The sequence below is a fragment of the Phacochoerus africanus genome, chromosome 2 (assembly GCF_016906955.1).
Source record: "Phacochoerus africanus isolate WHEZ1 chromosome 2, ROS_Pafr_v1, whole genome shotgun sequence".
NCBI classification, from domain to species: Eukaryota; Metazoa; Chordata; class Mammalia; order Artiodactyla; family Suidae; genus Phacochoerus; species Phacochoerus africanus.
In genome coordinates this window covers 223,750,139-224,038,496 of record NC_062545.1, presented here as the reverse complement: position 1 = coordinate 224,038,496, position 288,358 = coordinate 223,750,139, and the positions used below count along the sequence as shown (strand labels likewise).

General features: G+C 41.2%; 2 protein-coding genes across 2 annotated transcripts; one reads left to right on the top strand and one right to left on the bottom strand.

The window, feature by feature from the left end:
* Nucleotides 1-64,874: 64,874 nt before the first annotated feature.
* On the top strand, nt 64,875-70,234 carry TMEM252 (transmembrane protein 252). Its single transcript, XM_047767737.1, has 2 exons — nt 64,875-65,234; nt 69,173-70,234. The coding sequence occupies exons 1-2, from the start codon at nt 64,957-64,959 to the stop codon at nt 69,399-69,401; spliced, it is 507 nt and encodes a 168-aa protein (XP_047623693.1). The 5' UTR covers nt 64,875-64,956; the 3' UTR covers nt 69,402-70,234.
* Nucleotides 70,235-75,684: 5,450 nt separating this feature from the next.
* PGM5 (phosphoglucomutase 5) lies at nt 75,685-274,952 on the bottom strand. The gene is made up of 11 exons (XM_047767736.1): nt 274,205-274,952; nt 253,972-254,134; nt 246,642-246,788; nt 242,350-242,475; nt 235,087-235,277; nt 234,087-234,241; nt 152,736-152,851; nt 132,832-132,967; nt 128,672-128,855; nt 112,602-112,736; nt 75,685-77,174 (listed from the first exon to the last, which is right to left on the bottom strand). Exons 1-11 carry the CDS (start codon nt 274,463-274,465, stop codon nt 77,085-77,087), a joined length of 1,704 nt encoding a protein of 567 aa, XP_047623692.1. The 5' UTR covers nt 274,466-274,952; the 3' UTR covers nt 75,685-77,084.
* Nucleotides 274,953-288,358: the final 13,406 nt, after the last annotated feature.

Genomic DNA, 288,358 nt, shown 5'->3' with positions numbered 1-288,358 from the left:
TTTATTGCCATATAATTGATTTACAATGCTGTGATCATTTCTGCTGTATGGTAGTGATTCAGTTACACATATACAGTCTTTTTTTTTTTTTTTCCAGATTCTTTAACAGAGTACAGTGACCGATATTAACCAGTGTTTAAGAGGCTCAGATTTTTCCTTGTAAAAAATGACTCAATGCCCATGAATAAGAGCAATAAACTACTAAGAAGGGCTGATGTCTAAATATGATTCTAATGCTTTTTTCCACTACAAAGCTGGTGGTCTGCATGTGAACTGCCTGTGATGCATTCTATGTTCTTATTTATACTTCCATTTTCACCTGTTTCTTCACTACTTTGCTGCCCATCTCGAATCCCACTGCCAACTCCACCCTTCTTTCGCATCTGCGGAAGAGATGGAATCAGAAATGAAGTAACAGAGCTCATTAGAATTCTGCTTTATGTGGTATGTTAAACAGACTCCAGTGGGAACATGAGAACCCTTCCCCTCTCCTATTTGAATACATGTAGGTCTCTTAGTGTCTATGGAATCCCACACCCTGTGAGTAGGGAAGAGCTGAAAGAATGGAAGTGTTACAAGACTTTTCTTAGGATGAGCAGCTGATCATGTGAGCTGGCATTTTGGAGGCAGCCTTAGTATTTTTGTTTTTTGGGGTTTTTATTGAAGTGCAGTTGAGGTACAATGCTGTGTTAGTTTCTGGTGTAAAGTGATTCATTTATACATACATATATATTGTTTTTCATATTCTTTTCCATTATGACTTATTAAAGGATATTGAACACAGTTTCCCATGTTATACAGTAAGTCATTGTTGTTTATCTGTTTTATATATTTACATATAGTTGTGTATCTGTTCATCTCAAATTCCTAATTTACCCCTCTCCCCCTTCCCCCTTTAGTAACCATAAGAAAAGTTTGTCTTTTTAGGGCTGTACCCACAGCATATGGAGCTTCCCAGGCTAGGGGTCAAATCAGAGCTGTATCTGCTGGCCTATGCCAGAGCCACAGCAGCTCAGGATCTGAACTGAGTCTGCGACCTACACTGCAGCTCATGGCAATGCCAGATCCTTAACCCACTGAGCAAGGCCAGGGATCAAACCTGCATCAGATTCGTTTCTGCCAAGCCAGGATGGGAACTCCATAAGTTTATTTTCTATGTCTGTGAGTCTGTTTCTGTTTTGGAAGTTCATTTGTTTGGTATTTTATATTTCACATGTAAGTGATATCATATGTGTCTCCTTTGTTGAAGATTGACCTGAGATATGTGGTTTTATTTCTGGGCTCTCTCTCCTGTTCATTGATCCATGTTTGTTTTAGTGCCAGTACCATGCTGTTTTGATTACTGTAGCTTCGTAGTATTGTCTGAAGCTTGGGAGGGTTATGGGAGGCAGCCCTGTTTTGATGTTTGCCTGTTTATTTTTATTCTTTTGTTTTAGGGCCACACACATGGCATATGGAAGTTCCCAGGCTAGGGGTCTAGTCAGAACTACAGCTGCCAGCCTATGCCACAGCCATGCCAGATCCTAGCTACATCTGTGACCTATACCACAGCTCATGGCAATGCTGGATCCTTAACCCACTGAGCAAGCCCAGGGATTGAACCTGCAACCTCATGGTTCAGATGGATTCGTTTCCACTGCACCACGATGGAACTCCTGATGTTTGCCTCTTTAAGTGGCAGGGGAGTTGTATGTGTGCTGAGTTCTGTTCCTTGGGCTAGAAGCATTGCCCCTACTGGTGGGAAGGGCAGGGTTCTGCCCACAGCTTCCATTTCACAGAAAAGAGTCCTGCAGGTAGTGATAAAGGGGAGGGCAAGCAGATACTACCCAGGGGATCATAACCGAGGGAATCAGAACCAGAGTCCAGGTAGGAACAAAGATCACAGTGAGGTCTTTTTTGTACTATAGAGCTGGTGGTCTGCATGTGAACTGCCTGTGATGCATTCTGAGTTCTAGGAGATGAGGTAGGTCTGTGACTGAGAGTACAAATAATAAGGTGAGAAGTGGGAGTGTGGTGCCTGGAGAGGGGTCAAGGCAAGTGATTCAGGATGAGGATGGTGGATGCTAGCTAGATGTACGTCATCACATATTTAATGTGATGCTGGCTTTGCTGCATAAGAATAGACCTTATAACTTCAATAACTTGGACCCAGAGAGTTGGAGGGGGAATATTTGGAGTAGAAAAATTCCACAAATAAGGAGCAGTTGTCTGCCTGCCTGCCTGACTGCTTTCCTTCCTTCTTTCCTTCCTTCCTTCCTTCCTTCCTTCCTTCCTTCCTTCCTTCCTTCCTTCCTTCCTTCCTTCCTTCCTTCCTTCATCTTTTTAGGGCCACACTTTAGAGCAGCTGTGTTTCTTAGGGGATTACCTTCAAACAGTAATTCCCTATACCTTCTATACTATGTCCTAAATCACATCCTTCAGAACACCAGTGTTCCATGATTTGCCATGAGGTGGTCCATAAAAAGGGTTTCCTATGTTCAAGAACTATTTGACAATTACATACCAAGAGTGCTGAAAACCTTGGTAACCACTCTAGACACACCCTATGCTCTTATTCCTGGACCCCTGGTGTGGTCCTGTTGAACTGGCTTTGTCCCTTGACAAAAGGCCATATCTTCAGCCAAAGCAGACACCTCTCTCTGGAGGAATAATAGTAGCCTGTGTTACTGGATATTGTGATTTTCTTTGTGAAAACCTGCATCCTGCCTACACCTTTACAAACCATCATTGTATAAACTGTCCTTAAATTATCCCAATTAAGTACACTCTTGCCTTTCACAACCCTGTATTTCGTTAGAGACCCACAATGCTTAATGACATTTTATAACCCATTTATTTTTTCCAAAGCTAAACAATGATTTATTTATTTGGGGCATCATGTTCTTTGTTTTTTCTCAATTTAAAAAAATTAGAGTTGATTTATAGTGTTGTGTCAATTTCTGCTGTACAGCATAGTGACCCAGTTATACATATATATCCATTCTTTTTCTCATATTATCCTTCATCATTTTCTTTTCCTTTTTTACTTTTTAGGGCCACACCTGAGGCGTATGGAAGTTCCCAAGCTAGGGGTCGAATTGAAGCTGTGACTTCCGGCCTACACAGCAACGCCAGATCCAAGTCTCGTGTGCAAAGTCCACCACAGCTCACAGCAATGCTGGATCCTCAACCCACTGAGCAAGGCCAGGGATTGAACCTGTGTCCTCATGGATACCAGTCGGGTTCATTAACTGCTGAGCAATGAAGGGAATGTCTCCAACATTTTCTATACCAAGAGACTGGATATAGTTCCCTGTGCTGTACAGTAAAACCTCATTGCTTATCCATTCTAAATGTAATAAAAACCCATTTTTTAATTTCTCCATTGTGGCCTCTTGCACTGGAACATAATCACGTTGCCTGGCATAGAGAAGAAGGGGCTTGTCTTAAATGGTGTTTTCTCAGAAGCAGACCCTGAACCAAAAATATGATTTATATTGAGGATATGTACCTGGGAGAAATTGCTCAGAGAGCAGGGAGGCAGGAGACAAAAAAGGATGAAGTCAAACAATGGTGCAATGTCAAGAGGGAGTCCTGGTCTCCGGATCCCAGGGGTGCACTGGAGCATCCAATGCACCTCAGAATCAGTTCCTTCATAGGCAAGAAAGCCAGTCTGTTGACTGTCCACCATCCTCCCCGAAACACACAGTGAGGTCATCATTAAGTAGCAGAGGCCAGGAGGCAATGGTGGGTCATCAACACCCAGACTTTCCAAATGGACAAGATGACAGCAACACACACGGTCAAAGATTTGAGGAAGGGTAAAGCTGTGAGCATGCAAAAACTGGAGACCTGAAAGGTTGTCAGTGCTGTCCTCTAGAGCTTTCACTAAGAACGTGGGGGAAAGAGTGAATCAATGAACAAGTAGAGGCCCCCCAAATCCCTCCACATAGACACAGAGGGTATCATGTTTTGTTTTATATCTCATCCCTATTACCTTACTGAGTGTTCTATGCATTAGACTCTGGTAAAGAAACATCACTCAGGCAGAGAGCTATTTTTTTCTTATCCAGGACCCCAGGGTTGGGCCAAGAGACCCTCCCCCGACTGAGACAGCAGGGCCGAGGCAGTTGCCAGAGTCAGACCTTATAAAGAACAGAGTCACCAGGGCACAAGTGTGACCTGAGAGAAAGATGTGACCAGTGAGTTTAGAGACTTGGCATAGAACTGGATAGGATGGGTGTAAGGTGACCAAAGAGCAAATGAGAACCTGAGAGTCCATCTCCAGGGCAGCGTGAAAAGGTAGCCATGAGCACAGCAAGAGGACAGAGAGAGACCACTGTAAGGATCCCTGGAAGGAGCAGCAACAAATGATCTAGGAGATCATTTTGGGGCCTGTACATCCCTTGCATGATGATGAAGAGAATACATGGACATGTGAAAATCCTCCAACTCAAAATAAGACAGTGGCTCTGTCCTAGCTGCTCATGGACAAACAACTGCATCATTAGCCAGTATCCCGGAGGGAGGAGGAAAGATTAAAACCAGAAGGACCTCCATTTGTGATGGCTTTTTTAGTTGAAGTATGTAAAGTTTAATAGAAATGTTACATTTGCCTTTAGTGGTGGTTATGTTCAAAGAAAGATGCTTTCTCACGTCCCTGATAAAGGACCCCCAACATGGTGGTACTGAGTACCATGTGCAGTGAAGCTGAGGGATCTGTGCCTGTCACGCCTGTGCTGGCCCTTCTCTGAGGATGGCAGAAATGGCTAGAGCATTCATCCCCAAGACAAGATCTGGGTATAAGGACTTTGTTACATAAGTATTATGTGTTTTGCAGTCTTAGAAACAAACAAGGAAATTAAAAAAAAAATAGTACATTCTGATTCTCAACTATGTTCCCAGGAGTCAAGGGTACAGGACAGTGAGTCTGGAAGGATGAGGGGCTGAAGCGGGGGATGCTGCAGAAGGTTCCCAGGAGGCTTCTTTTCCACTATATTTGAGTCCAGAAATGTCTGCTTCCTCTGTCCTTTTCACTGTGGACAGGGGCACATTGATTTAAAGGATTAAGGGAAGAGCTGACCCAACCCTTGTAAAACCCTTTGAAGGAAGCAGAAATTGAAGCCCTGACCACACGCTTGGGCTGGCTTTTGAAGTTGAAAAATGGTACAGCTAATACACACTACTACTTCTTTTCTTTAAAAATTGTAGTTGATTTACAATACTGTGTTAGTTTCAAAGTATATATATTTATATATATTATTTATTATATTAAATATTGTATTACATATGTGTATATATACATATAATATATAATATACAATATACATATATAATATACAGATAATATATAATACTGTGTATATTAAAATATATTCAGATTATTTTCCATTATGGGTTATTACAAGATACTGAATATAGTTCCCTGTGGTATACTGTAAATCCTGTTGCTTATCTATTCTATGGATAGTAGCTCATATATGTTAATTCCAATTTATCCCATCTCAATTTATTCTCCCCCCTTCTCTCTCCTCCTTTGGTAACCGTAAGTTTGTTTTCTATCTCAGTGAGTCTGTTTCTGTTTTGTTTTTGTTTTGTTTTCTTTTTTTTGTCTTTTTTTGCCTTTTCTAGGGCCGCTCCTGCAGCATATGGAGGTTCCCAGGCTAGGGGTCTGATTGGAGCTGTAGTCGCCAGCCCACACCAGAGCCACAGCAATGCAGGATCTGAGCCACGTCTGTGACCTACACCACAGCTCACGGCAACACCGGATCCTTAACCCACTGATCAAAGCCAGGGATCGAACCTGCAACCTAATGGTTCCTAGTTGGATTCATTAACCACTTAGCCATGATGGGAACTCCTGTTTCTGTTTTGTATACAGATTCATATGTATCATTTTTTTAGATTCCACATGTAAGTGATATCATATAATATTTGTCTTTCTCTGACTTACTTCACTTAGTATGATAATCTCTAGGTGCATTCATATTGCCGCAGATGGCAATATTTCATTCCTTTTTATGGCTGAGGACTTATGATGATGCTGACCTTTAACTACTAATGGTAATATGTGATCACCAAGGGAATAGTAAGAATTTAATAGTCCAATCTGTAAGTATAAAAAAAAAAAATAGGGGAGTTCCTATTGTGGCTCAGCAGGTTGCAAACCTCACTAGTATTCATGAGGATGCAAATTCAATCCCTTAACTCACTCAGTGAGTTAAGGACCTGGCATTACAATTGAGCTGTGGTGTAGGTCCCAGACATGGCTTGGATCCCGGGTTGCTGTGGCTGTGGCATATGCCAGCAGCTGCAGCTCCAATTTGCCCTCTAACTTGGGAACTTCCATATGCCGCAAGCGCAGCCCTAAAACAAAAAACAAACAAACAACAACAACAAAAAATTGGGCTGAGAATGAACTCAACCCATGAAGCCATTAAGCATTCACCTTGACACCCATGAAAAGCCTTGCCCTGCAGCTGGGAAGAGTGGTATGGGAGCAGGGGCAGCAGATTTACAGATGTGGGATAGAATCTCTGCCTCCAAATGAGTCAACATTTGTGGTAGGAAAGATGGGTGAGTCATGCATTAGTACCACTATTTGTGTTGGCAGACTGAGATAAAAGGTGTTAGTACTTTTCTAGAAAGAGATTTTCTACATTTGGAGAAATATTGAAGGGGGTAGGAAAGCCACAAATGTTTGAGTCCACCCTGTGCTTTTTGATCATTTGTCTATAGGTGTCCCTAACCCTGACCTTGAGAAAGAGTTCCCACTGCCAACAACTGCTGCTAGGGGAGGCCCACAGCAACAGTCTTTTTTGGGAACCCTGCTCAGACTCAACTCACTGCACCAAACAGGAGTCCTGAAAAGAGACTTCCTTGCAGTGGGCTCTGAGCTCTGCTCCTCCCCTGCACGATCCCCTAGCACCATGGTTCAATGACGGTCCATAGCCTGTCATGGAATTGGGGCTGGAGCGCTGTTCTAGCCACAAAAATAGTGCGACTAGTGGGCAGGAGCTCAGAGAAGGGAGGAGTAGTAATTTCAGGTAGGTTACCTGCAGGTTTCTGAGGACCCCACCCCATCACTGCCACTCTCCCCTCGCTCCTCCTCACTGTGCAAGAACACATGGCTTTTGTACAGTGGTCTCAGCAGACCAGGAGCTGAACAACAAAATACCATGCAAGTCATAGAAATGACAAAAACCTGCTGAGTGTCAGGCCTTCTGAAAAGGCACTCAAATTCGGGGGGGGGGGTGTTGTTTGTTTGCTTATTTTTGTTTTAAACATTGTGCTGGCCCAACAAGATATATCTGCAGTCCGTATTCTAACATCACAGGCCACCAGTGTGTCATTTCCGATGTAGACCATCCTCTTTTATAGACAGCTTTTAAAAAATCCTATTTATCTATTTAATTTATTGAGGTATAGTTGATTTACCAAATTCTGTAAGTTTCAGGTGTACAACAGTGATTCACAATTTTTAAAGGCTATTTTAAGGAGTTCCTGTCATGGCTCAGCGCTTAACGAACCTGACTAGTATCCATGAGGATGTGGGTTCAATCCCTGGCCTTGCTCAGTGGGTTAAGGATCCAGCGTTGCCATGAACTGTGATGTAGGTCACAGACACAGCTCAGCTCCTGCGTTGCTGTGGCTGCAGCAAAGGCCAGCATCTGTATCTCCGATTTAACCCCTAGCCTGGGAACTTCCATACATTACTGATTCGGCCCTAAAAAGACAAAAACCAAAACAAACAAACAAAAAGTTATTTTAAAAACAATAGCTATATTCCCTGCATTGTACAATATATCCTGTGGCTTATTTAGTTCATACATAGTAGTTTGTACCTTTTAATCCCTCTACCCCTATATTACCCTCTCCCCAGTGAAAACCACTAGTTTGTTTTATCTGTGAATCTGTTTCCTTTTTGTTACATTCCTAGTTTGTTGCATTTTTTTTTTTTACATTCCACATGTAAGTGATATCATATAGTATTTGTCTTTCTCTCTCTGACTCATTTCACTAAGCATAATGCCCTCCAAGTCCTGTCACGGACAGTTTGAAAGGTAAATTTGTAGTGCTGGCATCCTAGAGTAGTGATTTACAATCTTAGTTGTGCACATGCATCATCTGGAGAGTTTTAAAAATATACTTATATGCTGATTATAAGAGAAATGCAAATTAAAACTACCATGAGATACTACCTCACACCAGTCAGAAGGGCCATCATTAATAAGTCCACAAATAACAAGTGCTGGAGGGGCTGTGGAGAAAAGGGAACTCTCCTGCACTGTTGGTGGGAATGTCAACTGGTACAGCCACTATGGAGAACGGTTTGGAGATACCTTAGAAATCTATACATAGAACTTCCATATGACCCCACAATCCCACTCTTGGGCATCTATCCGGACAAAACTCTGCTTAAAAGAGACACATGCACCCGCATGTTCATTGCAGCACTATTCACAAGAGCCAGGACATGGAAACAACCCAAATGTCCATCAACAGATGATTGGATTTGGAAGAGGTGGTGTATATACACAATGGAATACTACTCAGCCATAAAAAAGAATGACATCAGGCCATTTGCAGCCACATGGATGGAACTAGAGACTCTCATACTGAGTGAAATGAGTCAGAAAGACAAAGACAAATACCATATGATATCACTTATAACTGGAATCTAATATCCAGCACAAATGAACATCTCCTCAGAAAAGAAAATCATGGACTTGGAGAAGAGACTTGTGGCTGCCTGATGGGAGGGGGAGGGAGTGGGAGGGATCGGGAGCTTGGGCTTATCAGACACAACTTGGAATAGATTTGCAAGGAGATCCTGCTGAGTAGCATTGAGAATTATATCTAGATACTCATATTGCAACAGAACAAAGGGTGGGGGAAAAAATGTATACATGTAAGGATAACCTGACCCCCTTGCTGTACAGTGGGAAAAAAAATAAATTATAAAAAGATAAAAAAATAAAAAATAAATAAAATCTAAAAAAATATACTTATAAAAGAGGTTTTTGTTTTATTTTTGTTTTTCGTTTTTTGTTTTTTTGTCTTTTTAGGGCCACACCATGGCATATGGAAGTTCCCAGGCTATGCACTGAATTTAGAGCTGTAACTGCCAGCCACAGTCACAGCCACAGCCGCTTGGGAGATGAGACACGTCTGTGACCTACACCACAGCTCATGGCAATGCTGGATCCTTAACCCACTGAGCAAGGCCAGGGATCGAACCCACATCCTCATGGATACTAGTTAGGTTCATTAACCACTGAGCCATGACAGGTACTCCAGTAAAAGAGTTCTTGATTCTGCCCCAGATCAATTCATTCTGTGTCTATTTTTCACAACTTCCCCAAAGAGTCTCCTGTGCAGCCAGGGTGGAGCAACACCATCTTTGGGCTGACTTTCTGCCAGTCTCCCAAACCTGTAAGAGTAGAGTCAGCCCTGAGAAACAAGCCAATTTGAAGTGCCTCAAATACCCTCTGGGTGAAGCTCAATGTGTAGAAGATGTTTTCCAGGTTATTGCTGCTGGGGCTGGCAGTTCCTTCAGACTCCTACAGACTTGACTTATTGCCTTAGACCTGGCTGGTGTCAATTTAGACTCAGCCTTGTGAACTGGATCTAGACTTCTTCCCCTATAAGCTTCCCCTCTCACTACCCACCTTCCAAAGATTCTATCCACTGTCAAATCAAAATGCTGAGAATTAGACCTTGACCTCCAGCAAGACAGGAATCCAGTCCCCTCACAACTCCAGGGGATGCAGTTAAAATCAAAGATGTTGAGTGGAGCAAGGAAAATAGAGACAGAAGGAACAACCTATCAGAAAAGAGTGAAAGCAGGAGAGCTGGGCTAATTAGCAGCTAAGGGCCTCGCCCCACCATGACAACCAGACAAGGTCACAGTGAACCGTCTATTAGTGTCAAACTTTTACTGCCACTTTACCAAAATAGAACCTTCTATAAGCTTAAGGCTTAAAGTCCGTTATATCTTAAAATGGTGTGTCCAGGGTCCTTTTTGGTGGACTGCACAAGAAGTAGCTGGAAATGAATCTGTAATGGAAAAGGTCCTCTCCCCATCTTGAATTCGAATGTATGGCTGGAAAAAATGATCATCCAACTTCCATTATTTTTAGGTGTGAAGAAGCTGGGGGCTACGACAGTGAAATAGCTTGTCTAAGTGCATGCAACTATCTTGTGGTAAAGCTAGAAGTGGTATCGAAATCCCTCACCAATTTACACTGTTAAATAATGAAGACATTCATCTCTGTTAAGTCTGGATACAGCCTTAGAATCCTTCCCAATAAAGATCCTATAAGACCCACTATCAACTGGTCAGAACTGGCACCTGAAAGGACGCCTATTTTCATTTGTGTTTTAGGGTATGCATTGAGAAGTAGGGGTGGCCCTAAGAGATATATTTATTACCATAAAAATCCTTTCACTCTACCCCATATTTGGACATGCAGAGCCCATGGATGCATTTCTGCCCTATTTACACTAGACTGGGTGGATCAGTGACTCAGAGTCAGCCCTGCTGGGAGACGGAATATGGACACTAAATAACCAGAAGAGCAAATTTCCATCACCCAAAATTCTAAATGTAGCCAAACAACCCCATAATTGACTATTTAAAAAAGAATAACAATTAAATACACAATCCACCAAATGTGGTTATTAAAAGTAAAAATCAAAAAAAAGAATAAAAACTCATTCTCATCCCAAGTCATTAAAAATCAAGACAAAGGGAGTTCCCATTGTGGCTCAGCAAGTTACAAACCAAACTAGTATCCATAAGGATGAGGATTTGATCCCTGGCCTAGCTCAGCGGGTTAAGGATTCGGCGTTGCTGTGGTGTAGGGTGAAGATGTGGCTCAGATCTGGCATTGCTGTGATTGTGACGTAGGCAGGTAGCTGCAGCTTTGATTTGACCCCTATCCTGGGGGATTCCATATGCCCTGGGTGTAGCCCTAAAAATAAGAATAAAATAAATAAAAATCATGATGGAAACAGTTGAAGACATTTAATTCCTTCTTCACATTCCTGGTTATTTGTTCTTGGTTCCTCACCTCCTTATTACCCAACAGGGCCTTTTGTCTTTCACTGCTGTCTTTCCTTCCGCATTTCTCTCTCTCCAGCTTGGACACCACATCGACCCTGAGGTTTAGCAGTGGCTTCCCTTCCTTCTCCTCTAGATTAGCTCTGGTTTATGTGAAATAGAAGAGCCAGGGCTCTAGATATGCACTCAGTTCCCAGGCTAATATCCCACGGAAGATTCCTCCTCCCTTCCCGCTCTCTGCTGGGGACCCAGGCAACCCCAGTGCTGGGATGGCTCCTCATCTCTCTGTTCCCTTTTCCCTTGGGTCAATACCTCACTTTCTCGGAATCATGTTTTTCCCTCAAACTGAGACAAGCTTTGGGCCCTTTGCTGCAGTGACTGGACAAACATCTGCTCAAGCAACAATACACAAAAACACTATGTATAAAGGACTAAAAGTAACTGTGTGCATGTGCAGTTGGGGCGAGTTACAGACAAGAGAAAAAAACGAAACAAAAAAACTAAAAAACAAAACCCTGCCACTTCTGAAGAGCCCAGGGCGAAAGCAGGGTACTGTGCTTCTGCCCGCTGGAAATACCACTAAAGGTGTGGGCGTACAACCTAAGCCACCCCTCTGGACCAACCCCCGGACCCACCTATACCCTCACCCTATATAAAGCATCAGTTTCCCCCATTTCCCCTCAGTCAGCAAGGGAACCTGTTGTTTTCACTCCTTCCTGCTGCAGCAGGGGCCCTGAATTAAGCTTTGCCTGAATTTTCTGTGTGGCCTCTTACCAGTATCTGTTGGTTAAGGAAGACCAAGACCTCAGGTCAGTAACAAAATAAGTTTCTCTATCACATATTTCATTAATTAGTTATTTATCCCTCTGTCTCTTCTAACCAAATTTGTACTGTCTGAGGAGAGAAACTCTGTTTCTGTTATTTTCCATTTTCCAGCATCAGGTAGGTTATGTGATTAATAAGTCATTATATAAATGAACAAATGAAAGAAAGACAAAAATGAAAGAAAGACAAAAATGAAAGAAGCAGTTTTACTATCTTTGCAGTTTTACAAGGGTGTCTCCCTTGCTGCTTATACACAAACAAGAACCCAGGAAACCTAAAGTTAATGTTTATTTTGAAAATGTGTTGATTTAGTGGTTCTTGGTGATTTAATACAGATAGCCTTTAGACTGTGGAGGGTGGGGGGAGAGGGTGTATAGAATTAGCATAGAATCAGCCCTAAGGAGAGCAGCTGTAAAATAAAAGTTGAAAATGCCCCAATTATTTCCTACGCTGGTTTGTTACAGAGCCACACAACTACTGAAATTAGAAACTTATTCTTCAGATTTCTGAGAACTGCAATAATTCGATAATCAGATATTGAATGCCTGTGAGTCATTGGATCTGGGCATTTGACCAAGGATATTTCTTGTGTACAGGCATGGCACACTAACTCATGGACTCAGTATTATGGGGATGTTTATTAACCAACTGGAAATCCTTCTCTCCTAGAAAAGACCAGGGCTCTAAGGAAAACAGGCAGCTAAGTTTTATGGCCAGTATTCCTCCATTAGAAGTATTTCCTCTAAAAAAAAAAAAAATGGGGATTTACCATTGTGGCTCAGCGTTAACGAACCAAACCTGTATTCCAGGAGGATGCAAGTTTGATCCTGGCTTCACTCAGTGGGTTAATGATCTGGCATTGCAGATGTAGCTCAGATCCTGTGTTTCTGTGGTATAGGCCGGCAGCTGCAGCTCCAATTCGACCCCTAGTCTGGGAACTTCCACACGACATGGGTATGGCCCTAAAAAGCAAAAAAAAAAAAAAAAAAAGTATTTCCTCAGACACTATCTATTTTTGGTGATACCTTCTGTGGGATGGGATTTGCCCAACTTTGATTTCATCAGTCTTAGGAAGAAGATTTTCCCTTTCTTTAAATGAAAGATCTGTTTCCCTAAAGGAACAAGTCAGCCTTGCTCTTTGAGTCAATGCCCCAAACCATACAGCCCCAGGGCTTATGCATGACTGTTCCGACTCTAAGGCAGGTAAAGTTATCTGCACGTCCTCAAGGGGTATCGCTCATATGACACCAAACAAACACTCACAGCTTATTAAAAAACTACCTGAATTTTAAAAAGCTTAATTCAAAGGGAACATTTCATTATTTTCTCTGGAAGACTGATTATGGCTATATAGTTTCCACAATGCCCACTGTGGAATTTTCAGCTTCTAAAACTACAGAAGAATCCCATGAAAAAAAAATCCCTTCTTTTCCTATTCTATTACCAGAAAATTAATCCTTAAGCAAGTCATGTATCTCTTCTGGGTCAAGTTCCTCACTCTCTAAAACAATTGTAAGGGTTCCCATCATGGCGCAGCTGAAGTGAATCTGACTAGGAACCATGAGGTTGCAGGATTGAGCCCTGGCCTTGCTCAGTGGGTTAAGGATCTGGCACTGCTGTGAGCTGTGGTGTAGGTCCAGACGTGGCTTGGACCCTGCACGGCTTTGGCTGTGGTGTAGGTTGGCAGCTATAGCTCCGATTGAACCCCTAGTCTGGGAACCTCCTCCATATGATGCAAGTGTAGCCCTTAAAAAAAAAAATTGTATTACCACAACCATCATACAAGAAAAAAAAAATAAAAGAAAACCAAAACCAAAACTGTCACTATGTACAGATGATATCCTATACATAGAAAATCCTAAAGACAACATCGAAAAACTACTGCAGCCCAATGAATTTGGTAAATTTCAGGATAAAAATTAATATGCAGAAATATATTGCATGTCTGTATACTAACAATAGTCAGAATGATAAATTAAGAAAACAATCCCATTTCCATTAATCTAAGGTGGTAAAAGATCTGTACTTAGAAAACTATAATACATTGATAAGAGAAATTGAAAATAACACAAACAGATGGAACGATATATCATTTTCATGAATTGGAAAAATTAATATCCTAAAATGCTCATACAATCCATGGCAATCTACAGATTCAATGCAATCCCTATAAAAATACCAATGGCATTTTTCACAGACTAGAACAAATAATTCTAAATTTTGTTTGGAAACATGAAAGAAAGACCCCATGTAGCCAAAACAATCTTGAGAAAGAAGAACAGAGCTGGGAATATTGTGCTCCCTACTTTAGACCATACTACAAAGTTTCAGTAATAAGAAAAAAAAAAAAAGGAAAAGTATGGCAACTTCGAAAACCACATATTGAAGACAATGGACCCAAAAAATGCAACTACCTTGTTCCTTAAAGTATCACTTCAAGAAACACCCGTTTTAGATTTACACGAGTAAAAATAAATGATAAAAATAATATAAAAGAGAGAATTAGAATAAAATAAGCAAATAAATAATAAAATATAATTATTCTATTAAAAAAAGAACAGTATATTACTGGCACAAAAACAGACACAGATATCAATGGAACAGAAGAAGAGTCCAGAAATAAACCTACACAGTCATAATCAACTAATCTATGACAAAGGAGAGAAGACTATAAAATCGGGAAAAGACAGTCTCTTCAAAAAGTGGTTATGGAAATACCACTTCTTTGTAAAAGAATGAAAGAATGAAATTAGAACATTTTCTCACATCATATTAAAAAAAAACCCTCAAAATGGATTAATGACTTAAATGTAAGACTGGAAACCACAAAACTCCTAGAAGAGAACACAGACAACACTCTTTGACATAAATCAAGTCAATATTTTTGGGGATCTGTCCCTAGGACAAAGGAAATAAAAACAAAAATAAACAAATGGGACCTAATTAAACTTAAAAGCTTTTGCACAGTAAAGGAGATCACTGACAAAATGAAAAGACAACCTACTGAATGGGAGAAAATATTGGCAAATGATATGACTGACAAGGGACTAATATTCACAATATATAAATAGCTCATACAACTCAATGTCAAAAAAACAAATAACTTGATTAAAAATGTGCAGAAGACCTGAATAGGCATTTTTCCAAAGAAAACATACAGATGGACAATAGGCATAATGTTAAACATTGCTAATAATCAGATAAATACAAATCAAAACCATAATGAGTTATTACCTCACACCTGTCAGAATGGCTATCATCAAATAGACCACAAATAACAGCTGTTGGCCAGGATGTGGAGAAAAGGAAAACCTAGTATGCTGTTGGCGGCAATATAAATTGGTACATCCACCATGGAAAACAGTATGGAAGTTGCTCAAAAAAATAAAAATATAACCACCATATGATCCAGCAGTTCCATTCCTGAGTATATTATAAGAAGAAAACAAAAACACTAATTCAAAAAGTATATGTACTCCAATATTCATAGCAGCATTATTAACAATAGCCAAGATATGAAAACAACTTTATCATCCATCAACAGAAGAATGGATAAAGGAATACTATATATAGGAATACCACTCAGCCATAAAAAGGAATAAAATTTTGCCATTTGCAACATCATAGATGGACCTAGAAGGTATTATTCTTAGTGAAATAAGTCAGACAGAGGAAGAAAAATAATGAATATTATTACTTATATATGTAATTTAAAAAATAAAACAAATTAATGAACATAAAATAAAAACAAATTTGCAGATGTAATGAAAAATATCTATATAAAACAATGAAATGGTTACTTGTGGGGAGAGGAAAGAGGGGTAGGGGTAGAATGGGGTAAGGGATTAAGAAGCACAAACTACTGTGTATAAAATAAATAAACTACAAGGATATATTGTACAGCACAGGAAATGTAGTTAATATTTTACAATTTTAAATGGAGTATAATCTACAAAAATTTGGAATCACTATGTTGTATACCTAAAACTAATATAATATTGTAAATCAACTCTACCTCTATAAAAATAAAATAAAATTTTTTTTAAATAAAATAGTTTTGACATCTGCCCCTACTTTTTAAAGTGTCCTTAATATATGTATGTAGAAATACATATTCACGGACAAACTGACACATGGCAATTTGTGGAAGTTCTAGTCTGTTAACAAATTATAAATACAGATTCCAATCTCTTTGGTCTAAAATCCAAGTAGTCCAGATGACAGATTTGGCATTTTTAAACCATGTAAAATTGGGAAATTATCTGCCTTTTATGAAATTTAATTTTCTATCTATAAAATGGAGATAAAAGCAAAAATCGTTCATGGTGGTTGTTCAGATTACATTAGGTGATCCATAGAAGTACACTCAGCACAGTTTCTGGTATACCGTGCTTTTAAAACGTTCATTGCCTTTTAAATTTCTATTTATTATGCATTTTAAAACATATTTGCAGCTCTTGGAATATTATGTGAAAAAGATATCACAGAAACACATACTACCAAGACTGAATCAGGAAGAAACAGAATATCTGAAAAGACCAATCTTTGGTACAGAGATGGACTCAGTCACCAAAAATCTCCCAAGAAAGAAAATTTCAAGATCAGATGATTTCACTGGTAAATTTTTCTAAACATTTACAAAAGAATTAATGCCAAGTTCTTCTCATATTCTTCCAAAAAACTAAAGAGAAGTGAATACCTCCAAATTCATTTTATGAGGCCAGCATACCCTGATACCAAAGCCAGATAAGGACATTAAAAGCAAAGAAAATTATCCCTGATGAATTTTATTGCAAAAGTTCTCAAAATACTAGCAAACTGAATATAGCAGCACAGTTAAAAAAAAAAAAAAAAAGCATTTGCCATGATCTAGTGAGATTTATCCCTGAGATGCAAGAATGTTTCTAAGTATGCAAATCAATGTGATCCACCACATTAATAGAATGAAGAAAAAAATCATACAATCATCTCAATAGATGCGGAAAAAGCATTTCACAAAATTCAACATCCACTCATGATAAAAACATCACAAATTAGGTATAGAAGAAACATACCTGAACACAATAAAAACACATGTGACAGGCCCACAACTAACATCATACTCAATGGTGAAATGTGAAAAGCTTTTCCTCCAAAATCAAGAACAAGACAAGAGTGCCCACTCTCATCATTCCTTTTCAATGTAGTACTGGAAGTCCTAGCTAGGGCAATCAGGCAAGAAAAAGAAAAGGCATCAGAATTGGAAAGAAAGAAGTAAAATTCTCTATTTGCAAATAACATGACTGTTAAGACTGATAAATTCAGTAACTTTATAGAATAAAAAATTAACATACAAAAATTCAATAGCACTTCCATACACTAACGATGAATTACTTGAAAAAGAAATAAAGAAAATGATCCCATTTACAATAGCATCAAAAACAATAAAACACTTAGGAATAAACTTAACGAAGGAGGTGAAAACTCCCTATGCTGAAAACTACAAGCCATCAATAAAGTTAAAGACTCAAATAAATGGAAAAGAATCCTGTTTTCATGGACTATAAAGAGTTAATAATTAAGACGTCCATGCTACTCAAAGCCATGTATAGATTCAAAGTAATCCCTATCAAAATTCCAGTGCCTTTTTTTTTAACAGAAGTAGGAAAAAAACCCAAAATTTACCCAGAACCCCAAAAACCTGAATAGCCAAAGCAATCCTGAAAAGAAGAACAGAGAGCAAGGTATAATGCTTCCTGATTTCAACCTATATCATAAAGCTACAGTAATTAAAACAGTATAATACTGGCATAAACAAGACACATAGACCAATGGAACAGAATTGAGATCCTAGAGGTAAATCCATGGTTGGCTAATATTTGCCAGGATTACTCAGTGGGGAAGAGATAGTTTCTTCAATAAATGGTGCTGGAAAACTTGGATATTCACATGCAAGATAATGAAGCTAGATCCCCATCTTACACTACTCAAAAAAATTAACTTGAAATGGATTAAAGATTTAAATATTAGGCTGAAAACCATTTTATTCCCAGGAGAAGACACAGGAAAAAAGCTTCTTGATGTGGGTCTTGGCAGTGATTTTTTTGATATGACACTTAAATCACAGAAGACAAATTCAAAAATTAAAAAAAGTAGGACTACACAAAACAAAAAAAATCTTCTGCACAGAAAAAGAAATGTTCAGCAAAATGGAAAGGAAGCCTATGGGATGGAAATATCTGCATATGATAAGAGGTTAATAGCTACAATATATAAGGAACTCATACAACTCAATAAAAAAATCGGTTTTTAAGTACAGTTGATTTACGATGTTGTGGCAATTTCTGCTGTACAGTAAAGTGACCCAGTCATATGTATATACACATTTCTTTTCTTATACTATCTTCCATCATGTTCTACCCCTAGAGATTGGATATAGTTCTCTGCGTTGTACAGCAGGACCCCAATGCTTATCCATCCTAAATGTAATCATTTGCATCTACCAACCCCAAACTCCCTGTCCATCCCTCTCCCTTCCCCCTCTCCCTTGGCAACCACAAGTCTGTTATATATGTCTGTGAGTCTGTTTCTGTTCAAATAATCCAATTTTTAAAATGGCCAAAGGACATGAATAAACATTTTTTTAAAGGAGATATGTAAATGAAGAAGTGCTCCACATTGCTAATTATCAGGGAAATACAAATCAAAACCACACCAAGATATCACCTCACATCTACTAGAATAGTTGTTATCAAAAAGATACGAGATAAGTGTTGGCAAGGATCTAGAGAAAAGGGAACACTTGTATATTGTTGCTGGAATTGTAAATTGTTACAGCCACTATGGAAAACAGTATGGAGAGTCCTCAAAACATTAAGAAAAAAAAAAAAAGCATTACTGTATGATCCAGCAATTATACTTCTGGGAATATATGCAAGGGAAAAAAACCACTATGCTGAAGAGATATATTCAGCCTCGTGTTCATAGCAGTGTGATATTTACAACAGCCAAGGCATGGAAACAACTTAGTGTCCATCAATAGATGAATAGGGAAAGAATTTGTAGGATACACACACACACACAAAATGGGATTGTATTCAGCCGTAAATGATGGAAATCCTGTCATGTGTGACACACTTATCATGCTAAGTGAAATAAGTTAGAGAAAGACAAATACTGAATGATCTCACTGACACATGGAGTCTTTAAAAAAAAAAAAAAAAGAAAGAAAGGAAATCAGATTTGTGGTTACCAAAGGCTGAGGGTAAGGCATGTGGGATTGGATGAAAGTGGTCAAGTTTCCAACTTTCAGCTCCAAGTTAAATAAGTACTGGGGATGTAACATACAACTCGATGACTATAGTTAATACTATTGTATGACGTATTTGAAAGGTGGTAAGAGGATAGATCTTAAAAATTCTCACCACAAGGAAAGTTTTTTTTTTTCTTTTTTCCTTTTTTGGGTATGTGTATAAAATGATGGCTATTAACTAAACTTACTGTGGTAGGTACGTCATTATGTTGTTTATCTGAAACAGTGCTACCTGAAATGCGGGAGAAGTGGTATCATAGACACTGAATGGTCATGGACATTTTCCAGTTCATCAACTCCAACTACATCATTTTACAGATGCGCACAATGAGCTCTAGCCTGAGTCCAAGGTTATATACTAGCAGCCAGACTCAAACTCCAATTTAGGTTTCTGGATTCCAAGTTCAGAGCTCTTATGATGCCACGGCCATAAAACCTGTGTTGTTGATCTTTCATGGATCATGGGTGGAATGTGATGTGACTTCACAGGCCAGATAGTCAGCTTGGAGTTAGAACAGAGGAGGGAGGAGGTGGCAATTGCCAAAGTGAATCCGAGGCAGAGAGAACCAAATGGGCAGTGGGGGTGGTAGGAGCAGGATGTCAGAAGCCTTTCAACATAGATGATGGGAGGAGTGCTGGGAGGAGGAGCCACAACATCGAAACTGCAAGGTGACTATTGACAACAGTCCATTTCCAAAAGATTGCTTAGCCTGTAGGAAAGGAGTAAAAACATCCCCAAATACATTAGGTTGTGTCTTTTGTTCATCTGTTCTCTCGGCTTTGTTATCTGAGAGGTTGTGAGACAGGGCTCTTTGAAGTGTTGAAGTTTCAGAGTAAACATGCACAAGTACTGTCAAAACAACTTATAAGTCCCAGGAAATGAACAATAGACCTCCTACCCCTTTTCACATGAAAATTCTAAACACAGGTCAGATTTCATTTTAAAAGACTCCAAGAAACTGTTCCTGATTATTATTATTATTTTGCTTTTTAGGGCCACACTTGTGGATATGGAGGTTCCCAGGCTAGGGGTCAAATTGGAGCTACAGCTGCTGGCCTACACCACAGCCACAGCAATGCTGGATCCTTAACCCATTGATTGAGGCCAGGGATCGAAACTGCAGCCTCCTGGTTCCTAGTTTCCACTGAGCCAACGGGAACTCCCCTTCCCCCCCACCCCCCCATTGTTATTATTTTTCTTCCTCTTCCTCCTCCTTCTCCCTGCCTCCTTTCCCCTCCTGCTCTTTACTCACTTCTCTCTGCAATAAATGTGTCATCATCTAGGGTTTGAAATATAAATTATTTGTTGCAGTTTGACTTAATTGTCATATTAACTATGAAGAAATCTCTCTGAAAGGAATATTCCACAGAGATATACCTAGCCTTTAATAGCCCAAAGAAATGTTTCCTAGTGTTCTTTCTTTGAAAGTTTATTCCTTGCTCTATATACACAACCATGATCACCCTAATTTATGATGGCTGGTAACCCAAGCAGGCTAAAGAAATAAAAAAATTCTTGGTAACCATGTCAACCGATTTTAAGATTCAGGCTTCCTTTCCAAACAAATACACATACATGCACACACCCACTTTGAAGCTGGGAATCTTCACTTTGCAGATTGTAAAACCCTGAATCATTTATTTAAAGGCAGAAATGTGATTTTGTAATTGTAAAGACTAATGAAATTTTATGTAGTTGATGATTTCATCGATTACCTCAATGTTTGACAATCTTATTAAATTGCTTTCTAGAAAGAGTAGATCCATTCAAACTCTCATCCTGTGAATATTATGATAAGCCACTCTGGTGAACACAGTAATACATATAATCATTAAGCTTTTCTGTAAAACTTATATTTGTATTTCTGTAAGATTTTTTTGGTATGAGTATAAGCAATAAAATTAGAACAATTTCAGGAGGATTAAGTACCCAAAATGAATCTAGTCCAGGCAATAATTTCAAAAGTCGCATTTGAACTTCAATTAGAGCATTAAGCCCTAGAACTTATTTTAGCCTGTGGAGCCTCTTTATGTAAATCAATTCAGTGGGCAGGAGAAAAAAATCAACAAAGATTTTTTTTTTATGTCGAGGTCAACCCTAGAAAAACTAAGCTATGCTTTCCAACTTCTCCCTTTTTATAAGAGAAATAACAAAGGCTTGGAACAATTTCTGTCCAAGTGCTCTTCCACAGAAATGATTCGCAATCTTGAGAGACCTCGGAATCACCTGGAGGGCTGGGTGCCTTTCTTAGAATTTCTGATTTAGTAGTTCTGGGGTGTGACCCAGGAATCTGCATTTCTACCAAGTACCTAGGTGACGCTTGTTCTCAGGGACCATATTTTAAGAACTAAAATATATAATTATATGTATGTATGTGTGTATACTTTTATTATGTATATATACATATGGTACATGTGTTGGCATATATTCAAAAGGAGAGAAAGAATGATCAAGAAAATGTAGCAAAGTGTTAACTGGTGAGTCTGAGTAACAAGTATTCAGGAATTCTTTACTTTTTTTTCTTTTTATGGCTGTACCTGCGGCATATGAAAGTTCCCAGGTTAGGGGTCGAATTGGAGCCAAAGCCTCGCAGGATCCAAGCCGCATCTGCAACCTTTACTACAGCTCATGGCAACACCGGATCCTCAACTTACTGAGCAAGGCCAGGGATTGAACCTGCATCCTCATGGATGCTAGTCAGATTCGCTAACTGTTGAGCCACAACAGGAACTCTGTGGAATTCTTTACTCTCAATGCAATTTTTCTCTAAATTTGAATTTCTTTCAAAATAAAAATTAAAAAATTATACCATGAAACTAAAACTATTTGCTATCTGGGAATAAGAAAAGAAAACCAGCATGACTAGTCTCCTTGGGCACTTATGAGTTTGAGTCACGCTCAATATTTAACAGCCAGCTTCCTTCTGGACTCATCATTATCAATCCATTCTCAGCAATAACAATAATTATAAATAAAACAAGACTTGGAGTCTAAGTACACGTAAGAATTTCTGAAGCAAATACGTATATAAGTGGTTAGAACATGGGCTTTGGATCCCAGCAGTCCTGGTGTGATTCCATTTCTGCCAATTACTAGCTCTGTGAAGCTGGAAGTCGTTTTACCCAGGGCTACGGCATTGTGCTATTTACAGAGAAAACTGGGTGAAAAAGGCTTTCTGTAGTAGTGCAAGGCTCTAGCCCTGATTCAACCATTCTGAACCTCAGTTTCTGTATCTGAAGAATGGGGAGATGATAACACCAAGAGTGGTTACGGACATTGCATGACAACACGTGAAAGAGTTGAGCACAGTTGCCTGGTCCATGTAAGTGCTCAAGAAATGGTAACGGTATTAAAGATAATAATAATGATCAGTATATTGGAAAACCGTGGTTCTCCTGAAGGAGACACAACCTCCATGGTCCTGTCCAGTACCAGCACAGTGATCTAAAGACAGTTCCATTTAACAAAGGCAACACAGACTTTTCTCCTTTTGTATTATTACTTTTTCTCCTGGGACGCCTCATGAAAAGCCATCATTTCAGTTATTTAACTTACATCAGAGAGAGAAGTTTATGATTTTCCCATTCCATGAGTAAAAATAGTGTTTGTTTTCTTTGTAGTGGGTCACTTGTCGTACCATTTCTTGAAGATATCAAGACCCAGCACCTCGCTGATAAAATAAACTTCTCTGTAGGCTTTATTTTTCCCAGGACATGGTAAACTGAGAATTTTTAGGAAATAAACATTTACTTAGATATCTTCCTGAGAAGAAAATAGGGCATTGTTGGAAAAAGCTATTTTAGGCAGCAAACCCAATTGGCCAGATGAAAATAAAATCTGAGAAGATGTTAGTGGATAAGAAGATGAAGTTCAGGATAGAGGTTGGGAAGAATGATTCAGAACTCTCTCTCTGAGTGGCAGATGTGGACCAGCCCTATATTTCCAGGCAAAGACCACTGAGAGAAGAAGAGATTGGGAAATCTGGTCCTAGCTGCATCTCTGAGCATCTCTGAGGCCTTAGCAAATCACTTAGCCTTCTGGCTTTCTATACATCCTCATCCATAAAACAAGGGAGCTGGGTTTTATCAGGGGATTTCCCAAAATATTCATTAAGATCAATCTTAAGAGACTCCTTGGTGAAAATCAAGTAAGTATAGAATTGCTCTAAGTTGGATAAGTGAGTCCAGAGGTAACTATGCTCATTTCTTGCCTCTGGCGGCTTGAGAGAGAAATCAGAGGGAACCCAAGGGTTTCTTGGAACCCAGGCTGAAAACCACTGACATGAATGATGTCCTTTCCAACTCAAACACTGTACCCTCTAGCTTTCATCTACTTCTTGAGAGGAATGATCGTAGTTAACAGTTAATTACGTAAAGTTTTATTTCTCATAATCCTTCACAGCCTCCTTTAACTTCTGACAGTTCTGCATAGAAGCCATTATTTAGCTGGCTTTGCTCATGGGCAAATTATAAATCTTATTTGCCCAAAGGTTTTGAGGGAGACAAGGTCAAGGCCAAGATTTAAAAGCAGCAAACTTTACCTCTGGTACACAGACTGAATAAGAGACTAGTTTTAACAATTGTTCCAACTCTTAAAACTGTAATTTATGCTGATTTTGATTCATAGTTGTTTTTTGTTTGTTTGTTGTTTTTTATTCCAGTCTTCCAAATAACTGGGTTTCTAGAGCCCATAGCCATGTATGGTGAAATGTCCATGAGAAATTTTTTTTTATTTATATAATTTTTTTTTTATTTTCCCACTGTACAGCAAGGGGGTCAGGTTATCCTTACATGTATACATTATAATTACATTTTTCCCCCCAGCCTTTCTTCTGTTGTAACATGAGTATCTAGACAAAGTTCTCAATGCTATTCAGCAGGATCTCCTTGTAAATCTGTTCTAAGTTGTGTCTGATAAGCCCAAGCTCCCGATCCCTCCCACTCCCTCCCCCTCCCATCAGGCAGCCACAAGTCTCTTCTCCAAGTCCATGATTTTCTTTTCTGAGGAGATGTTCATTTGTGCTGGATATTAGATTCCAGTTATAAGTGATATCATATGGTATTTGTCTTTGTCTTTCTGACTCATTTCACTCAGTATGAGAGTCTCTAGTTCCATCCATGTGGCTGCAAATGGCCTGATGTCATTCTTTTTTATGGCTGAGTAGTATTCCATTGTGTATATACACCACATCTTCCAAATCCAATCATCTGTCGATGGACATTTGGGTTGTTTCCATGTCCTGGCTATTGTGAATAGTGCTGCAATGAACATGCGGGTGCATGTGTCTCTTTTAAGTAGAGTTTTGTCCGGATAGATGCCCAAGAGTGGGATTGTGGGGTCATATGGAAGTTCTATGTATAGATTTCTAAGGGATCTCCAAACTGTTCTCCATAGTGGCTGTACCAGTTGACATTCCCACCAACAGTGCAGGAGGGTTCCCTTTTCTCCACAGCCCCTCCAGCACTTGTTATTTGTGGACTTATTAATGATGGCCCTTCTGACTGGTGTGAGGTGATATCTCATGGTAGTTTGGATTTGCATTTCTCTTATAATCAGCGATGTTGAGCATTTTTTCATGTGTTTGCTGGCCATCTGTGTATCTTCTTTGGAGAAATGTCTATTCAGGTCTTTTGCCCATTTTTCCACTGATTGGTGGGTTTTTTTTGCTGTTGGGTTGTATAAGTTGTTTCTATATTCTAGAGATTAAGCCCTTGTCAGTTGCATCATTTGAAACTGTTTTCTCCCATTCTGTAAGTTGTCTTTTTGTTTTCTTTTGGGTTTCCTTTGCTGTGCAAAAGCTTTTCCGTTTGATGAGGTCCCATGGGTTTATTTTTGCTCTAATTTCTATTGCTTTGGGAGACTGACCTGAGAAAATATTCATGATGTTGATGTCGGGGAGTGTTTTGCCTATGTTTTCTTCTAGGAGTTTGATGGTGTCCTGTCGTATATTTAAGTCTTTCAGCCATTTGGAGTTTATATTTGTGCATGGTGTGAGGGTGTGTTCTAGTTTCATTGCTTTGCATGCAGCTGTCCAGGTTTCCCAGCAATGCTTGCTGAATAGACTTTCTTTTTCCCGTTTTATGTTCTTGCCTCCCTTGTCAAAGATTAATTGACCATAGGTGTCAGGGTTTCTTTCCGGGTTCTCTATTCTGTCCCATTGGTCTGTCTGTCTGTTTAGATACCAGGACCACACTGTTTTGATGACTGTGGCTTTGTAGTATTTCTTGAAGTCTGGGAGAGTTATGCCTCCTGCTTGGTTTTTGTTTCTCAGGATTGCTTTGGCGATTCTGGGTCTTTTGTGGTTCCATCGAAATGTTTGGATTGTTTGTTCTAGTTCTGTGAAAAATGTCCTGGGTCATTTGATAGGGATTGCATGGAATGTGTAGATTGCTTTGGGTAGGATGGCCATTTTTACAATATTGATTTTCCCAATCCAGGAACATGGAATACCTTTCCATTTCTTTCCATCTTCTTTGATTTCTTTGATTAAAGTTTTATAGTTCTCGGCATATAGGTCCTTTACCTCCTTGGTCAGGTGTATTCCGAGGTATTTGATTTTGTGAGGTGCCATTTTAAAAGGTATCGTATTTTTGTATTCCTTTTCTAATATTTCATTGCTGGTATACAGAAATGCAACTGACTTCTGAATGTTAATCTTATATCCTGCTACTTTGCTGAATTTGTTGATCAGTTCAAGTAGTTTTGGGGTTGAGTCTTTAGGGTTTTCTATGTATAGTATCATGTCATCTGCATACAGTGACAGTTTGATCTCTTCTCTTCCTATATGGATGCCTTTTATTTCTTTTGTTTGCCTAATTGCTGTGGCTGGGACTTCCAAAACTATGTTGAAGAGCAGTGGTGAGAGTGGGCATCCCTGTCTTGTTCCAGATTTGAGTGAGAAGGCTTTCAGTTTTTCCCCACTGAGTATTATATTTGCTGTGGGTTTCTCATAAATGGCTTTGATTATATTCAGGAATGTTCCCTCTCTACCCACTTTGGCGAGGGTCTTGATCATGAGTGGATGTTGGACTTTGTCAAATGCTTTTTCTGCATCTATTGAGATGATCATATGATTTTTGACTTTTCTTTTGTTAATGTGGTGTATGATGCTGATTGATTTGCGTATGTTGAACCATCCTTGTGAACCTGGGATGAACCCAACCTGGTCATGGTGTATAATTTTTTTGGTATGTTGTTGGATTCGGTTGGCTAAGATTTTGTTGAGAATTTTTGCATCTATATTCATGAATGATATTGGGCGATAGTTTTCTTTTTTGGTGGTATCTCTGTCTGGTTTTGGAATGAGGGTGATGGTGGCATCATAGAATGTCTTTGGGAGTATTCCTTCTTCTTCAACCTTTTGAAAGAGTTTAAGGAGGATGGGCACCAATTCCTCTTTATATGTTTGATAAAATTCACCTGTGAAGCCATCTGGTCCTGGACTTTTCTTTGTAGGGAGTGATTTTATGAGCTCTTCAATTTCATTTCTAGTGATCGGTCTGTTCAGTTGGTCTGTTTCTACTTGATTCAGTTTTGGCAGGCTGTAAGATTCTAGAAAATTGTCCATTTCTTCCAGATTGTCAAACTTGTTGCCGTATAGTTGTTCATAGTATTCTCTTATGGTTTTTTGTATTTCTGCTGTATCCGTTGTGATTTCTCCCTTTTCATTTATAATTTTGGTTATTTGGGTTCTTTCTCTCCTCTTTTTAGTGAGTCTGGCCAGGGGTTTGTCAATTTTGTTTACCTTTTCAAAGAACCAGCTCTTGGTTTTATGAATTTTCTCTATTGTTTTTTGAGTCTCTATTTTATTGATTTCTTCTTTGATCTTTATAATTTCCTTCCTTCTGCTGACTTTAGGACTTTTTTGTTCTTCTTTTTCTAATTCATTTAGGTGGAGGGTTAAGTTGTCAATTTGGGATCTTTCTTCTTTTTTGAGAAAGGCCTGTATTGCTATAAATGTCCCTCTGAGCACTGCTTTCGCAGCATCCCATAGATTTTGAGAGGTTGTGTCTTCATTATCATTTGTCTCAAGGTAGTTTTTAATTTCCTTCTTGATTTCCTCATTGACCCATTGGTTTTTTAGTAGCATGTTGTTTAGCCTCCATGCAGTAGGTTTTTTCTCTTTCCTTTTCCCATGGTTGGTTTCTAATTTCATGGCATTGTGGTCAGAGAAGATACTTGAGATAATTTCTATGCTCCTAAATTTATTGAGATTAGCTTTGTGTCCCAATATGTGGTCGATTCTTGAGAATGTTCCATGAGCATTTGAGAAGAATGTGTATTCTGCTTTTTTTGGATGTAGTGTCCTGAAGATATCAATGAAGTCTAACTTTTCTATTGTTTCCTTTAGGATCTCTGTTGCTTTATTGGTTTTCTGTCTAGAGGATGTGTCCATTGATGTGAGGCGGGTATTAAGGTCTCCTACTATGATTGTATTCTCATCAATATCTCCCTTTATGTCTGTTAATATTTGTTGTATGTATCTGGGTGCTCCTGTATTTGGGGCATATATGTTGATGATAGTAACATCCTCTCCTTGGATGGATCCCTTAATCATTAAATAGTGTCCTTCTTTGTCTTTATGTCTCTTGTTTTAAAGTCTATTTTGTCTGATATGAGCGTTGCGACTCCTGCTTTTCTGTCATGTCTATTGGCGTGAAATATTTTTCCCCACCCTTTCACTTTCAATCTATATGTATCTTTTGTCCTAAGGTGAGTTTCTTGTAGGCAGCATATTGAAGGTTTTTGCCTTTTTATCCCCTCAGCCACTCTGTGTCTTTTGATTGGGGCATTCAGTCCATTGACATTTAAGGTGATAATTGATAAATGATTATTTATTGCCATTTGAACCTCGTGTTCCAGTTGATTCTATGGTTCTCCATTCTTCCTTTCTTTTTTTTTTTTTGGTTGGATGGTCTCCTGTTATTATCTGCTTGAGTGTATTTTTTTTTTCATTTTTTGCAAATGCAATATTTGCTTTTGGCTTGTGGTTGCCCTGTTTTTTAAGTATGCTAACCCCTTCCCATAATTGTGTGTTTTAGCCTGATGGTCCTGTAAGTTCAAACCCTTCATTACTATATTAAAATTAAGAAGAGAAACATACAAACAAACAAAAAGGGTTATTTACTTCCTGACATCCCTTGCCCACATTTTATGGTTTTGATGACTCTTTTTTATTTTTTTCTTTTTAATTTTATTTTGTTTGAGGCCTGTTCATGATTAAATCTGTATGCTGGCTTATTTGAGTGACTGCTCTCTGATTGCGGTTTCCTCAGTCCTAGTTCTTCCTCTTCTTCTTCTTTTTTGTTTTTCTTTTTTCTTCCCTTTCCTTCCTTTCTTTTTGGTTTAGAAAAGCCCTTTCAATATTTCCTTTAACCTGGGTTTTGTGTTGCAGTATTTTTTTTTGTCTTTTGTCTTTTTTTTTGTTGTTGTTGTTGCTATTTCTTGGGCCGCTCCCGTGGCATATGGAGGTTCCCACGCTAGGGGTCGAATCGGAGCTGTAGCCACCGGCCTATGCCAGAGCCACAGCAATGCTGGATCCGAGCTGCGTCTGCAGCCTACACCACAGCTCATGGCAACGCCGGATCGTTAACCCACTGAGCAAGGGCAGGGACCGAACCCGCAACCTCATGGTTCCTAGTCGGATTCGTTAACCACTGCGCCATGACGGGAATTCCTGTGTTGCAGTATTCTTTAAGTTTTTGTTTGTTGGAAAAAATTTTTATTTCCCCTTCTATTTTAAATGATATTCTTGCTGGATAGAGTATTCTAGGTTGCATATTTTTTCCTTTTAGCACTTTAAATATCTCTTGCCATTCCCTCCCGGCCTGTATTGTTTCTGTAGAGAAATCAGCTGATATTCTTATGGGGGTTCCCTTGTAGGTAACATTCTGTTTTTCTCTTGCTGCCTTTAGGATCCTCTCTTTATCACTAACTTTTGCCATTTTTATTATGATGTGTCTTGCTGTGGGTCTGTTTGGGTTCAGTTTGTTTGGGGCCCTCTGTGCTTCTTGTATCTTGAACCCAGTATCCTTTAGATTTCGGAAGTTTCCATCGATAATTTCTTCAAATATATTTTCCATCCCCTTGTCTTTTTCTACTCCTTCTGGAATTCCTATTATGCGTAGATTGGCCCGCTTTATATTATCCCATAGGTCTCTTATATTGCTTTCCAGTTTTTGGATTCGGTTTTCTGTCTGTTGACCGGATTGAGTGATTTCCATTATTCTATCTTCCATATCACTGATTCGTTCTTCTGCATTATTCATTCTGGTTTTTACTGCCCTTAGTTCAGTTTGCATCTCTGCAAATGAATGTTCTAGTTTTTTTTGGCTCCTCCTTATATGTTCTAGTTCCTTTCTGAGGGTATCTGCATTACTGTTCATATCTTCTCTTAATTCCTTCAGTATTTTCACTATTTCTCTTTTGAACTCCAGGTCTGTCAGAATGCCGAGATCTGTTTCATTGTTGACTGTTTTAGGTGAGTTCTCCTGTTGGTTTGACTGGGGTTGGTTTCTCAGCTTCTTCATCTTGCTTGTTGTTTTCTTTCTCCTGAGGGAGTTGTACTCTCCGTTATCGGGCAGTGTTTGCCTTGTCACTGCCGTGGAATATTTCCTGAGGGCTGGCATTGTTGGTCAATCTTTTTTGAGGCAGTGTGGCTTTTCTGGAGTGTTGATGGGGCTAACAGTGTTTCTTTGAAGCAAAGGAGGGCTTCCTGAGGGCAGACAGGCCTGGGAGGTCCACACCACAATGGTAGCAGATTTCACTTGGTCATGCAGAGCTTGCTCTGGTGTTTTTAGGCTGTGGGGTTCTTGCAGGGGGTTAGTGGTGTTGGGCAGCTGTTCCTAAGGAGTGCAGCACCCCCTGGGGGCTGGAGCAGCTATCTGGGTCACTGAGAACCTAAGAGGCTCTTCCCTAGGGCAGCCCAACTCAGAAGGATGGCCTGAGAATGTAGGCGGATCTTTTCACAGTCTGGCCAAGCTTGTTGCAGCTTTTCTGGGTGGCAGGGGCTCTTCCAGGGGGCTGGTGGTGCTGAGCAACTATTCTGCAGGAGTGGGGCACCCCCTGGGGGCTTGGGCGGGTAGCAGGGCCGTTGGAAACCGAAGAGGCTCCTCCTCAGGGCAGCTGGACTCAGAAAGACCGCCTGAGATCTTTTCCCGGCTCGACCAAGCTTGTTGCAGCTTTTCTGGGCTGCAGGGGGTCCTGCCTGGAGCTGGCAGTCCTATGCAGCTGATCCTCTAGAGCTTGGCACCCCCTGGGGGCTTGGGCGGGTAGCAGGGCCGTTGGAAACGGAAGAGGCTCCTCCCCGAGGCAGCCCGACTCAGAAAAACCATCCGAGAATTAGGCAGATCTATTCACGGCCTGGCTAGGCTTGTTCTAGCTTTTCTGGGCTGCAGGCCTTTTCTCGGGGGCTGGTGGTGTTTGGTGCTGCTCTGCAGAAGTGTAGCCCCTCCAAAGGGCAAGCAGGCCTGTGCAGGGACAGCCCCTGCGGTGGTAGGCTTCAGGCAATTGTTGAAGCCAGCCCTCCTGGATGGCAGGCAGCCCCAGGTTCGGTGAGAGCGTAGGGGGTGGCGGGGGTGGGGGGAGGGGATGCACTGGGAAGCACAGCTTTCAGCTAGCTAGTGGGCCTGTAAGCTTGCTGTGGCATGGGGGGTATTCTATGGGGACCCACCCCTTCTTCTCTCCCCTCCCCAGCACGGGCGCAGACCAGGCTCTTCTCCTAGGTTCCCTCTGATGCGGCTTTCCACTTCCCCGCCCCTAGAGTATTGCTCCCTTCCTCTGCGACAGCTTTGTTTTCTAGTCTCCCAGGCAGTCTCTGCCCTGTCAAATGGTTTCTAGACCTCCCAAGCAGTTTCCGCTCCGCCCCCCCCCCCCCCCCCCAGCCCGTTCTCGGGGTCTAACCTCTGGAGCGGAGGTCTCGGTGCCCAGCCCCCACCCAGGCGTCTCAATTTTTGGTGACTCTGCCCGTAGTTCAGATGGTCCATTCGGTTCTTGATGGCTTTTCCGTACTCCAACTTACTGCTACACTCTTCTCTGCATCTGGAGATTCCTCCGGTTCGTTTGATCTTTCCCCCGTGTAGGTGACTTTCCAGGGTGCGGGATCCCTTTCTCCTCCTCAGTTCCCTTTCGGGAGCGCCCGTCCCTCTCAGATTCACCTTCTCTCACTCGCCTCTTTTCTCCCGTTCTGCCCAATAATGTCACAAACTTCTTGCCATTATTGGAGTTTAGGTTCCTCTGCCAGCGATTGGTTGATGTTCTGTGTGAGTCATTTATTCTGTAGATGTGCTTTTTTTGTTGTTTTTGTGGGAGAGGGTGAGCATGTCCCCTTACTCCTCTGCCATCTTGTCCTCTCTTCCACGAGAAATTTTATACAATTTTATTTATTAGGTTGCAGAGAAGTTGCTGGAAAACCAAGGGGGAAAGTAGATGCTTTTAAAAAAACAATACTCTGCCCTGGTGCATTTGGGGAACTTTCCTGTAAGAAATTACAGATCATTATTTTCCTTGATGTACCTTTAGTCAGACAGATGGCACAAGACAGAACAAGAATTCTTGAGAGTTTCCATGGCAATTGCAGAGGAACCTTGGCCTATGTGCAAGGGAGTGTAGGGCGGTATCTAGGGTGAAGGAAAAATCACAGGAATTCATTCTGCAACACCCACTGATTTTAAACTATTCCCAGGGCATCTATTGAGCCCTTCTTGTCTCAAAAGCAATCTCCTTGTTACTGAGGGAGGGAAGAGGAATGTCCAAGATAGCACATTATTGGTTTTTCCTTCTAGAAGTTTACAGTTTTGAGTAACATGTATACAGACAGTATACATTAGACAGACACAAATGTAATTAGCAACCATGTCATTAATATAGGATTTTCTTTAAACAAGACTGCCACTGAAGCAGTGGCAAGAATATAATCCTTGTAAACTGCGTTAACAGCAGAGTCTTTATTCGTAGACCATATAAAAGGCATTGTAGCCCTGAGACTCATAACATGGGTTCTGAGCTGGACCTCCCATGTTCAGATCTAAGCACCACCGTTTCTTAGTTAGTTGACCCTCCATAAATTAAGTTGGCTGTACCTCAGTTTCCTCCTCTACAAAAATACAAATAATAATTACATGTGGCTCAAAGAGCTGTTAAGAGGATACCAGGAGTGAATACATGGAAAGGGCTTGAGGTAGGCAGGTGTTCCATACATATTAAATATACCAAGAGGTATAATCTCTCAATGGAACTTTGTTCACAAATTTTCAAAATGTCAAGCTCATCTGACCTTAAGGAACGAAAGAGTAGATTGTTAAGATGACACTCTTATCTGGCTCTACGACCTTTGACAAACAATGTCTCAGAGCCTCATTTTCCTCATCTGTATAGAAAGCTGTATCCCCCTTGCTGCAATGAAACGGACCCTTCACCCCAAATTTGGTTTTGATGTTGAGACTGAGGATGCCACACCAACGCCAAGAGGGTCTGAAAAGCTTTGTAACTCACATGAAGAGGATTTCTGGGGAGAGTAAGGTGGGTTCTCCAGCAGGTTCAAGAACAGTTTAAGGGTAAAACACAAGGACAGTGGCTTTGAGGCTTTACAGTGATGGAATGAAGGTTCCCCTTTGCAGCTGAGGTTGACATGATTTGAATTTCACAACCATGCCAAAAGAGACACCAGTTGGGCCTTTTCTTAAAAGCTTGTCAAAATGTAGGGCAGAAAGGCAAAAGACCTGGTGGGGCTTGACAGCTGTCAGTAGCGAAGCATCAAAAAGGGGTCAGATTCTTTATTATACCACCTTCGAGGATTGTTGGGAGCATCAAGTGAGATTATACACAAATAACCCAGTGGCCAGTAAAGAGTGTAATGCTATCTTTTGAAATAAATATAGTTTCTTAAAAAAAAAAGGCACTCCATTTTTAAAACATGCCCCCCAAATGCAAGAAACAACACCTGCTTTTTCCTCGTTCTGTTTATACTAGAAGCATTTTTTAAAAAACGTCAATGTAATCTCTAAATGTGAAGAAACAATTACCAGCCATCTCCAGCAACGAAAAGGCTGGGTTCCAAGAATTCTGTTTTAAATTGTCACTTGGAACACTTTTCCCATAGAAACAACATTATAAATAGAGTTGAGTTCCCAGAGGGATGCTCAAATTCTTCTTAAACTATATTATAGCTAAAATAGTCCTTGATAGAGCAGCGTACTCTGAATCTCAGAACAGCCCATGGGCCTCTTGTAACCCCAAGCTCACCCAGCTCAAGGCAACCCTGGGTGAGACCAGATCCTAAGAAGTTTGGAATTTAGGTGAGGAGGAACCAGCTGAACAGGAGCTAGAGCATGGGATGGCGGATGGACGTCCATGGGTAATTATGGCTGCACTTCTTGATAATTACTGAATCAAACCCTGATGGGATTATATTTTCATCCCGTATCACTTTGGGTGCCGTGGGGCTTGCCCTTAAGGAAAGGGATGCTTCCATTCTCAGCCAGCCTATGGAGGAGTTGATCCAAGGTTAGGACACGGCAGTGGTGGACCTTAGCCTAGGGAGAGGGAAAAACATGGCTCTATGTTGAGGCAGGTTTCCAGGTGTGGGGAAGCCTGGAGTGCGTGGTTGGGCAGGAATGTCTCTGGTCACATGGAAAAGGCCAGGACCAAGCCCTGAACTAGCTCAGGAATCAACCCTAACCGGGTTTGGACCTCTGCCAGAGAGGGAGCATAGCCCTGCATTCATTTTCATTCTCTCTCTCTCCCCTTCTCCCACCTGTTCTAGTGGCATTGCTTGGTTCTTATGGGCCACAGGGAATTACAGGGGTGATACTGGGTTGAAGAGACACTGGCAGCAACATAAAGGAAGATGATGTGGATGGGAGATGAAGATGGTTACCTTCTGAAGGAAGAGCCATCTAGGGTCTGCTGAGGGGGCACAGGGAAGCCCAGCAGATTTACACAAGAGAACAGCATCACTATCTTCCATAGACACACTGTGGGTCAGAGACCCTGCTAAACACTTCATCTCTGTGAGCACACTCAAGTCTCCTCATCACCCTCTGATACACTGTTAACCATCCTATTTTACAGATGGAGAAAATGAGACAGGAGAAGTTAAATAACTTGTTGCGTTATCAGACAGCTAGTAAGTGTCAGTGTCAGAAATTGAACTTAAGCAGCTTGGCTACTGAGGCTGGGCCCTCAGCTGCTATGTTTTCTTCTCTCACACACAGAAGGATTCACCAGGTGCAATCCACAGAAATCCATGGAAATGTATACACAGCAAAAGGCCAGATGCCCTGCTAGGAAGCAAGGTGGGGGTTGGGACAACTGGGAGACAAAGTGGCTTCCTGTTCTGGTATGATCAGAACATGCAGGCAGTATGCCTTGCTCACATTCTGAATTTATTCTTTCAGCACAGATGTGTTGGATGTTGTGATGGATACCAGAGATAAACAATTTGATCCCTGCCCTCAAGACAATCTCACAGTTTTGTGAAGGAAGCAAAAAAGCAATTGAAAGAGCTATAAAAAGGTGTCTGTGGGAGTTCCCTTCGAGGCTCAGTGGTTAATTAGCCCAACTAGGATCCCTGAGGATGTGGCTTTGATCCCTGGCCTCACTCAGTGGGTTAAGGATCTGGTGTTGCCATGAGCTGTGGTGTAGGTCACAGAGGCGGCTTGGATCCAGAGTTGCTGTGGTGTGGCGTAGGCCAGCAGCTGTAGCTCCGATTCAGCCCCTAGCCTGGTGGGAACTTCGTATGCTGCCAATATGGCCCTAAAAAGCAAAAAAAAAAAAAAAAAAAAGAAGGGTCTGCATAACCAGAAACCCAGGACCCAACCCTGACTCCATATGGAGTCCACCACACCCTACTGATGCCTTAGTTTTCTCCCAGGTCCTCTCTTCTCCCCTGCCTGGTGGACACAGAACATCCAAAGGACTCAGTGGAAACCCATCCCTGTGTCTCCTGACCCTGTCAAAGTCCACAGTGGTATCTTGGGTTTCCCTGTTGTAACAGCTCCGAGCACCTGAGGTGTACTTGTCCAGGATCTGTCTTCCCACTGGATGGCAATTGCCTTGTCTCTATTGTTTACTGCTGTGTCCTCAGCCCATGGGACAACGTAGACGCTTCATAATCATGTCAGTTAAATTAGTTTAATATAAGCAAGCTCCATGTGTAGAAGATAAAAGATAAACAACAAGAACCATTTGAGGAGTTCCCGTTGTGGTGCAGTGGTTAACGAATCCGACTGGGAACCATGAGGTTGCGGGATCGGTCCCTGCCCTTGCTCAGTGGATTGATGATCCGGCGTTGCCGTGAGCTGTGGTGTAGGTCGCAGACGCTGCTCGGATCCCGCTTTGCTGTGGCTCTGGTGTAGGCTGGCGGCTGCGGCTCCGATTGGACCCCTAGCCTGGGAATCTCCATATGCCACGGGAGCGGCCCAAGAAATAGCAAAAAGACAAAAAAAAAAAAAAACCATTTGATTAAGTTGAAAATTTCTGAAAAATTTGATATTTAGAAGTACCCTTGTCTTGGGATTAGTAGATGTGAACTATTGCCTTTGGAATGGATAAGCAATGAGATCCTGCAGTATACCACTGGGAACAATACCTAGTCGCTTATGATAGAGCATGATAATCTGAGAAAAAGAATGTATATATGTTTATGTGACTGGGTCACCTTGCTGTACCATAGAGAACTGACAGAACACTGTATACCAGCTATAATGGAAAAAATAAAAATCATTTAAAAATAAATAAAATAGCATAAAAAAAGAAGTACCCTTGTCAACAGGCACTTTTGGCTGGTATCTATATCTAGATCTTTAGTATAGAAATTTTTTACACAAAGCGTGTATCTATGTTTAACTTGTTTATAAGGGCTTTTTTTCCCAATTAATCACCATCTGTCTGGAATTTTATCCAAACTCCTATCAATTGGGCAGTATTATTTTTTTTTTACAGAGTCAGAAAATTTATAGAAGAGTTCACTCGTAATATTCTTCTGACAACATGCCATGAGATAAAAAACATCTGATGCTCATTCTCTTAAAATATTTCCTTTAGTTATTCATATAAACATACACCAGAGCCTCATATTATACCACTGAATGCAATGATGTTTTTCAGTCTTTCATAACCTGTGATCAAGTGGGGTGACTGGCTTGCCTCCACTTTAGTACACAGATGTAATGCAAAGCTTCATGTTCAAGGACAGACCTTACTTATCCCTAAGGCTTGTTCCCCCAAGGTAATGGTCTAAAGAAGGATGACCCTTGAAAAGTGAGACTTGATAACCACAGAAACTCCATCAGCCATTTGAGAGGTCTAAATGAGCTAGTGGGGAACAATGCCTGGCACATGGTGAGCAATCATCAATTGCTATTATCAAATTAAGTAGCAATTATTAGTGTTTCCTCTGAAGCCAGTTGCCATCTGCACCATGACTGAAGGGATTTTTGTCTTTGATTTACTGAAAAGTCACAAGTGCCTCTTAGACTAATACCTGGCACACAATAGGGTTGTAAAACTTGCTGAATATCAGTAAATGTAACTATAAGCCAACCTACTCATGCATCAGGCAAGTGCTGGACACCAAAACTATCAATCTGTACCTCATTTCCCTCCCTGGATCTAAGTTCATTTCTGGCCAACTCCTGACCCTTTACTGCATCCATTTTTCATCCCCATATTCTTTCCTTCTGGATTTTCACACTCATCTTGATTTCCTTGGATTGACCACAGTCCTGTATAAGTGCCAGCCTTCAGATCTTTCCTGCATGGTGGTCTAAGGGAGAAACCCTCTACCACCAGCCTCATTGATTTTTTAAAGTATTTATCACCTACTTCAGCAGGCAGTGTTCCAGGCCCTGGAGACACAATGGTGAACAAGAAAGCCAGGTTCCTCTGTCTTTGTGGGATTAAGCTAAAATCACCATGATCTCTTTTATTTTATTGAGGCCCAGAGGGAGGAGAGAGGGCGAACTTTGTCTAATGGGCTGCAGAGCCATAAAGAGTGAGAATCGGGATTTCGCATAGTGGCTCAGTGGTAACAAATCTGACATAGTATCTATAAGGACACGGGTTCAGTCCCTGGCCCTGTTCAGTGGGTTAAGGATCTGGCATTGCCATGAGCTATGCAGATATGGCTTGGATCCAGCATTGCTGTGGCGTAGGCCATCAGCTGCAGCTCTGGTTTGACCTCTAGCCTGGAAACCTCCAAATGCCACAGGCACAGCCCTAAAAAGACCAAAAAAAAAAAAAAAAAAGTGAGAACCATGGCTAAACTGATGAGGTGTCTTGGCTTCTTTGAAACACCCTCTCCAAAGCAAGTGAGGACAAAAAAATGTCGCCTGCCATTTCAGTAAACCAAGAACGTTGCACGTGTCCAGCCATCAGCCATTGCAGCTGCCCCTGATGGTGTGCCTTGAGGGGAATTCAGGATGGAGAAAAATGATACTGGCCCTAGATAGTTGAGATGCACACTCAAGGAATAATTTCAGTGAACCCAGACCCTTGCATCTTCTCATACAGAGAAAAGCACTAAAATCATTAACTTGGGATGTCTGCTTTTTTGATTAGCTGCAATCTTTTGTTTAACTATATACACACATACATATACATCTGCGTGTGTATATATATGTGTGTGTGTGTACATACACACACTATTTTTTTTCTTTCTCCCAGCAAAAACTCCCATATGCCCTGGCTCTCCCCCACCCCTTTTTTTTTGGTCTTTTTAGGGCTGTACCTGTGGCACATGGAGGTTCCCAAGCTAGGGGTCGAATCGGAGCTATAGCTGCCGGTGTACACCACAGCCACAGCAACATGGGATCTGAGCCATGTGTGCAACCTACACCAGAGCTCACAGCAATGCCAGCTCCTTAACCCACTTAGTGAGGCTGGGATTGAACCTGCGTCCTTATAGATGCTAGTTGGGTTCATTAACCACTGAGCCATGACAGGAACTTCCTTCCCTAACCCCTTTGGAGCAGTTCCTCAGAGCTGTCTGAGAGGTTGTCTCCCAGACTATAATCCTCAGTGAAGTCCCAGAATAACACTTAATTTCTGTCTTTTAGGTGGTGCATTTTTCCTCAGTCGACAGTGTATCCCTTTAGAATCTTTATACTTTGACTATCAGGAAGTCCGCTCCTTTACTCTCTATCCTCATTGCTGCTCTGACTACCAAGTGACTCACAATTGAGCCCCCCAAAAGCTTCATTTCAGTCTCCCACCATCAATACCTCATACTAGCCTTTAACTTTCAAAATTACATGGTGGGTTGTTGAAAGATAATTCCTGCGGAAACGCTATGATTACATTAAAATATGCCCCACGGGCTCTTTAAAATTCACCTCTCCACAGAGACTCCACTTTGTCCTTCCAGACATTTGCTTGTTTGAGATGACACCCAAGCTTTACTCCATCATCATGCCTCCTGGGAGTGGAATACGTGCTCTAAATGTCCCTGGACTTTTCCTAGTTAAGCCTTGTATTTGGTCAATGATTAGTGAAGCAGTCTCCACAATTTGACTACTGTTCTCAAATTCTTGTGGGTGTGTGGAAGAGGGGGGCAGCAGAGGAAACATGTTTAAAACAAAGTACTTCCAAGGCTGTAAGTTCTTTATAGTCATAATTTAACTTGAGTGTTAAAAAAGATTGCATGCTGGTCCCAATAAATGGCAGTGAAGTTTTTCCCTCACTCTGCAGTTTTAGGGAATAGTGTGAAACTAGATTTGGCTTTTTCAAGAAATCCATGTTTACAATTTAGATGTCCCTGGTTGTCATTGCATTACCAGCTTGCCTTTCCTCAGAAGACACACAAAAACAAAATGAAAATCTTCTCTAAATGTCACACATTTGCTTAATAAAATAATGGCAGCTGCCATTTAAGAAGTACTTACTGTGTCCCAGGTGTTGCTTTTTGCCCTTCACATGGGTTAACACATTTATTTATTTATTTTTGTCCTTTTTTTTGCCGTTTCTTGGGCTGCCCCCTCGGCACATGGAGGTTCCCAGGCTGGGGGTCCAATCGGAGCTGTAGCCACCAGCCTACACCAGATCCACAGCAACGCCAGATCCGAGCCGCGTCTGCGACCTACACCACAGCTCACGGCAACGCCGGATCGTCAACCCACTGAGCAAGGGCAGGGATGGAACCCGCAACCTCATGGTTCCTAGTTGGATTCGTTAACCACTGCGCCATGATGGGAACTCCGGGTTAACACATTTAATCCTCACAACAACCTTATTCGTATCCTGGGGAAACTGAGGTACAGAGTTGGTCAGAAACATTATGCAAGATCATGTCCTCATGATAATTTGTTATAGCCAGGGCACCTCAACTATTAGGAAGCAATTTTTTTTTTCAACTTGACAAAGTTTTTTTTTTAACAAGTTTATTTGGAAGGGAAACTTCACGTCTCTAACTGTAAATGGAAAATCAGTATCACTTGCCATAAATAGGAGGTAACTATGAAACCAGATAGAATGAATGCAAAACAATGTTATTAACTTCTAGCTTGATTCTCTTGCCTGCCAAGATCAGACATTCTTTGCTAAGAAGAAGCGGGGGTGTGCAGAGAAGCAGGTGTTACCGAGGTGTTGAAGATATATTAAAACCAAAATATAAGGCAAAATAAGTTAACAAAAGTAAAATTCAAAGTATGTTAATGCCACATTGAGACTTTCTCCTTAACATTATCATAATGAATAAAAACTCTCAAACATAATTTCTTTTCGTGTGCAATGGATTCCAAATCTGATTTTGTCCCTTCCTTTCCCTGTGTCATCTGACTGCCCCAAGCCTCAATTTTCTATCTGAAAATGAGAACAGTCTCAGAGGTGTAGATGTAACATATTTGTGGAGCCAAGCACAGAGCAGGCACTCAATAAATCACTGTGATCAGTGGCCACTTTTTTTTTTTTTAATCTTTTGTCTTTTTAAGCCTGCGCCTGCGGCGTATGGAGGTTCCCAGGCTAGGGGTCAAATCAGAGCTGTAGCTGCTGGCCTACACCACAGCCACAGCAATTCCAGATCTGAGCTGCATCTGGGACCTATGCCACAGCTCATGGCAACGCTGGATCCTTGACACACTGAGCAAAGCCAGGGATCGAACTCACATCCTCATGGACACTAGTTGGGTTTGTTTACCACTGAGCCATGATGGGAACTCTGACAAATGGCCACTTCTTGAAGAGACATGCCATCTATCTATCTCTGTGTTTGATATCAAGCCCAGGTATGCACTCTCACCTGTTTTGCTTCAGCAGAGCAGGGGCAGGCTGGAGCTGGGGTGAGTACAACAATTTATAGGAGAAGCAAGCTAAAGATGCTTGGAGGGCTACTGATATGAGGAACCTGCTTGCTGATCTGCTGGGGGTTCCTGAGTAGGTATTGAGGAGAGAGAGGGAAGTTCAGTTTGAGTATCTTCAAACTGTTGGGAAACAAGGGAGATCACAGAATGCACTCCTTCTTGGGTCCTGGATCGGGACCCTGACCTTCCTCATGGTCCCTAAGCAGTGCAAGGCAGCCAGACCCAGGCTCTTCCAACCACTGTGCTCATCTCACCGGATGCCCCATCAGCCTGCTTCTCCTGAACCAAATGGCTGGCTCCAGGCTCCTGAAAGTCGAAAGCCTCTGCAGACCTTTAACTCCTATTTCCAGAGTCTAAGTCTCAAGAATTTAATTTCCAAAATGATAATTGGCTCCAATGCTACCTAGTAATTCACTAAAATGCTTGAAGTTTTTCTTAGAAAACCAGAAAAATCTGAGTCTCTGGCCAAGTTCTGATCACATCAATTCTCAAGAAACAAAACACAAACAAACCAAATTTATACGAAGGGCAAACGGTTCTACTCAGGGCTTTGGTCTGTCTCACGACAGACAGCACTTTCTGATCCACATGCTGTGGAAAACAGTCTGACCTTACAGCTCTCTCTCCAGAGAAGAAAGACACTGTTGGAAAACAAGAGAAGGGTGAGGGGCAGACAGGTTACAAACCTAGTGCTGAGGTGTGTGACCATGTTACAGAAAAATCAGGAACAGGAAGCCCCCAACCTTCTCTCAGCCCAAAAGGCTGTGTTTGGGTGCCTGTGGGTTGGGTGAGATGACAAAGGAGGAGAATTTAGCTCAAGGAGAAACAATGTCATGAAGTGATCAAAGGGCTGAGCATTAAATTCCACACCTATACTTATTCCTGGAACTCCTCAAGAAGACTTTGATCCATTGGGGGTGATAGATATTTGGTAAAGGGGTAGCAAACCAAAGCCCACAAGGACCTGGCTGGGGAGGTACATGAATGAGACCCTGACTGGTGCGATCAGTGAACTGGAAGGCATATCTCTTGCTTCAGAAATGCAGCTGAGGGCATTATTTACAATAGCCAAGACACAGAAACAAGCTAAATGTCCATTGACAGACGAAAGAGTCAAGAAAATGTGATACATATATACAATGGAATATTACTAAGCCATAAAAAAGAACGAAGTAATGCCAACAATTATGGACCTGGAGATTATCATACCTTATGATATCACTTATATGTGGAATCTAAAATTTAATAGAAATGAATTTATTTATAGAACAGAAACAGACTCACAGACCTAGAAAACAAACTTATGGTTACCAAAGGAGAAGATGGGGGGGGGGGAGATAAATTAGGAGTTTGGGATTAACAGATACTAATATATGTAAAATAGATAACTAACAAGGACCTACCATACAGCACAGAAACTCTACTCAATATCTTGTAATAACCTATAATAGAAATGAATCTGATATATATATAAACATATATATCCATGAATTATTTTGCTGTACACCTGAGCCTAGCACAACACTGTAAATCAACTACACTTCGATTTTAAAAAAGCCAGCTGAAGTGCAGCTCCTTGATTGTTGTCATGCAGGACTGTGGATGCCGAATCACCCAATGTGCCGATTATTGAGCTGTTATCTATTTTTCCACATTCTGCTTAGTGATGATGGGGACTTTCTCCTTTGTCGGCCACTTTCTTGGCAGGTTCTGCCAGCAGAGGGCAGTAGAGGAAGCCTGGATGGCAGGCTAGGTGAGAGCAGGTCTGTTATGCCTGTTCACCTGCTGGAACCACCAGCCTCCCCCCAGTAGTTACCTTCACCCCAGAAGCAACAGCTGGTTTCAGATTCCAGCTTTCCTTCCCACTCCCAGAACCACCCAGACTGGGTCTCCTCAAAGGAGCCAGAAGCTGCCCTGAGGGCTCCCCCACCCTCAGAGGCTTCAGCCTTCTCTGAGCCTCTGGGTTTTGCTAACCCCTGTTTATTCCCTTCATTCCTCCAGCTGGAGGAGTGGCGGCTCCTTCCTGCAGTTAATGTGGTTACCATGTCCCCTGTCTTTATTTTTCAGCCTCCTCAATTTTTAATATACCTCCTGAATTAAACCTCTGTTGAGGTGTGGCTTTTATTTCTGATTTTTTTTTTTTTCCCCGATCTGCCAGTTCTGATTTTAGGAGAAGCTGAGTATCTCAATTATTTTGTGGAATCATTCATTTTTTAAATATAGTGAAAAGAAAAGCATGTATTTGAAGACCAGGTTCAGTCTTGGCACAGAGAGAATAGTATCCCCAAGTTGAGGGCTGCTGAGTGTCATGCCAGCTGCTGGGATCATCACCTAGTGCAGCTCACTGCTGCCCCCATCCCAGGAACTCCCCTCCGGTTAAGGGAACTACCTGGTCCAAGAATAAGCCCCTTCCGAAAGGACAGCCTCTGGCCAGTGACTGGTGGATGCAGGGAAACAAAAGCCTGGAGCACTGCATGCAGATTCATCGGAGCTTCCTTTGGGAAAATCTCTGGAGGACCATCCCACGGCATAGCTCCCTGTGTGACTGGCTAAGTCCTCTGGACTGCAACCCTGTCGTGAATCAGCTTCTCCCCCTGCCCAACTCTGGCTTTTTTACATCCTCACTGGCATAGTTCCTTACTGTTCCAATGAATCTGCATGCAGCTCTCTATCTCGAAGTCTGTTTCCAGGGAACTCAATCTAAGCCAAGGCTGCCTTAGTTTGGTGTAGAGAGCATTGCACTCATTTAGGAAGCACATGAAGGAAGAGAAATACTGTTAATTTTACCCAAAACATATTCAGTTGAAAAGAGGGCAAAGGAAAAAGACAGAAAATAGAAGGGTCCACACGAAATATCAAGTGGAGATGAGGCAAATAGTCCCCAGAAGTGAAGGGGTCTTTAAGAGCATGACATTCCTGGAGCTTCTCTGGGAACCACAACAGTCATCTTTTCCCAAAGCCAAGAAGACACAGCAGCCATGGCAGCCTTTCCTGTCTCAGAATGGTCAGAGCAGAGGAAACATTGCCAGAGGCTTTATTTAAACATATCTGGAACTTGCTCCCTGAGCAGAGATCTCCCCATGGCCTCATGGGGGAACTAATAGGTGTTTTGCATTTGCTTCTGGCCCATGGGGTGGGAAGGTAGCAAAGCCTGTGCTTCCTCCCTGTTGAGCAGCTGGGGCTACAAGTGATGGAAATGCAGGCAGAGTCCCCGAAGCTGTACAGGCTCTTCACCTGCAGCAGGAAAGAGTCTCCATGCCCCCTCCCCCCACTCACCATCTACCACGCTGGTTGGTGCGAAGGGAAGATGGACCCTGGGTGAGGCTTAGCTTTGTCGTTTCTAGAGAAGGCACTACATGTACCTCCTTGGCCTGTCCCGAGGTAACTTTCTTGGGAATGTGAAACCACTTTTTTATTAAAGTATAACACGTCCCTTTCCCTGCTAACCCCCTTCGACAGCTCACCCATGTTTGTCTGATCAGCAGGCTGGGTAGTATCACGTCAAAGAGGTGGTGTGGGGAGGCAGGGGTCAACCACACTGTAATATTTAACTATATTACTTAAAGTGACTAGAGAAAACTCATTTTAATTTTCAACTTCCTGGAGAGGCCAAGGCCAAGGGGATTATTACAGTATTCCCTGAGGACCTACTGAGGAAGAACATGTTGGAGGGCATGAAAAGCAAAATGAGTGAAGCTTCTCTTATCAGAAGTCAGTGGCCTTGCTAGCTCCTCTCCGTCTGGAGGCCTGATGTTGGCAGAGGAGTGGAAGAAACAAAAAAATATTAATTGGGAGTAGAAGGTAGAGAGATAATCACATTACTTCAGGTGTCACTAAGTCGGGTCTTTGAATGTGTGTTCTGATGATTAGACAGAGGAACCATTGCAGGGATCTAGTTAGCCAGCATCTTACTATCAGATGAGTAGCACAATCAGACTCCTGCTAAATACATAGGCTTCAGTTACAAAGATGAAGTTCAGCTGGAGTTAATAGCCCTTGTTTTACATATTAAAGCCCAAACTTCCCAGAATACTTCCAATGGGCAATGTTCTACTTTCAGGCAATCAGGTGTTCTCCTGAAGAGGTAGCATCACAAATGGCCATCATGATTACTTAAAGAAATGTCTTTCAAGCACAGTCTTCTTCAATCTATTCAAAAAAGAATGATAGAGCCACTGCTGTGTTCCAGACCGTGGCTTGACACTGTGGTACCAAGGTGAAGAGGCAAACAGATGCAGTCTTTGCCCTGATGGAGCTTCAAGTCTCATGAGGAATACGGATCTTAGAACAGGCAAATAATTACAATCGTGCTATGTGTTACGATCGGAGTTCCTAGTCTTACTCAGGCCTTCCTAAGGAAGGTAACAGTCTTCTGAAACTTTGATGATTAAGGGAGGGTTGGAAGCATTGAAAGACAAGGAGAGGAGTGAATTCCTGGAAAGAAAAGCATCTCCGGAGACCCCAACATGAGACAGTATGGTATGTAAGAAAACCTGAGAGCAGCCCTGGATGGGTAGCTATGACATCATTACAGGATGGTCAAAGACCAGCTACAGAATGCCTCCCAATCCAGATTTGTGGCTTTACTCTTTTAGTGGGAAGTGACATGGTTAAGAGACCCCACTGTTTGCAGAGCGAAGAATGGATTGGAAAGGGATAAAATATGGTGTGGAGAGGTGAGTTTGGAAGCAAATATCTCTGTCCAGATGTGGGATGACAGTGATTTGGATCAGGACAGCAGCACGTGAGGGAGAGGGGGGACAGTTATTCCAAAAACACCTTTCCTGAAAGGTATGTAAGGGTGAAATATAATTTAGAGACGGAGAATATAGTGAGTGAAGGGCCAAGAATGACTCCTAGGGTTCCGTTGTAGACGGTAAAAACAGAGGTCTGAAAGTCAGAGAAGTAAATGAGGTCATATACACCTGGGACTCTCAAACTTTTTTGATGAGAATCTGCGAAAAGAACTGTGTTTTACATCCCATGCACATATATACACACCTCAGAATAAAAATAAAATTACCCTGAGCAATGCTTACCTTTGCCACATGTGACATTCCGTGATTCTTGGTTGTTTCTGGGCTGGTCAAAACTTCTATGTTCATTTAATGGCCTGACAAAGAGTTCCAATCTACAGTTTGAAGTTAGAGAAGGAATGATGAGAAGAAAGCAGGGTCTAAAATAGAGCCCCAGGGAAATCCATTGTTTAGGGCTCAACTAGAGAAGGTGGGGCCTACAAAGAAGCCAGAAAGGATCCTACGGAGAGGTGGGTGGAAAGAACCCAATGGCCAGCGAGGTCTCTCTTTCCATCTGCAAAATGAACACTGCATCTCCAAGGAGCACATCCTCACTGTGACCCAAAAGCCCCAAAGTGCCAATCTCTACCTCGGGCCCCTTCTTTAGAACGAGAAGTCTTTCCTAAAAGCCCCACCTTCCTTTTTATCTTATTGACCAGGATTGGTCACACCACTCGGCCCAAGCCAATCACTGGCAACAAGAATAGAATTACCATGATTGTCTTCAGGTGATTGATACCCTCATCGCTCATCCCCATGGAGCTGAGAAGAGGTTCTTCTCCCTGAGCATGAGGAATGGTAACACCTGGCCATTAGGATTCTCACAAGGAAGGGGCTGGGGAAAGCAGTCACGTAGATGCTTTACTACCTAAAGAGTGGTCCAGGGACCAGCAGCACTGGCATCACCGGGTAGCTTGTTAGAGATGCAGAATTTGAAGCCCTACCCCAGCCCCGCTGAATCAGAACTGCACGTTCCCAGGACCCTTGGGTGATTCCTGGGGACTTGCAGTTTGAGAAGCATAGGCATCATTGCCAAGGGCCCCCAGGGTGTCTGCCATGTTGCCTCCTGCTGCCCTGTTGTTTGTCCATTTCTTCTCTCATTTGTTCTCATTCTGCTGTCACAAATCCCTGAGTGCCACACATGCTTTGCAAAGTTTCATTTACTTTAACAGGTCTTTTTTTCACTCTCTGCATAAGGAAGCAGAGAAAGGTTTTAGTTTAAACCCAGCAAGCTTCCAGCCCACGCCATTAATGTTGTTCCCTCAGATCACCCCGTTCCCAAGAGGTGTGAAATCCTATTCCCAGGCTGACATCTTGGCTGCAGGAAAGTTCTGTATTCTTTAACAGCCCTAGGCAGAGTTAGGGAGTTTTGTTCACTTTTTAAGTAATTTTTTTTTCTTAGTATAGCCTCTTTTACTGAGTCTACAGGACTACAGACTCTGCAGGGAGCATAAATAACCTTCACTGCCAAATAGGAAGTTTTGGGACACATTCTCATTTAGCAAGTTCTGTCCAGTGTTTGAGGCTCCAAGAATTTAAGAGACACATAGACACATAGAAGTCCCAGAAAAATTTCAGATAAAAATGAATTTGGTTAAAGAATTGGAATATTGAACCTAAGAGGAAATACTAAAAGATCAATATCTGTAGGCCAAGGAAGGGAAAAGTGAAAAGGAATTAAACCTGTAGAATTGGATAACATTTTACTGAGGCTTCTTCACCTGAACAACTCTACTCAGTAAATTTGGTTTTGCTTTCTTTCCTTCTTTTTAGGGTGACACCTGCAGCATGTAGAAGTTCCCAGGCTGGGGTTGAATCAGAGCTGCAGCTGCAGGCCTACACCACAGTCACAGCAACATGGGATCTGAACTGCATCTGCAACCTAAGCCACAGCTCATGGCAACGCCAGATCCTTAACCTACGAGTGAGGCCAGGGATTAAGCCTGCATCCTCACGGTTACTAGTTGGGTTCTTAACTCGCTGAGCCACAGTGGGAACTTCCTGGTTTTGCTTTATTTATTTATTTTTTAATTTTTAAAATTATAGTTAATTTACAACGTTTCTTCAGTTTCTGTTGTACAGCAAAGTGACCCAATTGTACACAGTTCCCTGTGCTGTATCATAGGGCCCTATTGCCCATCCATTCCAAATATAAGAATTTGCATCCAACACCCCCAAACTTCCCGTCCATCCCAATCCCTCCCCCTTCCCCCACCTCAGGAACCACGAGTCTGTACTCCTTGGTCGTGATTGCTTTCTTTTTTTGAAAAAAATCAGGGGTGGGGATTCAGAATTTAACAAACTACCAAAGGTTTAACATATAATGTCTTTTTCTCAATGTTCTTCCTACTCTTTCATATTTTTTGATTACCTGTTATGTAGCAGGCACTCTGCTCTTGCAATGCTATTTTATTCTGCTTGGTGTGAGAACATAAACTTCTAACAATGGCAAATTTGCCAAGGTGGCATTCATTGGCAACATCTCTGATATAGTTCTGAAAAAATGTAGCAACATCAATATAAGTGCACTGTTCCCCTGCATGGCATTTATAGTTCCATGGTCTGCACTCAAATGATTTTTCCAGTTTCTTATTTCATTGCTCATCTCACCTGCCTACCTCTCCTATCCCATCAGGCTACACTTCTTTGCCTGAACAGACCAAACCCTTTCGTGGAGTTCCCTTAGTTGGAATGCATTTCTCCCTAAATATCCTTCAGGGCTTTTAAAGCTCATCTGTATTCTTCTCTGCAAAGACTCTGTACACTCACCATTTAAAATCAGCTGTGCTTTCCTCTGTGTTCCTCTAACATGATGCTAATACTACACTTTGGCGCTTATTCTCCTTTGCCTTATGGTTGCTTGTTTGCATGTCACAGTGAGTTTTCTAAGGACAAAGACCACATCTGAATCTTTGCATCCTCCCTACCCTGACCCGAGTCTTACCACAAGCCTGATGAGAATTAATGCCACTCACCAAATATTTCTGGCTGCTAAGTCATCTAGGTCTATAGTAGGTTTACAATTTTTGGTCCCCTGTGATTGGTTAGGGACATGTGGCCAGTTATCACCAATGAGTTGTAAATAAAGTGGTGTGTGACACATCTGGGCCAAAATTTAATCACTAATGCAAAATCCTTTATGTCATCTTTCCTCTTTGGTATTGTGACAGTTTATACTCTGGAGAATAGCTCCTCAGCTGGGATAATGTCAACTTAGAGCCCCAGCTAACCCAGGATGGCCACAGGGAGTGAACAAGGCATCAGCTTTCTTTATTTAAAGTCACTCATCTCTGGAGTTGTTTGTTACAAGACAAAGCCTCTCCCATCCTAACTGAAAACACTTGTAAATTGTTAGTGCTCAATAAATACTGTGAATCCAGCATTTTAAAAAAATATGTTAGAAGCAGCAATGGATAATTTTATCAATTGTAAATTAATCAGTGGAGATCACTAGAATTCAGCTGTCAAGAGAGGCACATGATACAGAGCTGCTTAGGTGTGGGTTTTCAGATTGGCTCTGAATGACCTTGGTCTCTGCTCCTCTCAGACCTCAGCATCCTCAAGTTTCAGTTCGAGCTTATAATATTTATCTTGCAGTATTGTTGTGAGAATTAAAGATAGTAAATGAGTGGCACCTGGTACAGGGTGGTACTCAACAAAGAATTATTACAATAGTTTTAAGTATATTTTCCACATTGGACCATGTGACGAGAAATGTGCGAAACTATATATATTTCAATTTAAACCAAGGTGTTCACCACTACTCTTTCCTAAACACCAGCAGCAAGTTTTCCCCTCCTCTCTTCTTTTACTCATCTCTCATAAAATAAACCCCTATTAATTTTTTAAAAATGTGTGAGACTACTGTGAAGAAATAACAATTTATGTATAAATATCATTTCTCATTCAGAGAGGAATATTTTTAATGAATTATTTAATTTGCTAGACACCAGTGACATATTAAATAAATAAATGCATTGAAAAGGGGAGAAATAAAATAAAGACTCAGGATTTGTTTTTCTGTCTTTGTGGGTAGTTTTTAGGAATCATCAGCTTTTGAGGCTCTCAATTACATTTATAAAATTTAAAAAAATTCTGGGTTTGATGATAAATCTTCTTTGTGAGTATCATGTTGTATTTTGCCTTCTTGGTTTCATTTCCAGCACTTGTTTGAGTGTGGTGAACCACTCATCCCAATACACTTTAATAAAGATTTCTAACTACCCGAATGCCACAATCCCAAGAGAGTTTTGGTTCCTGTTAAGGCGTTTTCATGACTTGATTACACTCCTGGCTGGGAGGAGATATGACTTCAGTCTCTCAACGTAAACAGAGAATGACTCATCCTCCTGAGACAGTAAATAGCAACTTGGGTAGGTCAACAGCATCTTTATACTTCTTACTACTCCTCTCACCCAAATACCCACCCCCTTCTGAAGTATTTTATTCATGTTGTGGTATGTGCTGAAAGAAACACTGTGTTCCAAAGATAGGTTCTTGGAGCTCCTGTCGTGGCTCAGTGGTAAGGAACTCTACTAGTATCCAAGAGGATGTGAGTTTGATCTCTAGCCTTGCTCAGTTGGGTTAAGGATCCAGCATTGCCTTGAGCTGTGGTGTCAGTTGCAGACAAGGCTCAGAACTGGTGTTGCTGTGGCTTTGGTGTAGGCCGGTGGCTTAAGTTCCCATTGGACCCCTAGCCTGGGAACCTCCATATGCTGCGGATGCGGCCCTAAAAAGACCAAAAAACAAAACATAACACAACAAAACAAAAAAGATAGGTTTTTGTTTCTAGGGCTTCAATAAGAGGGAGGAATATCTCAACATCCATATTTAAACATTTTATGGAGGTAAAAATGTTACACATTATATTTGTCTCAGGTGTACAACATAATAATTTGATCATTAGATATGCTACCAAGTGATCACCACGTAAATCGAGTCACTATCCATCATTATACAAGTGACCCCCTTCTCCCCCCCACCTACTTCCCCTCTGCCTACCAAGCTGTTCCCTGTATCTATGTGTTTTATTTTGTCTGTTGGTTTGTTATTTGTTTTGCTTTTTAGGACCCACCTATAAACGAAGTCACACAGTATTTATCTTTCCCTGCCTGAATTATTTCACTTAGCATAATACCCTCAAGATCCATACATATTGAGTGATATTCCATTATTCATCCATCCTTAAGTGTACACTTAGGTTGTTTCCATATTTTTGATATAGTAAATAATGCTACAATGAGCATAGGAGTGCATTTTTTTTCAAGTTAGTGTTTTGCTTTATTTCGACAAATTCCCAGAACTGGAATAGCTGAATCATATAGCAGCTCTATTTTTCATTTTCTGAAGACTCTACACACTACTTTCCACAATGGTTGCACAAGGATCAAGTTTTGTAATAGCACAAAAATGGAGGAGAGGGAGAATCACATAGAAACACAGGAAGGTGCATGTACAGTATTCTCCACTCCCCAGTCAATCCTCTCCTTGCCTCCCCTCTCCACCTGCCTCCCCGTCTCTGCCTTGGTCTTCACCCATTCAACTGAAAAAAATTAGATTGAGTCAGGAATACTTATAAACCACTACATGCCAAATATTTTAATTAGTCCTAAGGGTCTACAAAGCTGACATTTTTCTCTCTCCCCAAGGAGAAATAAAAGAAAATTAGTATATATACTCCAGGATGATGAGCTACGAAGACTCATTCAAAACATGCAATCATTAAAAATAGTGTTTTCAACAACATACATTGTTCTAGTGAAAAAAGCAAAATGCAAAATTACAAATACAGCATGATGCTAATTTTGTAAATAATACCCACTCGAAAAAATACGGGGATCGTATTGGCAGGCTGAGCACACCTGTCTGCTTTCCCTTCCCCCTAAATTCCACTGAAATGCCAAATAAGAAAAGTTACAATTAAAGATCAGAAAATGTGAAGATTTTCTGGAAAACAGAACAAAGATTAAATTGGATTGAAAGAGCAATAAACGCAGGAAAAGCCAGAAGAAGGACACTGCAAAGATAAGAGATGTTTTGTACACTCACCTCCTGGAGGAACTTCAAGCTCAGGGTTAACAGTACAGTGTAGGGAGGGGCCTTGTCAATAATTAGCTGGTCAATAAATTAAAAGATTGCATTATGAACTGATGGGCTTATCACAATCCACCCATGCCCGTCATGTAATGCCCTTCTGGTAACAGTGGCATTTACTCCTGTGTTAAAGCCTCAGTAACTGCTTTAACCTGTGAACCTGGGTGGTTTCCTATCAGAGAGGTTGACTCTGGACAGAGAAGCAGGGAAGATTTGATAACCCAACACATGCAATAAGGATTGGAGTGGGGGAGTTCCTGGTGGTGGCACAGTGTTAAGAATCTGACCCATATCCATGAGAACGAGGATCCTCGCTCAGTGCATCAAGGATCCGGCGTTGCTGTGAGCTGTGGTGTAGGTCACAGGTGTGACTCAGATCCTGTGTTGCTGAGGCTATGATGTAGGCCAGCAGCTATAGCTGCTATAGCTCCAATTCACCCCTTAGCCTGGGAACCTCCATGTCCCTCAGGTGCGCCCCTAAAAAGACAAAAAAAAAAAAAAAGAATTGGAGTGGGGAGAGGTGACACGAAAAAGAAACCATGAGATGCTTCTGATATAAGAGGTTCCCAGACCTCCTATGGTGGGAGAGGCACCTCTCACATTGAGATAATCTACCTGCATGTCCACAACATTCTCTACACACCCTAGAAGCTGGCTCTTTATTCAGAACCTTCATTCACTGACATGATTATTGCTGCCATAAAATAGAAAATCAGCCTTGTGAAAGAGATAATCAGACTTTTCAGTTATTGAAAACACAATCACCATTACTTAAAATGGGGCTGAATATCCAAATAGGTACGGATGAATATTATTTTAATGAGCTGCCACACTGGGCCAAGGAAATCTTTCAGAACAGTGCAAAAATAAAAGATATTTCCAGAAGCTTCTCCATCAGTCTAGAGATTTTTGCAATGGAGGGAAAAAAAGACAGGAGATGAAAAGGCATTCAAAAATCAGAGAGGCCTATTTCTCAGGGCTGAAAAAACAGTATCCACTCATGGATTTTTTTTTTGTAATTTATTTTTCTCAATTCATTTTAGTTTTGAATCTTTGGTGCATAAATTGTCCCTTCTTGGGCTAGTGCAAGGGGTCTCAACTAGGGACAGTTTTGATCCCAAGGAGACATTTAGCAACCTGGAGACATTTTGTTTGTTTGTTTATTTTGCTTTTTAGGGCTGCACCCATGGCACACAGAGGTTCCCAGGTTGGGGATCCAATCAGAGCTACAGCTGCCAGCCTACACCACAGCCATAGCAACATCAGATCTGAGCAGTGTCTGTGACCTACACCCCAACTCATGGCAATGCCGGAACCTTAACCTGCTGAATGAGGCCAGGGATTGAACCTCATGGTTCCTAGTTGGATTCATTTCCACTGTGCCACGATGGGAACTCCACCTGGAGACATTTTCGATTGCCATGACTGAATGTCTAGTGAATAGACATCAGCGTTGCTACTAAACACTGTACAATGGGGTACAGGTAAACCCTACTGCAAAGGAAATTTGCCTCAAAATATCAATAATGCTGAGGATGAGAAACCCTGGGCTAGTAGGGGCCTTTTTAGGTTGGCTCCTATCATTTTTAGGCATGACTCCTGGTGTTTTCCTTAGTTTCCTGCTTTTAGAGCCAACATCATGTCTTCTAGGTCTTCTGCCTGAGACCTAGAATCAGCCATTTTTTACAAAGATGATTGATATTTTTTTGCTTTTATGTTGGTTTTGGTGGAAAATGGTAGATAAAGACCAAAATCTGAGTGCTGCAGATGCTCTTTGCTGCTTGGTGGTCATTGCTTTTAAAAGCCTTTCAGTGCTAAATTACATGTACTTTCATCATGAGCAAGATAAATCGTGAGTGGTTTTAAGCTAAAATTTAAGATTTTACAGATCTTCTTTAACTTCTTTGATTTTTATCTACAACATAATGCTACAATTTTTGGCCCATACTGACATTAACCTATTTAGCTTATCCTACAATATACATGGAGAATTTTGAAAAGAATGCTTTATATTCTTACTGATAAGACTACTTAATATATATTAGGATTTATTAATAGGTTTTATTTTCATTTTGTTTTACATTAAAGTCTTTTCCACTAAGTGAAAATACTGCATTTTAAATTTACTTAGAGTAGGGAGTTCCCTTCGTGGCTCAGTGGTTAATGAATCCAGCTAGGAATCATGAGGTTTTGGGTTCGATCCCTGGTCTTGCTCAGTGGGTTAAGGATCCGGCGTTGCTGTGAGCTGTGGTGTAGGTCACAGATGCAGCTTGGATCTGGCGTTGCTGTGGCTCTGACATAGGCCAGCAGCAGCAGCTCCAATTAGACCCCTAGCCTGGGAACCTCCATATGCCTCGGGTGCAGCCCTGGAAAAGACTAAATAAATAAATACATAAATGTACTTAAAGTAATTATTTTCTTTATGGTTTGCTATCAGTTCAATCAGGAGTTGAGTTTGTTTCCTATTTTTTTCTTTTGTAGTTTGAAATATATGTTCAAATGTATTTGTTATTTTGGCATTTCCTGCTTGGTGTTCTCTGAGTTTCCCGGGTCTGTGACTTGGTGTCTGACATTAATTTGGAGAAATTCTCAGTCCTTATTGTTTTGAACATTCCTTCCATTTTCTTTCTCTCTCTTCTCTTGGTGTTTCCATTACACATGTCACAACGTTTGTAGTTGTTCCACAGTCCTTGAGTAGTCTATTCTGTTTTTCATTTTCCCAAGGTTTCTCTCCCTTTGCTTTTTAATTTTGAGGATTCTATTGGTATATCCTCCAGCACAGAGAGTCTTTCTCAACCTGTGTCCAGTCTACATAAGCCATCATAGTCATTCTTCATTTCTGTTAACAATTTTCTCTCTAGTATTACTTTTTGGTCCTTTCTTAGGATTTCTTTCTGCTTACATGACACACTGTTCTTTCATGCTGTCTACTTTATCCATTAGACTTTTTGCATATTAATCATAATTGTTTTACATTCCTGGTCTGGTAATTCCAACATTCCTACTATGTCTGGTTCTGATACTTCCAATTTCCCCTCCTTTATCTGGCCTTGCAATTTTTTTGTTGACAGCTGGACAGGATGGACCAGATGAAAGGAACAGCAGTAAATAAGCTCTTAGTAATGTGGTGGTGAGGTGGGTGGGGAGAAGAAGTATTCTGTAGTCTGATAGAATAGAGTGATTAGGTCTCAGGCTTTCAGTGAGCCTGTGCCTCTGGACTTGAGCTTCACAAGTGTTCTCAGTTTTGTTTCTCCCCCTTTAGGTGGGAGAGGATGGCTCGAGAGGCTGGATTTAGCTATTTACCTTCCACCACATTGAAGGCTAGAGCCAGTGAGAGTTGGGTTTGTCCATCCTTCCATGTTGGTTAGGCATCTCTTAACTAGTTTCTCCTGAGAGCAGGCCTTGTTAAAAGGAACAGAGTGCTCTGGGATATTTCCAAGTGGCTCCTTTTCCCCCTCCCCCTTCCAGAAGCAAGAGGGGATTTCCCTCCACTGTTTACTGTGGGACTTGGTGGAACTCCTGGAGTGTACCTCACAATGTAGTGTGTGTTGGGGAACCCCTCCAGCCGGGCTCCTCTGGAGGATTTAGCTCTCAGAGTTGTCCCCAGGGAGTCTTCAGCAATGTTCAACCACAGCAGGTCTTTCTGCACTGGTACTGTTTCCTGCTGTGTTCCTGCTCATGAGAGGCTTCAGGAAGCCCAGGCTCCCTGCCCTCACCTGTCAGACTTTCTAATTTCAGAGGCAGTGGTTTGCCTTGTGTCCTCCCTTCTCTTATGGGTCCATGAAGAGTTGTTGATTTTTCAGTCTACTTAGCTCTTGTTGGAATGGTGTGGCAACTTCCAAGTTCCTTCCATTGAAATTGGAAACCCAGAGTTTCCAACATGGCTCAGCGGTAATGAACCTGACTAGTATCCATGAGGACATGGGTTCAATCCCTGGCCTCACTCAGTCGGTTGAGGATCTGGTGTTGCTGTGAGCTGTGCTGTAGGTTGTAGATGCAGCTCAGATCCTAAGCTGCTGTGGCTGTGGTGTAGGCCAACAGCTGTAGTTCCCATTCTATCCCTAGCATGGGAACTTCCACATGCTGTGGTTTCTGCCCTAAAAGGATGAAAAACAAAACAAAACAAGACAAAAAAAACCCCCAAACCACCACCACCACCATCAACAAAAAAGGAAACCGGAGGCCCTAAGTCTTTCATTAAAAAAATTTATTTGGGGATGGATTTGTCTTTTAGTTTTCATTTATTTTTGTCTTAATTATGCAAAGCATGTGTACAGTTCCAATGTCAAAACTATTTTAAGATTTTTTTTTCCTGGCCTTATCCAGAGCATGCAGAAATTCCTGGGCCAGCAATTCAACCCTACCATAACAGTGACTGGAGCCACACTAGTGTCTACGCTGGATCCTTAAACCCACTGAACCACCAGGGAACTCCCAAGCTTCTTCGAAAGAGGTACATTCAGCCAATTCTATCCTCCAATCTTGTCCCTCTACCCTGTTTCTTCCCTCTTAAACATTTAAAAAATTAATTTTGTTTGATACTTTCATTGTTTCTTTTTGAAAATATGTAGGCATTTATCTATATATTTTTTACCTCATTCTTTTATTTAAAGATGACTATTTGTTTAATAAACTTTATATTTTTAGAACAGTTGTAGGTTCAAAGCACAATTGAATGGAAATGCAGAGATTTCCTATATATTCCATGTCTCCTTCACATGTATAGTCTCCTCTATTATCAAGCCCCACCAGAGTGGTACATTTTTAATAGCTGAGGGACCTACAGAGATAGATTCTTGTCACCCTGAATTTATATTAGGATTCAGACTTGGTGTTGTTCATTCTATGGTTTTGGGCAAATTTATAATGACATGTATTATGTATCAACCTTTTTTTTTACACTCTAAACTCTGCTGTTTACTTTGCTTTTTATCTTATCAATATATCCAGAAGATCATTATGTAGTAATATAAAGATATTACTCATGGCTTTATAATTATATTATGTGAATATACCTTAGTTTATTCATAGCCATTTGGACATTTCCAGTCTAATGAAATTATAAACATTGCTGCTATAACGAGTGGATCTATGCATTTATACTTTTCGGTTTTTTGCCACTGTTATCTTTGGAATGAATTTCCAGAAGTGTGATTTCTAGGCCAGAAGAAAAATGCAAATGTAACTTTGCTAGATTTTGTGTTCCTACCAGTAGCATATGAGAGTGCTTTTTCCTAAGGCTTACCAATGGAGTGTATTGTCAGACTTTGAGATTTACCAGTCCGACAGGCGACAGGTTGTATTTTACTGTTTTTCTTATTATAAGTAAGGTTGGAGTTTTTTTCATTCTTTAAGGGCTATTTCATTTCTTTTCCTATCACATGTTTATATATTTTGCTCATTTTCCCCCAGCATAGACTTATCTCTGCTTGTTTGTTTATTTATTTATTTATTTATTGGTCTTTTCTAGGGCCATACCCGCAGCATATGGAGGTTCCCAGGCTAGGGGTCTAATCGGAGCTGTAGCCCCCAGCCTACACCAGAGCCAGAGCAACGCGGGATCCAAGCTGCAGTGCCGGATCCTTAACCCACTGAGCAAGACCAGGGATCGAACCTGCAACCTCATGGTTCCTAGTCAGATTTGTTAACCACTGTGCCACGACAGGAACTCCTCTGTTTTTTTAATTTAAAAATTTTTATATAATTTTAAAGGTTACTTTCCATTTACAGTTGTTACAAAGTATCAGGTATAGTCTCCATGTTCTACAATAAATCCTTGACCCTATTTCACACCTAATGGATTGTACCTCCCACTTCCCTCCTCCTGCATTGCCCCTGCCCCTCCTCCACTGGTAACCATCAGTTTGTTCTCTGTATCTGTGAGTCTGCTTCTTTTTTGTTATATTAGGTAAAATTACTTATTATTTGGAAACGAGTGACAATAGGCACATGACATACAAAATACTTGTAGGATTTAAGCCAAAGGGATACACAGGAGAAAATGTATACCCCGATTATAATTACCAGAAAACAATTAAGATGGAAAATAAATTAAGTTACCATTCTATGGAAGATACTATAAAACGAATGACAAAAACACCATTAAAAGTAGACTAAAGAACTTTTTAAAGATAAAAGGCAGAAATTGATAAAATACAAAATTAAAAAGACAAACCATAAAAAATTAAAGGTCTGATTTACTGAAATAAAAGAATGACAACTCCTTAAAAGCAAACTAAAGTTCTTTTTTTTTTTTTTTTAAGGCTGCATCTGCAGCATGTGGAAGTTCCCAGGTTGTTGCAGCTGCCAGTCTGCACCACAGCCACAGGCACGCCATATCTGAGCCAAATTTGCAACCTATGCCACAGCTGTGGCAATGCTAGATCCTTAATACACTGAAGGAGGCCAGGGGTCATATTCACATTCTTAAGGACACCCTGTCGAGTTCTTAACCCTTTGAGCCACAACAGGAACTCTTAAAGTTCTTATTAGTGATAAAACAGAAAATTATGAAATATAAACCTTAAAACAAAAAAAGTCCTTGTTATTTTTTAAAATTTTATTATTATTATTATTATTATTATTTGCTTTTTAGGGCCACACCTATGGCATATGGAGTTTCCCAGGTTAGGGGTCAAATTGGAGCTATAGCTGATGGGCTGTGCCACAGCCACAGCAACTCAGGATCTGAGCCATGTCTGTGACCTACACAATAGCTGGCAACGCCGGATCCTTAACCCACTGAGCAAGGCCAGGGATCAAACACGCAATCCCCTGGTTCCTAGTCAGATTCTTTTCCACTGTGCCACAGTGGGAACTCAAAAATGTCATTTTTAGAAAAGCCTGAAAAATAAAAATAAATGTGCTGACTCTTGGAAAAGATCAATGCATGAAAAAGTAGCTTTGAAAAAATTAGTAAAATAGCTTTGACTAGTTTAATCAGGGAAAAAAATGTAAAGACACACAAATAATGTTAAATAATTAGAAAAGTGACATACCTATAGAATCAGGGAGGTTTTAACATTATTAGTGAAATATAGATATGCAGAAAAAATATATGCATGCATGTGTTTTCTAGAAAATTATACATTTTAGACAATTTGTTCAAGAAAAAGAGAAAACCATATATTGACCCCTAGGAAACTTTGAAAAAGGAATCTAAATTTACTCATTTAAAAAAATGATGCCAAGAATGTTCTGCATCTGCTTAAAATGTAGACAGCTAGAAAGAGCTTTGTTTTCATTCTCCCAAAGAAAATGTTGATAATCTACAAAATCATAAATTTTCTTGAATCCATCAGAGCTGAGGTTAAGGAAAGACTGGAGCTTCTGAGGGAAGCTGGGACATAAGCACTGGCTCTCCTGTGGTAGGACACAGGAAGAAGAAAGAGACAGGAAGAAGAAGAGACATGGAGTGTCATAAGCTGGGAAGAAGAATTCAGTTAAAATTTTTAGCGAATTGTTAAATGTCAAATGTGAGCTAACTTGAAAAATAGAACCACTGGAAACAAGGGGAGGCTCTTCTCCATGGATCTTCACCAAGCTCCTGCATGAATGTCAAAACCCCACCTGAACTTTGTGAAGCTGCAGCTTTGAGAAAGAAGGGCAGCAAATCATCTCCCCCACCACACCCAGGACAGAGTGAAACTCATGTAGCTAGGGTAAGTGAAAAGAAAAAACCATCTACCTCTAGAGGTGGGTCAGGAAACCATTCTGAGGCCATCCTGAGTCCAAACGAATGATGGAGAAAGGCTGGGACCACTGAGAAAGCCCTCACCCCCAAGACCAAGGACCACAGAGTCTACCTAAGACTGAGACAGACAATTATAACAGAAAAAAAAACCTGACTCCACCACCGATCTACCAAGTACCAATAACAAGCAACAGAGTTTACTGCTGAGGGAATGGGCGAGTGTGAAGACCTCTTGCAGGCAGTGAAGGCATACAATTGAGCATAGAGGAAGAATGTTGAAGAAAAACCCTCTAGCAACCCAATGCTCACCCCCAGTTCCAGTTAACACAAGAGGAATTTGAAACCAGTAGTGCACTGAAGGTATTCATAGGTGACAATGAAACTAAACTCAGCTAAAATCTTGAGTAGATTCACTTAACCTACTCCACTGATAAGTGAGCATAGAAGGAGGTGTTCCCATTTCCAGGCATGGCATAAATACTATTTATTTAGTCTTTACTGTCCTACACATAGCATCTGGCTTTCAATGAAGAAAAATTATAAGATATAAAAGAATGAGAAAAAAAGGTCTTGGACCCATTGGTTTTATGAGTGAATTCTACCAAATCTTTGAGGAACACATGATTTTTCTATCATTTAAGCTATCCAATAGTATTAAAAACTAAGGGAGGTGGGACATAGATCAATATTAAAAAGATGAGATACAAAACCCCATAAACATGAAGTGGGTTCTGTGGGATACAGAACCCACTTCATATTTATAAATCACTGTCCATCACACCAACTAGTGTAGCTCAGGCAGTCAAATCTGCTCTGGCTTGAGGCTTCTGCTGATTCAAAGTGGCTGTAAAAATATGGTCTCCTTTCAAGTTTTTCAAAGATCCATGAAGAAATTAAACTTCTTATGGCTTGTTTCTGGATCAATTGGAAGCTGAGCTTTCTTTAGAAAAGAATTTGTCTTGTTTGGTCCACAAACGTAACCCAATTTCCTTACCAAATCTTACAGAAAGAGAGGGGCAGCTTATGAGCCATGTTTCCCAACTTAATTTTTGAAAACATGGTTTGAAAATTTGATTTATCTTATTACTTAGTTTTTTGGCACCCCCAGAAGTTTTGTGCCTGTCAGGCCTCACCCCATTCTTGCCTTGCTGAGAGTCCTCTATCCTAGAAACTCACTATGTTCATTCCAGGGGGAGTACAAGTCTTGTGTGCTGGTCTAATATCTCTTTATCTCACAATGCCACATATTTTCTGTGAAGCAGTTTGTCCTCTGCCAACCTAAAAATGCCTTCACTTAAATGTTCCAGAGTGAGGTGGGTGGGGGTGGAGGAGAGGTCAGGGGAAAGGGCCCAAGGCAAAGAAAACAAGGAGCAGGAAGAAGAAGTGGCCAGTGTCCAGTGAACCCACATGTGTGAAAGGCTAATCCAGCAATCACTCAGTAATCACCACCATGAAGTCAGACCGGGTGACTTTGCTCACTACTCAAATGATTGCCTTCCTCACCTCCCTCAGAACCTCACTTCCTAAACCAAAGTGACCTTCTGAAACCTGGCCACTCCACCTTAGCTCTTGGCCCCATGCCCCTCCAGTGCAACAGCCTCTACACACCATTAGCTTCCTTCCAAAGTCCCTGTCTACTTCTCATCCATGACAACATTTTTTCCTGCTTTCACAAGAAGGGTGCTGGCCCATGTGCCAAGTAAAAAGACACTGGAGTGAAGAGAGCTCTTAGAACTTCCAAGGCACCTACATTTTACCTGGGAGAGTTTGAAAGAAGAGTGAGTTTCAGGGGCTCTGACATGGAAGGAAGAATAGGGCTTGGAATTCTGCTGCACTCAATATTCAGAACAGCACTTGTGGGTCAGTCATGCTCAGAGAACATAGTGTTGAGAGAGTGATTATGTTTTAAGATGGTTTGGCTGTCAATCAAATAACATGTAACTGCCTACTGCTTATTGGAAAATTTTTAAGAATGATAATAATAAAGAGGTAAACTGGTATAGAAGTAAGACATCATTTTTTAGATGGATCCCACGTAGAAGGGATGGGAATCAGGATGAGGGGACATTGGCTTGGCTTCCCCTGGGTCCCAGAACATTTCTCTGTAGAAGGTGGACCTCTGTCCAATCTCCTCCCAGAATATCCGTTTTTCTCATCAACCCATGCTGACCGGAGGAACTTAGGGTAGTCATTCATCTCTCCCTTGTAGTTTCTCTGCCTTAACATGGAGTCAGTGTTACTGGTCCCTTCCTCTCACACTCAGTGTGGGCTAAGTGGTGAGATGGGCAACCCAAGCAAGTTGGCCCAGGAGAGAAGGCAGACCCAGACGGTAAGGCAGAGGCTAAGGAAGACCAGCCAGATGACCCAAAGTTCTCCTAAAACTGACTCTTCAAGGTGATTTTTTTTTTTTGGTATTTGACTAGTTTTTCATTGAATTCTCTTCATTTTTTCCCCAGCTCTGAGGACGTGACCCACTTTTCTTTCTGTCATGACAGCTGCTCTTCTGCTCCCATTTCCACCCCTTCAAGACTGATAAAGACCAGGAGGCTTTCTCTCAATGTTTGTGCTATCACGGAAGCAAGCACCCATCTACTGTCATTTCTCACCTCTCAAAATTGTTTCCACTGAACCACAAGTAATTAGGATTGTTTATAAGTTGCTGGTTTTAGTTACCTTGGTCATTTTTGAGGCATCGAAGGGGAATAATGCTCATAGATCAGTGATGGCTGTGGTTCTGAACTGAAGCAGAATCACAGCCAAAAAAGAGATTAATTAATAATTTATATGTTTAATAATAAAAATAACACAAATATGCAAAAATAATATCCACATAAATCCTTCACTAGTACATCTCAAGCATCATGAATGAGACACATGGTTCTCAGAAATACTTTCTATTTTTATATTGATTTTTGTTCCCCTTTCTCATCTACACTCATATACTGAAGATTCTCCCATAATTTCTCCTTGGGGCCCCACCTCACCCCAGATAAATACCTTAAATATTCTCAGCCCAGGAACTTGCTATTGTACATAAATTTTATGTAAAATAATGAAGACCTTCCACTCTTCTGCCACATCCTAGATCTTGCTCTTTCCTATTCAATTTCTCACCCACACCCCCAAAAAAAGCAAAAAACAAAAACAAATACAAAAAAAAAAACACCACAAGGAAAAGATGCACTGCTCTGGAATAACAGGCATCTCCTTAAAGGGTATGAGAGGGGAAGAACCTATCTAACAAATTATAAGGCACTGCTTACCCTTTATTGATACTGGAGGAGAGAAAACATAGAGATACTTACTTGCTCACACATTCATGCAATCACAGGAAATAGTCCATATCTGTCACAGTGACCAGTCTGTTTCAACATCAAGTTTTGGTTTAAAACAAAGAGGCCCAACCCTATGGACAGACAGTTCTCAATGAGAATGGTATCCCTCCTTACTCTAAGAATTCTAGCTCCGGGCTCTACCATTTCTTGGTAGACTCAACTCCTAGTGCAGACCTTTTAGTTGGAAATCCTGGGTCTTTCCCAGCTTTTTGGAATTACAGCAGTAATGATAGTAACAATAATGGTGAAGATGATCATAGCTAACTTTGATAAGGCAATTCTTATGGGCCAGGTAGTGGGTAAGCATGTAACACAGATATTCTCCTTCGGCTCCCAAGTCTTAAAGAACTGTTTTAGTTATTCTAGTGCTGTCTAATTGCCTTAAAACTTAGCAGCTTAAAACAGCACACACTTATCATCTTACACTTTCCATGGGCCTGGAATTTGGCCATGACTTAGCTGGGTCCTTGGCATCAAGGTCCTCCGTCAAGGTGTTGCTTAGGGTCTGGTCATCTGAAGGCTCAACTGAGCAAGTCTTTCATTCCAAGTTCATGTGGTTATTGGCAGGATGTAGTTCCTCACTGGCTGGGGGACTAAGGGCCTTGGTTCTTTACTGACTGTTGGCTAGAAAGTGCCCTGTCATATGGGCCTCTCCAATATGGCAGCTTCTTTCTTCAAAGAGTGCAAGCCATGAGGGCAATAGAGTCTGCTAGCAAGACAGAAGGCATAATCTTTTGTAACCTAATCCAGAGTGATATCATCACCTTTGCCTTATGCAGTTGCTTAGAGTCAAATCACTACGTCTAGGCCACACTCAAAATATTCAGCCCACACTCAAGAGGACATGAATATCAAGAGGCAGGGATCTTCAAGGGTCACCTTAGAAATCTGTCAACTTCAAGACCAATTGGAGAAGAAGGGAGAAGGGGCTGTTTTAAAGTTACAAGGATAATATCAAGACTAGATAATGAAAATAGTTCAGGATAAGGACTGAAACTAATAAAAGATAGAGGTTAGGGGGTGAAATGAGAAAGGACCTTATATCATTTTTCATCCAGTGTTTTTCTCTCTCTTTCCTAGCCCATAACATGAAGGCAGAATTTAAGAGATGGTGGGTATGAGGTGAAAGGAGGGAACTTCAATTATGGCACTGCATAAAGAACTGCTTTTTCCACTGAGAAAGTAAATGGAAAATAATAGTAATGGAGGTGTGGAGTAGAGAAGTATCAGAGAGGGCCTGAAGATAATCTCTCTGCACGAAAATGACCCAGAGCCCCTCTTGGAAGGAGAGTTTTGGCAGTGACATGCCAAGGCATCAAAAAAGAAAGGAAGGAACCACGGCATGAAGCATATCTGGAAGAGAGTGTCTAAACCAAAGACAAAATGGAAGAAACATATTCCAGATAGAAAGCAGAAGGCAGGTTCTGAAAAGATTTTTCGAAAGCAATGCTAGAGAGCAGTGACACAGGGGATAGGATAGGGAATATTTTTTAGCAGCATCTAACAAAACCAATTTCATTTAATATGTATTTTAGGAGGGCACAGATTGCAGGACTTTTCAGAATCTTTAATATGTTAGTACACTCTGTGAAACCCTAAGATGTGTGTGAGGGAGGGTAAGGATTAAACAAGCAGCACTTTTCAGCTCATTCATTCTGTTTGGAGGTGGAAACATGCTACACATGTTTAGGGAAAGCTCTTTTATCAAATGCCTGTGGCCTTTTTGAGAGCAGGAAGGGTGAGATCTGGTTTAAATATTTCTAGTGAGAAAGTGGTTGAGCAATAAGTAAAAAATAAATAAATAAATTATCTAACACCTAGGTATTAACCAGAAATGACCCTAGGATTTCAACATTTGGGCCCCAAGAATGGAACAGATACAAAATCAGCATCAGAACAGAAGTCACCAGATCATTCCCATTTACAGCCGTCCTCAAAAATCCCCTCACATTCCTGGAGGCTCTATTACAATGATTCTCGCCACCTGCTGACACTGCCCTTCAAATCAGGGAGTTACCCCTGGGCTGTTCTCTTGGAATTTGTCCAGCATCATAGTGGGAGGACAGTAAAGGGAGATTCACTGACAGAGGCAATCAACATGGTTAGAGCCTTCAACAGTATCTTATTAGGACAGAAAAAGCAAGAAGCAATTCGAAAAGGACTCTCTGACAAACCAGCAAGAAATGAGCTCAGCAAGGAATGTGAATTTCTCTTCTCTAGCATTAATTGGGAATCACACACCACGGGGATCAAGAGACCCTTTTATTCAAAGGATGGGAGAGGCCTTCCCTCAAATAACTGGGGTCAGTCCAGGGTCCTGTCCTGCTCGGAAAAGCAAGGCCACTATGAGAAGCCTCTCCTCTCTGCAGTACACAATGCTGTGTTTTTAGGTTAATCGTCCAAGGATATTACAGTTACTTTCAATGGTTAATGAATAGCTTCTAAGTGCCTGCTTCATTTAATTGTCCAAAGGCCAGTTGGTCCCAGAGGTATAAAGCTGCGAGCTGGCTAATGAGAGCATTCTCTCTGAGCAAGGGGAGCAGGGGAGTGGAAAGGTTGGGGAGCTGGCTTCCAAAGGAGCAGGGATGTGCAAGAGATCCAGTCTAGTTCTCTGTGCCTTTGCCCTCCTGATGGGCTTTCTGATGATCTGCCTGGGAGCCTACTTCATTTCCACAGGCTCCATGTTCAGCTGCCAAGGGAACCTGATTCTGGCCTATGTGCTTCTGCCTCTGGGGTTTGTGATCCTTCTGAGTGGAATTTTCTGGAGCACCTACCGCCAGGCCAGTGAAAGCAAAGGGGTGTTCGGCCGGGTGCTCAGACAGCACCGTGCTCAGGGGGCCATGCCCTTGGCCACAGTGGACAGGTAGGTGCTGAGAAGCCGGAGGACTCGGGGCGGGTAGGGGGGAGCTTCGAGGGGGATGAGTTCTGCAAAAGGTGAAGGACTTCTAATCCCGTTGTGGAGCAACTTACATGTCCCATGGGGCTATGTGTCTCCAACTAAAGCTTTAAAAATCAGGAATTAGTTTGGGATTAGTCATAAGGAAGAATGGTATTGAACTCTGGGGAAAACCGTGAAGTAGAGGGAATTTATTACAGAGAATACCTGCCCCCCCCCCCGCCCCCCAACCACCATTGAAAATCTACCTAAGCCGGTTTTTAAGGCCCAACTCAAGTTCTTTTGTAGTAGCATGAGAGCTGTCCTTAGAGGCAGGTGATGGTTAGTTATTCCTCATAACCTGCCTGTAGGGTCAGAAGGAAAGCAAGTCCCAGATCAAATTCGGCCACACAACAAATGAGCAAGCAGGAATCAGCTCTGTTGTCTCTTTATAAACTCATCGAAGTCCCAGCTTACCTTCCTCTTAGGTGCATGAATGATTTCTTTGATACCAGGTATATAATATTCCAGAGGTAAGATCTGGTTAACCTTACTGCCTCAGACCCATTAGAATGGCTATTATTTAAAAAAGAAAGAGAGAAAGGAAGGAAGGAATGAAAGAAACAAAGAAAGAGAAAGGAAGGAGGGAAGGAAGGAAGGAAAGAAAGAAGGGATGGAGGAAACAAGAAGGATAGCAGGGATGTGGAGAAATTGGAGACCTTTTTTGCTGCTGATAGGAATGTAAAATGAGGCAGCTGCTCTAGAAAATGGCCTGGAGTTTCCTCAAAACATTAAACATAAAAGTGCCATCTGATCTCACAATTCCACTTCTGGGTATATAGACAAAAGAAGTGAAAGCAGGGATTTGAACAGATATTTGTACACCAAGGTTCACAGCAGCATTCTGCACAATAGCCAGAAGGTGGAAACAACCCAAATATCCATCAGTGGATGAATGGATAAATAAAATATATAACATACAAAAGATGGAATATTGTTCATCCTTAAAAAAAGGAAATACTGATGCATGCTACAATATGGATGAAACTTGAAGACATTAAGTGAAATTAGCCAGACACAAAAAGATAAATACTGCATGATTCCACATATCTGAGGTACCTAGAGTAGTCAGATTCACAGACAGAATGTGGGATAGTGGTTACTGGGGGCTGGGAGGAGGAAGGAATGGGCAGTTACTGTTTAATGCATACAGAGTTTCTGTGTGGGATTGTGGAAGAATTCTGAAACTGGATAATGGTGATGTTGCAAAAATATTTGCATGTATTTAAAGCCGCTGAGCTGGAGTTCTCGTTGTAGCTCAGTGGGTTAAAAGCCCAACATAGTGTCTGTGAGGATGTGGATTCAATCCCTGGTCCCACTCAGTGGGTTAAGGATCCAGCATTGCAGCAAGCTGGGCCAGAGATCACAGATGTGACTTGAATCTGGTGTTAATGTGCCTATGGTGTAGGCAGGTAGCTGCAGCTCCGATTCGACCCCTAGCCTGGAAACTTCCATATGCCTCAGGTGCGGCCCTAAAAATAAAGAAAAAAAAAGTTGATCTGTGCACTTAAAATAACTAAAATGGGAAATTTTATGTTATATGTGTTTTACCACAATAAAAAATTTTCAGTTAACCTTATGGTCAACATCTGACAACCAAAATCTGCTAATTCTTGGCTGAACACAGAATCATTTAGTGACAAAACCTCAGGCATCATCTTTAAGGTACAGGCTGTAAGATTCCATAAATTCTTTTTTTTTTTTTTTGGTCTTTTTGTCTCTTCAGGGCTGAACTCACAGCATATGGAGGTTCCCAAGCTAGGGGTCCAATCGGAGCTGTAGCCGACAGCCTACACCAGAGCCACATCTGCGACCTACACCACAACTTGTGGCAATGCCGGCACCTTAACCCACTGAGCAAGGCCAGGGATCGAACCCACATCCTCATGGATGCTACCCAGGCTCGCTAACCGCTGAGCCACGACGGGACCTCCAGTTTCCATAAATTCTTTCGCCCCCTTCCTCGAAAGTTTTTTTTTTTTTTTGGCTTTTTGCTATTTCTTTGGGCCGCTCCTGCAGCATATGGAGGTTTCCAGGATAGGGGTTGAATTGGAGCTGTAGCCACCAGCCTACACCAGAGCCACAGCAACGCGGGATCCGAGCCGCGTCTGCAACCTACACCACAGCTCACGGCAACGCCGTATCCTCAACCCACTGAGCAAGGGCAGGGACCGAACCCGCACCTCATGGTTCCTAGTCGGATTCGTTAACCACTGCGCCACGACGGGAACTCCTCGAAAGTATTTTTTAAGGTAGCTACTCCTATCTTGAATATAGGTAATTTTATCCATGATAATTATTTTGACATTATTATGCTAATTAATTAAGATACTAATTACAATAAACAAAACCCATTCTAGTGCTTATGATACTTACTGCAAGGTCTCTGGATTTGCTAACTGAAGTGATTGTAGAAGATGCTTCTAGAGTGATGAATTTTTTTGAAATATATAAATGTTAGATGATTGCCTCCTGATGAATTCCTGACATGAATAATTGATTGCCTTTACGATGTAGCTTAAATTTACTAACACATTCATAAAATTACATTGTCTGTGATGAAATACTTTAACTTATGGACATCATGACAGCCCCATTTTACTGCCTCTTTCTGTTACATTTAATAGATGCCCTGCCCACTCAGAAGGGCTAGTAGGTCAGTAAATGGGAAATTCCATTTCTCAGAAGCATTTGCATCCAAAACAGGTACCCAGGTGGAGGTATCAAAGCCAATGGTTCTGCAATGGTGGAATTTATCCCACTTGGAATGTGAACTGGTGTGGTGAGGGTGGGGGTTGGGAGAAGTGTGTGGATTTGGGGCAGGCACCTGTCATCCTGGAGCCCCTCTGGTCATTCCAGGGAACATCTTACCTGTCTTCAGTGCCTACATATGTGCCCCATGTCATATAGAGCCTTGGCTATTCTGAGACAAGCCTGAGGTTTATGCCGTACAGTAGTCAACAACTCCTTCAACTATTTGGCTCTGGGCCTGGTAACATTTGGAATGGAGCTGTGGCTACGAATGGCAGTCCCTGTTCTGTTGTGGTTACGCACCACAAACACTCCCTGTGGGCACTGGAAGGATTCACTCTATAAATACACAACTCAATCAAGCTCACCCCCTCTCTTCTTCACCTCCATGCCACCCCTGATCCCATTCATGATGGAGAAGCCAGAGGATTTAGCAATTAACAACGCTTGGCAAGATTGCCAATGAGTCCATCCTCTCTGGCATGAATGGCTCCTTTAGCCATTAGCCTGTTGGCATGGAAAGGGCCACTGCTGCAATCTATATAAAGTTGTCAGCTGAACTAGTTTGAGGAATGAGTAAATTTTTTTGGAAACTAGCTGCTGAGACTTGAAAGAGTAGCAGGAAAGGGAGAAGCATGGATATAGTTTAGCACAGAGCTGGTTTTCATTCATTATTTTGTTGGCTGTGAGGATCCGAGACAGCGAATGCCACTGAGTAGTAGACGATGTGTGTGAATGGGGAAAAGGATGTGAACGAACTAAAAAACTGGGTAGAGAGATGTTTCACAGTCAAGGCTCCTATGTCCCCTGCCCCCGATAAGGATCTCAGGCTGAAAGCTCTGCGTTCCAATAAGAGAGAAGGAATAGCTTGGAATAATACACTGGGAAAAATATGACTATGGAGGCACATGTCCCATGGCTGATAAAGAAGTTTTTGCTAGAAGAGCAGCACATTTTAAAACTGGTGATTCCAGGGAAGAAGAACATCTGTTTCAAAATCAATGTTTCTTAACAGTTTAAGTTCACACCATGTGATTTGAGAGAAGGAGACATATGCCTCTTTGGCATTAACCAGTTAAATAACACATGTATGTTTGTGGCATTTTGTCCTCTAGGCCAGATTTTTACCCTCCTGCTTATGAAGAGAGGCTTGATGCTGAAAAGCAAGCCTGTCCTGCAGAACCAGAGGCCCTTGGTGTTCCTCCACCTCCATATTCAGAGACAGGCCTCATATATGAAGATGAAGATGATGCCCACCCCGAAGCCCCACCATCCTACAATGAGTCAGTAGCAGACAGCGTGGTGGAAGCAATACCATCGCAGAGGCAAAGCCAAGAGTGCTGAAGCAGGGGAACTTCTACATCCCTCAGGATATACTCTCGTGGGATGCAGCTGCTAATAATAAATGCAGGCAGGGACAGTGGGAGGAAAAGCCACATCAGTGACCCCACATGAGAGCTCACAGAAGGGATGCTGTGTGTGACAACAATGCAATTCCACACAGGTGCTTGGCCTGCGAGGGCAGAGTGGGGCCTGGAAGGATGTGGTCAACACCAAGGAACATTTGCAAGGATTTGAACTAATCCCAACCCAGGTCAGCTTTTGGATTGCAAAAATGTTGTGAGAGCTCTGCTCCACAGAGAGACTTTCTACTCCCCCCTCGACTCCTCTCCCATCACCTCGGTCCCCAGCAGAGGGGGAAAGATGCTGCTTATGGGGACACCACACACCTTCATGTGCTGCATTACCTAATAATCACAAAGGGAAAGTATGCTGGAAATGAAGGGTCATTACCATTTAAACTGTGGGTTCTGCTGGCTGGTTGCATAGTTACCCTCCTTGACCGTGTTACCAGAGTGACATAGTAATTCACACTGTAAGAGATTTGCCCCTGGAACCCATGAACACATGATTTTAACATGTGCATTTTATTTCTATGTGGAAGGAAAATGACTTCAATATTTGCTTTCAAAATGGTTCAAGCACAAAATTTTAAATGAGTATTTTAAGGATGGGATGGTTGTACGAACATATATGACGAGCTTTCTTGGAGACTCCAGTTGAATAAAGAGCATACTTAAAAATTCATACTACACAGAATGCAGGAAGAAAAGAATTTGTACTAGCCATAGGTTGTATTAATATAGAATTTGACATAAGCCTCGCAAAATTTTAAAGTAGACATATATTACAATGTAATTATAAATTTCTAGAATTTGAAGAAAAAAGATTGTGAGATTATATGGTAGTATTTTGATCATTAACAGAAAATTCTTTGTTTTCTAAGATATAAAGTCAGGTATTTTAGATTCAGGGCATTTATTTTAAAGCCCAATGATGCCTCTTTGGCTTTATTATATTTTTCATGTTTTTGGGTTTTTTTTTGTTTTTTTTTTTTTTGCCTTTCAGGACCACACCTGCACCGTTGCACCATGTGGAGTTTCCCAGGCTAGGGGTCTAATCGGAGATATAGCTGCCAGCCTACACCACAGCCACAGCAACACAGGATCCGAGCCACATCTGCAAGCTACACCACAGCTCAAGGCAACGCCGGATCCTTAATCCACTGAGTGAGGCCTTGGATTGAACCCACAACTTTATAGTTCCTAGTCGGATTTGTTTCTGCTGCGCCATGGTGGGAACTCCTAATTTTTATGTTTTAATCCAAGAAGACAAATCAGATGGCAGAGTGGTGGGAGGAGATGCAGCCTGATGCTTTAAAGCTTGAGCAAGAATCTTCATCTCTCTGGGCCTCAGTTCTCTCCCCTATCAAGTGAGGAATTTATGCTGGGATTAACATCTAACAACTATGGAATGCCTTTCACATGGCAGGCTCTGTGCTGTGAACTTTCTATGCTTTCTATTTAGCCCTCCTTACAGTCTTCAGAGGTAAGTGCTATGGTTATTCCCATTTTACAGATGCATAAATTGGGACTTTGAGAAGAAACTCTTCCAGCAACATATAGTTATTCCCAGGAGGGAGAATAAGGGTCCACAGAGGGCCATGGAAAGAAAGACACATTTACTTCACTGCTTTGTGCAAGGTTGTGCTAATCCTGTCTTACATCCCTCCTCCCAGGGAGCTGTTTGGACCTGACTCCCTCCTCAGGGAGTGGGAACTGGAGCACCAGGATTGCAGCATTATCTTAGAGTCCTTGGAGGGGCAGCAAAGTTTGCTTTAAGGTTAATAAGCTGGCTTCTCTCTCCAAATGTACATAAGCCCTCCACGTTTTCAGCCTTGGAGCTTGGCCCCCACCTCCCGGTGAAGTTTCCTTTCATCTGATTCTTATCCTCTTGATGAAAGATGGTTCCTAAAGATAACACACAGCCTATGGTGAAAGGGCACAGGAAGGCCTTGGGGCAGTCCTGGGAAGGACAAAGAACTTTCGAAAAGGTTAAGGCTTGGGGAGACGGGATGGGGGCCGCTGTGGCCTCTCTTCCCTATTACTGCAGAGTGCTCAGATTAAGCCTACCCTGATGAATACACAGGAAGCCAAAAACGGAAATCCTGGTTCTTTTACACAAAGGCAGATTTGGGGCATCTGTGATTTGAATCTTGGACATCAAGAGCATAACTGGATAGGAAAGTCACTCATGATTGTCCAACAGGAAGGTCTTCATTTATTTGCAAGGCAATTTATTATCTCTCTCTTGTCATCTCTTTCTATACTTCTGCTGAGATGGTCATCTTGACATTTTCCTTGGGATCTGAGCGCATTCACTGACGTGAACAAGCTCCATCACTGGGCTTTCATCCAGAGTTTGAACTTGTAATAGATGGTTTTTCCAACTCCTGGTAGTCATGTGAGACAAATTGTGGTTTACATGAGAAAATTGTTTTAATTTCTTTACTTCAATAAATTTTGTACTTACACTATCCTGTTTTTTTGCTGTTTTGTATCAGAAAAAAATTAGTAGAGGAGCATAAGTCAAAGTTTTATTCTCCATGTGGACCTAACAGCATCCAGGTGAGTTAATCTTTCTGCAAAGGCTAACATTATTGAACATAAACTATTGATTAAGAAAATAAGCCAGGTGCTTTTTGAAAAGAAACACTACTAATAGGGATTTATTGCCTTAAAAAAAAAAAGAAATATACTCTGCAGTAAGCATCAAGAACACGGTTATTACTCACAGCAAATCCTGCCTCTGAGAGAGAAGCCCAGCAACTAAAACCCACTTCGAAGTCAGACAGGGAGTTCCTTGTGGCTCAGCAATTAATGACGCTGACTAGAATCCATGAGGATGCAGGTTTGATCCCTGGCCTTGCTCAGTGGGTTAAGGATCTGGCATTGCCATGAGCTGTGGTGGAGGTCGCGGATGTGGCTTGGATCCAGCATTGCTGTGGCTGTGATGTAGGCCGAGAGCTGTAGCTCTGATTTGACCCCTAGCCTTGGAACTTCCATATGCCACAGGTATGGCCCTAAAAAGCAGAAAAAAAGGAAGTCAGAAGTGGCCACTCCTAGAGGTTTCACTCAGGGGAAAGAGACATTGTATCCCCTCTTCCTCCTGAAGTTTATGATAAAATTAACGGTGATGGATTGAGAACTATGATTCCATGCAGGAGGGCAACTAGATTATGAGAAAGTGGAAAAGATGCAAACCTCCACTGCAGTATTTGCCTGTTCCCTCTTCTCAAATATGAACAGTGGGCTCACATGTCAACAGCAAAGGGAAATTCTCCATGGTGGTGGCTCTCCGGCATTTTAATCTTATCACGTCTCTTTAAGTAGCAAGTATACGTACTCTCCCCCCACTCTGCCCCGGAGATGAGCATGACAAGGGCAGTTATAGAATACGTTGTGCTGCATCCTTTGCATATTTGAGATATAGTGGATATATTTTTGATCCCTCCACTCAAAAACTCACAAGTGCTTTTACTGACAATCCCATCCATCCTTCAAGTACTTAAACACACAGTCTTTGGTGAGGTATCTCCTCAGCTCACTTATTTTGCAAGGCACTTGCTAGGTGCTAAGAGACATGGAAAGATGATAAACACATGGGTTTATACCACACCACCTCACCATACTCTATAATGGCCTATGACAACTTAGACTGATTCACATACCAAGTTAGTTGTCAACCACATGAGCCACCTGCTGATGAAGACTCCAGCCGGTCCGAGTGGAGTAGGCATTCCGCTAAGCTCTGCCGCCTCAGATAATCTCTTGCTGTTTGTAACTGTTGAAGGGCCAAAGGCTGATCTACAGTCAGTTACATCATTTCCAAGGGCACATGATTTCTCAGCCCCTTCTCCACTCAGGAGCGTAAATCTCAAGGCAGGTGTCAGGGATATCAGGGGCCACGTGTTTCGGGAGTACCCATGTGTGATCAATAAGATGGAGTCATCTGTTAGGTTATTATCAGTTCCCGAAGGTGCATTTCAAATGCTCCACACCCGCCACAGCTGATGGATGTGTTGTCAGCGTAAATCCCATGCCTTACACTGAGCCGTGCTGGCCAATCAGGAGTCACTGCACCATTATCCCTGTCATCTCCTGTAACATCAGCAGAGAACACTGGCTCCGTTCAGCCAACTGTCAGCCTGTTGTGCCTCCAAAGGACTGGTGGTCATCAGTCTGAGGCTTCCTGTGCAGAAAGCCTTCATGTCATCTAAGCCCTTCAGCCTGGAACACCATGCAGAACTATTTATCCCAAGAACACAGCAGATGTAGGTTGCACCTTGGATTAATAAGATTGATAAATGATCTCATTTTAATAATAGCTGTCTACCATTCTCAAGGTCAGGTAATAAATTCAAAAATAGATGAGATAAAACAACTTTTTGATCTCAGGGACTGGGTAACACCTGGCAGGATATTTCACATCTTTAGTCCCCTCTCACTAAATGCCTCTCTAACTAAATGCCCCGGTTGGGTAGTGGCAATGCCCTGCTTGGGAACCACTGCATTACATACACTGTTGCTTGTCACTGATCTGGGGGCACATGGTGAATGAGTGAACCCCTCAATGTTAGCCAATCACAAGACTGGCCATGACAGTTGCCACACTCTATCCATAGTCCCTTCTGATTATCTTCTGTGGGTCCCAGGACATTCCTGGACATCTTCACAGTCATATGGTCTTAAGAAGGATTGGCACAGCTCCATCTTTAGGAACATAAGGAACATTCCTTGCAGAAGAGAGATTTCCAGTCTTTCACCTCTCCCAAGTATACGGGAAGAGGAGGTGAAGATGTAAAATCCAGCAAGAGAAGCTTGGATTCTACATAATGCAGAAATCACCCTTTTGCAATGTGAATTTGGGCAAGTTCCAGAGGGAGGCAGTGTCCTGAGACACTCCAGGCAGGACCTTCCCTCTGGCAACCTCGCTGAGAAAAAAACTTTGTAAAAATAGGTGGCTGTGCAGCTGCTTCTTTCCATAGCTAGGCCCAGGCATTTGCTTTGCCTGGTATTTATAACGCTGCTTCAATCCCACTCATCCAAGCCAACCTCTCACTAGATCCAAAGCAAGCCTCCTCTCCAGCCATCTTACCTCTCAACTCTTTGTGTTCTTGTTACATTCACACCTGGTTAAATCATATACATGGTTACCAGGCCCAGGAAACTCCACTCTTTGGGAAACCCCTTAAGTTCTTAGTACCTTCCACCATCTCTGAGTCAATCTTTCTGTGTATTCCCACAGTGGGTTGCTTGTGCCACTACTGTAACTTTCATATTTACTTCACTCTTTCTGCATGTATGCCATAGTCTCTTGTTACCAAACTATAAACTCACAGGAGCAGGAATAATTTTTTTTTTTTAGGGCCACACCCATAGCACATGGAGGTTCCAAGGCTAGGGGCCAAATCAGAGCTGTAGCTGCTGGCCTACGTCACAGCCACAGCAACATGGGATCTGAGCTGCATCTGCGACCTACACCACACCTCACAGCAACGCCAGATCGTTAACCTACTGAGCGAGGCCAGGGATCAAACCCGCAACCTCAGGTTCCTAGTTGGATTCGTTAACTACTGAGCCACAACGGAAACTCAAGGAATAATGTTTTATGCATCTGTTTTCTTCACCCAAACCAGGACTCTGCATGGAATAGTTGTTCAACAAGTGTTCGCTGATTGAATAAATGAACGTATATTAGGGCTACTGGACACACATGGCTCCATACTGATATAAAGAAATGGGATTTAAAATGAGGATTAATTTATATTTGGACCTCAAAGTTGGACATTAAAAAGAGTTCAGTAACTTGAGAAAAAAAAATTTTGAGAAAAAATAAGCTTAGCTGTCCAAGCCTAAGAGTGCATCTAATCGTGCTAACCATCCTGGACCTCTACTTTAAAGATGATAACAACAAGGCAAGCTGTACTCATTCCTGATCCATTTCACAACCTGTTCCCCAGAATCTCAGCTCAAAGCCACTCTCCTGTTAGTTTGAAATGAAGATACTTATGATGAAAGATTAGATGCCACATTCGTTTCTTCTGACACCTAAAGGCAGGTTTGAGCACTCTGCCTTCTCTGTTCCATTTATTTGCTAAATTTGCAAGGTCATGGTCACCAAAACCAGCCCTTGCAAGTATTCTGAAAAGCAGACTTCTCAGAAGAGTTTCTTAAATAGCAACACAAACCAATAAGCAAAGAAGCAAAAATCCACAATTCTTACATAAGGTTGAAATCAGAAACTTCTTTTTTATTGGCTACTAAAGGTCCTAGCAGGTTTCTGACAGAAGCATAGATAGAAAACGGAAACAAATACCTTGCTGGGAAGGTTTCCCTGCTTGCCCTAATCTTGGCTACAGCAATAACACATTGCTTAACGGTCAAAGCGCACCACGTCATCTGTGCCAATGACACGATAATGAGTGCCGTTCCCAAGGCAGCAAAACATAGGCAAACAGGTCCCAAGCACCAGGGCTCTGGCTGCGGGGCTGCGGAGGCTGTCAGGGCTGCAATATCCTTCTTCGGGGCTTAGAAAGCCAACTGTGACCCTCTGCTTGCCCCCTGCCCCCATCTCATCAGGCCCACCACCGTACCACCAAAAAGAAAAGCAATATGGTTTTCTACCAGCATCCCCTTTATGGCCTACTTTTACAGCATTTCACTGTCTCCTTTTACAGCCATGATAAGTAAGATCTGAACTGTGTCCAAACAAGAGTATGAAGACAGGCCCTCCTTGGAAGATAAGATAGCAGAGAGAAAGTCAGAGAGATAGCTGATGTGGTGGTATTTTGTCTTCTCAGCAAGAATCAATATCAACCCACGTATCAACCTGTGAGACATAATCAAGGAAGGGCCTGAAAATGTCTGGCCTTCATTCACAGAGTCCTGCCAAGAAACCACCTCCCACCTGCTTATGAATGGCTGAATCTGAAGGGATGCAGCCAGCTTAATAGCTAATATTATTTACAAAATAAGAGAGGAAAACATCCTTTGATATGTTTTGTTGAATGTGTGCATGGTGACTTATAGGAAGCTCTAGAAGATGTGAGAGGAGGTGGCACAGGGACTTTGGAGACACGATGAGGGTGAATGACCGTCTGGAGGTTGGTGGGCATGAGGTGGGCTATTAGAACACCTACAACGTTCACCTGTGGGAGACCCGACCTGGGATGAAAAGTTAAATCTTCCCCGTGCTAAGGAAAGTCTTCTGGGGTCTGCCCAGGGCACCTGGGACTTAGGGCCAACTGACTTCTGGCACTGTGCTCGCCTCCATTATTCTAGAACCTTCTCTCACCAGTCACCAATGATGCACAGAGGCCCTGACTATTCCAGCCCACTGATTCTCTCTCGAAAGGACAGGTTCCCTCTTATGATAAAACTCAGCTATCAAATGACAGTGCAGCTTTAACAGACAAACTGAAGACCTTGTTGCATTTGGAGAAATTAAAACCCAAATAAAACAGATATTTTCCCACCTACTCCCCACCCCCACCCCCCACCAGCAAATCATCTTTTTTTTTTTTTTTCCAAAGTCATAAGAGGCACAAACAGGTAGCAAGAAGGCATGAGTGAAGTGTTCCCCGCCGAGCGAGCTCTTTTGGCTTGGTGAGTGGTCTTCCTCCATTCAGGTGATGACAGTGGGGCCCCTCCGGCCAGTTCGCTCGTGAATCTGGGATATTTTCAGCGCGATGGCTATGAGAGGGCTCAGCACTGCCTGGAAAAGGAAGAAGAAAGTCTGTGAATAACTCGGGTGAATCACAGGAGGGCCACGGTGATGGGTTTCCGTTGCAAGCATCTGGATTCAGTTCTGACTTGTGGCTCCGAGTCACTGCAGGCAGGACACCTGTTCTCTAGACCTTGGTTTTCTCTTCCATAAGAGGAGACTGGAGTGGGCAGGTGGAGAGGGTGATCTCCAAAGTCTTATCTGGCTCCTCCAAACACTGCTCTAAGAGAGGAACTCACACAGCCCAACTACAGGAGCACTGGCGTGTTAAAGGAAGCGGGCTCTGTGAATCAGGGGAGTTCAGAAAACCCCACGGGCTTCCTCTGCTACATTCTCTCCCCACCACCATGTATACCCCCCTACATATGTATATACACACATGAAGTTGAGAAAAAACCCTCATTCTCCACCCAAGTCCATGGGCCTGAAGAATCTACTCTCTTGATGTCTCAGAGAAAACAGACCAATCCATGAGCTGGTGATGCAGAAACAACCACTCTTTTCTCCCCATGATATAACATAGTGGCTCTCAGAGCACCTTAGTTGCCCCTTGAAGGAGGTGGGGAGGTTTGGAGGCTTAAGGAATAGATTCTCAGAAAGGCTAAGGATATGAAGGGGAGTAAGAATCATGACTTGCCCTTTAGCTGCTCATCATTTCATAGGAATCAGCCTGTTTCCAAAGTGTGGAGCCCACCAAGAATCACTCAAGATGACTGCGAGTAGTACAAGATGGACATGGCACCAAAACACTGAGAAGTCACCCTATTTTCCATTCTTCTCCAACCCTTGTAATTTTATCAAGGAAAAAAAAAATCTATTTGCTGCCAATTTTTAAGACTTTTACAAAGATACAGCATGCCTCAGATAAGAGTTAATCTAGATAGAAGGTGGTATCATTGTATGTTTTGACTGAATTTATTTTGATGGTGAAATTTTATTTACCAGGGGAGTTTATCAAGGGATACTATTTTTTCCATGGAGAGTACTGATGTAAACTTTCTATAATCAGTAGAGATTTAGATGAAAACAAAATGAGTCCATTTAAAGACAAATACTAATTAGGGATACTGGCAAAAAAAAGAAGTTTGGGAAATACTGGCAAAAATGGTATCATATGGAGGAAAAGAAAACTTGTATTTTTGGAGGGGAGAGGGAGATTCTGTAACTTGAAAATGTCACCTATTCCTAACAGACACAGGAATGGAGGAATAAGACAGCAAGAACCCAAGCAAACACCTAGGGCACCAGAAACACAAGCAGCCCAGTGTGTCCTGAGTGGACTGTGGACACAGGGCAGACCTAAACGCCAGGATGAAGTATGATTTTGGACCTAAACATCAGGGTGAAATGTAAGGGTTTTTTTTTTTTTTTTTTTTTCCTTCTGTCTTTATATGGCTGCACCTGGGGCATATGGAAGTTCCCAGGCTGGGGTTGAATTGGAGCTGCAGCTGCTGACCTACACCAGAGCCAGATCTGAGCCGAAAATGTGACCTATGCCACAGCTCACGGCAATGCCGTATCCTTAACCCACTGAGCAAGGCCAGGGCTTGAACTCACATCCTCATGAATACTAGTCAGGTTCTTAACCCACTGAGCCACAACAGGAACTCCTAAGTATAAGGATTTCATTAATTAGGCAAGGGGAGATGGGGAAATGTTGCTTTTTTGTTTGTTTGTTTTTCCTTTTTAGGGCTGCATCTGTGGCACTCAGAGGTTCCCAGGCTAGGGATTGAGTCGGAGCTGCCGCTGCCCGCCTATACCACAGCCACAGCAACGCAGGATCCGAGCCTAATCGGTGACCTACACCACAGCTCATGGCAATGCTGGATCCTTAACCCACTGAATGAGGCCAGGGATTGAACCCGCATCCTCATGGTTAGTAGTCGGATTCATTACCTCTGAGCCACAATAGGAACTCCATTGTTGGGATTTTTTGAGTTAAAAGGTGACACTGTCAGAGTGGTACTTTGGAAAGACTGTTCAAGCAGCAAGTCCAGTAGTTTAATAATTTATGGCTTATGTATGTTAAGTTTTCTTACTCTATCCAGGTGACTAGATGCAGCAGCTCAGATGTAATCTTGGAAGCCAGAAAAGCAATGAAAATCTAGAGCCAGTTCACAGCTACACAAGCATGTGGTACTTCCCTCTGGTCCCAGTTCCATAAATGTGATATACAGAAACAGAAGGGTGTCTTTTCCTGTTAATAACCCAACTGGTGGCCATAAAAATTTCCCACTGGCTCATTTAGCCAGGCTATATCTCACATGCTGCCTAAATGGCAGCATCTGGATTCTTTAAGAGCCAAGAACCCACTTTGGATAGACACTGGACTTATAGCTTTCTCCTCTCCCTGTCTTCTCTTCCCTCTTCTCTTCTCCCCCTTTTTGGGCTAATGCTGCACTAACACCTGCAAAAGAAGTAAAGCAAGGACAGAGAAAGAGAATGAAGCTAAAATCAGAGTTAGTTCCCAGGTGGCCTAGCGTTAAGGATCCACCATTGTCACTACTGTGGCATGGGTTTGATCCCTGGCCTGGGAACTTCTGCATGCCATGGGCATGGTAAAAAAACAAAACAAACAAACCCCCCCCCCAAAAAAAAAACCACCAAAACACTAATATCAATCACTAAAGGGTGGATAAAGATAAAATATCCTATTAATTTAAGAAGATGCAATGAAACTCAATTGGAAACTTCAAAAAGTGAAAAATTAAGACTTATTTTGTTTGAAACCAGAAGCTCCAAGGTTCAAGATTTTCTACTCCATTCATTTAAGTGGTGGTACCTCTTGGCAAGAGGATCATAAACTAACATTTTTTTTCTTGCTTGACTACGTGTATGTGTACATAGAATGGATGCTCTGAAATGAATGATCACACCATGAGGACAGGAATTTTGTCTCATTTAGAGCTAGAGAAGTGCCTGCTACTTAGGAGGCACTGGATAAATACTGGTGGGAAAAAAAAGAATGCTCTATCAGTTTGATGAAAAGAAAATGATGAGACAGGTAGAGACTTCTGTGGTCATTCCTAAAGGGCCTGGAAGCTCTCAGGCTAGGGGTTGAATTGGAGCTGCAGCTGCCAGCCCATACCACAGTCACAGCAATGCCTGATCCCCAACCCACTGAGTGAGGCCAGGGATCGAACCCACATCCTCATGGATGCTAGCTGGATTTCTTTTCCACTGAGCTACCATGGAAACTCCATCTTGGAAATTCTGATAAATTCACAAAACCAGGAAGGCTCTTCTCCCCACTCTCTACCTGTTCTTGGTCAGTAGGAGTGGCCAGCCAGTCCTCTCTGACCCCTCATATGACATGGGACTTGTCTGGGGCAGTGTGATGACAGTCCTACTCTTTCTCCTAGCCCTCCCCTTAGGCTTATTTTATCCACTTGTTTTTTCCTTGTCATTCATGGGTCTCATATTCAGAACTGTCTCATGGAAAGAGCAGTAGAAGAGGAATCTCTATATTCTCCTCTCAGCTCAGCCGCGGAACAGACATGTGATCCTGGGCCAAGCACGCCTCCTCTCTGGGCTCAGTCCCCTCCTCAGTGACATGAAAGAACCAAATTAGACTATCTCAGGCTTCTCTCTGCTTCTCAAGCACTGTGTCCAGTTCCTCCTCAGAAATCTCATGTCTGCAGGCATCTCATTCTTCAGCCCTCTTTCACTCCCCAATTTGAGGGCCTTTCCAATTGCCTCAGGAAAATTAATCTCCCCCTCTCTTTCCCATGATGATAGGTGATGATATGAGAAGAGTCCCTGGGATTCATGTATATCAAAGCTGTGATTTCTAAAGAGAAATAAGACAATAAAAATTCAGTATTATTGAGAGTTCCCGTCGTGGCTCAGTGGTTAACGAATCCGACTAGGAACCATGAGGTTGCAGGTTTGATCCCTGCCCTTGCTCAGTGGGTTAAGGATCCGGCGTTGCTGTGAGCTGTGATGTAGGTCGCAGACATGGCTCGGATCCCGCATTGCTGCGGCTCTGGTGAAGGCCGGCAGCTACAGCTCCAATTCGACCCCTAGCCTGGGAACCTCCATATGCTGCAGCTGCGGCCCTAAAAAGACCAAAAAAAAAAAAAAAAAAAAGAATCTCCAAGATGACTCTTCGTGAATAAAGAAATAAACTAATAGAAATGATAATCCATTAGAAACATAGCATCTTTTTTCTAATTCCAGTACTTCTTTCAGGGCTTGACACAGCTTTTCTACACTCGAGAGTAAGAACAGCAAGGCATCCATTCCACACTGTGGCTCCAGCATTCTTCCTCCACTTGGGGGGTTGGGTGTATTTTGCTGTCATCTTGAGTCATAAGCCTATCAGGCTAAAGAGGGAAATGCAACCCAGCTCTATTTAAAATGTTGATACTTTGTTTATCATGGATTTTGGGAAGATTCCTTTTGATTTACTGCAATACAATATTTATCTTGATTATTGAATTTTTGGTACCTCTTTACATCTTGTACTCTGCTAACCTCACCCTCAGCCCGGCCCTGCATTAGGGTTTAACCTGCTTATACCCCCTGGAGGGACAGAGAAGGTTTCTCCTTTCATTTTCTTTTCCATCTTCTCTCTTGCTTTATGCCGCTGTTTAGATTCACGTTCATGTAAATTAGAGCTATAAAAAGGAGACCCCTAGCAAATGAACTTCTTGCCCTGACCTGCAACAGACAGGAGAGGTATAAATGATCTGAATGTCACAAAACTCAAAGTAAACAGTTAACTGATTTTTTTTTAGAGAAAAACAAAACGCTAACCAGAAACACAATCACTTAAGTAAGACTGGTTAGAATTTGTGCAGGGAGCCCAGGGCTTGGCTGGTCTGAATGAGGATTGTGCATTAGGAGTGTCAGAGAAGTATCCATGTGGCGAAGGCAGTACTTATCCTAGTTGGTGGTTTGAGGCAGGTACTAAAACCCAGAGAACACAGATCATTCAACAACATCAAAGCACTGATCTTCTGGCATCCATAAAATAGAGATTCATAACAAATGCCGCATTCTCCTGATGCTTAAGGGCAACTTGCATTAACACACCTCCTCGAGTTAAAGATGAACTGCCTTTGGAGTTCTGGCTGTGGCTCAGTCATAAGGAGCCTAAGTAGTATCCTTGAGGATGCAGGTTCAATCCCTGGCCTCACTCAATGGGTTAAGGATCCGGTGTTGCAGTATAGGTTGCAGACACAGCTTGGATTTGGCTGCTGTGGCTGTGGTGTGGGCCTGCAGCTGCAGCTGCAATTCGACCCCTAGCCTGGGAACTTCCATATGCTGCCAGTGCAGCCCTAATAAATAATAATAAAAAAAATTACCCACCTTTCTTTCATGATTTCATTTATACATGTATTCAGTCCATGTGCTGTTTGCTTCGCCTAAAGCAGTTCTCAAACTCAAGTGTGCATCAGAACCACCTGGAGGGTCTAAAAAAATGCAGATTACTGGTCCCTTCCCTTGAAGTTGCTGATGGGAGGGCCGAAGAATCTGCCTAACAACTTCCAGGTGATGCTGATGCTGCTGGTCCAGGGACCACACTTTGAGAACCACTGTTCTAAGATATGCTCATTAATGTGCCTGTCAAATGCCTTGCTCCAGCTATGGACCAGGTGTTTGTGTTTGTATCAAGTGAACCCACTCCCTGACCATAGCTGATTGGACCAGGAGTGAAGCAAAACTCAGCTAATCAGACTTTTTTTCTTTGGGATTTAAATTGGTAAGTCATAAAAGAATAAGGCAGTTAGCAGTGGGAGCTAAATAAATAAGTATATATAAAACAAATATAAACCTCATGGCATAAGGCACCATGGTTAATCCAGGATTATGAGAAAGCAGAGCTTGAGAAAGATGAAAAAGTCCAAATTAGGAAAAAAAAAAAAAAAACTAGGAGAAATAGAAACTAAAGAGAGCAGAGGGAAATAATAAAGAGTTGGTAGAGAGAAAAGGATGGCATGGATCCCAATCATCTCAAAAATAAAGATCCACTAACTCCTGCCAAGTGGACGGAAATTAACAACTTGCTCAAAGTCTAGCGTCTGAGACCCAGCCCCGTTCTTGGTTTTTTTCAGCTACTTTTGGTCTCTTTCTACACTAAAATAAATCAATGTTTTAAAACAAATTAAAATGAAATCACATTAATAAAATAAACACACCCAGAGTATGTTTTTCTTGGATCATTTTGAGGAGCCATCATTATCCAGCTTTCTACCACCAATGAGAAAAAGTGTTTTTCCTTATGAAACTAAATGTCTTGCAAATTGAAATTACTTTCCCCATCTAATCAGCTCATAGCATCACCTTCCCCTTTCTGCTACTAACAGAGCCCATCAAGCTCTCCATCAGCTGGGCTGGACATGCTCTTTGGTGAGTCTTTTTCTCTTTCCCCCACATCCAAAGAGTTGCCAAACCTGCTGCTGTTATTTCCATAATAGCTCTCCACCCTACCCCACTTCTCATCCCATGGCTCCTTCCTTTAACAAGGTCCCCTATGACCCCTGGCTGGTGGGAGTCTGCTAATTGCTCTCAAGCTTACCAGAGTGCACTTGTAGGAACCCTAACACAAAAGTGCTGGATGTCTTCCCAAGACTTCAGTCTGCCTCTCTCATCATGGCTGTCAGCTTCTTGATAGCTGGATCTTACTCTCTCTGGTAGGCAGAATAGTAAATCTTGGCCCCCAAAGATATCATGTCATATTCCTTGCAATCTGTGAATGTGACCTTATTTGGAAAGCAGGGTTTTTGCAGATGTGATGAAGTGAAAGATTTTGAGATGAGAATAGCCTGGGTTTTCCAGCTAACTCCTCCATACAATCACTGGAGTCCTTATAAGGGAGCATCAGAGGGAGATGTAGACACACACAGAGGAGAAAGTGATGTGAGCATGGGGACAGAGATGGTGGAGATATGGCCACAAGCCAAAGAATGCCTGAAGCCACCAGAAGACGGAAGATGGAGGAGAAGAGCCTGGTCCAGAGCCTCCATGGGGAGTGCGTGCCTGCTGACACCTTGATTTCAGAAATCTGGCCTCTGAACTCTGAGGGAATAAATTTATACGGCTTTAAGTCACCCAATTTTGGTCATTTGTTACACAGGCACCCACAGGCAATCAACACACCCTTCCTTTCTACAATTCCTCCTCAGTCTTCTGCCTGTTCTTTGTCTCACCCCACTGTACCCCTTGAATGGTGACCTCTCAACCCAGGGCAGCCTGCACGCAGGCTCTCTTCTCCACTTTTACGTGTGTTGTTCTTTCATTTTGGACTGATGTTGCAATGTCAGCCACACTTCAAGGCCTTTTTCATGAATTCTCTCTGACATTCCCTGGGAGGAACCCTCCACTCTCTGACCCCCTCACATGCTTCTCTGCTGATTCCTTTTTATTCTGATGACAAGAATTTGTAGGCTTTTTCTTTTCTTTCTTCTACCACGCTTCAACTAAACTCTAAGCGACTAGCAGGCGAAATTGTTCTTAAATGTGTCTGTTTCCCTCACAATATTACCTATCATGCCTATAAGAGATGCTAAAAAATGGAGGGTGGGCTGGGGATATTGTTTCGAGAGTTTAGTGCAGGGGGTGATCTGCTGAGAGACTACTTTGTGCTGTTGCACCCCCTTCATCGGGAAGATTCACCAGGAAAAGATGAAACTGTCCATGAGGTCCCTCAACTTCCTCCTCCTCAACCCAAATGGAAGCCAGGAACTGCTCTGCCTGTGAAGGGTTAATAGGTACTTGGGTGGTTCTGATTAGCACCAAGTGCTCCTGTGGAGCTAGGGCTGGGTGAAGCCTTCACAATCCACAGCTCAAAGAAAAGGAAAACTGTCCAACCCAGGAGTGCAGTAAAGGGAGAAGGACTCTGAGTTCTGGAAATGGTGGAAGTGGGAGTCCTCTTGGATGGAGCACCGCTAAGGAGGGAGGGACGTGCTGAAAAGATGGCCCGTGGGCCGTGGGAAGGACCACCTGGGAAAAGAGCCTGTGCCCCTGTGCCCCTGCCCAAGGCAGGGCCGTAGACAGAGGATGTGATAACACGCAGAGGCGATGGCCACCTCAGAGCCTTGCACTCTCCTTCAGGGCGGCATGTGCCCACTCCCAGCACCATCCCCTCTGAGCTATTGTGTATGATCTGGAAAAGGGAAGGAGCCCCAGATGGCCATGGCTGAGATTCTGGCCAATTCAGAGGGGAGTTCGGGATAGTTTGATTTATACAATACAGAAAGGTGATGTTTCTTGCATCCTAGTATTTGTAGAGCAACCCATACCCACTTTGATTATAAACTTGGAGGTGTCCCCTGGCTTTGTTTCCAATACATCTCAGCACTGGAGAAAGTTTTTGTTACAGTGCCCTTCAAATCTTGAATAGGAGTTCCTGTTGTGGCTCAGCAGTTAACAAATCCGACTAGTATCCATGAGGACACGGGTTCAATCCCTGGCCTTGCTTAGTGGGTTAAGGATCTGGCATTGCCTTGAACTGTGGTGTAGGTCACAGATGTGGCTTGGACTCGGTATTGCTATGGGTGTGGTGCAGGACAGTAGCTATAGCTCCAATTTGACCCCTAGCCTGGGAACCTCCATATGTCTCTGGTTCAGCCCTAAAAAGATAACAGATTAAAAAAAAAAATTCCTGAACATGCACACAATGTAATGGAGAGAGCCAAGTACACGGACCTGTAACTAACCACTGGGACCACTTTATAAGGGTCCTGCCCAAAGCAGTAAGTAGGGGTGGAAATCTATGCGAGCTCCTCTCTGCCAGCCAGGCATCCTGGCAAGTGGCTACATCTTGCCTGTGCATTCTTGAGAGGGGAGCCTTTTTCTAATTTGCACAAAGGTGCTCTAGAGGCTAGAGCCCTGTTTACAGGTGCCAAGATTTTAGGTAACAAAGATACTAGCTATTTCAAATCATATTTGAGAAGTATCTAAAAGAAAAACTGTTTCTGAAGGGAAAATAAAATACCTCTTTTTTTTTTTTTTTGCTAAATGTAAGTGAAAATGCTAAGCATGGCAAACATTTTGGTCTTTATTACAATATAAACAACCATGCTCCTAACTTTAACACTCTTTTCATGGAATAAATCTACCTGTCTATCTTGATCCCAAAGGGACCTAAAATTAACCAAAATGTAGAGTATGAAAAATGAGTAATTAACCAAAATACAGAGTATGAAAAATAGAGTATGATAAATCTGAATTTCAAGCCCAACCCCCGAGGGAACCCATCTATCTTGTTAGAAAATAGGCCTCGGCAAAAGCTCCCTTCTGAGGGGGAGAAAGCCATTCTAGGATATAAGGGGATAAAATACTCCCAAAGAAGTCTAATCAAAGCAGAAACTAAACCAGCATTTTGGGAACACAGCGAAGAACTTAACAAAAACCACAGTGACCAGGCAGACCTGGCCTCCTTCTCCTCCACCCACCCCACTTTTGCAATGGATTTGGGATTTCAGGGGATGAAAGGAAGCACTTAGTTGCAAATTCAAAATAAAGCAATAGAGTCATGAAGCCAGTTTTCCTATTTATTCAAATTGGAGCCGTACTTGGTTCCATACCAAGAAGTATCTTGTTGGGCTGGAGAAGGAAAGAAAACAGACATGCTGGCCAGCATCTGAGGGCACAGCTCAAAGGCATCAAGCAGAATCTTGGTGGCCTTTCATTGTCCTGTAGTGCAAACACAGACCAACCTGCAAGGGTTCACAGCTTACAGCAGTTTCATAAAACTGCTCCCCTGGCCACTCTTTCCCTTTTCTTCTTTCTCCTCTTCTCTCTATCTCCCTGTCTGCCACAGACAACACTGCAAAAGCATGGGAAATGACTAATTCATTCAGATTACCACAATTTCTGCCTACCTCCAATGTCCCTACATGTCTTCAACATTTTCTCCCCTGGTTAACTCCACAATGGACTATGAAGGTTTCCCTGATATGGAATATACCTGCCAGTTTAGAAGGAAACCATAGGCACCCACCTGCAAAACTGTTAGCAGAAATATAATTGCAAGATGGAAAGTAGAGGTTTAAAAGAAAAGAAAAGAGGAAAAAAAAAAAAAAAAAAAGAACCACTATCCAGCTCTCATTCTCCAAGAACTCTCCCTGTAGCTATTTGCCTCCTCTTTTGAAGCCAAACTCTAGGTTATCAGTAGTCATTTTTTAAAAACTAGGTTTGGACAATAATGTGACTCAGCTTGGCTTTCTCAGGATAGATCCCTGAAAGCCTTGTTTCTGAAAAATGGCTGAAAAGCATCAACAGAAGTCTCCCAAAGATTGGTCAGCAAACTGCTAGCTGGGGATGAGGTAAAAACCACTTGGAGATGCTGTTTCAGTGAATCGAGGGGCCAGGCAGGAAATGTGTACCCCTAACAAGCTTCCCTGGTGTATAGCCAGGTGTTGAAATCACACTGATAATAAGATGTGCTACTTATTCTAAAAGCTGCAATACAGAAAGGTGGTTACAAGCATGGATTCTCAAGTCAAATTGCCTGGTTGTACCCCTTATGAGCTGTGCAAGCTTGGGCAAGCTACTGAACCTCTCTGAATCTTTATTTTCTTTATATGAAATAGGGAGCCCTTACCTACTGTCATGGGGCTAGACTGGGGCATGCAAACTGGATATTCATGGCCAGCAGATCCATGCTATGATCTCATATTTTTGCAGGCACAAATATATATTTTTAGAAATATGAATTGAATGCCTTTAGACGGCATGTCAGTTCTAACTAACGACTTCTTCTTCTGTTCTATGCCCAGCTGCCCTATTTATGTTGGTGAGTTATCATTTGAGTTTCCGACCCCAGGGTTTACCATGGGGTGTACACCCTATTGTCACCATGCCTTGTCGCAGGAAGCTGGTTACTGTCAGTGATGTGTGTGGTGGGTGTGTTGGTGAGAGGGTGGCACAAACCCACAGGGCTCCTGAGTGGCTTCATGTGGGGCAGAAGAGACCTATGGATTTAGTATCAGAAAGCTCCTGACTGAGCTTTGAGGTGTCCTGAAGCCAGATCATACACCCTCTTCATCCTGGGTTTAATGGCCATACAACTTGGGGCCCAATATGGAACATAAATCAGGACTACAGGATACCCATGAAGACTGGTGATTCTTAGACACAGGTAGTCAGAGCTTTTTCCTTAAGGCACCCTTTAGGATCAAGAAACTAAGCTTGGAACCCCAGCCAGCCTCCCTATATCTCCCCAGCTGTGTGGTGTCCACTCGACTTTTGAATTTGGTTTGTGTAACGGAATCTGAACACAGTCACACACTGGTTCATGTTCATCCAAACTAGCTCACCTTTCTATAGTTCCAAAAGATCAGTTACTGATATTTGGCTCCAATGTCATCATGTCTAGGCTCAGAAAGACTATTCCAAGTAATATACTTAAGCTGCCTTTCCTGACATTACTTGGTCCTGCAGTAGTCATGGGTGCCACACACCAATACCTAGTGTTTCTCTCCTCCCTGCCATGGAAGGAGCTTCCAGGCTCTTTTATGGCCAGGCGGGGGCCCTTTGACAATTTCTAGCCAGTGGGTTAAGAGCAGAAGAGATGTGGTTCCTTTCAGCCAAATCTCTTCCCCTCCACAGAGTGACTAGCTATTAGGGAGTAAATTTGCCACTCCAAAGTGTCTCTTTAGCATGCAGGCTCTTTCTTTCTTTTTTCTTTTTTTGCTTTTTAGGGCCATACCTACGGTGTATAGAAGTTCCCAGGCTAGGGGTTGAATCAGAGCTGTAGCCACTGGCCTATGCCACAGCCACAGCAACACCAGATCTCAGCCATGTTTGCGACCTACACCACAGCTCACGGCAATGCTGGATCCTTAACCCACTGAGCAGGCCAGGGATCAAACCTACGTCCTCATGGATACCAGTCAGATTTGTTTCCACTGTACCACAATGGGAACTCCTGCACCTTTCCTTTTTTTTAAGTCCACCTATAAGTGATGTTATATGACATTTGTCTTTCATTGTCTAACTTCACTTGGTATGGTTATTTGTAGGTCCATCCATGTTGCTGCAAACTGGCATTATTTCATTCTTTTTCATGGCTCATTAGTATTCCATTGTATATATGTACTACATTTTCTTTTCTCATGCCTCTATCAATGGACGTTTAGGTTGCTTCCACGTCTTGGCTATTGTAAATAGTGTATGCAGATGATACTGAGCTGAAAATTAATCAAGGCCCAAGAGACTGAGGAAGAAATTTTAACCTTTCCCCTAATGGCCTAAAAAAATTGGAGCTCTCACCAGAGACACCTGCAAAGAATATGGGCCAGGAGTGGGGGCAAGGGAGGGATGGGGCCTGGAGATCTGAGTCCACTCTGAATCCCATTGTCTCTTTGTGGCCCAGCAAACATTTATTTCCCAAAATTTGCTTTTCCATCTCCAGGTCAATTGCCTTCCTCCTTTTTGAAGCCCCAAACCCCTATTCCCAACATCCTCTTTTGTCTTTAGCTGAAGATGGTATTTAAGGTGGAGATTTCAGCCATTTTGGTGAGTTGGTTTTTCTGGGTCTCTCCCATTGAATATATATTCTTAAAATTTTGATTTTTCTCCTTTTGATCTGTCTCACGTCAATTAGACCAGCCAGAAGAACCTCAAAGGGTAAAGGAAATTTTCCTCCCCCTTAACACAATGATGTTCCATACACTTGGACCCTGGAGTAAGAATACAGAGGCAAGCACCCAGCCAAGGGTATGGTAAATATACAATAGGAAGTAGAAGTAAACCTTATCTTCAGTAGTGGTTTTAAGCCAGTGATGAGACAGGCTGGGACCTGGGACCCTTTGCTTCAGTACTTGCACCTAGACTAACGAGCAATAGAATACAAAGAAACTCTTAGGACTAAAAACAATTGCATGCATGTTTTGGAACAAATTATGAACAGCAAAATACAAAAAGACCAAAAATCCAACTGACTTCTGAGATATGAGAGCAAAAGAAGGGGCCTGCACATGCCCCGTACATACACCACCACCAAGGGGGTAGGCAAATCACTCAAGTCATCCCTCCAGCCCAACCCCTGGACCTGCCCCTACCCTCCCCATTTAAGGAAATGGCTTGCCCCACTCAGGGAACAAGGAAGGGAACCTGTTACTTGTTTTAACTCCTTCCTGCTGCACAAGTCCCAGTAAAGCCTTGCCTGAATTTCTTGTCTGGCCTCTTATCAATACCTATTAATTAAGGAGTCCAAGAACCTTGGATGGTAACAGTGAGATTTTGGAGTTGTTGGTTACCATGGCAATGTCTAGCCCATCTGGACTGATGAAAATATTATTCACTAAAATAAATGGGAAATGCCACTTTAAAAATATTTTCCTAATCAGAAGGTATGAAGAAAGAGAATATGTCTTGGAAACTCTATGCTATCATTTGCTTTTGGCTTGAGGCTACCTTTATTATATTGGATATTCTGAAGCCAATTAGAAGGATATGATGATGTAACAGCTGTAAAACATGGCTGTAAATTCTTTGGGACTCTTCCCATAAAGGGGTGGGGTCTAGCCTTTCTTCCTCTGAACCTCGGCTGCCTTGTCCAGCCAATAGAGTCTGGCAGAAGTGTTGTTCTGTGACTTGTGTGCTTGGGTCACAGAAGCCCAACAGTTTCCCCCGTATCATCCTCGGCAACCTAAAGTGCAAGAAGAATGACTATCCTGAAGCCAAAAATGTGAATCCAGAAGATTCCAGGTCCCAGCCCGTGGAGTCACTCCTAGTTTTTCTAGTTTTGCCATTGGAGAGCCCAGACATCAGGGAGCAAAGGCAAGCTGTCACACTGTGCCACATCCAAATTCCTAGCCTACAAGGTTCATAAGCAGGGTGCTACTAAGTGCTAAGGTGATTTGTTCAGGAACAAAAAGCTTGACCATTTATGAGGTGGGGAAAGAAGTTATGGCTTAAGTAAGATGACAGAACTTATATTATGTTGGTTGACTGCATGTATCCATTAGGCTTGCACTTAATTCCATCTTCAGCACTTACTAGATAAGGTTTATAATCTCTCTGTGCATCATTTTTGAAATTGGGATGCTAACAATAGTTCCTGCCTCATGGGGTTGTTGTGAACATGAAATGAAATACAGCATGGCCTCAGCAGCATCCCCAGGCCTGCTTTTGTGGCTCCATCCCTGCAGGCAGCCAAGAGGCCTCACCCTGCTAAATATGCAGCTTGCACATATGAACGTCAGATAATTCCCGCTCTTGCCTGAGCAGTCTTGGAAGCCAGAAAATGTTATGTTTCCTGGCTGGGTTTAGGTCCCAGGCTCCACAACAAGACAGAGAATTGATTTACTGGCTTGCGAGAGTCTTGGGAAAATGAAATGCCTCCTCTGGCCCTTCTCTATAGTTCATGCCTTGGTTATTTTGCTCCTTCTTTATGGGTTTTTAATAGCTGACATCTGAGTACGTACTGTGCCAAGCACTTCTCCAAATTCATCGTTTGAGTTAATATTGACATGATATCTATCATATGAGATAGGTGGTACCATCCCTATTTTACAGATGAGAAAACTGAGGCTCAGAGGCATTTCATAATTTGCTCAAAGTCACACAGCTGGTAGGTGGCAGAACTGAGCTTTGAACCCAGTCGGTGCCATGATTTTTTAACTGCAAAGCTGGGCTGTATCTCCCTTCCCTAGACTGCCCTTTTTCTGAGAGAAAATTTTAAAATATTTGTCTTCATGCCTTTACTGTAAAAGGTTTCTCTGTTCCAGGTGCACTATTCGAAAATCGCCTTTGATGGAGGATAATGTGAGAAAAAGAATATATATATATATATATATATATATATATATATATATATATATATATATTTGACTGGGTCACTTTGCTGTGCAGTAGAAATTGACAGAAATCAATTATAATGGAAAAAATTAAAAAAACCTCTTTAAATCCAAAAAAAAAAGAAAGAAAACCATCTTTTTAAGAACTATGAAATACAGCAAGCACAGGGAAGTGCATAGAAGTTACATTCTTCAATTATATGTAAAGCTGATGCTTGTACTTCTGGGGCCCCAGGGCATTTGAGTTCTATATAAACTCATCATATTGTTTCCCCAGTTAGCATGAAATGCAGTCAGCACATATAGCCTACATCCAAGATTTTTCTTTAGCAATACCCTTTATGAGATTAAAGGACTTCCTTTTTATTCCTCTTTGGAGAATTTTTATCATGAAGAGATGATTTAGTATCCATTTTGCTATTACTTTCGAATTGCCCTTGTGATAAAACTCTGTATTGTTCCATCCCCTAACATTTAATTTTTATACATGTTCCCTGTAGCATGGAAAGAATTTATATTTTGATGTCGTTTAGTGTAGTGTGTATATATATATATATATCCTTTATATAAGGTATGTTAACTATGCTGTTCAAATATTCTAAAGCCTTACTAATTTTTCTATCTCCTTGTTCTGATAATTGCTAGAGGGGTATTGAATTATTCTAGGGCTATTGTAGATTTCTCTATTTCATCTTCCAGTTTTGTCATTTTTTTTTTGCTTTATAAATTTAAAACTGTCAGGACTTCCTGGCAGAATTAGATCTTTGATCATTTTAAAGAGTCTCTCTTTATATTTAGCAATACTCTTTGACCTTTATCCAAAACTAACAGAGCCAGATTTGGGGTTATTATTAGTATATATCTTTTCCATTTTTTTTAAACTTTCAAATTTTCTGTATTTTTAAGATGTCTCTTATAATGAGCTTATATTTGTCTTTTTGAAAAAAATCCAAACTTTGTCTTTTCCCTGGAGTATTTATTTAGTTCATCTACATTTAAAGTAATAAGATATATTTATATTTAAATCTATCATCTCACATGCTCTATATCTGACCTATTTTTCTTTCTTTTCTTGGATTGATTTTTCAAGTTATTCTCTGTTTTCCTTTCTTAGATTGGAAGTTATAGCCTTTCTTTTTTTTTTTTGTCTTTTTTTGGGCTGCAGCCGCGGCATAAGGAGGTTCCCAGGCCAGGGGTCCAATGGGAGCTGTAGCCACTGACCTATGCCAGAGCCACAGCAACATGGGATCCGAGCCTCGTCTGCGACCTGCACCACACCTGCACCACAGCTCGCAGCAACACTGGATCCTTAACCCACTGACCAAGGCCAGGGATTGAACCCGCATCCTGGGATGCTAGTCAGGTTGCTAGTCAGATTCGTTAACCACTGAGTCACGACGCGAACTCCTAGCCTTTCTATTTTTGTGTGTGATGGTTACCTAGAAATTACAGCATGAATCCATGACCTATCAAGGTCTAATAATAATTCATACTTTACTTTTCTCTAAGTTATGCAAAGATAATCTATTATTACTCTCACAGCTCTTAGAGCTATGGTGGCTGTATATTTTAGTTCTTTAGAATATTAGGATAAATACTTTCAGCACCACATTATTATTGTTTCATAGAGCTAATGTTCACATAAACCAACCCCTCTTTTAAATTGTTCTTTGCTTTTTATTCTTTGATGCATCTCTGAGGTTCCATGTGGGATAATCTTCTGCCTAATTGAAGACTACCTTTGAGAATTCTTTCTGTGTGGGTTTGCTGGTTGTCCATTCTCTCAGTTTTTGTTTAAAAATGTCTTTGTTTCAGTTTCATTTTAAGAAGATAGATTCTAGACGGTGTTACCTTTTTTTCCCTCCATCTTCAGCATTGCTGTTGAAAAACTAGTTGTCAATCAAACAAGTCTGATTTTTAGATTTTGATTTTCTTTTGTCTTTGTTTTTGATTTTCTGCAGTTTTCATCTGAAGTGTCTAGATGCAAATTTACTTTTACTTATCCTGCTTGGGCTTCTGAACCAGTGAATGGATTTCCTTCACTGTTTCTGGGAAATTCTCAGCTATTGTCTTTTCAAGTTTTACCTATATCTCAGTCTCTCCACTCCTTTTGAGACACCATTTAATTATGTTAGAGCTCAATGTACCTTTCACATGACATACCTCTATTCTATATTTTCTATTGATTTTGTTGCATGCTGCTTTGTCTCTTCAAGTGCTTTGTAGTCTTTTATTGTTTGCTGGCCAATTTTTTTGAAAAAATTACTTATAGAAATAACTGGAGACCTAGCATATTATTAGCATCCTTCATCTCCTTCTATGAGACCCCGAAGGGTGCTGGTTGTTAAGTGTCATGGATTTATAACTCTTGGATTACCTTCTTTACTCTACCTTTGGAATGGTTTCCTTTGAGTTTACAACCTGGACCAGGGATTACTGTACCAAGATCTCCACCTTTGGTGAGTTCTTAGCTCGAACTATTTTTCCTTCAGCCACATGAATCTGCCACATAGGCTCCCTCTTTAACTGCCTCTTTTGGTTAGTCCTTCAGGTAGCAGAGGCAGGTGGAAATAGACCAGGCTCTCCACTGGACCTGACGCCTGTCCCCTACATCTTGTGTAACTTGCCTGGAGCAACTGTTCTTAGTGATTCTCCTGGGGAGGCAGGTACACTGGGATAGAAAGGGTTCTGGCTCATTTCCCTGAGCTCCAATCTCCTTCTGATTCACATTTCTATCTTCTTATGTCATTGATGCCTTTCAAAAGATGCTTTTATAGATTTCTTTCAGATTTTCCCTTTTTGGAGGGAAGGTCAATTTGAATCACCTATCCCACCCATACTAAAAGTCCTTTACACAGAGTTTTGGTTTTATTTTGGTAATCATTTTCTTGCCAATGTTCAAAAGTCAAATTTCATATGAAAATCTATATTTGAAAGATTTGGCCGCCTCGGGCTCACAAATTAACAAGGCAATAACTGGAGAGAGCTAACTATCACCAGAGTTCCCACCATGCTTGACCATCTTAAACTAGCCCCAGTCCAGGATTTGCTGCCTGTCTTGGTGGGCTTCTGAGTTCCCTACCACTGAACAAGCAATAATACAGTAGAAGCAATGAGAAGATTTCAGTATTAATAGTAAACATTTTACGGGGATAGCTCTCTATTTAGGAATTGAAGACATTCTAATTTAGCTTTTTTTTTTTTTTTTTGAAATAGAGATTCTCACTGTCAGGAGCTTGAAGACTGTGAGGGACAGTTGGCAGATTTGCATGAGGAGCTGGAAACACTTTTGGAGAGCAAAGGGGCTGAGATCCTACCCAACCCCTATTCTCTGAGATTCAGATTCTCAGCATGGACTAAGGAAAACAGGACTAAGACACAGGACTGTAATCCAGGAAATATCTCCCCTCAATCCAGCCCTCTCCAGGGGCACCAGAGAACCTGCAAAGCAGCCATGCAAAGGAAGCCATGGAGAGAGATACAGAGATTCCCAGGCCTGTTTCAGCAGGAAGAACTCCTAGCTGAGTGGAGCCCTGAGAATATGGGCTTTTTCCTTCTATCACCTTGAATGCCAGACAGATGGTGGAGGCTTAGCCCTGCTGTCTCCCTTCAGGCCCACCCATGGGGAGCCCACCCTGGGATGGTGATACTGCTTCTCCAAGGAAAAAGTTAACACATCCCACAACTGCCACCCCACAGCCCACTTGATGTAACTGGTCACAGTAGCCTTGCAGCATCCTCTAGCCTCTAGAAGATACAGCCTTCCAAGAGAGGACTAGCTCTTAGAAAGGAACTGAGGATGCAAACAAGGGTAGGAAGTGTTAAAGAGAGACTAGACGTTCCATTATTTTGGAACTGTGGGTTCACAGACTGCATCTGAGAATATACTCTTAGAGGCTGGGTTGGGTGCATCAATGATATTTCAGACTGAAGATGGGCACCCTGGTTTCTCTTATTTTTCAAAGATGGGTACACATCCCAATATTTTTTGATAGCACATAGCATAGCACCCTAGTTAAGACCCTGGGCTCTAGGGCTGGAGGCTAGGTTCAAATACCAGCTATATCACTTAGTAGGTTTTCAAATCCTCAGGGCCAAAGTTTTCTCATCTGTATAACATGAATGGATGAGCACCATTTTATTGTGGTGAGAATTAGGTATAACACACAAAAAACATGTAGCATTCAGAGTCTCCATTGTAGCTAAGCAGGTTAAGTATCTGATGTTGTCTCTGTGAGGGTGCTGGTTTGATCCCTGGCCTTGTTCAGTGGGTTAAGGATCCAGTGTTGCTGTGGCTGTGGTGTAGGTTACAGCTACAGCTCCAATTTGACCCCTGGCCTGGGAACTTCCATATGCTGTAGAAAGGAAAGAAAAATAAAAAAAATGTAGCATTCTAGCTAACCCAATAGACAGACAGGCGCACGATGCATGCTAATGAATAATTATTGTGGTGGTGGTGGTTGTTGCTATCTTTGAAGCAGGAAGCCTAGCTTGCTAGAGCAGGAGGGTGGAAGTGAGTAGACCAGCATTCCAGCCTCAGCAGGTTGTCCTTTGGTAGACAGACCTCTGGATTTTGCTTCCTTGGCCATAAAATGAAGTTCATATGAGCTTTTCTGATGGAAGATCAGATAAAAAAAGAGATTAAGGTTATCACAAGTATTCTCAGCTCTGCATATGAAAGATATCCAAAGCCAGTCCAGCTCGGTTCTCTGTCTATCAGTGAGCTGCTCTGGGCCCCAGGATATCCCATATTCCTTTTGGTTCATGTGTATAGCATCCCCCTGCCCCCTCTGCCCACCATCCAGCTGGAACAAACACAGTCAGATTATACTTGAATGAGACAAAGCTGAAAACAGAAGAACAGACATTGCTGAATGCTCAATGGGTGTATCCATTTCTAAAGCAGTGAACGAGCAAGGCTGGCACATGGGGCATGAGGAGCAGGAGCAATACAAGAAGAAAAAGAACTTGGGCTGAGAGGCTGCCTGAGCCACAGAGAGGAAACAATGCAGCAGAATCATTGACACCAGCCTCTAAAATGATAGAAGTAAGCCCTCTACTCAGACAGAGTCTTCCTGGAGACATAAAGACTGTGAATGGAATTTATGGATGGTGAATATATATTTTATGAGTGCAGTGACTGAGAGTTTCTTCCACTTTTGACAAAAGAGCTTGTTCTTCCATGGACTTTGCCTTTGAGATGCAGCTGCCATTTCGCCCTTAAGTACTTGAAGTAAGCCATTGACCTTTACCTGGTAATTGAAGTAGTGCTAGACTGTCTACTCACAATTTTAGCAAGACTTTCTATCTTGGTAAAAAAATCACATCAGCGCTTTCTTCATCCCCAGGTTATTTTGCATTTCTCAGTTTGACTAGTGTAATTGTGTGAAGAAAACACAGCCTAACACTGCAGAGTTGATAGAGAGGTAGGGTTTCTATGGAGATGCAAAGTGAAACTGATTTTCTTGTTGCTTTTCTAGTTCTGAGAAGCAGAAACAGATCTTCAAAGGTCTTGGGACACTTGTCTGGGTTATTTTCTGCACTTTTGGTAATTTTCCAGAAGGAGGATGGAAGAGCAGAGGCCAGTGCCCACTATGAATGTTTAGCTTTAGGAGGATGTATCTGGCCTGAAGGGAAAGTCAATCCTACTAAGCAGAGGTGGAAATAAGGATCCTGAAGGTCATCATAGCAAGAATGCTCAGGCTTGAAAGTGGACACAGATCCCCTGGGAAGCTTGGTTAAAATGCAAAGTCTGATTTAGTAGGTCTAGGGTGGGGCCTAAGATTCTGCATCTGAGAAGCAACCAGGTGATTCTGATGCTGCTGGACCAAGGACTACTCTTTGGATAGCAAGAGTTTCATATATTCATAGAAACAGTATAAATTAAATCTGCTTTTAAATTTTTTTACTGAATCTTATCTATTACATGGACAGTAGATGCATCATGGCTGTAACTTCTGAGCAGTATCAGAATGAAATACCCTATATTAACATAAGTCTGGGTCAGCAGCTGGACTCCCCCACTAGAGAAATGACCATGGAAGTATAAAACATGTCACTGGACAATCTTAGACAGTCATCAAAGTGTCTTAGCTTTTGTTGAACATCACACTGCTCATCCTCACTGAAATTCCCAAGGTTGTAACTAAAAAGCACACCAAGAACAAAAAGCAACAATTGACTTGGCTTCCTAAGGGATGTAGGCTTCTGGGGGATTGTGTTTGAGAGCACTGATATAGTGTCTAAAATGCAATCATGCCTTGTTCCCAACTCCTGGAAGCCCCAGTCACACCAGAACAAAATGTCAAGGCTCTCCTGGCTTTGTTCCACTGCTGAGATGGCCCATGTTTGTTGCCCATACATTCCTAAGTCATCTCCAGGGCTCTCTCTCAAACCTTTCTTTTTTCCTCTCATTTATCCATGAGTCCTTCCTGAATAGTTTTCCTTTGTCTTCCAACAGATATTGCTGCTCATCTGAAAATCATTTGTAAGCAACTGCTTTAAATAGAAAAAAGAAGAAAACTTTCCTATAAGAAACCAAACACCTGAAAAAGGAATTCAATGTTAGGAAACAAACACACTCGAAGACATTTTCCGTTCATGTTTTGTTGCAATCAAAAGCTGGGGAGTTCAATCTCAGAAGACCAATTCTGGAGATTTCCAGAGACATCTGATATTTTTTCTGAAAACCCTGAAAATCCATCTCTCTATAAAAACATGCACATGAATATAAATCTAATTTTACCTTTTCTAGAATGTATTGTTTAGCCAAATAATTTGGATGTGTGCTGCCCTGAATGTAGCCAGAAATTGTACATGATGTTCAAAAACCCATAAGGCCAGCATCGGTAAACTATGGTCCTCAGGCTAAATCTGGCCTCTTATCTGGTTTTTGTATAGCCTATAAACAAAGACTGATTTTTATGTTTTTAAATGGTTGGAAAAAATCAGAAGATTATTTGGCCATGTGAAAGTTATATGCAATGCAAATCTTAATGCCCATACATAAATTTACTATGACTATGACTACTTTTATGCTACAAGGGCAGTTAAGAAGTTGCAACAGAGGAGTTCCTATTGTGGCTCAGCAGGTTAGGAACCTGACTGGTATCCATAAGGACACAGGTTCCATCCCTGGCCTTGCTCCATGTGTTAAGGATCCCATGTAGCTGTGAGCCGTGCTACAGGCTGAAGACATGGCTCGGATCCCACGTTGTTGTGGCTATGGTGTTGGCCAGCAGCTGCAGCTCCAATTCAACCTTCAGCCTGGGAACTTCTGTATGCTGCAGATGTGGCCCTAAAGAAAAAGCAAAAAAGAAGTTACAACAGAGGTCATACGACTAGTGCTGTGGGTTGAATTGTGTCCCTCTTCAAATTCATATGTCAAAGTCCTAACCCCAGCACTTCAGAATGCGACCTTTTTTTGGAGGTAAGGTCTTTATGGGGGCACTCAAGTTAGGATGAGGTCATTAGGGTGCGTCCTACTTCGATATGGCTGGTCTCCTTATGAGGAGGGACACAGGCACATAGAGGGAAGATGATGTAAAGAGATACAGGGAGAAGCCAACCATCTACAAACCAGGGAAAGAGTCTAAGCAAAACTTAGAGTATTTTACTATCTGACCCCTTACAGAAAAATCTTGCTAACACCTATTCCTTGGGATTAAGTTTTTGCATTTAACACTTTGAAGCCAGCAAGCACATGCCTCATAACCAGCAACAGAGACTCCAGAAATTCTCTATCTCACACCCACACTAGTCTTCCAATTCTTTCTTCCTAGCAAGTGAGTTGGGAACATCCAACCAATCGCACATTATCTTGGATAAAACAGAATTCTTAAACTATCCTAACCCAGTACCTCTTGCTTCAAGTCAGGAGGGCAGCAAATTTGTTCCACCAGCTCCATATACAAATTCTAAATAATGGGAGGAATGAGAAAAAGGAAAGGAGAATGGAGAGACTGGAAGAGAATTTCAAATTCATTTTTGAACCTTTCAAAAGAGTGTTGTGAAACTAAAACACTGTGTCACAGGGCTCTGGCACCCTCTTATAGGACCAACATCTTTGGAAGTGGCCCATCCTCTTGGGACATCTCCCACAGATCCAGTTAGCCCTCAAAGAATTTAATGGAAGACAATAATACAAAACAGGTTAATTCCATTATAAAATAAATTGCTAATTAGTCTAGGCCTTTCTGATCTCATGTGATGACAAATCTGGTCTACAATGCTACTAAAATAAAGGTAAGAACAATAATATTAATGGGAGTTCCCGTTGTGGCCCAGTGGTAACAAAACTGACTTAGTATCCATTAGGACACAGGTTTGATCCCTGGTCTCACTCAGTGGGTCAGGGATCTGGTATTGCCATGACCTATGGTGTAGGTTGCAGACATGGCTCAGATCCTGCGTTGCTGTGGCTGTGGCGTAGGCCAGCAGCTGTAGCTCCAATTTGACCCCTAGCCTGGGAACGTCCATATGCTGTGTGTGCCTCCTTAAAAAGACAAAAAAAAAATGAAAACAAAATTAATGATAACAAACATTTATTGAGCATTTTTATGTCCCAGGCATTGTCCAAAACACTTTATATAAATTATTTCATGTAATCATCGCAATAATCCTATGAAATAAGTATTTTTAACCCTATGTGACTGATAAAGTAGCTGAAACTTACAGATGTTAAGTTGGTCAAGATGAAAGAACTGGAAAATGGAGGAACTGGGGCTTAAGACCAAGGATATAAGATTCCAAAGTCAACCTTTCAATGGGGTGTGCCATTTGGCCTCAATGGTATGTGAAGAAACAAAATCCTAGTGTCTCCCCAAATTTTATTCACCTGAAGAAGTGACGGTGGTTTTTTTCCTTCTTTGTATTAAGCATGTCTTTTGTTCCTCTCTGTATTAAGTTTTGACCTCTTGGGACCTTACTGACACTGCAAACAACTGTGCCTTCCGAGTTGGCTAATTTCTAGAGATAGCAAATAGCTCCCTTAGGAGCACAACTTTTACACTCAGATCAACCAATCCAGAGCCCACACCCCAACCCCTCCTTTGCTGGGCTCTCACACTCAGACCACCATCTGCCAGCCCTAATCACCCCAGAACCAATTATCACAATAGCAACAGTCCCATTACCCCAGAGCCTGCTGAAATTATTCAAATTAGCCAATCCTAAGTCTACTTATCTTGCCTCTCTTATTCCTTCCCATGGAAACCACAATGAAAGCTCTTGCCAAAGAGTTCTCTTATGGCACAGAAGGTTAAAGATCTAGCATTGTCACTGCAGTGGCCTGCTATAGCATGGGTTCGATCTTTGGCCCAGGAACTTTCACATGCTAGGAGTGCTGCTCCCCACCCCCCTCCAAAAGAGTGAGTGAGCAAGAGAGAGTGAGAGAGAGCAAGAGAGAGAGAAAGCTGTTGTCTACCTTTGCCCCACTCCTTCTGCTTCATAACCAACCCTGGTGCTACCCACTGTGGCCCTGCATGGAGTGTGGTGCCCCCTCTCCTTGGGAATGGTGAGTAGCAAGCTCTCTTTTCAATGGCAATCATCTCCCATCCTACTGCCCTCAACATACCCCAACAATAATAAAACCTACACCGTCAAACATTCTCATAGCCTCATCTACTTTTCGTCCCCCTGTTATTAAGTTCAGAATACACAGGCCCCAGCCCACCCAACAATGCCTGGCATGATGATTTCTATCATCAAAAATACCTGGAGGAGGAAGTTCCTGTTGTGGCACAGTGGAAATAGATCCAACTGGTATCCATAAGGATGCAAGTTCCATCCCTGGCCTCGCTCAGTGGGTTGGGGAATCCGGCATTGCTGTGAGCTGTGCTGTTGCAGATGAGGCTTAGATCCTGCGTTGCTGGGGCTATGGTGTAGGCTGACAGCTGCAGCTACGATTCGACCCCTAGCTGGGAACTTTCACATGCTGCAGGTGCAGCCCAAAAAAAAAAAAAAAAAAGCCTGGAAATGAAACAAATAACCCTTTCTCCCAAAACTAAAAAAAAAAACCAACTCATAAAACAGGAATTTCATTAATATTTCACTGCTTCCCTGCCCACCTAAGGCCCAAGCATTGTGATATGGAATGCCACTCTCCTGAAGTCTGTCACACTTGCCAGCCTTCCTGGGAAGCAAAAACAAAGGATGGGAAACTTCTCCACCTGCATCTTGAACAGGGTTCCTCTTCCTGTGGTGAAGGCATCAAACTTAAAATCAGCCAAGAGCAGACAAGCCTTACTCCTCACCTCAACGGTCCAGATCCTGCATTTGCCGTGAGAAGAAAGGGTGACTCGTGGTGGGGAACCCAGGCAATGCCTCCTCTTCTCAAGGCTGCCTGAGTGCATGGTATAGCCCAGAGCCTTCTTCAGAAGGTCACAGGCAATCTCCAGGTTCACCATCAGCATTTATTTGCCAAGATACAGTCTTCTTTCTGAGCAAAGCGAAGTATTTACTATTCACCTCGAAGGGCACTGATCAAAGAAAGCCTGAATCACTGCCAGCCAATGAGCCTTCAGCAGCTTTTTGCTGAAAGGCATGGAAACGGGGTGGTGCTGTGAGCCTGGGCCGGATCAAAGAGGATGCTGGGAAAGCCAGATTGTGCTGCCACAGCTTGTCAAACCCATTCATCTGGCGAGACGAATTATGGCCAGTGACCCTCTGTACTTGTGTGACCAAGGCAAATTCATTCATGCTCCCTTTTCAGGCTGAGTAAACAAGATCCAGCAAGACTCTGATTTGTGTACATAGTCAGCACTTAGTTAATCAATAGCGGGTTCAGCACGTGCTTTGAACACAGCAAAGCAGAAACACCAAAATAAATAGCTTCATAAGGAGAAAAAAAATCAAAGTTTTGTTAGATTTCCTAGAATTTATTTTTAAAGTTAGTTTTATTTTTATTTTGAATTACACCTGGGGACATGGAGAAAGGAAATAACTTTTTTTTTTTTTTCAGAGCTTTAGGTCTCTAAACCTTAATTCAAAATTGACCCAAAGCCAGGATCAAGGCATGACTTTTGGCTCTTCTGTTTCCTAAGACCACTGGGTTCCTGGGGTAAATTATCAACACCATGATAGTCTTATCAGATTTTGAATATACTTTTTTTGTATATACTGCAAAAAAAAAAAAAGAGGATTTGAGATAGGCTCTGTATGGGGGATAGATTACAGGGGGAGTCCACTGGCATCAAGGAACACACTTTCCCTCAAGTTCTAGAACGTCCACAGTGTGGGTGGACAGAGTGAGTCTCTGCCCCAAGCCAGCTCATACTCAGTACCCAGAAGGGAGTTGTGATCTCAGCAGAGGCCAAGGGAAAGGTGTATTGTCATTAAAACCTCAAAACAGCCCTGGTCTTTGACAGTCACTAGCCACCCCCCCCCCCACCCCCACGCCACCGCCCCAGAAACACCTGCAGGTTCCCAGCCGAAAGAGTTTAAGCCACACCATCAGATGACCATTCCAGGAAAGGTCTCGGTTACACGGGAACCATATAATAGCAGAATTCGAGTCCAGATTTCAATATGCAAGTGGGAAAAATTTAGACTGTTTGCCCTGTCTTTGTCTTAAGGAGGTGGTTCATCTAAATGAGTAGAAATAAAGAAAACCCATATATAGTTGTTTCTGTATCAATTTTAATTCTTTTTTGCTTTATTAGGGCCATACCCGAGGCATATGGAAGTTCCCAGGCCAGGGGTCAAATTGGAGCTACAGCTGCTGGCCTGCACTATAGCCACAATGATGTAGGATCCGAGCCGCATCTGTGACCCACACCACAGCTCATGGCAACGCCGGATCCTTAACCCACTGAGCGAGGCCAGGAACCGAACCTGTGTCTTCACGGATACTAGTCGGGTTCATTAACCGCAGAGCCACGCAGGGAACTTCTAAATTTTAATTCTTTTCCAAGTGACTGATTTGTGAAAACAGCATCGTACTAAATTCCTTTCTAGGCCACTAGAGGGAAATCTAGCCCACTGGACCAGGACTTGTTTCTTTTCTTTCTTTCTTTTTTTTTTTTTAAATAATAACCCCAGAACCAAAATTTTAAGGCTGAAGAATATGTTGAAATGTTATCTTTCTCTGTCCCTTGTGCCCTTGCCCACATTTTAAACTTATTTGAATCTATGTGGTCATGGAGACGCCTAGAAAAGCACAAACCAGCCATCTGAATTGGGCAGGAGGCCTGGCAGTTGGGAAATTGTTCTAACAGTCAATCTGAACCTCTTCCAGTTCAGCTTGAATTTATTTCCTCAAATTACATATTCATCACTTATGGAGAACAGCTGGTCATCTTTCTCTGCAACATATTATTCTTTAAATTCCCGAAGACCTACAGGTCACGCCTCTCTTTCAAGCAAAATGAGCCAGTTCTTCAACTTGGCCTTGGAGGAGTTTAAATCCCAACCCTTTCACCGCGTGTTTCTCTTCTAAACCCTCTCTGCATCACCCCACCCTCCCCCATATTTCCAAACAACAGCAATATAGACTAAACTTTGAGGAGAAAAATTAAATAAAGTGTTTCATGTTTTCCCTGTATGGCTGTTAGTACATTCCCGTGCCGATTTTCTTTTCAAATACAGCACAATGTTTCTGATATTTATTTATCTAGTATGATTCCAAGACCATGCATATATATATATATATATATATATATATATGTATATGTCTGGACATGTGTGTATATATACTATACTTATACAAACACAGACATACATAAACAAACACATGCATACATACATATGCATATATATACTTATTTTCATCTTGTTATGAAAATTGAATGCCTAAGTTAGGGACCATTTATGTGTCACTTCTGAATTCTCTTCTATTTCCAACCTTTCCGCATCACATACATTATGTCAGTTTCTAACTTTATTCTCCAAGTTTTTAACTACTCACTTTAGATCCTCTATTAGGCATAAAACACAACTGGTATGAATGCAGAACATTATTCCTCTAATAACTTTTAAAAACCTGTTCATCGCAGATTCAAACTAAGGGAGAGAAAACTGGTTGTTTTCAAAGCACTCACATTTACCAACATTTCAAGTGCAGTGAAAAAAAAAGTATATATATATCTTGTCTTTGTCTCTGGCAGAGAACCTCTATAATCCTTTGAATTTCCTGAGTGACAGGAGTGTCAAGTGCCGAGACCAGCTCAGTAAGTGGAGGGTGAAGGACGGGCACTGCAAAGCTTAAGAAAAGTTAAATGGCAATGAATAAAAATATATAGACACAGTAAAGTTTAAAGGTGGGACCCAGCAGGGGAGCGGCGGGGGGTGGGGGTGGGGGCTCAAGACCTCTTGGATCAAGAGCCCACCAGACTGCTGGTGCCTCACCGGTTTTTACTGTGCTCATTCGAAATATGAGGCAGGGAAAAGGCTCAGAGGCGTGACTGCTCACAGTCACGTGACAAAAGCTATTCTTTATGGCCTTTAGGGAGAGGTTTCTTATCTACAGGACACGAGGGAAACTGGCGATAGCAATCAATGCTTGAGAAACACGTACCTGCCCTGTCTCCGTGTCCCAGAGTCACCACCATGTTCTCTTAGTTCATGTAAATCCTCTTACCAGTCCCTTTCAGCCCATTTCCCCTAGTTAATCATATACTAGGCACGTGGCGTTTTGCAGTCACTTCAGAATTGAGGGAGGATGTTTTCCCACAGTCAACCATGCCTGAGTTTATGCCAAGGAGAGAGGTGACTCTTGGGGAACCCCTAGATAGCTCCAGGATGAGGACTGTAGCCCTAGGAAGCAACCACGTGATGAGAGGATTAGAACTCTCTGCCCCACCCCCACCTCCCAGGAAGGGGGAGGGGCTGGAGATTGAGTTCAATCATCAATACCCAGTGATTCAATCAGCCATGCCTAGGTAATGAAACCTCCAAAAATTCCTAAACAACTTGGTTCACAGCACTTCTGAGCTGGTGAAGCCCTCACGATGCCCAGAAGAAGGTATGAATTCTAAACACCTTTCCCTACGGACCTGGCCTTATCTGTCTCTTCCATTTGGCTCTTGAGTTATATCCCTTATAAGAAACCATTAATAGTAAGTAAAATGCTTCTCTGGGTTCTGTGAGTCATTCCACTGAATTATCGTCTAAAGGGGGAATCATGGGAACCCCTGAATTTTTAGTCAAATGGGCAGAGGTGTAGCGAGCCCATTTGTATTTCATTCATTTGGCAAAACTGTATTGGACATTTACCATATGCTAGGTGGTATTCTGTGCATTAAGGATACAGTGAAAAAAAAAATTAAGCCCTAGCCTCCTGGTACCTTTATTGTACTGGGTGGAGACAGACAATAAAACAAATATACATGTGAAGTGGGACTATGCGCTATGGAGAAAAGTAGCACAAGGCAAGGGTGTGAGGGCTATTTTATGTAGGGTTGCCAGGGGAGCCCTCATTGAGAAGTGAAAGGTCAGGTCATACAGCTATCAGAGGGAAAAGCTACATAGGTGTCATGAGGCAGAATATTCTTGGCGTGTTCACAGAACAGAGACTGAAACAGAGAAAGAAATAGAACAAGAGTAGGAGATGAGGCCAGAAGGAGAAAAGGGCCATTCCCAGTAGCATTTGAGACCATGGTAGGGGTTTTGGCTCTTCTCTGAGGTGGGGAGCCACTGGAGGATTTTAAAGCAATAAGGTGATCTAATTTTCTTAAAAAAAAAAAAAAATTCTTCTGCTGGCTGTGCTGAGGCCTGGGTGTGGGCATGGAGGGAACAAGAGTGAAGGAAAGGAGGCCAGTGAGGAGACCACCACAATAACCTGGAGAGGACAGGAGCTTGGCAATGGTGGAGGTGTTAAGACAGGGTCAGACTCTGGTTGTATTCTGAGGGTCATACTGATAGGATTTGCTCTTGGATGTGGGGCAGGAGAGAAAGAAAGAAAGGAGTCAAGAACGAATCCTTGAATTCTGGCTGAACCTATTGGAAAAATGAAACTGCCATTTACTGAGATGGAGAAGACTCTGAAAGAAGCAGGGTTTGGGGTTGGTAGTGGTAGGGGCGCTGGCAGGAGTTCACTTTTGCATGTGTCCAGTTAGAGATGCCTAGATTGTCAAGTGAAGTCCAGTTGGGCAGTTTAGAGGACAGTGGCCATACCCACAAGAGCACTAAAAACAGGTGTTGCCCCTTCTGCCATATTAAAGACTTCAAGGTCAATCAACTATATATATATTTTTTAAGTTCAATTCTAAAAATGGAAAAAAAATTTAAATGAAAATCAAAGTTCCCCCCTTAAATTTTTTTCAGGATCCTGTTTTTCGGGCTTCATAGTCTAACTCTTAGCTGTTCAGAGTGTGGCCGTCTGGATCAGCAGCACAATAGGCCCGGGGGCTTGTTTGAAATGCAGGCTTTCTGGCCTTCCCAAATCTGAGTCAGAATCTTCCTTTTAACAAGATCCCCAGGTGATTCATAGACACATTAAATTTTGCGAAGATTTTTCAACCCAAAGGCCCATGCAGAATAATTAAAATCAATCTCTGGGAGAGCACCCAGGCAAGGTGTCCTTACCAAGATCCCCAAGTGGTTCTGATGCTCAGTCTGGTTCTGACGCTCAGTCTGGTTAGAAGCACTGAGCTCACGCTTCTCTTCCTGGCCTCCTCTCTGTACTGCTGGGTTTATACAGATGATGCTCTTGGAAACCCAATCTCCTAAGAGATGTGCAGATCTAAGCATGAAAGGGTGCGGCTAGAGGAACCATCTGTTTTGGTGTATGAGGGACAGTCTCCACATGATTATTAGTGCCCCTTTCACTCTCAGAAGTATCGTGGTTTAAATGATAAATTATACATTCTCCCAACTTAATACAAAAGGGCTCTGTGCTTTCTATTTCTGGATTATAAATTCATAATAGAAACAGGTAGAACAAAATATCAGATGGCCTTTGGTTTGGCATGAATCCAATGGAGAGAACGTCCTGATGCTCAGATATTGTTTTTTAAAGTATTCTATGTACAGCTTATCAGCTATACATACTTAAATTCCCTCAATTGGTAAGGAAGGTTGGAGAAAATAAGTCTCTTTCTGGGGGTTGGGCAGCGGTGGGGCGCGGTTGTATGTAGCAATTAACGTTCCAAAGCCAACTGTTGATTAGCAGGAGCTGATTATCATCCCATGATTAGCACAACAGCAAAGCAAAGTCCTTAGCAAAACTTCTTCTTCCTTTTCCTTTCTGATCGTTTATTGTTCAATAGCTACTCCACCCTCAGGCTCAAAGGGACAAAGAAAGAAGGTGAATAAGAAATCACTTTAGCAACCCTGCTAATAAATTTGGTGGGAAAGAAAATAAAAGCAATTGGATTGTTTCTGTTTACCTGTGAACTGAAGTTCTTTTGGCTCGTCCCTTTTTCCAAATTATTACCAGCTGGTGTGAGGACTCGTTGAAGGCCTACTGATTGCCAGTAAAATTAAAGCAATCTTGTACTTTTAAAACTATGTAGTCTTCCAGAAATAGGCCCTGGATGCTTTCCTTCCTAATTTACCAGGGACACAGAGTGAGGGCAAGGAATGCACCTCCTCGTTTCATCAGAGCCCTCCCCCTCTCCTTCTTCCCCTCCCCACCAATTCATAGGTGCATATGAACAAAATCACTTAAAAAATATTTTCTGACGTAGAGAAGAAATTCATTTACATCAGCTTAAGACAAAGAGCATAATCACTGGTAGACAAATGGAAAAATCTCCACAGGAGTAGAGACTTGTGTTCATGTAGAAGGTATGAGTTCTAGTTGCATCACTAAGAGACTTGTGCATACTTCCACAAGGCAACCACGCATAAAGGTTTTAAACATGTTCTGTTCAGGAGTTCCCATCATAGCTCAGCTGAAATGAATCCATGAGGAAGTAGGTTCGAGCCCTGGCCTCGCTCAGTGGGTTAAAGATCCAGCATTGCCACAAGCTGTAGTATAGGTCACAGACTCATCTTGGATCCTGAGTTGCTGTGGCTGTGGTGTAGGCCAGCTGCTACAGCCCTGATTTGACCCCTAGTCTGGGAATGTCCATATGCCATGGGTACAGCCCTAAAAAGACAAACAAATAAATAAACATGTTCTGCTCACGTGTGTTTAAAATGTCTGGAAAAGAAACTATCCCTGCCCAGATGCTGATAAGCTAGTTGAAGGGAACTCTTATTAAATAACAATAATAAGGAAGTCTTCTTATCAAATAACTTGAATGCTGATGGGTATTAGGGCGGGTAAAACATCAAAACATGACCTGCTGAGTTGGATTAAGATTATCAATGGAATTTCTACAGAGGAGAGAGGTCCTTTAAATGAGCTTCTGAGTACAATTGGGAGTGTAGGGGTTGGGGGAGAGGACGGGTATCTGTTCTCTGCTTTCAGAGCTGAAAATCAGAACAAGCTGAAAGTGTAGAAGAGGTCTCTCTGCAGCTGAGACAGCACCACAAGCTAGTGTTGCCTTGCCAGGCCCTGGACCAGTAATAATATTAGCAACTTGAGGAGAAGGCTCTATTTTTGATCTCTGTTAATAGTTAACTGCAGGCTTTTCCTTCCAAAGTGCTTGGAAGGCAAGAGCAGGTGGTCCTGGAAAGCAATGCTGGAAGGAGGCCCCCAGTGGTTTAACTTAGATGCCAACGTAGAGGGGACAGTAATTGAGACAGGTGGGCCTGCTGAGAGATGCTCTTCCTTTTCCTTAGGGGTTTAGATGCCTTTTAAAATCTTACTCTAAATTATATCTTGGCCGGAATGTATTATGCAATACAGCTAAAGTTGGTGCGTCAGTGATGTCTGGTATTTGAATAAGGAGTTCCCTTTTAATCCAAAATTTTTCTCTAGATCATAAGTTAAATATTCTGAGTCTACCTGGCCAGGTCTGGGAAAACCCACACTTATGATTAGAAAGGGAGGGAATATCAATATGAGAAAAAGAACCCTATCAATGAAGGGATTTCCCAAACCATTCAAAAAGGCAACTTTTTTTTTTTTTTTCTTTTTAGGAATGCACCTGCTACATATGGAAGTTCCCAGGCGAGGGGTCGAATCAGAGCTACAGCTGCCGGCCTATACCATAGCCACAGCGACACAGGATCCAAGCTGTTGTCTGTGACCTACATTGCAGCTCACGGCAATGCCGGATCCTTAACTTACTAAGCGGGGCCAGGGATAGAATCTCCATCCTCATGGATACTAGTTGGGTTCATTTCCACTGAGCCACAGTGGGAACTCCAAAATGGCAAACTTTTTAAACCAACCAGGGTGGGAAATACACAGTAAGGGTGACTATAATTGGTATCTCTTAACAATTTTGTTTTTTACTCACAGATTAAAATAATACTCATCACACAATCCTCTAACAACAGACCTGTCTGAGGTGGTTTTCAGCTTCAATGAAAGCCGTAAAAAATAGAAGTGGCACCACTTGGTTTTGGGGGACCACCTCAGAGGGAGACCTATATTTGCATAGGATTTTCTTTACATGTCTAATGGCCTGGACATCATACTTCTGTAGTCAGTGCAAAGGTAAATAAAAATAAGCAAACATCATAATCACTTACCCCGTGCAAATAGGGAAAAGAATGTTGAGAAAAAAATAGCCTTAGAGTCAGAGTGAGTCAGAGTTGGTGAGGCCAGGAATATCATTCCTCACCCTGTACGTAGCTCTGGACTTTCAGGCCCTTGCTTTAATCTTACTTCCCAAAAAGAGAGGTCGAAGAGTTTTATATGGAAAGAGAGGGTTAGCCTCTAATTCTGGCAGGATTTGGTACTATCTCGGGTGAAATGTACTCACTAACAAATTATGTTGGCAGAGCCTGACACCTCCCTGCATGGAAAGCCTGTGATCCTGAGAAGGAAAGACCAAGGACCTTGTGCTCTGCCCCTTCACACTCTCCGTGACCCTGACCCTGGCTCTCAGCCTCTCAGGCCTCCACTTCTCCATTAGGGATAATTTTATGCCAGACAGATCTTTTGCTTACAGGGTCAGGTGTAATGATATATTTTTTTCTTTTTTCTTTTTTTTGGGGGGGTGGGGGCACACCTGAGGCACATGGAAATTCCCAGGCTAGGGTTCTAATCGGAACTGCAGCTGCTGTCCTATACCACAGCCATGGGAACTCCAGATCTGAGTGACATCTGTGGTAATGCCAGATCCTTAATCCACTGAGGGAGGCCAGGGATCGAACCCATATCATCATGGATACTAGACAGGTTCTTAACCTGCTGAGCCACTTCAGGAACTCCAATGATATCATTTTTATCAAGTTCTTTGAGACTCTCCAAAGATGCCATTAAAGCAAAAACAAAGAACAATGAACTACAGACAAAGAAAGAAAACCCTCCCTGGTATCTTATTCCATCCAGGGTGGAATTTTGGCAAATTTTAACCAAAAATTCTGAGCAACTCAAAATTGAGAAGCAGTGAGTTTGTCTTTGCTTTTCTACTTCTCCATAAAAGAAGCACTGCAGATGGAAACGATGTTTTCATCTCAAGGAACCAGTGCATCAAGGACTCTGCTTTAAAACCCAGGTTGAACTGGAGACCAAGGGGGCAGGGGCAGCCAACAGTGTAGCTGGAAGAACCCGACATTACAGAGGGTGCTTTCCAGTATTAATTAACGTTGCCTGGAGCTTTAACAAATAGCGGAGTGGGGATATAGTTGTGTTGTTGCTTTTCTTTCTTTATTTTTGGGGGTGGGGGTGGCACTGCATTCATGGTATGTGGAAGTTCCTGGGCCAGGGATCAAATCTGAACCACAGCTACAACCTATGCCACAGCTGGCAATGCTAGATCCTTAACCCACTGGGCCAGGCAGGGGATTGAACCCGCCCCTCAGCAGTACCTAAGCCACTACAGAGATAACACTGGATCCTTAACCCACTGCACCTCACTGGCAAGTCCCATGCTGTTGCTTTTGTGAGCTTTTAATTAGCTCTATTTTTTTTTTTTTTTTTTTTGACAACTTGAGGGGGCCCTGCCAAACATAGGCTAAGCTAGCTTTGTCAGTGTCCTCCCTTTAACTTCGGACTAGCCATGGCCCCTCCTCTCACAGTGAGCCATGCAACAACCTTGGAGAGGAAGCCTAGGGTAGCATCTGTATAGGACACCTCAAAGTCATGCTCAATCCAGAGTTTTCCAAACACTTGGGAATTCATCATTTATATGAGTATAGTCAAGACTCTGATGAGTTTGACCAGCATGACGCTAACTCAAAATTCCCTTATCCATACAAGGTGCCTCTCTTAAGGTTCCCACAATAAACAAACCGCAGAACAGGCAAGAGAGGAAAGTGGTTTGGGAAATGCTGGCTAAACTCATCATAAATGCTAGAGAACAAGTTTTCTGTTTGAAACACCGCAATGAAGGAGTTAAATTTGCTTAAAGTTGGAGTTGCTGTTGTGGCTCAGTGGGTTAAGAACCCAACTAGTATCCAGGAGGATGAAGGTTCGATCCCTGGCCTTGCTCAGTGGGTAGGTTGCAGATTTGGCTTTGATCCTGCAGGTGAGGCCATAAAGAGGAAAAAACAAAAACAAAACCCAAAACTGCTTAAAGTTACTCTAAGCTTGTCCTTCAGCTGGAGGCATCAGCATATCTCTCTGGAAAGTAGAATCACTCTCACTAAATGCCTACTGCAGCTCCTTAAATTTGTCAGGAGCGATACGACACACAGTGCCGAGAGTACAGCCCTGTTTTGGTACCTGGGGCTCCTGGTCGTGACCGCTGGGATCCCTCTCGTAGCTTTCTGCGTACAGCCTGATGGTAGCCCGCACACCACTGGAGGAACTGAGCCGGAAGATGAGCCGAGACGCATCAGAGAAAATGATCCGCAGGCCCTGAGGGCAAGAACACCCAGGATGAATACACAAGTGAAAATAATGAATACCGACCTTGGCGGCCAGCACGTTCCTATGATCCAAAGATGACAACTTATAATTGGCTCCACACTCACCCAAGCAGGACAGTGAAGTAAACATAGAAGCTACTGAAGGTTATCTGTTTGTCTCTATTTCTGTTACCCTGTGGTTAATACTGGGGGAGAGGGAAGAGCGGAACTATGACCAGATGCACCAAGCCCCTTGGTCTGGTGCTGCAGGAATCAGAAAGAGGTAGAGGTAACAAGGATGGGGAGATACTTAATAAATGTCCCTGGGGCCAAAGTTGGTCCCTTAGGAACCTGCTGGATACAGTCGTGTAGGCAGTTTATCTATTAAAGTAAGACCAATACCTGTATAAAAGCTACCCTCATGTAATGTTAGACTTTGCTTTAAGTTCACCTCTTGGTTTCTGTCTTGTTCCCACATTCCTCTGGCAACCATGGACTCCTATGATGAAATGCGCAGGCCTGGAGCTTCCGCTGGCTTCGAGGGTCTCTGTGTACATCCTCAACCTCTTGGTTCTCTCCTTCCTTCTTACATGTAAGACCCAGCCAAGAGGGTGGCATGGGGTGGGGTGGGGCTGTGGCAGCACCTCACACTGATTTTGTCTCAGAACATCACCATTCTTTACGCATCTCTGCTCCCTGGGGGCAGTGATATTTTTTCGAATACGATTGTGAGATCCCAGTATGACTTCTGTTGAAGGAGATTTGTGTTTTTTAAGACAATGATAAGGTCATTGCTATAAATAAGCCTATTGACAGGGGCCAGAAGAAAGAGACGAGGGAATAAAATCATAGTCTGGTCACTTGTCACTTCTGAAAAAGCTGATGTCACAAGCAACTTTGATATCAGATATTTTCCCTAAGAAGTTTACCCTTGAAGTTTCTCTGGCCTCAAATCCTGCTTTTAAGAATAAGCCATTATTGAAAATATTCATACATGCTGCATACATCTGACTCCTAATCCTTTCCCCTTGCTGCCATCTGGTAATATCTGCTGGGGAACACTATGATTCCATCTGAGGGGTTTTCTGCTTTTAAGTTTTGTGGGCATATTTTGTTCCAATTCCAAAACAAAAAGTGTAGTTTTTTTTGGAGTGGTGCAATGTCTGCCACAATTTGTGTAATTAAAAGAAGCCATGGAGTTCCTGTCGTGGCTCAGTGGTTAACGAATCCGACTAGGAACCATGAAGTTTCGGGTTAGATCCCTGGCCTTGCTTAGTGGGGTAACAATCCGGCGTTGCTGTGAGCCGTGGTGTAGGCTGCTGACGCGGCTCGGATCCTGCATTGCTGTGGCTGTGGCATAGGCCGGTGGCTACAGGTCCGATTTGACCCCTAGCCTGGGAACCTCCATATGCCACAGAAGCGGCCCAAGAAATGGCAAAAAGACAAAAAAAAAAAAAAGAAGAAGAAGAAGAAGAAGAAGCTATGCCCCTTCCTGACAACCCATCACTCTATGACATTAGCCTTACAAACAGGATGATATTGCCCAGGATTCATTCACTGGGCATATGTTTTAGAGCCACCCCGATGGATCTGGGATAGGGCTAAGCCCTGGGTATGTGAAGGTAAATACTGTATTTGCTCTTCATAAGCCTGGGATATTCTATGCAATGCAAAACTATTAATAATCACTTTATGCTGCTGAAGAAGTGAATAATTAGGAATTCCAAGAGGAGCAAACAAACCAATTCCCTACTATCTAGAAAGTCTGGTATACCCAATTCTGGTTAGACTGATAGTGGAGCCCCAAAGTTTGGTTCCACCATCATATTCATAGCCATGTTTTTAAAAAGTCTAAAGCTGAAGCCCTAAACCAGCTGTTGTAGATTTTAAGTCACTCGAAGCTTCCTCTTCTGATGACCTCCCAGCCTTAACCCTTTAAGATAACTCCATTACACATTTAACCGCCCAGATTAGTTTATGGCCAGGGGAAGTTTTTAAGAATTCAGGCCATGATAAACTGTTAACGTGTATTATCTGCTCATAGCTAAGCCCTTTGTACAATGAAATCATTTTATTTTTTTTTCCTAAGGGTAGCCATAGCTTTGGCTGTACTCATGGAAGGTTGGCTCCAATCTTCATTGGGTAGCCTGGAACAGATTTTGCGCTTGAAAAGATGATAAAGGAGTGAATAGCACACATCAGCCTGCTGGAAATAACCCGATGTCTTCTCTCTTTCCCAAGGAACCATGAGATCTTAATAGAGAATCCATGTTGCTTTGTGAGACCTCTCAGTGAGGAATATAACAATTCTCCTTCTCCACATAGAACAAAAAATATTTAGATCCAGCCTGGTTCTGTGCGGCAGCAACCCCAGTTCCACGTCTATTGAGTGTCACTTGGAAGTATGAATAGTTCTGCTAGATTGCTTTGGGGTCTGCATGTTCTTCCAATGACCTTAATGAATTTGTAACCTGGACACAAGCCATGTTCTCCCCATTATTTATCATCACTTACTATCAACTAAATTGTGTGGCCAAAGCCACCACTAACCAAAATTTTCCAAGTTTCTAAATGTTCCATAATTCCAACAAAAGAATACTAATAATATACTTTGCTTTAAAATTTTTTTTTAGGTTAAACCAGGGGTTGGCAATACAGTTTGTCAGCCACATTTGACCTGCCACCTGTTTTTATAAATCAGGTTTTATTGGAACACAGCCATGCCTGTTCACTTATGTGTTGCCTATGGCTGCTTTTGTGCTCCAACTGCAGAGCTGAACTATTATGAGAGACAAGCCCACAAGGGCTAAAGTATTCACTCCCTGGCCCTTTTAGAGAAAATGTTTGCTGACCCCTGGTATAAACCATTCCATTATCCACAACATGGAATCCTTATCCTTCAACTCTATTCCAGAAAATATAACCATAGACCTATGAAAATCCTAATAGAGAGAAATTATGAAGCCTCTTACAAGGGTGTCCCCCACATACTCCAGCTTCCAGCCATATATTTATCTGGACATATATTTGGCCCAAATCAACTTACTTCTGATCACCTAATCATGGCAGAAAAGGATTTATTAAATTGCATTTTAGTTTTATATCCTCACTTTTACTGCAAGGAAGGTCTGCAAGGGACTATTATAAAATCCATTTTTTTGCAGTCACAGTAGGAGACTCTACAAACCTCCACATGAGACATCTCAGGAGCCAAGTGTTAGGAAAACTTTTCCTTCCCCGAGGAACTAGCTTTTTTGTTTGTTTGTTTTGTTTTTTGTCTTTCTGACACTATGAACTTTATAACTAACCATAGCTCCCTTGTCAATATGGCTGCCAGGACACTTAATGTCAAATCTGAGGTTCAGCCCAAGTGGATCCTTATGACTTGCATAATTATGAATTATTTTTCTGTTCTTGATTCTCTACCCTTATTTATATTTTCCCTAGTCTTGATTTCTGTTTCTTATTTATGTTCTAACAACTTCATTATGTGTGTTTGCTGCCACAAATCCTCTTGAAGAAACAAGGCCCAATGCAAAGGAATAAAATAAATTCCCTTTATGGCCTTAACCCTAAATTGTCAGAACCACTGAATTATGTCTTTGGGTCTTTCATTAGCTGAGAAGCTCTGGGAGGGCAAACTCTTATGTTCCTCATTCACCTGTTATTGACTGACATAGCTTAGGACAATGCCTGGTACACAGCAGGCCCTCCATAGACACTTATTGAATGAATGTCATGACATGTTCAATAGCTGCTGTGAGGGCCATTGGAAGGTCTCCTTCCACCTTTAAAAAGGCCAAGTGGAAACATACTCAAATTTTCCACTGGTGAGCTGAGGCTAATGTATTCACCTTGAAAGGTAATTGTGATAGATAGTATGTCTACCCATTCTTCATTTTTAGGGCAAGGGTCTGTTTCAGCAAAAAACAGTGGAGCTGCACTGTGGTGATTTCCTGTGGATAAATAGCCCATAAATTGCAAAATTTACTGCACATTGAAATCAGCCAGAGGTCTTTAAAAAAAAAAAATAGTGGCAACTGGTTCTCACTCTAGACATTGTGATCGAATTTGCATGGGCTGTGACTTGGGTACTGGGATTGTAAAAGCTCCCCCAGGGATTCTAACATGTAGCCACATATGGACGACACTGAAGTAGCCTTTTTGCTCTGGGTCACTTGATTCATGTATCCAAGTGACTGACAATACTACATGTCAATCTTAAGGAAGATCCCTTTTAGATCTGAGGGTCCTTGCACACACTACCATCAGACTGGCATCTTAGAAGGTCATAACCCAGGGGCCTAATAAAACATCACGTTGCTGCTGAGTTCTGAAAGCCTCCTCTGAGTGCCTTGTCAGCAGCGGAACCACTAGAACATCTCCTCTGGAGCATCTGACACTAATTGCTTTTAGCACAATCTCTTACGGAAATTCTTGAAGCAGCAGTGGAGGAATCCATGATACCTCTGCAGCTGTAGGAGTTGGAATTTCCAGGATGACACAATGGCCACAAGCACAAAGAAGGGAAAGAGATGCCCTTCTCCCTTAGAAGATAATGTTAATTATGGGATGGGGGTACTGCACTTCCAGCCTACTGCTTTTTTTTCCCCCTTTGAGTGTCCATAGTTGTATGTCTCCATGACCAGGGTGGGGTTTTGCCCACCTAACTTTGTTCCAATGAAGAAGGTTGTTGAAGAACTGCTTTACGAACCCCAAACAAAACCCCTCCCATCTGCTTCCAGTTATCTCTGTAGCATTTCTTTTTCTCCCCAGATTTGCCCCCTTCGGTTTGCTGTTTGTGGAAAGTCAGTTTGGAAATGATACAGGAATCACAACTAAAGAACGAGGCTAGCATTCTGGCTTGGCTTATTAGCTGGTGGTCTTGAGTAAGTCACTCAAGCTCTCTAAGCCTCAGTTTCCTAAAAGTGGATGAAAAATAATACAGCCTGGCTTACCAGGTTCTTGTGAACATCAGATCAGAAAATGTATCTGAAATAGATGCAGACTATGCCTTTGGAATGGATTAGCAATGAGATCCTGCTGTGTAGCATTGGGAACTATGTCTGGTCACTTATGATGGAGCGTGATAATGTGAGAAAAAGAATGTATACATGTATGAGTAACTGGGTCACCATGCTGACACAACACTGTAAACCAGCAATAATGGAAAAAAATAAAAATCATTATATTAAAAAAAGAAAAACAGATTGTTTTATGTCAAAAAAGAAAGAGAAAATGGAAAAAATCAAAATCATTATATTAAAAAAAAGAAAAATTGTTTTATGTCACAAAAGAAAGAGAAAATGTATCTGAGAAGTGCTGTGAAAAAATTTTAACTCACTATATAAGTAGAATTCTTCTCCTTTTTTTTTTTTTTTTTTTGCTTTTTAAGGCTGCACCAGTAGCATATGGAAATTCCCAGGCTAGGGGCCTAATCAGAGCTACAGCTGCCAGCCTACGCCGCAGCCACAGCAATGCAGGATCCGGGCCACATCTTCGACCTACACCACAGCGCACGGCAATGCTGGATCCCCAACCCACTGAGCGAGGCCAGGGATCAGACTCACATCCTATTGTATACTAGTCTTGATTTGTTTCCGCTATGCCGCAACTCCAGAATTATTCTTATATTGAAGATTTTAGTGAAAATGGTGCTATGCTCTAACTTGTCCAACTTTCCAGATTTTGCAAAAGACTGCTGTATAAAGCCTAGAGGTTTGTGGTGCAATGCTATATACTTATTTTTAAATTAGGCAGAATTAAGATTAATTTTATTCTTACAGTGCCATGGTTCTCTGAAATCATTGCTAAACACATAAATTTGTTACCATTTATCTTCTCCCTATCTCCCATGGAACTGGCTTATTTGGCAATAAAATACTCCTTCCTGGCTGGTCAATTTGGAATCTTAAGGTCCTGAAAGAACCTTAGGATCATCTAGGTCACCTCCTCCTTTTACTGAAAAGAAAGTCAAAAAACTTGTTCAAGGTAACACATCCAGCAAATGGAGGAGCCAAGGTTTCAGCCTAGGTCTTCTGACTCCACGCTTATAATTTTAGGTTGAACTATATGAAACCACTGCTAGCCATACATTGCTTCTCCTGTGACATATTTGAACAATATCGCATATGTTTTGTATGGTCCTGCAAACTGGCACACAGCCTTATGTAGAGTAGGTATCTGATAAATGCTTGATAAATGAATGTTAGGGTGGGTTTTTTTTTTTGTTTTTTTTTTAAGTCCTTGTGTAAATCAATGCAGGGAAATCTGAGAGTTGCTAAGTACACGCAGAGCTGCCAGATGTGAGCTTGGAGACGATAGGACATGTTGCAGCCAGGCGGGGAAGGAAGAACTGGACATGACCAGCAGTGATTTGGCAGCATCTGACCTAGTCAAATACTGACTTAGGGTGAATTCCAGGGGAAAACAGCACATGGCCCTGAAATCTGGTACAATGTCGCATGTACAGTCACTTGGCCACCCCAGGCATGTGAACCTGGCGACAGGACAGGCTTGGAAGAGAGACACCCTGCAGATTAACTCAGATGTTATCTCCCACAGGAAATCCCAACCATTTATCTGGAAAGCTTCGAGGTGAAAATATCGCTGTGCAACATCTGAATCAGATTTTGTAGAAGAAGGCATGCAGCTTTTAAAGCAGAAGATCTGGATTGGACAGGCATTTCTCTCCATGAAAAAAAAATAGCTAGAATTACTCCATTTTTCTTTGTTTAAGTCATAGAGTTAGCTGCGATCATGAGTTCAAAAGTGGTTGAGCAGGTCACCAGCTAGTCCATCAATGCCCCTTATATAAAGTATAAATAGCGCCCCCTCGGGGTGGACAAATGACAGAAAAGCATCCTTCCTCTTGGCTGGTCTGGACTTCAGCTTCTGCTTCCCTATTAGGCTCATGCATTTGTGCAGTGCACTAACTACACAGCCATACCCAGCTGCCCTACCCTTGGGATAATTCTCATCTAGCCTTACTTTTATTTTTTAAAACCAAGCAGCACTCTTGGAACCCAACAATGGAGAATAATTATCTGGGGAAAATCAAGGTCAAATGGATTCTTAGGTGTAGTTTTAAAACGTCCATCCAGCAAAACTCCCATTAGGTGATGAGAAGGCTACTTGGAGACTAAAGACTTCTAGGCTAGTCCTCACCCAGATTCCAACTATCCAGCTTGGAACAATGTCCAAGCTCTCACACACATCCCATTTCCCCATGTCTTTGGCCAAAATGGCCACTGATGCCTGTTCACTCAACACCAGGCCCAGTTCTGTGATATTTTGGATTCAGACATACTTCACCCAGACAACAGGGATAGTTTCCTCCCTCAGTTCCTGTGATAGTGTGCAGCTTTTTCCTTTAATATTTATGTTTCCTGGTGACAGTTGCCCTCCTGACTACACACAGACATTAGTATTTCATTAGGAAGTAACTGGGATGCCATTCCAGAATGTTAGATTCTTATCACACATCCTAGCAGGATTGTACTAACATTTTAGAAGATAGTCCTGAAGTGATTAACTTATGTCAGGAGAAGGTAATTCATTATATCAAAACTCCACTGAATCAGAAGCAAGGCAGAACTTCCCAACTAACTAGAAACAGCATCTCCCTCTGTTGCCAAATCAGCCTACATGTCATTTTAAAGCATGGAATATATGTTTGGTCCTTGGAAGACAAATCAACAAAATCACAGAAAAAGAAGCCATTAGGAAAAACAACAAACAAACAAAAAAACGATTTAAATCCACGGTCTTCTAGTATCCTACCAAGAGGCTCAATTATCTTTTTTCTTTTTTTTTTCCTTTTCTTTTTACAGCTGCACCTGAGGAACATGGAAGTTCCCAGGCTAGGGGTCAAATTGGAACTGCAGCTGCTGGCCTGCACCATAGCCATGGCAACACTGGATCCAAACCAAATCCTCAACCTAAGCAACAGCCTACAGCAACATCAGATCCTTAACCCACTGAGCAGGGCCAGGGATGGAACCCATATCCTCATGGATACTATGTTGGGTTCTTTTTTTTTTTTTTTTAATTCTGTCTTTAAAAAAAAATTATTTTTTGCTTTTTTAGGGCCGCACCCACAGCATATGGAAGTTCCCAGGCTAGGGGTCAAATTGGAGCTACAATTGCCGGCCTACACCACAGCCACAGCAACACAGGATCCAAGCCGCATCTGCGACCTATAATACCACAGCTCACAGCAACGCCGGATCCCCAACCCGCTGAGCGAGGCCAGGTATCAAACCCGAAACCTCAAGGTTCCTAGTCGGATTTGTTTCTGCAGCGCCACGATGGGAACTCCATATGTTGGGTTCTTAACCTGGTGAGCCACAATGGGAACTCTCCAATTGTCTTTATTTACCACAAGTACAGCGTTGAAGAATGGGCACTAGAGGTGAGAATCATAATCACAGCAACAGTAACATCCCATTGAGAATTTTATGGCCCATAGGAAATATCTTTATCTGGAAAGCTAAACAATAGTATAAATAAGGAAGAAAAGCATTCTTCAGGGCGCAGCTTAAATACCACCTCCCATGGAGAGCTTTCCAGAGTCCTTGTTTAAGTTCGTTCCTTCTGCTATGCACTTCCAAATAAGTGATTTCTCTAAAATACTGTTCAATAAACTCTGCAGTCATTACAAGTTTAACGTCAGTCTGTCTTCCCTGCTAGACTGCCCTGTGTGCTGCTGTATCCTTAATGCCCAGCAAGCTGACTAGCAGGTAGTAAATGTTTGGAAAATATTCAGTAAGTGGATGCACCCATGAATGAATCAAACTTCTACTATCTCCACCATATTGTACAAGGTGGAAGAGGAAGGTATGTTTATTACGGGGAATTTTTTTTAAACATCCCAACTGCAAGAGCAAAAGGGTTTTGAAACCCAGATTGAAACATGTAATGACAACATTGCTGTTACTCAACATAGGCAGACTACCAATAGGTGCTAACATCCAGATTTAACTAAATTCCACAGGTGGGATAATAATCAGTCCAACTGAAGATTCTGCTTAGATTCTGCTTCTAGATGCGGAAACCATACCCAAGGAAACGGCATATTATAGGACAAAGAGTGTTACTATGATTGTCACTCCGCTGGTTCATTGACTGGAACGTAATTAAAGTTGATGCTTGAAGGTAAAGGTTGACCAGTTAACTCTGAAGAGCGAGCCCCCACCCCAGGGTCCCAGATCTTCCAACTGACATTGCTCAGTTGCCCTCACATGAGGCTGCCAGAGAGGAGGCGCTGGTAAATTTCTCTGTATCTGCCGACCAGGAGTTGGCCACACTGCGGTATATATTAAAGCACAACATGCCAGACTAAAATGTGATTTCGAGACTGCCGATTCACTTATTATTTCTAAATACAGAAATTAAAAAGCACAGACACCCTCCTGCATCTTAAAATAACAACATTAAAAGCAAAGTGACTTCAGAATCAGTCTTCAAAGTGTGCTTTTCTCTGAACTAATTTCAAATGGTTCTTTCTTCCAGGTTGAGAACAACATCAAAATGTTTCCACGCGGTCTGCATAACTGGAAGAGGTATTAATAAGCTCAGAGTTAGCCTGACATAATCAAATTGGATTTGGTTTTCCACATCAGCTAACTGGTATGCATTTATTTACATCAGCTTTTTTTTTTTTTTTGAAATATCAGCTGAACTTTTACTTGCAAATGACTTCGGCACTCATAGAATTTAATGATTTTTGATCTTATTAAATAGAAATACAGGAGTTGGATGAGTCATAAGGAGAAAATCAGTTAACTTTTGCTCCCAAAGTGTCAGGGTTTCTCATTTCCAAGCTAATTTCCAAAATACAGGTCATAGTTCTAGATGGATGGCCCCTCCCTCCCACCAGTGGCAATACATCCTCACTCAGTGTTGGTACCATTTCTCGAGCTGTTTTTCCTTCACAGCACCAGGATTGTAGTATTCCTTTTCCCAGAGCTGGGAGAGTCTCATAATCAGGGCTACAAGGAGGAGATGGGGAGGACAATGGTAAGAGATAAACCGGGTACCACTAATGTTCCCTGAGATACTGACAGCTGTGGGGGGGGGGGAGGTAGAGAGCGAGAGAGCACCAAGCACCATGGAAAGTCTTGATATGTGCACAATGAATTCTGCTTTGAGGAAAGACTGGGTCCCCCTTAATGCCTTGGGGAGCTGCCTAACCTTCCCTCATCTCTCCCATGTCTTTACAAAGCATAAAGTGGGGACCTCCTCAATTAGCCAGCAATTCAATCCAACTGCTCCCCTATTTTCACAGCAGCTGTTGGCTATTTTCCCCACTCATATTTGAATAAACCATCAGCATTCACTCACGGGACTAGATTTTGCCAGAAAATAACCAGTGACATATCCTCGTGGGACTAGAGAAGGATGAGTTGCAATTGTTGAACCATGCCTGATTCAATTGCTATTTCTAAATCAGAGTCTCTTTTGGGTCCTCTTTAATGGAAGGCACACATCAACTTTTCTCTTGGCACCCAAGGTCACAAAAACATCAGACACGCAAAGGCAGCCATAGTAAATTCCATGAGACCCAACAGGCCACACTGAGGCCGATGAGGTCCTTGGGAATTCATGTCAGAGGTTGAGTACTTTGGGTTTCCTCCTTGCTCCTTGAATGACCCTCCCAGGATCTCACAGGCAGGATAGATTTTGCTGAGCATTTCCACAGCAGTGGAGAGGATGGAGGACAGGGATGGCTTTTCACCAGAATAGGATTTTAATGTCATTTTGGACAGAGAAGCATTTTCTTTTTTATCTCTAGAGATACATGTGAAACAGCTTTTTTTTTTCCCACGGTCTGTTTCCTGATTTTGACCTCAAATCAAGGACAAAAAGGAGACAGGGATGGCTTAAAAAAAAAACAAAAAACTTTTTCTTTCCGAAGCAAAGTATGTGTGTGCTGGGGGTTGGATTGCGGGAGGCAGAGAAATGTGAGTTTGAATCAATTCATAAATAACTCAGAAAGTGAAAGAGCCTTCCCATATCATCATACGACCCCTGGCAAAGTTGTATGTTTTTTTCCCTCCTGTTTTTCTTATCATTCATGGTACATTAAATGCCAAAATGTTTCTTTCCCAAGGATGCTCTTTTAACATAACATATTTTAGTTAGCCATTTATTACTGTTTATTATGTGCCATGACTATTTACATGTATTATTTGATCAAATTCTCCCAATAGAAGTATAGCCACAATTTTTATTCCCATTTCCACCAACAGAAGAGAAAGGCACGGGGAGGTTGCGTTAACCTGCCTCAGATCACTCAGCCAGGAGATAGCAGAGCCAAGAGTCAAACCCACAACTATCTGACTTTAAGACACTTGGACCCTTCCTTCAAACTGATATAGTCAAGTTAAGGATTCTGATAATGGGGAAGTAACTGATATTTCTTGAGCATCAAATGGGCACTAGCCAATGTACAAGGGGGCTTTGTAAGTTTTTCTCTTCAAACCTTCTCTATAACCTTGTATGGTCAGTATTACCCACCCTTCATCATGTTATGGTTCAAAGAGTCACAGATCCAGGCAATGACAAAGTCAGCCTTCAAACCTATGTATGTCTGACACCAACATGATAGAACACTGGAGAAACCATAGCAATCTGCTTCCCATAGCTAGCAGAAGCATACTTCTGTTTCTCCTTAAAGAAGTTAAGTCTTCTTATATCTTAATTTTGAAATAATCCATAATATAGTAGGTTATTTTTTTTTGTCTTTTTGCCATTTCTTGGGCCGCTCCCGTGGCATATGGAGGTTCCCAGACTAGGGGTTGAATCAGAGCTGTAGCCACCAGCCTACCCCAGGGCCACAGCAACGTGGGATCTGAGCTGCATCTGCAACCTACACCACAGCTCACAGCAACGCCAGATCGTTAACCCACTGAGCAAGGGCAGGGACCGAAGCCGTAACCTCACTGTTCCTAGTTGGATTTGTTAACCACTGAGCCACAACAGGAACTCCGCATAGTAGGTTATTTTTAATTACACTATTCTATAATTGAAAAAGACACAATAACAAGGGTTAGTGAAAGTATTCAGGAGTTCCTTTCATGGCTCAGTGGTTAATGAACATGACTAGTATCCATGAGGACATAGGTTCGATTCCTGACCTTGCTCAATGGGTTAAGGATCCAGGATTGCCATGAGCTGTGGTGTAGGTCGCAGATGCTGCTCAGGTACTGTGTTACTGTGGCTGTGGTGCAGGCTGGCAGCTATAGCTCCAATTTGACCCTTAGCCTGAGAACCTCCATATGCTGTGGGAGCAGCCCTAAAAGGACAACAACAACAAAAGTATTCATAAATTTGAACCTGTATACATTGCCAGTAGGAATGTAAAATGGTGCAATTGCTTTTGTAGGCTTTATGGTAGATACTTCAAAGGTTAAACACAGAGTCACCATTTGACTTAATAATTCCACTCCTACCCAAGAGAACTGAAAATCTATGTCTACATAAAAGCTTGCATGAATATTCACAGCAGCATTATTCATAGCAGCTAAAAAGTAGAAATATATCAAATGTCTATCAACTGATAAATGGATAAACAAAATGTAGTTTAGCTGCACAGTGGAATATTATTCAGCAATAAAAAAGAACAAAGTATTGATATATGGTACAACATGGATGTACCTTAAGGCATTATGCTTAATGAAAGCAGACAATCACAAAGGACCACATATTATATGATTCCACTTATGTGAACTTTTCCAAAATAGGAAGATCTATAGAGACAGAGAGTAGCTCAATGGTTGCCACAGGTTGGAAGGGAGGTGATAGCTAAACAGTACATGATTTATTTGGGAAAGAGTGATAACAATGTGCTAAAATTTGTTGTGTTAACGATTGTACAACTCTCTGTATATATTACAAACCACTGAACTGTATACTTTAAATAGGTGAATTACGTATGTGAATTATAGCTCAATAAAGCTGATAAATATTTAAATTTTAAAACTGCACCACCAAGAAGCCAATAGTATGCATTTGGTAGGCTCTCAAGAAATAACGATTGAATGAATGCACCAAGGCACTTCATGATTATTTAAAAAATAATACTAGTTTATTTAAATTCAATTATAGCTTTAGGAATGGATAGTTTATTTTACAATAATGTTGCACAAAGTATGCTCCAGACTCAGCTGTCCCCAAATTCGAATGCTGATAATACTGACATCCCGTAAGAACTGAGATGCAGGTCCCAGTGGTGAAAGTTTGGCAATGGCCTCACTTCTGGAGGAAGTACCCTTCTATGGCAACAGGACCAACAGTACTGAAAGAACCATCTGAAACTTGCTGACAACAGGGATGCCACTGAGTGTTAACTGTCTCCCCAAACCTTCACTGAGCCAAACCTGGACCTGCAAGCAGCTTTAGTGTGATTCAGGGCCACCAGCTAATGAAGGTATCACTTGGGTTCTGGAATCTGGGAAGACGAACAACTACCTTTCCTTTGTTATCAGAGAAATGCCCAAGAGCAGGACCTGGTAACACTTATCTATTCATACATAAGCCACCTTTTAGCTCAGATTAAATAGTATAGAAAAAAAATCAAATTCCAGAGTGAAAATGGAAACCAGTATTCAGGTTTGAAGGGTAGGGGGCATGGAATAAATCAAACTCCGAACTTGGGATCCAGCTGAGGAATTAGACTGATGTGAACAGTTAAAGGAAAGCCAAAAAAAAAAAAAAGTATCCAAATGCTGAGTGCATTAAAGAAGAAACAAGGGAGTTCCCGTCATGGCACAGTGGTTAACAAATCCAACTAGGAACCATGAGGTTGTGGGTTCAGTCCCTGCCCTTGCTCAGTGGGTTAAGGATCCAGCGTTGCCATGAGCTGTGGTGTAGGTTGCAGACGTGGCTCGGATCCCGCATTGCTGTGGCTGTGGTGTAGGCTGGCGGCTACGGCTCCGATTGGACCCCTAGCCTGGGAAACTCCATATGCCACGGGAGCCACCCAAGAAATAGCAAAATAAATAAATAAATAAGAAACAAGATAGTGGATTTAACAGCAAAACAAATGAGCTCAATAGAGCTTTGCATGAGTAGATAAAGTCTAGAACCTACAGCCTACTTGACAATCCCTTCGAGGAATGGTTTTCAAGCATTCCTCGTGGAGAAACAAAAACCTCTCAAGGATGCTTTAGAAAGCACATATTTTAGGATTCTTGACTTCTACAATAACAACAAAAACAATGAGCCCTGGATGAGGGAAGTTTGTTCTGAAGGCCCTGTATAAAACAGAAGTGAAAATATGGTACAAAACTGAAAAAGAGTTATTGAAGCTCAGAGATGCCATGCACTGGTTCTTGGCTTCACATCTCTAAGGGTTCACTGGTATTATTTTGGATAGAATTCAATCCAGTCTATAAGAAAGGCTCCCTGAGTGAAACAAAACAAAACTATAAATATTGTAGTGTGTATCCCTTGTATGAAGAACAGCTAGGAGTTTTTGTATATTTTATTTCATTCTATTTTTAAACAGCTCTGTGAGATCAATGTTTTACAGATGAGGAAGAAACCACGGCTCAAAGAAATCGAACAACTTTCCCAAAGTCACACAACTAGTAAAGAGCAGGGATAGAGAAGTTCCCGTGGTGGCGCAGCAGAAACAAATCCGACTAGGAACCATGAGGTTGACGGTTCGATCCCTGGCCTCGCTCAGTGGATTAAGGATCCAGCATTGCTATGAGCTGTGGTGTAGATCTTAGACACAGCTTGGATCCTGCAATGCAGTGCCTGTGGTGTATGCTGGCAGCTGCAGCTCTGATTCAACCCCTAGCCTGGGAACCTCCATATGCTGCAGGTGCAGCCCTAAATAGCAAAAAAAAAAAAAAAAAAAAAAAAAAAAAAAAAGAGCAGGGATAGGATTAAATTCTGGGTCTTCAAACTTTGTAACCACTATTTTCAAAGTGATACTGTAATGAAAGACTGACATTTTGATAGAGATGAAAGATCACCATAAAGCTAAGCAGACCAGAGAGAGAACACCAGAAAAGTAAAGGAGGCACTGGCTTTGGAACATCAGCAAGTCAGGTGACCCTAGGACAAGGACTACGTACGAAATCCTAGTCAAAATGAAAATATCCATCATTATATCTGGTCTCCCCAAGACCTACAGCTTCTGATTTATTCTGCTGTCTTGTACTGAATGAGGCATAAAAAGACAAGAATTTGGGTACTTTAGAACGGAACGTCTCTCACCATTACTCAGAGTGTCTTATTTAGACTATAAATGTAAAAATGTGCTCCCGGAGTGGCTGATATTGCCATAGCCAATGAATAAACAAAATCGAGAAGAAAAATAATTGTCATAGCTTTCAGCATCCCTTACACAATTTACACAGATGAGATCATAATAGAATCTGTGGCTGATTGTACCACTTATCTTTCATAATAGTTCTCAACCATAAATCTTCCTTTGGGGTTTATGGGGCAAGTTTTCCAACTGTTTCTCCCTCTACCAAGAATAACAAACCCCTCTGGCTAAGCGTCTATCATTCCTCAATGACATAAGGTAGTAAAAGGTGAAACATCCGCACACGGGGTCCCAAGGAAAGGGATCTTTTGCTCTTGGAAACTTTTCTGAATCTGCAGGCTGCAAATATTTCAGAAAGAAATGATGGATCTAAATCTGTTTAGGGTATTGGCCCATGAGTTACCAAGTGGATAGGGAGCCAGGGTCCTGTGTTTTAATCCACCGTCCGCCGTGAAGTAGGTAGGTAGCCTTTGCCAAAGGCTTTCTCCTTTCCTGGCTATGGGGCTGTCAACTGTAAAATGAAGGGCTCTGAGGAGATCATCCCTGAAGGCCCCTCCAATTGTATGACATTTTACACCCCTGTCACATCCCCACCACCCACCCCCTATCCCCGTCCTGATCTGCTTGATAACTTGTTCTGGCAATTTCCTAACAAGTACCTGTTTCTTGGTCACGGTGCCATCCACAGGGTCCACGTACTCAAAGCTGTCTGTCTTGGCCACACTGTAGACATGGCTCCCCACAGCAAACTGCTGGCCAATGAAGGACTTGTCTGTGACCAAGGCCTCCAGGTCCCTCATGATGTAATACGTCGTCTTGGGCTCTAACCCCTCATAGTCAAACCTGGCGAGGGAGGGCAGGACACAAGATAAATGCAAATCTTATCAGAGAACCAGCAACTGGCTGAGCCTCTCAAGGTCATCTAATCACTGATTTTGTTCCCATGGAAGAGCCACTCAGATAAGCACCCTGCAGCTGGTCTCCCCTCTCCCCCTTGGCCTTCATAATCCACTCCCCACACAGCAGCCAACACCATCTTGTAAACATCGAATCATGTCGATCCTTTCCTTTGAAACCCTCACAAAATACCCATCCTGTGGATAATGAGACTCCAAACCCTAACCACAGTCTCTAAGGCACTTTGGGAGGGACCTGCCCTTCTTCTTGACTTTGTTTCACTCTCCCCCTTGTTGACTGTGCTCCAGCCACAAGGGGCCTCTTCTCTGGTCCTCAGAGACACGGTGCCTTTTCCTATCTTCGGGCCTTTGCTCTTGCTACTTCCTCTGCCTGGTACAATCTTCCCCTGGCTACTCAAAGGGCTGACACATTTTCTTCCTTCAGTCTTCAAATTTAATGTCATGTCCAGAAAGTGACCTTCTCTGACCAGCTCTCTAAGGTAGCTTCCCTCTTTCTCTTCGCATCTCTTATCATTCTCTGTACCTTCTTTGGTAGTTACTGCAATCTGTATTTACTTTTTTAAATATACTTGTCTCCTTTTTTTTTTTTTTGGACCGCATTCCCAGGCTAGGGGACCAATTGAGCTATAGCTGCCAGCCCATGCCACAGCCACAGTCATGTGGGATCCAAACCATGTCTGTGACCTACAGCACAGCTCACAGTAACGCCAGATCCTTAAACCCACTGAGAGAGGCCAGGGATTGAAGCTGCATCCTCATGGATCCTGCTTAGGTTCCTTACTGCTGAGCCATAACGGGAACTCCCTTGTTTACTTATTTTTAATTTTTGCCCATGAGAACTGTAAGCTCCAGGAGGGCAGAGATCTTACTTGTTTTGTTCTCTGTTGCTTCTGGTAAATAGTGTTTTGAAAGTAGTGGAATGAAAGATGGGAGGAAGTGAAGGAAGAAAGGAAGGAAAAAGAGGAATTCAGGCAGGGGAAGAGCAAAGGACCCTAAAAGTCTCTTGGAAATTTGGAAAAAATATTACAGTTGTTCCGTTAAAAAAAAAAAAAAAAAAGGTTCTCTGAGCCAAGAACATCAAATATAACAATGGGGCTGGGAGGTGATTGGGGGGAAAAAGACTAAAAATAACACCGATCTCATTGGTTGTTGGGGGGTTTAAATACGATAATGCATATCAAGTAGTTGGCACAGTGCCAACTTAAACCTGTTAATTACTTTTATTCTTAGTCACTGCCATGAAGAAATTGTAGGGCCTTTCCCTATATCAGATGATTTTGACCAAGTCCTAACAGCACACACGGAGTAGAGGGTGTGTGTGTCGGGGGGGCGTCTGTTTAAGGAGGAAGCCCCAGAAGGGGCAGCAGTGCCCAAGCGCTATGGTGAGATCTCACATTTGGTCTCTTTAAATAACACAGGGAAGGAGGTGAGTTCTCAGAATGAACTGAAAGAAGAAAGATCTGATTTAGCAATAGTTTTTTCCACCCCAAATCTCATGAGACTTCCAGAAAACATCAGAGTGTTAGGCAAAATGGAGAACAGGGAACAATACCATGTCTAATAATGAGTCCTCTGCACCCACATCTGATTCTTTGTCTCCCTCCTACACAAGGTGTGTCCTCCCAGCCTCACAGACAAAACAATAGGAAACTCTCTCAGAACATTCTTTCACAGCAGTGTGTGGGTCCTAAGCCTCGATTCTCTTTAAAGGTCATTTTCTGGGAAGGTGAAGACCCAATCAAGCAGAAAGAAGTAGGAGGATGGGATAAGAGGGTCTAGTAGGAGACAGGCATTGAAAGCGACTTAGAGGTTGAGAAAATGCACTAATGTCACAAGCCACATTCCGCCTATGGCTGAGGTCATCAGACTAGGTGCCCAAATGCCCATCTTCATACACCAACAGGTTCTAGCATGACCATCCCCAACAACCCCCTCTGACCATTACCACCACCAGCAAACCTTCGAGGAAAGAAATTTTAACATGAAGACTCTCTGCCGGGGTCCATTCATACAGGGAAAATCATCTGGATTCTCAGATACAACTTCAGGCTCAGGATGAGTTCAACCAAAAGCACTGAATTCTCTTCTCCCCACCAAGAAAACCGTCAGGCTAGAAATCATTTTCTTTCACAAGCACTTTCAACCTACTTTACCCAGAGGCTGAAGGAATTGTTCACTTTCCTTCTACCTATTCCCTCCTCCCTTTTCCTTTATCTATGTGATCTTCTTGGATGGGAACCTGAAACATAATTCAATGTCCTACAAGAATTTAAATCTCCATTGCCTTATATTCTCTAATATGGTATTTGTTATGAAAAAAGTAATTATCATGTAAGCTCTTGGCCACAAAAAATGAACTGTATTATAAATACACTTATCATAACACCATGTCTTCAAAATGCTGGCAGAAAGTTAGATCATCATCCCACAAATTACAAAGAACACAGCCCTGACTCAAAGGGATCTCACTAAGCCAGAGGTTGGCAATCATAATATATTTTATCAGAGTGCATTTTTTGGAATAGTTTCAGGCAATAAAAGGATTTGCTGTGCCAATGAGACCCTTTGGTATGCCAAAAACAAAAAACAAAAAACAAAAACCAAAAAAAACCAAAACCCAAAACAACAACAACAAAAAAACCCCTGACAAAACCCACAAGAATCAGGATTTTTGGCATTTGTTACAAATACTAGTGAATCAAACAAGTTCCCACCTGCCTTGAGAGCCCTTGTTTTATAATACAGTGAATAATTTGAGGTGGTTTGCAGGCTCTCACACCCGCAGCCTTCTTAACTAAACAAGAGCGAAGAATATTATGGTGTTGTCTACATTGTGCAGAGCGCTGTAGTCTCTTTGATTTTAATGAGTGCCATCACAGGCTCCCTTATTCTCTGATGTTTATCTAACTAAATGACCTCTTAAGAGAAGAAACAATCACCTTATAAGGGAAGTCTAAAGCTTTCTTTCCTCCCATAAGCTTTTGAACTGCAACCAAACATCCAAAGTAGTTAACTACTCATAAGCAAAGCAAATGAGCCACAGTCTCTGTTTTTAATACACAGAGATCCTCTAAGACTACCCAAAGATGGCCTGCCCTATCCCCATGTTCTCCACAGTTAACATCCTTTCTGACCACTGCTCCCCATAAACCCTGGCTTGGTACTAGTTACACACGCCTAGAATATCCAGGTAAAGCATATCTAGCAGGCAGCTACACAGCCAGAGGACTCAGCCTCCCTCGCTTGCTTCAATAACAGGAAAGTGGTTATTGAGCCCCACATTGAAGCTCTTAGCACTGACCTTTCTCGGACAATATTTCTCTTTTCTGTAACTCCTTTCATGGGGGCAAAACTTTAGCAAAATCTGGGGCTCCTAAACCATGAGGTCTCTTCTGAGGGTGCCAGCTTAGATGTTTTGGTGACTGTTTGGACCATCAGTTGGGGAGGGGTAAGACAAAGGCAGAGAGAGGATTACAAAATCACCCTGACCACTGCCGCTTCTGTCTCTTCCCCATTTCCCCTGATAAGTATGAGTGGAAAAGCAACAAGGGAAGCCTATGGCCTGATTGTACAACTCTCATGGCCACCAAAGGACCTTTAAAGGCTCTTCAGTTCAGGTTTCCTCTTGGGATGGCTGCCCACCTCATAGACACTGATGAAAACATTATACAGGGATGCTACCAGGGGAGGGGAAATGTGTGTCCTCTAGCTGGTACTCTTTCCCACCATCCCCAACCATCTCTCAGGGCTTCTGTAGCCTCTGTGTTCCTCAGCTCTTCCTGAAAGATGCCTCCTTCCTAAGGTTCTAGCCCACTTTGAAAAATACAAAACAAAGCAAAAAAACAAAACCTTCTCCAACAGCAGTTCCCTGGAGTCCTTATGGAGACCCTGGCCCTTCTCACCTGCAATAGTAGTGGCGGCCAAATTTGGCCCAGTGATCTCGGACAATTTCCTCCACACTCTGCTTCCGGGCGGCGATAATGGAGAGCCAGACCAAGACAGCCCAGAGGCCATCTTTCTCTCGGAGGTGATCAGAGCCTATGGAAGAAAGAAATGTTCTGCTCAGAATTTGTACATGGGAGAAAAGGAGAAACTAAATGAACAGTAAAGACCTATCAGCACTCGAGTGCTATATTGAACTGGTTGGATATATTTATCTACTGTGTTTGATACACATCCCATAACATACTTGCATTTCCAAGAATATGCAACCAAAATTCAAATAAGGTAAAATAATATCGAAAAGTAAAATCCTGGAAATTGCTGAAAGGATCAAAGAGCCAAGCTGACATCACATTTAACTAACGGCATCATTCATTCGGTAAATATTTGGTGAGCCTTACAATACACCAGTGTTGCTTTGGGCACTAGGGACACACGAGTGAACGAGATAGCCCTTTACTCATGAAGTTTGAATTCAAGTAGGCGGGGACAGGCAACAGGAAAGCAGACGAAAGAACAAGACTTATCTAATAGGGACAAGGGCTATGAAAATACTTAAAATGGGTGATGGTGTCACAGAGCATGACATCAGCAAAGACTATGTTACTAGAGTAGCGTAGCTTACCTAGAAGGAGGTTGAATGGTATCCTCCCTGCCCCCACCAAATATATGGCCCAGAGCCTGTGAATGTGACCTTATGTAGGGCAACAGTTCTGCAGATACAATTAAGTTAAGGAAGTCGGGATGAAATCAGCTTGGATTATCCAGGTGGGCCCTAAATCCAATGACAAATGCTCTTAGAAGAAGAGAAGACAAGGGGGGGGAGAAATACAAAGGAGCAGGTTATATGAAGACAGAGGTTGGAGTGATGCTGCCATAAGCTGAGGAATACATGAGCCACCAGAAATTGAAAGAAGCAAAGGAAAGACTCTCCCCTAAAGCCTTCAGAGGAGCATGGCTCTGCCAACACCCTGATTTTTAGACTTCCAGCCTCCAGGACTATAGGAAAATCAATTTCTATTGTTTTAAGCCACGCAGATTAAGGTAATTTGTTATGGCAGTCTCAGCAAAAGAATATAGGTAGCCCCACTGAGGTGATGACACTTGAGTTGATACCCAAGAAGGAGTCAGCCATGTGGAGATATGGGGATAGAGCATTCCAAGGCAAAGGACAGGAACCACAAAGTCCCTGAAGTAGGAATCAACCAGGAAGCGTATTCCTTCAGCTATTTACAGAGAGAGGCAGCTCATGGTAGGGCAGGATGAAGTGTGCAGGCTAAACAGGTAGCTTCCAGTGCAAAAAGAACACAGAAGAATGGGTTGGAGGCTCATTTGAGCATCTGTTAGCCAACAGTAAGCTCTCCCTGAAGTGAATAAAACCCAGAATATAAAGGAATGTGTTGTAGTGTAAGAAGACTTTGGCATTAGAGTTGAAAACCAGATTCTGCTACTGCCCAAGTATATGAGAAGTTATTGTAAAACAGTTAACCTTTCTGAGCCTCAGTTTCTTTCTGTAAAATAGGGACCCCACTGCCCCATCTTGCAGGGTTGTCATCATATGAATTTAATCATGTGCAGAGGACAGGCTCTCTAGTCAGACTGTTCAAGTTCAAATTCTGGCTCAACCACTGACCTTTGTATGACTTGCAGTCCTCATCTGTAACCTAGGAAACCTCAACAGCCTCTACCCCATGGGTTACGGTTATGATGAAGTGACAAAATACGTTTAGGTATTTAGAACAATGACTGGGATGTCACCAATGGTGCTGGCTGTTGTTAATCTTAATGGTAATTCACATAAAGTACCAACACAGTGATGACTCCTCAATACACACTTTGAGGCAAATTGTTCTGTTGTTCACATAATTTTATTCTCTGACTCTAGCAATAGCAATGTCTTAAGAAAGGGGCCTAGGACCAGGGGATGGATCATTTCTTCCTATAACAGAGCAGTGAAAATGGACAACAGTATTTAGGTTTTAAGGTGAAACATAGAGAGAAACTCAAAAAAGACCCAATGACACAGAGCTGTTTAAACTTTGAAAATTTGAAACAATAGCCTAGTTAAGTTAGATATTTTTAAGAGAACTTGTCACCAAAGCTATGGATCATTTATATTTATATTTCTTGTTACATTTGCAGTGTTAAATGTTTTTTTCCTCAAAAAGGAAAGCACACAAGCTTGAGAGGCCAGTGAAGATACTTAAAAAGAGAAATAATCAAGTCTTTGGTTCCTCTGTACACAGATCAACTGTCTGCTCATGACACATTTAGATGTTTGGTTGGGGCTGCCTCTGGTTTAGAAGACCCTGGGCATTTAATCATCACAGCATGGAGTGACTCTGGTCTCATCCCAGGAACCGTGCACACTGCGACAAAAATGGAAGAAATTTGGAAGATGTTGGGTTAGCTCCATGGCCTAATGCCAAAAAAACAAGTCTAGGAAGCCCTGCCCAGTGGGATAATTGCAAGACTCTTTGTCCATTTATAGCTGAAAAAAATATCACTTTTTTTTTACTGGCTAGAGAGAAATACCTTTTTGTTCTAAAACACAGGCTTTGCATACCTTGAATCTCCAGCTGGATTACATTATCTAGAGATAGACCTATTAGATGCTGCTAAGTCTGTGACATAAGATGTCATAATTTAGAGTAGAGAGACATAAAATTCTTTTTGCAAGATAAAAACAAACAAAGCACACAAACCCAACTCGACTGTTTGCAGCAAACCACATAGTAAATTGTGAACTGGTTTGGCTATCCTCACCTACAAGTTAAATATCTTGGACATGCTTGCCTACAAATTCAGCATTGCCAAGATTCATATGTGGCCAATGATCAAGTAAAATTAACTGTGCTCTTTTCAGCTCTTTGAGGTAGGGATGGAGACATTGATGATTTGCAATTACACAGATGTTTCCACTAAACTCTCAGAGTGTGCTTTAGAGGGGGTGGTTTTGGGAAAACAACTCTCCTTTTAATAACTTTTTTTTTAAGGGCTGTATCCATAGTATATGGAAATTCCCAGGCTAGGGGTCGAATCAGAGCTGCAGCTGCCAGCCTACACCATAGCCACAGCAATGTGGGAGCCGAGCCACGTCTGCGACCTACACCACAGCTCATGTCAACACTGGATCTCCAACCCGCTAAGTGAGGCCAGGGATTGAGCCCACATCCTCATGGATACTAGTCGGGGTTGTCTCCACTGCGCCACAACGGGAATGCTTCCTTTTAATAACTTTAAGGCAAGTGAACAATAATGCCGTATCAGTGACAGATAAAGAGGAAATGCAGAAAATACAAACACACCAAATGGTTTCCTAAACCCCCACTATAAACAGAGTGAAAATGGAGGGGAGAAATGCTCACACTATGTATGACAGGACTAATAGACTTTATATTAAAAACGTCTTTATCAATCAGAAAAAGAGGAATACCAATAGAAAACTGTGTGGAAGGGCAGAAATGAGCAATTTTCAAGAGAAAAATATTAATAGTCAAAAGCACTTGAGCAAATGTTTAATCTCACCTCAAAGAAATGTCCATAAAATGGAATCCCATCTGGGGACTTTCAAATTAGCAAGGGTTCCTTAAGGGCAGGGGAACACCTAGTACCAGCAAAGTACCAGTCTAAGTGTGTACAGTTTAGTAGAATGATTCGGTGATAATGATCATGAGCCTTAAAATAAAGCAAACCTGACTAGCATCCATGAGGACACGGGTATGATCCCTGACCTCACTCAGTGGGTTAAGGGTCTGGCATTGCCATGAGCTGTGGTGGAGGTTGCAGACGTGGCTTGGATTCCACGCTACTGTGGCTGTGGCATAGGCAAGCGGCTACAGCTCCAATTGGACCCCTAGCCTGGGAAACTCCATACACCGTGGGACAAAAAAAAGACAAAAAAAAAAAGACCAAAAATAAATAAATAAATGAAATCCAGCTTTAGACCCAGCTATTCTATTTCTTAACCTTTACTCAAAAGGACATTCACTGCAGCAGCTAAAAGAAGAGGGAAAGTTGCAAAAATGAATACTAATTGTTAAAGAATAGGAAACTGTGGAAAATCCACCCCAAAACTTATATAGACAAAGTACTGAATAAGAATCTTTGGTAACACACTTAATGATATTCATCCAATTTTAATAAATGTAAAAAAAATCAGTTTACCAAAAAAAATATAGAGTATGTTTTTGTAGAAAAACGCACAGATACGTATTTATGTGTGCGCACAGGTAAACAATCAGATATGCGGCAAACCTTTATTGGTGCCATCTCTGAGGTGGCAGAATTGCAGATGTTCTGCTTCTCTTTCCTTTGCAGTATTTCCACAATAAACGTGTATTATTTTTATTATACAGAAAAAAATATTCAAAAATTTAAAGTTGTCAATAGTGTGTAGAAATTCACATTTGAAAACATGAAATCCCATTTACCAAGAGTTAGTTGGGATATTAAAGGGATCAATACCACTGAGGAACAGGGGGTGAATTTTGAACCTATTGCTCATCCCATTTCTTAGACTGAGTAATAGCATGTTAGAGCATAAGGACTGAATAGGACTCCCTTGTGGGGCTCGTAGGTCTTGGCATTGAGATCAGAGATGTCCTGTAAGGACTCAGGACTTGACAGACAGTGAGGGCAGGGAAGGCAGTGCACTGCTGAGCTGTCAACCTTGGCCTTGGGGGAAGCTGGGCTTAGGGGACCAGGTTTGTTCACCTCACAGGGAGACCCCACTAGCAAGGACAAAGCTTCAGATTCATCCCCACAGCCCCAAGGCATTTCTACTATTGCCAACCAGGCATGAAGAGGGGATCACCCAGCCTGTGTTTCAACCCCTTTCTTCCCAGGAAAAATCTCTATACTCTGAACAGTTAAGTAATCTAGGGGGGATAAAAAGGAAATAAAATAGCTCTTGCACTTCATTATTTCATATATTCACATCTGCTCCAATCTTTAGAATATGAGATTCCAGAAAAAATTCTTCAACACTAACATTTACACATGCATACTATTGCCAAAATAATTTCTCATACAATTTTAGACCAGTTTTAGTTTCACAGCAAAACTGAATGAAGAGAACAGAGTTCCCATGAGACTCCCTGTCCCCACACAAACACAACCTCCCCACCATCAACATCCCACACCAGAGTGGGACATTTGTTATCAGTAATGAACCCACACTGACACGTCATCACCCAAAGTCCATAGTTCACCTTAGGGTTCACTTTTTGGCATTCATTCTATGGGTTTTGACAAGCATAAACCCACTATTATGGAATCGTATGGAACAGTTTCACTGCCTTAAAAATCCTCTGAATTCTGTCTATTTATCTTTCCTTGCCTCCTAGCCCCTGGCAACCACTAATCCTTTAATCATCTTCATAGCTTTGCCTTTTCCAGATTATCATATAATTGGGCTCATAGAGTACGTGGCCTTTTTAGTTTGGCTTGTTTCACTTAGTAATACACATTTAAGTTTCCTTCATGTCTTCACATATCCTTTTTTTTTTTTTGGCTTTTTAGGGCTGCATCCATGGCATATGGAGGTTCCCAGGCTAGGGGGCTAATCGGAGCTGTAGCTGATGGCCTACACCAAAGCCACAGCAGCATCAGATCCGAGACGCATCTGTGACCTATACCATAGCTCACAGCAACACCGGATCCTTAACCCAATCATGTCTTCTCATGTCTTGATAGCTCATTTCTCCTTAGCACTGAATATTACAATGCAATAATTTTGGAAGTCTGCTTCCTCTGAATTCCTGGCTGGTGGTGCAGCCAGAACTTGCCACCTGGTTCAGGACATGGCAAAAAGCTTTTATCCATATTGCCAAAGCCTGTAAGTACCACTCAATTGGCCTTCCTCTTTTCAGGCTAGTTCAGCCCAAAGCCTGCTCAGACTTATTTCGAGTAGCCCAGAGAAACAGCCATTCTCACCCAGATACAAGAGGGTGGGCACTCAGCTCTCCCTACCATAACTAAAAAAAAAAACAAAAAAATAGTGGCACCAAAAACAGGTCCATTTTTTTTCCCTCAGAAACATCTATATTCTCCCTTTCCCTCAATTAGACTTTGAATTTTCCCAAGCTTTAAAAACCACATTACTTTGAGCTAGCCGTGCACCAGTAAGCATAGTGACCTCACAAAAAGAAGGGAAAAAGAGAGTACTCAGTCTCAAAGGAATTTTCCTGAAATGAAAATGCCTGCATGGGAAAATCAACTCAATAAAATACCATGCATGTTACTAACAGATCGAGTCATCTCATCTGAAAATCAGATCAGGAAAGTCTGAATTTGTCAAGTGGGAAAATATAAATCATTGTGCACCTGTTGCCAACTCCAAGCTAGAAATAAGTTAGTGGTTTTCAACCCAGGCTGCCCACTTGAATCACCTAAAGAACTTACTAAAAATACCAGTGCTCAGGAGTTCCAATTATGGTTCAGTGTGTTAAGAATCCCACTAGTATCCATGAGGATATGGGTTCGATCCCTGGCCTCATTCAGTAGGTTAAGGATCTGATGCTGCCATGAGCTGTGGTGTGGGTCACAGACACGGCTGGGATCCCAAATTGCTGTGGCTGTGGTGTAAGCCAGCAGCTACAGCTCTGATTCTATCCCTAGTCTGGAAACTTCCATATGCTGCAGGTGGGGCCCTAAAAAGAAAGAAAGAAAAAAAAAAAACAACAAGCAAACAATGCCCAGACTTATCCTGGACCTGTAAAGTCAGAATTTTTGGTAATGGCACCCAGGCATCAGTATTTTTAAAAAATTCCCTGGGTAGTTCTCATGGGCAGCCAGAGTTGAAAACCACTGTTTTAAGAGAAGGATATTCAAAATCATTCCATACTGGGGGCATATTACTTAGGGGTGGTGATTTGGCCTCTTCCTCGATTTGCTCAAACTTAGTGTGAAAGGAAAGTGGCCATTAGTCTAGTTCAATGGCTGCCACTGTCTTTAAACAGGTGGGGGCCATTCACTGGAGTCAGCTTCAATATCATGATTTCTCCTTTTATCTAGAAATCTTGTGAGGGCCTTGCCAACTGGGGCTAACCAACTCATCCTGCTATGCATGGACCTTTCCCCACTTCAGCACCAGGTGTCCCAGATCCCAGGAAACCTCTCCGTCCAGGCACACCAGGATGGTTGGCCATCTGATAAGGAAGGCTGCTCGCTCAAAGAGGCTCCTGATGATATCTGCACATGCAGCACATACCTAAGCACACACATTTCCTAGAGCCAGAAAGGATGGGAAATGTATCTTTACACTTGTTCTTGAAGCAGAATTACACAGTGTGATAAATACCATTCTTAGAAAAATAATAGCAAGGTATCAGGCACTCTACTCAGTATTTTATACATCTATTATCTAATTTTGGCAAATTGCTAGCTTGTTTTTACAGATGAGAGACTGAGGTTAGGTCATTTGTATGAGGTCCCACGGCCACTAAGTGGTGAAAAGAAGATTCGCACCTGGGCAGTTTGGCTCCAAGGCCTGTGGACATAACCACCCCTGGAGTGGCCCAGTAATGACCATGACCAGGGTCATCAGGAGCTGCAAGGAGGCAGGTAAAATGCCCCACTTGCTTGGACCTGAGGCAGCCCTTCTGTAGATTTGGGTCATGGATTTGTACTTTTTCCTCTGCACACTAGCCATTCAGGGTAAGTTACCAATTTCCTTTTACTTCTCTCCTATTGACTTGGCCTTTTCATTTACAAATGAAATTTTCATTAATTTGCAGGGAAATTCTTCCCATCATCTTTTTAATCCCCTCAAGACAAGGATTTGTCTTTTAAAAATAGTGACGTGATGAGGGAACCCTAGGAGGCACTCCTCAAAGGGAATCTGAGATTTGAGAACCTGCTATAGAATTGTGATGGGTTTGGTTTTTCTTCCATGTCAAAAACTGCTTGTGTTCAGCTCTTTCAATCTGGCTCAAAGAGGGGCTCATGGAAAAATTGTCACTTTTCTTTCCTTTTTTTTTTTTTTTTTTGTCTTTTTACCCTTTCTAGGGCCGCTCCCATGGCATATGGAGGTTCCCAGGCTAGGGGTCTAATCGGAGCTGTAGCCACCGGCCTACGCCAGAGCCACAGCAATGCCAGATCCGAGCCGTGTCTGCGACCTACACCACAGCTCACGGCAATGCCGGATCCTTAACCCACTGAGCAAGGCCAGGGATTGAACCGCAACCTCATGGTTCCTAGTTGGATTCATTAACCACTGCATCACAATGGGAACTCCCTGTCACTTTTCCATGCTTAAAAAGAAATGCTTTTTAAAAAGATGAATGCGAGAGTTCCCATTGTGGTACAGCAGAAATGAATGTGACTAGTATCCATGAGGATGGGGGTTTGATCCCTGGCTTCGCTCAGTGGGTTGGGGATCTGGCATTGCCAGTGAGCTGTGGTGTAGGTCACAGCTGTGGCTCAGATCCTGCGTTGCTATGGCTGTGGTGGAGGCTGGCAGCTGCAGCTCCGATTCAACCCCTAGTCTGGGAACTTCCATATGCTGTGGGTTTGGCCCTAAAAAGCAAATAATACTGGTAATAATAATAATAATAATTATTATTATTTTAAAATTTTAAAAAAAGATAAATGCTGTTAAGTCTTTACCAATTGGAGAGCAAATCTATTCTGCACATAAGCAGGTCGGAGCCAGCTGTCAGCTGAGAAGGGCAGGATGAGAGTAAGTGTCAGAGTAGCTCATGCTGGGTGTGGGTGGCAGGGCTCTCAGAGCTATGTAATAATAAACTTGATGATAATGATGGTGATAATAACAATGTGTGACACAATAATGTGGCACGGTTTTTTGGCTAACATGCTGACCATAGTAACACCCTCTAAACTCCATGAAGGAAGGGCCTGTGTCTGAAATCACTCATCATTCTATCCTGGCTCATAGAAGGTGCACAGTAAACATTCCCTGAGTGAGTAAATGGATGATCAAGTGAAACTCTGCTATGTAGCTGGATATAGTTCATCAGATTCACTTCCCACTAAAAGCTAGAAGTAACCTGAAAAGACATATTGGAAGAAAACTTTATAGAGCATCCTGTTGAACAGATGCATCTTATAAATGAGGAAATTGAGGCCCAGAGAAGTTAACTGATCTGTTTAAGGTGGTTCAATGGCAGGGAGGGCGAGTCAAGACTGGAGCCAGGTCTGTTAGCTTCTGGTGCTGTGCTGTTAACATGACATCATTCTTCTATGTCCCCTGGCATACATTCTGTCCCCATCTTTTTTTGCGGGGGGGGGCAGCTACAGTTGTGGCATATGGAGGTTCCCAGGCTAGGGGTCAAATCTGAGCTACAGCTGCTGGCCTACACCACAGCCACAGCAATGCCATATCCGAGCCACATCTGCAAACTAAACTGCAGCTAGTGGCAATGCTGGATCCTTAACCCACTGAGTGAGGCCAGGGATTGAACCTGCATCCTCATGGATACTCTTCAGGTTTGCTACTGCTCAGCCACAACGGGAACTCCCCATCCCCATCTAAAAGACTAACTGGATGGGGAAAAGGACCCCCACCATGTCTTTAAAAAGGGGTGGCTGAGTACTATGGGGCCAATAAGACTGAGTTTGAAACCTGGCTCTGCCATGTGAGCTCGGCCAGTGGCTCGACCTTCCTCCCTAAGCTTAAATTACTTCATCTGTAAAATAGGAGTCGTTATGGTCCCTAGTTCATTTTATAATTGAGAAATCTCAAAGAAATGATGTATAGGAGACTCTTGGCACCATATCTATCACTCTGGAGGTACTCAGTAGGTACCAAGTATCAGCACTATTTCATTAACACAGGTCCTAAGCCAGCCAGGCCGCCCATCCCAGAGGAGCAGGGGGGTTAAAAACATCTCGGCCAGCCAGCTGACACCCTTCCCTCACATGGGCACACCAGCACGTGGGATCTCCTGATTCATATGTCCCATCCCATTTCTTTGTCACCAGCGCTGATGGGAACAACACAGCTCTGTAAGAATTGTTCCCTGGTTGGTCACAAGCTGCACCAGAAACTCCTCCAGCAGGTTTAAGGCTTGCACCAGAGGGTTGAAAACTGGTGCTCTTTAGTCGTACTTTGATCTCAGTGGGGCCACCTAGCAACTGGGAGAGAGCAGGTGGGGAAGACTCAAAGCACAATCTTTGGGATTGCATCTGAAATGCTACAGGATGGACCCCCTTATTAAAAGTCCCTTAGTAGACACTGAGAAAAGAAACCCTAAGCCTGTTTGGAATTCTTCAATCCACGCCATCATTTCCCAGGCTTCCCAGTCCCAGAATGTACTGCTAAGTGTGGGCACAGCCTCAAAGGCACTATTCCTTTCTTTCCGCTCCACACTTGGGTGTCACGAAATAACCCCCCTCCCCGCCCCCTTGCCACTTTTCATCAGCTTGAAGGATGAATTGAAGGGTCAGTAGAACTGGAACTGTGGAGACCCCAAGAAAAGGATTTTTTTTTTTTGGATAGAGACATTCTTCTCACTCCAAGTGGGAGTTCTGTTCTCCAGCACAGGGACTGATAGTTTGTAGAGGATCCAGGAGGGAGTTTCAGTTTTCAGAGTCTACAAGGAGGCTCTTGGGGGGTGTCAATCACAACACCTCTGTGCTCTGGCTCAGTCTAGATTGAATTGCACATGTGCACACAGCCTGTTTCAACTAGCCCAGCAGAGAAATTGCTCTCCCAGTGCTGATAATGCTGTCATCACAGCCTCCTCATGTCACATCTGATACCCAGCCAAATTTACACAACCCAGCCAGAAATACGAGAAAGAAATGTGGTAGAACCTGAATAATCTGAAACTCGCAGATATATGGGCCTCCTTCTCTGGCCTAGAGTCTGGGCAGATGTGAAAACTGCCAAACGTAGAGTTAATGATTATCTAAATAGAGAATGAACTAAAGTTCTTTTTTGTATCTTTTTTTTTAAAGTATGGTATTAAATAAAATAACTGTATAAATAAGAGATAGTTACACCTATTCAATATGTGTTCAACGGTACTTCTGTGAACCCAGTCTTGAGTTAGGATATAGAGTTTATATGTGAAATATAAATGAAAGAAGAGGTAGGGACCTGAAAGTGCTATAAACTGTTTAAGCATTAGGGGAAATAAAATGTCCGTTCCTAAAGCAACTGGAGAATAAGTCAGTAACATAAACTATAAGAGAGTTTAACAAGGAATGTCTATGTTTAAAGCTGTAAGAATTTAGTATATATAAAAGATCTCTAAAGCTGGAACCTAACCATGTTGAACATGGATATTTACAGGTAATTTTCAGCATCTTCATCCTTGCCCATACATAGGAAATTAAGAAGTTAATAAATTAATTACAAATATTTAACAGTCTTTTAGTACTTACATCTGTTCATTAATACAGGTTTGGATATGGAGTTTTCCTAGAAGTACTTCATTACATTTTAATTTGTGCTAATAATGATGTGATGATTTAAAATAGCAAAACTTTATTTGAAAATTTATATAATTCATATTTTACTATAATTCACAACATCCTTCCTCAACCTCTTCCAACTAGTCTATACTTATGTGGTTTTGTTTTTATGAATCCTCCAAAATCTTGGTATTTCTAGAAATACAACCTAATGCCCATATTTCTAGAGATACAACCACTCAAGAATGGTAAAAATACAACCATTAAAAAATGCAAAGAAAAAATACCCAAATGAAAATTCTTTGTTTTTTCCTTCCTTCTTTCCTTCAATCTACCTTCCATTCACCTTTCCGGCCTTCTTTCCATCCTTCCTTTCCTTCTTTCTTGCCTTCCACCCTTCCATCCATCTTACAAACACTCAAAGCCTACCATATATAAAAGAAATAAAGCCAATCAAGATAGACATGGCCTTTGTTCTCAGGGCATTTACAGTTACATGACTCTTAGAGGGATCAGAAAAAATCTCAAAAGACTAGAAAGAGCTTCAAGATTTTCTAGGACATGAAATACACACATACTCTGGGCCTCTTCCTTTTGTGCTAGAGTCTGGGCAGTATAAAAATAGCCAACTTCAAGAGCACCAGACTGTACTCCAGAGTTCACAGTGGAAAAAGTTGGTATGACAATGATGGACAAGTCATGTTGGTTCCAGGAGACTTGGATTCAATTCCAAATTTCCAGAATGATATGATTGTATAAAAAGGCTTAGCAACACCCTGGCACATACTAAGTGCTCATTTAAAAATGTCATATTGTCTGATTTTCTTTGGCAAATTTGTATGGTTATTGACATTAGCTTTTTTTTTTTTATCTTTTTTTTTCTGTGGCACATGGAAGTTCCCAGGATAGGGGTTGAATTGGAGCTTCAGCTGCCGGCCTACACTGGCATCCAGCTCATGTCAACACTGGATCCTTAACCTACTGAGTAGGTCCAGGAATTGAACCTGTCTCCTCATGGATGCTAGTTGGGTTCATTACCACTAAGCCACAATGGGTACTCCAACATTAGCTTTTTAAAAATACATAACAAAAGTAATGGTAATACTCAAGATGGTGGCCAGCTTGGAGCTCTTGCAGGCATTCACAACAGAACCATTCTTTGTGTTACCTGTAAAGGGATAAGCTCTGGGCATGATAATCCATCTACTCCCCAGATGGTTTGACTTCTTAGAAAACAAATGACAATGATGGAAACCAGCAAAACATAATCGACAAGTGCCCCTAAGCCTCAAAGGTTTTGGTTTTTCATATCTTAGTTTTAGTATTTTAGTACATCCCCTTTTGTGTATGGGAAGCAGTCCAGATTCCTTCCAATTTGGGACTTTAGAAAAGTAGCCAAAATGCCATTTAAATGAACAGTCTTCTCCTTTCTCTCTATAAAATGTTCTCCTTTCTCTCTATAAACAGTTTTCCAAAGCCCTTCTCGAGAAGTGGATGAATACCTGGTCCTAACACAAAAGATGATTTGGCTTCTGGAATGACCCTAGTTCTTTGACAGAACAATAAATACAGGTTTCCTATTGTCCAGGACAGGGACCTTTCCATAGGAGAGAAGTCTGAACTCTGATTCTGCCACCAGCATGTTACCTTGGAAAGCTCTGAGAGCTCAAGTATGGAAGGGAAAGGAAATTTCTACTCAGGGTATCCGGCTCGTCTTGGACCAAGAGCTGGGCATTCTTCAGTCTGAAGCAGATCCATATTTTCAAGCTTTCTTGGCACTCAACTATGCATTCCTAGTTGGTACACAGCTCCATGCCCCAGAGGCACCAAAAAAGTCCTCCAATCGAAAAAGCTTTGATAAGTTTTAGAAGCGTCTCCTCAGTCTCAGATCTAAAACTTTTCCAGCTCTCTACGTTCTCCTTCCTTAACTAGCTCACTTGATGTTGAAAACTATACCCCAAGGTATATTGGGCACATGGCTGATCAGCTGACTTTTACAGGTTGGAATTGTGAGGGGTCAAGAGGCCACATGCCTTATCCATAAAAGGCAGGTGAGGGTTTTGAACATAGTCATCAGCTTCACATTCCCAGGCCTCTAGACTTCCTGAACCAAACCTCGTGTGGCTTCTCAGGCACACTTTTCCTACCACTCCTGATGAAAGACAAATAGTAGGGGCTTTTTTGTTTTTGTTTTTGTTTTTGTCCTTTTTAGGGCCGCACCCGCTGCATATGGAAGTTCCCAGGCTAGGGGTCTAATCAGAGCTACAGCTGCTGGCCTATGCCACAGCCACAGCAACGCCAGATCCAAGCCATGTCTGCAACCTACACCACAGCTCACGGCAATGCCAGATCCTTAGCCCACTGAGAGAGGCCAGGGATCGAACCCACAACCTCACGGTTCCTAGTCGGATTCATTTCTGCTGCACCACGATGGGAACTCCCAACAAATACTAGTTTTCACTACAGCAATGTTTCCCATGCCTGACTGCACATCAGAATCACATGAGGAGACTTATTTAATGTGCAGAGTCTCAGCCTCTACCTTGCCAGAGACTACAAGTAAGGGTGGGATAGGAAATCTATATTTTTAGCAAGCCTCCCAGGTGATTCTAACACAACAAGCACAGTGCCTCTTCAAGAACTGGCGTTCATAAAGAGTAGTACAAAGCCACTTTCTCCTTCCAGGATTGAGTGGTCCAGTTCTTCAAGTCTTCTAATAGTCATTTACTGTCGAGTGCTGGAGACATGGAATTAGTTATTGCTTTCATCAGAAAGGCTGATCAGCACAGTGGAAAGCGGCATACACTGTAGGGCGGGAGGCCTGTGGTTCAGTTCAACTGTAATTTAACTCAAGTGGAGGCCTTTTGCAGGCTCTGGGGCCCTGGGTGAGTCACTCAACTACCTCTGGGGCTCAGGAGCTTCACCTGTCAAATCAGGTTAATGTCATCAGAACCTGAAGAATGGTGAAGGAGGCAAAGGCAATACATTTAGGGCTCCACGAGAGATTGGAAAATCTCCTATTTTCCTTGAAAGGAAAATGACAGACAAATATAACAGCGAGAGACTTAAAATTCCTTTGTAGTCCAGCCTACATGTTGCAATCAGCTGAAGAGTCTGAAAGCAAAGCTTGCTGGAAAGTGGCTGCAAGCAGACCTCCCTCCCGTGTGGACTGTGGTTTCCTATTTCCCATTGAGTCAAGTCCCAATGTCTAAGCTAGGCAGGCAAATGGCTTCAAAAATGAGTCCCTCCCCTTTGGCATTTCCAATATTGTTTCTTGATACTCCCTCATCTATCCTACCCTATACATCAGAGATTAGTGAACTTCAGCCCAGGAGCCAAATTTGGACTATTTTTGTAAGTAAAATTGTACTGGCATAGAGCAATACTCATTTGTTCATGTGTTGTCCATGGCTGCTTTTGTGCTGCAATGGCAGAACTGAGTAACTGTGAAAGAAACTATACATAGCTTCTTAGTTCACAAACCCTAAAATAATATCTGGCCCTTTACAGGAAAAATTTGCTGATCCCTGGTGTATACTGAAAAGTCTTTTAGTCATGACCCACATTAAATACATTTTACAGTGAGACCTAGTATACACATAGATATCTGAGTGTATATATATATATATATATATATTTCTCAAAATAGCATGTACCTTTACTAAATGCAATGCATTCTGATAGTTGCTAGTCTATTATATTTTCTTTAAAGGCTATTCATGGGTATACCAATCTCATGACCCTAAATTAGTCTTGATGCATACTTCTCTGGAGAAACTTAACAACTAGCTGCCTATATGACACATGTCTCCTGCTCTCCCACTTCTATTCCTTTCCTGACATTGCTCCTTCTATCAGACAAGGCCCTGTCTTTTCATCTCTATGTGTGCAAATCATTCCCATTCTTTAAGAACTATGCAACTTGCATCTCTTCCAGGAAGCCTGCTTTGAACTTTCAGTTCCAAACCACTCTCTCCTTTTCTCATCTCCCATGCATTTTTTCTATTTCTCTACTGTGGAACTTTAAAGATTCTTCTTGGTAGAAAACTCATTTGTGGATCTAACTATGTACCCTGAAGATCTTGAGTTTCTTAAGTGTGTGGTCTTAAGAATTTTGTATTCTACATACCACCCAATACAGTACCTTGTACTCTATAAGTTCTAAATAAATATTTATTAAGTTGAGGTCAGCAAATATTTGTTATTAAGGATATAATATTATTATATAATATATAATATTTTATCCTTTAATTTTGAAGACTATAAGTTTATGATATATTGTAAGCACTCAATAAATGTTTATAAAGACAGGCAGACTGAGGGTGTGGGGGATAACCTGGACTGACCAGTCTCCATTCCAGTTGTGAGATTTGCATTATTTTAATAACCAGTAGGTAGAATTATTACTTGATTATTTTTTGAATCACATTCACTGGTTTAGACACAAAGAACACCAAAAAAGACAGGCAGAAAAACAATTTTTTTTTCAGCAGAGTAAAAGCATAAAAATTTCAACTGTCCTAAGCAGACTTGCCATCCACATGTTCTGAGATCAAACAGTAGTAATTAAGAGAGCTTGATATGGTTTCTCTTTTTCCAAGGAGACAAAGATGCCTTCCAATATTTTTGTACCATTTATGGTAATGCTATTAGAGTAACTGATTTTGGAAAAAGGATAAAAGTTTCCAGAGGAAAATTCCTTCAAGAACCCCAATATAGCCTTAAATGCTGTCATTATGACCAGTTAGAGTGATTTTACTGCAATCTGTTTAAGCATGACCAAATAAGACTTATTCCTAGCAATTCAAGGATGGTTTGATACCAGCAAATCAATCATTATATTTCATAACATTCACATAATAAAGGAGAAAAACACATTAATATATGACTAGATTCTTACAGGGAACCTTCCAGCAGCCATTTATAATATGATTCTAAGTAACATAAGAATAGGGAAAAATACTTAAGCATGCTAACCGATTTTACCAATATTAAAAAGCAATCATTAAAACAGATGGTAAAATACTTAATCAATTTCCATTAAAATCATTAACTATCACAACTGTTATTTAACATTATTTTGAAAAATGTAGCTAAAGCAGTAAGAATAGGAAATATAAGGTCCAAATATTAGAAAACACAAAAACCTTTTAATCATAAATATTATGGATGTACACCTAAAAAATACCAAGAACATGAAAACCTTTTAGAAAATAAAGTGCCATAATTTATAGTGGAATCTGTTAAGGGGGCTCCACACCAGAGAAAAGGCATAATCAATAGCTTCTCTTTATATAATCATTAAACAAATTAGAAAGTGAAATGAAGACATCATCATTAAAATCAACTGTTAAAAGCTCTACAAGACATATGACTCAGTTTCTTCAATGAATAAACTAGAAAGAGAAAATTTAGAGGGAAGAAATTCAGATTAAAAGAGACTTAAGACATATCAACCAGTTATGATGTAAGATCTTTTGGATTTTAATTGTAAAAATCTATTAACGTGGAGGAATGTTAACAATAGGAGAAATTATTAAGATATTAGTTTTGAGGTTCCATGTCTATGCTTCTATTTAGGATGTTGAGATGTACAAGAGAATGTTATTCCCATTTCAGTAATAAGAAGAGGTCAGAAAACCTATGAAATCATAATTTTTTAACTGATTAGAGATTGGAGGTCACAGGCAATAAAATGAATTTGAGACTCTTAAGCCCCTTCAAGGAAAGACAGGGCACAAAAACCAACTCATCTTTGACAGAGCAGAGGAAAAAGAGGATGTTTCCATACAAGTGAATAATAAAAGCCACATGAGAGTTTTAAAAAGTCTTAAAGGCCAAGTACAGTCTATCACATTAGTTTAAAATCCTTAGAGTCCCAGATACAAGGGGCCCACTTCCAAATTCTTTCCCATAATTTCACTGAGTACTTATAAGAAAGACTGGAAAAAGAGAGAGACAGAGAGACTTGGTGGTGCTGGCATGCAGGAGATGTTCAATTCCTGCCAAGAGATAAGCATGAAACTCTTCCAGTTCCCCAAATCTTTCTTTAATAGGAAACAAATGCTTTAAGCTCCTGGATGAATAAGCTGCAAACTTTATTATGCCTCGGACCCAGGCAAAGATTCCCTGCTACTGAAACAGGGGTTGAAATAAAAACAGCCTGCCCCTGGAGAAAGGGTAGGAAACCTTGGGCCCAGAATCCCATGCCAATACTAAACAGAGGTCTCCTGCCACTAAAGAAGGGTCAACAGAGGTCTATTTTGCATCACACATGCCGTAACAGCTGAAAGGTGTGAATGACACAGCAACACTGAAAAATCTCCTCCATCACCCATGCTCACTTTTAGTACACAGCAAAAATATCCCACTTTTGGAAGAATTTGAAACCTGGGATACACTGCTGTATAGCACTGGGAGCTATATCTAGTCACTTACAATGAATGGAGCATGATAATGTGAGAAAAAAGAATGTTTATATGTATATGTGACTGGGTCATCTTGCTGTATAGTAGAAAATTGACAGAACACTGTAAACCAGCTATAATGGAAAAAAATTAAAATCATTATAAATGAAAAAAAGACTATAACAGACATAATAAAATCTAAGCCCAGCTCAACTCCTGATTATATTTAACTTAACCTTATACACTAATGCCCTGATAGAAGAAGGTGTATGCCCATTTCTAGGTATAAATATGATTTACCTGAGTCTCTACTGATCTCATATGCATCCTTCCCAGCATTCAATGAAAAATTATGAGATATACAAAAAGCAAGAAAGAGTAAACCATTGCTTTATCAAGAGACAAAGCAATGAAGAGAATCAGAGTCAGAAAAGAATCAGATGTTGGAACAATCAGACAAAAAGTTTATAATAACTATGTTTAATATGTTAAATGATCCAGTAGGAAAAAAAAGACATAAATAGAGGAGAAATTTCATCAAAGAGATGAAAATTACTTAAAAAGAGTCAAAGAGAAATACTAGAAATAAAAACAGTATCAGATGAAGAAATCCTTCACTGGGCTTAGCAAAAGATTGGACACAGCTCAGGAAAGAATCAGTAATGTGCCAAAAGATACGTTCTAAACTGAAACACAAAAAAAGAAAAAGAGGAAATAAAACCAAATAGTGCATGTAAGAGCTCTGAGACAAGATATGGCCACAAATTATCTAACATATGAGTAAGTGGAGTCTCAGAGATAAGAGAATAGGGGAAGAGTTATATTTGAAAAGATAATGGCTGAGAATTTTCTAAAATTAATTTTCTAAAATTAATGAAATAACAGATCTAAGAATCCCAAAGAACCCCAAGCAGGATTAAAAAATACATGTACGGAGATATATTATGATTAAACTGTTAAAAACAAAAGATAAAAAGAACATAATGAAGTTAGCCAGAGGTGGAAGGCAGGGGAAATTTAAATACAGAACAATAGCAGTAAGAACTAGAGCCAACTTTTTGGAAGCTATGTAGGACAGAGCACAATAGAGTGACATCTTTAAAATATTGAAAGAAGAATGTATATAAATGTATAACTGGGTCACTTTTGCTGTATAGCAGAAATTGACAGAACATTGTACATCAACTATAATAAATTTTTTTTAAAAAATACTGAAAGAAGAAATTATTATTATTTTTTTGAAAGAGAATGCTGTTGTTTTATTTTTTTATATTACTCAATGAATTTATTACATTTATAGCTGTACAATTATTATCGCAACACAACTTTATATTATTTTTTAACTTTGTAGCTGAGATAATAGTACTATGGTCCTACATATATATAAGTATATATATATATGTATATATGTACAATATATATATGTGTATATATATACACACGCACACACAAAATAAAATATGATATATCTTCTTTTTCCTCAGTAGCTCTTATACTTAAAGATTCACAATAGGGATTGCTTCACAATAATCAGGGAGGAGGGCTTCCTTTGTGAATGAGAGTGGAGATAAAGTAAGATTGACCATGAGTTGAGGACAGTTAAACCTAGGTGATGAGCACATGGGAATTCGATTCCACCCCATGTATATATTATGAGTTCCATTTTTAAAAATACGGCTTTTTCAAATATTTAAAGGCTAATAGTAACCCATTGGTCTTAGGAACCAAAAAGTTGATGCAATTCCAAATAAAAATAACAAACCTATTAGCCTCTTTTACACTAGTTACACTATTCATATTAACATTACCAATGATACATATATATATATATATTTAATTTTCATGCTAGAACTTTGTTGAAAGAAAGGGAAATTTTTAAAATGAAGAAGAAATGGGCAGAAGAGGTGAGTGTGTGATAGCACATATCCTCCTAGGTTTCTCTGATTTTTTTTTTTTTTTTTTGCCTCCAACTTTTCCTCCAGCCTTTGATTCATAGTGGGCTCACAGGTCCCCAAACTGGGAATACGGAGTGCTGCAGCCACCCTCTCCAGCAATACCAACCCCACAAAGCCTACCAGTGCCAAAGCTCTCCTCTCCACAAAGAGAGCACCGGCCCGAGTCCATCAGATTTGAGAAGAATCTCCATCCAGCTGGGGTCTCATACACTGGAACCTTCATTGATTTGGCCACTCTGAAAAATGAAATTTGAGGCAATAGTCAATTCATAGTTCTCCTTCCTTTTTTTTTCTTAGCACATAAGGAAGTCTTTAGGCTGTATTAATGCAATAACTAGATTTCAGAACATCCTGAACAGTGTGGACAGTTTTTGAGATGTCAAGTCATGAAGTAGAGAATGATAAATAGCCTATGTCAATAGCACTCAATTTTGTTTTCCCCATAATATAGAAAATATTAAGTTCATGTATAGAATATTCTTACATGTATGTTTCCCTCCTTCTCTCTCTCTCTCTCTCTCTCTCTCTCTCCTTTATCTTCGTGGTAAGATCCTAATTGGGGGATCTCAGACTCCAAATTAAGGTGGTATTTGTGTGCACCCACTTTGGAAAAAATGTTTGACAGTATCTACTTAAGATGAATATACACAAATCCTACAAACCAGCTATTCAACTCTTAGAAATTACGAATGACATTCAGTAGACACCGTGGTATCCTGCTCTGCTTCATGCCCAAACACAGACAGAGACTTTAGGACTTTCAGGACTGGAGCATTCATTCCACCAGCTGCTAGGAATGTTGATGGCTGACAGCTCACAGATGTGGTTCCCACTCTCTTCCAAAGAGGAATGTCTCATTCAAAATTATGCTCCCTTCCCTGTGTCAATCCACATCCAATGACTGGCAAATTAGGGATATATAAAGGCATAGCCTCCTTGCTCCTATCTGGCACAATTCTGTAGGGCCATTTCAGCTCCAGAGCTCGCCATAGGTTGGCCAAGGCTTTTGTTGTGACTGCATTGCAGTCCAACTTCTCCCTCTGTCCAATCTTCCTTTCTCCCTCCCCATAGGAGTTGCTCTTGAAGGAAACTTTGACCTTGATAGCAGAAAGGAATGAAGTCCCTGCAAGTAAATGTCTCTCAGAGCTGCTTCCTGGGGAACCCAGAAGGGATATCATTCAACAGGGTATGTGTACAAGATTTTACAAATATGATGATAGAATCAGAATTGGTAATAACTGAAACAACTCAAATGTCCATCAAAGTAGAATACGCAAATAAATGATTTCCAATATATAATAAAACAGCATACATTTCATTAAACTACTGCTAGGTGCAACAACATTAATGAATCTGACAAACATAACTTCAGGAAAAAGAAACCGGGAGTTCCCTTTGTGGCTCAGCAGTAACGAACCCAACTAGTATCCATGAGGATGCGAGTTCGATCCCTGGCCTTACTCAGGAGGTTAAGGATCTGGTGTTTCCATGAGCTGTGGTGTAGGACACAGCCATGGATTGGATTCTGCGTTGCTGTGGCTGTGGTGTAGACGGGCAGCTGTAGCTCTGATTCTACCCCTAGCCTGGTAACTTCCATATGCTGCAGGTATGGCCCTAAAAAAAGGACAAAAAAAAAAGTAGAAGAAGAAGAATAAAACTGATAACAAAGGAATATATACTATATGGTTCCATTTAGACAAAATTCAAAAACAGGAGTTCCCATCGTGGCGCAGTGGTTAACGAATCCAACTAGGAACCGTGAGGTTGTGGGTTCGATCCCTGCCCTTGCTCAGTGGGTTAACGATCTGGAGTTGCCCTGCGCTGTGGTGTAGGTCGCAGCCGCGGCTCGGATCCCACGTTGCTGTGGCTCTGGCGTAGGCTGGCAGCTACAGCTCCGATTAGACCCCTAGCCTGGGAACCTCCATATGCTGCAGGAGCGGCCCAAGAAATGGCAAAAAGACCAAAAAAAAAAAAAATTCAAAAACAGCTAAAACTAACCTATACTGTCAAAATTCAGGCTCAGAGGACCAAATAGGTCAAGAGTTTTGTTCAAGGTCTCCCAGAAGTAAGAGACAAAGCTAGAATTTAGACCTATGTCTGCTTAACTTCTGCTCATGTTTCATTCCACTATGCCACGCTGTCTCTCCAAATGTTTTAGTGCTTCAAGACATACCTAGATCCCAAAACATGCTGGGAAATGAGCTGCTACCACAGACACTGGATTGAAAGTTTCATCTTCCCTGCATGGAAGCAACAAAAGAGAAAAGCACCAAATGCCTGCCACCAGCCAGGTTTGGTTCTTTGAATACTCTAAGAGCAGAAGGTGATGGTAGAGAGAAACCAGTGAATGTGTCTTGGTGAAGAAGAAGAAAAATACACGTACAACAAAGGACAAAAAATAATAGTGATTTCTTTAGGTTTGTTTTGTGGTCAGCTAGTGGGAAAAAATACCTAGAAACTCTTGCCACAGGAAAGTAAACACTTGTCTTTCCATCAAACCCAAATACAATTAACATACTTGAGATCTTGTAGAAGCGCATGCTAAGTCTTTTTCAAGTTTGCTTTGAAAAGAAGCACCTTTTGGATGCTTGGGTGTTACATCAAAATTCTGTTTTCTCTTTTTTTCAAGAGTCTAAAAAAGATATACAATCATGCATAAGCCCTGGTAGGAATAATGAAACAAATCCTCCCCAAAGTGTAGAACCAAGGTAAATTTTCAGAGCCATTAATTTGATGGTCAGAAGCTCAAGGAAGGAGAAATCATTCATACAGAAGCTTCTGAGGGCAGAACATAGTACAGCCTGGGCCAAAATTAATTTAGCTAAAATGAATGTATATGACTACCAAGCAGAATGAGTAACATGGGGCAGAGGTGAGGGTAAGAGAGAGGCTACAGGGTGTGGGGATATATATTCTCTGGCCAAAACATTCCTGTGATTCAAAGCCAAGTTGGCAGATCTAAAGGGAGGGGAAAGGATTTCCCCAGCTCCCACCCTTCTCAATTTATCACTGTCAGCAGGTCATCGGGCTGAAGGCTGAGGCTGGATTTTTAAAGGACCGGATACTTTTATAACTATGAGCCAGTTGCAGCTATACAAGCTAAGATAACAATATGGGTAATTAAATTCCAGGATCCTGAGCATAAGTTGATTGTATCCTAGAGTCAGAAAGGAATTCCCCTCCCTTCTCCTCCTACTAAACTTGGGATCCATCCCAATGACAGCATTCAGCAGATACCACGCTCCAGACTGGTTTTTGGCAGGAGTCCTCAGTGGAGTCTCTGAAATCCTCTGGTATAAAAGCTAAAAGTGAAGCTGCTCATGCTGAGGGTCTGTACCCTCTCCTTGACTACTGTCACCATGTGTTAGAGACAAACAGAATTCACTTTATAAGAAAGACCAGCCTAGGAAGGAGAAGAAAGAAAATGAATCTGGGCCACAATTTTTCTGCAAATGGTAGTGAGCCCTGGTAGCCAAACACACACACACACACACACACACACACACACACACACAGAAGGTGGAGATAATCTTAGCATTGATTTTAAAACCTCTCAAAATGTGGCTTCTGGTTGAAGTAGCCTAAACCTATCTTTCCAATATTTTTTCCCATGTTATTCCCCACATGCTCCAAAAAAAAAAAAAAAAAAAAAAACTGAACCATCTCTTACTTTCTTTTCTTTTTTTGTCTTTTGCTATTTCTTGGGCCACTCCCGAGGCATATGGAGGTTCCCAGGCTAGGGGTCTAATCGGAGCTGTAGCCACCGGCCTACGCCAGAGCCACAGCAATGCCAGATCCGAGTCGTGTCTGCAACCTACACCACAGCTCACGGCAACGCCGGATCGTTAACCCACTGAGCAAGGGCAGGGACCGAACCCGCAACCTCATGGTTCCTAGTCGGATTCGTTAACCACTGCGCCACGATGGGAACTCCCATCTCTTACTTTCTAAATATGCTTTTGCATTTGTATTGCTGCTGTTGTCAATTTCTGAGCCCTTCTTCATGCTTCTTGTTACCTGGATTAACCCTCCTTTCCAATCTCTCTCAAAATACTTCATGTTGCTTCAAAACCTATCTTAAATGCCCTGCCACCATGAAGCCTGTGGCAAAGGCTGTTAGGTGGTCAACAATCACATCTGTTTTTTTGGACACAGCTGGACCACCTCCCTCAAGTTTCACTGTGGCCACATGCGGAGTGGCCAATGGAACTCGAGTAGAAATGTTGAACACTTTTTTCTGATCTGGCTATTAAAACTTCCTCTCTTTATAAACAAATGGGACCTAATCAAACCTACAAGCTTTTGCACAGGAAAGGAAACCATAAACAAAACGAAAGACAATCTATGGAATGAGAGAAACTATTTGCAAATTACGCAACTGATAAGGGCTTGATTTCCAAAATATACAAACAGCCCATACAACTCAATATCAAAAAAATAAATAAATAAACAACCCAATCAAAAAAATGAGCAAAATCCCTAAATAGACATTTCTCCAAAGAAGACTTACAGATGGTCAATAGGCACATAAATAGATGCTCATCATTACTAATTATTAGAAAAATGCCACTCAAAGCGACAATGAAAACTTCAATCAAACTACAGTGAAAACTGCAATCAAAACCTCACACTAGTCAGAATGGCCATCATTAAAAAGTCGACAAAGAATAAATGCTGGAGAGGATGTGAAGAAAAAGTAACCCTTTTATACATTTGATGCAGCCACTATGGAAAACAGCATGGAGGTTCCTCAAAAAACTAAAAATAGAACTACCATATGATCCAGCAATCCCACTCCTCAGCATATACTCAGACAAGACTCTAATTTGAAAAGATACATGCACCCTTATGTTCATAGCAGCACTATTCACAATAGCCAAGACATGAAAAAAACTAAAAATGTCCATCGACAGATGGATGGTTTAAGATGTGGTGCATATATACAAGAGAATACTATTCAACCATAACAAAGCACGAAATAATGCCATTTGCTGCAACGTTAATGCAACTAGAGATTGTCATATTAAGTGAAATAAATCAGAAAGAGAAAGACAAACACCATATGACATCACTTTTTGTTGTTGTTGTTGTTGTTGTCTTTTTGCCTTTTCTAGGGCCACTTCCACAGCACATGGAGGTTCCCAGGGTAGGGGTCTAATCAGAGCTACAGCTGCTGGCCTATGCCAGAGCCACAGCAACTCAGGATCCAAGCCACGTCTTCGACTTACACCACAGCTCACGGCAATACGGGATCCTTAACCTACTGAGCAAGGCCAGGGATCAAACCTGAAACCTCATGGTTTCTAGCCGGATTTGTTAACCACTGAGCTAAGATGGGAACTCCATATGACATCACTTTTATGTGGAATCTAAAATATGGCACAAATGAGCCTATCTACAAAACGGAAACAGACTCACAGACATGGAGAACAGACTTGTGGTTGCCAATGGGGAAGGGTGGAAGGGGAGGGAAGATTGGGAGTTTGGGATTAGCAAAGGTATACTATTATATATAGGATGGATAAACAACACGCTCCTACTGTATAGCATAGGGAATATACTCAGCATCCTCCGATAAACCATAGCGGAAAATCATATGAAAAAGACTATCACTGAATCACTTTGCTATACATGAGAAAGTAACACAACATTGTAAACCAACTATACTTCAATAAAATAAAAAAAAAAAAACATTCTCCATGATCTTTCTCTTTTGTCACTTTAAGGTGGACAAGCCCAGCAATTCTAGAAGCTACATGTTGAAGATGGTGGATTTCCCAGTTGGAAGGATCTGGATCTCTGAATCACCATTTGGAGCAGAATTACAGAATTAATCAGTCAGGAACACCTGTTTTTAACTTTAAATGATTGAGAAATACCTTTTGCTGTGTTTGAGTCCTTGTACATTTGGGGATTAGTTTTGTAGCAGCAGCTCCCTTACTGTAACAAATACAAGTCTCTCTTCAATGCCATAATCAACCCAAAGTAACCCTTCCTGCCCCTATGCTTCCTCTCACTTGGGAGGGGGTCTTTCTGTTCACACTGCCATTGTATATGTTGTTACCTCCTTAACACTTTCCCTCCACAGACAGACACAACTACCACCTCCAAGGTGTTAGAAGTTCCTTGAAAGCAGGTACTGTGTCTTACATACCTTTATAGTTCTATGTCCAGGATAGCATAGTACCTTGTCAGACTTGCCCTCAATACATTCTTTATGATTTTGGTTGACTAATATCTATTTTTTAAGGAAAGTTATTGAACAGCAAGGGAAAATTGTCTCTATTTTATGGTCTCTTTTCATTGTAGTTTCTTTACATTATATTAAAATATAATTAGGTAATTTGTGCATGTTTCATTTAAATTAGTCATTTTAAACAAAGAGAATTTCTCCAGATATTAATTAGTGGGGATATCAGGATAAGACAAAAGCATTTCTTGAAGATAAAGATCTCACAGGAGTTCCCATCGTGGTGCAGTGGTTAATGAATCTGACTAGGAACCATGAGGTTGCGGGTTCGATCCCTGCCCTTGCTCAGTGGGTTAACGATCCGGTGTTGCCGTGAGCTATGGCGTAGGCCAGTGGTTACAGCTCCAATTAGACCCCTAGCCTGGGCACCTCCATATGCTGTGGGAGTGGCTCAAGAAAAGGCAAAAAGACAAAAAAAAAAAAAAAGATCTCACAGGATTAGGGTAGTGACTATATGAGAATCAAAGGTTGGGGGAATCGAAGGACACGTTATTTCTATATTACAAGTCTGGTGGTCACCTTACCCTCATGTGCTCACACAAGACTCCAGATACAAACGCATCCTAAAAGATTCCTCAAAGCTCACTACATGGGGAGGTGCTAGTTTATCCACCTTTGTGCCTCCCACATCCAGCACAGTGCATGCCCATAGTAGGTATTAAAAGATGTTAACTTAATTATTCAGTACTACATCATGGTATGCAATAATATTTTACTGGAATATCAATGGTTGTTAATGACTCTCCTTTACCCTGCAAGAGAACAGCCAAATAAACAATGACTAATTATACCAAGTACATGAGGCATAATCAGCTGCTCCTGGAATTTTTTTAAATGAATTTTATTACATTTATAGTCGTACAATGATCCTCACAACCCATTTTTATAGCATTTCCTTCCCAAACCCCTAGTGCATCCCTCTACCCACCTGCTCCTAGAATCTTACCTTAAGAAAGTTTCAATAGATTTAAATAGGACAAGATCCAGGTCCCTCTTCCTTTGATTTATCTTCAAATGTGTACTTTCTTAAGAAAGAGCTTAGCAGACCTCTTGGTTCTATTTTCTACACACTGAACTCTCAGCCCCCCAACTTTTCTTGGCTATACCCGCAGCATACGAAAGTTACTGGGCCAGGGATCAAACCCACACCACAGCAGCAACCCCAAACTGCTACAATAACAACACTAGATCCTTAACCCTCTGAGTCACAAAGAAACTCCTCTAGGCACTTTTTAAAAAAGCCTCCAAGAGTTCTCATCGTGGCACAGTGGAAACGAATCTGACTAGGAACCATGAGGTTGCAGGTTCAAACCCTGGCTTTGCTCAGTGGGTTAAGGATCTGGCATTGCTGTGAACTTTGGTGTCAGTCGCAGACATGGCTAGGATCCTGTGTTGCCATGGCTATGGCATAGGTGGGCAGCTGTAGCTCTGATTCGACTCCAAGCCTGGGAACTTCCATGTGCCATGGGTGCAGCCCTGAAAAAAAAAAAAAGAAAAAAGAAAAAAAAAAAGCACACACACAAAATAAAATAAAAATAAAATTTAAAAAAAAGCCTCCATCTGCTTAGGTTAGGAGAGGATAGATATTTGCCTCACGTATATCTAACAAAAGATTTATATGTATGCTACACATAAAAACTCCTACAAATCAATAAAAAAGGTAGATAACCTTTAAAAAATAGGCAAAAACCTAGAATAGACAATTTACAAAAGAAGATAGTCAAGTGACCAATTAGCATATGAAAAAAATACTGGAAAGAGTGGTATTGTCAAGTGCTGGTAAAGATTTGGAATTTCATGTACTGTTAAAGGAATGCAAGTCAGTACTGATTACATTATATTTATTTATATGATATAGTTACACAAAAAGAATAGCACAACACAAAGAAAGTGAACAAACTAGCACTATATAGAACACTATAATGAATCTCATAAACATGACATTGACTAAAAGTAAGACAGAGGAACATACACTGTGTGATTCCACTTATACAGAGTTCAAAAATAGACTAAATTAATCATCCACATTGGTCTAAGCAATTATCTTTTGGATCTGACACCAAAAGCACAGGCAATAACAGCAAACAAACAAGTAAAAAACAAGTGGGACTACATAAACTAAAAAGTTACTGCGCAGCAAAGGAAACAACCCACAAAATGAAAACCTATGGATTGGGAGAAAATATTTGCAAACCCTATATCCAATAAGGGGTTAATATCCAAAATATATAAGGAATGCTTACAGCTCAATAGCAAGAAGACAAAAAAAAAAAAATACAGCAAGAAGACAAACAATGCAGTAAAAAACGGGCAAAGGATATAAACAGTAAAATAAATTTTTTTGAAGATATGCAAATGACCAACAGATATGTGAAAAAAATGCTCAACATCACTAATCATCAGAAAAATGCCAATCAAAACCACAGTGAGAAATCACCTCACACCTATTAGAATGGCTGTTATCAAAAAGACAAGAGATAAGAGCCAGTGTGGAGAAAAGGGAACACTTGCACACTGTTGGTGGGAGTGTAAATTGGTACAGTTACTCTAGAAAATAGCATGGAGGGTCCTCAAAAAATTAAAAAAGAACTATCATATGATCCAGCCCCACTTCTGGATATTTATCCAAGGGAAATGAAAACAGGATCTCAAAAAGTTATCTGTACTTACACTTTCATTGCATCTTCATTTGCAATAGCCAACTTATGGAAACAACCTACATGTCCATTGATAGATAGATGGATAAAGAAGATGTGGTACGCAAATACAATGAATAAAAAAGAAGAAAACTCTGCCATTTGCAACAACTTGGATGAATCTGAAGGGCATTCTGCTGAGGGCATTCTGCTAAGTAAAATAAATCAGACAGAGAAAAACAAATACTGTAGAGTATTACAGACACCTGGAATCCAAAAAAATAAAATAAAATAAGACAAACTCATAGAAACAAAGAGTAGATGGGTGATTACCAGGGTCTGAGGGCATGGGGAAATGGGACTGAGGGCGTGCGGAAATGAAGAGATGTTGGTAAGAGGGTACAAATTTCCATCGATAAGTGAATAAGTTCTAAATATCTACTGTAACTATAGTTATTAATGTGTTGTACACTTGAAATTCGCTGAGAGTAGAATTCTCACCAAAATAATTTAACTATGTATAAGGTGATGAATGAGTTAACTTGATTATGATAATCATTTCACAATGTATATGAGCATCAAATCATCATGTTGTACACTTTAAATACATTACAGCTTATTTGTCAATTATACTTCAATCAAACGAAAAAAATAACCAGCAAAGCTAGTTATTGGTGACAGAAGTCAGAATGGAGGTTATCTCTGGGGAGGAGGGGGAGGCAGTGATTGGAATGGGGATCAAAGGAGGTTCAGGAATGTTGTTCTGTTTCTTTTCTCTTCCTTTTTTTTTTTTTTCCTTTTTTTTAGGGCCACACTCACAGCATATGGAGGTTCCCAGGCTAGGGGTTGAATAAGAGCTACAACTGCCAGCCTACATCACGGCCACAGCAATGCAGGATCCAAGCCACGTCTGAGACCTCCACCTACATTTCACAGAAATGCCTTAACCCACTGAGCTAGGCCAGGGAATTGAACCTGCAACCTCATGGTTACTAGCTGGATTCATTTCCTCTGCACCACAACAGGAACTCCTATCTCTTGATCCGCAATGATAGTTACATGGGTATGTTCACTTTGAGAAAATTCCTGGAGCTATGCATGAGTTATGCCTTTTAAAAACATAGATTATGCTTCAGAGTTCCCGTCGTGGCGCAGTGGTTAACGAATCCGAGTAGGAACCATGAGGTTGCGGGTTCGATCCCTGCCCTTGCTCAGTGGGTTAACGATCCAGCGTTGCCGTGAGCTGTGGTATAGGTCGCAGACACGGCTCGGATCCCGAGTTGCTGTGGCTCTGGCGTAGGCTGGTGGCTACAGCTCCGATTAGACGCCTAGCCTGGGAACCTCCATATGGCGCGGCAGCAGCCCAAGAAATAGCAAAAAAGACAAAAAAAAAATACATTATGCTTCACTTAAACATCTATTTAAAAGCAAAAGCTCTCTGCAGTATTTATGACTGAGTACATGTTTGAATTAGCCATGTTTACGTCATCCCCCAAAACAAACAAACTATTGAAGACAGAGTTTAATGGCATTGGGGACATCCTGGTTAATGTCTAGGAGATGTGTAACAAAACTGCCCACAAGTTAATCCTTTCAGTATTTTCATATCGATGAGTTCACTCTCAGATCCCTTCTCTGATATGTGGCACTGCTGGCTGGAGCTACTCTGGGGTAAAAAGTTAATGTGAGTTTGCACTTTAAAAGCATTTCTAAGGCAGCCTACCCGGCTCACAAACAAGAATCAGGCAGAGTTCAGCGAGACTGAACCAATCTCCAAGTCCACTCTTCGACTCATCTTTTGCATGGAGCAACCCATACTGTCAGGTAAAATAAATACAAAATATGACGCTGTAATAGTAAGATAACCACAGAAGTTTTCACCAACACACTCTCTCTCTAAGCTTTAGCAGAGAGCTACTTATATATAAGCTTTAGCAAAGAGCTATTTGTTCCTGGGACCTATAGAATCTCAGCATGGTCTGAACCTCAAAACTCATACATTAAAAAACACCTCCCTTGCCTATCTTAGCAGGGGGGACATAAGGACCAAATTAGATGGTTTGCAAAGAAAAAAAAAGTCCTCTACCAACTTCGAAATGTCCTACAGCATTACAACAGTATTACTGTTCTGAGTATTGGATTTTTCACTTAACCTAAAGGGAAACAAACAGATCATTTAAGGAATATTTATAAGAAAAATCAAAATATAACTGTATGCCTCTCTAAAATTCTAGATTTTGGCTAATCGTAAAACAAGCCCAGGGACCTTTGCTGCTTTATCTAAAAGCTTCTGCTCTTTCATTTTAGGAGGTGTTATGGGGGAGAAACAGGATCCTTCCCAGATAGATTTTAAATTTTGTTAGGAAACATAAGGCAGGCACATTTCTGAGCATCTTAGCTTTACTTAAAAGGCAAAAGTTGGCTTTGGGAAATTGACCAAAGATCCGAGGGAAAAAAATATATAAAACTGAAGGACTCAGAGGTTCAATCTCTTAAGCTGGTAAATGATCTGTAACCCTAGGTCTGGGAATTAACAATATCTGTATTTAGCATCTTGATGCTTGAGGACGTTGATGCAAAATGTTCCTAGTTCTAATTCTTTTCAAAGAAGAAATATTGTTGAGGGCTAGGGTTGGCAAATCTTAAGTCCCAAGTGTTCCAGTTAAGCTGAGAAAGAGACCATTGTCAGCTGTCCTTCAGATTGCCCTGAGATTGCTCCCATGAGAGAGCAAAAAGTGAATCAACTTCTTGTCCTTTTGTTTGGTTTTGAATTTTAAAGTGTGTTGACACTTTATTGAAGCTTTTTTTTTAAAGCCTGTATAATACCTTTAGCAGATTTCATTTGCTCCTATAGACAAAAAGTGGTAAATACGAACTGATGGGACAGCTCTAACTCAGGAGATAACACAACTCACTAAGCTTCTTTCTTTTCTTTTTCTTTTTTGGCCATGTCCCCAGCATGCGGAAGTTCCTGGGCCAGGAGTCGAACCCACGACACAGTAGCAACCTGAGCCACAGCAGTGACACACCTTAATGTGCTGAGCTACATGAGAACTCCAAAGCTTCTCTTTCTTAAAACCCTTGCTGTGTTTCGTCTTGTGGATTCAATTAGTGTCTCTTCCTAGATGGGACTACAAAATCTTATTGATCTTACGTTGTAAAATAGGACAGAAGGTTTACCGGGGCACAGAACGGTAAATAAATACACAGCATCTATACATGGACACCATTTTTTTTTTTTTTTTTGGTCTTTTGTCTTTTTAGATCCACACCCAAGGCATATGGAGGTTCCCAGGCTAGGGGTCAAATCAGTGCTATAACTGCCAACATTCACCACAGCCAGAGAAATGCCAGATCCGAGCTATGTCTGAGACCTATATCACAGCTCATGGCAACGTTGGATCCTTAACCCACTGAGCAAGGCCAAGGATTGAACTCAGCATCCTCATGGATACTAGTCGGGCTCGTTAACCACTGCCATGACGGGAACTCCCAACTAATTTTATAGAAAGAACAAAGTGCAGAGAAAATAAGTCTTCGCATAATGCTGCATCACCATTCCATGGGTAATGCCATGAGCAGAGGTAAACATTGAAACATTATGTCATTATCCATTTTCCCAAAGATCTGCAGCCTAATGTATGACCCAGGTTGCTGTTTCCCAGAAAGCCAGGTCAAGTCACCAGCCAGCCATCTCTAAATGGGCTCTGAGAAGACAAGTACTTATCAAGGGACATAAAAGCAGCCACTCCACCTGAAAGGTACCACATATTCCAGGATGCACTTACCCTTCCAGGATGTCCATTCTTTTTTTTACTGCTGCATCTGCAGCACATGGAAGTTCCCAGACTAGGGGTCAAATTGGAGTTGACCATAGCCATAGCCACAGCAACAGCAGATCTGAGCCACACCTGAGACCTATGTCACAGCTTGTGGCCTCAAGCCAGATCCTTGACCCACTGAGCAGGGCCATGGATTGAACCTGCATCCTCACAGATACTATGTCAGGCTCCTAACCTCTGAGCCACAACGGGAACTCCCAGGATGTCCATTCTTAGTCAAGACTAGGTTCCATTTTGACAGTAAGTATAATGAAAGCTCATGCCACATTAATTCTGCTCTAACAATTTATCTTTTTAGGAGTTCCCATCGTGGCTCAGTGGTTAACGAATCCGACTAGGAACCATGAGATTTTGGGTTCGATCCCTGGCCTTGCTCAGTGGGTTAAGGATCCAGTGATGCCATGAGCTATGGTGTAGGTTGCAGACGCAGCTTGGATCTCGAGTTGCTGTGGCTCTGGCATAGGCTGGCAGCTATAGCTCCTATTGGACTCCTAGTCTGGGAGCCTCCATATGCCGCAGGAGCGGCCCTAGAAAAGGCAAAAAGACAAAAAAAAAACTTATCTTTTTAAAAAATTTTGACTTATGAGACATAGTTATGAGGAAAGAAACTATTGAAAAAGTTGATGTCCTTTCGTGGGAAGTGATGTTTACTGCACAAGGTAAAGCTGAGTGGATGGGAAAGGTAGGCAAACATGCACGGCTGTGGAATCAAGTCCAGACACCTTTGCATGGACGAAAGGATGGACTCTGAATTTTGACTGCCTGAGTGCCCATTCAGGTCCACCCCTTCTTGGCTGGGTGACCTTAGGCAAGTTACTTAAACTCAATAAGCCCAGCTCTTTCAACTGTGCAATAGAATAACAACGGATCCCCTCAATCAGGGAGGACTCAATGGGGTAATCCTCAGGAAGCCCCAAGCACCCAGAGCAGTCCACCGGCAGCAGCAACAGCTCCTGGCACTGGTACCTCTCCTGCATTTCCCCTAATACTCCTGCCAGGGCAAACTGCTATTTCGATGGTGCTTCCTTAAAGCATCACGTAGCTTCAGATCCTTAGAGAAGGCTTCAGTTCACTTAGAGAAGGCTACTCTATCAGTTAGAGTCTCAACAGGAATAGATGACACACAAGTTGAGTAATTTGAGAAGAGTCTAATATAGGAACTATTTACATGGGTGTGGGCCATGGAGAAGGGAAGCACAACTTGGCAGGACAGAACCCCAGGGCAAGTAACATCAGAGCTCGCATCACCCCGACCCAAGACTCATTCCTGGACCCAGAAGCAAAGCTGGGTGGAGAGGGTTGCCTGGCAGGAGCCATGACCTTCAGAAGAGGCATGTTGCTACCTCACAGAAACCCACAGAAGAGTCAATTCCTGACTGCCTTTTCCTCCATCTGCAGTACTGAAGTGCTCCCAACTGTCCAAACCCAACTGATCAGGAGAGAAGATGAGCCAGTTGATACCGTCCATAGAGGTCATCCTGAAGGAAAGAGGGTAGGGAAGTGGGGGAGGGGGTCTTGGAAGCAAATAGAAGATACTGTGCACTTTCTTCATCCATCCCCCTAGACTTGGGCTACTTCCAATTGTCCAGGTTAATCAGTTCAGTCCCCTCTCTGTGCTGCCTCAGCAAATCCCACCAGTTACAACTCAGCACAGGGTCTTGCATTAGACGCTGGGACAGCTGACTGCTTCTTACCTGTGAGTGCCTGGAGGAGAAGGGTTCTGACCTCATACTTAATGGCATTTCTTAATTCCATGGAAGTATCGTGGGGTCTATCAGAACACAGAGCTTCTCCTACATGGGTACAAACGTCATTGAGATTCCAGAACTAAGTCCTTCAAATACCACAGGCAAGTACATAAAACCACTGAAAGCTTAGGATAAAGTTAAGTTATGGTGGATGAATTTCCAAATGGAATTACAGCCAAAGAATTGTCTGAAAAGATGGATAGCCTTACTTCTAAATAAGTGTGTGTTAGTTTACCAAATCCAGTACTGTTGGTTTATTGTGAAAAGGGAGATTAGGGTAAAACTGGTTTCTCTTTACCTTTGTGGGATTTCTCAGAATTAAATGCTCATTTCAGTGTAAAACTTTCAAGAGAAGATAGGGTGCCTATTCCTCATGTTTACAAGCAGCACCTCATGGGGCTAATGTTTTGTGTAGCACATGCTGGAAAACACTGGTTAAGACAAGGCAAGAAATGTAGTCTTTATATCGCTATGGCAGGGCTGTACTTCAAAGGATTTTATTCCCACTGAATACTTTTTTTTTTCCTTTCTTTTTAGGGCTTCATTTGCAGCATATGTAAATTCCTAGGCTAAGAGTCCTATCAGAGCTGCAGCTGCCGGCCTATATCACAGCTATAGCAATGCATGATCCAAGCCACGTCTGTGACATATACCACAGCTCATGGGATTGCTGGATCTTTAACCACTGAGTTGAGCCAGGGATAGAACCCGTGTCTTCATAGTTACTAGTCGGGTTCATTACTGCTGAGCCACGATGGGTACACCACACTGAACACTTCTGAAGAGCAAGGGAGAAAGAACATGCCAGTGGGTCTTACGTCATTTCAAGGATTCTCAGGAAGATGCCTTTCCCAGAGAGGCTTGAGAGATGAGTTAACATGAAGGGCATATCCCAGGGAAGCAGATACCAGTCCTCCAGGAAGCTCTGAGCTCAGCCCAGTGACCAGGCTGCCAGGGGAAGTTGACAGCAGGGCTCTATTCACTCTCTGCATCTTGTCCTGGGGCCCAGTACTAGGGAGGCACCAGGGGAAGAGGAAGGAGCTGGGGAAGCAGCTGTTTGCATTCAGGGTGACCCACGCAGTGGGATGGACTCTCTCAAAGGACCTAGTAGTCTCTGGGGGACGGGACCAAAATAGGTCGGTCAGAACATGCAGTTCCTGAAATTAATTGAAGAAGCAGAGCCTCCTCAGGGAATTAGGATGCCACTCAGCTGCTCTGTTCCCCTTCTCAGAGACTGAGGCACAGAATTATTTCTCTGTGTGGAACCATTCCGTGTATTAGGACAATGCCATCTGGGCCTAACTGGGGCCCTACAGAGGAGGGACAGGGTCGGGGGAGGACATGATGTCTTCTGGACATTGAGAACCACTGAAGGGGCATGGTCTTGTGTGAGAGGAACAACTCTCTTGGTCAAGATCCCACTTATGGGGAGTTCCTCTTGTGGCTCAGTAGGCCAATAACCCAACATCCTCTCTGTGAGGACGCAGGTTCAATCCCTAGCCTCACTCAGTGGGTTAAGTATCTGGTGTTGCCATGAGCTGCTGTGTAGGTCACAGATGAGGCTCGGATCCCACGTGGCTGTGGCTGTGGTGCAGGCTGGCAGCTGCAGCTCTGATACGACCCCCTAGCTTGGGAACTCCCATACGCCGCAGGTACATCCCTTAAAAAAAATTAACAATCCCACTTCCCCTGGGGAAGGACAAGCAGGGCAGTAGGAGCATCACCCTTCGTATCAGCCCCAGGGGCTGCAGCCCCAGCAGTGCCTTTGTGCTAAAGGTACTATATCATCTGTCTTCAAAACATGATAATTTTCAGTGCTCAAAAAGTGTTTTAGCACACTGCTTTTCTTAGAAGAGAGTACTTTAATGCCATCTGCTGAAACACTGTCATGATAAATATTTACTTGCAAGTGTCCTCAATGGGAACATTGCCCCCTCGGGATATGGCATCCTTACGCAGTACGCAGCTTGTGCAACTGGATGCTGCAGCTCTCCACCAGCTTCACTTGAATGTAGCCAGAGTAGAAGCTATGGCTCTCAAGTCCCTTAAAACTGTTCCTGGTGTAGCAGGGGTGGATCACAGCCTTCCCAATAGTCATATGAATACGGGTGGACCCTAAACCCTCTTTCATGGTCTTTGAACAGTTGAAGATACAGCTTTGAAAAATAGTTTATTTTCTCTGGCCATAATTCTTCCAAGAACATTCAGAAGTGATGAACTCTGTGAGTGTGCATGTGTGAGGCCTCACCCATAGCAAACTGAACATAATAAAAGACATCCACAACTCACATAAAAACTAACTTTTTGCTTTAAAAGTATCTTGAAGGTATTCTTATAATTTTGTTTTTGAAATGTGGCTACAAGTCACTCATTTATTTATTTATTTATTATTATTATTATTATTTTTTTGTCTTTTTGCCATTTCTTGGGCCACTCCCACAGTATATGGAGGTTCCCAGGCTAGGGGTCAAATCAGAGCTGTAGCCACCAGCCTACACCAGGGCCACAGCAACGTGGGATCCGAGCTGCATCTGCAACCTACACCACAACTCACGGCAACACCGGATCCTTAACCCACTGAGCAAGGCCAGGGATCGAACCTGCACTCAGTTCCTAGTCCGATTCATTAACCACTGAGCCAAGACGGGAACTCCTACAAGTCACTCATTTAATTAACTATTGACAAGATTTCTCATCTGTGATGCACACTCTAGAATCCTTTCAAAATAAGAATATGTACATTACAAATTATTTTCAAGTGTTATGATTACTTGGTTGCTAAATTTAATAATAAAGTGACAAGATGTTACATTTTTACAAATTAAACTAGGCAGATGATCATATTGATGTTGCAATTTTCTTCATTAGCTTCATTCTGGAGCTAATAGAGATGACCCTTGAACAATGCAGGTGGGTAGGGGCACCCACCAGCTCTGCAGCTGAAAGATCCACGTGTAATTTTACACTTGACCCTCTGTATCCATTCTGTATCCACAGATTCAACCACTCTCAGATTGTGTACCACTGTAGTAGGCATTTAGCAAATGAAATTCTCCTAAAAGTGGATCCCTCCTATAAGTGGACCCATGCAGTTCAAACCCACCTTGCTCAGGGGTCAACCTTAATTGTTTTCAGGTCTCTACTTTTAAAGTCAGTGAATATCAAAGGCCCTAGGCAAGAGGTGGAGAATGAAGGCAGTGATAAAATGACACAGGTGCATGTGGCTGAGTATGTACATATGTGTGTATGTGGTGTGTGTGTGCGTGTGTGTGTGTGTGTGTGTGTGTGTGTGTGTGTGTGTGTGTGTGTGTGGTGGGAAGGGAAGGTGGTGGAACTCTTGTCAGAACCCTAGGGAGTTTCTTTGGTTGTGTTTTGTTTCCTTTTTTGACCCCGCCCATAGCATCTGGAAGTTCCCAGGCCGGGGATCCAACTAGAGCCACAGAAGTGACAATGCTGGATCCTTAACCACTAGGCCACCAGGGAATTTCAGAACCTTAGGGAGTTTCTTGTGCAATAAGGTTTAGAGAGAATGCTTCATCTTTTCTTCCACTTAATCTCCACACTATTCTGCATATACCATACTTATTTTCAGCAGGTCCTACAAATATATTTCTGAACATTCCATCCCAGAATTGTCTCAGCCAGCTCCCATTTCTCTGCCAGTATCCAATGCAGTTAATTATGCCCATCTGGAAAGCCAAAACTGGATGCATGCAACCCCAGGACCCTACCCTGGCACTAGATCACTGACTGAGTTTCTTAGAAAAATCCCAAGGCAATGCTCCAAGGGTGAGAAAAAGATATGGATGTCCACTTACACAAGACTTTCTAGCTGGATGAAATACGACAGTTGGTTTTTGTGGGTTTTTTTCCTTCACGAAACCAAGTGTGCATATTCAACCCAATTAAAAGCAGCAAAATGACTTGATATAATGTAAACTTTTATAAACTTAGAGTAAGATGACTTCTATGGGGTCCTCAGAATTTTTCAAGGTCTCACCTAGCACATAAGCTTGGACAAGTTTCCCTCTTTTGTCTAGCTGGTGGTGCTTAATTACTCAGCTTCACAGAAGAGGTCATGCTTCCCACATTTTCTTGATAATAACAATCATCTGGGGTACTTACTAATTCCTAGGCCCCTCCGTGAGAATATCTTGAATTACTTGGTCTTATTTAGGGCTTAGGTGTCTATACTTATAACAAGTAGTGGGTTTTTTTGTTTTTTTATGGCCACACCCGAGGCATATGGAAGTTCCTGGACTAGGGGTCAAATTGGGGCTGTAGCTGCGGGCCTATGCCACAGCCAGAGCAATGCCAGATCCAAGCTGTGTCTGCGACCTACACCATAGCTTGTGGCAACACCAGATCCTTAACACACTGAGCGAGACCAGGGATCAAACCTGCATCCTCACAGAGACTATGTCGGGACCTTAACCCAATGAGCCACAATGGCAACCCCTCAAGTAGTGTTTTTTATTTCTAGAAGACTCTTATTCTAAGAGGATTTATAAAGTAACTCTAAGACAAACTAGAGGCAAATGATAGTGACCTATGCAACAGTTTTGATATGTCAAGTGTTACCAACAGTGTTAAGGATGTCAAAATGTTAAGAACCAAACTTTGATGCACGCATTGCATAATGTTTAAGAAGTCCTCAGAGGATATTATCTGATTGGGAATCCACACTCAACTCAACATTGAACATCAGGGTTAGCCTAGATGTGAGCCTGTCTTGTGAGAATACGGATGATGACAATCAAACTCTGGCAGGTTGAGGTTCAGCTCTCACCTCAACATGGCATGTTCTGCAAATGTGAACAAAACAACCAGTCCCTCAACCTGTAAGTATGGTACTGTCTTTGAAATCTGACAAGCGTGGTTTCAAAGCACAACTCTTTTGATTCTGTGACCCTCATTCTTTGGGGTTGACCTCTAAGAAACTGGAATAATACTACTACTACTATTACCTGCTACCAAGAGGAGATGGATTTACTTCCCCACTCATTTCTCATGCAGTGCTCTAAGGAGCTCGTGCAGCAGAGCGGAGTAAGCTTAGGTGTCTTGGGTAGATCAACCTGGGTTCAAATCCTGACTCCATATTTTACTAACTTTTACAGGTTAAGTCACTGCATTTCTGAGTCTCGTGTTCCCATAGGAAGAAATGACGGTGGTCATGATACACAGTAAACAAGCCAGAAGAGCTGCACAATTTTGTAGGCAGAAATCCTTGGTTGGGGAAAGTGGGTCTTCCGAAGGCTTCCAAGAAAAGCAACTCCCCCATTGGTGATAGCCTGCAAGGAAATGGGAGCTGCCAGAGGGGTGTGACTCTGAGAGATGGCTGTGTGGGATCAGGACCAGCCACCACCTCCCTCTCCCCCACTGTGGACTGGCCCAGAGTGTTTCCTGGGAAGGTGCTGCATGTGAACTGCAAGGGCTATGACCTTGGGGGCCCCAGGACCTTCACGGTGAGCTTGACATCAAGTGAAAGAGTTTGTCTTCCCTTGAAGAAATACTCCCCAGTTTTACCTTCCAGGGACTGCATAGGTTAATAAGTCCCAGATAAGCCATACTTTCTGCCCTCCCAGAACTCAGGGACACAGCTTCCCTCACTTGAACTAGCTGACTTTTAAGTGTTTTTAAGTTTCAGCTTCTGATCAGGTTCTCCAGACCCCCAGAGGTTCCTTGAAGGTGAAACGATCACCTCTCCCCAGGTGTCTCTTCTGCTGTCCGGTAGCCACGTGCAAGACATTGTTGTCCTGGTCCATCTCCCCCAGCAGCTTCATGAAGACAAGGGCTGTGTCCTCTCTGAAGGCCAACTCCTAGCACAGGGCCAGGTACTGAGCATGTGTTGAGAGATACTGATTGATGGAAAAATGGCCTCTGGGCTACATTCTTTTTTTTTTTTTTTTTTGTCTTTTTAGGACTGCACCCATGGCCTACAGAAGTTCCCAGGCTAGGGAGACAATCAGAGCTGCAGCCGCCAGCCTATACAACAGCCACAGCAACACCAGATCTGAGCTACATCTGTGACCTACACCACAGCTCATGGCAATAACAGATCCTTAACCCATTGAGTAGGGCCAGGGATCACACCCACATTCCACATTCCCATGGGTACTAGTCAGTTCATTACCGCTAAGCCACAATGGGAAGTCCCTAGGCTATATTCTAACGGGATCAGAAAGGATTATCAGAAACTCAGAGGTGGTTCTAATACGCAGAACCCCACCTGCCTTGAGAATCACTGCTGCAGGGACAATGGCTGCTCCTGGTGGGAGTGGCCTATACCTGTAAACAGAAAAGCAGTTCAAGAGCCTCTGACCTAATGGAGAAGAGAAGGGAGGTCCAATCCAGCACAGGCTTGTTATGGAAATTAGCATGAGGTTCTGAGGTACTGGAGCCTCCAGCTGGGGCTAGGGCTCTGCACTGAAGGTGCAGGGGCCCCAAGGGATGTCCCATGCAGGCTTCCCTGGGTGTCCCCCCAGCACCTCCTTGGCCTGGCTGATTCAGCTACCTGGTTGCCCTGGCAATGTGGCTGATGCAGGACTTGTCTGAATAGAAGGGCAGGAATTTGAAGGATACACAGTGTTGTGTTTGTCACGTTGACCTCTCCTGCAGAGCTATGTTTCCTGGGAAATTCCATTCAAGCAGGAATTCCATTCCAAGCAGGTGGAATTCAAAGAAGGAAGTGAGTGTAAGATCAGCGGGAACCAGAGGAAACAGTCTATGTACCTACAAGTGGAAGCTCCCCCTCCCCTCAAGGCCCCTCTCTCTTTTTCCTCACCCCAGATTTAGTCATCTCTTTCTCTCTGAATTCTAACTCAGAATTGACAGCAGTGCTCTCTTTCCTGCCACCCTCGTTGGTGCTATAGCTCTAGGAGTAGAGTGTGGACTCATGGGGAAGGGAGTCAGGGAATCAGTGGGACAGAGCAGACGCTGAATGAGCACTGACCTAGGAGTAGGCTCGGTGCTGGGTGCTACCCTCTTGTTAATGCACTGGCTCCTCCCTGCAAGTCTGAGAGGTAGGAATTACCATTCAGCGGCACTAAAGAGCCCTCGGAACTGCAATTTATTTCCATGAAACTTCTACAGGTTTGCAGTCAATCCTTTCTTTGTTCTGGCTCTATGCAAGATTCAACCTTGGCCATCAAATGCCTGGATTTAAACAACCATTATCACTAGACTACAGACCACAAAACTGAGGTACCAAGAGATTAATTCATTTGTCCAATGCCATAAGTGATAAGTGGCTGGGTGGGGATTCAGGCTCTGACCTGCCTAATTCCAGAACCTATTCTCTGTACGACGAATTGTGCCAAGACATTCTTCAGGGCTGCTAAGAATACTTCTGGACGTGTTTTGCCTCTAAAGAAATTCTGTTTGTAAAAAAGAGTGCTGGATCAGAGCACTTACTTGCTCTGATAGGAAATTCTTGCTGCAAAGAGCAGAACTACAGCTCTCTTCTGGCAGCAATTGTGATAATAATAACAGCTGACAGGTATCAAGCATTTACTATGTATCAGGCACTGTCCTCAACATGTTAAAATGGACTTTAATCGCATTTATCTTCCCCAGGTTTAGATAAGACATTGGACCTCAGAGAGGTTATGTAACATGCCCAAGGTCTCAGAGCTGGGGAGAGAAAGCTCTGTGGTTCAAGACCAGCCTCTCTGACCTCAAGACCTCATGCTGTATGGAGACAATGCTACAGTGCAGATAAAACTCACATGAAATCTTAAGGAAGCCGCAGTCACTTCGTTGCAGCCATCACAATAATTCCTAATAGGGAGGAGGGGTCCAGATGAATGTCAAGATGGATAAATTGTGATGCTGTCACTCCACGTCAGAAGGCCAAGTTGTGAGATAGGCTTTTAGTGAAAACTAAGAGGCTAACAGCACGAGGCAGCGAGCATGGTCCTCTGAGGTTTCCCTCCCCCGAGCTCGGCGCCAGCAACCCCCTATGATTTATGCTTCCAAGTGACACAGAGCTTGCAGGCACCAGCTCTGCAGTAGCGAAGGAAATGGATGGACTGCCTGGGGATGTTTTCCCTGCACGCACCACGTTCCCTTAAAAGGTCTTGGGTGTATATACAATTCTGACAGGAGGGCAGGACCAAATAACGGTGGGGCCCTCTCTTTCCCTTATATGGTCAAGTATGACAATGGCACCCTCCCTCCTAATTTATGAAGCGCACAAGTGGAGGAATGTCGATCAGGAGATGTGGGGCTCTTTCACCCGAGAGAAGATATAAGGCTCATCTTGCTGGCAAAGTACTTATGAGACCAAGTGGAACAGCATGCGTGCTTGCTGAGGCTTTTTTTTTTTTTTTAATTCTGAAGAATAAACACTTTTGTTTCTCTCTCAAATATCAACATTTCTTAAAGCCAAAGAATATGCCCAGCTCCCCCCAAGTCTCAGAGAAAGAGATAAAGAAAGCAAGAATCAAAACTAATAGAAAGTCACCTTCCTGCATTTATACCCTCCAGCCCTAGCCTTTGTTTCCCCATTCAATACACACACACCACACAACCCATCAAGCATCTGAAGAAGAAGGGCAATTTCGTTTGAAACATAGCACAGAAATAGGACACCGTCCTATCGAGAATCAGCTACAAAGAGTTCTTATCTATAAAGGGCCTTAGTCATTTTGTTAGAAGCTATAAGCCAAGTTCTCCCATCCAATCTCTGTCCTAAGACAGAAACCAATAAAGACAAGAGGGTGTATCAAATGCGAATGTATGGAGAAGTGCTTTGTACAGCAAAAATCATATCCACAGTTAACTCAAGCACTGTGTTAATGTCCTCTTAGAATTGTAATTTGTAAATGACTATTGTTTTGTGTCAATGCATAAGGCAGTTTCTTGGATATAAGGAAGCATGTTACATCACTATTTAAATTTTCACCCTGGCTATTCTTCACTTTCATTTGGTCAGGACTCTGAATCTAGTTGGAGTACATGCTGGTCCAAATGACCAAATTCTTCTATCCTGTCTAAAAAAGCCAAGGAACCCTTGGTGTCCACTATAGGTTCTAAAGGCACATTATACAAACTAGTGGATAGGGGAGTCAGGCATTTTATACACATAAAGCATATTCCGTCACCATTTGCAAATTACAAGTATGCAGAGAGAACCTTGAGTGAATACTCTTAAAAAACACTTGGAGATCACCACACAGAGGGTGCTATGCAAAGTACAAGACTCAAGAAAATGGAGGTCCTCTCATGGCGCAGTGGAAATGAATCCGACTAGGAACCACGAGGTTGTGGGTTCGTTTCGTTCCCTGGCCTCGCTTAGTAGGTTGAGGATCCAGAGTTGCCATGAGCTGTGGTGTAGGTTGCAGACGCGGCTCGGATCTGGCGTTGCTGTGGCTGTGGTGTAGGCTGGCAGCTACAGCTCCAATTAGCCCCCTAGCCTGGGAATCTCCATATGCCGCAGGTGAGGCCCTCAAAAGACAAAAAAAAAAAAAAAAAAAAAAGATTTAAAAAAAAAAGAAAGAAAACGACCGATAATGCATCCTTCGAAGTAGCTCCCCAAATGAGACGTGTTTAATGTGAAAGTGTAGCCTGGAGGCTGAATTTCTTAAAATCAGAAATTTAGAGATCAGACTCTGCTCTCTAACACATGTCCTCACCTAAAAAGATCTACCAGGAGTTCCCTTCATGGCTCAGCAGTTAACGAACCCAACTAGGCTCCATGAGGATGCAGGTTCGATCCCTGGCCCCACTCAGTGAGTTAAGGATCTGGCATTGCCAGGAGCTATGGTGTAGATTGCAGATGAGGCTCGGATCCCTCGTCACTGTGGCTATGGTGTAGGCTGGCAGCTGTAGCTTCAATTTGACCCCTAGCCTGGGAACCTCCGTATGCTCATGGCTGACTCTCTGCAACAGTTTTATCCCATGGCTACATTTGAGGCGGAGAGAGTAAGAGTAGGGAGGAGAAAATGCAGGAGCCCTGGATGGTTCTGTCTCTTGCACCCAATACACGGGGCAGTGGAGCCCTGCCTACCCTGGTGTCGCCTGTCTTGCCAGCATCTTCCCACTCTCTAGAGGGCCTGGGGTGGGGAGCTTTCAGAGGCATGCTGGTTGCTCTTATTTAAACACTTTGAAACACCTGCAGCTCCAACTGAGGGGGTTCCCTTTTGCTTGATTTGCTTGAAAACCAAACAGCAGGAATGCAAGTCTGCAGCCTGGATCACCTGCATCAGGACTGAGTATTTCCTTTAAAATGCTGATGTTCCTCTCAGCATGCTGAATCTGAATCTTGGGGAAAGGTTTTTTGGAATCTGCATTTTAACAAATATATCTCCACTCAACCAACCCCAACATTCTTATGCTATAAGAACCACTGCTATAAGAACCACTGCTATAAGCACTTCAAGAAATCCTGTTTCAATTTGACACAGTCTTACATCCAGCTAAGGATACAATCATCACCCTGGTCCCAAAGCACACTTCTTCTAAGATATGTAGCAAACAGGGATCTTAGGGACAGCTAATTCAATCTCTTCATTCTTGAAATAAGGAAAGCAGAGGTCCAGGAAGAGTAAATGACTTGCTATAGGGTCTTATTGCCAGCCTACATAGAGCTCTTTGGAAGTTCTAGTCCCAATCCAGGTCCTAGACTACTGCTTATCCTGTCATAACACACAACACCTTCCCCACCTTTCCCTGCACCATACCTGCACCCAAACGCACACTATTTATAGATATTTTAAAATGCAGAATAAGAAGCTCCTGTCATGGCTCAGGACCCTACTAGTATCCATGAGGATGCAGGTTCGATCCCTGACCTCGCTCAGTGGGTTAAGAATCTGGCATTGCTGTGAGCTGTGGTGTAGGTCACAGATGTGGTTTGGATCCCACGTTGCTGTGGCTGTGGTGTGGGCTGGCACCTGCAGCTCTGATTCAACCCCTGGCTAGAAATTTCCATATGCCACAGGTGTGGTCCTAAAAAGCAAAAAATAAAAATAAAAAATAAAATAAAATAAATGCAGAAACCCCACAATGGTGATCTGGAAATTGTTGTTTCTATCCAATATCCAAGTACTCAAGGAAACAGGACTTTGATAGAACCATTCCCTTCTCACTGCTTTTCACTCAAGGTGATAGCCACTCCTCTGGCCAAAATTCGAGCCTAAAACTGACTCAACCTGGACTGAGCCTTGAGTGAAGTGAAACAGGGAAAATGCATGAAGTTTCTTCCTAGATCTGGAAGGCAATTCTCTAACAGGATTGTCTACACATGATTCCTGCCAACTGGGTTCCTATTAATTTTTGTTGTTGTTGTTGTAGGTCTTTGATCTGTGGATTTTTTCTTTTCCATTATAGCTTATTACAAGATATTGAATATAGTTCCCTGTATTATACAGTAAATCTGTGTTGTTTATCTATTTTATATATGTTAGTGTACATGTATTAATCCCATACTCCCAATTTACCCCTATCTATAAGTTTGTTTTCTACATCTGAGTCTGTTCCTGTTTTTGTAAATATGTTCATTTGTATTATTTTTTTAGATTCCACAAATAAGTGATATCATATGGTATTCATCTTCCTCTGTCAGGCTTATTTAATTTAGTGTGAGAATCTCTGGGTCCATCCATATTGCTGAAAATGGCATTACTTCATTCTTTTTATGGCTGAGTAATATTTCATTGCGTGCGCACGCACACACACACACCTGCCACATCTTCTATATCTATTCATCTGTCAATGAACATTTAGGTTGCTTCCATGTTTTGGCTCTTGTAAATAGTGCTGCTATAAACATTGGAGTGCATATATCTTTTCAAATTAGAGTTTTCATCTTTTTCCAGATATACGTCCAGGAATGGGATTGCTGAATCATATGGCAACTTTATTTTTAGTTTTCGAGGAACCTCCATACTGTTTTCCATAATGGTGGTACCAATTTACATTCCCACCAACAGTGTAGGAGAGTTCCCTTTTCTCGACACTCTCTCCACCATGTATTATTTGTAGACTTTTTGATGGCTACTCTCATCCCAAGTTCCCATTATTTTCAAGACCAGTTTTTCCTTTGATTCTGAGAGCTACTTCTTATCCTCATATTGCATTCCTTTTAAGTAACTTAAAATTGGTCTGTCACTTATATATCAAGAACCGTACACCCAAACCATCAATGCACAAACCTTTGATTCAGTCCTTTGGAAAGAGACGTTGGGGCTAAATATCTCTTTTTTTGGAAACAAGAGGATATAAGACTGCAGTTGGATGGCTGGGGGTGCAGTATTGAAAATCTCTGTCTCCATCAATACCCACCATTCTATTCTTTCAAAAAAAGCCTAGTATTTTGCCTTTGATCCCCAAACACCCCATCCCTAAACTAAAAGGCTTAAGACACTATCCATGCAGCCGAAAATAGAAATAGTCATGAAGCCACAACTGCAAAGTGATCCAAGTGACTCTTCTAAGTAGTGCACGCAATCTCAAGATCCAGTGCCAAGAAGTTATTGGGCTCACCACATCTGCGCAAGTAGACAGAGTCTCCTCCTTGTCAGTCTGGGTTTTATCTTTAATGTCCTCTCCCCAGGGTAGCACTATGGCCCCTGACATCTGCGTGCAATTTCCACATAAAGGAGCAAGACTCCGTTATTTTAAAGCCATAAGTGCCATTAAGGGGTCTTCCTGCCAAAACCCATATGGCCCTTTTGTTACAAAGCTATACAAATATTTGTGTTTTCTGTTTGACTTGGCAGCAAGGCAACTTTTCAGACTCTCTACTGCTCTTGCTTTGAAATGGCTGCCTTCTTCCTGCTGCAGGTTATTGACTCTTTACTGTGATTCTCCAAAATAAGTTCTAAGTTTTTGGAAGCAAGTTCCAAAACACTGTTGTTTAAGAGGCCCATCATTGGAATGTTGCTCCAGAGAAGTGATATACAACCCAGGCAGCACCTCAGCTTTAAGAGGAAAGCTTTAAAATGTATTTTGATTATTTATTTATTACTTATTTATTTATTTGGCCATGCCCGCAGCATGTAGAAATTCCCTAGCCAGGGGTCAAACCTGAGCCATAGCAGCCACAGTAGTGACAATCCCAGATCCTTAACCCGCTGTGCCACAAGGGAACTCCAGTATTTAAATTTTTTAAATTAACCTGCAGTGAAATGGACTTTTGGTGTGTTCATTAATTCTGACATATGTATAGACTTATGTAACTAGAACCATAATCAGGAGACAAAACACTCCTGTTACTCTCCAGAAACACTCCTGTACAGTCACATCTAATCCCCACCCCTAACCCCTGTAATAACTTCTCTGGTTTCCTCTCTTTAATTTTGTCTTTTTGAATACCATATAAGTGGATTCACACAGTATATGACATTTTGAATCAGGCTCCTTTCGCTCAGTATAATCATTTGAAATTCATCCAAGTTGTGTGTATCAGTAGTTCCATTTTATTGCTAAGTAGTATTCCATCGTATGACTATATCACAGTTTATTTATCCATTCACCTGTTGAAGTTATTCAACTGTGAGCTATTGCTTCTTGGGGAATATTATGAATAGAACTGCCATAAATATTTGTGTCTAGGTTTTGGGGTAAACTTGAGGTTTCAGTTCTCTAGGATAAATACATAGGAGTACGATTACAGAGTCACATGGTAATCGTCTGTTTAACTTTATAAACAATGGCAAACTGTTTTCCAGAGTAGCTATATGTCGCATTTTGCATTTCCATCAACAGTGCATGAGAGCTCCAGATGTGCATCCTTATCAGCACTTGGTATTAGCAGGATTTTTTTATTTTAGCCATTCTAATTATTATGTAGTGGTATCTCACCCTGGTTTTAATTTGCCTCTCCTAAAGGCTAATGATATTGAATATCTTTTGATGTGCTTATTACATATCCATACATTTCCTTTCAATCAAATATTCTGCCCAGTTTTAATTGGATTGACAGTTCCAATTCTTCTAATATGTTGAAAAATTATACTTTCTTCTATGAATTGCTTTAGCACTTTGGTAAAAAAATCAACTAGCAGAGTTCCCATTGTGGCTCAGAGGGGTAATAACCCTGACTAATATCCATGAGGAAATGGGTTTGATCCCTGGCCTCATTCAGTGGGTTAAGGATCCAGTGTTGCTGTGAGCTGTGGTGTAGGTCATAGACATGGCTCATATCTGGCATTGCTGTGGCTGTGGCATAGGCCAGCACCTGCAGCTCTGATTCAACCCCTAGCTTGGGAACTACCATATCCCTTAGATGTGGCCCTAAAAAGAAAAAAAAAATCAACTGGCTATATTTATATATGCTATTTTTGTACTCTATTGTTTCTCATTGTTCTGCATGTCTATCCCTTTTCCAATACCACATCACTTTCTGCTAATCAAAAACTGTGCTTCTTCAAAAATAAACTCAAAATGGCTTAAAGGAAGACAAGACACCATCAAACTCCTGGAAGAGAACATAGGCAAAACATTCTCTGACATCAACCTTATGAGTATTTTCTCAGGTCAGTCTCCCAGAGCAACAGAAATAAAAGCAAAAATAAATCAATGAGCCCTAATCAAACTGACAAGCTTTAGCACAGCAAAGGAAACCAAAAAGAAAACAAAAAGATGACTTACAGAATGCAAGAAAATAGTTTCAAATGATGTAGCTGACAAGGGCTTAATCTCTAGAATATGCAAGCAACTTATACAACTCAACAGCAAAAAAGCCAACCACTCTAATTAAAAATGGGCAAAAGGCCTGAATAGACATTTTTCCAAGGAAGATGTACAGATGGCCAACAAGCACATGAAAAAATGCTCAACATCCCTGATTATTAGAGAAATGCAAATCCAAACTACCATGAGATACCACCTCACACCAGTCAGAATGGCCATCATTAATAAGTCCACAAATAACAAGTGCTGGAGGGGCTGTGGAGAAAAGGGAACCCTCCTGCACTGTTGGTGGGAATGTAAACTGGTACAACCACTATGGAGAACACTATGGAGGTACCTTAGAAATCTATACATAGAACTACCATATGACCCCACAATCCCACTCTTGGGCATATATCTGGAAAAATCTCTACCTAAAAAAGACGCATGCACCCGCATGTTCATTGCAGCCCTATTCACAATAGCCAAGACATGGAATCAACCCAAGTGTCCATCGACAGATGATTGGATTTGGAAGAGGTGGTATATATACACAATGGAATACTACTTAGCCATAAAAAAGAATGACATAATGCCATTTGCAGCAACATGGATGGAACTAGAGACTCTCATTCTGAGTGAAGTCAGAAAGAGAAAGACAAATATCATATGATAGCACTTATACCTGGAATCTAATATAAGCCACAAAGGAACCTTTCCACAGAAAAGAAAATCATGGACTTGGAGAATAGACTTGTGGTTGCCAAGGGGGAGAGGGGGAAGGGGGGTGGATTGGGAGCTTGGGATTAATAGATGCAAACTATTGCCTTTTAAATGGATTAGCAATGAGATCCTCCTGTGCAGCCCTGGGAACTATGTCTCATCACTTATGACAGAGAAAATAGAATGTGTGTATGTATGTGCAACTGGGTTACCATGCTGTACAGTAGAAAAAATATATATATTGGGGAAATAACAATTAAAAAAATAAAAATAAATAAATAAAAAATAAATAAAAAGAAAAAATGTGCTTCTTCCAGCTTTATTCATTTTTTTAAAATTGTTTTGTCTATTCTAGTTCTTTTGCCTTTCAACATAAATTTTAGAATTGGTCTGTCTATATCTACCAAAATCCTGTGGGAATATTTATTGGAATTGGATTAAATCGATATATTAACTTGAAAAAAAATGACACTTACGCTGTGTTGAGTTTTCCAATTCATGGACATGTTATGTTTTGATCAATGTTTTGCAGTTTTTAGTATATAGACCCTGTATAGGTTTCATTAAATTTATAGCTAGGTATTTTATTTCTTTTGAGCACTGTAAATAGTATTGACTTTTTTTTTCTTTTCAGTTTCCAATTGAACATTGATTGTATATAATTGACTTTAGAGCAATGACTTTGTATCCTCTGATCTTCCTTTGTTAATTCTAGGACTTCTTAGTGGATTTCTTGGGATATATTATGTAGCTAATAATGTGACTAGGAACTCTCTATGTCTTTTCATGCCTTATCACATTGGTGAGGACTTCCAGTACAATGTTGATTAGTAGCAGTGAATGTGGACAACCATGTCTTCTTCCTGATCTTGAGTGGGGGAGCATTCAGTTTTTCACCATTAACTATAATTTTAGCTTCAGAATATTTTGTAGATGCCCTTTATTAGATATAAGTCCTCGTCTAAGTTTAAATGAATGTTTACTTTTTGTCAAATAATTTTGTCTTAATTGATATGATCTTTAAACTGCTAATAAAGTGGATTACACCGATTGACTTTTGAATATTAAATCAGCTCGAGAAACCCCAGATTTTTATTACATGTTGCTACATTTTAATATTTCTATTTTGTCAAAGATCTTTATAAGCTTATAAAGTATTTTCCTTTTCTTATACCACCTTTGTTTAGTTTTAGTTTCAGAGTAATGCTGGCCTCATAAAATGTGTTGGAAGGTGTTTCATCCTGTTCTATTTTCTGGAAGAGACTGTGTAAAATTTTCTTTTTAATATTTGGAATAATTAATCAAAGCATCCATTTGCACTTGAAGGTTTATTTTTTTGGAAGGTTTTAAACCATTGGTTCAATTTTTTCACTAGCCACAGAAATGTTCAAATTAACCTATTTTCTTCCAGGTGAGTATTGATCATGTGTGTTATTTGAAGAATAGCTTTTTCATTTAGGCTGTTTAATTCATTCATTGAGTTGTTTATAGTGCTCCCTTACTATAATGTCTAAAGATTACTCCCTTACTTTTAATGTCTAAAGATTGCATAGCGATATTTTCATTCCTGATCCTTATAATTTGTGCCCTTTCTTGTTGTCATTGCTAGATTATCAACTTTGTTCATCTTTTCAAAGAACCAGATTTTGAATGTTGATTTTTTAATTGTTTTACTCTTCAATATCATTGAATTTTGCACTTAACTTTATTATTCCTTGTCTTCTCCTTAATTTGTATTTATTTTGCTCCTTTTTTCTAGTTTCTTAAGGGGGAAGCACAGATTACTAATTTGAAAGTTGTCTTTTTTTTATTTATTTATTATTATTTTTTTTGTCATTGTTGTTGTTGCTATTTCTTGGGCCGCACCCATGGCATATGGAGGTTCCCAGGCCAGGGGTCGAATTGGAGTCGTAGCCACCAGCCTATGCCAGAGCCACAGCAACGCGGGATCCGAGCGGCGTCTGCAACCTACACCACAGCTTACGACAACGCCGGATCGTTAACCCACTGAGCAAGGGCAGGGATCGAACCCGCAACCTCATGGTTCCTAGTCGGATTCGTTAACCACTGCACCACAACAGGAACTCCTGTCTTCTTTTTTAATATAAGAATTTGATGCTATAATTTCCCCCTTTTTTAATGCTTTATATGCATCCTACAAAGATGTGGGTGTTGTGTTTATTTTCATTTAGTTCAAAATTTTTAGATGTTCCTTGAAACATTCTCTTTGATCCACAGATTATTTAGAAGCATATTGTTTACATTCCAAATATTTAGAGATTTTCTTTTTATCATTCCATTACCAATTCTTAGTCTAATTCCTTTATGGTCAGGGAACATATAATTCTTTTACATTTTGTTTTTTGTTTTTGTTTTTAATGCCCAGGAGATGGTTAAATGTTCCATGCCCTTGAAAAAGAATACATAGTTTGCCGATGGTAAAAGTATCCTATAAATGCCAATAACACAAAGTTGATGGATTGTGTTGTTCATTATTTCCATATCCTTGCTTATTTTCTGGCTAGTCTATCTGGTTTTGTCTGTTCTATCAGTTTCTGAGAGGAAATTGTTGATTTATCCACCTGGAATTTTGGATTTCTCTATTTTCCCTTCCTGTTCTGCCCATTTTTTCTTCATATACCTTGAAGTTATGGTATTATAATATTTAGGATTATTATTTCTTTTAGTAAACAGGTCAATTATAATTTCAATTTCCAAAGACTTTGCAGTACTGCTGATTTCTTAAAGCCAATGTATATTATTTAAGGCTATATCTGTGGATGCTCAGCTCATAGATGAATCTTACAGTTTATATATAACTTGAGGGTCATTTTTCCTGACTCCACCCTCTTTTTGATCTCCCTGATAACCTTCCAGCTTCCCTGGGGCTCTTTTTGGTACTCTGGCTAGAAAATTGGTTTTTACTTCCCATGTCTGCCCCTGTTTGGGGGGGGAAGAGAAAGTCAAGCAGTGGGAAGACAGAGAAAGAAAAAAAAAAAATCAATGGTGTTTTTCCCTACTTTCTTGGAAATACTTCTCCAACTGAGAGGAATGTGTCCTTTCCTCCTATGTTTTAGGCTCCTGCTGGCTACCTTACTACTTCAGCTACTGTAGCCTCTGAACTTCTTGGGAGCTATGGCACAAGAGACTGGGAAAAAGAGAGGAAAAAAGAAAAATGGAGAATTTCCTCAGGAAAACTGGTCCCTTGAGCCTGAAGTAGAGGACTTATCCCAGAGTTCTGTCTGTGCTGAAGTTCACTTTCAGTTTTTAGGCTGCCTTGAGTTCAAGCTGAAGGATACTAGATACATACAAAAGGTAAATTCATTACCAGTTTGGTGGTACTTTAAGTTCTGGTCTTCTTCCCCAATCTGTCTACTACTATTTACTTTTCAGAGTCCTTAAATAGCTATGCCATACGCCTGTCCAGATTTTATAGCTGCCTTCAGTGGAACACAGAGTAGATAAAACGTGTTTACTCCATCTTACTTAAAATCAGAAATAAGAGGGAAACTTTTTAAACCTTCAGATTCCCTGGCTCCACACCAGACCTACTGGCACTTAAAGGGGAATTGGGAAATGGGGGACAAAATGTAGATTTTTGGAGATGTAGATGCACAACTTCTGTGGAGAGCCATTTCTCAGAATATGGTCAAGCCACCACAGATTACCTACGGCTGCTCGGATTCTACCCCAGATCACTCTGATAATGGCTAATGTTCAAGAACTCTGGGTCCTTAATCAAAGACTGCAAACTCAAATGCCTCCTGAGGCTACATAGGTTAAACGTCCAGTTGCTCCTATGACACCAGAAAGTGATTGGTACAGTGGTGAACTAGAAAGTCCACATCTGTTCAGGGCAGCCTCCACTAAGCTCCAAACAGCTATTCCTATGGAGGAATGCAGACCCAGTAGCACCAGAACTGCAATTTTTCAATAAAACAATAATGATCTTCATTTTGATACAAAATGGTAGCAAAATAATTCAAAAGTAGAACTGCAGGACATCAGTTTTCTGTTTTTGGTCTAGAGAGAAACTGGTAGCAAGTAATTTGGTTGTACATATGTTGTGTATGTGGTGGGGGGGAGATGCCTGTGTGTGTGTTTCTTTCAAAAGTCTCATCTTTGCCCTTGAATACCTGGAAATCCCCTACATGCAACCAAAATATTCATTGTCTAGAAATTTTGTGGTACAGCAACATATGTAAAGTATAACACCCCTTTGGAAAGAGAAATTTACCAACTTATAGACTGTTGTTCATGAACTAGACTCCCTGAAGTATGATTAAGAATTCCTTTTTCTTTAAAGCATATAATTTAATGGAATTTGCCAAGCTTTCTTTTCCCCCACTAATAATATCTTTCATTGAATCCTTTTCTTCCAACAAAAACCTGGAGGAAATAGAGCAAAGGGAGGAAATTAGCAAGAGAAAGAAAAATCTCAAAAATTATTTAATATATGTTGCCAGGAATTTTTAATTTGCAAGTTACTGAAGGGTATGCGACATGTCTCATTTGATTTTGATTTCAAAGTGATGTGACCTGACAGGGATAATGAAGTGAAACATTAGCTACACACATTTATATGTACAAAACACTTCTCAGTTATTGGCAATAACAGAAAATCAGGAGTTATGCATAAATATGACACTATATTTTAACTTTAGTGAAGAGATGCATTAATAAATATGAATTTACACTTAGTTCCAAGCTGGTTCATTTAACTGGTGAGAACATATTGCTATCAAACTGAAGTTAAACACCTGACTATGACAGGAAATACATCTGAGCACACAGATTACAGTAAAAAGTTTGGGCTTTGGAGTCAGATAAACTTGAATCTGAACTCGAGCTCCCTCATTTACTAGACTATGACTTTGAATCTTGGTTTCTTCCTCTGTCGAATGCAGTTAATAATGAAAGTTTTAAATTCAGCTTTTCTGGTTGCAAGGAACAAAGGCTCAACTCAAGTTACCTCAAATAATAGGGCACGATTCTGTGGGATGAAGTAGTTTGAAAGAGTACATTTCAGAATGAGAGCACAGAAATTTTGACCATGAGGCCAAGCTTTAAAAGGAATCCAGGAAACACTGAACCACAAGGCTGCACAAACATACATTATTCAAAATCCAAGAAGGGAATATGGCTGGTCACGACTTTGTCATGACCTTGACCCAGCTACTCCTTCTCACTGGAATCCTCATATTTCATTCCATATATATTGTTTTCCTTTATCTTCTAGGTTCTGTTTTCTCATTACACTGACTCTGGCTTACCTGTAACTACCACTCACTCATGAAGCAGCAAGAACCCACCAGATTCCTTCTATCTTAGGACCTAACAGCTTCTGCTCCTGCTTGAGGAAAATCCTTACCTGGTTCTTATGCTATTCGAATTACTAAATTCAACATGATTTTTAAAAGAAAACTGATTGTCTTTTAATTTATTATTTATGAAGGCCCTTTTGCTCTGTTTCAAAGGACACCGACCATTCTGTGACTAGGCCAGATTTGAGCTGATTGCTCATTTTTAGCCTAACCTGTTATGGCTCAAATTCATTTAAAAATCAAATGAATACCATTCTTTGGCATGATGTGTGATTAGCAACTCACCCTGGTTAGGTTTCAACCTCACAGAGGGATCAACATTCTAACACTAGGTTAGAACAAGGTTTCAACCTTTTAACAAAGGTTTCAGACCATTGGCTAACTTGCACACAGATGATTTACAAACACCCTTTCACAGAGCAGATGTAAACACATCCCACCAAGGCAAATACTAAACCATACCTGTGTGGGTTTGAACAGATTTCAAATCCACTTTGACATTGGCTTTGTTAAACCAGGACTGTTTCCTTGAGGGACTCTGAGGGACTGGAGAATACTCTGTTTTACAGAGGATGGTTCCAGACATCTGCAGACTTGTTCAGTTAAGTAAATAAAGAGTAAAATCCCCATCATTCTACCTTTCCCTTTCTTTTGGCTCTGAGCCCTCAATAAGCAGAAGGTTGAAGAAACCAAACGAACATCTTTCCCCATCTCTTCATTTTATTTATGTATTTGATTTTTACAAGGTTCAGTGAGCATAACACAGCCTTTAGATGCAAGATTACCATCACATGAGTGCTATATCTGACTTGGAACTTGATTAAAACCAAATCTGTTCATTGACCACCAGGTCAAATGTGCCCTGTTCAAGTACTGGGGAATGTTGAAGAGCACACATAAACACATAGCCATCAAACTGCTCTGAATTGGACAAAATAAACAAAATCTGGCCAAAATGGGAGTTTGTTCAGTAATGTCTCTCAGCTTTGTAAATGCCCTGAAAGAAAAATTCACAGCTTGAATGTCTCAAAAGGATCCTCAGGGAGGGTGGGGGGAGATGGTAATAGATTTATTTCTTAATCAAAACTAAATCAAAAGGAACCCAAATTACCTTTGCTCTCTGCAATCTTTTAAAGAGGAGATTTTCATACGTTGGTTGGGGACAGCCCTAAATAATTTTCTGAAATTGGGCAACATCAATCTGTAAATGTAAAGATTCATGAGCCACTAGAACCCAGAGATCATCATCTGCTCCACTCCCCTCATTTCACAGAGAGGAAGCCAAAACAAAGGAGAGAAGAAGCCACTTGCTCACAGCATACAACTAGGTAACAGAGTTCAGATTAGAGCCCATGCCTCTTAGGACAAAAGCTTTCCTCTCTGGGGAGGGGCATTAATTCTGTAGCTGCAATGACAATTTTGAAAGCACATGCTGCATGGTGTAAAGTACAAGTTACACTATTAGGAGCCAATAGTATAGGAGTACTAGTACAAATTTGCAAAAATCATATAGGCCAGGATGTCCACTGCACCAGTGTCTATAGAATGAAAAATTAAAAGCAACCTACATGTCCAATGGTGGGCGAATTTATGCATATAAGATTCCCTTATTATGCAATGGAGTACAACAGCTGTTCAAAATACAGTATATTTAAATGTTCTGACATGGGTTTTCATAACAAACTGTAAAGTGAAAAAGGCAATTTTCAGATCAAAGAGTGAGTATGACCTAATTTTTTTGTTTGTTTAAAAAACAAATTAAAACTGCGTGTGCCTCTGTGTGTGTGTATGGTGCCTGGAAAGACACACACCGGTATTTATAGCAGTTATGTATAGAAGGAGGAATTTTTAAAAAACAAAAATGCTCCCACAAGAATAATAAAATAACCTGAGAATATGTTAGTAACCCAAGGCATACTACATTCAGGAAAGGCTCCTGGGCTGCAAACCACACATTAGTAATGGAACTCCAAGGGGCGGACTGAACGGTGGGGGAAAGGAGGGGTTGCTTTGGCACTGCACTGACCTCCAGCAGCCACTAGTACCTGTCCATTCTTTGATGTGAAAAATGATGTTCTTTCTATCTCACATAAAGTGATTTTCAAACTCGTTTCATTTTCCCCAGTATTCCCTTTCCAACCAGCTGCCTCCTTTAGCTATTCCTAGAGGGAATTTTGAGAAAACCACAGCATGGACTCCTGGAAAATCTACACTCCTTATGAGATAGAATAGACTTAGAGTCTTAATAGTACATTTTGCCCCTATATCTGTTACATTCTAGAAGAAGATTGTTAATGTATTATCTGAGGTTTCTCTGAGCACACATTCCATTGCCATGGACTTAAGAACTTTTCTCTTTTGGAAAGCTTAACCTAAGCTAAGTAAAGCAAGAGCTTTAATAGCTGTATTAAATCCCCATGTTCTTTTTAAAAATGCTTTTGAGACAGAAACAAAATTTATTATTATTTGAGTATTCCTAGCCTCGCTCTGAACCCTGGAGGTCTCTGCTCCTCAGTAAAGATAATTTCATCTCTGCCTGCTAGTGTCTCCTCTTTGCCTGGCCGCTAAAGAGATTTCTTTAATCTTGCCAACTTAAGGGCTGGGTTCCCGTGATTAAAAACAAAATTTTTTTTGAAGAAAGCTGTAGGACTAAAAAGACAGAATTAAGTGGTGAAAAAGAGGGGAGAGCACTGAGGAGACACAGAAAAGAGAAAGCTCCAGGTGGTCTCCAAAAATAAGGAAATGGCAGCGGAAATTAATCTGACTAGGAACCATGAGTTTGTTCGTTCAATCCATGGCCTCACTCAGTAGGTTAAGGATGTTGCTGTGAGCTGTGGTGTAGGTTGCAGATGCAGCTCGCATCCTGTGTTACTGTGGCTCTGGCGTAGGCCGGCAGCTGTAGCTCCAATTAGACCCCTAGCCTGGGAGCCTCCATATGCCATGGGTGTGGCCCTAAAAAGCAAAAAAAAAAAAAAAAGGAAATGGAAGAGCAGTGTAATAAGATCTGTACATTGGATCCCCTTGGATCCCCTTCAATATGTTCTAAGAACAGCAAGCAAAACTGAGAACCATTGTTCATTTCATTTGCTTTTGATTGTTTCTTTGAATGTTACACTGCCCTGTGACTTGATTACATAAGACCAGAATGTTTTCAGGTTATAATATATTATAATACATTCCAGGGGAACAGGCAGGCATGATATTTATAGAACTGTATTTAAAAGATCTAAGGTGAGAACCAATAAGGAAATAGTGGATTGAAACTATACCATAGAGCAAATGAGCCTAACAGACAAATATAGAACACTCCATCCAACGATAGCAGAATATGTGTTCTACTCAAGTGCACATGAAACATTTTTTCAGGACAGATCATGTTAGGCCACAAAACAAATCTCAACAAATTTAAGAAGACAGAAATTATATCGAGTATCTTTTCAGACCACAATGGTATGAAATTAGAAATCAATAACCAGAAGAAAGCTAAAAAATTCATAAGTTCATGACAAATAAACAATGCCCTTCTGAACAAACAACAAATCAAAGAAGAAATCAAAAAGGAAATTTAAAAAATCTTGAAACCAATGAAAATGGAAACAGAAAAAGTAGTTTTAAGACGAAAGTTTATAACTATAAATGCATACACTAAGATGAAAGAACGTTCTCAAATGAGCAACCTAATATTACACCCCAAGGGACTGGAAAAAGAAAAGCAAATGAAGCTTAAAGCTAGTGGGAGAATAGAGCAGTAATAAATGAAACAGTGAAAAGAGAAACAATAGAAAAAATTAACAAAACTAAGAGTTGATTCTTTGAAAAGATAAATCAAATTGACAAATATTTAGCTAGACTCACAAAGAAAAAACAGAGAGGAATCAAATAAATAAAATTATGAATGAAAGAGGAGACATTAACAGCTGATACCACAGAAATACAAAGGGTCATAAGAGACTACTAGGAAAAATTATTTGCCAGAAAATTGGATAAATGAGAGAAATGGATAAATTCCTAGAAACATACAACCTAGTAAGACTGAATTATAGATAAATAGAAAATCTGAAAAGATCAATGAGTAAAGAGATTAAATCAGTAATCAAAACCTTTCCAACAAAGAAAAGCCCACGATCAGGTGGTTTCACTGGTGATCTCCACCAAATATTTAAAGAATTAATGCCAATTTTTTCACCTTCTTACAAAAAGCTGAAAAGGAGAGAACACTTCCAAATTCATTTTATGAGGCCAGCATTACCCTGACACCAAAGCTTGATAAGGACACTATAAGAAAAGAAAACCACAAGCTAACATCCTTGATAAATGTGGCTGCAAAAATTCTCAACAAAATAGTAGCAAACCAAGCTCAACAGCGCATTAGAAGGATCATGTACCTTGATCAAGTGGAATTCATTCCCGAGATACAAGTGTAATTCAACATATGCAAATCAATGTGATACATCATATTAACACAATGAAAGATAAAAACAATATTATCATCTCAGATGCAGAAAAAGCATTTGTCAAAATTCAGTATCCATTCATGATAAAAACTTAACAAATTATGTACAGAAGAAATGCACTTTAACATTCAGGCTTTTCAGGCTTTTTCAAGCTTTTCCTCTAAGATCAGGACAAGACAAAGGAGCCCAACAGAGTATTGTCATAACCAGCAGATTCAACAGAGTACTGCTGTAACCAGGGAGTTGTAACCAGGGCAATTGGACAAGGAAAAGAAACAAAAGGCACCCAAATTAGAAAGAAAGAACTAAAAATGTCTTTGTTTGGCGATGACATTATCTTATACATAGGAAACTCTAAGGACTCCACCAAAAAACTGTTAGAACTAATCACTGAACTCAATAAAGTTGGGATACAAAATCAACAAACAAAAGCCTATTTTGTTTCTAAATACTAACAATCTGAAAAAAAAAATCCCATTTACAATAGCATCAAAAAATAAAATTAAATCCTTATATGTGAAATCCTTAAAAAAAGAAATTATTGAAAGACAGAGTAGACTGATAGTTGCCAGGGGTTGGGGGAGGATTAAGGAAAATGGGTGAGGTTGGTCAAAGGGTATAAACATTCAGGAATAAGGTAAATAAGTTTCTTGATGTAATATTGAGCATGGTGTCTATGGTTAATAATGTGCTGCAGACTTATAAGCTGCTGAGAGAATGGCTCTTAAAAGTTCTCAGCACAAAAGAAAATAGCAACTGTGAGATGATAGATGTGGTAACTAACATTATTGTGGTAATTATTTCTCAATATATATGTACATTAAATCATCACATTGTATACCTTAAACAGTGTTACATACAAATTTTATCTCCATACAGCTGGAGAAGAAAAAGTCATGGTGTAAAATTCCTTACAAAAACTATTGATAAAATTTAAATATTTGATGCATATGTGCATATTATGATTGATTACTCTAACTTCAGAAGACAAAGAAATTCTAACAAAGAATGAAGTGAGAAAATAATCTTCTAATTAGAAAGGAGCAATCACCTAAAAGTTTTCAAACTTTCTGGCTGTGTTGGTTTCTTATAAAAGAGACAAGATATGAAGTACATATATAGAGAGAGGTATAGGAAAAGAAATCTGAGATTTCTCTTAAAGTTGAAGCCATTTTTATACCTGGAAACTGGCTACAAGTCTAAATTAGAAACAATATCCAAGAAAATTTGATTCCTGAAAAGTTGATGGATGGATTTAACATCATTAAGCCTTGAGAAAATCAGGACTAAATTAGGAAATAAGAATATTTGAAAGTCAGTGAGGAAAGTACATAAATGCTCTCCTGAATTTTGCTCTAAATTCTTTATCTCTGATATTAATGATATGCTAGAATAGATTACAAATAATGAAAACATCTGTAAGTAGAATTTAGTTTAATAGAGTAAACATTTTGGAAAGGAAAAGTATAAAATGCTTTCATTTGCTTATCCCTGACACATGGAGCTGTTTAGTCCCAGGGCCACAGCTCATGTACATCCATTCAAGCACAAGAATTGGGATATGAAACAAAACAAAAACAGGTGGAAAATTCAACCTATAGAATGATGACAAATATCTCAAGGTTAAATTTCAAAACTGTAGCAAAGACAAAAGGAAACTGCATGTTTCCAAAAGTATTCATTCTTGACAGCTATTTCAATAATGTAGTTCTCCATTCCAAATGATATATCTCAAGACAACAGAAGTTTTTCAACTGGGTTTTGCCTTTCAAACCAAGCCCACGGGTCTTAAGACAATAAAGCAGATAATAACCAACCTCAGATACCCAGATACTGCTCCTCCTCCCAGCTACGCCAACACTGTGTCCTATTCTAGATCACTGGCATTCTTCCCTGGGTAACAGGATTGTCAGGTTCAAGTCCATCGTCCCTGGCTATTGTTCAAAGGATGAGTGTGGAAAACAGGATAAAAAGAAACTGTCTTAAATTGCAACCACATAGATTATATCTCAGAAAGACTTCAGAACTGTGATAGCCATGAAACCCTGGGATGGAGGCCTGAGAAAGACTGTGGCCTGTTCTCCTCCAGATGCTGGGACAAAAAGAATGAGTGCTCTTTAATCCAAGACAATATAATTCATAGGAACCAATGAAAAATTATACTTGGGGGAAATTTTTCACCACTTTTCATTCCAAATATATTTTATACTATTTCATTCCAAAATATACTTGTTTCATTTAACTTCCAAAAACACTGACAGAGAACATTGTCAGGCAGTGAATTTTGTCTTCTGTGGGATATGTGAGCAAAAAATACTGCTTGAAGGGAAAATATTAATTGGGAGTTTGGATTAACTCCTTGAAGTTTGTGTTTTATGAACTTTGTGTTAGCGGGAAGTATAGTGATATTCTACCACTTTAGAATCTGGATTGATTTTTTTTTCCCCCGTTGGTTGATTGGTTAATTGGCTGGATGGTTGATTATTTTTGGTGATTGATTGTATTTACTTTTGTAGAAATTTAAAAAATGTCAACTCCCCACAGTCAGCATGCATTTAGTTTAATTAGAGCTCTGTCTCATTTCAGAGGCAAAAAATTAATATTTTCTTGAGACCCTTAAGGTGATCATGGAAACTAAAAGCCTACTATGTACTGGGAACTGTTCTGAATACTTTAGAGTATTATCCTATATAATAACCTACAGCAAGACTAGTATAATCCTTACAATAGTACAATTACTGAAAAGACCCCTAAAATGTTTTATCCAGGTGCCTTGAACCACTGGACAAATCTAAACCAAGACAATGTTCATCTCCATTTTGCAGATAAGGAAAGCAAAGGACAGAAAGGTTGGAAGGCATGTCCATAAGTAACAGAGCCAGGGTCTGAACCTGGCCCTGCACAATTCCACCTCTGCAGCTAAATGGCAACAAGTCTATGCAGGAAATCTGAATTGTGGGGAGCGTTCTGCAAAACACACATACTCATAGAAATGCCTTAAGTGTCATCAGATTTATGTGCATGTGAGGTTGAAGAACGTGAGAGAGATAGCAACTTCCAGGGAAATCGGGTCTCCAGCAGCTGCTCTGAATTAACCTGAAGAGCCAGCTTTAAGAAATGAGAAGCACAGAGCAGTTTCCTTTAACAGGCACTCCTGGAAGTCCTAATCCATGCAGAATCACAAACTCCAGATCTATATTTCCATACTTCTGACAGGTTATTAGGTTGCAGCTGAAACTCAAAATGTGATCTTGGCTCAGGGGAAACAGGAATTAGCACGCCTGCCTGAAAGCCAGTCAACAAAGGCAAAGAAAAGAAGACACCCAGGCACTTTTGAAATAGGAGCCAAAATGAAAAAGTTGGAAAGCCGTGGCTCATCAGTACAAATCTGGAATAATGAAACCATCTATGAGTGGTCAAAAATAAATCAAACACCTACCATACCTCTAACTACATCTGCACATATGAAGTTACAATCAATACCCCATGCAAGGTAACTGTGCTAGATCCCTTGTCCTGTTGACATTTAAAACTTGCAGATTGTTAATACTCTGTCTTAAACAGAGGAAAATTCTTTAGTCCCAGTTGGTTAAGTGGCCATCTCAAGCAAACAGTATCTTTCTGATCAAATCAGAACAATTAAATATTATTAAATTGAGTTTCACATGTAAGTTCAAGTGCATTTATTTTTACTCAATTTTATAGATGATTGTACTGCAATATATAAAGTATATAATTTTTAGCCAAATTTGGGGAGCTCTTTAACAGAGCCTTGTAAAAGGAAAGGTGCACTATTCTATCTCATAAAGAGAACTCCAAGTCATTGCTCAATAGTGTGACGTCCAACAAGAAACAATCTGGGGTCTGAAAAACTTGTCAGAGTTCTCTGAGAGTTTCCACAGAAAACAACAGTAATTAGAATTCTGGAGCAGAGCTGCCCTCAGAGTTCAAGCTAAGCCAACCCTATAAGAGGCTTCTTCGTAGTAGACCCAAGACTGGCTTTCAGCCAGCCTTCAATAAATTACATAGACTCCCAAGGAATCAGCTACAAAACAACCCAGGGTCTGAGGCCAAGGAAAACTTTTCAGAACTGTTTACTCAACTTCAATTCCCCTTATCAAAGTTTTCCAGCAATAGGCAAGTGGCATGCATACAATATTCAGGTATGGACTTCTTCATATGCAAGTCAAAAGCTCAGAACTCTGATCTTTCCTTAATTGGCTGGAGGCTGCAGCATCTATGCCCAGAGCAGGTAGCCTTATGATGCTCTATAGGATCAGACATTGATTTTCTGCTCCAGAGGGAATTTGGAAACCCTTCCTAGCCCGGCTGGGTCAAGGAACTCTGTTTTCACATCCTGGCTCTTACAACACAGTCTGAGTTCTCTGACACAGGATATGGTTTATCAAGCAACGCAGCACAGGCCCCTTCTGTCATCTCAACCTCTGTAATGAGATCTTGGTAACACAATGACAGATATTAGAGGGTCGATGATTAAAATATTTGACCAGAGCAAGAGCCTTCCCTGAAATCACATCACATGGGTCAGGCCAGCTCCATTATTTAACCCCTTCTCAGGGAATTCACAGATTGCAGACCCAAGCCTTCCACTCCCACTGGGAATTCTGCTTTTAGACCAAGGAGACGACCTGTGCTGCATTTGCCTCTCTATCTCCAGTTTCTAGTACCAGTGTCTGGCATTTTTAACAACTCTTTGATGGATGAAAGTTTTGGCAAGTCAGGTGACTGCAAGGAGCCTATCCTGTATTAGCCATCTGCTCAGTTTATTTCCACTGAACAATCATTCATTAAGATCTTATGACAGGCCAGGCCACGCTAGGATGCACAGATGATTAAGACATGGTCCTGCCCTGGAGGACCTTGTAGTCTGGGGGGACGCCTCAGAGTTGAATTGTTCTGATGGAGCCTAAAGAGGAAATATGGCCACCAAATGTAGATTCTGAATCCTGCTGGCTGCTTTCAAGAGGGCATTTAAGCATTCTGTGACATTCTAGGAAAGTTACCAAAGGGAGGGGTATTTGGATGAAGGAAAAAGCTACAGGATAGATAAAAAATGTTCATTCACTTTGACTCCATAATCCCTCCTCTGGAACCAGTCCCAGAGAAATTGGTCCAAGGAAAAAAAAAAAAAGCCTAAATGTACAAAGATGTTTTTCACTATATTACTATAATAGGGAACAACTGTAAACCATTTAAATGTCCATCAATAGAAGAAAAGCTAGTAAATTACAGCACAACCCAATGTTAGATGTAAAAAGTAGAACACAAATTTGTAAAAGGTACCATGATTGGAACCATGCATACATAAATAAAGATCAGAAAGGAACTAAAAGTAACTATACAGATGTATAAGGAACCTGAAAATTAGAAGCTAGTTTTACATATTCTCTTATTGGATACTCACAACAACCCTGGGAATTAAGTAGTATGATTACAAGGCCACATTTTTCTTCATGTGTGAGGAATGGAGATTCTGGAAGATAAGTGACTTGTCCAGGGTCAGAATAGAAAACTCAAACACGAGGAAGACATCTAATCTCCAAGTCCTTCTTTCCATTTTACTATTCTGTTTCTGGAAAATGCAAATCATTGCTGGGCTAGTATAGGTGAAACATTTGCTAGATTTTAATTGTCAATATACATCTCTAAATAATTTAAAGTGCTTGAAAGTAAATTTAATTTTTTAAAAAATGTATCTACAATAGTACTGAAGGGTTTCACATGCCAAATAACAACAATAATCAATTTTGCTGAGAGCCAGGAGGTGTTTCTTTTCGATCTAAAACCAAAAAATCAGGGAAATGTAAATCCTAACCTGTTTTCGATACATCTTAATCCCAGCTGTAGAAAGCCATTTGGGGCATCCCTTGTCACTTTTTGTGTCCTAGGTTTACTGGCAGTGAAAGTTAAAACTTTGCTTTAATGTATAAGTCAATAAAAGTTGTTAAGGTGTTATCATACCATTTGACCAAGATTTATAATTGCTTCAAGATAGTTTTCCTCCCACATGCCAAGCAGAAAATTATTTAATCTTAAAGTCCAGCACTGAGCTGTGCTGTATTAAAATCATCTCTGGAATATAGGTATCTTAACTTCAAAATAGGATAATGCTCCGGACAGGATTTGATCCAACCGCAACTTTCTCTGAGACTATGCTCTTGACATTTTCCCTCCCTTATGCATATTTAGGAACGTAAGAGCAAATATAGATTTGCAGAATTCCAAGTCCACTTCCTGCAAGCTACACACACACTTGGAAGCCTCCTCAACTCCCATTACCAACAACAGTACCTTGGAATTTGCATTGCTCTCCACCTCACCTCTCTCTCCCTCTTTCATGGTAGATTGGATTGTTATGACATCATTAACCAGATGGGACACTTTCAGAGTGAGCCTTGCCTGTCATCTTTGGAAAATAATATAGCAATTTGGATGTTTCTACCATGTCATCAAGGGAGTTGCCTCTTTTGTTTTCTTTTCTTTTTTTTTTTTTCCTCCTTATTGCTGTAGAAGCTTTGATGAGTCTGGCTTTTTCCTAAGTTTGTCCTTTAGCCTGCCCAAGGGCAGAAAACAAGAATGAGGAATTCCTGCTGTGGCTCAGCAGGTTAAAAAACCTGACTAGTGTTCCTGAGGATGTGGGTTTGATCCCCAACCTCGTTTAATGGGTTAAGGTTCTGGTGTTGCCACAAGCTGTGGTGCAGGTTACAGATGCAGCTCAGATCTGGCATTGCTGTGGCTTCAATGTAGGTCTGCAGCTGCAGCTCTGATTTGACCCTTAGCCTGGGAACTTCCATATGCCACAGGTACAGCTTTAAAAAAGAAAGAAAGAAAATGAGGATGAGTTGACCTAGACAACAGTGGAAAACAGTATGGAGATTCCTCAGAAAACTAAAAATAGAACTACCCATTTGATCCAGAAATCCCATTCCTGGGCATCTATCCAGAGAAAACCATGACTCGAAAAGACACATATACTCCAATGTTCATTGAAGCACTCTATACAACAGCCACGACATGGAAACAACCTAAGTGTCCATGGACAGAAGAGTGGATAAAGAAGAGGTGGTGCATATAAACAATAGAATATTACTTAGCCACTAAAAGGAAAGAAATAATGGCATTTGCAGCAACACGGATGGACCTAGAAATTATCACGCTAAGTGAAGTCAGACAATGAGACACCAACATCAAATGCTATCACTTACATATGGAACCTAAAAAAAGGACACAATGAACTTCTTTGCAGAACAGATAATGACTCACAGACTTTAAAAACTTATGGTTTCCAAATGAGACAGTTTGGGGGTCGGGGGATGCACTGAGGGTTTGGGAAGGAAATGCTGTAAAATTTGGGTGTGATGACTGCTGTACAACCATAAATGTAATAAAATTCATTAAGTAATTAAAAAAAGAATAAATAAATAAATAAGAAAGAAAGAAAACAAGGATGAGTTGATGTAGACTAGAAAGAGCATACAGAAAACTCCTCAAAAAAAGGGGATCTCATTATAATTCTCAATTTAATTATTTTTTTAGAATAGGAAACTTCACTTTTTTTAATGGATGGCAAATGAATAGCTAGAGACTTACATCAAATTTGCCTTGCTAGAAATGTGTTTAATCACATAATAATGTTAATTTCAGATGAAGGAAGAAGGTCATTTTTGGACATTGGAAGACACGTCAGAGTAGGGAGGGCAACTTGGAACTAGAGTGTCAGATTTTGGAAGGGATCTTTAAAATCTGATAGTTCAATCTCCCTCCTAATATAAAATCCCTCTTGTGAAATCTACAACAGTGGAGCTGACTAGCTTCTGAGGGTTTCAGAGCTCCCCTTTCAAGGATGTCCATTTAAATTTTTTGCAGAGCAGAATTAATAGTTTAAGTTTCTCTTACATTGAGTCAAGTTCTGTCTTTCCCTAAAACTGCTATCAGCATTAAAACTGCTACCAGCATCAGTCCTCTGATTAATGCAGAATAAACCTATTGCTTTTCCACTTGATGGCTTAGGTTAAGATTTCTCCCAAGTGCTTCCCAAGGAACCCTAGTGCCCTAAGAGATGTGAATAGGTGGTAATAAAGACTGCATTGTGTACCCCTCCATTGGAGAATCATAGCAACTGTTAAAGGCTGTAAGAAGTTTTTAAAATACAAACCAAAAAAACCTCTATTCTACCCTTATCCCACCATTTTCAAACTTATTTTGTCTACGGAACCTCTCTGCCTTGCTTTGGAATACCCACTAACATTTCTCATGAGCAGCGTTCTGAGAAACACCATGGGAATTGCAAAGCTGAGTCTTTGCTTTACCAAACATCTCTGGTTTGGTCATGAGCTCCTCCTAGGAAAAATTTCCGGACATTTCACAATCCTTGTTCATCATGAGGTCAGAGGTACCTGAAGGGCAAATGTGGGCAGGGAGGAGTGAGAAGAGGAGGTCGGAAATGATATTAGGTGAGAAATGGCCACAAACTGCATCTCCTTCCAATTTTGTCAGGGGACATGGCATAAGTCACACCTAGATAATTTTTTTTTTTTTAGGGCCACACCCGGAGCATATGGAAGTTTCAAGGCTAGGGGTAGAATTGGAGTTGCAGCTGCCGGCCTGTGCCACAGCTACAGCAACACCAGATCGGAGATGCATATGCGACCTACACCACAGCTCCCAGCAACACTGGATCCCCGACGCACTGAGCAAGGCCAGGAATCGAACCCGCATCCTCATGGATACTAGTTGGATTCATTCCTGCTGCACCACAAGGGGGAACCCCCTAGATGACTTTGAAAGTACACACAGCCTCCTCAAATTCAGCCTGGAATTCCCCATCTAGGTTAATTCTGTCACCCTAGTAAGGTCCCGTGTCCTTATCCACTCCCGACTCCTCCCACAGCAAAGACAGAAGAAAGAGAAGAAGAAGGTAGAGTTAGGTATCTACACCCACACTTGCCCACTCCACACGTGGTAGAGTATTTGAGGGTAATGTCTCTGATTATTCATGGAATGCTAATGGGTCTTCAAGGACCTTAGCCCCCACAGAAAAGGAAGCCTGAGAGAAGGAGCCTGCCAGAAATGCCAGTCACTCCCACATTAACCCTGATTCAAATCACACCTCTGCAAAACTTTTCAGTCCTGCTCCTTAGAGCCCTTCTCCCTTCAAAGAAGCTTTGCTGTGTTTATATTCAGATCATTCTGTGTTTTTTTAAAGTATTTTTGCCTCTGCAAGATGCTTTTCTCCCATTACTTATTTTCCTACTAGAACGCTAATTTATTTTATTTCCTTTAATTATCTCAACTACCTGTTTATCTTTTTCACTTTTCAAAATGGGGAAGAAAGAGCACCAGAACATACAGAGAATCTTGAGGAGCAGCGATGCAACCAAGGAAGGGGGGTGCTTTTGCCCCACTCTCATTATCTCCTTCAATCCCTCCCAATAAGTTAACTACATCTGTGAACAAAAACTGAGTCCCTGCTAAACAAATGGAAGTTCAATTCTTCTACATCCCTTGCGGAAAGACTATGATGGCTAAAAACACGATACAGACGTTTTGGAACCGATCGATGCTATTTAAATACATTGTGAAGTCATCACATCATTATTTTACTGTTGCTGGAGATTCTTTCTCTTATTTGCTCTGTCAAAGTTAGGGGAATTATAGGAAGTTTCCTCACATCTAGAGTTTCTTTTTTAAAAAGTATTGCATATTTAAGAATATTCACACATTTTGAGGCTGTTACTTGATATATAAATATGCATGAAAGTTATTTAGAAACAATAAAAATTATCTTCATCGCTTTATTTAACACTTTCTACCTTGATTTTTTGCTTTTATTTCTTTTTTTCTCCTATTTTTTAATACATATTTGCCTGGTGTCTTACTTTTAATCATTTAAACTCCATTCTGAGAGTCTTTATTCTTTAAAAAGATATATTAGTAGTTCTTGTCATGGCTTAGCGGTAAAGACCTGACTAGTATCCATGAGATTGCAGGTTCAAGCCCTGGCCTTGCTCAGTGGGTTTAGTATCCAGCATAGCTGTAAGCTGTGATGTAGGTCACAGATGTGGCTTGGATCCTGTGTTGCTGTGGCTGTTGCGGAGGCCTATTGCTACAGCTCTGATTCAACTCCTAGCCTGGGAATTTCCATATGCTGCAGCTGTGACCCTAAAAAGAAGAAAAAAAGATATATTAATTCATTTACATTTATAATCCATACATGGACAAAAATTCCTTCTATCATCTTGCTCTGTACTTTATACTTGTTTGCCAATTTTGTCTACTGTTACAGGGTCTCAGTTTTACTGATTTTATGTTCTTCAGTAAGGCTTGGCAGAAGTACATTCTTCTTAATTCTATTTGCAGTTTATTAACTCAACACATATTTATTGAGTATTTACACTATGCGTGTACTGGAAAACTTGCTTTAAACTTGAAAAAAAATTTAAAATCAGAATGCAATGTTTTAAAATAAGGTTAGGAGTAATTTTTCTTACACGCTGATACTTTATAAGGTTGGCGTTTTGATCATTTCATCAACAGCCTTTAATTGCTTATTTCTATTCTTAATATGGATAATGTACACTAAGTTAAAACTCATCACTTGACTCTCATATTTGTTCTGAACCTCAGTACAGATGTTTAAGTCTTTCAGCAGATGTAACTGAAATGTTAAGATCTGAGGGACAGAAAAAAACAAATGTAGAACTGTCTCACTTTCTAAGTTCCAAAGAATTTTCAACATGCTGTTTCAACTGCCTTTTAAAATTGGAAAGCCCATTAGGCACATAGTACAATGCAGTCATTTAAAATCATCCCCGATTCCTCCATGATTAAGAACTTGGGCATTTACAGCCATCCTTAATTTTTTAAAGACACAATGACTCATATAAGATAACATGTAAGCAGAACTCAGAACTAATCATATGTAAATGTAATATTAGTGAGTCCAGATTTAGATTACAGTCTCTCTCTCAGTATGGTTTCTGTAAAATCAACCTTGAGTTTTTATTTCATTCATGTTTATTGCATGATAATATTTATCTTATCCCCTTTTATAGATTGAAGCTGAGATCTGGCAAACTGAAGCACAATAAAACATCTGGTTGCTTACTCTAAGCTTTAAAAGAGGATTTTAAGGAGAATAACGTTTGTTAACCAAACTTTCCAAAAATCTACTCCAGAATATTAGATCCCAAACTTTGCTAAACTGCTCATTTAAGTCTTCAAGTAGATTCAGGATTCTCTCAAAACTACACCCTGTTTTAAGAGAGGGTAACCTCCAACGGGGAGGGGAGAAAGAGTCGGATAGACTGGGAGTTTGGAGTTGGTAGATGCAAACTATTACATTTAGAACGGATAAACAACAAAGCCCTACCAAATAGGGTATAGCACAGGGAAAGATATTTAACCTCTTGGGATAGACCATGATGGAAGATAATTTAAGAAAAGAAACACACACACATATATATATGTATATGAATGACGGGGTCAGTTTGCTGTATAGCGGAAATTAGTACACTATTGTAATCCACTATACTTAAATAAATAAATATATACATATGTGTGTGTATATGTATATATATATAGTAGGGTAAATATTCATTTAAAATTTTATATTTTCTTTCTTTTCTACAAACTGCTAGTTACCCACAGGGGAAGTGGGGAGGGATAAATAAGGAGTTGGGGATTAACAGATACACGCTACTACATATAAAACAGATAACCAACTAAGGACCTACTGTATAGCACCATACTCAATATTCTGTAATTACCTACATGGGAAAGGAATCTGAGAGTTTGTGTGTGTGTGTGTGTGTGTGTGTGTGTGTGTGTGTGTGTGTGTAAATGAATCACTTTACTGTATACATGAAACTAATACAGTAAATTTTAAAAAACTAATAAAACTATGTGTGTTTTGCTGTTTTGCCCATAAAATGTCCAGTAATGGGTACTTCATATATTTACTGAAAATTATGAGCTGCCACAACGCTTTCAAACTTTTTTAAAAAGCCCTTAAGACCTATTATCTTCTGTTCATCTTCTCCCTCAAACAACTGAAAGTACACATGATAGTGACTGTATCTCCTTCCTAATTAAATAAATAATTATATGCTACAGAACTGAGATCAGTTATGTGTTATATTAAATCATATTTATTTACAAGATTCCTCTAATTTGATTTTTCTGCCAAAATCCCAAAGCGGAGGTTTATTTCTTATACACAGGGGGAGGTGAGGGGAGGTACCCAGGAAAGCACGAAGTGAATGTTAGAGCCATTGTAAAACAGGCCACCCAATCTGGACCCCATTCTCTCTTTTCCCTCGACTCTAAGCTCACATAAGCCAGGCTCCTCACCCTGTGTCAGTCTCTCCTCTGAACTTCCCTCTCTCCCTCATCTCCATCCTCCCTCGGACCTTGACACCCAAGTCAAGAGGCAGTGGGCTAGTAGGAGGGGCTCCAGGCAGGCAACCTGGTGGGAAGGGGTCCTGAAGGGAAACATAAGAGGGCCCTGAAGAGGCAGCGGGTCATGCCCTACTCCCACCATCCGGCTGATGAAACCGACTCCTCTGGGCTCAGACAGGATTAGGTGAGGTGCCACCAAAGGCCCGGCACCTCGCGGGCAGGCGCGTCAAGAGAGCCGTGACTCATCCCGACAAAGAGCCGAGCTGAGGTGAGAGAAACAGAAGCAGCCTGCAGTGGCCACGCAGAGCCCGGTTCTCTTCTTTCTTGAACACAAGGCATCCTTTCTTTTATCGCCTTTTCAGTTCAGGACAAGCTATCAGTGACAGGGTCTGATTTCCAAAGCGCTTCTCTCTCACACCCTCAATGCGACAGGATGTTAACTAAAAGGTCTGTGAGCTAAAAATAAGACCACTTGTCCCTCAAGGCGAAAACAGGGGCAGAGGGGGTTCAGAGCCCACGAGGCCTCTGTCTAAGCCGAGGCAGAGTGGGAGGCGGTAGAAACCTCCAGGGGCAAATCCTCGGGGGACTCTTTCCTCTCAGTCCCTGGGCATAAATAACATTCCAGGGGATTTGCCCAGTGAAATGGCGCACTGGGTTGGAGCAAGTAGATCTGACAACCTCTGGAGTTCAAAGAAACTCCAGAGGTGTCTCTGGCCAAACTCTGCAAACAAATTATGTGACTCTGCAAGCAGGTGAGTGTAACACCATGACCAAAGAGAGGAGAGAACAAAGCAGAGAGAAAGCCTCCCCGCCCCCCATGACCCCAAGAAGAACAGTTCTGGCTCTTATCAGGACAGAAACAGAGCCAAAAGGAGAGATCAAAGGTAGGAAAATTAAGTCTCTCTTTCCTGCGGTGTCAGAGAGGGCTCTGGCCACTGTACATCCCAAATGATGTGTTAACCAGGCAGGGAGCAGTTACTGGTGAAGGTTCCATAACAGAAAACGAACTGAAGTTCCCCAAGAAGCCAGGAGTAGGAGAGACATGGTCCAACTGAGGCAGAGCTGAGACGCTTTTCCTGGCTGCCTGAAAGGTCTGGCAGATGCCATCAAACCCTGGAAAACCTGGGTGGCAACACAGAAGAAAAGTGTTTCTTGGCAGCCATTGAAAGAAGGAAGACCTCAGCGGCTATAGTTGAAGTCAGCAGGTTCTGAAGACAGGTTTTTGATGCAGCACTTAGTAGCATCCAAATGCTTTCAGCCTCTCCTTGCTTGATAGGCATGTAATGTACCTTTTCCAGCATCTCAGTACAACTTTGGGGCTGAAAATGCCTCATATTTTGGATATTGCCATGAATGAAGGAAGTGAGACGTGTGATTCAATGTTCTATGAAAAAGGTCATCCAGGCACTTGATCAAAATTCTCTCTCTCCCTCTCTCTCTCTCTCTCTCTCTCTCACGAATAATACTCAGCCATAAAAAGAATGAAATAATGCCATTTGCAGTTACATGGATGGACCTAGAAATGGTCACACTAAGTGAAGTAAATCAGAAAGAGAAAAGACAAATACAACATAATATCACTTATATGTGGAAGCTAAAATATGACACAAATGAAATTATCTATGAAAAAGAAACAGACAGACATAGAGAACAGACTTGTGGTTGCCAGTGGGGAGGGGGCAGGGGGAGAGATGGAGTTGGAGTTTGAGGTTAGCAGATGCAAACTAGCATATATAGGATGGATAAACAACAAGGTCCAATTGTATAACACCAAGGACTATATTCAATATCCTGTGATAAACTATAATGGAAAAGAATATGAAAGGAATATATATATAAAACAAAATGTTTCCCTTTAACATTAAAAACAAAGATATTTGCTTTTCATTAAAGTTCAGTTTTGCTATCTGAAAAAATAAATAAATAAATCTCCACAAATGGAGATGCAGCACAAGCATCCCCCCGCCAGAGCTCAGGAGAGCACACTTCCCACTCCCTGACTCTCACTGCTTCCTCCCGGAGGTCCCCCAGGTTTGGCAGAGACCTAGGGTTGAGTGAAGAGCTATCACACATGCTTCTCAGCAGGCATAGCCTGAGAGCCAAAGGCATAACCCGCTGTCAAAGAAAGGACTCCAAATATAGGCTGTCACTATATCTCACCGGTTTTTGACAAGGAGACGCTATCTCATGGGACCTTCTGCTAAACCTAATTTAAAAGCAGTATCTAGGGAGTTGCTGTTGTGGTGCAGTGGAAACAAATCTGACTAGTATCCATGAGGATGTGGGTTCGATCCCTGGCCTCGCTCAGTGGGTTAAGGATCTGGTGTTGCTGTGAGCTGTGGTATAGGTTGCAGCTCAGATGCCTCATTGTGTCTATGTTGTAGGCCAGAAGCTGCAGCTCCGATTCGACCCCTAGCCTGGGAACTTCCTTATGCTTCCAGTGTGGCCCTAAAAAGCAAAAAAGCATCTTTGCTTCTTTGCTGCAGACACTATAAAGATACCAGCAGCCTGAGCCTGGGAGGGTGTTTATCTTATCAGGATGGAGAACCAAGCAAGAGGAAGGCTACTCATGGGACTCCAGCTCACCCAGTCTTCACACCTCCTGCTGGTATTTGATCCTGGCTTTCCAGCCAACCTGCTGAACCCCCAGAGGAAAGAAAGAATCCGTCAACATTCAAAGCTAAGGAGGAAATAGCATTTTTGAGATAAAATTCCCTTTGTGGCAGATGTATATTTTACTAGCTTAATCAAGGGTCTTTCCTCAACAAAGTTGCACAGCAGTAGATTTCATAAAATAACAAAATCACACACAATTGTGAAAGCTAGAAGCATTCCCTTTGAGGTTTCCTGCTTAGAGGAAACTGAGATAAAATTCTAGAGCTGGGCATGTTTCTGAGTTATCCCAGCAGAGTTGTATCAACTCTGTGTGCCTTAGTTTTCTCATTATGTACTTTTCATCAGCCAGGCACAAATCTGCATATTCAGGGGAAATCTACGTCTTTAAAATATATCAAGTCCAAATGAGAAGAAAGAGAATAAAAATTCCTGAAGTCTTAGTTTGGGTTCTCCAGGAGCAGACTTGAAGTCTAAAGCAAGGATTCAAGTGCACACCTTGATCTGTGGGAGAAGGAAGGAAGTGGAGAGGGCAGAGGCTGGGGAGAAGGGAAGTAAGACATTGGAGGGAAGAAAGGTTCCCTGGCCAGGTATCACCGTCGGTGACTGAACTTAACCCTGCAAAGATCCTCTGGGAACCTGTATCACCGTCGGTGACTGAACTTAACCCTGCAAAGATCCTCTGGGAACCTGTAAAAACACACGTCACAGGATCCTGCTGAGAGAGGAGGGAGCTGGGGTATTTATACCCCAACACTCATCAGACACTCGGGCAGGAATCTCAGCAGAGCCATCCATAACTCCCTGTGTGGAAACCCTTGGCCTCAAAGTACTTCACCTAATATTTAATTTTTTCTTCCTATTTCAGTGGGGGTGTTTTGAGGATGGCAGGAAGTCGCTGGCTAATCAATAATCAGAGCATTTGTAGCAGGAATTCCTCAGATCTTATATCTTTCCAGAAGTATGCAGTTTATTTCAGATTTGACAGCAATTCCACTTACTTTGAACTCTCCAGAGGCCCTACTTGACTCTCCTACTTGACTTCTGAACGTCAGATATTTTTGAACAGTGTAAGATACCAACTTTACTTCTTTAGATATTCAAAAACGAGGCAGTTTTCCCCTGCAAACCACTTCCGCAATGCTAAAGCAGACACATCTTTAATTAATTCTAGGTAGTAATTCTGAAGGTGGGGAGTGGAGGCAGATCTATCTTAAGGGCTAGATAATAATCTCTAAAATTGAGTAAATGTGAGTGGATGTGAGCTGCATGTTTGCACACTTCTTTCCCAGATATTTTGATATGTCTGGGGAGAATCCTCCTCCACAGGGAGCCATTCTTATTCACGAAAATGGATGTGGTGTAGAATGAAGGTTGAGAAGGGCACACTCAAAATTGAAACCCAGAATAGACATGTGAGGAGAGTAAGAAAACATAAAGAAAAAAGAGACATGAAGAGAGAGCCAGATGGGTTAAAAAGAAATGGTTCCCTTTAAATGAGAAAGAGCCCCAGGATACTCTCAAATAATGGCCCTTGTTATGTCCTTATTTTGACAAATGGGGCCATGTTGCGTTGCCTATCCAAACAGTCCTGATCTCAGGTCCAGCCCTGGCTTGAGAAATGGAACCCACACAATCACAGCAGGTTTCCTACCACACTGCTCATGTTGATGTTGGAGCAGATGAAAGCAGATGTTTCCTGTCAAACTGTGAATCTCTCCCCAAAGCATACATCAGCGTCCTCCATGTCTTCAAGCCACACATAAGACCAGGGGCCTCTGTGCAACTGGATTTCTCCTTCACCTCACTGTTCCATTGGCTAGATCAGTTATCCCCAACCATGGGCTCTGGAATACTGTGTTCTTCTCATAAATGGAACATGGCACAGACTTTTATAAAAAGGAGAGACTGTTAAGAAAATGGCCCCTGGAGCCAATTAGAGGAAATCTAGTTTCTGATGTGTAGCTGACACAACTAGTGGACATTCTTTATGTTTTTTGTTTTTTCAGGGTTTGTTTGTTTTTGTTTTGTTTTGTTTTTGTTTTTATTTTGCCTTTTAGGTCTGCCTCTGAGGCATATGGAAGTTCCCAGGCTAGGGTCAAATCAGAACTGCAGCTGCCAGCCTATACCACAGCTCACAGCAATGCCAAATCCTTAACCCACTGAGCAAGGCCAGGAATCAAACTCACTTTATCATGGATACTAGTAGGTTTCATAGTCCACTGAGCTACAAAAGGAACTCCCTAGTGACAATCTTGGCTTAAAAATACCTAACACCTTTGGCGGGGTGGGGAGTGAAGTGGGAACCCAGAGCATGAGCCCTGAGATCTAGAAACCCTCTTGGAAATGGGTCCCATCAAGAAAAGATGATTTCATCAATTAAGGAAAACCTAGACTCTTGTGGAGAAAATTCAGCAAGCCTTCAGCAGTGCACCCTCTCCTCTTTTAGGAAATAGAGAACACTGAATAAACAGAATGTAGGAAATATTAGCATGTGATATTTGTCAGAATCACACTGTAAATGTCTGTTAACTCTGTGACTTTCAACTAAGGTATCATGAAGCACAGTAAGTGTAAGGATCACTTCCAGTTGCCAGAAACACTCTGATTAAGAGAAAGCATTTTCTTTGACAAAGAATCCAGTAAAATTGAAGAATTAGATGAGGGAGGAAAAAAAGGTAGAGCATGATATTAAGTAATAAAAACAGCAATATCCATTAAGCACTTATTCTGTGCTGATCATTTTATATGCATCATCCAATTCAACCTGCACAACAATTTGATGAGGCTAAGTCCTTTAAGGTTCATTTGACAGATGAGACAACAAGCACAGAGGTTAGGTAACTTCCCTACATTTATACAGCTAAGTCATGGTAGAGATCTCACACTTGAACCCAGGTCTTTATGAAGTTAATGCTTGTATTCTTTTTTTTTTTTTTTGTCTTTTGTCCTTTTAGGGCTACATCTGTGGCATATGGAGGTACCCAGGCTAGGAGTCTAATCAGAGCTATAGCTGCTGACCTACACCACAGCCACAGCAACACCAGATCTGAGCTACATCTGCGACCTACACTACAGCTCATGACAATGCCAGATCCCTAACCCACTGAGCAACTCCAGGGATCGAACCCACAACCTCATGGTTCCTAGTCAGATTCACTTCTGCTGCGCCATGACAGGAACTCCAAAGCTCCTATTCTCTACCACGATACCATAGCACCTTTTTGCTCAAAGTGGATGGTTTGCTCCAGAATGTTTTCTTTTCCTGACCTGACACATCCCTGCTTACCACAATGAGCAAATACTATGGTCAAAGCATTACACTCAGATGAAAAAAGAAAGATAAAGAATAAAAGGTGGTCCCTGATCTCAAGGAGCTTATTCAAGGGCTTCTCAAAAGACACATTCATAACCTAAGAGAAGAAAGTGCCATTACAGCCACAAGTCTTGATCTTGGTCCAGGCCATAAATGGTTTACTCTTAGTTCTTTCATGGTCCCTATTATGGCATTCCTCACATTGCAATGAAAGTGTTACTCAAGCTGTCTGTCTCTTTCACTAAGTCATACATTTTTTTGATGGCAAACATGAATTATATTCACCTATAACACCATCTGACCCAGAGAAAGTATTCAATACATGTTTACTGACGAGTAAGTGAACAAACTGTAATAAGCAAGTGACATCAAAGGCAATGGCATTTGTATGAAATGTCTATAATTCTACAATGTCCTTTAATGATGGGCAAACACTTTAAATGAATTAGCAGCTACTGACAGTTGCCACCCAAAGTCATTCACACTGATATCCTCATTAACAGAATAATGACATTATTATTTATCCTCAGCAAAAATGAATGTACTAAAGAAAAAAAAAAATACCAGACTGTATGGTTGCCAGAAAAGTTTTCTTGACTTTGAAAAGACACATAAATAAAAGGCATTCCATTTTCTTTCACAGGATCACATCAGATGTAGAGGAAATAGCTAGAATTGCTGAAGTCGGTCCATGAATCAAACTCATTAAGGACAAGGACCACACCCTGGAGATGACAGAATCTAGCTCCTTAATGGTGAGACCAAGGCAATGAATCAGCCACCGCTCTCTTGGAGCTAGTCCTTTCTAGAAGTTTTAATACATGAGCTATACCTTTCTCTTACTGTTTATGTCATTTGGAGTTCAGTTTTCTGTTATTTGCAACTAAAAAACACCTTGTTTCTTCCCAAAAGTATTGCTTCCCAATCTTTGTTGCTATATTTTAACACCATAGATCAGGATCGCTGTTAGTGGGTTCCTTCTCTCTGAGCATCAATTTATTTATTTATAAGGAAGGAACACTTTCCTCCTTAGGTTGTGAGTTGCTATATCTTTTATCTTTTTTTTTTGGTAGATAGGAATATCTTATCCTCTTCCCTCATTATCATCATTAATATCATCATCATTTATGTCACCATCCTAACTTATTTAGTATAAATAAAAGAAAAAGTATTTTCATGTCAAAGATAGAGAAAACAACATTTTATATCTGCATAGGCTACAATATTCTACACAAACTGTTTAGGACATTCTCTAAACCTATGACAGATTTCTAGCTGTCTTTCTATAACTATTCTTCCCCTTTTTTCTTGATAAGAAAACCTTTGGCTTTGAATTGTCCACATGGCCATTCAGAGAGAAAACTCCATTTCCCAGCTTCCCTTGCAGCTAGGTGTGGCCATATCATTACGTTCTGGCCAGTAGGATATAAGCAAAAGCAGCAAATGTTCACTCTGTGAACCCCTTTAAAAGACAGTGTATCTATCTTTGCTCTTCCTTTTGCTCTTCTGTATCCTTTACTCCATTAGCTGAATAAAATGCAGACATGATGGTTGGAGTTCCTGCAGTCTTGAAACATGAGGGCTAGTGCTACACCCACAGGTAGCAGAGCAATAAGCCAGAAGGAACGTGAGTCCCTGGGAGCTCAGTGGAGAAGAGCCACTCTACCAGCCCTGGCTGCATCCCTTCTAGATGGGAAGAGCCAGGCTTTGAGAAGCAGTAAGGATAGAAAGTAAAGTCAGATGCTCATACACAGAGCTCCTTTTCTGTTTTATTCTACTGTATCTCCACGAGAACTCCTTCTAGTCACCCTTCCCTGACTCAATGTTATGCCCACCCAGAACTACAACACAGCCTCTGCTCTCTGACCTACTCTAGGAGTTGCCCTCAAATGGAAGTTTCCTGTATAAATCCAAACAGTCATGCCCAAATCAACTCTGATTCTCAAATTTCTCCTGCTCCCGCCACCCACTTGCTTTGATAAGATTCACTAAATAAACCTCACTGGGGAGGAACTAGCCACCCTTTCACCTCCAAGTCTCTCCCTGGTGCACCAGAGGAACTGGCTAATGAGTTTGCAGATAAAAGGACTAAAGAAGAGCTTGTAAACTTTTAAAAAGTCACTAAAAAGTAGGAAATAACCATTACAACAATAAATTAGCATCAAGATGCTAAGTGTTGGAAAAGGAAGTATTTAGTTATATTAGGAACAAAGAAAGCCACTTTCACAAATCTCTCCTCGGTCTCTCATCCCTACACACGGGTATATCACAGAGCAATTTATTTGGTCACAGTGTTTCTCTTATTTTATTTGTCTAGCTTTGGGCTGAACATTGAAAAGATTATGAAAGGCAAGTGCTTACATTCTGCACACAAATCACATTATATGTTTTAATGGGATGTGTATATAACACATTATCAGCGTTAGTAGTGGAGAAAAATACCTTTGAGCTCTGTATGAGGGTTTAATGATTCTGACCAAAAACCAGGAGATACAGGTATATTTCAAAAGAAAAGAAGAAATCCTATGTTTTACCAGAAAGACAATTTTTCTAAATATATGGGTCCAAGAGTCCAAGGTACAAGTGTTCAAATGAACAAAGAACTTCTCATTTGTAACAACTTCAAAGGATTTTAATAAAAAGGCAAAAGATCAAACAGCAACCAGTCTAATCCTGGATCCCTAGTTGAAAGGTTCCATATACACCTAGAGAAGAACTAAAGAAAGTTAACAATTATTACTTACAAAGTAATCTGAAAAATGACCGAACATAGATATTTGAGGGTCACAGAGCAGTCTTCTGAAGTTTTGTTATGCTGTGAAATGTGAGGGACCCATAGAAAGGAGAACCACTCTACCACTGTTATCTACATGGGGGACATGGGCTCTCACTGCAGCCACTGGTTAAAGTTGAGTCCTAGTTCCTTAGTTGTGGAAGATGGGAGACTAGTCATTAGAATCCACTGCCCATCCTTGAGTCTGCTATCTATAAAACTCCATCATTGTGGTAATAGCAGCTAAACTGATTAGGTAACCAGCCCAAAGCCACTGAGCCAGAAAGCAGAGGATTCAAACCCAGGTCATCTGAATGCAGAGGCCAATGAAAGTCAAAGAGGACCATGACCCCCTTCATGCAAGAACACACTTGCAAAGGCAGAAAAGTTTACACTCCTTAACCTATGTTCCATCCACCTAGCGTACACCCTCTCTCTCTCCCTCCCACTCCTAAATTTAAGTAGAAGAATCTGTGTAAGGCAATCTGCTGGATACAATATCATGATTTGGAAACACTCTCCAAAGTCTATCACTAACATTTGGATTGAAGTCCTGAAACTCTCTGAATCTAGCAGAATACCTTCTACAGAAAATATTAATACATTTTGTTGATAGTGAAGTTTAACAAAGGAAGAAAAGATGTAGAAAAGGAGAGGAACTTCATTAGTGTATCTAGAACCTAGCAGAGTGCTTGGCACACAGCAGGTGTTAAAACTGTTTCTGAGGAGTTCCCTTCATGGCTCAGTGGTTAACAAACCCAACTAGGATCCATGAGGATGTGGGTTCAATCCCTGGCCTTGCTTGGTGGGTTAAAGATCCAGCATTGCCGTGAGCTGTGGCATAGGTCGAAGACTTGGCTTTGATCCTGCATCGCTGTGGCTGTGGTGTAGACCAGCAGCTGTAGATTCGATTCAACCCCTAGCCTGGGAACTTCTATATGCCTCAGGTGTGGCCCTAAAAGGCAAAAAAAAAAAAATGGTTTTTGAAAAATGACAAAATGGAAGGAAGGTAGTTAAGGAGAAAGGGAGGGAATAAAGGAAGGAGAAAGGAAAGAATCAGCAAGAGAGATGGAGGAAGGGGGTAGGAAGGAGAGCATGGGAAAGAAGGATAGATGAATCCTAGAGCACATGAAAGGACCAGAGGTAAGCACAACCATTCTAATTCCCACACCACTGTCAGTCATTGCAAGGAACAGGGGATCTGCAGGAGCATGAGGAGATAACAAGAAGAAGGTCATCTTGAGTTCTTAAGTAGGTCCTGAATTCTCCCCCTAGAACTACACCCCAATGCACTCACCTAGTTCACATCCTTTGCCCTCTATTGGGTTCCAGGCTACTACTATTACTCCTTCTGGAAGAATAAAGAAAAGATCTTGCTTGGAGGACAACTGCATCCATTCTCTGTCTCTTAGCTTGGGGAGAAATGACTGCCTTCTCAGCTCCACTTAATAAAGAGAAAGAACTTAAAATTTTCAGCCTTTCCCACCCTTCATGTCCTCAATGGGTCAAAGATGATACAAACCACCACCAAAATCAGGACTCAAGGATATATTCTCAGTTGCTTTTTCCTAGAAAAGATTTGTCACACACACACACACACACACACACACACACACCTTTATCCTCCTAGTTTAGGACTAACATATAAACACTACTATATATTAAATAGATAACTAACAAGGATAGGACCTACTGTACAGCATAGGGAACTATACTCAATATTCTGTAATAACCTATAAGGGAAAAGAATCTGAAAAAAATACATGTGTGTATATATATATGTATGTATGTATGTATATACATACATATATATAACTGAATCACTGTACAGTACACCTGAAACTAACACAACATTATTATCAACTATACTTCAATATAAAAAACACTTTATCCTCCTAGACAAAGTCCTGTAAGAAGGTGAGGCATAGAAATCCTGCAGACATTTACTCCTCCAAAGGGAGAGCCTGGGGAGCAAGAGACAGGGAACCTGAGGATGAAAGTGATACCTTCTAAGACAAAGCACAGAGGGAATATTCAGGTATCACAGAGCTGCTGAATCAAGGTTCATCTGAGGCAAACTCTACTTCAGTTAGTGTGGACCGACACATTCTCTTTATTGTCTGGGTTCCATTTCAGCTAGTTTTCTCTCTCATTTGCAGCATAATGATCCTGACTGATGTAATCTCTCAGTGGCGAGTCCTCGATTAAGACCTAGCATTCTCAAATGTGGGCACCCACTCACCAAACAGTTTTCTTCCATGCTCGAATATTAACCACTGATGCAACTGGGAACTCTAAAATAACCTGGAATTCCAAGATGACAAATTTAAACCTCAGGCAGAATCCTAATGAGAGACAAGATGAATGGATCCTCAGGTCTGACTTCTACCCTCACCTGTATGGGGCATATTGACAGGGTCCGACGTAATGTCTTTTCTTTTTCTAAGCATCATCTTATACCCAACTGCTAACACATTGTTCACCAAAGGATCCCATTGCACTTCCTTTGTACATACTTAGTTGGTATCTTTTATTTTCCTTATCGTCAGTGTTGACTGTCCGAGATTAAAAACTCTTAGAAGAAACCATATCAGTTTAACCCACTTTACATGTTGTGGAGAAAGTTCTGCTGAAAACTGAGAAAGGTTGTTTCATGCAGCCACTGCTGATCTTACTACTTCAAGCAGATCCTGAGGTAAGGGTATAAAATTCAAACCTTGCCTTGAACTCCAGTCAACATTTTCCTGGAAGTCTTAAATTAAAGCCAGGAACTGCTTCTTCTAGAGCTTTACTGAGCAGTGGTGATGTTCAAGTCAAAATTACAAGATGTCTTGGGATTGAAATTAATTATGCTTGTCTGATGTCATCCACCACACTCAGAGGTAACCCCCAAGACACACATCAAGAGGTAGAAGTGACTTTCACCCAAGATACAATCAGAAGTTTCTCCTGCTCTCAGCAATAAGGAAGAACAAAGAAATGATGAGACTTGGAATTAGACATTCTGGTACCAGTCCCGACTGCTTCCTTCTTGACGAACAACTCAGACAAGTTACTTAAACTCCCAATATCAATTTTTTCCTATAAATAAAATGTCCATAATAGCACTTGTTGCCAATCTTCTGAGGGTTTTTGTGAACATCGAACAGGACACTCTAATGGAATCCACTGTAAATACAAATGCATTGACCCTCTCACTCTTTGCTGAGTAAGCAAAACTTTTTGGCAGTTTCTTAATTCCCCTGTGTATCTTTCTTAGATGTTATTCTTCCCTCAGCCTGATGGGTAAGTGAAATTGATAGTAAGCAATTTAAGTGTTCGCAAGAGGTTCAGCTTAACCCCACCCTAAGAGGTTGGAGTTTAAGATCCATTTGAAAAAACGTTTTTTTTTTTTTTTTTTTGGTGAGAGTTATACTAAAAGTACATTTTTTTTGGTACAAAAACCTTTTTCACTCCAGAAAGATCTTCGAGCCTAAGATAATTTATCATTATCCTCTGTCATTTAAAAGCATTGTCAAGTGCCAAGCTTCTCCGGCTGCTTGACAAAGCATACAGTTCAGAGTCATGCTAGGCTATCCCATCTTCCTTATATCTTTTATGCCACCAATAAATGTGATTAATGACTGTGAAATCTTAGAACTTCCAACTCTGAATGTAAGTCTTTTCCAAGACAAGACTGCAGGTAGTGTACTGAGGCTTTGGCTTACTACACAGAAGAAGGCAGTGGATAGCTAGTCCAAAGACTCACCTGAACCCAGCCAGTGTTTACTGATGGTTTGGTAAATGCCAGCCTTGATACTGGGAACTGGAGTCATTCAAAAAGAGTCATGACCCATGACCCCAATCTAAAGGAAGATCCAAGAGAAGTGCTTTGTTTGGTTTTCATTTATTTTTATTTTTATTTTTATTTTTTGCCTTTTTGCTATTTCTTGGGCTGCTCCCACGGCATATGGAGGTTCCCAGGCTAGGGGTCGAATCGGAGCTGTAGCCACTGGCCTATGCCAGAGACACAGCAACGCGGGATCTGAGCCACATCTGCAACCTACACCACAGCTCACAACAACGCCAGATCGTTAACCCACTGAGCTAGGGCTGGGACCAAACCTGCAACCTCATGGTTCCTAGTCGGGTTCGTTAACCACTGTGCCACGACGGGAACTCCTGTTTGGTTTTCAAATAAATAGGGTTTGATTATTCTTTCACCTTTATAACTGACATAAAATAAAATTCACCAATTTTAAATGTTCAGTATCATGAATCTCAACAGATAGATAAATACAGATGGAGTTAACCTATATAGGAAAAGAACTTGAAAAGGAACAGATATATGTATATGAGTAACTGATTTACTTTGTTGTACACCTGAAACTAATACAACTTTCTAAGTCAACTATATCCAATAAATTTAAAATTTATGTGTGTATGTATATATGTGTATATATACATGTGTGTGTATATATATATATATATATACACGCACACACACAGAGTGAGTTCTGTATCCACCACCATAGAAGATATAGAACGTTATTATCAGCCCAAAAAGTTACCTCATGTCCCTTTGCAGTAATAAATGGAATTGATTTTTAAAGTGCGTAAATACTTTAATTCACAAGAAAAAAAAAAGGTATAAGGTTATTTAACCGAATGGACCCTCCCCAAACCAAAAATGAGATTATAAATAAAGGCAAGTCATGAATTCAACATTCCCACTGGAGAGTAACTGCATGCTGCTTAATTTTATGCTCTAGAGCAGATGGCATTGAAACCACTGCTTAAAATGATCTTTAATTCCCAATCACCCAGGGCAGTGTAAAGAAATGTCTTTCCACACTGGTAGAATTCACCAGTGATCAAAATTACTTGCCAAAAGCCAACAAGTGCCAAGTCAGTGGAAAGGCTGAGAAGAGGATGCTGGACACCCTTAACAGTGACTCTGGGAGTTCCCTTCATGGTTCATTAGTAATGAACCCAACTAGGATCCATGAGGATGCAGGTTCGATCCCTGGCCTCTCTCAGTGGGTTAAGGATCCAGCATTGCCTTGAGCTGTCGTGTAGGTTGTGGATGTGGCTTGGATCTTGTGTTGCTGTGGCTGTGGTGTAAGCCAGCGGCTACAGCTCCAATTCAACTGCTAGGAACTTCCATGTGCCATAGGTGCAGCCCTAAAAAGCAAAAAAAAAAAAAAAAAAAAAAAAGACTAGGTCTTTCTATAAACAAAACCAAAGAGAGGAAAAAAGTCCTTGAAAAGAGCAGGCCAGAGAAAGCTGATTTATCAAAATGGTCTGACTTTGAGTTCACATGGAAGAATGATGATGACTATATATTTTGGAACTCAGGTCACTCGATGCTCATCCAAAATTGTTTTTCTGACCAACACAGACAGGAGAAACCCAAGATGGCTCATCCAGCATCTCTAAAACTATTGCAGCTTCTAGTCTTAAATATTACCAATTTATTCCTCTTACTTTAGCTAATTAATTTATAAGGGTCTTCTACTAAATGTAGGTATGAAATCACTTTCTCATCTGATATCATATCTTAGAAATTCTGACATGCAGGCTTGAATCACTGCTAGCATCCTTTCCAGGAGGTAAACACAAAAAGCACAGAAGAAGGCAATGCTAGGTATTCTCTGCATGTCCTAGAAAGAAATCCACTTCTCACTCTACTTAGCAGAGCAAGGAATAAAGAAACCCGAGCTTCAGCTGAAGCTGTGGTGAGTCTGAAGTTATTAACTAGGAAATAACTGCTATGTTGTTACTTCCTTTTACCTCATTTTATTGTTATAATCAATACTCACATAACATTAGAAAAATCCAACTCACTACAAACTTACCTAAATATAAATGAAAACCATAAGTCAGGCACAGTTTTACTATACCCAAAGAAGACTGTGCAGTTATACATCATTCATTTCCTTCTTATCCTTCAGTAAACTTTTTTGTACCACCTGGTGATGGCATCGACAAATTTATTTTGTACAAAATTCAAAAGAAGCTTGTTTTTAGTTCATGGTAGTTAACTTTTAGAATTATGTGATTAGATCTGTGGAGTTCTAGTTACATATTCTCCCAATAAAAAGTATCCAAAAGGAGAAAAAATCTCATTCATTCATTTAGTTAAGTGTTTACTAAGAACCTACCCGTGCCTTTGGGGGGATCACCAGACATTAGGAAACAGACAAGTACATGTGCTCCATGACTATGACAACTGCGATAAAGGGATCTCAGAAGAGCAAGTCCCACCATTTGGGGTGGAGGAACATGACATTAAAGGAGTACTTACTAAGAAGGTCATGCTGACTCAAATATTGTAAGGACAGGAAGAACTAAGTGGGGTGTAGGATGGGACAAAGGGAACATATTTCAAGGAAAGAGAGCAGGAAATGTAAAGGCCCATCAGTGTGAGAGGCCATCAAATTTAGGAAACAGTAAGCAACACAATACATCTAAGAGGGCATGATAAAATTGTCAGCAAGCGTGACATGGTCATTATTCAGAGATTACGCATGTTTTAGAATCAGGACATGGGATCTCATGATGCAGCCTTTTGAAGCCACCAAGACATTGTAAGCAAGGGAAGGAGATGCATGGCTTTCTGCCCTAGAACAACCAACCTTGGGCATGGTCCTGATGATGGAATGAAGAAGAGGAGGTCTGGGCCTAAGGAGACCAGTTCACTAACTATTGCACTAGTCCAAGCAAAAGGTTATGAGAACCTGTACTAGGAAAATAAAAATAGGGATGGAGAGGAAAGAATCACTCAGGAAATATTTAAGTGATTTTACATGACTAATGGTGCACTGGGAATGAGGGAGAAGTGGAAGTCCATGATTATGACAGGTGATTCACTCAGATAATAAACATGAAGAAGAACCATTTTTAGGGAAAAATCAAAAAAGTTGCTATTCACACATATTAAATTTGATTCATCTATGGCAAAGTTGTCTATTGACAGCAATTTGAATATAGAACTTAGGGGTAAGTTTTTGTCTGAGGAAGAAAAGATGAAAATTAGAAGTGCCTAAAATGAACAAGGGTCTAATATTCAGAATATACAATAAACTCATGCAAATACACCAAAAATGGGGGGAGAACCCTAAGGAGAAAAACAGGTCAAGGATAGGAACAGACAGCTAATAAAAGGAAACCCCCAAATCTCTCAAGCATCTGAAGATATGCTCATTAGTAACATGACAAATGAAAGTTTAGTACAGCAATGGTATGTCACTCTCTATCTATTCCACTGGGAGAAAATTAGAAAGCTAGACAATAAAATATTGGCCTGGGTTTGAAGATGCAAGAACTGGTGAGGGAAGCAGACTAGGAAAGCCATTTAAGAGTACAATCTTACATAGGATTTGGTCAAATTAAGTATATACACTGCCTCTGCCCCAACAATTTTGCTCTTGGATACACATGTCAATGAAATCCTCCCACAAACCCCAAGGGGGCTACTGAGCATCATTCATTGCTGCAGGAGATAAGAGGCAGCCTGAGGGTTTGGTGCTAAGGGGACAAAGGTGACATGTGAATGCACATCATGCTACCATGCAGCAGCAAGAAGCAACACACTAGATGTACACGTAGGCACTGAGAGGATCTTAATACAGTGGAAAAAAATAAGAAACCAAACGATCTAGTATACAGTACTAGTCACAATCATTTAAAATACATGCAAATAAACCAACTACACCCAAACAAAAGGAAACAATAAACACATCTGTGGTTGTCTATGGGGGGAAGACAGTCAAAGAAAAGAGAAACACATTAATTTTTTAATAATATGACAAATTATAATATTTAATAATAATATTTAATAATATTGGACAAATTATGAAAGGATTGTTCAGTGATCAGTATGATTAACTCAACTTGCTAGATCTGAAGTCCAAATAACTGGTGAGAGGATAAGACTGAGAGAAGAGGAGGTAGAGATTACCAAAAGGACTGGCCATTGTGTTGGTTGTGCTGGTTATTCTTCATCTGCCCCTCTTCTACCCCAGAGTCCCCATCTCATTCAGTGCCCATCTCTGCCCTTGTTCACTTCCCTACAAAGCTGAGCTCCACAGCTTGCCCTCTGGCTTCCAGCTGGACTTGGCCAATAGGAGGCATCAGCAGCAGACTGCAGATTTTGGAGGGTGGTAACAAAGGGAAGCTGAGGTATTTGTACCTCCCCAATAAGTTCAGTCCCCGGCAACTCCAGACCTTGCCAGACCATGGTTACCCTGATCCCACCCTTGACCCTTGAGTCATGTGAGAATTAATAGCTTTCTGATATTGTGAGTCCTTAAGTGCCTCTCCATTAGGGGGGCTTCTTGATTTGGAGGCTTTCCTTTGTTATCTTTACCCATACTTCTGTGGACCAGGTTATTAACTTACTAAATTCTTTATAGCAAATCCTTTTGAGGGTGCCATCTCTTTTCTTCCTTCACCCTGACTTAAAAAGCTATGGAGAGAGTTCCCATTGTGGCACAGCAGAAACGAACCCACCTAGTAACCATGAGGATGCGGGTTCGATCCCTGGCCTTGCTCATTGGATTAAGGATCTGGCGTTGCCATGAGCTGTGGTATAGGCCACAGACATAGCTCTGATCCTGTGTTGCTGTGGCTGTAGTGTAGGTCAACCGCTGCAGCTCCTATCTGACCCCTAGCCTGGGAACCTCCATATGCCATGGGTATGACCCCAAAAAGCTACACTTGAACATAGTTATCATTTTAAGTCCTATCATTCTATAGCTCAAGGGATGTATGAGAGACTGGACAAGCACATATTAGCTCACAACACTATCTCTTCCATTACTGCTATACAATCTTGACTGAGCTTGGAGACAAAAATAGCACAGATCTAAAGGACGCAACAAGGACCAAGGTTATCATACATCAGTAGATACTTGCCTATGTGCAGGATTAACACTCTCTTATTCCAATGACCAGCTGAATAAATTCAAGATAAAGCTACAGTACATATTTCAGATTGGGGATGGCAACAAATAGTTGCAGACCACACCCTGAAAAATAAGTATTTTCCCATATGTCATGGGTCATTTCAGCATCAAAGCCAGGTCCAGCCTCATGTTTCTGATGTTTGGTCCTACCTGTAACCTCCTCAGAAAGTCCTTTCCTGGATACCTTATCTAAGCAGGATGCACCACACCTGCCAAATATTCTTATACCAAGGTCATTTCCTCTAACATGTGTTACAACTTATGTTTCTATATTTTTTCTTTATTTATGATTTATTTTCTCCATTAGACTGTAAGTTCCATCAGGGAAAAGGACAGTTGTCTGGGACCTAGAAGGCCTTTAATAAGTATTTATTGAGTGAATAAATGGTGAACAACAGGAGTGACACAAAATGCAAAAAGAGAGGAGAGCACTAATTCCCTTCACCATGATGTTTATGGGTGGTGGACCTTATGTGGCCTCCCTTGAGTCAAAACACACTCTTCTGATCTGGCTCCCTTGCAGGGTATAGAAGGATGCTAGCCTTGTCTGAGGCTCTAAACATCTGTAATGAAGAGAGCTCAAGGCTGCATGTGTTTGCCTTGTTTCACACAGCATTCAGCACAGTCCCAAGCACAGATGGGTGCTTCATAAATATTACTGAAGGATGATGACACAGAGGATTATTTAATACCTCCTCATGGGGCGGAGACAGAACTTGGGGCGACATTACACTTTGAATGTGCTTTACTTCTCAAATCATTTGAACCAAAATGATTTCAGCAATACAGATTCATCTGCAACCACAAATCAGACACATTCAGAATGACAAAGCCCCAAAGGAATGCCGTTTTCAAGACTGAAACAGTATTATTCAGGGGAAAATGGAATCCTTGTTTTAGTGATACTGCAAGAGTAGAAATTGAAGATACTGAATATCTTCCCTTGGGAACAACAACTATCTGTGAACAATGGAAGTTTGTCTAAGTCATCAGCTTCAAGGGTGCAGGGGCTCCTTATTCTGGAATCCCAGGAGTTAGGGCAAGCATATCATTTAATGTGGCTCAGCCACTCAGTCATCATTCTTCCATGGCCTGGCATTTACTGGCATTCCTATGATTTTATCAATTAAAAAAATAACGTCTATGGGAAACCACTGTCAAGATAAAATGATGAGGTTGCATTTATCTTACCAAGAAGAAAGAAGCGTATAAAGTGTCCATCATGCAAATCCACCTGGGACTCCACAAGAGGTCAAATACCCAAAACAAATCACCACGTCAGAGCCCCACAGGATTCTGAATCCCGACCAGCAAGCATGAATAATCCTTTTAAATGGTCACTTACATATCAGAACAGGTCCTTTGTGAAATTTCTAAGCAAGGCCTCTGGTTTCTGACTGAAACAGAGATTTATTGGGAGTGGGAGGGATAAAGTGAAATCAAGAACTACTGGGAAATTTCCACCAGAAAAGAGGACAAATGGTTTTTGTTGTAAGAATGAAACCAGCTTCTCCTGGCCAGGGTTTGGAAAGCCACTGACTACCCCACAGGAGAGTTGAGCAATAGTCTCAACTGGTTTCTCAGGGACCATCCTGATCAAGTTGTAGTTACTGGGCAGATGTGACAGTTTCAAATCCTGGGCCATTGTCCTACTAGCTGAGAAGGCTTGCACAAGTCACTTGACCTCTCTGATAACTGGTTCAGCATCTTTAATATGTTGAGAGTAAGACCTACCCAGTTACCTTATCAAATCTTTGCAAAGACGAAGTTGAGTTAAAATTTTTGAAAATTCTTTCTAATTTATAAGATTCTGTATAAGTAGGTGTTATTAAATATGCTCCCACAATATTAAATAACTTACATAACACTCAGGATCGTTTATGACTCTGGACCATAAGAAATGGTCTAGAATGACCATTTCTAGAGATGGTCTGATTTTTGCTTCGCTTTTTTTTTTTGGAAAGGAAAGAAAGGCAAAGAGGGAAAATGCCATCATACATCCAAGTCTTTGGTAATATTAATAAGGCAAAACTTTTAAACTGAGGTTGGTTCATTATCATGGCACTTAATATCAACATCACCTGAGGGCAAAGTAACCTAGGGAATATCCAAAAGGCATGTAATTCATCTCCCCACAGGTGGAAGAATAAGAGATCAATTTACAGAAATCAATTATATTCCTCATTACTAGCAGCAAACAACTGGAAAATTAAATCTATAAAACTATTCCATTTATAAGAACATCAAAATATATAAAATATTCATGATTAAATTTAACAAGAATTGGAGTTCCTGTCATGGCGCAGTGGTTAACAAATCCAACTAGGAACCATGAGGTTGCAAGTTCGATCCCTGGCCTTACTCAATGGGTTAAGGATCTGGCGTTGCCATGGGCTGTGGTGTATGTCACAGATGTGGCTCTGATCCCGTGTTGCTGTGGTTGTGGCATAGGCTGGCAGCTACAGCTCTGATTAGACCCCTAGCCTGGGAACCTCCATATGCCAAGGGTGCAGTCCTAGAAAAGACCCCCCCCCCAAAAAAAAGTAAATTTAACAAGAATTATGTAAAGTGTCCACACTAAACTACAAAGCATATGTAAGAGAAATTAACCTACAATGGATATAAGAGAAGTTAAAGGAAACATAATCAACTGAGATATATATCACATGCATGGAGTAGAAATCTCAATATTACTAAAATGCAACACTTCCAAAATCGCTCTATGGAGTCAATATAATCTCAGTCAAAATTTCACCAGGTTCTGGTAGACAAGTTGATTCTAAAATGTATGTAGAGGAGATGGGATTAAGATGGCAGAATAGAAGGACTGGAGCTCAACTTGTCTCCTAAAAATGACAAAATTCACAACTAAAGACTGAGCATTCTTCACCCAAATGGACCAGGAACCTTAAAAAAGATATCCTACTCCAGAAGAAAAAGAGGAGGACACATCAAGAGGTAGGAGGGGCAATTTCATGATATAAACAACCCCATATCTACTGGGTGGGAAGCCCCACAGACTGGAAACTAACTGGTTCACAGAGACTCACCTACAGGAATGAGAGGTCTGAACACCACATCAAACGCTCACGTGTGAAGATCTGGTTCAGGGAAAAGGAGCCCCTGGATAATCTGGCATTGAAGGCCAGTGGGGCTTGTGCACAGGAGCTCCATGGGACTGGGGGAAATGGAGACCCCATTCTTAAAAGGTGCACACAGACTTTCACATGCACTGGGTCCCAGGGCAAAGCAAAGTCTCCATGGGAATCTGGGTCAAACCTGACTGCAGTTCTTGGAGGACATCATGGGAAAACAGGGGTGAATGTAACTTGTTGTGAGGGAGGGACATTGAAAGAAAAGCTCTTGGGAATATTCAGCAGCGTGCCTTTCTCTGGAGGTGGCCATTTTGGGAAAATCTGGCCACTCCCCCTCAGTCAGCTGCTGAGAAGCCCCAGGGCAAACAACAATCCAGGTGGGATCACAGCCCCGCCCCTCAGTAAACAGGCTACCTAAAGACCCCTCAGGCACACAGCTGCTTCTAATCCCATCCAGAGACAACACCCAACCCACCAGAGGGATTAGAATTAGCTCCACCTACCAGTGGGCAGGCATCAGCCCCTCCCATCAGGAAGCCTACAGCAAGCCCCCATACCGACTTCAGCCACAGGGGGGGCAGACACCAGAAGTAAGAAAGGCTACAACACTATTATGTGTAAAAAGGTCACCACACCAAAAACCTATAAAAATGAAAAGACAGAAGACTATAACTCTGATGAGGGAGAAAGGAAAAACCCCAGAAAAACATCTAAGCAAGGAGGAGATTCTTAGCCTCCAGGAAAAAGACTTTAGACTGTTGATGCTGAAGTTGACGCAAGACATTGGAAATAAACTGGAGGCAAAGATGGATAACTTACAGGAAACACTGAGCAAAGAGATACAAGATATAAAACTTAAATAAGAAGAGATGTAAAATACAATAAATAACTGAAATCAAAAATTCACTAGCAGCAGCTAACAGCAGAATACAGGAGGCAGAAGAACAAATAAGCGAGGTGGAAGACAGATTAGTGGAAATTACGGATGCAGAACAGAAAAGAGAAAAAAGATTGAAAACAAATGAAGAGGAGTTCACGTTGTGGCGCAGTGGTTAATGAATCCAACTAGGAACCAGGAGGTTGCAGGTTCGGTCCCTGGCCTTGCTCAGTGGGTTAAGGATCCAGCATTGCTGTGGCTCTGGTGTAGGCCAGTGGCTACAGCTCCGATTTGACCCCTAGCCTGGGAACCTCCATATGCCATGGGAGCGGCTCAAGAAAAGGCAAAAAGACAAAAAAAAAATGAAAAGAGTCTCAGAGAACACTGGGACAATGTTAAACGCACCAACATCTGTATTATAGGGGTGCCAGAAGGAGAAGAGAGAGAGAAGGGGACAGAAAAAATATTCCAAGAGATAATAGCCGAAAACTTCCCTAACATGGGAAAGGAACCACTCACTCAAATCCAGGAAGCACAACGAGTACCATATAAAATAAACCCAAGGAGGAACACCCCAAGACAAATATTAATCAAACTGACCAAAATTAAAGACAAAGAGAAAATATTGAAAGCAGCCAGGGAAAAGAAACAAATAACATACAAGGGAACCCCTATAAGGTTATCGGCAGATTTTTCAGCAGAAACTCTGCAGGCCAGAAGGGAGTGGCATGATATACTTAACGTGATGAAAGGAAAAAACCTCCAACCAAGATTACTCTACCCAGCAAGGCTCTCATTCAGGTTTGAAGGAGAAGTCAAAACCTTCACAGATAAGCAAAAGATGAGAGAATTCAGCAACACTAAACCAGCCTTACAACAAATACTAAGGGAACTTCTATAGGCAGAAAAGAACAAGAGAAGAAGGAAAGAAAAAAGAGCAGCAGAAACAAATCCAAAGTAATTAATAAAATGGCAATAAGAACATACATATCAATAATTACTGTAAATGTTAATGGACTAAACACCCCAACCAAAAGACACAGACTGGCTGAATGGATACAAAAAACAAGATCCATATATATGCTGTCTTCAAGAGACCTACTTCACTTCTAGGGACACATACAAATTGAAAGTGAGAGGATGGAAGAAAATATTTCATGCAAATGGGGATCAAAAGAAAACTGGAGTAGCAATACTCATATCAGACAAAATAGACTTTAAAATGAATATTTTAAGGGACAAAGAAGGACATTACATAATTATCAAAAGATCAATCCAAGAGGATGATATAGCAATTTTAAATATCTACGTACCCAATGTAGGTTCACCACAATTATAAGGCAACTGCTAACAACCTTAAAAGGAGAAATCAACAATAACACAATCATAGTGGGGGACATTAACACCCCACTTACAGCAATAGACAGATCAACCAGACAGAAAATAAATAAGGAAACACAGGCCCTGAATGAAGCATTAAACCAGATGAACTTAAGAGATATTTATAGGACATTCCATCCAAAAGCAACAGAATACATATTCTTCTCAACTGCACATGGAACTTTCTCTAAGATTGATCATATCCTGGGATACAAATCCAACCTTGGTAACTTTAAGAAAATATAAATCATATTAAGCATCTTTTCTGAAAACACTATTCAACTGGACATCAACAGGAAAAAATCTGCAAAAAACACAAACACGTGGAGACTAAACAACATACTACTAAACAACAAACGGACCACTGAAGAAATCAAAGAGGAAATTAAAAAATACCTAGAAGCAAATGACAACGAAGATACCACATTCCAAAACCTATGGGATGCAGCAAAAGCCATTCTAAGAGCAAAGCTTATAGCAATACAAGCCCACCTCAGGAAACAAGAAAAAGCTCAAATAAACAAGCTAACATCACATCTAAAGCAGCTCGAGAGAGAAGAACAGACAAGACCTAAAGTTAGTAGAAGAAAGAAATCATAAAGATCAGAGCAGAAATCAATGAAATAGAAACAAAGAAAACCATAGAAAAGATCAATGAAACAAAAAGTTGGTTCTTTGAAAAGATCAACAAAATTGATAAACCCCTAGCCAGACTTATCAAGCAAAAGAGAGAGAGGACTCAAATCAATAAAATTAGAAATGAAAAAGGAACAACAGACATCATAGAAATACAGAGTCATAAGAGACTACTATATGCAACGGTACGCCAATAAAACGGAAAACCTTGAAGAAATGGACAAATTCTTAGAAAAGTACTATCTTCCAAGACTAAACCAAGATGAAATAGAAAAGATGAATGGACCCGTCACAAGAACTGAAATTGAAACTGTGATTAAAAAACGTCCAACAAACAAAAGTCCAGGACCAGAGGGCTTCACAGGCAAATTCTATCAAACATTTAGAGAAGAGCTAACACCTCTCCTTCTGAAACTATTTCAAAAAATTGCAGAGGAAGGGATACTCCCAATCTCATTCTATGAGGCCACCATCACCCTGGTACCAAAACCAGACAAAGATCCCACAAAAAAAGAAAACTACAGGCCAATTTCACAGATGAACATCGATGCAAAAATCCTCAACAAAATATTAGCAAACCACATACAACAATACATTAAAAGGATTGTACATCATGCTCAAGTGGGATTTATCCCAGGGATGCAAGGATTCTTCAATATCCGCAAATCCATCAGTGCGATACACCACATTAACAAACTGAATAAAAACTGTGGATGCGGAAAAAGCCTTTGACAAAATCCAAAGACAAAATCCAAAGACAAAATCCATTTCTGATAAAAACCCTTCAGAAAGTGGGCATGACGGGAACCTACCTCAACATGATAAAGGCCATATATGGCAAACCCACAGCGAACATCATTCTCAATGGTGAAAAGCTGAAAGAATTCCTGCTGAGATCAGGAACAAGACAAGGATGTCCGCTCTCACCACTGCTCTTCAACATAGTTCTGGAAGTCCTAACCACAGCAATCAAAGAAGTAAAAGAAATAAAAGGAATCCAAATTGGAAAGGAAGAAGTAAAACTATCACTATTTGCAGATGACATGATACCATACCTAGAGAATCCTAAAAACTTTACCAGAAAACTGTTAGAGCTCATCCATGAATTTGGCAAAGTCGCAGGATACAAAATCAACACACAGAAATCGATGGCATTTCTATACACTAACAATGAAAGAGCAGAAAAGGAAATTAGGGAAGCAATCCCGTTTACCATCGCATCCAAAAGAATAAAATACCTAGGAGTAAACCTACCTAAAGAGACAAAAGACCTGTACTCTGAAAACTACAAGCTACTGATGAAAGAAATCAAAGATGACACAAATACATGGAAAGATATACCATGCTCATGGATTGGAAGAGTCAATATTATCAAAATGACTATACTACCCAAGGCAATCTACAGATTCAATGCAATCCCCATCAAAGCACCAAGGACATTTTTCACAGAACTGGAACAAAATATGTTAAAGTTTGTTTGGAAGCACAAAAGACCCAGAATAGCCAAAGACATCCTGAAAAGGAAACATGGAGCTGGAGGAATCAGGCTCCCGGACCTCAGACTATACTACAAAGCAACAATCATCAAAACCATATGGTACTGGCACAAAGACAGAAATATAGATCAGTCAAACAGGATAGAAAGCCCAGAATTAAACCCACGCACCTACAGTCAACTAATCTATGGCAAAGGAGGCAAGGATATACAATGGAGAAAGGACAGCTTGTTCAATAAGTGGTGCTGGGAAAACTGGACAGCCACATGGAAAAGAATGAAATGACAACACTTCCTAACACCATACACAAAAATAAACTCCAAATGGATTAAAGGCCTAGATAGAAGACCAGACACTATCAAACTCCTAGAGGAAAACATAGGCCAAACACTCTCTGACATTAAACGACAGCAACATCTTCTCAGATCCACCTATCAGAGGATTAACAATAAAAACAAAAGTAAACAAATGGGACCTAATCAAACTGAAAGGTTTCTGCACAGCAAAGGAAACCCTAAACAAAACAAAAAGACAACCCACAGAATGGGAGAAAATCTTTGCAAGTGATTCAACTGGCAAGGGATTCATCTCCAAAATTTATAAACACCTTCTGCAGCTCCATACCAAAGAAACAATCAACCCCATCAAAAAATGGGCAGAAGATCTAAACAGACACTTCTCCAAAGAAGACACACACATGACCGAGAAACACATGAAAAGATGCTCAACATCACTCATCCTTAGAGAGATGCAAATCAAAACCACTATGACCTACCACCTTACACCAGCCACAATGGCCATCGTCCAAAAGTCTACAAACAATAAGTGCTGGAGAGGGTGTGGAGACAAAGGAGCCCTAGTACACTGTTGGTGGGAATGTAAATTGGTGCAACCACTGTGGAAAACAGGATGGAGATGCCTCAGAAAACTAAACATAGAACTACCATTTGACCCAGCAATCCCACTCCTGGGCATCTCTCCAGAGAAAACCATGACTCGCAAAGACACATGGACTCTGATCTTCATTGCAGCGCTATTCACAATAGCCAAGACATGGAAACAACCTAAATGTCCATCGACGGAGGAGTGGATATAGAAGATGTGGTACATATACACAATGGAATTACTCAGCCATTAAAATGAATGAAATACCAGCATTTTTAGCAACATGGATGGACCTAGAAACTATCATGCTAAGTGAAGCCAGCCATACAATGAGACACCAACATCAAATGCTTTCACTGATGTGTGGAATCTGAAAAAAGGACAGACTGAACGTCTTTGCAGAACATTGATGCAGACATTGAAAAACTTATGGTCTCCAGAGGAGACAGTTTGGAGGGTGGGGGGATGTGCTTGGGCTGTGGGATGGAAATTCTGTGAAATAAGATTGTGATGATCATTTATACAACTACAGATGTGATAAATTCATTTGAATAATAAAAAAAAGAAAAGAAAATGTTTTTAGAAAGACAAAAGATCTAAGATACACATTTTTTTCAATATGGACAAAAGAGTTGAGGGTGTCACCTGATTTAAATATTTACTTTAAAACTTCAATAATGGAGATAGTGTAATATTGGCAAAAGGACAGACAAATGGATCAGTGGAAGAGAAGGTAGACTCTGGAAACAGACCCACATATACATGCTCAACTGATTTTTAACAAACCCACAAAGGGAAAAGTAAATCCTTTTCAATTTCAAATGGTTATGGGGAAAACTGAACCTTGACACCTGCCTTATACCCCACACAAAAATTCATTCACAATCATCATAGTGTTAAATGTAAAAAATAAAAACTATAATGATTCTATAAGAGAACATAGGGAAAACATCCTTTTGATGTTTGGGTAAACAAAGATTTCCTATGGAGAACAAAAAAAAAGTCTATATTAATTACGTAAGAAATCAAAGTTTTAAAGTTATGCTCTTCTGAAAACAACAGTGACAGGAGGGAGAAATATCTGTGATATATTTCACAAGAGATTTATTATCTAGAGACTATAAAGAACTTCTATAAATCAATAAGACAAGCATTTTTTAATTGAGCAAATACAATTTGAATATGTCCTTAAACAAAAAAAGTTCACAAAGGGACAATAAGCATACGAAAACGAGCCCAACATCACTAGTTATTAGGATGAAGCAAATCTAAACCAAAATGAAATAATATTTTGTTCTCACCAGAATGGTTAAAATAAAAGACTGATGACACCACATGTTAATGAGAATATGAAGCAACTAGAACTCTCAAACATTGCGAAATAAGTGTGTGAGATGGAGAATAAGTTGGGAGTTTCTTGTAAAATTAAATATATATCTACGCTACAATCAGCATTCTATTAGACAATAACCCTAGAGAAAAGTAAATGTGTCTAAAAAAAAACATGCTTATAATGTCATGATTCATAGCAGCTAACAAATGGAAACAACCTGAATGTTCATAAATAGGAGACTGGGAAAGTAAATTATGAATATTCATACCCTGGTATACCACACAGCAACAAAGGAGAATGAACTAGTAATGCATGCAGTGGATGTGGATGAATCAAAAATACACATTAAGTGAAAAAAAAAACAGTAACAAACGAGTACCTGGTATATGATTCTATTTACGAGCAGTTCAAGAACAGGTAAAACCGAAATATGGCAGAAGAAACTATGACAATGGTTTGCCTAAGGGGCATTAGAAGGAGGACAGGGGAACTTTTGGGGGTGATAGGAATGTTCTATGGCTTATTCTGGGGGGTTGTTTTACAGATGTATACATTTTTCAAAACTCATTAAACTGTACCCTCAAGATTATGATTATGGTGCGTATAAAATTACTTCAGGAATGACTGAATGACTGGTAACATGATGAAGAAACAACTATACAAATCCAGAAGGTGGGATTCTGCAGGACACCTGGTCAGGTCTCTTCAAAAATCAATGTCATTAAGTAAAGATAAAAGGATTGTGTGAGATTATAAAAGCCTTAAGGGATGGACCTAACAACCAGATGCCCTGAATGGTTTTGGATAGGATGCTGCTTTGGGCAAAACATCCATTAAAAGCATTCTGAGGACACTTGGAGGCAATTTGAATATAATCTTGGTTTTAGATGACATAAAAATATATTAATATGAAGGTAGAGATTGTTGGTGAAAAAGAAAAGCAAGTTACAAAGCAGTATGTACTTTCAGATCTCTTTTTGGTTTTCTAAAAAAGCAAATATATATTATACATATTATATATCATATTATGTAGATTATATATGATTTACAACAGTATATATTTTACATGTATAGAAAGAGATCCAAAGGAAAAATATATTTATGGATTAATATAAGTAACTCAGGAAGAGAGAGACGATATTTACAGTTTCCTTTTTTGTTTTCTTTTTCTTTTTTTCAAATTTACCTCAATCTCTCTCTTTTTTTTTAATTTATTGAAGTATAGTTGATGTACAATGTTGTGATAATTTCTGCTGTATTACAAAGTAATTCAGTTATATATGTACACACATTCACTCTTTTTCAGATCATTTTCCCATATATGTTATCACAGAATATTGGGTAAAGTTCCCTGTGCTATAAGCAGATCTCTGTTGGCCAGTCATTCCATATACCACATTGTGCATAACTTTCTACCATAACAAATACTACCTCCACAATAATATATGTGGCTTGAAAATCTTAGACTCTGAAATTCATGTTTATAAGACAAGGTAAAAGATGGATGTGTAGGACAAGCAGAAAGAAACTTCAGAATGTCTTATCTACTAAGTGAATCTCCTACTGGGCATTTTCCATGCATCTCTTCTTTCATTCTCACAACAAACCTACAATGTGTCATTTGTTTTTACAGAACTAATGATGATACACGTTAGCATTTTAACATAATATGATCCACCTTAAGACTTATGTTCTTTCTAGCTCATGTGCTTAGTAAGTTTTCCTACGAAACATTTACGAAGTATTTACTATGAACCAGACATATTCTGTTAAACGTTTCATAAGAATCACCTCATTCCTACCTCATAACAATCCCCGTAAGAATGATACTATGATCATCCTCATTCAGAATATAAGAAAACAGAGGTGTAGAAACCAAGTAAGTCTCCCAAGTTCCAAAGAGTTAAGAAGTAGTAGAACCAAGAATCAAGTTCAGAACACCTGATCCTTCACCCTCCTACCAGTACATGCTGCCATATCTGTAAGTTCCCAGGCTTTCAGCAAGTTCCCAGTGGAGTAGGGGAGAAGGAGTGACAGCTGCCAGCACAGGAGACATGGGCATCAGAGGCCTACCATGAAGTTGATCATGGTGACCACCGTGCTTACCTGTCCAGGGCTGTGCTGGTGGGCATGCTCCTCCCAAACCCTCGGACGCCCATCTGACGGAAATACGGAATGCAAGAGAGGTTGGCGGCAATGATGGCCAGGGAGTCGGAAGGGCTCACAAAGAAGCCATTTTGGCCTAGGATCATATAACGGTCCTGTGGGAAGGAATGTATGAAAATGTTCAGACCAAGGCATCTGCCACTAGCAGCCCAGTGCCATCATCATCACAAGCCACTTTACTGCCACCCACACATTTACACAACTTGAATGAGGCCGAAGAGGGCATGGGAAACCAAAATCCCTGAATTGTAGGGCCCAGGATCCTGATACAATGAGGAATATGTCCCACCTGTCAAAGTAGAGATGACTTTCTCAGGCTTCAGTAGCCTCTATATTCTTTTTTGTTTGTTTGTTTCTTTGTTTTTTATCTTTTTAGGGCTGCAACCATGGCAGTTGGAGGTTCCCAGGCCAGGGGCTGAATCGGAGCTATAGCCGTTGGCCTACGCCACAGCCACAGAAACGTGGGATCCGAGCTGTGTCTGCAACCTACACCACAGCTCGTGGCAATGCCGGATCCTTAACCCACTGAGCGAGCCCAGGGATCGAACCTGCATCTTCATGGATGCTAGTCAGATTCGTTTCTGCTGAGCCACAACAGGAACTCCAAGTCTCTATATTCTTAATTCATACTTTCCTCCAAACCTAATGGAGATTATTGTTAAAATAGCTGATTCCTTATATAGTGATTTCAACAAAACCAGCCATAAGGAAAGATTGCTCAATTTTTTTTAAAAAAGAAATAACCTCTTTATAACATCATGTTTACTAGGGAAAAGAAAAGTAATGGCTATTTAATTGCAATACTTAGGCATTAAACAGAAAGGCAGATGCAGAGCCAGTTGGGTTCCTATGCCCAGAGGTATTCATTAATTCTCTGGTTTCCAGCACTTGGCTCATTACCTAGTAAAAGGATCAGCAGGTAGAAAACTTTCCTACTTACCCCATCAGCATCAAAGGCAGCTCCAAATCCATATTCCCCTCCTTTCATAGCTTCCAGAAGGGTTGTTGCATATGTCAGGTTGGGGTCAGGATGCTGGCCCCCAAAATCTTCCAGGGGAACACAGTTGATTGCAGAATTGGCTGGGGCCCCCAGCTCATCACACAGGACTTTTCTCACATAGGGTCCCATAACTAAAAAAAAAAAAAAGGGTGCACAGCAATGTGAGACCTTTTCAGAACCCCCAAGGGTGTTTTGTTTTGCTACAAGAGAGGCTACTTAAGAGCACGGGGTGGGGGGATGATTACACGTTTTTTCAAGGCAGGGAGAAGAGTAATATTTACTTCAACTACTACTCACTAACCATCTACTATGTGGCAGTAACTCTATTAGACACAGAGAAGTTGTATTCAACAATCCAATTACAGGAAATTTTTCTCTGAAACTTTTCTAAAATGTTGCCAGAAAGAAATTCACTACCTAATAATGATTCATTGTCTGTTACTTTCTATGTATTAAAAGCTTTAGCTAAATATATGCGAAAGCACTTAAAGGCTCTAGTGATGTATTCTGTCTCTACAATTGTTTTAACTCTGCCAAGTGTATAATTAAGCACTGTAAACCACTGAAGCATGTAAAACTAAGCCCATTTTACAAAATAAAAATGCTAAGCAGTTGTGTTTTCCAATTCAACAGACATTCATGGAGTGCCTAACCTGGAACTCCCACGTGAGGAGTGGAGCACATCTAGGGACAAAAAGCACCTCATTCCTCCATTGCTGGGCTCTCAATCCAGTAGTGGGATAAGTCAAATCAAGAGGTGAGTGACTGCAATGTATATTCATGAACTAATGAGATCCAATAGCTTGACAGAGGAAATGGCCATAGGTAAGGTTTCAAGAAGGAGGCAGCATTTCTGGGAGGACTTGGAAGAATAGAAATTTGGCAAGAGTGAAGATGCAATCCAAATGGAGAGAATATTGTGAGCAAGGGAATGGAGCCTGAGGTAGAAACATACAGCATGTTTGGGGAGCACTATATAATCCTGTTGGCTGAAATCGATGGAAGTACTGCTTTCCTTTTTTTTCCCCCACTAACACAAACATCAAATAGTGAACATCTTGTGATTTTGCCTGCCCAGCACCCTTTTCCCCTTTTTCTGGTAGCAGCCTTTTGGCTTTCCTTTGGAGAATGAGTCCTTTTCCCAGCTCAGGTCATGTGATCTGGGTGTGGCTAAATCCCATCTCCCCCAAGGCTGGGGAGGTAACCTAGGTCTGCTGATTCATATTCTCCACCCCTCACTCAGAACAACTGATTCAGAAATGAACACATAGTACAAGGTAGGCAATGACGCTCAAATCCAGAAACACTACTCAAGCTATTTAGAAAGAAAAGCTGTCTTCCCTCCAGTCCAGATAATGCTGAGGCAAGAAACAGAAAGATCTTTCTTTCTGGGGAATATAATAACCTAATAGGAAAGAAAAAATAGCCCATCCAAAAGAACTAAAGTAAAGCTTTTGGAAGATAAGTTCCACATGTAAGCTCAGAGATGCCAACAAAATTTTTAGCCCCTCACTCTTAAATGTGCTAGACAGCCAAGGACCACCAAACTTTCGAGGAATGCATTTAACAGGAGACCAAAACAAACAGAGTGAAGAGCAGCCTAGAGGAAACAGAAACTACACAGGGAGAAGAAATATTTTTATGTATATATCAGTCATATCCTAAGAGAGATCAACAAGATGTGGCAGAATGGCTAAAACTGAAAAGACTGACAATACCAAGTGTTGGTGAGTTCACAGAGAAACTGGAGCCTTCATATTCTGCTGGTAGTGAAATGATAGAGCAACTTTGGAAAACAGTTTGGCAGTTTATTAAGTTAGACAAACACATTATATGACACAGCAATCCCACTCCTACATATTTATCCACAACAGAGGAAGTTCTGTGTCCCTGCAAAGACTTGTTCCCAAATGTTTACAGCAGCTTTGTTTTGTAGTAGCCCAAATCTAGAAATAACCCTTGTGAATAGATAAACAGATGGAATACTACTCAGTAGCAATAAGAAATAACTATTAATACATATAATACCATGAATACATCTCTAAAATGTTATGCTAAATGAAAGAAGCCTGAAGAAAAAGCTACATATTGTGTGCTTTGATTTATATAGCTTTCTAGAAAAGGAAAAAACTATGGGGACAAAAGGCAGATGAGGGATTGCCAGGGACCAGGGGAAGGAGTTGGGTTATGACCACAAAGGGTCACAAAAAAGACTTATTAAGGTCAGGGAAATACTCCATATCTTGATTGTCAGAGTGGCTACATCACTATATATGTTTGTCAAACCTTGTCAAACTGTGTACTGACAAGGTATCAATTTTATAGCATATAAATTATCCCTCAGTGAACCTGACTTATTTTTAACAGATATGGATATGAATAGGAAGCTATTTTTAAAAACAGACTATGTGTAAAACAAAAAATAAATTTTGGGAAATTAAAAATGTGATAGTAGAACTGAAAAACTTAATGGAAGGACTTGGAGATAAAATTGAGGAAACCTCCCAGAAAGTAGCCCAAAACAAAGAGAAGGAAAATGGGTGGTGGGAGGAAAGAATAGGATGATTAAAGGATCAGTCCAAGAGGGCCAATATCTAAACAATAGCCACTCTAGAAAGAAAGGAAAGAGAAAAATAATAAAAGAAATCATCCAAGAAGTAATTCAAGAAAATTTCCCATAATTAAAGGATACAAGTTTCCAGATTAAAAGGACCCTCCAGGTACACAATAGAAGAAATCAGCCCCACGCCAAGACTCAACTTTGTGGAAGGAAGGAATACTGAAGATTGTTCAAAGGCCCTAAAAGCCTCCAAAAAAGAAAGGTTTCATATCATGGATTAAAAATTGGAACACCAGCATCAAATTTCTCAGGTTCAGTATGAATAGCCATAAGACAATGGAGCAATGCCCTCAAACTTCTGAAGGAAAATAATACCAACCTAGACTTCTATACACAGATAAATAGCAATTAAGAGTTATCATAGAAAGGAAGCATTTTCAGCTACCTAGTGACTCAAAACATATAAGCTTTCTCTCACAGAGTTCCTGAGGAACATGCCCCTCCAAAATGTAGGAGTAATTCAAAGGGAAAAAAAGGAGGAAGACTGAGGATCCAGAAATAGGAGAGTAAAGATAATAAAAGGATAAAGGGAATTACCAGATGAAAATCAGTGGAGATTCCAGGACAACAGCAGCTCAGAAAGCAATCAGTACAGAGCAGAGGAGATCCCAGGTCTCCAGGAAAACAAGTGAGAGAAGATTTTGACACTGGGAGAGTATGAGGGTTAATAATGGTAAATAGACTTTAAAACTACACAATGACTTTCAAAAGGTTGAAGAAGAAGGAATACTCCCAAAGACTTTCTATGATGCCACCATCACCCTCATTCCAAAACCAGACAGAGATACCACCAAAAAAGAAAACTATCGCCCAATATCATTCATGAATATAGATGCAAAAATTCTCAACAAAATCTTAGCCAACCGAATCCAACAACATACCAAAAAAAGTATACACCATGACCAGGTTGGGTTCATCCCAGGTTCACAAGGATGGTTCAACATACGCAAATCAATCAGCATCATACACCACATTAACAAAAAAAAAAGTCAAAAATCATATGATCATCTCAATAGATGCAGAAAAAGCATTTGACAAAGTCCAACATCCATTCATGATCAAGACCCTCGCCAAAGTGGGTATAGAGGGAACATTCCTGAATATAATCAAAGCCATTTAGGATAAACCCACAGCAAATATAATCCTCAATGGGGAAAAACTGAAAGCCTTCTCACTCCAATCTGGAACAAGACAGGGATGCCCACTCTCACCACTGCTCTTCAACATCGTTTTGGAAGTCCTAGCCACAGCAATTAGACAAACAAAAGAAATCAAAGGCATCCATATAGGAAGAGAAGAGATCAAACTGTCACTGTATGCAGATGACATGATACTATACATAGAAAACCCTAAGGACTCAACCCAAAAACTACTTGAACTGATCAACAAATTCAGCAAAGTAGCAGGATATAAGATTAACATTCAGAAGTCAGTTGCATTTCTGTATACCAGCAATGAAATATTAGAAAAGGAATACAAAAATACGATACCTTTTAAAATGGCACCTCACAAAATCAAATACCTCGGAATACACCTGACCAAGGAGGTGAAGGACCTATATGCCGAGAACTATAAAACTTTAATCAAAGAAATCAAAGAAGATGGAAAGAAATGGAAAGATATTCCATGTTCCTGGATTGGGAAAATCAATATTGTAAAAATGGCCATCCTACCCAAAGCAATCTACACATTCCATGCAATCCCTATCCAATTACCCAGGACATTTTTCACAGAACTAGAACAAACAATCCAAACATTTCGATGGAACCACAAAAGACCCAGAATCGCCAAAGCAATCCTGAGAAACAAAAACCAAGCAGGAGGCATCACTCTCCCAGACTTCAAGAAATACTACAAAGCCACAGTCATCAAAACAGTGTGGTCCTGGTATCTAAACAGACAGACAGACCAATGGAACAGACTAGAGAACCCGGAAAGAAACCCTGACACCTATGGTCAATTATTCTTTGACAAGGGAGGCAAGAACATCAAATGGGAAAAAGAAAGTCTATTCAGCAAGCATTGCTGGCAAACCTGGACAGCTGCATGCAAAGCAATGAAACTAGAACACACCCTCACACCATGCACAAAAAGAAACTCCAAATGGCTGAAAGACTTCAATATACGACAGGACACCATCAAACTCCTAGAAGAAAACAGAGGCAAAACACTCTCGGACATCAACATCATGAATATTTTCTCAGGGCAGTCTCCCAAAGCAATCGAAATTAGAGCAAAAATAAACCCATGGGACCTCATCAAACTGAAAAGCTTTTGCACAGCAAAGGAAACCCAAAAGAAAACAAAAAGACAACTTTCAGAATGGGAGAAAACAGTTTCAAATGATGCAACTGACAAGGGCTTAATCTCTAGAATATATAAACAACTTATACAACCCAACAGCAAAAAAACCCACCAATCAGTGGAAAAATGGGCAAAAGACCTGAATAGACATTTCTCCAAAGAAGAGATACAGATGGCCAACAAGCACATGAAAAAATGCTCAACATCACTGATTATAAGAGAAATGCAAATCAAAACTACCATGAGATATCACCTCACACCAGTCAGAAGGGCCATCATTAATAAGTCCACAAATAACAAGTGCTGGAGGGGGTGTGGAGAAAAGGGAACCCTCCTGCACTGCTGGTGGGAATGTAAACTGGTACAGCCACTATGGAGAACAGTTTGGAGATACCTTAGAAATCTATCCATAGAACTTCCATATGACCCTGCAATCCCACTCCTGGGCATCTATCCGGACAAAACTCTACTTAAAAGAGACACGTGCACCCGCATGTTCATTGCAGCACTATTCACAATAGCCAGGACATGGAAACAACCCAAATGTCCATCGACAGAGGATTGGATTCGGAAGAGGTGGTATATACACACAATGGAATACTACTCAGCCATAAAAAAGAATGACATAATGCCATTTGTAGCCACATGGATGGAACTAGAGAATCTCATACTGAGTGAAATGAGTCAGAAAGACAAAGACAAATACCATATGATATCACTTATAACTCGAATCTAATATCCAGCACAAATGAACATCTCCACAGAAAAGAAAATCATGGACTTGGAGAAAAGACTTGTGGATGCCTGATGGGAGAGGGAGGGAATGGGAGGGAACAGGAGCTTGGGCTTATCAGACACAACTTAGAACAGATTTACAAGGAGATCCTGCTGAGTAGCATTGAGAACTTTGTCTAGATACTCATGTTGCAACATAACAAAGGGTGGGGAAAAAAATGTAATTGTAATGTATACATGTAGGATAACTTGTTCCCCTGCTGTACAGTGGGGAAAAAAAAGAAAAAAAAATCTAAACAATGAGGAAACAAGACAATTACTAATTCCAAAGAAGAAAAAAGTTGTGCTGTCAGGAAAATGTAATAGTATTTTGCATGGCTCAGCAGTGTTATGATAGTGTAGACACTGGATACTGATCTTATAAAATGATGATATAACTAGTTTAAGGAAGTGTGCTTTCAGGATTTAGTGAGTGGAGAGGGTGAAAAAAGTGACAACCTCATCTTCCATAGTATGAAGTCAGTGATTCCCCAAACTGAAAAATCAACAAGGAGTCATATATTCATAGCATTTAGTAACATGGAGATAAAAACTTTTTAAAAGCCCACTAAAAGAGGTTTTTTTTTTTTTTTAATGTTGCCTCTGAAAAGTAGAAAATTGGGAAAAGCGTTGGGAATGGATTTTTCCTAATATACTTTGATCTACTCAACTTTTAAAATTATGTACCTGTACTGTGATCAATAAAATTCCTAAATGCCCATCAATAGATGAATGGATTAAGATGTGGTACATACATACAATGGAACACTACTCAGCCATGAAAAAGAACAAAATAATGCCATTTGCAACAACATGGATACAACCAAGATTCTCATACTAAGTGAAATAAGAGAGAAAGAGAAGGACAAATACCATAAGATATCATATATATGTGGATCTAAAATATGGCACAAATGAACCTATCTACAAAACAAAAACAGACTCATGGACATAGAGGACACACTGGTGGTTGCAAGTGGGGAGGAGGGATGGAGTGGGATGGACAGGGAGTTTGGAGTTGGTAGATACAAACTGTTTCATTTAGAATGGATAAGCAATGAGGTCCTACTATACAGCATGGGGAACTATATATAGTCTCTTGGGACAGAACATGATAGAAGATGAGCAAAAGAATGTATATATATGTGTGTATGACTGGGTCACTTTGCTGTACAGCAGAAATTCATACAACACTGTAAATCAACTATACCCTAATAAAAATAAAATTTAAAAAAATTCCCCAAGAATTTCTTTAATGACTACAGTTTTGTTATCTTCCCTCCACACCCAAACAGGCATAGCCTCAAAATCATTTGTTGAAACTTTGTTTTCATTTGCATCAAAAGAAATTAGAGCCCTGAAGTTTTCCAGAGCATCTCAAATATCTGAATATGTATGTGTATATCTACAAATCCAACCTTCCCTGTAATCCCAGAAACCCAACACACATCGAGGTCTTCTTAACCATCTCTTGCCCACCATTTGGTGAAAGACCATACACTTACCTCCATGCATGGCATCAACTCGGATCTTCAGTTGTCCGGGCCCAGTCAGCAAACTCTTGATGGCGTTAAAATCAAAGATGGTCCGAAGGAGGTTGAGATAGATATCCACTGGGTCCACTATCTCCACTAAGGACAGGAAAGCAAAAGCAGACACCCATGACTACCCATGAAGGATACTTGGAAGCATAAAAAATATAGAATTATGATTCCATTATATAGTACACATTTATGTGGAAAGCAAAATGTCCATTTGCTGACAAAATCACAAATTAAAGCACAAATTAAAGATGATATAAATTTTGCAAGTGATCTAGGTAGAAAAAAAGAAACCTCAAGAAGTTACAAATTCTTCTTTGCAAGTAAAAAATCAACCACAAGAATGAAGTGGTCAAAATAAAACTAGGCCTATTGTCTCTATTCGACCTTCTTTTTACCATCTCCCTTCCCCAAACTGCAAACATACCAATGCTAAGAGGCATGTTGACACACCCACTCCTATGCTTCTTCTATGGGGATTGGCCAAAGGATGACTCAGCCGGCCTGAAACAAATCAAGTAACCTCAGCAGTGACCCCTACTTGCCAAAGGCCATGGTGTTGACCATGTCCAGGTTCTGAATTGGTGATGAAGGATGTATTTCAGAGCTTGCATGAGTCTCTTGCATTCCCAGCCTAGTATCAGTGTCAGGGTGAGTGCCAGATACTTAGAAATCCTCATTAAACACAAACATTCTCCAAAGTTCTGCACTACCCAATGAGCAGGCATCCAAAACAAGTCTTTTCTGTTTCAGTTTCATAAAACCCAAAATATATCAAATTTTCAAACTTGGCAATCAGTAAATAATTAATACCCAGGAAATGCTTTTCCTAGAAGTGATATATATTTCATTTTATGTACTAAAATTTGTCCTTAAGCCTTTCTTTTTAAATTTGTACTTAACATTTTGAAACTTATGTGTGCTATTTTTCACATTTTTCGAATGCATACTACTTTGGAATCCTGAGATAGGTAAACCTGCACTAAATCCATCTTAATAATTTTTAGTAAAACCAAGTGCAACACTTAATGGATGAGGTTTTAATATGTAACATGAAACTATCCCTTCATCCACATCTGAAAATATTTTTCCTTGCACTTAAATCAAGGTAGTATGTGTATCTATACAAATATAATTACTTTTTAAGGAACACAGATAGTTTTTAATTATCTTTTTTTTTTATTTCCCCAATACATCATTTTTTTTCTACTGCAGAGCAGGGTGACCCAGTTACACATACATGTATACATTCTTTTTTCTCACATTATCATGCTCCTGAGGAGGATATTAATCTACAAAACAAATTAATTAAAAATTATCTAGGAGTTCCTTTGTGGGGCAGTGGGTTAAGGATCCAGTGTTGTTGTCACTGTAGCAGCTTTGGGTCTCTGCTGTAGCACAGGTTTGGCCACTGGCCCAGGAATTTCCACATGCTGTGGGCATAGCCAAGAAAAAGTTATCTGTATGAACTGTACATTTAAAAATCATTAACATGGTAAACTTTTGCAGTTCCCGTCATGGCACAGTGGTCTGACCAGGAACCACGAGGTTGCAGGTTCGATCCCTGGCCTTGCTCAGTGGGTTAAGGATCCAGCGTTGCCATGAGCTGTGGCTAGGTCATAGACGTGGCTTGTATCCTGTGTGGCTGTGGCTGTGGTGTAGGCCGGCAGCTATAGCTCCAATTGGACCCCTAGCCTGGGAACCTCCATATGCCAGGAGTACGGCCCTAAAAAGACAAAAGACCAAAAAAAAAAAAAATGGTAAACTTTATGTTACATACATTTTACCACAATAAAAAATTAATCTACAAAATTAAAGATTATGGTCTGAATATGTTTGAAGTCTTATTCGCTGTACCATATAGGATAATATTTTGGATAATTTAATTCTAGTTCTTTAATTCCTGAACTGCTTACCTAAATACATTTGGTATTTATAGCAGATAACAAATAGTACCAAACAGAAATGTAAAAAACAAATAAGTAGAATTCTATGAAAACTGAAAGTTCATATCACATAGTTCATGTTCTTCAATGAAATACCATAGATTGACTTGCTTCAAATTAACTCAAGATTTGCTCAACATTTAAAACCAGAACAACATGGCATAAAAATTATCCCAAACAATTATCTCCAAATTATTCTTGGGAACCAGAAAATATCTCTATTCACCTCATGGTATCTGTAGCATTATAGAAAACAGCAAGCTAGCAAGGTGGCTGAAGCCAGGGGCCTGAATCTGAGTTCACCAAAGATCTGGGTCTCTTGCACAGCTAATACAATTGTGAAATACCAAAAATATATGAATAAATAAATATAATTTCTTCCTGGCAGTAATAACTGATTTTTCTTATTCATCTTATTCTTAAGTCCTATTTATACATAATAAAGTATCCTTAAATTATTTATTTAATATAAAATATCCCTTGATCTTAGTTATCAAGTTATCAAGTGGTCTTGTGTGTGTGTATGCATGCTCCCAACTAGATTAATAAAAGCAGCAACCATTGCTTCCAGTAGGTATCACATAGTTTTTAATTAATTTCTGCTCATTAGCTAAGCAAAGAACTGACTCAAAATCTTCCAAGAGGGCATGTGGAGGTCCCCAGGCTAGGGGATGAATTGGAGCTACAGCTACAGGCCTACACCACAGCCCCAGCAATGCCAGATCTAAGCCACATCTATGACCTACACTGCACCTCATGGCAATGCCAGATCCTTAACCCTCTGAGTGAGGCCAGGGATGGAACCCACATCCTCATGGACTCTATGTCGGGTTTTTTTTTTTTTTTTTGTCTTTTTGCTATTTCTTTGGGCTGCTCCCGCGGCATATGGAGGTTCCCAGGCTAGGGGTCCAATCGGAGCTGTAGCCACTGGCCTACGCCAGAGCCACAGCAACGCGGGATCCGAGCCGTGTCTGCAACCTACACCACAGCTCACGGCAGTGCCAGATCGTTAACCCACTGAGCAAGGGCAGGGACCGAACCCGCCACCTCATGGTTCCTAGTCGGATTCGTTAACCACTGCGCCACGACGGAAACTCCTATGTCGGGTTCTTAACCCACTGAGTCACAACAGGAACTCCTGCCCCACCCTGCTTACCACAATAAACAAAACCAATCTCCACCATCCAAAAAAAAAAATCTTCCAGGAAAAATGTGGTAGAATTGGCCCAACACTGTGACTCAGAACAGTTCATTTAAAGTTCTTTTCTGTTTCTAAAATACCATGTGGCCAGGAGCCAGGTATTTCACTTTTTTTGCTAAATTAAATCACTTGTAAAAGAAGGAGAACATCTTAACACAAATTGGATTTAAGCTTACAGGAGCACCAAAGGAGTTTTAAAAATGTTACTTTTATTGTTACTTGTATGCCTTCTAGAAAAAAGCAATATGATAAAGCAGGGGGTGAAAAAAATGATGTGCATATGCATGGTATTAATATTGTTTATGGTTCAATATTAATCTACAAATTGAAAAGTTATAATTTGAGGACTCAGAAATTGTATTCATCTATAATATAGAATAATGTTTTTGGCAACTTCATCCTTGTTTTTTTTTAATTTTTTTTAAAGATTACAGTTGATTTACAATGTTGTGCCAATTTCTGCTTTACAGCAAATTGACCCAGTCATTCATATTTATACACACACACACACACACACACACACATACAGACACAGACGTCCCTTTCTTATATTATCTTTCATCACTGTCTATCAATCCTGGTTTTTTAATTCTTGAACAATTTTCCTACATCCATCTGGTACTTAGTGAATTCTTACATAAAATCTCTCAACATGGAGTGTTGTATAGAGCAGGTGATCAACCATTGTGCATTGAATCAAGATAAACTACATGGTTCTGGCCTGGAAAAGAAATGCTGCCTTCCATGGGAAATTTTAATAGCCCCACTACCTTGTCAGGTCTCTTCTCAATTATCTAAAGTATTTCAGTATCTTCACCTTAACTGCTTAGAAAAGTGAAGACATATTTTGGCAATTCACAGCCATGAAACATTCCCTATGTCAAAAATGATATAGAGTTTGGAAAGTGGTTTTTGAAAGTTGCCAGTTCTAAATTTCTTGGCTGCTCTCATTATTCTCTGCACCACATTCAGATTATATCTATTTATCAAGTGCCACTCCTAAGACTGATAACTCAATGGCTTTCCTCTGCACGATCCCCTGGGGAAAAAAAAGAAAAGAAACACCCCATCCACGGAGTTATTCTGACTTCTTCAGAATACTCTATTACCTCTAAATGGTTTGAATTTGTTCTCCAGGTCAAATTCTTGTCTTCCTAGTCGAGACAGGTCAATTCGAAGGTCAGGGCATATGGCATATTCCTCAATTGTTTTGCTGATCTGATAGATTTTGTCTGAGACAACATCTGGTGCAGGACCTAAAATTTGAAAATAACATACCACCAAAAATAAATTTGTTTAAAAAAATCCACCAAGCAGGAGAAAGATTCATTTGTTCTCTAGACAATTGTCACTAGCTCCCACTTCGATCAGATTCACTACTTCTTATCCATCCACTGTGAAGGAAATAAGGCCAGCCTCACCTGTTCCATGGAGGCCACAAACCTACATGTTTATTTGTTCTAATCCACTCCTAAGCCATGATACATCTTCCCTAAAAATAGTTTCACACCTGCCAGGGAGACCCGGTTATGTCATCAGCTTTATTCAGGATATGAGACACAAACAGGATATGCATTTGACAGAAGTGAGGGATTCCAGATTTAAACTGCAGCTCCCCAAGTGCACTTAGTGAAAGAAAATACAATTTTTCCTCCCAAGTCTGCTGCCTCATTGTTGATGGGTAAGCTGACTAGGATAGGTTATTTTCCCCATCTCACACTCTCTAGTGATTCCCAGGTTTTTAAAGAGAGGTTTAACTGTAAATATCTGATGCACATCCTCACAAGGTCAAGTTGACAATTAAGCTGTGATAGGCTTTAAATGAAATCAATAGTTGTCTTCTTCTAGTTTTTCTTTTCTTTTTAATTTTTATTTCAGTGCAAACCACTTTAGATTTTTTTTTTTTGCAACAAGTTTAGGAATCAAATAAATAAGTAGAAGATCTAAGATATAAATGATAGATAGATAAGTAGGTAGATAGACAGATAGATAGCTTTGTGCATTGATCACTCTCACCAGCTATATTATAACTTTCTATTGAACATAAATTATGTCGATTTATTTTATATCCCAATCCTTAGAGCTACACTGTCCCATTCAATAGCCCCTAGTCACATGTGGCTCTTAAGCACATGAAATGTAGCTAGTCTATCTGACATGTGCTGTTATTATAAAATACATGCCAAATTTTGAAGAGTTAGTAGAAAAACAGAATTGATCCCCTTCATAATTTCATAGAAACATGGTGAAGTGATAATACTTGAGATATGCTATGTTAAATAAAACGTTATTCATTTCTTTTTTTTTTTTTTTGTCTTTTTGCCTTTTCTAGGGCTGCTCCTGCGGCATATGGAGGTTCCCAGGCTAGGGGTCTAATCGGAGCTGTAGCCACCCTCCTACACCAGAGTCACAGCAACACCAGATCCGAGCCGCATCTGTGACCTACACCACAGCTCACGGCAATGCTGGATCCTTAACCCACTGAGCAAGGCCAGGGATCGAACCTGCAATCTCATGGTTCTTAGTCAGATTCATTAACCACTGCACTACAACAGGAACTCCCAAAATGTTATTCATTTCATCTGCTTCTTTTTACTTTTGATCTGTCTACTAGAAAATTTTTATTTACATATGTGGCTCACAATATATTTCTAAGGAGTTTCTATTGTGGTGCAGCAGAAATGAATCCGACTAGTATCCATGAGGATGTGGATTCAAACCCTGGTCTCAGTCATTGGGTTGGGGATCTGGCATTGCTGTGATCTGTGGTTTCGGTTGCAGACATGGCTCGGATCCCAAGTTGCTGTGGCTGTGGTGTAGGCTGTGGCAGCTGTAGCTCTGATTTGACCCCTAGCCTGGGAACTTCCATATGCTGTGGGTGTGGCCTTAAAAAATAATAATAATACATTTCTATTGCACAGTGCTGCCTTCAAGCATAGCACTGTTATCAACCACCAATAAAGGCTCAATGAACATATAAAAAGGACTAATGACCAAATTCATCAGGTTGCAGACATCAAATGTGTGCAGGGTTTTTATATATCAATTACACCTCAGTAAAGCTGGGGCGGCAGGGAAGGAATAGAAATTGCACCATTTCGATAAAGAACCTAGTAGATTTTAATGCACATTTTCTTATATAGCCAAAGTAAAGACCACAAAGAAATAAACAGAGTCTTTCTCAATTTCACTCCTTACCATTTTGTATTCTTTCACAAAACTTAAAAATAAATAGTCTTATTTAGTTTTTGCACTTTTTTTAATGCTGGCCAGATGATACATGAATATCCCCCTGCCTCCCAGGTACCACATTATGTTCCTGGGCTGTTTACATTGCTTTTTTAAAAGTCTCCATCTGAGTTTGTATGCCAAAGCACAGCGATTTCCAAAAGTAAAAGGATCTAGCAGGCTAAATGCCATTCAACCAGCCACGCCGATAACATCTTAGTCCATCAGCATCCTCTGCATTCCTTTGTACCTTCCCAGGTCCTGACATCTTTTGCTCCCTTGACTTCCCTCTTCATTTTAGTCAATTCCTGGTACAGTCATACAGGATTATTGTCTCTTAAAATCCTCCTTTCAAAAATATCAGAGCTGAGAGTCTTCAGCCCACAAATTCCTAATCTTCCTTCTACCCTCGTCTGCACCCCCTGCTGAGCCTGTTCCTCATTCCCACACTGCTGCCCATCATCACTTGATTAATCCCAGAGGCCAGCAGTCCACCGTCATGTCATGGCTCTCTTAGCCCAGGAAGGACGCCATGGTCTAGCATTTGAGCCTTGCCTTGGTTCACACAATAACATAAGCCAACATTTGTTGAAACTCACCCATACCACATTTCACACCTTCTGCGGAATTTCACACTCACAAAAAGCAGATGAAGTAGGCATTACTATTATCCTAAATTTCCAAATAAGGAAACTGAAGTTGGAAGAGGTGACCTTAACCAAGATCACATCGCTAGTAATTGACAGAGGCTGGGTTTGAATCCTAATAGTCTGATGTCAGCACAGACACTCTTAGCAACTGCCAGCCGTCTTGATGCCCTGCCATGCCCACACTGCTCCTCCCAACCCCAGGACATGGCCAGTGTCTGCTCCACCGCTGCCCTTCCCAGATTCTTCCATACACTGCTGAGGGAAGTGGTGAAATTACGCAAACTGGCTCTCCCAAAGAATGAGGCTGCTTAATGAATGTCACTTTGGCCCTCACATCTCCTTGGGAACTCTCAACACATTTCGCAGAGGTCCTTTTAGGAAACATCTCTTTTCTTTATTTCCTTTTTTTTTTGCTTTTTAGGGCTACACCTGAGGCAAATGGAAGTTCCCAAGCTTGGGGTCGAATTGAAGCTACAACTACCAGCCTATGCCACAGCCACAGCAACAAGGGATCTGAGCCACATCTGCAAACTACACCACAGTTCACAGCAACTCTGGATCCCCAACTCACTGAGTAAGGCCAGGGATTGAACCTGCATCCTCATGGATACTAGTCATATTCGTTTCCACTGTGCCATGAAGGAAACTCCCAGAAAACATCTCTTTTTATCCCAAGTCCCTTCTCTAACTTTGCCCCATTATCTTGGCAGGCAACATCTCTTCTTATTTTTTTTTTTTTGTCTTTTGTCCTTTTAAGGCCACACCCATGGCATATAGAGGTTCCCAGGCTAGGGGTCCAATCGGAACTGTTGCTGCCGGCCTACACCACAGCCACAGCATCTGTGACCTTCACCACAGGTCTTGGCAATGCTGGATCCTTAACCCACAGAGCAAGGCCAGGGATCAAACCCACAACCTCATGGTTCTTAGTTGGATTCATTTCCACTGTGGCATGACAGAAACTCCTTTATTTTTATTTTTTTTTTTTGAAGAGTTAGAGACACCTCTTTCCCAAAACTTCCATTCTGTTCCCCTCAAAGTGCCTCTTTCCCCATCTTTGCCTTCATACTCAGAAGTTCTGCCTACTTCTGGTTCCCAGTGACCTCTGCAACTTATGAGTTGTGTGACACTGGTAAAGTTTTTAAATTCATTTTCATTCTCGGTGACTTCACCAGGTTGTTCTGAGGATGAAATGAGATCACGTATATAAAGTTCTGAGTATGGAGCCTGGCATGTCGTAAGTATTCCAAAAAGTCAGTATTTTTGTTAGTGAGTCCTTTTGTCCTCCAGCATCTTCTCCTCTACTTAAAAACATGCTAAAATGGTCCTGTTCTCTAAAAAATCTAAAAGCAATATAGTTTCAGATGTTTCCCATTTCTCTGGATGTGCCAGCTAATTCTACACACATTTAATTCTTCAGCCTTTTGACTTATTGTGTAAGGCGCATTTGCATGACACCCAGTAGAAGAGATGAATGTCTGCAACTTCAGATGAAGGATGTCATGGAAGAAACCAACTGAGTCTCTCTATGCCATCAGGAATGTTAGTCTCATTAATGAAGGCATATAAACATGAAGAATTAAACTAATTCTTATTAACTAAATGAACGAATTAAATAGTTAAAGGCAAGTGACAAGTTCAACCCCTTCCCCCTATTTAGGACGTGACTGAAAAGGTCTCATAATCTGTAATTTAGCCTACAAAATGGGTATTTAAAAAATATCTTCTCCTTTTAATCCTCACAAGTTATAGAGATGGCTAAGATGCACTTGCAAGATACAAAGTTAGGTATTAGTTCAAAGTTTAAATACAGCATTTAGTTTGGCAACTTCTATGCTACATTTCTCTACAAATTGCCATTTTGAGTCCATCATATGACCTGTGTTATCCCTGTATAGAATACCTGCACATTGCATATTTTTTCTTGAAATATTCAGTAGCTGCTGCAAGACTAGATGTGGCTCCTAGATGTGCTTTATAGTGAAACAGTTTTTTGGATCATACCTTCAAAAACGAGGCTCTTTGTAAGGTGTGTCTTTTAAACACTTGATGCGAGTGAGTAATTTTCTTTTTTTGGATAAGGTCCAAAATGGCTGCGGGGGGTGGTGGTGTTGATCATGTACCTTCCCTTCCGGATGTGCTTTTTTTCCCCTGGGGCCAGGGATACTTCACAGCGATAACTGCTGTTGGTAAGAATTCAGCTTCCACCCATGTAAACACAAAGACTCAGTGCTGTAGCTTAAGACAGATTTAAGAGACTTAACAACCAAATGCAATGCATGGTTCTGGGATGAATCTTGGTTTGAACAAAACAGATGAAAATAACATTTGGGAGAGACTTCTGAATGTAGATTAGATTTTAGATGATATTAGAGAATTAGTGTTATTTTTGTCAGGTGTGATCATGTAATATGTCTCATGGAATATGTCTCTATTTTAAAGAGATACATTCAAAAATATTTAGGTATGAAATATCTTCATGCTGTAATTTACCTTAAAATTCTTTGGGGGAAAAAATAAGCAAAATGGAAAAACAAAGTAATGGAAACATGGTATCCATTTATTATACTTCCTACTTTAATATATGTTCAATTTTTTTAAATTTACCCCTTTACATATTTTCCACCCTACTAGGACTTCTAAACTACAAATTTCTATGAATATAAGTGGAAGTGCCCATGATGGCACTATGGGATTGGCCATATCTCTACAACAGCAGGACCAAGGTTTGATCCCTGGCCCAGCATAGTGGGTTAAAGGATCCAGTGTTGCCACAACTGTGGCGTATTTCACAACTGCAGTTTGGATCTGATCCCTGGCCCAGAAGCTCCAAGGGCTATGGGCAGCCAATAAAGAAAAAAAGGAAAAAAGAAAAATCAAACTTATTCTAAGCATGCCAGTGAGAGAGTCAACACTATAGGACATACAAGACAGAGTGTAGGATTTATGCTAAGAAGTCATCTGTCTGGCCCTGAGCAACCATGTGACCTGGAGCAAACAACTTCATAGGGCTCTGATATGTTCACCTGTAAAATGACAGGAATCATCTAAATGACTTTGAGGATTCATTCATCTTTAAAATACAGAGCCCTTCCGTGTCAGATAAGCATCAACAATTCAACCCTTTCACTGGGCTTAGGAAGGCAGACGACCAAGATACCAAATGGGTTTGAGAGCCTGTTATGCCACTTCCCTATCTTGTCACCTTGGGCACCGTGATGCTTAAACTTATGCATCAAATTGCTTGGGCCAGGGATGGCCCAGAAGTTCAGCTAAATGTTATTCTGGGTGTGTCTGTGAGGTTGTTTCTGGATGAGATTGACATTTGAATCAGCAGACTGAGTAAAGCAGACTGCCCTCCTCAGTATGGGTGGGCTTCATCCAACCCACTGAAGGCCTGGACAGGACAAAGAGCTGAGTAAGAGAGACTTTACTCTCTGCCTGCTTCCAGCTGACACACTGGTCTCCTCCTGCCTTTAGACCTGGACTCAGACTGGAGCTTATACCATCAGCTGTGCTGCTTCTCAGGCCTTCAGACTTGGATCAGAATTATACCATTGGCTCTTCTTGGTGTCCAGTTTGCTAACCACAGATCTTGGGACTTCTCAGCCTCCATAATCACATGAGCCAATTCTTTATAATAAATCTCTTTACAGATCTCCCTCAACTTTTTTTCCTTTTTTTTTTTTTGTCTTTTTAGGACCGCACCAAAAGCATATGGAGCTTCCCAGGCTAGGGGTTGAGTTGAAGCTGTAGCCACCAGGCTACACCACAGCCACAGCAATGTCAGATCCAAGCCACATCTGCAACCTATGCCACAGCTCATGCCAATGCCGGATCTTTAACCCACGGATCGAGGTCAGGGATCAAACCCTGGATACGAGTTGGGTTTGTTAACCACTGAACCATGATGGGAATTCTTCCCTCAACTTTCAATGGAGTTATATCCCAATAAACCCACTAGAAATTGAAAATATGATAAGGCAAAGATGCATTTAATACACCTAATATCATGACTTATCCTAGCCTATCTTTGATGTGCTCAGAACATGTACATTAGTACAGCTGGGCAAAATCGTCTAATACAAAGTCTATTTTATGATAAAGCACTGAGTATCTCCTGCAATTTATTGAATACTGTACTGAAAGGGAAAAACAGAACGGATGAAGGGGTACAGAAGGGTTGTAAGTATATCAGTTGCTTACTCTCATGATGGAGTGGGAGCTGTGCTCACTGCAGTTGCCCAGCATCATGAGAATCAGATCATACACTGCCAGCCCAGGAAAAGATCAAAATTCAAAATGGAATGAAGTACAGTTTCTATTGAACGCATATTGCTTTCACATCATCATAAAGTCAAAAAATCTCTCAAAGGAACTATCATAAGTCCTATTGGTTCTGCTTCTCTGGAGAACTCTGACCAATACAGGCACCTCACTAGATTTTTCTGCACCATTTCCTCTCCTCCTTGCCTGTTGACCACCAGGGGGTCACTGTAAGACCATGATAATGTAAGAGGAAAGAAATCATGAGAATTAAGGTGTACTCTGAAACACATACCTCCATTGGCCACATTAAACTTCACTCCAAATTCTCCCCCTGGTCCTCCAGGGCAGTGGCTGGCTGTTAGGATGATTCCACCAGCTGCCTTGATCTTTCTGATAATGCAGGAAACAGCAGGTGTCGACAAGATGCCATTCTGTCCAATAATCAGTCGACCAATCTAAATTAGCCAGGCGGGGGAAAAATCAATTCAGTTACATGAGATTGAAGTCCATTTCAATAAGAAGATGTCTCAGACTCTGATATCACACACTAATTAATCTCTTGCAAAAAGAACTGAATGGGGGAGGTGGCGTCGGGGAGGGGTGGCTCTAGCGTTGTCTCTGCTGCCAATGTCTCCAAGACCGTCTAGGACACCCACATCTTGTAGTCGGTTATTAACCTGGAAATGGGATCTGTCTCACTGATTTTCAGTAACTTGAAATACCTGCTTCTAATGACCAAAGGGTTAGCTTGAATCACCCAAGGTTTTAGTTTGTTACTGGCTCAGAAACTGCACGTGTACATGCTGGAAATTACAAAGAAAAAAATAGAGAGCACTTTTCTGCTTCACCTTCCTTCTCTGCCTCAGCACAAGCTCACATGGCAGGGGCCTGATCTACTATAACCTCATCGTCAGCAAGTGTATTTTAACTGTACTCAGAAGGCCTGTTTTCCTGAAGGCAGAAATTCTATTTCAGCCACTAAGTGACAGCACATGCTTGGGACATTGGCAAAATCCAGCAGAGATATGGAGGTCATCCACTGGTGTAGCCAGACTCTCTACAGCTACAAAACTGATTTTTAAAGAGAAAGCAGCATGGCCCTGCAGAGCACTACAATGGAATATTACTCAGCCATAAAAAAGAATGAAATAGTGGCATTTGTAGCAACATGGATGTACCTAGAGATTATCATACTAAATGAAGTTAGACAGCAAGAGACAAACATCATATGATATCAGTTAAGTGTGGAATTTTAAAAAAGGATAGAAATGAACTTATTTGCAGAACAAAAACAGACTCACAGACTTTGAAAAACTTATGGTTACCAAAGGGGACAGGTGGGAGGAGGGAGGGGTGCACTGTGGGTTTGCAATGGAAATGTTCTAAAATTAGAGTGTGATGGTAGTTGTACAACTATAAATATAATAAAATTCACTGAAAAAAATAAGAGAAATACTTTTGTTGATGGGAAAAAATAAAATAAACTAGGGCCCAATGTTATCCAATCCAGGGGTTCTCAAATGTTGCTACAAATTAGAATCATTAATGATGCCTAGGAGTTCCCACTGTGGTGCAGCAGAAACGAATCCGACTGGGAACCATGAGGTTTTGGATTAGATCCCTGGCCTCAGTCAGTGGGTTGGGGATCCGGCATTGCCATGAGCTGTGGTGCAGGGCGAAGATGTGGCTTGGATCCCACGCTGCTGTGGTATAGGCCGGCACCACAGCTCCGATTAGACCCCTGACCTGGGAGCCTCCATATGTTGCGGGTGTGGTCCCCCCACCTAAAAAAAAAGGGGCAAAAAAAAAAGTGATGCCTAGAAGATTCTCCATACTAAGACTGCTTCTCACACTAATTAGAATCTTGGGGTGGGGTTCCAGTAGTGATAGTTTTTAAAGCTCCACAGGTGATTCCAACATTCAGGTGAGTTTGATGATCAAACCCCCTCATTACTCGAAGAGCTGGGAGCATGGGCATCACCTGTGGGCTTGGGAGAACCACAAAACTTCAAGCCCACCCCACACCTACTGAATTAGAATCACTATCTCAGCAAGACCCCACCCCTTCTTCCTTCCACATAATTCATTTGTCCAGTTAAATTGAGAAGTACTGACATAGTCCAGAAGCCAAAACAAGCTCTTATGTCCAGCTCAACACCACAGTGACCCTGGCACCACTGACAGCAATGCTGGTAGCAGGTCAACCACCAAATATGACAATGGAAAAGATACATCTTTTAAAAATATTTTAAAAAGAACAAACACAAGAGCTCCAAAAACAAAACAGTCTTCAGAAATTTAGGATGGAAAGACCTACACACCACAACATCTCCAGACATATTTTCAAGGTTATGAGGCTATTCATAAACAAATAAGCCTAATAATAGTAGTAATAATTATTAGTTGGATACCTATTGGAAAAAATCAGCAGGGTTCTGTGATAGAGAATAATGGAGTATAAATTTTAATAATAACAATAGGTAAGGAAGCTTGGATTTTATTCTAAGTACAGTGGGAATCCATTGAAGGGTTTTAATCAGTAGAAGTAACCTGATATCAATTTGGTTTTTGGGGTTTGTTTGTTTGTTTGTTTTTTGCTTTTTAGGGCTGCACCTGCAGCATATGGAAGTTCCCAGGCTAGAGGTTGAATTGGAAATGCAGCCACTGGCCTATGCCACAGCCATAGCAACACAGGATCCGAGCTTCATCTGCAACCTGCACCACAGCTCATGGCAATGCCGGATCCCCAACCCACTAGGCGAGGCCAGGGGTCGAACCAGCATCCTCATGGATACCAGTCAGGTTTGTTACCCCTGAGCCACAATGGCAACTACTCAGTTACATTTTCAAAGATCATGAATGGAGCAATCCAAGTGATTTTATTAAAAAAAACAAGTCATATCAAATCAGCAAAACTCTCCCATGACTTTCCTTGTCCCCCATCATCCCAAGGTAAAGTCAAAATCTTCAGAGTCTACCAGGGCCTACATGATCTGACCCCCATCACCTGTCCTTCTCCACTTCCCTCACTCTCTCTGCTCCTCACACAGCTGGTTTGCTGTTCCATACACACATCAAGCATGCTGAGGGCCTTGACCTTTGCTTCTTCCTCTGCTTAGAGCACCCTTACCCAGGTACTCACAAGCCTGCCCCCTCCTGTCCTTTGGGTTACTCTTTCAATGTCAACTAATCAAAGACAGCACTTTTGACAGCCCTATATGGTACAGGAGCCATCAGTCCCTAATTTCCCTAGTGCCTTCTATTTTCTGTATCCTGTTCAGTCTTCTGTATTACACACAGTTCCTCCCCCCAATATCATCCATTTTATTTATTTCCCACTATAGATAAGCTCAAGGGCTTTGTTTTTTCCACCACCATATTCTGAGAATATAGAACCAACCTAGCATATAGTAAGTATACAGTAAATATATATTGAATTAATTAATTTAAAAAAACAGAATTCTCTTCATGGCTCAGCGGTTAATGAACCTGACTAGGATCCATGAGGATTTGGGTTCAAGCCCTAGCCTTGCTCAGTGGGTTAAGGATCCAGCGTTGCCATGAGCTGTGGTGTAGGTCACAGACATGTCTTGGATCCCATGTCGCTGTGGCTGTGGCATAGGCTGGCAGCTACAGCTCCGATTCAACCCCTAGCCTGGCCTCCATATGCCACAGTTGCGGCCATAAAAAGCAAAAAGAAGATGAATGACTAATGAATGAGTGGCTATTGTGTGAAAAATGCGTTGGAGAATGGTAAGAGCATAAGGAAGAAGATCAGACGGGGGTCATCACAGCAGAACTAAGTTTGGACAGTGTCTTGGACTAGACTAGCGGCAGAAGACATCAAGGGAAGTGATCATGGCTGAATACATTTTTGGAAGGAGAATGAACACAACATGTGGGGGGAATGAACTGCAGAAGAGTGGTGCTATGGTAGCCAGCCTCCTAGATGCCCCCAGTCATCCCTGCCTTCTGGCATTCACGCCTTGGTGCAGTCAGTCCCCTCCAGCAGTGCATAACGCAGATCTGGGTGATCAGCAGAATGTTGCAGAAGTGATGGTGTGGGACTTCCAAGGTGGGGCCATAAATGACACTGCCGCTTCTGCCTTGCTCTTGGATTGTTCACTCTGGGAGGTAGCAGCCACCAAGTCATGAAGACACTCAAGGAGCCCTGTGTAGCCACCTAAATGGAGAGGAACTGAGGCCTCCCATCAACATCCAACACCCACTTGCTAGGCGTGTAGGGGAGCCATCTTGCACTGGATCCTCCAACCCTTCCAGCCTTCATACGACAAAGCCTCCACCAATATGTGACTGTGACAAAGTCAGAAAAACCTACCTCCCATCCCAGAGAAACTGTGAGCAATAATACATATGTGTTGTTATTTTAAGCCACTAGGATTTGTCATAACTTCTTACACAAAAAAATAACTCAAACAAGGGCAGTGAGGAAAGGAGTCAACTCCCAGCTTCTACCTTTAATAACTTGATGGATGGTGGTGCCATTTATCAAGATGAGAAAGACACAGGACAACAATTAACTCATATTATTACCCAGAGCCATGACAGTTCTACATGCTTTTGTTAGAATTTAGTCTTGCAACTCATTTTATTGAGTTTTACCATGAAATAGGCAAAACTAGAAGACCTTGTCGTTACAGCAATGAACTAATTCATTGCTCTCAAGACATGAGAACCCTGCTCTCAAGTGTTCTCATTGAACACTGCTCTCAAGGTATAAACCTATAGATACAAAAATGTAAAACATATTTGTAACTAGTTCATAATTTTCTGTCTCATTTTTCAGAATTATTCTTAAATAAACTTTAAAGGGGGAAAATGTATGTAGGTGCAGACATTTCCTATAGTGGTATTCATTAGAGGTAAAAAAAATTAAAGGCGATCTTTATGAATGTCTAATAATGAAGAACCTATAAAATAAAGTATGAGGTATCACTTATAGAATATTCTTCAGCCATCTAAAAGGATATTTATGAAGATCGTGCAACCGTGGTGGACTTGGGGCACAATCCACAAAAAGTTATACTCCCCTTCCCCAGGACAGAGTTGTTGCGGAGGAGCAGCTGGCCCAGCCTACACTTTCTAAGCCACCCCTGCTTCTAGGTGTGGTCACGTGACCAGTTATCACAACAAGTGATAAACTCGTGTGAGAATGAGAACACAAGTAATGCATGTTCCTTCTGGGCTAAAGATGTTAAGGAGTAGATACACCTTCTCCTCACAGCTTTTTTCCCCTTCCACAGAATCAATACAGGTGACCAGGCAGCTGGATGAGATGTCAGGGTCACAAGATGGAAAGAACCTGGGTCCCTGTCTCATTGGATGGACAAGAGTCTTTGCCCAAAAGCAAGATCCACATTGGACTGTCATGGGAATGAGAAATAAATTTCCACTGTTTTTAAAGCAGTAACAATCATCTATGTTTCAGGCTTATCTGCTATAACAACTTATATTTTCTTAAGTAGTAGAGAAGGAACAAAGACAATGCTTTAATGCTAAGTCAGAAATGCAGAACTTTAAGTAACTTGTATGCTATTACAGCAGTGTACTTATGTATACTTTGGGCCTAGCACTTAGAAAAATACAGAAATCAATACGCAGAGTTTATTAAAACAGGAGAGATTATACATACATTTTTGTCTTCTTAAACTTGAATTATTTTTTGAAAAGATAACGTATACTGTGTTTAAGATTTGAGAGGGAAAAGACGCTTGGACAAAATTCCAACCTGAAGCATTTTGGCTACAACCAGAGAATTAACAGAAATTCTAGTTATCTGAAAATTTTACCTGGGTGGACCTGCTCACTAACCCACCAATACCAAAAAAAAAAATGAGGCAGTGCTAGCCACTGCATGTAACTCTAGTTGAGGGACTTCTGAGAGGCGAGAAGTGCTGGAGGAGATACAGGGGGGTGAGAGATGAGGCTTCAAGATCAGACATGAGAAATCATGAGAAAATTCGTGTCCCGTGGGAGTGGTCACCAAAGGGGACCTTGGCAGAGGAGGATAATCAAGTAGGTTGGCTGACAGTCCTGTTAATACCGTCAGCCTCTTTCCCCAGCCACCCAGTCACTGCCCAAAGGGCTTGTGAATGAAGTGGCCACAGCGGCAAGCTGGGAGGTCAAGCATGGACTCAGCAATGTGGACCTCCACTCATCAAGGCTGACCTGGCTACAGCCCCCGCTGAGGGCTCCGTCTGCCCATCTGCCCACAGCAGAGACCAACCCTCACTCTCACTCGTCTCTGCCTCTGTGTACACATCACCTTGTGTGTGTGTCCCTTTTCTCCTCTTCTGTGAACTCTCCCTCTCCCAGTTAGCCCAAGGCAAATGTCATCCGGAAAGCTAGGACTTTCAAGATCTAGTATTCATCCAAGAAATATAACTTTCAGAAGGCCCTGTGGTGTAAAGAAAAAGCAGCCAATCCAAAGTTAAAAGATCTAGTTATGAGTCTTGGCTGTACCCCTGACCTAAGTTGAATCACGTTGCTTCTCTGAGGCTTGGTTCTTCATCTGCAAAGACCAGAGAGTTTGGAGTCAGGAAAATTCACTTACAATGAGATTATATAAACTCTTTGTGAAATTCAACGTGACTCAAATCATGCTATTGCCTTCCCCCAATAGCCTCCCCTCCGGCCAAATGCAAAATTCATTCCCTTAAATTACCACTTCCACTTTCTGAAAAAGTCTTAGGGGTACTTTAAGCAGACCACTACCTTGCAAGGAAAAGATGGTCTGATTACATAATTGGCTTTGGTTTTGTTTACAGCACTGGAGCAGACAGCATCTGACTTTTATCCTGGAGTGAAACCCAGACCGCAGCCTGGGGAGGTCTGAGCCATGGCACTCTGCTGCCCCTTCTCTGACCCTCCCCAAGGGACACTGGAGGACTGTCGCTCCCATGGTCTATCTTTGGCTGGAGGAGGGAACCCCACCTGGTCTGGTAGAAGGTGCACCAACCTGGGTGGGCTTAACTGCCACTGAGGAACACGTCCTTCAGGTCCCACCAGGAAAGGGAGCAAGGTAGATCTTCATCTGCTGCCACTTACACACAGAGAAGGCACACAGATACACATCCAGCATCCACAGGTAGCCAGGAGAGAACACTGTCACACTGGTGGCTACAGACACATAGGTGAGACACACACTTTCTGAGACACACAGATACACAGACCCATCATGAACTTGTTCCCACTCAGCCTTTTTTTTTTTTTTGGTCTTTTTTGGGCTACACCAAGGGGCTAGGGATTGAATTGGAGCCACAGCTGCCAATCTACACCACAGCCACAGTAACATCAGATCTGAGCCACTTCTGAGACCTATGCCATAGCTTGTGGCAACCCCGGATCCTTAACCCACTGAGCAAGGCCATGGACATTATGTTGGGTTCTTAACCCAGTGATCCACAATGGAAACTCCCATCAGCCATGACTTCTAAATGCTTGGGAAAGGGAGGATGTTGCAGGGAGGTGTGTGCATCATTTCCCTCAGTGTGGTTACTTATAATCTCTCTGAGTCTATTCTTTTAACTGGATGCCAGTGCCCTCCACCAACTCTTTTGTTTTTATCTTTTATTTATATATATATATATTTTTTTTCTACTGTATAGCATGGTGACCCAGTTACACTTACATGTATACATTCTTTTTTTCTCACATTACATGTTCCATCATAATTGACTAGACAGAATTCCCAGTGCTACACAACAAGATCCCATCGCTAATCCATCCCGAAGGCAAGATCCTGCTCTCTTTACTCCAAGTTCCCAGTCCCTCCCACTCCCTCCCCTTCCCCCTTGGCAACCACAAGTCTATTTTCTAAGTCCATGATTTTCTTTTCTGTGGAAAGGTTCCTTTGTGCCATATATTATATTCCAGATACAAGCGATAAGCCTCACCTCGATTGTATCACTGTGTACTCCACCCATGAATGGGCATAGCAAGTGCCCCAAGAGTCGATCTTCACCCCTACATGCCACATACCAGTGTCCCAAGAAAGAGAAAACCTGATTTCATTAAGCTTTCTCTCAGCACATCCATTCTTAACATCACGTGCCACATACAATGAACTTTCTGATGATTTTATTTCTGATGGCTCCCTCTTTTCAGAACACTAATAACTACTCTTCTAAATTAGATTTTGCATGAGTTCAGTTTCTAATTAGCTCAGAGTAAAGTCCTAGAGTGCAGAAATATACAACTGAAACCCCGAGGCTAGAATCTCTGAGTAGACACAGAATTTTGATTTCAAATAACTCCCCTCCAGTAACCCAAGACCAGTGAAAGCAGGATTGTGTTCATATGTGAATTCCCTTAAAGAAGATCCCCCTTTATGACTTGATTTTAGATTTTAAATAAGTTGTTTAAAAAAGAAAGGGCCCCATAGAGAGAAAAGAAGTAAGCATGACATGCTTCAATATCCCCTGTTCGCTGCGTCACATCCCTGTAATTCCCAAAGCGAATCAGGGAGAGTGAAGAGGGCACTAAACAGAAACTTCCTTGATGGTTCGCAGAGAAAGTGCTGTACAGGACCACACAGCCACGGCCACATCCACCTAGGAAGCACATGGGAAGTCATATATACAAAGATGCCTGTTTCTTGTCTCCTCCATTAAGCATAAAACAAAAATCATGAAGAAAGCCCAGAGCCAAGCTGCCATGGATGGCCGGGCTTCAGTCTCTCAGCCCCAGCTGTCAGAGAGGCATGCCAGCCCTTGACCAGGGCCATACATGAGTCAGCAGGAGAGAGCCAAGTGGAATTTTGAGAAATAACAAACTCAAGACATGCATGTGGTCATCCAAACATCAAGGGACCTCTCCGTTTGCACGTGGATAATTGTACAGTTATATGCTCTGTTACATGGAGACCAAATGGGAGTGACGGAGCTCACCCTCAGCTGCCTGTTCCCCTGAAGGTCTGTACATACACACTCAGGGGCTGGAAGGTGAGAGGTGAGAGCACATTTGAACCAAACCAAGATGGATTTCACATTCAGTTCCCAACATCTGAACAGGTGCAGAAAAGTCGCAGGCATCTAGAAGTTTGGCCCCAGTTCTGTTCCTCAATCAGCCCCCCACTTGTCAAGATCTCATTGAGAGGATCCTGCAATCTAGCACTCCTTGGGTGCAAAATGGGGGTGATGAAATTGGAACTCATGTTTCTGATGTCTATTAGGTGTTATCTGTCTTGAAAAATATTGAAATCTTTACTTTCAGATACAGAACCTGACTCACAGAAGCAAGAAAGGGCTATGTCTACTGCCATTTTATGAGGTGACCAACCCAACTGGATACCAGAATAAAAACTATTAGATCTATCTGGATCAAGAAGGCAGTGCTGAATGCCCTGAGATAAGCTGAGATTTTGGTATCCAATGGGAAAGGAGGCAAAAACGGACTGGCCACCTATCGGTTATGTGACTTTGGACAAGATCCTAAATCCTCTGTATCTTGATTTAGTTAACTAAAAGATGGAAGGTGAGAAAAAGGAACATAGCCAAGGTCCAGTTCAGTGTGTGGTACTCAATAAATTCTCAACATGTTTCCCTTGCCTTCTTTGCTGGTGTCATTTCTTAATTCTTAATTATGAATTTCTAATACATAGTAATTGAATGAATTTGTTTTACTAACCTGCAGTGGTTTTCTAATTACTGTATCATATATATGACATATACATAAGATATTTAGTAAGTACATACAAACAAGAAAATGAAAATCATCTGTAAACCTAAAAATGATCATTATAAACATTCCAGTGTCTACCCATTGTCTGTGTGTTGCAATGTATCTCTCTCTCTCCATCTGTTTCATTTGCGTATTTATATTGTGTGGTCGACATCTTTTATGTAATATATCAGAGTCCTTCCCTGGAGTCTGCCTTTCCATGTTACTAACCATCTTTCCACAGCACAGTCTGTATGGACTTTCATTACTTAAATGGACCATGGTTTATTGACCAATATAAAAGTATTCTTTTACCTAAGCTTTTATATGCGAAACTAAAAAATGCTTAAGGACTAAACCCACATCACGACATAAATTAAACTAAAGGTAGCGTGCCACTATTTAAATGGAAAATTAGTTGCAAAGTGCCTATATAAGCGCAATGTCTTCTTTCTTTTACCACCAAACCTGCTCTCTGGGAAACAGCTGAAGTCCATGGTGAGGAGTGACAGGACCATGTCTGTGACTTTATCATAGCCCAGATCTTCTCTCGTTGCCCCATGTTTGCCTCTGACTTGCACTGTCCACTGGTATGTCCCATGCAGGCTGCTAACTTACCCACATTGCTGAGCTCACAGCAGACACTATTCACACAAGGTCCACTCCTGCCTGGAAGAGTAGGATTTATACTGCTTATATTTCTTACTATTGGTCCATCCAACTCCAACACAAGTTCTATTTATTATCGTAGAAACATAGGTCATTAGGGAACACTCAGTCATCTCCTTCAACTCTATGCTGTCTTCAAATATTTCTGACATCTGGGACTCTGCTTCTACTCTCTTTTTGAATATATCAAGGGAAGAAGATCTGTCTTCGGCAGGGGGGTGTCCTGTGCACATGAGCAGACACATATGTTGCTTAACTACCTAAATGTTTAAGAACATTTTCCATCTGGTACCTTTATAGGTAAACAGAAAAAATATATGTGAATACACACACACACACACACACACACACACACACACATATATATATTTACCCAAAATAAAAAATTCAGTATCTTTGGCACCTTTATAGATGGAATGTATATATTCATACACATATTCCTATATAGGTGTCTATATTGTCCCAGAAAAATCTCAGTCTCTCTTTATAGCTATGCGTTTCTCTGAGTAGTTGTCACAATCAATTAAAATACATATGTATGGATCTTTAAATAAATTCCATCAGACCAGTATCTGTTTGGTTGGGAAATAATTACTGCCCATTTGCTAAGTGCTTCCATCCCTTATACTATGTTCCAGTGAACTAAAGACCTCTGGCAATCATAGATTTACAACTCAGCAAGATTAAACAATTTACTGTTATTTATGACAGCAAAGCTGGGTCTTCTGTATTATATTCCACATTAGCATCTGTCACTTTACATTTGGGAGAGCCTGTCCAAAAAAAGATTATGCCTTCTAACCAAACATTCAGCAAGGCTGCAGGAACAGGCACCCTGACAAACAGCCTGACAAAATACTTTAAAGCATCGCTAGAGCTTGCAGCTGTGCATTTTCATACTACTCGGCAGATGAGCGTGGAGTCCCTTAGCCTCTGCGTGGTCTGTTCCTCTCGGTAATCTCTCACATGGCCCAGTCCATTAGGCTTGAAAATCTTCATGAAATGAGCAGATTAAGATCTGGCCTCAGTTGGAGGCAACGATTTGGGTAGAGCGGGTGGGTCTGCTCTTGACACAGCCTAAGCCTCAGAAAGGTTTAAGGTTGAAAAGCACAGCATTGACTCGGCTGATTAATAACAGAAAATAATGCAGAGACCATGCAAAAAAAAAAAAAATAAAAAGTCCCTTATGTTGAGTTAAAGTCTGTGCCAGAGCAGCTGCTACCACCTCAAATACCATGACAGGCTGTGTGTACACATGTATTTGCATGTGCATGAGTGTGTGTGTGTGTGTGTGCACGTATGTGCTGGGAGAGGATCGTGACTTGAGCAGCCGCCACCCAAGCCATAGCCAGCAGTGTGCAGGAATGCCAGATGCCAAGAGGAACCTCTACGAAAGCAACTATGATCACCACTGGGCAGGCACCTTCCATCAGTAAGGTGAGAATGAACAGCAGATGTGCACATGTCCTTCTATTATTTTGATCAGAGGAAAACGGTTTGGTAATAATAGTGTTCTGTGAATCAATAAAATAATTAATAATAATCCATTACCTCATTCAATGGTCCCCAAAGCTCTGGAGGATATGAGAGGCAAGTACTATAACTTTTCCTATTTTTATAAAAGAGGAAACAAACCCCAGAAAAATAAGTGACTTTCACCACTGTCATACATGTTGCACACGGTAGTACCATGATGCAAATTCAGAGCTTCTCGTTTGTCCTCCACCACTCTGCAGTGATGTGTTTAATTATGAAAGCCATGTGTACATACGTGCGTGATTACTTAACAAAGCCAAGTACATGAAGTAGAAAGGTGATTTCCCCCACCACCACACATACCCACGTTCCCAGATATATATTCACTGTTAACTGTTTGAACCATGTGCTTCCAACCCTTTCGATGACTAATTATAAACACAAAAGTGGGATCGTGTTACACATGATCTTCTATTAACTGCTTTGTTTCATTTTAGCAAACTCTCATCCACCTCTTTCTCATGTCACGTATAGACTTAGCTCCATTATTTATGGATATTCATGCATTCCTGGTGTGGTTGTATCATAAATTATGAACCTGTTCTCTATGGCTGAACATACAAATGGTTTCCAAGTTTTTCTCTAGCAAAATGCTGCTGTGAGTGTTCTTGTATATAAATGTTTCCACATTTATATTAGAAACTTTAGAGCATAGAGTCTTAGACTGAGGGATACCTAGATTATTGGACAAGTATTCTTTTAATTTAGATGTATACTGCCAAACTGCCTGACCAAAAAGTTGTATCAATTTAACCCTCACCAGCAGTGTAAAGACATGACAATTTTCCAGCACCTACACCAGCTCTGAGTATTTTCCTTTTTTTCTTTTCAATTAATGGATTGTTTTTATTTGCATTTCTTTGGTTATTAATGAAGCTGATCACCTTTTCATGCATTTGTGGTAGGTTGTTGACAGTATTTCTTTTAAACTGTTTGAATTTTCATATTGATTTGAAAAAGCTTTTCATATATGGTAGATTGTTAAAACCCTCCTCCCAGAATATTGTGGGGTCTTGGGTCCAGCAGAATAAACTGTGGTTCCATGATTTCAAATTCTTTTCACTTTTTTATTAAAAACACCTAAATGTAGCTAGATATCCCTATCTACAAAACTGGACTCATTAGAAAAAAAAAAACAAAGGCAATAATTATTCTATTTGTACAAAACACCTATTAGTAGGGACTTGGAAAGGGAAATAAAATTTTCTGTGACCTTATGCCAAGAAAAAGAATTTCTTTGGGGATTGAATGTTCCTAAAAATTTTTTTTCTTCATACAAATAGAAGCATGACTGCAAAATTTGACGTCATTAGCAACGTAGGAGATGAAAGATATTTAAAGGCTCAGAAAATGTGGATTTTAACAAGTCTTGTGTATATTCTACATATCCTCTTATTCATAACTAATGAGGGTCAAGTCAGATGAAAGAACCTAAAACTTTCCCTTTGGCTATGCAAGTATAAACAGTAAAGGCACACTGGCCAAATCTTGAGTGTTTGCAATTAGCTGTCAAGGCTGTAGGCTAACAAAGGACACTGCAGCCCCTAGCTTTCTACCTTCAATTTAAAAATCCCTGGGAAATTTAGACCCTTTCATTTACTTCCTATTATTCCCAAATAATCCTATTCAAATCCTATTACAGCTTGCACTGATGTCACTATCGTCTAACAGAAGAGTGGCCAGGGCCCAAAAGATGAAGGTTAAGGTTGGGTGAAGCCAATACCTCTGCTTAGATTCCCCCCAGATAGGTTCCAACTTTTATTCCTCAAGGCTCTGCAGAAACTAGCAAACTTCCAGCGTTCAAAAAAGGAACAGATGTTTTATAGAAAATTTTAGGGCAAGTTTCAGACATAATGTTGCTGATGTGTATCTGTCTTTTCAATAAACATCATTATGCTTTATCACAAGATTTAATAAAGCAGCTTAGCTAAAAATGCCATCTGGGTCCCTGGACACATTAAACAAAGCTTAAAATAACCCATCCCAGCAACTGGGAGGGCCCAGCTGTTCTCAAAATCTCTCCCACTCCTTTTACTTCCCCATAAAAAAAGTGAATGAAGACTTAAGGGTAAGAGAGTCAAGAATGAACTGAAGCAAAAAGGGAAATGGATGGAATCAAGGGCACCCTAAAATTCGCTATTATCATATAATAGATTTCCATTTTCCATAATTCAGGGATGAGAATTTGGGAAAGGAAGCAAGATAAAGTTATGGAAGTCTCTTTAGAGTTTTCTGATGTATTATAAACTAGCCCTTTCTAATGTCTAGGCCATTGTAGCCCATTCCATTCATCTATTCTGCATAGAAAGCAATCACTACCTGGTTATTTCTCCCTTCCAGAGACAGGACCTGGAGCTAGCCATGCCCAGATTTCCAGATCCATTCCAGGAAAGCAGCCTCATGTGTTGAAGCATGTGTTCCTCTCTCGTGCTTCCTTCTCCTTTCCTCTCTACTTGCCACTCACCACCTAATTCCACTCTGCTTCTCTTCTAAATATATGTTCCTTGACTTTGGGACCAAACCAAAATTTGTTCCCCAGATATTTCTCGTAAGTGCCAAGGCAAGTGTATTCTCATTCTTTGGAAACCAACACCTCTTTGTAACCTGCTGGAATCAGAAACGAGCAGTGCCAGCATCTATCCAGAGGGCACACTCGAGTTCCTCACTGACTGGGCTTTCCTCCTATCATTTAACCTTACTGTCCACCTCTAAAAGATATCATAAGGCATGGAGAAGCTCTTGAATTCTGTAAGCTGCACTGTAGGCCAATTTTATTATGACTAATGCTTCTCATCATATGGCCATTACAGTGCATGGCTAGTCAACAAATGGATTTTCTCTTGGCTAAAACCTGTACCAGAGCTCTAAGTTGTTTTAGTCCATACACACAGTCAAATCATTATTATCAGAGATGTATTCAGTTGACCATAATAATACCCCCTGGCATTTCTTAGTGCTGCAGATGTTACAAAATGCTTTCATACTCAATGCTTCATTTGATTCTCAGAATAATTCAGTGATGCTGTCATATCCAACTTATAGATGAGAAAACAAGTGGTTTCTAGGTATTTCAAGAGGCTAAAGCATTTGCACTACAACTTGTATGGCAGACCTAGGAAAAGAAGGCAAGCCCCCCAGCTGCTGGTACAAAGCTTTTTCTACCATACCTCATTGCTTCCTGGGCTAAAGTCAAAAGAGAAGGTGGTGATCATATGAAGAACTCTGGTATGGGTTTGCCAATTACATACTTGCAGTATTTTGTGACCTACGATTATTTAACATATAGTTTCTTTTGGTTTGAACAGTCTGGCTCTATTAAAACACACATAGACACACAGACACATTTTAAATGCTAAATTATAGAATCGTGCCATCCAGTATGGTAGCTACTAATCACCTGTGGCTATTTAAGTTTAAATCTTAATTAATTAAAATGAACTGAAACATGGAGGTCCGTCCCATCATGGCTCAGAGGTTAATGAACCCGACTAGTATCCACAAGGACATGGGTTCCATCCCTGGCCTCACTCACAGTAGGTTAAGGATCCGGCATTGCCGTGAGCTGTGGTGTAGGTCACAGATGCAGCTCGGATCCCGGCGGCTACAGCTCCAATTCGACCCCTAGCCTGGGAACCTCCATATGCTGCAGGTACAGCCCTAAAAAGACGATCAATCAATCAATCAATAAAATGAACTAAAATGTGAATTTTTCAAGTATTCAATAGTCATGTGCCCTAGTTGGCTAGGAAAAATGCAGATTATAGAGATTACAAAGCATTTCTATCATCAAAGTAAGTCCTATTAGACAGTGCTGACATGCAACATCGTTTTACAGAAAGAAGACTTTAGAAAAAGTCTGTAGCTTCTTGAGGCAGACATAGTGCCATCATCTGTCCAACATTAAAGGTAGTTTAGGGCTAAAAAGAAAATTAAAACAAAGAGGAGGAAGAAAAAAAGATGCCCTTAATCACAGATGGAACCACCCAGAGAAGGGCAAAGGCATTCCTGTAGCCATTGTGATGCATGTGGCTTTTCCTCTCTTTAAGACATTAGAATAAATTGATACATAGAGGATCTAAAGCCCTGAGGAGGACCTTAACATGGAAATAGAAATAGGATTTAAAAAATCAATTACTTACGAAGTTTAATCACAGTTCATTTAAATAACACTATTTCCTCTTTGTACTTAGGAGTTATTTTTCTCTTGCTCTGTATAGCATGACACAGTTTGTATCTTTAAAGGAGAATTAAAATACTTCTGGGGATTTTTTTTTTGATAAATTCACATAGCCCCATAAAAACTACTAAAAAAAGGTAAAAGTATCTTTTTATTCCTCACTAATATATTCACCTAATATATAAAAGTACAAGAATTCATAGCGATATTCAAAAAAGTGAAGGCAAAAAAATTCATGTGTCATCAATGGAGGTGGCTATTTCAGTAAATTCTTACACTGAAAATTGGTAATTAAAAAAGACAGAGACCAAGGGAGGTAGGGGGAGGGAAGGGATGGATTGGGAGTTTATGATTAAGAGATGCAAACTATTATACACAGAATGGATAATGAACAAGGTCCTACTGAATAGCACAGGGAACTATATTCGATATCCTGTGATAAACCATAATGGAAAAGAATATGAAGAAGAACGTGTGTGTGTGTGTATATATATTATATATATATATAACTGAATTGCTGCTGTATGGCAGAAATTAACACATTATAAATCAACTATACTTTAATAACATTTTCAAAAATGATTTTAAAAAAAGACAGAGAAATAAACATATATTCTGCCTTTCCGAATGGAACTATATTACAGGATAATCAAAAAGCCTCGTAGTGAGGAAAATGCCCAGTTTACAGAAAAATGTCACCAAGAACATGTAGATGGAATTAGATAATTTAAAAAGCATCATTTTGAAACCCCTCATGAAATAATCACCTCAAGCCAGTATCATTAATGGATGCTAAAACAATGGAGTAAAGGTTGATAAGGAACTGATTTTTTTTTAATGGGGGAGGTTGAACCTGTGCCCCTGGGCTACAGCAGGAACTGTGAATTATTAGGAACTTAATATTCACAAAGTTCACTCCATAGGTTACTGCCTAGTCCCAAAGGGAAAAGTAACAAATAATAGCACCACAGCTCTGTAATCATCTTAGCATCATGAATGATGGAACAACCATACATGTTTCTTTGCATCATGCAACTGAATACACACCATCACCTATGAAATAATCTTGTAACAAAAAAGTTGAGGAGCTTCCTGGTGGTGCAGCAGATTATGGACCCAGCATCATTACTGCTGTAGCTCTGGTTACTGCTGTGGCACAGCTTCAATCCCTGGCCTATGAACTTCCACATGCTGCAGGTGAGGCAAAAAAAAAAAAAAAAAAAAAAAAAGTTGAACCTGAATCTAATTAACCCTTTAGAGTAATTTCTAGTACACACACACACACACACACACACACACACACACTCACACAAATAGGAAACAGAAGGAAAAAGTAAAGTACACCATAAAGAAGTAATCAGAAAATTCCAGAAAAGGGGTGGAGGAGACATTCTATAGGACAACTAACCAACCTAGTCTCTTCAACAGGTCAATTTAATTAACAAAATAAAAATAAAGGGGGGGAGTTCTTTCTAGGTTAAAAAAGACAAGTGTAATGTGTTCCTTGATTAGAAGAAACTTGTTTAAACAAATTAGGTATAAGAGCCATTTCAGAATAATTGAAGAAATCTGAATGTGGACAGGGTAATAAATGATATAAAGAAATATTTTCTTATTTTGGGGGGGATGTTAACGACATTATAACTACCAAGGAAAATGTTCTTATTTTTTAGAGATCCATACCGAAAAACTTAGAGGTAAAATGTCATTTTCTTTAAACTTACTTTTTTATTCCCTCAAAAAGATGAAACAAATATAGAAAAATGTCAGCAATCTAAGGTATGGACATATGGATGTCATTAATCTATTCGCTCCATTTTTTGTGAAAGCTTGAAAATTTCTTTCAAAGAAAAAAAATTTAAATCTCAAATTGTACCACTTTTTGTGTAAGAATCTATTCCAAGCTTTATGAGATATTAAAACATTAATAGCATAGTTTATCATTTCAGAAATTCCAAAATTCTGTTCTTCTCCAGCAATTATATAATCAAAGAGCAACTAGGAGCAACCAGCCCAGTTTAAAAAAAAAAAAAGCGTAGAAAAAATTGCTATATAAAATTAGGTTTTTCAATCAAAACCAAGCATTTCAGACAGAGAAAGAGAGAATGCAGCCTACCTGGTCAGATTCAAGTCAGTTCAAAGAGAATAAATTCTATTTTCTACTACTTTTCTAGCCTGTTTATGAATATCCAGTGGGAAATCCAAAAAAGGCCAGAGCATTCTGAATTGAAGTTCCTGGGTATAATCAGCAGGCCAAGTTAAGGGACTAGTGCATCCCCATCAATTTGCAAAACCAATTTCACTTACAGTGGTCCCCTTAAACCACCTTCCTTGTTCCTGAAGCCAGCCTTCTGAGTATTCACTTTGTTTTAACAAAAGTTCCCAAGAAAGAGAACAAAATGAGGAAAAGATTGGTAAAAAAAAAAAAACTGGCTGTTTGAGATTTTGATAAAAGTCAACCATCCCTTTCCACCATGCCCACCCATCTTAGAAGCAGTACTTGAAAATTATTTAAGAGATGGTGCTTCTATGTGGACTTTAATGTATCAGTCTGTCCTTCATGACAACTGCTACATTAAATTTGACTCTATTTTAAGCCTATATTAACATATGCTACCTATCTCCCGAAATAAACTCCACTCATAAAGTTGATAAAATGTGTTTATCAGAGAAGACACATTGAAGAGGTTGAAGAGTCCTTAGCATAAAGTGTGCCAAGAAATAACAAAGCATAATAATAATAATTTGCTCATGCAAATCAATGACTATAGCTTCACAAATATCCTGACCCACAATAAACATTGGACAGGCTATGTCTCTCTCATTCCTTGGAAAAACTGGCCCAGGAAAGAGGACGAAAGCTGCCCCAAAAATTCATCACTCTCCATCATTCCAAGGCAACGGCTTTGTCAGACAAGAGTAAAAACCATTTGTCAGCCTCTCCACAAACCCCTGATTCAAGCCAACTTTCATCAATTCCCAAATGAGAAGCCAGAGAAATGGTCCCATATTTCCAGCAGCAGCATCTGCTGGGGGTGGATATCAACAATCTGCCACCCAACTCACCCTCTCCACTCCCACTCCACCCCCATTCTTCCGAGGGCCCTTTTTCTCCCCACTGCTTTTGGGTTATTAAAAAAAAAAAAAAGCAAAAAAACCCCCACAAAAACAAAAAGGGGATCCTCTTCCCCCATCCCTGAAACACTGACAAAAGGGAATTACAGCAGGTAAATGTGACACATGGACAACCTCCAAGCTTTTTTTTTTTTTAAACAAAAAATGAGCAAATAAAAAAGGAGAGGGTTGGAATAGAGGGAGGGAATTCAAAAGCTGGATAATTGTTTGGTTTCACTTTTTTAAATGTTCACACCCATTTATACATCTGCAGAGGTTTCACTTAAAAGTTCTATGTGTGTGGTTCTGAAGACATTAACAAGGCTGAAAGTCCTATTTTAGACAATGTTTCCCACAGAGATTTCAGGAATCCCTGAAGTTAGGTGTCCCTCTTGAGATGTTGCTGGCTTTGGAAAGGAGGAAACCAGGGAAGGGGGACATACCAAAAGGTCGGTCCAGTTGTAGGATAGGCAGAAAGGAGAGAGGAAAAACCCAAGGTCTGAGAATCATATCCCGAAAGAAGACTGCAAAGGTCTTGGGAGAAGGGAGAGGAAATGAGGATGAAAACTGCAAAGGTGAAGAGGCACAAAATACTATCAACTGCCAAAGGGCATCTTGGAGAGAAGTTGGGAACTGCTTTAAGAAAGGCATTGCAAATCTCGTTTCTGACCATTTAAGAGATGTGCCTCCCCTCCCGGGACATGAAAGCCCAGGCTGTAGAGCTTCACGCTGATTCCCGCCCCATCCCTTCCCTAATCAAATTAATCTCCAAATAACCCCACGAGGTTAACGACCCAATAATATTAAAAACTTTCAAGGTCCACGCTTGCCAAAAATGTCAGGGATCAACACTGGGGTGTGTGTGCGTGTGTGTGTGTGTGTGTGTGTGTTGAAATTTAGCGGAGCCAAGATTTAGGGTGGAAGAAGATGATTGCAAATAGGCTACAAGGGGGGTAAAAACTATGTTGGTAGCGGGAGGGTAGGGCAAGCGGTAAGAGCAAGTATTTGTAAAGAGCTGGGGAGGAGAAAGACGAAAAGAACCGCGAGCAGGTGTGGGACGTGCGCATAGTCCAGGGAGATTCAGGGAGCTGCGGCAGGTTCAGGATGCCCGGCGGGGCTCAAAGAAGGTCGCGGAACTCTTAAGGCCTTTCGGGGCGGCGGACACGATCTATCCCGGGTGTGCGGGGCGCGCTGGGGAGGCTGCGGGGAGCGGCGGTGGCGGGACGCGGGCAGAGAAGACCTGGGGGAGCGGCGAGCCCGAAAGCGGGGTTGAGGAAGGGAGGTCGGCTGGGGGCCGGCAGGGCGAGAAGGGGGCAAGGCAGACTCGAGGGGAGGCCGGGTCACTCACCCCGTTGGCCGCGGCCATCTGCACCACGATCTCTGTGGCCGTCCTGCTGAAGTACCTGCCGTCGCTGCCCACCACCATGGTGCAGCCCTGGCGGTCGCGCAGGTCGATGGACGACAGCACGCTCTGGATGAAGTTGGGCAGGTAGTTGCGCTGGCCCTCGAAGAGTCCGGTGGGCCGCCGCAGTCCCCCGCCGCCGGCCGGCCGCTGGTCTTCGTAGGGCGCCGTGGGCACCGTCAGCACTGGGATGGGGCTCCCTTCCATGGCGCCTCCTGGCCGGTCCTGCCGCGGCTCCGGGAGCCGGAGGGAATCTGCAGCCCGCCGGGGCCCCCACCGGCCTGGCCGCACGCCCGGGCTCCGCCTCGCGCCGCGGCCCCCTCCGCGGCCGCGCGGCGCCCCGCGCCCTCCCGCCGCGCCGACCGCTCCTCCCTCCGCACGCGGCCCCTAGCTGCCCGGGCAGAGTTCGGCCTCTACCTTCCAAGAAAGCTTGCTCCCGCCCAACTTCCTCTCAGTCCGAAGCGCCAGAGGTGCCGCAGTTTCTTCCCTGAGCTGGACTCACTTTCAGAGTGTCCCCTTCTCAGGGCCAGCTACCCCGACCCCAGGGGCGCCTCCTCGCGCGCCTGGCCCGAGCCTTCCTCGGCGATAGCTTCTCTCCCAGGCACACCCTCCGCTAGAAAACAGACTGGGAGTGTTGAGAGCTAGAGCAGGATTGGGGGGTCCTCGCCCGCACCCGCAGTCCCTCTCCCTTCCCTCCCGCAGCCCGGCCTCCTAGCCTCCCTGGAAGTGAGCGGTTTACACGCACCAGTTTCTCTTTTGAACAAGGACAGGGGAGGGAATTGGGTGGGGGCTGAAACCTTTTGCCATCAGGGAACAGCCCTGGCCAAAAATAACCCTGGAAAGGCGAGCTGAGAATTGTTATCTTCTGCCAGCGCTGAAATTGGAGGCTGGGCGCTGCGAGTGTGTCTGTGTGTGTGGACACACACCCCACCATGACCATTTGTTGCAGGGAATCACACACTGTCAGGCCCTTCAATCCAGCGGGACCCACCCAGCCATCCACACTTTTCCCCAACTCTCTGAAGGCAGCACACGTCTCCGGATGAAACCTTTTTTGTTTGCTTGTTTGGCTTGTTTGTCATGGTAGTTAAAACGGCAGCAGCAACACAGACGCACAGAGAAGTATTTCCTTATTCTGCTTGCCCTTCTCACCCTCCCTAGTCCAGCTCCTGCTTGGAACCAGGCTGTCCTACACTGAACTTGTCCACACTGGCACCTACCAGGATTCATCGCTTTCACTTGGAGGAAGGCAAAGCCCTTTATACCAGGAATGAATGGACAAACCCGAATTAAACAAGGACAGAGAACCAGGAACTGGGCTTGGTCCTTTCACATGCATTCTCATCTCTCTGTAAAGCCCACCAAAAATCCCAAATCAAGAAATTCCCCATAGAAAATAGGTGTGAAGAGAGAACAGGCTAAAAGGATAAAGCCCCAAAAGGGAAGAAATAATTCTTATTTTTGCTTCTGTCTCCTTTGACTCCCAAAGCATTTTTTGCACCAACTAAAGTCACTAAAATCTCCTGCTGCTTCCCCTCCAAATATTGTGCACTTTCTGAGACTAATGTTGACTTGCTGCAGGGTTATGAAGTGATATTCATAAAATGACTGACTAATAGCTCACACTTATATGCTTTTTTGCAGTTGATAAAAGGCTTTGCATCTGTTTTCTCTTTGGAGGATCAAAACAGCTAAAAGAAGTAGGAATGGCATTCATATCATTCCCATTTTAAGGATGAGAAAAAGGAGGCTTTCTATGAGGTTGAAGGAAGTGGCCAAGATGCACTTGCATTCAGTCCACATTCTTATATGATGCTTCCCCTTTCTATTTACATCATTAAAGTGTGAAATCATCAACTGAATCCAGTTGAGACATTTTAGCTTTTCTCAAACAGCAATGTTTTTATCGTGTGTACATGTTGTTGTTATTGTTTTAGTTCTACTCTATTTTCAGGCCCCCAACAGTCCATTCCCCTGCAAAGTTCTTGACATTATGGTTGAGCAAGCCTTGTCTCAGTATCAAATAGAATATTAACATGTCTCAGAACCTGTGCATTTCTCTGTGGTGTGGGGTTTTTTATTTTTTTACTTTTTTCCTTTTTAAGCCCCCACCTGCGACATATGGAAGTTCCCAGGCCAGGGGTCAAATATGAGCTACAGCTGCCAGCCCACACCACAGCCACAACAACATGGGATCCAAGCCGCCTCTGCAACCTATACCACAGCTCATGGCAATGCTGGATCCCCGACCCACTTAGCAAGGCCAGGGATCAAACCTGCAATCCTCATGGATCCTAGTCAGATTTGTTTCCACTGCACCACAATGGGAACCCCTTTTTTAATTTTATTGTAGTTGACTTACAAAGTTGTATTAATTTCAAGTGTACAGCAAAGTAAATCCATTATATATATACACATACATACATTCCTTTTCAGATGATTTTCCCATATATGTCATTACACAGTATTAAGTAGATTTCCCTGTGCTACACAGTAGGTCCTTGTTACCTATATATAGTAGTATGTATGTTTCAATCCCACCCCCCCTAATTTATCCCTCCCTTCCACGTGTCCTCTTCGGTAACCATAAGTTTGTTTTCAAAATCTTTTGAGTTTGTTTCTGTTTTGTAAGTTCTTTTGTATCATTTTTATTAGATTCCGCATTTAGTGATCTCATATACTATTTGTCTTTGACTGATTTAGTATTGTAATTTCTAGGTCTATCCATGTTGCGGCAAATAGCATTATTTCATTCTTTTTTACGGCTGAGTAATATTCCATTGTAATATATATACCACATCGTCTTTATCCAATCTTCTGTTGATGGACATTGAGGTTGCTTCCATATCTTGACTATCATAAACAGTGCTGCAATGAACGCTGGAGTGCAGGATTTTTAAAATCACATTCTAATAACACTTCGAGGAAAGATGGTGTCATTCCCAGAAGAGAAGGTGACAAGTCCTCTGTCACAGTAAAGAAGAAAAGGACGTAGCCTCCAAGCCTTAACCTGAAGGTCTCCAGGACTCCACCTCTCCACTTCCAGGACCTGCCTCTCTGTACATCACCATCATTCTCTCCTACCACAGCCTAGCTCCATCCTCAGAGCTGAGGACAAGTCAGGCACATGACAGACAAGATTTTACAGCTTTACCAGCCAAGAAGAAAGCTTTGTCCCTTGGTTCTAATCCCCAAATTTCCAAAGACTCTGATTGGTCCAGTTGGAGGCGGTGCACCCAACCACATAGCAGGAACCCCACAGTGAAAACGAAAACAGTTCCTCCAAAGTCGGGGGTGCTGGTCCCCAGAGAGAGGTGAAATGGGTGACCAAACCATAGTTAACACTTTCACTGATCAAGTCTTTTAAAAATTTTGTTTTTCTCAGAATTCATATAGAACTTTGCGTCACTCATAAGGAATATTTCCATATACCTTCTCTCCTCCAGCTGCATGTGGCCATGGAATAATGTCTTACCCTCTTCATCACTGTGAAATGGGGGTTATTATAACCCCAACCACATAAACTGCTGGGAAGATAAAAGTATTACTAAGGTGTCTGACAAACAGAAAGACATTTGATAAATGTTAGATGGTCATATTATGGCCATCAGTATAGTATTTGTCATTATTATTAATGTCCTGTATAGTAAGAACTACAGTTTCTATCTTTGTATGTAAAGATCTTTAGGTAAAGGTGATATTATATAAGGTTTAGTTGCATTAATCTGGTTCTTGACCATGGAAACTCAAAATATATAGCGTAATTTGCCCTTGAAACATACAAAAAGGGTTTATGAATAAAAGAGATCTCTTCAAAGCTGCCCCCCAATTTTGATCAAGTTAATTCCAACAAGTGTGTAACAGTGATGAAGAAAGGAACCTGACAGGGCCCCACAGGTAAAAAATGCCTGACCATAGTTGCTCTCTGGTAAGATGAGAAGGTCGAATTAGATCAGTGTTTCCCAAAGGGTTTTCCTCAGAACACAAGTGCCTCCCAAATGCTGCACAGGCAAGTATTTCATGATTCTGCATGTTCTGGAGTTCCTGTCGTTGCTCAGAGGAAACAAATCTGACTGATATCCATGAGGATGCAGGTTCTATCCCTGGCCTCACTCAGCAGGTTAAGGATCCAGCACTGAGCTATGGAGCGAGACGCACCTCGGATTTGGCGTTGCTGTGGCTATGGTGTAGGCCAATGGCTACAGCTCTGATTCGACCCCTGTCCTGGGAACTTCCAAATGCCATCGCACAGCCCTAAAAAGAACAACAACAACAAAAAATTCTGCATGCTCTATGCCATTCTTGGAGTTTCACAATGTACATTTTCACATTACCTCATTTTCATGAAACCCCTGAAAGGTCCTGCAGAAAAGACCTTTAACTTTTTAAAATCAGTTTAACTCTTTTTTTTTAACTGGCATTTTCCTACATAAACTCACACAGCCCTTTTGCTTAGGGAAAGGGACTCAGACAAGCTTTGTGACTACAGCTGGTGACAATCCCCTCCCCCCCTTCCTGTGCCCCCAGTGGGCTAGGTCATGGATAAATACATTTTCCTGATTTTTTGTTTTGTTTTGTTTTTTAGGGCCATGGCCAAGGCATACAGAAGTTCCCAGGCTAGGGATCCAATCAGAGCTGTAGCCATCAGCCTACACCACAGCCACAGCAACAAGGGATCTGAGCTGCATCTCACATCTACACCACAGCTCTTGGCAATGCCAGATCCTTAACCCACTGAGCAAGGCCAGGGATCGGACCCGCATCCTCATGGATGCTAGCCAAGTTCGTTAACCACTGAGCCATGACAGGAACTCCCGTTCTCCTGATTTTAAGGGGCCAGTCACCCCTTTGCGCTGAGTTCAGAGCTTCTCTGCACCATGGGTCACAATGAAGGGCAGCCCTGTTCACCTACAGATGCCTTCCAGCCTTCTCTGAGCCTCTAGGGGAAGGCTTCTCACTTGGAATTCTTGGCATGAAACAGGAGCAACTGATAGATCCTTCCTTCCACTGGGATTTCCTTGTTCTCAAAAAGGTGTCCGCTGCCATCTTCATGTAGAGACACGCTAGCTGGCTCTGCGAGACCAGCATTTCTGAAAAAGAGAATCTGGGGTCAAGTAAGTCTTGAAACACTTCATACTTGATCCAAACTCTTGTAGCTTCACAAAGCACATTAGCATATTAAAGACTCCGAGAGGTTCCACAAGAAAGAAACCTATTTCACTTTAACCCAGTATTTCCAAATTTTGACTGCAGGGCCCGTTTCCAAAACACCTATTAAGAGATTAAGGACATTACTATTCCATGAAACACTTTAGATCTCTGGAGTCCCTTCCAGCACATCATTCTATGATTTGCTTTTTTATTTATGAGGCATTAAAGACTAATCAGACTTCCATTTAGGAACTTACCCGAATGTACAAGAGGGAGCAGATAAAATTGCCCAATTAAAACAAATAAACTTGGAAGTTCCCTTGTGGCGCACCAGGTTAAGGATCCATGTGGCACAGATTGCAACTGCGACAGCTTGAGTTCAATCCCTGGTCTGGGAACTTCCACATGCCATGGGTGTAGCAAAATAAATAAATAAATAAGCTTCAAAGCTTTTGAGACTTAAAATGAATTTTATCCACACACACATAGATGTAAGTATATTTAATTTTCTATGTTCTGTTCTTCCACACTCCTCACCTCTGGTCCCCTGACTGGCAGGAAAGTCTTGCACATGTGTGGCCCATGGTAGTTCTATATTCCTACTGAGTTGCAGTCCATGTCTTTGAACAAAGGCAGTGCTAAAATCATGCTGTCGACTCATTGACTCTAAGAGGAGAAGAAATGCGAAAAGTACAGGACAAAAGACAGAAAAGCAGGTAGGAAATGTCATGGGGCAGTCCTCGAAGGAAGCACTTAGTTCTCCTTTTAATATGCCTAAACACCTTCTGGTGGTAAGGAAAGTCAGTTATATATTCCTCCTAAAATACCACCTTCCACTAAGCCTTCTGGTCCCAACAAATGAAGTTACATAGAGTAATTCCAGTAGAATTTGCTGCTTCTCTACTTCAAGGAAATGTGCATGTCACACAGGTGTCTTAGAAATGTTTGTGTACTTGACTCTTGAGTTGCAGCATCTCAGGCTTTGAAACTTTGTTTCCCACCTCTACCAGTGACTACCCATTGGCCCTGGACTAGCACTTACCCTCTCTAAAGCTCATTTTCTGCATCGGGAAAGTGGACACAATGCTACCTGCTTCCTAGACTGAAGATCATATTCAAAGAGCTAATATGCAGAGTTCCCATTGTGGCTCATCAGAAACAAATCTGACTAGTATCCGTGAGGACCCAGGTTCTATCCCTGGGCTCGCTTAGTGGGTTAAGGATCTGGCGTTGCTGTGAGCTGTGGTGTAGGTCACAGATGTGGCTTGGATCTGGCATTGCTGTGGTTGTGGAGTAGGCTGGCAGCTACAGCTCTGATTCGACCCCTAGCCTGAAAACCTCCATATGCCATGGGTGTGACCCTAAAAAGACAAAAAAAAAAAAAAAGACCTAATATGTGTAAATTGCTTAGCACAGGGCCTAGAACATAATAAGCACTTAATAAGTCCTTGCTGTAATATTATGATTTTTATTATTACTGTCACTAAAATAATTATATTATTGCTATCATAATTTTTACTATAGTAATTATTACTATAATTATTATTACTATAATAATAATGATCCTTAACTTTTGCATCAGATAGTATTGCCTTGGAGGCAGCAATGGACTGTGTCTGATTAACTTTTTCAGCACAATATCTAGCACGAGAGCACATGCAAATTAGGGAGTTAATGTTAAGGATGAAAAAAATTATTTTTACTGACCCTTGAAAATGTTGTAAGTAACTGTGCAAAAAAAGAGCCCTCTGGCTCACACATGGAAACTCCAGTTGCTCTGTAGTTTGGCTTTGGAGGTAGCCCCGGGATACCTAGGCACAGTGAAATGCTGTTTACATCTTCTGAGGCCAACAAAGTGGTGCATATAGCCAGTGCAGGTGTGGTCTCCTGACAGCTGCAGGCACTAGCCCTAACTTTAAAGTGCACTTCATGTTAACTAGCTTGTAAAAACTGGTTTTTGGAAGGCAAAACGTTTTCATTTATTTCAGTTTTACCTAAAAATAAGAGGCCTCTGATCCGCCAAGGATGGAAATTCGATATCTAGAAACATCAATGATATGCAGTAACAGATTATCAAAAACTTTAGAAAGAGTTCTATTAAACTCTCTATTCTAAACATCTTTATTCTATAAAAGGCAAAAAAAAGTTTACTTCTCTAAAGCAATCTCGGTATTTTTGACACTTGAATTTTGTTTTTAAAGCCTTCAAAAAGGAGCACAATTTAGATATGTGTTTAAAAGGAAATATATTTTCCAGTTTTACTTAAATTATGTTCCATTGGTCATTTGCCATCATATGGAATTTTTCTTGGTGGTTTTTATGTCCGGATTTTAGGAAGGGACCTCCAATATATGGCTAATCTCTGAATAAATATGTTAACATTCCTATTTAAAGTCATTTTTGGAGTTCCCATCGTGGCGCAGTGGTTAACGAATCCGACTAGGAACCATGAGGTTGCGGGTTTGGTCCCTGCCCTTGCTCAGTGGGTTAACAATCCGGCGTTGCTGTGAGCTGTGGTGTAGGTTGCAGACGTGGCTCGGATCCCACGTTGCTGTGGCTCTGGTGTAGGCTAGTGGCTACAGCTCCGATTCGACTCCTAGCCTGGGAACCTCCATATGCCACAGGAGCGGCCCAAGAAATAGCAAAAAAAAAAAAAAAGACAAAAAATTTAAAAAATAAAGTCATTTTTAAAGCTATTTTATATCCGTCTGTCATGGGACTAAATAACATGGCTTGGAGTTCCCGTCATGACTCAGCAGTTAACAAACCTGACTAGTATCATGAGGACGCAGGTTCCACCCCTGGCCTCACTCAGTGGGTTAAGGATCTGGCATTGCCAAGAGCTGTGGTGTAGGTATCAGATGCAACTCAGACCCCCGTTGCTGTGGCTGTGACATAGGGTGGCGGCTGCAGCTCCATTTGGACCCATAGCCTGGGAACCTCCATATGACTCAGGTGAGGCCCTCAAAAGACAAAACAAACAAACAAACAAAAACAACCTAAATAACAGGGCTTGCTGTATAAGCCAGTATTCTTGCCTTATGAATGGATTTTCTTCAGCCATGAAGTCTGGGAGAATTTGCATGACTAGTCGTGTAATACTGTGATATCAAGACCAGCTAGTTTGATGCCATCCTCAAGTCCTTCCGCCCAGTCCACAGCCAACTCAGGTTTTACAAACCAACTTACCAGGAACCACTGTTGCCAACAATCCTATGTGCCCTGCCAGACCAGTCTTCTCCATGAGATTCTTCCAGCCTTTCCTCATTCCCTTGGGCACATCTAAAGAGAACACACATATTTGAAAAGCATCTCAAGCAAAGATAGAAGCAATGCACGTGACCACTGCATTTTAACCTAGGGTTTTCTGGGCATACTTTTAACCTCAAAATGGTGCCAGTGGTTGGGGTTTCATAGGCTCAGATATGGCTCCCAACTTCATAGTGATGCCCTTGAGTACCTTCATTATTTTGATGCTTTTCTTACCACTGTTTCTTGTGTTTCCTTGGAAACCGAAAAATCATCACTTTTCATTTATCATGGAATTGATTTTTCCATCTTTCAGTAGGAGCTGAAATCAACTGAGAGGTTTGTATCCAACAGTGGTTCTATTTGTCAATGGGAGATCCCCCAACAAGTGTGACTTACTCAAGGATATGGTTCATGGCAGCAGCTCAGAGCTCAACAGTAACATTTTATCACTGACCCTGCCAAGGGTCCAGCATAGGGTGTTATTCCCTTTCACTGTGTCCACATTTTCTGACAAATAGTAATCATTGGGATTCAAGAATGAGGAAATGGAATTCTGAGAATTCTCAGCAATTCCAGAATTCATGTCCCTATTCTGCACTTTTCATAACAACTACTTACACGTTTTTGAAAAATAACTAGTGACTATAATAATAAACAAAGAATCATTTTTCTGTATTAGAATTGTATGAAAAGTTTCCATGGTCTTCTGTTAAAAAAGATATAATATCAAATGTATGGTTTATTATTATTATTAATAACCAACATATTGTGATTATAAAATCCAGTAACATGGAGAATAGACTTGAGGTTGCCAAGGGGGAGGGGGAGGGAATGGGATGGATTGGGAGGTTGGGGTTATTAGATGCAAATATTGCTCTTGAAATGGATTAGCAATGAGATCCTGCTGTACAGACTGAGAACTATGTCTAGTCACTTATGATGGAGCATGATAATGAGAGAAAAAATAACGTATACATGTATATGTAACTGGGTCACCATGCTGTACAGCAGAAAAAAATTGTATTGGGGAAATAATAATAACAATAAAAATAATAATAATAATTTTTTAAAAAGGAAAAATAATAAAGACACACTATTAAGGAAAACATAAATAAATAAAATAAAATCCAGTAATATCCCAAAATGACCTCTACCTGATATGGACATGGAATAACGAAAAACATTAGAAAGAAATGAACATTGATACAAAATAAATGCTAAATAAAATAATTTTAAATTGGAAGATAATTCTATAAATATTTTAAAATTATAATTTCTTTTTTTTTTCTTTTTAAGGCCACACTTGTGGCATATGGAAGTTCCCAGGCTAGGGGTCCAAACAGAGCTGCAGCCGAAGACCTACGCCACAGCCACAGGCACAGCCATGCCAGATCAGAGCCGCATCTGCAAGCTATACCACTCCTTGAGGCAACACTGGATCCTTAACCCACTAAGTGAGCCCAGGGATCAAGCCTGCATTTTAACCTGCTGAGCCACAACAGGAACTCTACAACTATCATTCTTTAAATGAAATCTTAACCCCACCAGGCATCAATTGTTCTCTCCAAGAGAATTCAAATAATGTAACATATGAATCTCCCACAAGGCACTAAAGATTAAATATTAGAATGGCCAGTTTAAGGGCATATTTTGCTTCCAAAACTTGGTATTTCTTAGAATACCACTTATGAGATTTGTAAAAAGTATACTAAGCCTATAAACTGACTAATATTTATTCAGAATGATTCATCTCAGCAGCCAACAGAGCCATCAACATACACTTTGAGCAACAGATACAAGACTGGCTGATGCTTCTCTTCCACCGCTCATGTCCCCATTCCCAAAAATGTTGACCTTAACCTCTGAGCCTGTGCATCAATATTTACTGCTCCTGCTTGCAAATTGAAGTCAGTGGATTTCTTCAAACAAATAAGATCTCTATATGGACTACTAAGCTTGAATTCTTTTTTTTTTTTTTTTTCCGGTCTTTCCAGGGCCACACCCACAGCACATGTGGAGGTTGCCAGGCTAGGGGTCAAATCGGATCTGTAGCCGCTGGCCTATATCACAGCCACCACAACACCAGAACCGAGCCACATCTGCAACCCACACCACAGCTCACAGCAATGCTGGGTCCTCAACCCACTGAGCGAGGCTGGAGATCCAACCCCCATCCTCATGGTTACTAGTCAGATTCCTTTCCATCTAGCCACTATGGAAACTCCTAAGCTTTAATTCTCACAGGAAAATTATAATACTTCTTCCAATTTTCTTGATTTTTTAACTGATTTTCAGAATCTACACTTTGTCATTTCCCCAAGAAATGACAGAACAGAATTCCCAAATGGAAAAGTGTTTTTCCTCATGTTCCTTTTTTAGAAGAAACAATAAACATGGAGATTTTCCTTCTCATTTCCAAATTTTCTCGGCTCACTTATGGTTGTCACCTCTTTAGATGCCCTGCTTACATTTTCTCCTCCTCTGGGAATAGCCCCCATACCATGGGATGGGTCCTCAGTGGATATATCCTTTCTGCAGTACCCTGCATTCCTGGCCATATACAAGAGGTTGACCGAGAGAGGATACCTTGCCCAGTTGGATTCTCTTATTGTCTCTGGAATATCGGAACTCAAACATACAGAGACTGGGGGCCACTGTGGTTTGGCCATATTGCTATTGATAATGGGGGTGGGAGGGACTGAATCCATAGCTACCCGCTGCTCATATCCAAGAAGGTACCCTGAATCTCCTCTTTCCCTTAAGTCAAGGGATACTTAAGAAGCCCTAGTCTTCTTCATGAAATCCCTCCATGGTCTAAGCTGGCCAGAATTAATTTCTGTTGTTTTCAGTCAAAAGAACCTTAGCTAGTATGTCATTATTCCCTGGCCCTCGTTCCTTTAGTTTTCCAGGAAAAGAAGGAAAAAGTAACAACATAAGATACCATTTATCTAACATTTGGAAACACACAAAGGAACACTTTACACAGTTTATGATATACTCATGTGTAGGATGGACATAAATCGTGAACAGTGTGCACATCTATATCAAGTTCATGGTTGCCTTGCGTGGGGGAGTGGGGAACATAGGCCAGGAAGAGGCACAACAGGGATTTCAACAGTTGTTGTTATGCTTGATTTCCAGGTGACCATATGACCCAGGGTGCGTGGGGCTGTTGAGTTTACATTTGTCATCCCAGCATAATTATCAACAGCAGCCCTTCCTCTCTCAAGAGTATCCTAGTTTGGATGTTAAGTTCTAGGACCACGCTTTAAAAATGCTTTAAATAATTATAGAAAAATTCTTCTCTATATTTTCCCATACATTTGGAATATGTTATAACAGAAATTTTTGTTTATTTTATTTTTGCTTTTTAGGGCCACACTCTTGGCATGTGGAAGATCCCAGGCAAGGGGTCGAATGAGAGCTACAGCCGCTGGCCTACACCACAGCCATAGCAACTCGGGATCTGAGCCATGTCTATGACCTACACCACAGCTCACAGCAACAGAGGATCTGAGCAGCATCTGCAACCTACACCACAGCTCATGGCAACGCCGGATCCTTAACCCACTGATCGAGGCCAGGGATCAAACCCACATCCTCATGGATCCCAGACAGGTTCGTTAACCACTGAGCCACGAAGGGAACTCCTATGACAGAAATTTTCTTTTTAATTTCTTTTTTTTTTTGTCCTTTTTAGGGCCGCATCTGTGGCATATGGAAGTTCCCAGGCTAGGGGTCTAATTGGAGCTGTTGCTGCCAGCTTACGCCAGAGCCACAGCAACACCAGATCCGAGCCGTTTCTGCAACCTACACCACAGCTCACAGCAACGCCAGATCCTTAACCCACTGAGTGAGGCCAGGGATCGAACCTGCAACCTCATGGTTCCTAGTCAGATTCATTTCCGCTGCGCCACAACAGGAACTCCGAAATACTTTAAAAGCTACGACATACATAGAATATAGCTGCCAAAGCCCCTACTTTGACATCTCAGCCATGAATGCCTCTAGAGCACCTTCACTAGACAACATTTGGGAGGACTCAGTGAGATCAGCTCTATGATGCACTCATCAGTGATCTACACTGAATAAAAGATAGGTGCCATGAAAATAACATTTCTTTATATTAACCAAATTCCTGGTTAGTCACTTAAGAACATTTTAATTTTAATATTGTACATAGGTTATACAGTCATATGGCTCAAAATTCAAAAAGTACAAAAGAGCAATGAAAAGTCTTCCACCTCTGCCCTTGTTTACCTCCCTGGAGACAACTAAATGCTAGTGTATTTATTTATTTGTAAATAAATTAGGGTCGCATCCACAGCAAATGGAAGTTTCCAGGCTAGGGGTTGAATTGGCGCTACAGATGCCAGCCACAGCAGCAGCAACACCAGATCCCAGCTGCATTTGCGACCTACACTGCAGCTCCTGGTAATGCCAGATCCTTAACCCACTGAGCTGGGCTAGGGATTGAACCTGCATCTCATGGATAATAGTCAGGATCTTTATTACTGAGCCCCATGGGATCTCCTCCAGATTTTTTTAATCTCCGTAAAGAATATGTTATGTCAATAAGATATACATATATATATATCTGTGTGTCTATTACCCCATTTGAAGCTCACAACAACTCTCTGAATAATATATCATTGTTACTCCCATTGTATACAATGGATTTAAGGCTTGGAGAGATTAAGCGATTTACCTGAAGTCACACAGCTGGTAAATAGGAAAACTCAGCTTCAGATCCCCTAATCATTACACGTATTAATCCCAAACTTTGAAAAAGAGGAAGTGGAATTAATCCTTAAAAAGAAGGCATATTTCAGGTGTGAAAGAAGTAGGTACCCACCTTCCTGGCTCATTTGGAAAATTCAACTTGCCCCAAAATATCTCCCCTTGTCATATGAAATTCCATCATTTCAGATTTTTACTCAGCTTAGAGTGATCTGCTCTACTCCTAGAGCTCCCTAATTACAACAGACAGAAATCTTGGAAGGTTAAATATACGCTAACCCTGGGAAATTTGTTGGCTCCCCTTCCTAAGGCAAAGCGCCGAAGGGGAGGGTCAGATGTGTGAGCAGGGACAGGTCCTTGAGGAGTGAGGACAGGAAACCAAAAGGCCAGATAGCATGTGACAAAGAAAACTCACCTCCTGGCTTTTCCTTGTGACAAAGAAAGCCCACCTCCTGCCTTTTCCTTGAATCTGCCTAACTTTCATTCACATGGTTCAGCCACAGACTGCCATCAGAAGACCTGTGGATCTGAGTTGTTTTCAATATGATAATGAATATCAATTTGGTTCCTTCATCCAACATTCTCACTTGGCTCATCTTTCAACTGAGGACAGGCACACTGCCAGGAAGAATGTGGGCAGTTAATTCATCCACTCAAGTATATGAAGGTTCTGAGTTAACCAGATCACCCACCCTACCACCTGCCAGTTTGTACCCTGAGTCCTGCGTAGCACTCCCCCTCCCCCCATGCCTCAAGTTCCCGACATAGCGCAGGCTTGATCACAGCACCATCCAGCCCTCCAGCAGCAAAGTCCCAGGTACTAAGGCAAGAAAACCCACATATGAACTCAGGAACAATGACTCAAATTGTGTTTCTGTCTGAAAAAGGATATGAAGAGTCATTCAGGTTACATCAGAGCCAATCCTCAGAACCAACAGGAAGCCCACACCCAGCAAA

What these genes read in the sequence shown, in the direction of transcription:
- TMEM252 (XM_047767737.1), top strand. Translation starts at nt 64,957, where the DNA reads ATGTGCAAGAGATCCAGTCTAGTTCTCTGTGCCTTTGCCCTCCTGATG. An exon ending in CCCTTGGCCACAGTGGACAG is followed by an intron (nt 65,235 to 69,172) that starts GTAGGTGCTGAG and finishes TTTGTCCTCTAG; the next exon opens with GCCAGATTTTTACCCTCCTG.
- PGM5 (XM_047767736.1), bottom strand. Translation starts at nt 274,465, where the DNA reads ATGGAAGGGAGCCCCATCCCAGTGCTGACGGTGCCCACGGCGCCCTAC. An exon ending in GGCCGCCACTACTATTGCAG is followed by an intron (nt 128,856 to 132,831) that starts GTGAGAAGGGCC and finishes CTCCCTCGCCAG; the next exon opens with GTTTGACTATGAGGGGTTAG. An exon ending in GCACCGTGACCAAGAAACAG is followed by an intron (nt 112,737 to 128,671) that starts GTACTTGTTAGG and finishes TCTTGCCCTCAG; the next exon opens with GGCCTGCGGATCATTTTCTC.